Source organism: Cervus canadensis, chromosome 31 (genome assembly GCF_019320065.1).
Source record: "Cervus canadensis isolate Bull #8, Minnesota chromosome 31, ASM1932006v1, whole genome shotgun sequence".
Lineage (NCBI taxonomy): Eukaryota > Metazoa > Chordata > Mammalia > Artiodactyla > Cervidae > Cervus > Cervus canadensis.
Genome location: NC_057416.1, coordinates 24,841,216 through 25,129,573, shown reverse-complemented (window position 1 = coordinate 25,129,573; position 288,358 = coordinate 24,841,216). Strand labels below are relative to the sequence as shown.

At 39.5% G+C, this 288,358-nt stretch overlaps 6 protein-coding genes and 2 pseudogenes across 8 annotated transcripts in view; 5 read left to right on the top strand and 3 right to left on the bottom strand.

The window, feature by feature from the left end:
* Positions 1-11,091, top strand: part of PURG (purine rich element binding protein G) — a 37,621-nt gene extending 26,530 nt beyond the window's left edge. For both annotated transcript variants that reach the window (XM_043454667.1, XM_043454666.1), the window contains exon 3: positions 10,191-11,091. In XM_043454667.1, coding sequence (XP_043310602.1) covers positions 10,191-10,295 — 105 coding nt within the window. In that variant the 3' untranslated portion in view covers positions 10,296-11,091. The remainder of the gene's footprint in view (positions 1-10,190) is intronic.
* A 58,383-nt stretch (positions 11,092-69,474) lies between these two features.
* Positions 69,475-143,821, top strand: TEX15 (testis expressed 15, meiosis and synapsis associated). The gene is made up of 10 exons (XM_043454595.1): positions 69,475-69,587; positions 94,075-94,225; positions 104,520-104,685; positions 117,754-117,991; positions 121,005-121,151; positions 122,147-122,309; positions 125,740-133,124; positions 134,176-134,234; positions 136,690-137,900; positions 141,644-143,821. Exons 2-10 carry the CDS (start codon positions 94,087-94,089, stop codon positions 141,679-141,681), a joined length of 9,546 nt encoding a protein of 3,181 aa, XP_043310530.1. The 5' UTR covers positions 69,475-69,587; positions 94,075-94,086; the 3' UTR covers positions 141,682-143,821.
* LOC122432415 lies at positions 81,165-82,819 on the bottom strand (annotated as a pseudogene).
* A 10,733-nt stretch (positions 143,822-154,554) lies between the features above and the next one.
* Positions 154,555-179,296, top strand: PPP2CB (protein phosphatase 2 catalytic subunit beta). 2 transcript variants are annotated; one of them, XM_043454415.1, is made up of 7 exons: positions 154,555-154,686; positions 167,970-168,179; positions 169,735-169,908; positions 171,867-171,956; positions 172,075-172,236; positions 173,937-174,055; positions 178,594-179,296. In XM_043454415.1, the coding sequence occupies exons 1-7, from the start codon at positions 154,585-154,587 to the stop codon at positions 178,664-178,666; spliced, it is 930 nt and encodes a 309-aa protein (XP_043310350.1). In that variant the 5' UTR covers positions 154,555-154,584; the 3' UTR covers positions 178,667-179,296. The 2 variants fall into 2 exon arrangements, with proteins under 2 accessions (XP_043310350.1, XP_043310351.1); XM_043454416.1 differs by lacking the exon at positions 169,735-169,908.
* A 16,066-nt stretch (positions 179,297-195,362) lies between these two features.
* On the bottom strand, positions 195,363-212,650 carry UBXN8 (UBX domain protein 8). The gene is made up of 8 exons (XM_043454143.1): positions 211,966-212,650; positions 207,735-207,857; positions 206,869-206,939; positions 205,099-205,221; positions 204,193-204,330; positions 203,025-203,066; positions 198,054-198,128; positions 195,363-195,949 (listed from the first exon to the last, which is right to left on the bottom strand). Exons 1-8 carry the CDS (start codon positions 212,051-212,053, stop codon positions 195,782-195,784), a joined length of 828 nt encoding a protein of 275 aa, XP_043310078.1. The 5' UTR covers positions 212,054-212,650; the 3' UTR covers positions 195,363-195,781.
* Positions 212,651-215,648: 2,998 nt separating this feature from the next.
* SRPRB (SRP receptor subunit beta) lies at positions 215,649-216,820 on the top strand. Its single transcript, XM_043454144.1, has one exon. The coding sequence runs from the start codon at positions 215,673-215,675 to the stop codon at positions 216,486-216,488; it is 816 nt and encodes a 271-aa protein (XP_043310079.1). The 5' UTR covers positions 215,649-215,672; the 3' UTR covers positions 216,489-216,820.
* A 7,687-nt stretch (positions 216,821-224,507) lies between these two features.
* LOC122432318 lies at positions 224,508-224,907 on the bottom strand (annotated as a pseudogene).
* Positions 224,908-228,837: 3,930 nt separating this feature from the next.
* On the top strand, positions 228,838-272,879 carry GSR (glutathione-disulfide reductase). The gene is made up of 13 exons (XM_043454141.1): positions 228,838-229,220; positions 242,309-242,335; positions 244,520-244,608; positions 246,144-246,213; positions 249,102-249,249; positions 252,500-252,554; positions 260,043-260,142; positions 261,861-261,947; positions 263,455-263,613; positions 266,353-266,464; positions 268,530-268,661; positions 269,489-269,622; positions 271,929-272,879. Exons 1-13 carry the CDS (start codon positions 228,924-228,926, stop codon positions 272,076-272,078), a joined length of 1,560 nt encoding a protein of 519 aa, XP_043310076.1. The 5' UTR covers positions 228,838-228,923; the 3' UTR covers positions 272,079-272,879.
* Positions 272,880-288,358: the final 15,479 nt, after the last annotated feature.

The window sequence follows — 288,358 nt, the reverse complement described above, 5'->3', positions numbered from 1 at the left end:
GGAAATGGCTTACTTTTTCCATTTCTTCCCTCTACTCTGGTGGAAATGATGAATAGCATTTAAATTAGATATTTTAGATGCCTTTGTATAACACATCAGTTTAGGACAGCATAAGCCTTTGGTGGGTTAGAAATGGAATTAAAACAAGAAATAATTTGGAGAAATAAGTATCTGGTTTTCTTCATGGTCTTAATTTTGCCCATGAATATTTGGCATCACTTGCACATAAATTCTCTTCAGGATATGTCAGGATATTACTCTTTTCTTCTCAGAACCGGTAGAACTTCTTCACTTTATTTTTAGAATTGTCCAGTAGTGTAACAAGATTATTTCTATAGGAAATTGGGAATTCCTCGAATATTTTACCTCTGATTGTCACCTCTTTAAAGTCAATGAGCTTGGCCACTTAGATTTGAAATGATGAGCTAATCATTAAAAATTAGGCCCCAGCCAATGGCATTTAAGTGGTTTAAAATGCGGCATACTGTATACGCTTGATTATGCACAAGGTAATGGAGAAGGAAATGGCAGCCCACTCCAATATTCTTGCCTGGGAAACCCCATGGACAAAGGAGCCTGGTGGGCTACCGTCCATGGGGTCGCAGAGTCTGACGCAACTTAGCAACTTCACTGCCACCAGCAGCATGAGATGAAATTTTGTTTCCTTCCCACCTAAATGTTTTAAGTTCATCGACCTCCTTTAGATACTAGTGGTCACTACTGCTACACCCGCATTCAGTGTAGAACCAAAACAGGCTTGAAGGCCATACTGCCATGATGGCTTTTAAGCATTTGAGCCAAAATTTTATTGATTTTTTTTTCTGTGTGTAAAAATTAGTATTTACGTGAATAAGTCTGACTTGGAAAACCTTTCACACTCTAGGGGTTTTTTTGTTTGCTTGGCCATACCAGGATCTTAGTTCCCCGACCAGGAATCAAACCCCTGCCCTCTGCATGGGAAGCGTGGAATCTTAACCACTAGACTGCCAGGGAAGTCCCAATTCTATGATGTATTTGAAACATAAGATGTTTTATACCTTTTCTTAGATATAAAGACACATTTACTATGGACCATAAAAGAATGTGTCTTAATTTTTCTCCAGTTACAAAGAGCCTGTCTGGGTTTAATGCACTAATAAAAAATCCATGTCATCTGCAGAGTACCTCATAGACCCCATTCTGGGATATTTTGCTGTCTATGGGGCATGGTGAGGGTAGAAATTTTGACATGAAAAAAGAGAAATAACACCAACCTTCACGATGGTTCTTCAGCAGGTATATTTTGCTTAGTTGTAATGCTGTTGAATGTTTTATATTCAAGTTTAATTTATATATAGTTCTTCTTATACCAGTCAGTCAGTTTGGGCAAGTATCAAGACATAGAATATTTTTCTCACGCCAACTCCCACGTATCCCTTCCCAGTCACCACGCACACTGTCCCCCCATCCTGACTTCCAAAAGCCGTCACCAGTCTGATTTCTCACCCCATAAGTCACTTTCATCTATTCTGGAATTTCATATAAGTTAACAAGTATTTTTTGTGTTTGATTTCCTTCACTCAGCCTAGTAGTTTCAGGACCATCCCTGTTGTTGAATTTATATTTCCTTTTTATTGCTAATGATGCTTTTTTTAAACAGGCGAAAAATAAGCAGATCTTTTCTGTCTTAATTAAATCATGGCAGCAACCCTCTAGTAAGGATGGAGGGGACAAAATATCTGCTAATATTAATATTAAATGATAGTGCTCTTAACATTCAGACAACTCTCCTACCTTAGTTATATTTGTACTCTTTTGAGAGACCCTAAATTATCCTATTATTCTTTTAAAAACAGAGGTGATGGGCTTGTGCAGTTCAACTATTCAATAGCCAGTGAACGGTTACTGCTTTTTTTTTTAACTTTATAGCTCTGTTTTGAGCTCAGAAAGTAATGTGAAAATAATTCCAGACTAGGAGATACTTCTTATGATATCTCTATTATCCAAACATGCAGGAAGCAATGCTTTCATTGTTTATCAGTATGGTGATGCCTCAGTTGCTTGTACACACTTTTAAAATTATATAATGTAATATATAATATATATTATATAATAATATATAATATATAATGTAAACCTTATGAACTCAGTTTTATTCCTGGAAACTCACATTGGTCCATAATTTATGAAAGGAGAATGGATACAATGAAAGCAACATCCAGATTACATTTTTGTTTTTCTGAAAGTTCTAATTGAATTTACCAAAATTTTGCCATTTTGTTTTTTAATTTTTTGAATTATAATTTACATACCGTACAATTCACTTGCTTTACTTGCACAATTCAGTTATCTTTGGTATATGTAGAGAGTTGTATAACTATCACCTCTGGCATAGAGATTTTTTTGTTTTGTGGTCACTTAGCATGTGGGATCTTAGTTCTCCCACCAAGGATTGAACCTGTGTCCCCTGCATTGGAAGTGTGGAGTCTTAACTGCTGGACCGCCAGGGAAAACTTTAGGAAATTCCTAAATTTTACCATTTTAAGCAGAGAGCCATTAAGATTCTGGGGAGCAGCAATATATTTAAGTGAAGATAATACTGTGATTCTGGTGTGGCATCGTCAATTGTGTACCAATAGATCTGCTGTTGTCTTTTTTAAGAGAATCCTATTCTTGCCAAAGAGGAGTCTGAATTCAGATGTAACTAAACAAAGGAGAGACTTGAACTGGCCTTTGGCTTAGTCCTTACCTATCCATCCCATGTCCACCCCTAAGATTCTAAAATGAGGAGCAGCAGAACCACAAAGAGGTTGCAGAACACTAAGTCATACTGAAAAGCACCCCCAACGGGCACTTTCTTAACTTTATGGGAAGGTAGGAGGTCATTTTCAACAATAGTTTATACAACTATTCAGCAAGGGGAAGAGAAACCATATGGTACTACAGTGTTGCATCAGTTCTATGGAAAAAGACACTCAAAGGAAATATTTTGCCAGATCACTGAGAGAGTATTAATAACATTTCATCTATTCCCAGTCTCTGAATCCCTCTCATCTACTTATTTTCTCATTTCCTTTGCCTTTCTGCCTGCCACTAAATACACATACTTTCCTTCTTGTGTCTGATAGCTATTTTTCTCCTTATGGTTCCTAAATTATTTTACCACATTCATATTTCATTCTGATTATTCCAGAAATACTGAAATGAAACTCCCCTTTAACATGACCTACTTTAATGTAGAATTTGGCCCAAGTCTTATTTCTCATAAAAAGGCAGTTACATTTAAATTACCAAGAGAATCTCATTACTGTAATTTAACCCATAAGGAGGATTTGAAGTGCTATCATACTCAGCTTCAAGGATATATGTTCTACACTATGAAGATGGTTAACCACTTTCAAGCAGTATGCATGAATTCTCTAAGCAGTTCATCATTTTTTTTTGTTGTAGTAATTAATTTTAATTAACTGTCGATATGTTTGTTGCCATGTGGAGAAGTGAGGATATAGCCCTGGTTCCCATTTTGGTATGCATAAAGACATGATTTTAATGTTCAAAGTGTAAAGTGGTCTTAGGTTGTGAAATAAAGAATGTATGCCTGATTTCCCAGTGAGTACATGCAGTTTAAAGAGTTTTGGAAGTCCTAGCTTAGCAGAAACTAAAGTTCATAATAAATCATCTTTCCTCCACCCATGTATTTATGGTTCTGGCTAATAAAAATTAGATTTTTCTTCCTAATTTTGGATAAATAATGTTTTTGCTTCTCTGTCAAACTTTATTAATCTAGCTATTGTATAGTGCTGTTTTTATTAACATGTATAGCAGCTTAGAGATTCATACTCAGTATGATTATCATTTGTGATTTAAAACCAAAAGTCTTCATTTTTACAAGAAATTTCACCTTTCTCTCTTTGAAATTGAACATGAGGTCATGAGTTGCACTTAGTGGGTAAGACCTATTCAGAGACATTCATGTAAAGTTGTGGAAGTAGGAGCAAGCTCTTAGCTGCTAATTTTGCTGATAATGTAAAGTATTATAATATCCACAAAATAGGTTGACATAATTTAAATAGATTTACTTAGGATTTAAAAGGCTTGACATGGCACATTGCGAAAGAAGGCTGTCACCTACTAATTGGCACTTGCCATCTACCTCTACAAGGATTAAATCATGAGCCACTGCAACTATTGACCTTCAGCATCCTCTAAAAGGAGTTCAGGGTGGAGATCAGGAATGAGGCATTCTGTGCTCTGGGAGAAACTGCCAGAACAGGTCTTCAGATAGTAAGATAGTTTCAGGAGAATGGTTTATGAGCCCAATTCTTATATCTCCTCATACATAGAAAAGCACTAAAGTCCTTCGTGGTGATGTCGGCTCCTTGGGACTAGCAGTGACCGTCATGAGACTAGCAGAAACCTTTGGAGAAAATATGTGCTTGATGCATATATTCCCCCTTCTGCAAAATCACATATATACTGACTTCCACCCTACCTCTTTGGGGCAGTTTCTCAGAGCTATCTGAGGTGCTGTCTCCTTGGCTGCAGTCCTCATTTTGCCCCAAATAAAACTATACTCACAGCTCTCACATTGTGCTTTTTTTTTTTTTTTTCAGTCAACAAGGCCTAGTGATGGTTTAAAGATAAACCTTAATACTCAGTCGTTCAAGAGATCCAGGATATTAAATGTTACAAAGTTATTCTTTTTTCTTAAAAATAAAATTTATTTTGATTACCATACACATTTCCATCATATCAGAGGAGGAAGCACAGCACAACATGGAGCTGGAAAAGACTGACATCATCTAGGTGAACCTCAGCATTCACCTAGCTCACTAAAACTCTGTCTTCTCAAGGATATTAACTTTCCTGCACTTATTTCCAAAACACTGAAGAACCAGTAGTCCCCGGTTCCTTTTGCACTGTCTGAGTAGCTGTCTGTCCACTCCCTTCTGTTATCCTCCATATTCAAGATAATGATTGCACCTAGAAGGGTTACTTCCTTAATTGCTTTGTGCCCGAATTAACTTAGGAAAAGAATAGTCTACTGTCATGAAAGTACAACTTCTCATTTAAATATTTGGCAAAAGGCAAGGTGATTCATTCAAAGTTTTAGCAGCGGTTGTAATAACAGTTGTGTCACTGATATTCTGGTGAGCATGTACAACATGGGTTTTGCCATCGTGAGTGAGTAATACCACCCTATCACTTAAGATGTAATACTACCGACCCTCTGGTAGCAGAGAAGCAAGAGTGGGCCAAGCGCACCATTTCAGTTAAGCGTGGGGTCGAGGTTCTTTCTTCTGTTTTTTTTTTCAATCTCATTTCTCCTTCATTAAGTCAATAAATATTTATTTTGCATACAGCATGACCTAAACAGTCTGCTAGGTCTGTAGAGCAGAGAAGCTCTTGCCTTTGACCCCAGGGATTGTATGGTACAGATACATAGAATTGGACAACTGCTTTTGGCTTGGAGAAGATACCTAAGGTCTGAGTATTTCCACCACTGCTCAAGCAGTTTATGAACTTTCCTTTCCTCATAGGAATGCAATGAGACGTGACTGTTCTAATCATTTGTAAGGCATTTGGAAATCAACAGTGCTGTACAACAGCTGAATGATATTGAAATACTAAGTAGAAAATAACAGTAGAAATAGAAAACAAGATTAAATTATATGGTAGGGATGGTTCAGTACTTATGTCATTATAATAGCACTGCTCCCCAGGGAAAAGCTAAATTAGGTAAATACAAATGATTTTGCAAAGTCAAGAAAAAAAAAATCGGTGTGTGTCAGCAAGAAAGATCGTAGAATCTTATATTGGGTATTACATGAGGTAATATATAGTTGGATTATCATACATAGTGTGGAATATCCACACATCTACAGTTTCTATTAGAAATATTATGCATTTCCATTATTTGAAGTATTTCTCTAGTAATTTTTAAATGCTACCACTATCCAAGACTATTACTTACCAACAAGAGATTATATCCTCATACTCAAAACCTACAAGAAGTTTCTTTAAATTATATAGGAGGCATATTTATTGTTTCTCTGACTTACCTATTGTATGTTGGGTTGAAGAGAGTTGTTATCAGTGATTTATCATGATTGATCCTTTTTGATTTTACTTGATTTTAAAGTTTGTTACTTTTCTCAGAGGATTTCTCAGAGGATACAAATCTCAGTTTGTATCCCATCCTATATCCTCAGAAGATAAAGAACTTATTGAATTGGGCACTTCTTCCATATGCTTTTATGTGGTCATTTTTACATCCAAGGGAGATTCTCAAACTGTAGAAAAAGGAAGGGGTCCTTTTTTGCTAGTCATTTAATATTCCATGACTATGAACTAATCTTCATTTTAACATAAGTTATTGTATGTTTTTCCCAGCATTTTCACCCTAATTAAATGAGACGCTCCACCACAGTGTTTAACTTGCAGCATAACAAAAGACAAGGGGCTGTCACTGACAATCACAATCCCATGTTCTCTCCTTTGAACAATACAGTATTTTTTGGTCACAATTTATAAAGAGACACCTCCTTAGTTTAATGTCATCACGTTCAAACTACAAAACTATTAAAACTCTAATATTATGTGGGGGGCATTTATTTTAAAATATATATTAATATAACTATTACATGGTAAAGAAATCATTTATTTTATTGTCTTCCCCCAGTTCACCAAATTTAATCATATGGAGAGGTTCCACCACGTTTGTTCCTTATGTTTGTGCTTTGGTCTCTAATGACCTTTTGTCCTTATTATATGACCTCTACATTTCTATTTAGAATAAAGAGATAGAAGCATGAAAATTAATAACCCATGCATCAAACCTTTTTTGCTGTGCTTAATAGGAACGAACACTTAAGGCTAAAAACCTTATGTTTAGTACTGTCTCCAAAGCTCGGTTATTGCATATATTGTCCCTTCAACATTTGAAGAAAGTAAGTATAATATGTAGTCAAATTTTTTTTAAAAAGTGTTAAAAGAAAGGCACTTCATGTCTGTGCATTGCATGACAGCGTGTGACTAAAATTTGCCTACATAAACTCTCATGATGTTTTCAGATTTTATGGAAATGCTTTGGCTATACTTGGGTTTGAATCTTCATAATGATAAAAGTTCTTAATAGTTATTTTTTTAAAATACACTATACTGTTTTTAGAAAGTTATAATTCATCTTCCTGCTTATATTTGTGCTAAGTTTGTCTGTACTATACTATTAAAAATAAAGCTAAATTTATATATACTTAGATTTTGAAAAGTAGCATCATGTACATTTTTAAAATGTTTTGGTAACTTGTGGCACTTTGGTAAAGGAATGTGCAATTATAAAAGTTTATGTCATTGTAATTTTTTTTTTTTAATTCCCAGGAATGACTCTTACTAGGCTTTAAATTCGAAACCAAACCCAATTTTAAAACTAGCACTTTGGTCCTACTGGTAGTTCCTGTTTTTCTAATTGTATGGAACATTAACTTAAACCATTCTTTGCAATGCATTTTACCTTTCCTCTTACATCTAATCTCAAAAATCTTTAAAGAACATTTTAAATTAATACAGTGGTAATTAGGAAAGCATTTTAGATATCATGGTCCTTTAATCTGGTGCCTGACTTTAGCAATTTTCTGATAAAAATAACTAAACACCTAAAAAGAATCTTTAACCATTTTAATTCGTTATAGCAAAATCAAGTAGTTGATGTCCATATAGACATAATGTATCTTAAAATCTGGAGCTGCCAAGATAACTAAGGACACAGCTGTGTTTAAAATACCCCCATATCCTCCAAAGAAAAATCACAAGAAGAAATAGAATTCTGTATGATTATGGCTATTGTATATACTTCAATTAGGTTACCAGTATTTTATTCTGATACATCTGTGGGTATTAGAAGCAAAATGAAAACAAATATAAATGCTTTAACATTAGATATTGACATCAATATAGATTATGCATAAGCTATTGCAATAAAAAATGTTAATTGTGCCTGTATTTGAAGATATTATCTTAGATTTCCTGTGGCCTTTTTCATTTAAGGCTGCACAATCATTTTAAATGTACAGACAACAGAATATATGAATGAATGAAGTCATGGCCCTGTTTGCCATGAAATGAAGTATTCTGTTGAATTTGGGGGGGCATTTGCTGTTATATATTATGACATAAACGGATCAGTCACAAGAAACATGTGAATCTTATGTTCAAATCACAGCATTTAGAAATTATACATCTTTCTTTTTCCTCACAAAATGAATTCAGAATTTGCAATTCAAATGTTATCATTTTAAGCTGCTAATTATTAAAAATTACCTAATATGGATCAAAAGATTAAATGAAATAAAAATTATGAAAGAATGCTAATTAATGGCATAACCCCATATGCTATCAAACTTCTGATAATGTTAAGTTTCTTATAAAGCCTTAAAATATTTTAATGAAAAAGTAATTACCTGGAAATAAAGGCACTTTATTACCTTGAACTAGCTATATGTCTGTATAGAACTTGTCTAAAATCCCATAAAATATTCTTTATCCTTTTATAAATTTATCCTACTTATGTGTTTTTCTAAAGCTTCTTATAATAAAATATAATAATTCAAACTATTTTAATGAAACAAAATTGTATTACATAATACAACCAATGAACACTACAGGAAAAAACTCAAGTGTAACAAAAAGTGTTTGTGATAATGGCAAAACTGTTCGTCTGAGTTAGTCTACAATCATCTGAGGTTAAAATGTTGTAAAATTTGAAGGCTTTTTCATTGAGCAATTTTTAGACAGCTTTTATTTTTTTAATCTTATTTTTAATTGGTACTAACTTGTTTTGAAACGTTGATCAAAGATAAGGGCAATCAAAACTATTAAGCCAGCCTGTCATTACTCAATTTTTAGTTGAGGTGTTTTTTTTTTTTTAATGTAACCCTAACACATTAAGAAATCAGTGTTGCTTCTATGCTGAAATCAACCATGCCTGGCGAATTACCAGATTTAAATTGGTAATGTGGATGTGCTGCCATGTATACTTGCTTCCTCTTCAGAAAATTAATACTTGATTTAAACAATAGATTTGATTCAACAGAAAAAAAAAAAAACAGGATTTTTTTTCAAAAGCTAAGTTTTTTTCTCAAGGTACACCTTACATCTCTCTGATATTTATAAGGATAGGCTAACTTATATCCAAATATATTTTTCAACACAAGAATATTTCAAAGCAAACAGACTTTGTGATTTTTTTTTGTTTTGTTTGAAGGCAGTTCACTTAAGAAAAAAAACTTTTTTCCATAATTTTACTTATTTTTAATTATTTCTCTGTAGTGGTCATTTTCCTGTCAGTAGTCTTAAACGTTTTACTACATGTAAATGCTGCTTCATAGATCAATCATCATTACATGGTACAGAAAGGAGTCAAGTTTATTAGAAGTCTACTCTTACCAAGAAGAGACTAAAGATAAATTCCATGTCAATTCTTTGTTTATTCGTTTTTTTTTTTTTTCTAAATAAGATATATTAACCCAAAGGTGTGTTAATGTCATGGCATGAACAATCTTAAATGTAGATCTATCGAGTATTTTGTGATGCTAAGTAACAGATTTTTCTCAAGTCTCTGTGATGCTAAATACTTTCCTTAGAAGGTTTTTGTTTCATGTTAGATTGTTGTTCAGAAAGATGTTGGTCCTAGTGGGATTTTTAAAAATTGGGAAAACAAATAAACGCATGTATTACAAGTATAGAAATGGTGAATTGTAAACTTACCGTATAGTACTGATTCTATTTTCAAAGATGTTTTTGCTGTTAAATATATACAACATAAAATTGCTGCCGTACTGTAATTGAGTACTTTTTCCTAAATGACCCTGTTATCACTATTCCAGAATTAGAAGTTGGGCAGATATATGATTGATTCATGTGTCTGCATAGATGCTTCAAGGTATATTCTTCTCTTGGTGAGTAAAAATATTTTTTCCTTGGCATCAACGCATTGAGATCTGAATATACCTGTATCTATTCTTATTGCACATTTCTTATACAGTATCTTCAAATATGCCAAAATTGGCCTAGACTTAAAATTGAGGGTTTGTTACATGTTTTCTAACAGAAAGGTTTTCAATGATATTCATTATGGGTTTGTACTGTGAAAATAGTGAAAGTCCCTTTAAAATTTCATCTGTGCTAAATTTAAATTAATATTTTTTCTTTAGCTCACAAATTACCCTAAATCCAGAGAGAATATCAACCCTTTTCACTGTTGTCAAATCCAGCCAAAGGAACAGCCCCATGACACTACAAAAACAGTAGAGGAATAAAGAATAAATCTCTCATGTTACACTTCAGAATAAAGGCATTCGGTGAAAGAAATGAACCGAAGTTCATCGTGAATGCGAGGCTTCTGTACTTGACATTCCTCCACGGAAGGAAAGACAAGTGTCAGCACCATTGGCATCCTTTTCAAACTGATCTGATGTGGAATGTCTTCCACCACACTGGAGTACTTCTAGACTCTATTTTTTTGTTTGTTTATTTTGTTTTGTTTTCATTCATCAAACCTTTCTGTTTAAAAAAAACAATTGTCGGCATTAGTAGAGAGATATAGATTTGAAAATACTTTCTTAAGAGATCATGTAACTATATAACTCTGAATTTAAAAATTGAGGAGGCGGGATCATTTCAACCCACCGCCTCTTCGAAGAAAACATGTTTTTAAATCTGTAACTGCTTTAGTGTTAACAGGGTACAAAGTGGTTTTTGTCCTTTATTGTACTTAAAAGGTTCTCATTGATTGGTGATTGTATTGTACTGTATGAAAATGAGTCATAAATTGCCTTGTATTGTTTCTAATAGACCATACCATGTACCACTTCAGTTTTCATGTTCCACATCTTTCAGTGATGCATGTTAACAGTTAGGTCCGAAAATTCTGTGGTGCTAATTCTTCCATATCCGATGGTGCTTCTGTGGATGCTAACTGAACACATGCTGAACAAAGCTTGAAGTTTAAAACTTTCCTCCCTTCCTCTGTTTATATAAAGTACAATAAAAATAACTTGAATTTGTCTCAAAGTATCACTGACAATCTAATAAACTGGTTTATATGTGTGATTAGTTTGGATTCTCGGTTATTTTTCAAAAAGCAGTTTCGTTCTCCTGAGCCCTCATATCAACCCAAAGTAGATCTTACTAGAAATGTGTATTATGTTATTTGTGCCCCCAAATCTATGGTATCTTCAGGAATTTAAATCCAGTTGGCCTGGCTTCTAAAATCAAGTTTAGATCAGAGCTATAAAACTTAGACTCATCAAATCTGGAAATAAGTAAGTTGAGAAGAATACAAATGTTCTGAGTGTCTATTTTAATATTTTATTAATAAAATTTTATAACATTTACATGGAAGCAAGTAGGCCTTCAAAATCTTTAGTACAATGCAAAGACATTGTAAAGACCATTCCTAAATGATATTTAAAGTTCCTCCCCATGAGTATGAAATGAGACCAAAAAAAAAAATCAAATTGGAACTTGCCAGAACAAAGCCAATATCACATGCCAGAATGGCATAATAAATAACTCCATGCAGGGGGTTCACTGGATTTTTAACTTTAATATTTGCACTAAGAATCACAGCATTAGGACAAAAGAAGTTGCTTCCCTTTCTTCATGATGGCAGAGGGCTGTCTCTGCAACTAGAGATAAATTCAATATTATGGCAAAGTGTGAATTCGTATGCTTGGCTTTGTATTTTTCCTAACTCAAGGATAATCTTAAATTAAAAAAAAAAATCTATATATATATATGTGTGTGTGTGTTAATATACTGTATTGGTGTTTTTCTTTGACTTACTTCACTCTGTGTGATAGGTTCCAGTTTCACCCACCTCATTAGAACTGATTCAAATGCATTCTTTTTAATAGCTGAGTAATATTCCATTGTGTATATGTACCACAAGGGAGGGAGGTGGGAGGGGGGTTTCAGGATGGGGAACACATGTATACCCATGGCTGATTCATGTCAACGTATGGCAGAAACCACTACAATATTGTAAAGTAATTAGCCTCCAATTAAAATAAGTAAATTAATTTTATAAATAAATAAAAAGAAAAGATCCAGCTAAATCTATAAAGCTCCTCAAGCAACAATCATTGATCTCAAATAGAAGATGATCAAACCTATTAACCTAATCCAATGGGTCCATGACTGAAATGACATTCCCATACTACTACGGCTCTTTATTACATAAAAAGTGTAAGCTAGTTATTTTGCTTCAAATAGTTATTAAATCATGTCTAACTTCTAATGTCAGAAAATGAAGTTTAGAGACCAGAGCCCATGTGAACACTGGGTTTGCATGTCCATGACTTGGTTGTTGTTGGTTAGCCGATAAGTTGTGTCCAGCTCCGTGCGACCCCATGGACTGTAGCCCTCCAGGCTCCTCTGTCCATGGGATTCTCCAGGCAAGGATACTGGAGTGGGTTGCCATGCCCTCCTTCAGAAGATCTTCCCAACCCAGGGATCGAACCCATGCCTCTTGCATTGGCAGGCGGGTTCTTTACTACTGAGACACCAGGGAAGGCCCATCTCCATGACTATCTTGAACAAATGCGATATGTACTAAATCACAGGCTCTCCCCAAAAACATTTCTACTGTATATTTTTATAACTACCTTTACAGGATTTCATCTCTTGAAAGCTGGCAACTAATAAATGTACTACAAAATAGTTCCAGGTTTTCTTTTATGATGAAAAAGAGAAAGATCTATAAAAATTTTAGAGTATTTTTATTTCTGATAATATTTTGCCTGTTAATTGAAAGAAAATTCTAATTTTATGAAAGGACAAGAGAATAAATAAGTTGATTTTAGAAAAAACAATCTACTTTTTAATCTACATGGAAAGATCTCTAATTTTTATTCCCATGGTCAACCATATTTAAAATTACAGTTGACCATAGTTTGTCCCACCTAAAAAATTATTCTCATAAATTTTTTATCAACATTTTTAGTATGACATTACTTTTAAAATCTCACTTGCCTTTTATAGCTAAAAAGTAATACAATGACTATACTTTGTAAGTTTAGTTGTTTATGAAAATAAAGTAGTCCCTCCCTCATTGAGTGAAAACATAATTGAAGTTTTTTAAAAGATACAAAATTATATTTGCCTCTATAGTTTTATCAACCTTATTTTGTTAAGTTGCATTTTTTGTTCCCTAAACAATAATATCCCTTGGAGATCTTATGCTCAAGTGTCATTTGTAAATTCTTGAATGAAAACTTAAATAAAGATCCAAATGTTTTTCACTGAAGAACATCTTTAAAGCTAAATTTTGTGTACACTAACAGCCTAACCTCACTCATCTTAGGGAACTGGTTTTTCTCATGAAGAATTTCTTTGAGTTTGAAAATGGCCAGTGATAATAATATTGACCTTCTTCTTAGTTTTTTAGTTTTGGGTGGTGGGGGGGATTCTAGTTCCCTGACAAGGGATCAAACAAACCCATGCCTACCTGCACTGGAATATGGAGTCCTAACAACTGGACTTCTAGGGTTTCTCTGACCTTTTTTTAAAAAGTCAATCTATAACCTAAATTATTTCAAACTTGTCTTCACACATTCTTTTTAAGACTACTGAAGTAAGTGCCTACTACGTTCACACTGAAACTAGTTACTTTTCTTACCCCCTACTTTATTCTTGGGGAAGACTTCTAGAAAATAAGGGAAAAGATTAACACAAAAACAAGTGAGTCGGGAGAAGGGATAGATGTATATGTATGACTGAGTCCTTTCTCTGTTCATCTGAAACTATCATAACATTGTTAATTGGCTAAACCCCAATACAAAATAGAAAGTTTAAAAAAAATTTTTTTAATTCAAGTAATTAGAAAAACAAGTCATAGTTCATAAGAGTAAATAAAATTTAAAATGCAGTAAGCACAGCGCTACACATACTCTCCCTAAACAATCTCTCATATTCTAAGTGGTAACTGAAGTTTACACTTTTTGCAAAGCAGAGTGTTTGCCATCATAAAAGACTTAGTGAAAGATTGGCTTGTGGAAATTAAAAATGACTCTGCATGAAAGAGTTGGCCCTCAGTTTTGTGTGTTTAATAAAAATTCAGTCTTGTTAGTTCATTCTGGGTAAACACACAAGAGTTTCCTTTCAAACAAGATCATTAAAATCATACCTTGAGCATCAATATCCAATGGAGAAAACAATTTCCAACAGAAAATAGTGTTGCTTCGATGGAGTAGGATTGAAAGGAAACTGCACAAGAAGCGGACTTCACATTTTGCTTTTATACTTTTTAAATTATTTTGTGATAATCAAATATTATTTTTATAATTTTAAAAATGATTATTTAAAGGAAGGAAATAAATGTTAGATAGATTAGATTACCTGTATCAACTGGTTGGCAATTCTCAGTAGGAAAATCTACTTCCTTATTCTTTTTTTTTTCTTTTTTGAGACGGGGGTCTATATGTTGCCCAGGCTGGAGAACAGTGGCTATTCACAGGTGTGATCCCACTACTGATCAGCATGGGAGTTTTGACCTGCTCTTTTTCCGACCTGGGCAGGTTCACCCTGCCTAGGCAGCCTGGAGGACCCCCACTCCCTAGAGCTCACCATATTGATGCCCAACTTAGTGCAGACACCCGCTCGGCGTTGCTCACTACAGCCGATAACTCCTAGGCTCAAGTGATCCTCCAGCCTCAGCCCCCGGAGTAGCTGAGACTCCAGGCGTGCACCACCTCACCTGGCAGAAAATCTACTTCTAAAGTTTAGTAACAATGTTTCTTGACAAGTATAAAATTGGATAGAAAGGAAATGAGTAACATTAATGAATAGCATCATCTTATGATGGACTCCATGATACAAACCTGCCAAGAAAAGGGAAATAATCACATCAGCTCATCAGAGCCATCACCCCAGAAAGGTATGACTACCAAGAGATCAGACCACTTGGGAATGAAGGTTTGAATCATACCACCAGGTAAGCCACTGATTCCTGCCAAGTGAGAGAGGGGGTGAGAGGTAATTTAGAATGGATGATGAAGGAGGAACAGGATGCGTTCCAGTTGTGGCCCTGAGAGCAAACCCAGCAGCATTCCTTTCTCAGATTGTGGTTGCTACAGAGGTTTGAAAGCAGATACTGTGGGGCGAGGGAGTACCTAGAGGCGGCTGGAGTGGATCATGCAGGTTCCTCACACAATTCCTCCCTGCCTGCCCCCTTGTTTAAAGCAGCACCATCTCCTTCTACTGATCAGTCAATTATCCTTCCTCAGATGGCAACTCCTCTTCCAACCTGCTGGTTCCTTAGCAAAAGGAATCCTGCCTGCCCCCTGCAGCAGCTGTAACTTGTAGTTACATTGTAATTCAGTGGTTCCTAGCTGTGTTTCTTGGCAAGAATTTGCCTCATTTGGAGAGGAGAGCATCCAACCCTGCCGAGTTCAGAGCTATGAGGACAGGGAGACAAACTCCCCAGTGGGTAATAATGATGAAAGAGAGCAGAGTATATCACCCCCAAAATGTACCATTTTGGCATATGAATTATTTTGAATTAAAGTTATTTAAAAAACAGCCAGCACACAAAGGACATTTCTGATCCTCCTTTGTCCCCTGAAAGTAAGAAATAAATCTCATGTGAAGTTACTCTCTGCACCAGGACGGTAGCAGGCATCTTTATCATCAGAGTAGGGAATTCAAAGTACAAAAGGCTGTATATCTTGTCACTTCTTCAATAATGTGCTACCCCAAGTACAAACCCCTTTGTTCAGTCGATTTATCACAAATGGATTGTTTCTTTGTCTAAAAGGTATAAAAGTTGCCTGCTTTGGTCACTTTTTGGAGTCTTCTATTTTTATGGACTTCGAAATATATGAAATTCAGTTCATTTTTTCTCCCCTGCTAATCTGTCCTGTGTCAATTTAATTATCAGACCAGTCAAAGAACCTAGAAGGGAAGAAGGGAAAAATTTTCTTCCCCTAAAGACCCTGATCCTGAGAAAGACTGAGGGCAGGAGGAGAAGGAGACGACAGAGGACAAGATGGTTGGATGGCATCATCAACTCGATGGACATGAGTCTGAGCACACTCCGGGAGATAGTGAAGGACAGGCAAGCCTGGCGTGCTGCAGTCCACAGGATCGCAGAGTTGGACACGACTGAAGAACAACAACAGTTTTGGTGCCCAACTTGGGACTCTCCACAGACTGGTTTTATTTGCTCTGGGCCTGCTGAGAGATCCTGGGACCGCTGAAAAACGCCGGCAGAAGGTAAGAATTCTTACCACGTCAGTCTCCTTGATCTGTGCCTAAGGATGTGTTGGAAGTGAGCACGTGAGAGTCCTTTTCGTTTTCTTAAGTTTAGATGAGCAGAAAATATTTGTGTGAACTGGTTACTTGGGTACAGCAACTCTGGTAGAGATTTGTGATGAGTGCGCCTGTTTTCTATGGATCCCTTTCCTCCCCAGAGATGGTCATTGTTTTCTTTTGTCTCTTTAATGTCGTTTGTCATAAGGAAGAAAACCATAGGGTGGAACACAAGCATAGGTCCTGTAAGTCTGTTACTCAAGGCAGCCTCACAGGCGGGTGAGTTCACAGTTGTCACCCGACCGGCATCTACTTAGACAAATTTGGCTGTGGGTCACCTGTGCAAAAACCAGAGGAGATTTTCCTTTCATCTTGTTCTTTGTCCTGAGAGCTTGGCTTTGTGGCCACTGAGGATATACTTTCTGGTCTCCATCAGCTGGAAGATGCAAGTGCTGGCTTGCCTTTGGTGGCCAAACACACTGGGATTCTGAGACACAAGTTTGCAAGCAGCGTTCTGGTTGTGCCAACTCAAAGGGGAATTTGTCAGAAGGGGTCCCAGACCCAAAGGGACTGTCAGCTTTAAAAAAAAAAAAAAGCACAATGTCAGAGTTGTGAGTTAAGTTTTATTGGGGGGTAAATGAGGACTATAGCTTTTAGAAACTGCTCCAAAGAGGTGGTGGGAGGTCAGTATACACATGATTTTGGTGAAGAGGGAGTATATACGTGCAATCAAGCACATATTTTTTTTTTTGCCCAAATTTCTGCTAGTCTCATGGAGGTCACTGCTAATCATAAGGAGCACATGCCACCACGAAGGATTTTAATGCTTCTCTAGATACGAGGAGATGCAAGAATTGGGCTTATAAAATCATCTCCTGAAAATATCTATCTGAAGACTGGTTCTGGTGGTTTTTCCCAGAGCACAGAGTGCCTTATTCCTGATCTTCACCATCAACTCCTTTCAGGGGGTGTTGAAGACCAGCCGCTGCAGTGGGTTCATGATTTAATCCTTGTAGAGGTAGATGGCAAGTGCCAATTTGTAGTTGACTGGACCTTGGTCATTTCAGCCTTCATTGTCTTGCTATTTCTGGAAAAGCCCCATTCCAGCAACTCCTGTCCAGGGTCACAGAGTAGCAGCCTTGTGGTCGGATGTCTCACATTGTCATGGGAGACCCAAGACCCTGTTTGCACTCCATCTGTCTTACTGCCTATGACAAGGGAGGTTTTTGATTTCTTGGGCTAAGCCTGGGAATGAATTTTCTGGATCTTGCAAGGACTGCATGTTTTACACTCTCCTTTGGGACAGCTCTTGTGTTCATGGTTGAGCCATAAAAAGGCTTATTGGTTTGAGTCACTGTGGAGATTACTGTAAGATCTTACTATCAATGACTGGCTGACGAATCCTTTGAATTGGCTATATCTGAAAGAAAAAAACAATTTTTGAGAGTGCTCATCCTAAACAATTATCTTACTGATACTTATGCAAAGACCAAATTAAAAAGAGTTCAGAAAAGACTATAAAGGCTAACTTGAGGGAATCCCTTCACAAGCTGAAAGAACAGAAATTAGATTTAGAACAAAAATTAAAGTTGACATCCAAAATAAATTCCAGCATCTATTAGCAAATTCTCGAAACTCCCCCATCTTCCCCCAGAAAATCCCTTAAACACCCAGCTGTCTGTTAATTTCCTTTCTCTACAAGATTTACAGATAGCCCTTCAGCTGCTCTTTACACCCAGGGTATTCAGGTGCCAGGTGTAAATGCTTAAAGCCAGAGAATGATTTTAGTAAAAGCACCTGGGAAGGTCAGTAAGGCTTGCTTTTGCTGTCTTGTACAACTCCTGCTCTCCTAGGCTCTAAATCTGATTCTGCAAGCATCGGTCCTTTTCATGCAATATCCTTTACAGATGTATCTTTGACCCCCCACCATCAAGAATTTATATACCCTGGTTGGACAGTGACAGACCTTTTAAATTATAAAGCCCTTTTCCCTCCAGTTTCGGAAGATCCTACCAAATTTAGAGGAATTAGAAAGATTAGTGGTCATTCAAAAGCCCTTTCACAGAGGAGACCGATGACCAGAGTTTCTCCCAGGCCTTCCTACAAATTATCAGGAAATGGATCAGCTAGATGTTCAGGGGCTAATAGAAGCCACAAAGGAGGCTTTCCCCCCTAAGGTGAGCTGGTCTAAGGTTGAATTGTGCGCTCAGAAAGAACATCCAAAAGTCTTTGTTGAACGCTTTGTACAGACTATTCAAAGGCATACTGCACTAAACCATGAAGCTCCAGAACATAGAAATTTTTTCATTTCTGCTTTAGTAGGAAATTTTCTCTGAAGTATAAAAAGACAAATTCAAAATAGTGTGGTTGAGTGGGCAAGTCAAACTGTTAGCATGGTCATGGAAGCAGCTACCCAATTCAGGAAGGTAGCTTGCAGGAATGCAAGAGAAAACAGAAGTTAAAATAAAAAATCCTTGAATTGCCAGTTGAATCTTTAGAGAAACAGAAGTCCAACTCTGAGAACAGCACAGAGTCCACTCAGACCCTTTCTTTTTTGCCTTCAGACATCTGCACATATTATAAAAAAAAAAAAAATAGGACATTGGAAGTACAATTGCCCTGCACATAAAGAAAAGAAGGAAATTTTTAAATAGTATTTACTGCTGACTTTTGATGACTACAAAACTCTCAGAAAAAAAAGAAAGAAAACTTACATTCTTTCTCTATGCATTGAAGACATCTATCTTACCATGTCTGTGAAACATAAACACCCCAGGAGATAATTAAAACATTGCACACAAACACCTGAGACAGCTGGCCGGGGCGGGGGAGGGGGGGTGGGGGGAAGGCTTTGAAATATGCACACTGCTATAAAATCTCCTTTGCCCAAACTCTAGTCCATAGCTACTACAAGATTTATCATGGGAAAATACAAATCTTAAAAGTCTTGTCCACAAATAGTAAAAGCTTTAGTCATCTGAGTGGGTAATCTTAACATATTCCAACTGTTATTTATAAACTAGTGAGTTTCATATTGTTGGACCTGATTCATAGCTAAAATTTGGGAATGAAAGCTATAGGGTCTCTGTGTCTGTCTATATGTTTTTGTATCTATGGGTATATGTTTTATATATGGGATGTTTTTCTACCTCTGAAGGGTATTGCCAAAATTAATTCCTGAAGAGTTCTGTTTAATTGGCTTAGAGACAATCAAGTGCTATATAAATTAAGTATATCCTCAGAAATATAAAAACTAACCCAAATGTTTTCAAGTTCACATGATCTAGAATAATTTTGTTAAATAAAAGTTAGCTTGTTTGGTTTATAAAAATGGGCATATTTTTACAGTTATCAGCATTAAATATGATACTTTTATTCTGCCTAGGTTTATTGAAAGCTAAGTAAGTTCATATTGACTCTGTTGTCAAATTTATCAGCAAAAAAATAACTTAAGGTGATGACTAGCTGCTTTGATGTCTCATTAAGTTAGTGGTGCGAACAAGTTTTGATTGGTGGAAATTGTTTTAATTGGTGGGAACAAGTTTGATCAAAAACTGTTTTGATTGGTGGGAACAAGTTTGATTAGTGGGAAAATTGGTGGGAACAAGTAAATTAAATAAATGTAAGTGGGATTAAATTTTTAAAGAACTTTTCAACAATAAGTGTTTTATGGTATGTTTACTGAAGTAGTTTCCCAAATCTCTATGATAACGTAGTTTTGCTAAGTTAAATGCTGGAAATTCATTGAATATCTGGATTGCTTCCAGGTAAGATAAAACACAGGAACATTAATTATGTTGAACATGATTTTTGCTTTCGGTTGCCTATTACAGAGAAACAAAAGTTCGTGGTGGTAGTTTAGTCACTAAGTCGTGTCTGACTCTTGCAACCCCATGGACTGTAGCCTACCAGGCTCCTGTGTCCGTGGGGTTTTCCAGGCAAGAATATTGGAGTGGATTGCCATTTCCTTGTCCAGGGAATTTTCCCGACCCAGGAATTGAACCCGGATCTCCTGCATTGCAGGCAAATTCTTCATCTACTGAGCTATGAGGGAAGCCCAAACAAAAGAGACTTGGACTCATTAGTAAACATGTCTTGTTCCACATTGAAAAATTATACTGTGTGAAAGTATATGCATCTAGGAATTATGAAATGCATTCACAAATTTGTCAGTGTAAAGAATGTTTATGTAGCACAGTTCACAGTATTTCTTAGTTTTCCCTAGAAATTAAGGTTTTAAGGGATAAGATGTATTAATAATAGTCATGGGCTGCAAAGAGACATAGCTGAGCAACTAACACACATACTAGAAATAATAAGGGAAGCAACTCTGTATGCAAAGGAAATAGGATGTGTTTGGGGGTAAGAAAGGTATGAGGTATGGAGGTACATTTTTGTAAAGATAAAAGAAATTAATTTGCCCAAAGTCAAACTGGTTATTTCTGAACGAGAAAGAGGAAAGTAAAGGACAAACTAAGTTGATCGAAAAACTTGGCAGGAGAGAAAGAAAGGGGGTTTTACTTCGTGTAACTCAAACTGTCTAAAAATGCAATAAATTTATTATAATAGAATTTAAATAGTGTACTTATGCTTATATAAAGCTAAAACTTAATTTTCTTTCATCTACTGAAAACTCAACGTTTTCTTGGACCACTGGTCAGCTCTTGATAAGATTAGAAATGTTTTCTTTACCTTTTAAGTAATCTGCTCAGAAAGCAAAGATTTTGTCTTACTGAAAAAATTGACTATGCCCCACATTGTCTTTATCAGGTCTTTGATTATCTAAAACCAAGTCTTCTTCATTAAAAGAGCTGGTTTTTTTTTTCAACTATGTAACTTTCTGTTTTTCTTTGTCACTTTGGTTAAATGGGCAACAAAGTATTGTTTCACAGTAATCAATGAACCCATCTATTTAAATGTTATAAAACCTTTTTATAAAAAAAAAATTAGCAAACGTCCCACATTCCCCCCCCCCCAATTAAATTCTAAATGAAGAACTGCCCTATATAAGGACTAACAGGACTAACTGCGCTCCTCTTCACTAGGGGGGACGCGCTCTCTCTCTCTCTCTCTCTCTCTCTCTCCAGGCGTCCATCGCGGCCTTGCTTCTGTCCTAGCTAAACAAACTGTTTCTCGATGTGCTCTCCCACTTGTGATGTGTCTCTAATAATAAACCTCGTACCTGCATTTGCGGCTTTTGCCTCCGTGAGAAGTGTATTTTTCACTGGGGGCAAAGATCCAGGGGGAAATAGCTTCTAGCCTCTAGCCCTTGCTGGCCTGGTGGCTAGGACTCCTGAGTCTCATCCGGGCTGATGAGTCACTTCAGTCGTGTCAGACCCTATGGACTATAGCCTTCTTTCCATTGGATTCTCCAGGCAAGAATACTGGAGTGAGTTGCCATGCCCGCCTCCAGGGAATCTTCCCCATCCGGGAATCGAACCTGCGTCTCTTACGTCTCCGGCATTGTCAGGCGGATTCTTTTAACACTAGCGCCACTTGGGAGGCCCTGCTCTTCGCTGTGCCTGCAGAGGATGGCCTCAAGCGGGCGCTTCACCCGTGCCTTTAGAAGCCTTTCTGCATTCTGTGAAGCGGCCTTCTTCGAGATGGTGCGATGTTCATGCTGGGGGCCAACTCCATCCACCTCCTCAGGGTGAAGTGGGTCCCCTGGTTAGTTGTCTGCTTACCACGGCCACCCGGTTCCATCACGTCAGCTCTGAGACCGCCAGTGGCGGCCTGGGTTCTCGTTGCCCCTGCATCTTTCCCCGACACTGACAGTTCCAAAGCCTCGGGCTCACCCGACGACCACGCAAGCAGGGCTGCCGTACCTGCCGTGGAGCATTTCCTGCTCTGATCTCTTCTCAAAGCTGGCGTTGATCTAAGCAGTATATGGGCCAGAGCCACATTTGCATCTGTGGAGTGTGTTGTCTTGCTGAACCCCCCAAAAAGACTACATAAGTAGGCGGGGCTTCCTTATGTAGTGGGAACCCAAGATGGACCCATATGCCTTTTACTTTGAGGAGATACCCTGGCACGCTCTTGGTCGTTGGACCCGCTAAGAACGTCACTGAAGCAGCAGGAGTCTGCACGTTTCAGAGGGTGCAGGCTGGGGTCCCCACTTCCTTCAGCCTCCTTATTCCTTCCTCTGACCCCCTGGACCAATGAGCCGCATCACGGGCACCCCAGCCTGGACCTGTGGTGGAATCCTTTCCTGCCGAGCGCAACATGGAAATTTCCACTTCACTGGGTGCTGTCCTTGCTTTGCCCAAACTTCCAAGAACCACCCTGGCAGTGAATTTGCCCCATTCCCTGGGGTCCTCACAAAGGTGTTGAATCTCTGGTCCTGAGAAACTTACATTTAAGCCCCTTACCAATCACCCTCAAAATACAGCCCCCGGGGTACACCTCTGCTCCTGCTGGTACTACCGGCTAATTCTCTCAGTTCTTCTGATGTATGGTCTCCTTCCTGGTTTCAGAATACCTATTTATATGGCTGCATTGAGTATTAGTTGCCACAGGTGGGATCTAGTTCCCTGAACAGGGATCAAACCCACACCACCTGCATTGGGAGTGAAGAAATCTTAGCCAGCGGACCACCAGGGAATCCCCTCCTTGCATCTTAATCATTCCTAACAGGTACCTGTTACAGTGAAAAGGATTTAAAAAAAAAAAAAGAGGAACGAGCTTTTCTTCTTTCCCATTCTTGAGAACAAAGAAGATAAAGAAAACTGAACATTCATAGGTTTTTTTTTTTTAATTTAACCACTGCTAACTCTGAATGTCTGTAAGTTTGCTTTTCTGCCTCTAACTCTAATGCTACACTTCACACCTATTTTCCTTTGACTCTATGCTAAATACATCCCCTCTCTGGTGTTAACCCTTCCACCACCCTTCTCCTTGTAGTTACATATCAGAAAGAAGAGCACAGAGTCACTCAAACTGCCAGACTCAATGACTGGGATATGACATCAGCCTGTGACTGTCTTTGAAGCAAGGCAAGAGAAAGAAGTCAAGATCCTAACACCTTTATTCCTCATCACCGACTACTGACTGCAAGCCCTCATCTTATAGAAGCCCCTAGACTCCTCATGGGGGAAAGGTGGACATAGTTCTTGAGAAATGAGCCTACTATGTTCCCCTTTCTGCCAGCTGAGAATTAAAGCCATCTTTCTATTTCCTCCAAACTCTGTCTTCGTATATTTTATTCCACATCGGTGGGCAGAGAAAGCCAAGATTTTGGCCAGCAACATAAGCACCCAAGTGATGCATGGAGTGAACCTCGGTCATCAGACAGGAGGGGATGAGAGCAGCTACTGAGGGGAGCCTGGGTTCCTCCCTGAGGGAGAAGTTTCTGGAGCACCTTCCCGTGTGATGGAAGTGCTTGTTCTTCCCAGGAAAGGATGGGACACCTCTCCAAACCTGAATGGTGGGGACGGAGGTAGTCCTGCAGATGCAACGCAGTCAGGGGTGTCTATCTACATGTTCTCCTCCCAGTTTTCAGGGTTCCAGGTTTTCCCCGACTCTGATCTTGGTATCGCAGATCTATCTCAGCTGAGTATTTGAATATCTAGGGATCTCTGCAATTTTATTTCATCTTTCGGGGACTTCCCTGGTGGTCCAGTGGTCTAGAATCTGCCTGTCAATGCAGGGAATGCGGGGTCAATGCCTGGACCGAGAATGAACATCCCACATGCCACAGGGCCACTAAGCTCATGCTGCAGTGAAGTTCCCGCCTGCCACAGCTGAGACCTGCCATGGCCAAATAAATAAATAAAAACGAAGCCCTGTGGACACGTGCAACAAGCTTTGAAATTTTTTTATTTGATTTTTGGCCTGTTCAACTTTGGACTCCAACATTCTGGAGGAGGTAATGGCCTCTTTGGAAGCCACCAAGGAGACCCTCTGGCTCTCACACTTAGCCATTAATTGCTTGTTAATAGCTCAGAGCCCCTCATTCTCTCTCTGCTGCCGTCAATACAGCTTAGCATTACTCAGACAGCTCAGCCGTCTTGGAGTCCATTGTTGTCTCCATAGCTTTCAAATGCTTGGATGTCACATCTGCAACAACATTTGCCTCCTCCAAGATATTCCCCCAGATTTTATCAATGAAATCCTTAACATTTGACAGTCACCACCTTACACCCGGGGCAGCCCGGATGGTGGTAAAGAACCCACCTGCCAATGCAGGAGATGTAAGAGACGTGGGTTTGGTCCCTGAGTCGGGAAGATCCCTGGAGGAGGACATGGCAACCCACTCTAGTATTCTTGCCTGGAGAATCCCATGGACAGAGAAGCCTGGCGGGCTGCAGTCCATGGGGTTGCAAAGAGTCGGACACGAATGAAGCGATTTAGCACGCACCTTACACCAGGGCCTACCTGGGCCCCAACTATCAACCAGGTTACCTTCCTTTTTGCCCTCTGCCTGATTGGTGGGCCAGCCCCAAATGTCAGCCTTGGTTCTGCTTGTATCACTCCAGGTCATCCAAGAAGCAAAACTAAGATGGGGATTTCAATGGTGGTCCAAGGAAGACTGCTCCCAATGCAGGGGACTGGGGTTCAATTCCTGGTCAGAGAACTAGATCCCACATGCCACAACTAAGAATTTGCATGCCACAATTAAAATCCTGCATGTAGCAGCTAAGACCCAGTACAGTCAAATAAATAAATATAAATAAATATTAAAAAAAAAAAAAAAAACTAAGACCAGATTAGAGTTATAAGGAGCAAATACCAGAGAGGGAAAATGGGGAGCTGCAGGAGACACAGGAGACAGGCCATCAGCTCATTGCTGCTCCGTGTGAATGAGGAGGGAACATCTTAGACCGCAGCACTGTTCCAAGGAGGTTGGCAGGACCCAGAGGGAGACCTGGAGCCAAAGGCGCCCTTCAGAGGAGTCCTGTGTCTTTCAGAAATGGGCCTGCCTTGGTATTCCTGCCGTGAGCAGTCACTGGGAACGGTCCAAGGGAATGAGGTCTTGGCTTGAACCCAGTGATGGAAGTCAGAGCAGAGCAGTTGGTGCCTTTGGCTCACTCTCCTCCCGGCATTAGGAGATGTGAGAGGCGCATTCTCATGGCCGCCCCACCACATAGAGGTGTTTGGACCACAAAGAACTCATCTCGGCCATGGATGAAATGTGCAGGCTTATTTGGCTCATTTTGAGTGAGGGGTAATTTTGATACTTATACTCAAATCTGGTGGAGAAAGATTAGCCTAAGTGGAGTCTGAACTGACCATGAGAAATAAAATTATTGTTAAAACATTCATGAGTACTCTTAAGCTCAACAGTCAGATTTCTACTGCATAAAAGCGACTACTTTATGACTTTAAAAAACATTTTAATATGCAAATATCTCATTATATAACTTGCATCTTATGTATTAAAATAAAAATATCTCTTTCAATATAAAAGCCTAAATTTGTACAAAAAGGAATGATTTTAAAGTAATCAGATTATTTTTTCAAGATTTCCTGTATCACATATTTAATAGTAAACTCTGCTAGCATATTTATTTAATCCTTGAAAAGTCTTTGATTTTATTCAATCACAAAAGTCATTTGTACATATATAGATATAATATAGTATAGGTGCTAAATATATATATAATAGATTACTTATTATTAAATGTATTAATTAGAATGTTAAGTTCCTTCATAATCTCACTCATCAGAAGCAACTGTTGCTAACAGTTTAGTGAATAGTTTTCCAAATTTATTTATTTAATGTAAGCAAACAATTTTAAAACAAAATTAATATTTTACTCTACTCAACTATGCTATACCCAAATTACTTCTTTAAACACCTTTTTTACTCCTCATAGGTTTTTTAAATAACATTTTTAAAAATTGAGATATACTTCACACAACATAAAATTCATTATCTCCAAGTACACACATCACTGGTCTTAGTATATTCATTATGTTAAACAACTATCACCACTATCTAATTTGAGAACATTTTCATCCCCTTAAAAAGAAACCCTGTACCTATTAGCAGTTAATCCCAATTTCCCTTCCCACAGGGCCTGTTAGCCACTAATCTGCTTGTCTCTATGGAATTACCTATTGTAGACATTTCATATAAATGGAATTATATTGTGTTGATGCAAACTTAATTGTGTTTGCATTGTTGAAATTTGCCATTTGATATTGGAATACATTCTTAAGTAAATGTGGTTTGTTATACATCATTTTAATGAGAATTTCTACCTTTACTTATTATTATTATTATTTTTTTTGCTAATGACTTACTTGCTATTTATTTTATATTTATTTTAGACTATGGTAGTGATGTTAGACAAAAGGCAAATTTGAACGATTTTCTTATTTGAGCTTACAATGGTTTGAAAGCAGCAGAGAGAACTCACGACATCAACAACGCTTTTGGCCCAGGAACTGCTAATGAACATGCAGGGCAGTGGTGATTCAAGAAGCTTTGCAAAGGAGACGAGAGCCTTGAAGATGAGCATAGTGGCCAGCCATCTGAAGTTGACAACAACCAATTGAGAGAAATCATCAAAGCTTATCCTCTTACAAGAGAAGTTGCTGAAGAACTCAGAGTCGACCATTCTTCAGTCATCTGGCATTTGAAGCTAATTAGAAAGGTGAAAAAGCGGAGAAGGAAATGGCAACCCACTCCAGTGTTCTTGCCTGGAGAATCCCAGGGACGGGGGAGCCTGGTGGGCTGCCGTCTATGGGGTCGCACAGAGTCGGACATGACTGAAGCGACGCAGCAGCAGCAGCAGCATACTTAAGTGGTAAAAAAGCGTTACTAGTAGAAACCAAAAAAGGTGTGGCTACAAATTGTATTCTTGGTAATGTTTCTAAATGCATTCTGTTAATGTTAAAATTTCTACCATACACATTTCTTATGTGTAAGTTTTTTAAGAAAATTGTCTTATTCAAGTATTACATGCTTGCTGCCTTTCATATAATTCCATATTACTTTTTAAAAATAAAGTTATTTCTAGGAAAAAAAAAAAAGGTGAAAAAGCTCAGTGAATGAGTTCCTCATGAGCTGACTGAAAATCCAAAAAGTCGTCATTTTTAAGTGTCATCTTCTCTTATTCTGGCCTTGCCTGGTGGTTCAGCAGTAAAGAACCACCTGTATGGACTTCCCTGGTGGTCCAGAGGCTAAGACTGTACACTCCCAATGCACGGGGCCCAGGTTCAATCCCTGGTCAGGGAACTAAATCCCTCATGCCACAACAAAGACCTGGTGAAGCCAAATAAAATTAACAAATAAATAAATATTGGGGGAAAAAAATCTACCTGCAATGCAGGAGCCTCAGGAGACGAGGGTTCAATCCTTGAGTCAGAAAGTTCCCCTGGAGGAGGACATGGCAAAATATTCTTGCCTGGAAAATCCCATGGGCAGAGAGCCTGGTGGGCTACAGTCCATAGCGTCGCAAAGAGTCAGACATAACTGAAGCGACTTGGCATGCTGCACTTCTCTTATTCTAGGCAACAACAACAAACCATTTCTAGGTTGGACTGTGACATGTGACGAAAAGTGGATTTTATATGACAGCCAGTGACAACCAGCTCAGTGGTTAGACCTAGAAGAAGCTCCAAAGCACTTCCCATAGCCAAACTTGCACCAAAAAAATGGTCGTGGTCATTTGGTGATCTGCTGCCTGTCTGCTCCACTACAGCTTTCTGAATCCCAGCGAAACAATTACATCTGAGAAGTATGTTCAGCAAATCAATGAGATGCACTCAAACCTGCAACACCTGCTCAATAGTATTTCAATGTATGGATATACTAAATTTATTAATCTGTTAATTGACATTTGAGTTGTGTCTGGCCTTTAGCTATTAAAAATAAAGCTGCTGTGCAAAGTTGTGTTCAAGCATTTCATGTACACTTGCTTCCATTTCTCTTTACCAAATATCTAAGATTGGAATGATTGGATTATATGGTGAGTGCATGTTTAACTTTTTAAGAAACTGTCAAACTGTTTTCCAAAGTTGTTGTTCCATTTTACATTCCTACCAGCAATTCCTCCACATCCTCACCCATATTTTGTATAATCAATGTTTCTAATTTGTGTCATTTGAATAGGTAGGTATATAGGGGGTATCTCAGTTGGTTTTAATCTCCATTTCCCTAATGACTAGTAATGCTTTGGATCTTTTCATATACTTGCTTACTATTTACAGAACTTGGGTAAAGTGTCAAATCTTTTTCCATTTTTGATTTGCAAATTTTTTGATTGCCTTGTTTGAATTTTCTATGACTTTTACTTATTTATTTATTTGTGGCTGTGCTGGGCCTTCTTTGCTGAGTGGGTTACTCTCTAGTTGCAGAGCTAGGGCTTCTCACTGTGGTGGCTTTTCTTGTTGTGGAGCGTGGGCCCTAGGGCACTGAGGCTTCAGTAGTTGTGGTTCCAAGGGCTCTAGAGCACAGGCTGAGTAACTGTTTCACACTGGCTTTGTTGTTCCTTGGCGTGTGGGATCTTCCTGGACCAGGGATCAAACTCATGTGTCCTGCATTGGCAGGTGGATTCTTTACCACTCAGCCACTGGGGAAGTCCACCTTGTCTGAATGTTAAGAGTTCTTTATACAAGTCCTGTATCAGCTGGGTGAGGACAAATATATTCTCATTCTGTAGCTAGTCTTTTCATTTTCGTCTCAATACCTTTCAAAGAATAGAAGTCTTTACTTTTGCTAAAGTCCAATATATCAATTCTTTCTTGTGAATCATATTTTTAATACCATATTACAGAATCCAAGTTCTCAAAAATTTTCTCCAATTTTTTATTTCACCAATTTTATAATATTATGCATTATATATAGAAGCACATGATCAATTTTGAGTTAATTTTTTTTTAAGAATGAATTGTTATTTTATGGCCATGTTGCAGCAGGTGGGATCTTAATTCCCCAACCAGGGATCAAACCTATGCCCCCTGCAGTGGAAGCGTGGAGTCCCAACCACTGGACAGCCAGGAAATCCCCAAGTTAATTACTGTGCATTAATGTAAGATATGGATTAAATTCCATGGAATTTTCCGGGCAATCATACTGGAGCGGGTTGCCATTCCCTTCTCCAGGGGATCTCCCCAACCCAGGATGGAATCCAGGTCTCTTGCATTGCTGGCAGATTCCTTACCAGCTGAGCCACCAGGGAAGGGGTTTGTTGCAATAGAATATCCAATTGTTTCAGCATCATTTGTTGCAAAAACTATTCTTTTCCACTGACTCACCCTTGCATCTTCCTTGAAAAATCAATTGTCCATATACATGTGGTTCTATTTTTGGATTCTGTTCTAGTTATCAGAATATCCTACCTTGGTTCCTTGATTTTTGGTATAAAAAAATTTTTAATGGAAAAAGGCAAATGGAAGTCTCTGAACTACTTCCTTCTCCCAGCAAAGATAGTAAATAAAAAAACAATACTGGATCCCAGGGAGGGATGGCCAAAATTGATTCCATCCCTAGAGATCTAAAGGATGCAGGGGTTAGTGATCCCGTATCATACATTAAAAAAAAAAAATAATTTTATGTGCCTGTTTATTTATTTTGGCTTGCTGGGTCTTCGTTGCTTCATGGGCCTTTCTCTAGTTGTGGTAAGCAGAGGCTACTTTCTAGTTGCACTGCAAAGGCTTCTCATCGCAGTGGCTTCTCTTGTTGCAGAGCTTGGGCTCTAGGGCATTTCGGCTTCAGTAGTTGTAGCACGTGGGTTGAGTAGTTGCGGCTTCCGGGCTCTAGAGCGCAGGCCCAGTAGTTGGGGCGCACAGATAGTTGCCCCCACCTCCCCTGGCATGTGGGATATTCGCGACCCAGGGATCAAACCGCATCTCTGCATTGGCGGGCAGGTACTTTACCATTGAGCCACCAGGGAAGTCCTATTATACTCTTAGCACTCAGGAAATTTTGAGGGTTTTAGGAGCTCTATGCCAAGAATGGGACAAAGCCCAACAGCACAGGGATACTTTATGATGTTGCAGAGATGGCTGGCTGGGCTTCATGTTTTCTCTGAATTCTCTGATGTCGCTGTCGCCCATTACTGTTGCAGTTCAGAACAATTTGGCCTGATGACTGTGCACTCAACACCTTTCTCAAATCCGCTTGAAGGTTGGGCTGCCGCATTGGAAAGCGTCCTCGCATCTCAGAACAGGACTTCTAAAACTTCCTGATTCGTAGGTCTCAAAGCAGAGCATGCAAATTTTGAAACTTCCTGACAGTTGTCCAAGGACACCAGAGAGGGAAAGGTTAAAAACATACACACCTACCAAACAGATGAGATGTTCTTTCCTCTGTGCTAGCAAAGTGTAGATACTAACAAAATCATCTCCTTTCTACATTCTGTACTCTCCCTCATGTTCAATAAACTAATGTCTAATTACTGAAAACTCCATAATTATAATCTGAATCCTTCATATAGTGAAATAGTAATTATGTATTACTGAAGGGCTTCAAGCCGAAGCATACTTTCTATTTAGCAGAAAATACCCCCTCCTACTTATTAAGAAACACCCATATCATTTGTTTATCACTTATGCACCATATGTTAGACACGATGTTATTTCTCTTTGTGTAAGTGATTTCTTTCACTGTATCTTTTGTGTGTATGTGTGCATTTATTCATTCATTGCACAATTGGTAGCAGGGAAAAAAATATCTAACAGGGCTTTATGCCTCTTGACTTGCCTGAATCCTCAATATTGAGGACAGAGCAAATTAAGGGTTAGTGTAATCGGCTTCAATTTCCTACAGATGGAGCATTGTTATTTAAATATAATTACTTTCTTTATGTTGCAGTTCCTGGTTTTAAAAGATTGTTTCCTGGTTGAGCTAAAACTAGATACACAGCATCCCCATCCGTCATTTAAACTCTCATTTGTTAATTACACTGGAAAACATCGCACCCTGTGTATGGATTTGAAATCGCTGGCCATATTCCAACTTTGTGAAAGATGACGTATAAACAGCAGCCTGTCTCTGAATAACTCCAAATGCAACTATGTGATTTTGCTGTGTTAATACTTAAGGTGATATATACTCCTATGTGCAGATGTGTTGGGGTTTAAAGGAAAATAAAAGAAGATGGCTCACAGATGTCACTATAATCTAATTATAGAACATTTTCTTACTGTACTTTTGGAGGATAATTGCTTTACAGTGTAGCTAGAAGAATCAGCTATATGCATACAAATACCGCCTTCCTCTTGGGTCTCCCTCCCACCACACTCCATCCTGCTCCTCTGTGTCATGAGAGTCTTTGTTGTTGTGTTTGTTTACTAATTTCGGAACATTCTCATCCCTTATGAAAGAGACCCCATACCCATTAGCTGTCAATCCCTCTGTGCCCACTTCCTCCCCTCTGCTCCACTTTCCCAGCAACCACTAATTTCCTTTCTGTCCCTGTCGATTTGCCAATTCTGGACATTTCTTATAAATGGAATCAGGCTCATCCATGTTGTAGCATGAATCAGTACTTCATTTATAAAGAAGGCTTTTTTTAAATACCCCCAAATCAAATAAATTCTTTGTGAGGTAATGAATAAGGTATATTGAAGATAAACATGTAATTTAGCTATGTACCAGAGTATCTTGTTTTGATTGTGTCAAGGTAGTGATTTTTCTATTTGCACATCTTTATAGACAGCTGTATAATTTAAGTTCAGAAAATAATAATTAAAGAGAAAGACTAAAATAAGCAAGACATGTTTTCTACCCTAAATTTGGTAATATATCTCTCCATTTCTCTAAATTTGTCAGTATGGTGGAAAGTTAGTACTTCTAATCCATTCACAAAGAAAAAAAAAAATCTGAAGGGCTGAAAAGACAGATGCTTGAAAATTGATGAAGACGTTATTTTCCTTTCACCAAATACCAGAGGTCTGAAAGTTCATTTTAGAGTAAGAACATTCAGTTGCCTCATAAACAAAGCAAGGTCCTGGGTTTTCCACCATGCAAAAGGTACATGAAAAAATATCATGTGAATTGCCAGCTGCCCTTAGGGCACTGGGCAGCAATGATATCTTTCAGCAACTCGCCCTAATTCTTCTGTTTTTCATCGATCTCTTCTCGGCCCTTTGCTCTAACTTTCCCTTGACTTTCAGTTGCCTTCCCTCCCTGGCCTTGGTTTGCTGTTCCATCTCCCAAAGCACCTTGCACTGCGAAAGATGACATGAGTAACCAGGAACAAATTGCCCAAGTGGCTTTTTGTCTCCATAAGCTCAGTGGCCACCTCATCATTGTGGGTTTTGCTGGGCAGAAGAGTATTTTTTAAAATATTTATTTATCTGGCTGAACTGGGTCTTAGTTGCAGCATGCAAGACCTTTAGTTGTGGCATGTGGGATCTAGTTACCCAATCAGGGATCTAACATGGGCCTCCTGCATTGGTAGCACAGAGTCTTAGTCACTGGACCACCAGGGAAGTCGCCAAACAATCTTGATTAGACTTGGCAAACAGTCTTAAAGCTTCAGCAAAATAGGGATGCTGGACAATAAGAAAGAATATAAATAATCATGCACTTAATATTTTCAAAAATCATCTAATAGTTATTTTAAAATAATTGGACTGAGTGACACTTATCTTATGTGAGTTTTTGCTTTTATTTTGCACCACACAGTGGCGAGGAGCAGCCACCTGATCCTAGCCGCTTTGAAACACTGGGGCTCTTTTGGAAAGACGGCAATAGCTGCCCAAAAGTTTGCCTTGAATGAGGACTAGCACTCTGCCAACTCCTTGATGCCTGGATATGAGGAAAGGAGCCCTCAGACCACATTCTGCCTACACACTCACATTTCTTTTTTTTTCTTAATATATATATATATTTTGTTGAAGTTTAATAGATTGCAGTATTTCAGGAGCACAGCAAGGTGATTCAGTTATACATATACACATATACTATTTTTCAGATTGTTTTCCTTTATAGGTTATGACAAGGTATTGACTATAGTTCCCTCTGCTATACAGTAAAGCTTTGTTGCACATCTATTTTTTTTTAATTAGAAATCTAACATTCTATCCATACTAAGTCAAACAAGTGGAATCAAAATGTCATACAATTTTTTAGTTAGGGAAAAATTCATGTTTTCTAAAACATATATATTTTACATACTATTTATATATAGGTATACAAAAGCTTTTCTACTACACCTGATAAAGGCTTGAGAAAGAAAAGAGATGGAGCAATTGGAAAATATAAACTAAATGAAATGGGAGTCCTGAATATGAAATAGAAAAAGTGAAACAAACTAGATAAAAGTAAAAGATCATCCACACACATGTTTGTATTGAACCTTTCACTGAACAGGCAAGAGCAAAGCCTTTCGCACAACACATTCTGTGCTCAAAAGCAATTTCTCCTTTTTGTGGTGACCTGGAAGGGTGGGATAGGGGAAGCCCAGTAAAAGCCCAGTTTTACTCCCATTAAAGTTTTACTCCCAGCAAAAAGCAATTCTACTCCCATTTAAAAAAGAAGAAATTCCTGCTTGCTTGCTTGCTTCCTCCCTTCCTGTCCTTTTCTTTCTTGCCAAATTCTCTTACCACTCTAGATGTTGAAGCCAGAACAATAGATAATAAGAATCCTCTTAGCCTACGGTTACCCCTGGAAGATTCTTGTTATTCTCTCCATATAACTGCGGGGAATGTCTCCAAAATATTTACCAGTCAATATATCTTGAAATGTCCCATTTCTACCTTCTTTATGCTTTTTAACAACTCACTGACTTGATCAGGAAAACGACCTTTCAACACTGCTAAGAAACAGAGTAATTATGAGTGGATCAAGATACACGTAATACACTTAATCACACAAATATCATCTGTGTAGGATAGCCATCCCCAGTAATATCTGATCAGAATGCTAGCTGTAACTAGGTGGTAGCTTAATCTAAGTAACACATCCATAATAACACCCAGTCAGGGCTGAATTATCTTCAAGCAAAGTATAGACATCCTAACATAAAAATTGCACTGGGACTTTCTTGGTGGTCCAGGGACTGGGACTCCACTCTGCCACTACAAGGGGCCTGGATTCAACGCCTGGTCAGGGAGCTAGATCCACATGCAGCAACTAAGACCTGGCGCAGCCAAATAAATACATAAATATTTATTTAAAAAAAAACAGAAGGATTGTGTCATAAACTTTTCTGTCCCTGATGTCTCGAGTCCCATCCGAGACTTGTTTGTAAGCTTTCTCACACTGTGTATAGCAGACAGGTTTTTCCATAGGGCCTCCAGTTGAAGAAGTTCAGGGACATTTTCCATATAGCCATTTGAAGGGCAGGATGAACAGTAACAAGGTCAAAGTCAATTACTCCTTCCTCTTGTCCCTCACATTCAGTCTAGGCCAGACTCCTGCCATAATGAAGTTAGTATCTGCTCCTTCTATATGCCCTTGTGGCCAATAGCCTAGTTTAGGCCCATTCCCACTCGTGGGGCTCTGCAAAAGCCCAGTAACTGCACTGAACCATACTTTATACATAGAGGGTGCCGAAATACTTCAGGGAATAAATCAACTGAATTACAACTCAAAATCAAAATCAAAAAAATATATATTACAAAACTGGCGTATGCATTATGTCCTTCAAAATATTTAAGAAACAGCACTGCAGATTTCAGTTGAGATATCAAACTTGTTACATAGTAATCCAAACACCAGTGTAGGTGTACCTACTAAAATACATTATTTGGAAAGCTATCTATGGGCATTGGCAAAAGAAAAGAGGTTGCTATTTGCTTCTATAAGACTCAATTTAATGGGAAACGTGTAAAAATGAATCTGTGTATATATGTGCGTGCACGCCCAGTCAATCTGACTCTACAGCCCCATGGAGGCTCCTCTGTCCATGAAATTTTCCAGGCAAGGATACTAGAGTAGATTGCCATTTCCTCCTCCAGAGGATCTTCCTGACCCAGGGATCAAACCCCTGTCTCCTGCATTGGCAAGTGACTTCTTTACCACTGAGCCACCAGGGAAGCCCAAAATGTGTCTAGTTGTTCAATAAATACTTGTTGAGCACCTATTGCATGCTCTATATGGTCAAAGTTCTAGGAAAGCTGCAATGAATGTAACAGGAAAAAGTCTCTGCTTTCATACAGCTTACATAGATCTGCCTCAAATCTTTTTTTGGGGGGGTTCATACCCAGGGGCATGCAGGATCTTAGTTTCCCAACCAGGGATCAGACCTGCAGTGGAAACAAGGAGTCTTAACCACTGGACCATCAGGGAAGTCCCTTGTCTCAAACTTTTAATGCATCTCTCTCCTATACTTTTATTGCGTTGGTTATCACCAACCCAAAATGGAAACTTCCGGAAATTTTTTATTTATTTATTTATTTTAACTGGACGCTAATTACTTTACAATATTGTAGTGGTTTTTGCCATACATTGACATGAATCAGCCATGGGTTGAAAGTTTTGGAAATTCAGAACCAGTTTCCCTAAATCATGTAAAAGTTTATGTAACATGCAAACAGAATTTGTGTCTTGGAAATCTGCTTTCAAGTCAATTTTTTTAAAAGGGGAAAGTAGCTTTCCATCCTATTCTCAATCCTAAACTATCATGAAGACAAAATCACTCATTCATTTTTTAAAACAATTATTTATTGAATGTTTATTATGTCCTGGGGGTACAGCAGTGAACTGAACAAGTTCTTAGTTCTACGGCTTATGTTCTTGAGCAGAGAGTCAGACAATAAGCAAACAAGAATTTGTCAGGTGATGAAAAGTGCTGGGAATGGAGGAAAATCAAGCAGAATGTGACGAATAAGGAGTGCAGGGGTAAGATGAAGTCCTGGCTCATAGGGAAGAGGTCTCTGACTTGCTGAGCATATACAAATACCTGAAGGAAGTGAGGAACTGAACCATCTGGATATAGAGGGAAGAGCATTACTGGCAGAAGAAACAGCAAGTGCAGAGGCCATGAGGCAAGATTGTTCCTGGAGTGTTTAAGGGACAGCGGGGAAGTCCGTGTGGCTGGGACAGTTAACAAATAATAATAAGTGAGGTTTCCCAGGTAGTCCAGTGGCTAAGGCTCTAAGCTTCCAGTGTAAGGAGCATGGATTCAACCCCTGGTCAGGGAACTGCTACGGCATGCAGCCAAAAAACCCCAAACAAACAGTTTTTTAAAAATCCAATTAAAAAAATTTTAAAAAGAGAGAGAGAGAAAATAAGAGATAAGATGAGAGAAGAGTTGATGGGGAAAGGGGACGGACCCTGTAGTGATGTGTAGACCAGTGATGTGTACTTTGATCAAATTAAGCTACTAGAGAGTTTTAAGCATGTTTAGTATCATGATATGACTTGCATTTTATTTTACTTTCTACTTGCATTTTCATAGGACCCAATAGACCTCAAGAGGGCCAGAGGGAAGCAGAGATTTCTGTTAGGAGGTTGCAGTAGCCCAAAAAAGAGATGGCAGTGGCTTAAACCAGGGAAGCAGTGGAGACAGCGAGAAACAGAAGGATAATAAATATACCCTGAAGATGGAGCTTACAGGATTTGGGTAATAAGTGAGATATGAGAGGAAAAGAGGACTAATTGTCAGAAAAGTGAAGCCCTTTGTACAAAAAAAGAGAAGACATATATCTAAAAATATAGTGCAGTTTTATATGTCATATACGTGAAATAGAGCAACATAGTCACTTTGTACTTAGCATTCTAAATACTTTTTGTACATTATCTCATTTTTTTGTGATCTATCTTTGTCAGGTAACCCAGGAATTTATGCTACTCTTTTACTCCAAGTATACATATGTTGAACCCCTCAGCAATGGGCTGGCTTGCTCAAATTTAAACAAGATGTGTGATTTCTTATTCTCATTCCAAACTTATTTATTTTCTTCTCATCCCCCATGCCCACCTGTAGCACCATCATCATCCAAAAGTATGTTACATATACTGTGAAATATTACCTAAATGGATGAACACCACTTTCAATTTTTAGGAACTTTCAGACATAAAAATTCTCTTCTGTAATTTCTTCAAGATGAGATGACTAAGTGGTGGAAAATACTGATAGTAAATTGTTTTCCAAAGATGACTGATCAGGAAAGAATGGTTATTTAAATCCAAGGCACCTGGGGCCCTATTATTACTAGGTTTTTAATATTAAGTCGTGTTTTTTTATAGGCATATCCAAAATCAATAAAGATGAGCCCTTTTATGGTTTACTTTACATGTGTATTTTGAAGTTCACTAACCTGAGTTCCTATTCCAGCTCTGTTGCATATTAGTTGTGTGATCTTGGGCATTTTCTCCCTGCACAATGAAGACATTAGGTTATTGGGGATTAGATGATGGGCAGAATAGTGCCTGGCATGTTGTAAACATTCAATAAATAGTATCTTCTATCACCACCAGCATCATTTTGATCAGGCTAGCAGAATCTGTTAGTTGGTAAATCTTGAAATCTTAAGTTGCTTCTACCCCATGCAGAAACAACCATTCTTTGCAATGAAGTCATTAAAAAAAAAAAAAAATCATTTGATCTAGGACAGTCAAAGCACCAGTTGTCAGGTTTTTTTTTTCCCTACTGCATTTCAGCAGATTATTTTTGGTATTATAGAGGAATCGACAATGGAAAAGAACTTCCCTTTTCTTTCAGCCAATGTTTTCTCTTTGTGAAAATTACTGCCAACAGGAGTAGTCAGTTAAAAAGCAAGGGGTAGTTCTTGTCCTTTGGGGCAATTCCCGCTAGTTCTGGACAAAGCCTGCTGATTAGGTAGCAGCGAAAAAAGGTCAGTGCCAGTATTTATATATGAGGCTTACTCTCTCAATCTCATCATGAAATAGTAAAAAGGTGTTGAAGCTAAACAAATTCATTCATTGAAGACAAAAAATACCGAACATATTTAAGCTTGAATTTCTGTCCATCTTTATCTTGAAAGCATGATTTCAAGTGAAATTTACTTTTTCTCTGCAGATGAAACAAATTTCCTTTGCTCTTTGATCTATGAAATTCATTCACAAAATCCAAACTACATCTTCCATTTCTCTTTTAAGTTTAAAAAATACCACTCTTTGTGTGTTGTACCTTGGAAACAATATTCTATGTTGGGGAGAGGAAATTGAGATCATTTTGAATGAAGAAGATTGTAATTCCCAGCATCAGCTTCTGCACTAAAAAACTTGGAGACTTTTCACGCTTAGGGAGGTGAAGGTGAAAGTTATTCCTTAAGGAGTGTCACTTTATGTCTTTATTCTTCATTTTCTGCATCTTTCCCCCAAAGCAAAATCTCAGCATGACACATTTCTCACTTGGAAACTGTTCATTCACAGTGTTTTAATGATAAACTTATTGCTTTTTCACTCCTATACCCTCGACACCTAGCACGTATTTGTTTCATGAAAAATAAGAATGCTGAATGATTTCTTATTTTTTTTCAAGAAAGATATGTGCAATGTAGGCATCTAATCAAAGAGAATTCTGAGAAATACATCACTCCAGGTGAGTACTTGGAAGCAGGCAATGCAATCTTGCAAGTTATTATTCTTCTGCTTGCTCAGAAGTGATGACTTTTTAAAGATGAATGTAAGAGGATCACTTAGTGTCTATGCCCAACACTAGCTAAAATCAGAGCTTACTCCTTTTTGTGGGAGTTGGCTTAAGTTTGGTATTTTGAAATACATTATAGGAAAAAGTTTTAAAATGCCAAAAGATTCTGAGACAAGTAAAAAGAAATTTCAGTGCCTATTTATTCTTTAACCAAAACAAAATGAAACAACATTCAGGTATGACCACTCTTTTAAGTTTAGCCTTCTGCTCATGGGAGTTTTCTTTTTTCATATGTTTAATTAGAAGTTGCCCTCCCCATATTCCAATTAAGAGGCAAAAAACAGTGATTCTAATAGTGGTTCTTGTCTGCACTGGTTTTCCTCCACTTCAAAGGGGGAAAATGTTCCAGTTCCTTTTCTTTCTAGTTGGCTGTGGTGTGGGCAGAATTTCATTTCAGGTCCTTTTTAAAACTTGTGATGCAGAAAAGATGGACAATGATGACATCTTATCATAGTTCTATTATCTCAGTTAAGAAGGATTCACCAGGTGGGTCCCTCTCTATTATTTAGTACTAATATTAGTATTTATATTAGTTCAAATATTATATTGTTATAATGTTAATATGGCATACTTTATATTAATGTCAGTACAAATATTGATGGCTCAGGTGGTAAAGAATATACGTGCAATGCGGGAAACCTGGATTTGATCCCTGGATTGGGAAGATCCCCTGGAGAAAGGAATGGCTCCCCACTCCAGTATTCTTGCCTGGAAAATCCCATGGACAGAGGGACCTGATGGCTATAGTCCATGGGTTGCAAAGAGCCAGATATGACTGAGCAACTAACATGCACACCTGTAGGAACTTTGCAAAGCTTGCTTGTCCTATTTGTAATGAAGTATGAATTTTTTCCCCAAGAAATGTGCACACAAATTTTGGTGAGACTTGCTTGAGAGAACTAGTTAGTCATGGTTTTGTATTTTTATTTTTTTTAACCTGGAGAGAAGGAAAAACTATTAAATGTATAATGAGTATCAGTAAACTTCAGGACTAGAATAAGGAATTTTACCAAGGGTCTTCTGGACTAGAACACTAACATATAAACAAAATCTTTACATTAAAAAACCTCTAAGTTGGGTTTTGGTAAATCAATCTACATTTTAAGTGCTACTAGGGTCATTTCTGGTTAAAGAATCTCTGGAGGAAAATCCTTCTGAAAGTGAAGAATCTCTTTGTGATATGAGTTTTTTTGCCTGAACAATCAGGCAAATCTATTGGGTATATAATGAGCTTTCATACTAGAGAATTCATCAATGAAGAAATGAGTCATGCTTTACCATGGGATGGTGTAGTTTGTTGGATGGAATACTATTCAGCCATGAAAAGGACCAAACTACAGTTAGCTTGACTGCCCCTAACTAATCAGGGATGCTGAATGATCTCTAGTCTCTTTTTGGCTATATTGCTCTGCCAGTCTCCTGCTTTTCTTTGAGGATAAATTCTCAGCTCCCTAAATTTTTGGCTAGAACATAGGGCTTCCCTAAATTCATCTTCAGCCCTGACTGCCCTGACCTTTTAGTTCAAACACCCCCAACCATCTAATTGACTCAGACTCTCATTGCCACAATTCAAACTTCTCAAAAGCAAAAATTTAATTGGCATTATCTAGTAGTGTGTATCCACAACTTGTCCTATAAGCTTTGATATGGGATGGTGTATTCCAGTGCTTGTGGGCAGAACAATATCTTGAAAACAGCACTGTGGATCAGAAAGTGATGATTGTCAATTTTGGGGGGGAGGATAATTGCTTTACAATGTTGTAATTACTGCTATACAACAAAGTGAATCAGCGATATGTATACATATATCCCGTCCCTCTTGAGACTCCCTCCGACCCCTGTAGGTGATGACTGTCCAATTTACTACAATACCATCTTGGCATCTCTTGCCCAGGATCCCACACCCAGACACTCACCTCACTGAAAGCCCTCTTTAAAATCTGTCCTTGAAAAGAACAAGACCTCAAATTAGACACCTGTTCCCTGCTATACATTCTAAGTTCTGATTTATTAAATCCAACTGAATCAATGATGTCAGAAATAATTGATCCCTTTAGAGGAAACCTTCGCTCTATTTACAAGGGAGTCTGATTCCCCAACATCTGCCACGTATTAACCAAATCTTGATTTAATTCATTAACCCTAACATCACAAAAGAATCCTAGGTAGAATAACAAGCAGGGCAGATGTTCTAATCATTGGGAATTACTCCTAATTGCCTTTGATCACTAGTTCCTACTGTTGTCTTTAGTTAAGATTTGAAAAAAATTATACTAACATTACACTCACTTTTAATAAGAATAGGAGGCTGGAATCATTATTTCTCCTGAAGCTTTCACTGAAGGATGCCTTGAAATATCAGAAATCACAATTATCCACTATTGACAAGGAAATATTGTGCACTTGTAACAGAGAATACAACTTCTGAACGCCCATGCAGCCAGCCATGAGAAGAGGGCAAATCTTGAGTTCCTTAGGGAAAGTAAGGAGATTCTGGACCTGCATGGATCCATTTTGGAATCTTAAGAGGCTTTGGGGACTTGTGTAAATGTTATGTTATTGCCTGTGATATCAAGCACAAGACTGAGGCAAAGAAAAAAATGGAAGCGCAAAGGACACTTGTGGGAGAGAAAACTGGTCAGCAAAGAGGAGAGGGGCAGTGGGGACAGAAAAGGAAACAAGTATCTGAGGGGTGGGAAGTAGAAGATCGCCTCTAACAATCTCTTAGGATTCTATTTTTTAAATTTTTTTGGCTGCACCTCATGGCATGCAGGATGTTAGTTCTCAGCCAAGGATCAAACAGGTGCCCCGTGCCGTGGAGGTGCAGAGTCTTAACCACTGGACCATCAAGGAAGTCCCTCTTAGGATTCTAAATGAAGACCACCACTGGTCTACCAAAATGAACGAGACAGTATCTTTCTCAGCTTTCTGTAAATTCTGCCTCCCCTAAACCCCCTCCCCTCACCACCAGACACACACACACACAGAAACACACAGAGCCATTTAATACATTCTACTATGTGTGTCCCATCAGCCGTTCATTTCAGTGCCTTGTTCTCTTTTTGGTCCAATTTTTTTCCTCCAAGATTTAAAATGCTTTCAAAATTATTTTTAAAGGCTCAGAAGAGTGAGGACACTGCAGATCATAGTATCAAGGACCTGGAGTGGTTTGATTTGCCAGTGGGAATCCAATGATGTTTATACATCCAGAGTCTCTGATTTTGAGTTTTAGGGTAGTTGTTCTCCACATACTGGAAATACAGGTTATCTTTCTCTAACACTAGTATCAGTGCTATGGGCTGAATGCATCCCCCAGAATCCCCATGTTGATTCTCTAATCTCCAGTGTGATGGTGTTTGGTGGTGAGGTGTTTGGAGGTGAGGTCTTCTGGAGGGAAGAAGGGCGTGACTGGTATTCATGTTCTCAGAAGAGACGTGAGAAATGATCCCTCTGCCACATGAGGTTTCAGCGAGAAGGTGACCACCTGCAATCCAGGAAGAGGGACCACACCAGAAATCAGGACCGGACCAGCTGGTCCTTGAACCTTGGACCTCTCAGCCTCCAGAACTGTGAGAAATTAATGTTTGCTATTGAAGCCACCAAGCCTACAGTATTTTGTTACATATCAGCCCAAACTAAGACAATTAGGCTAAGAGGTATTCAGGGTGCAACAAGATCTGTCCACTCAATATGAATCTGGGAGAAATGCCTCCTTCATGACTTGTAGGTGGCTTATTACTTTGCCTGCACAGAATTGTTTTTGTAAGATAATTTTACATAATGATTTTAACCCAGTATTACTGTAATTGACTTGATCTCTTAGGAAACAGGTGATAAGAAGAGTGTTGTTTTTTTTTTTTTTTTAATGAAGGCTCAGCTAAATGGAGAGGGTGATGGTTGTACAATATTTTGACTGTACTTCACACCATTGCCTGGTATATTTTAAAGTGATTAAAAGAGGTACATTTTATGTTATGTATATTTTATCACAATAAAAAATGATGGCTCAGACAGTCAATGTGGGAGATCCAGGTTCAATCCCTGAGTCGGGAAGATCCCCTGGAGAAAGGAATGGCAACCCACTCCAGTATTCTTGGCTGGAGAATCCCATGCACAGTGAAGCCTGATGGGCTATAGTCCATGGGGTCACAAAGAGTCAAACACAACTGAGTGACTAACCAACAACAACAACCATCACCAAGTCACGGACATGCAAACCCAGTGTTCGCATGGACTCTGTTCTCTAAACTTCATTGTCTGACATTAGAAGTTGGACACAATTTAATAGCTATTTGACTCAAAATGACTACATAGTTAACAGAAATATAACTTGGATCCTCCCCACCACACCAAAAAACTTTATTTCCCTTCTTCACAAGACTATCTGGACATATACACAACACGATGTAAGTTCTAAGCAGAAATAACCCTATGTCTAGAAAACATGTTACCTCTGCCTTTACATTAAACTGAGGGTCTTGTCACTCTTATGCCATTGGGTCAATCTATTCTATTCTATTGGGTCAGAAAGGGGAAGGTTGACTCCTAAGAGTTCTCACCTACCAATTGGCACTTGCCATCTACCTCCACAAAGATTAAATTATGATGTAAAGTAATTAGCCTCCAACTAATAAAAATAAATGGAAAAAAAAAAGAAAAAAAAAGATTAAATTATGAACTGCTGAATCTGCTGACCATCAACACCCCCTGAAAAGAGTTCAGGGTGGGGATCAGAAATGAGGCACTCTGTGCTCTGGGAAAAGTGGGCAGGACAGGACTTCAGACAGCTAAATATTTTCAGGAGGAGATTTTTGTGAGCCCAATTCTTGTATCCCAGAGAAGCACTAAAATCCTTCATGGTGACCTTTGCTCCCTGTGACTAGCAGTGACCTGCAAAAAGAAAAGAAAAAAATGTGCTTGATTGCATATACTCTATTTTCACCAAAATCACACATACACTTGTTAGGGGAAGCACATTGACTGAAACCGCCCACCCTGGCCAAGCACCATAGCAACCATTTGCACGAATTGTTTTACGACAGGAGGTCCTGGTAAGGAACACGGAACTAATAAGCCACCACCAACCGGGAGAGTTCAGGAAAGGTCAAAAAGTGACACCACGTGTCCAGCCACCTCCCAGAATCCTCCTCGCTGGCATCCATCTTGGCTGAACAAGGCACGCACCACCAGGAAGGACTCTGAGTCAGAATGATTGGCTAAAGACAATCTGAAACTAATTCTATCACTGTAAAACCCGAGACTGCCAGAGCAGTCCTCCTGGGTCCCTTACCCTACTGCTCTCCGCCCAGGCGTCCTTTCCTCTTGCTTTATCAGCACATGTGTCTCCTCCGACAATTCATTTCCAAGTGTTAGACAAGAACCCACTTTCCGGCCCTGGAAGGGGTCCCCCTTCCTGCAACATACTGACCTTCCCCCTCACCTGTTTGGAGCAGTTACTCAGAGCTATCCAAGATGCTGTCTTTCAGGCTATAATACTTTTTATGATACTTTATAGTCCAAATAAAACTTAACTCACAACTCCTGTGCATTATTTTTCAGCTGGCAGAGCCATGATTAAAATCCATAAACACTACCTAGGGTATGTTTGTGAGGCAGAGCAGCGGGGTTTGTCTTTTCTCACTCACAACCTACTAACCCAGGGAAAAATTCACCTAGCTTTACCTTGGAAATCAGAAAAGAGCATTAGAATTTCAGGATTACATAACAATGTCGTTCAATTTAAATGGAGATCAGAAATTGTCTGGGAGGGGCGGTCATTATGAGGTCACTGGAATAGGGAAGGAACACTCAAAATGAACTCATAATCATTGAAAATATTTCTTAAAGGAAGAATCACATTGAAAAGATTAAAAAACAGGCAAAGACATTAACAGGAGAGAAACCAGTATATTTGTGATTCAATCTAAGACAAATGGAAAAAACTGAAGCCAAATAGATATTGTGCCTAGTAAGGAAGAAGTCATTGAAATGTGGTGAAATTGGGTTCATAAAGTGAGAGGATTCTGCCATGTTCTAGAATGAAGCCAAAGTCTTATAGCTTAGATTTTGGGATGAGATTGGAGAAGCAGGCTGGGGAGTCACTCCCTCAGTCAAGCCCAATTGAATAGAATATATTAAGGCTATTTGATGTTTTTCCATCTCAAGCTGACAAATTTCTCTGCATCTCTCATAATACTGTAGCAGTTTGAAGCAGATCTGAACTAGTGAAGAGATTCTCAAGAGTGTCATGTTCAGAATTTATGTTTCTGAGAAATGCCATGTCTTAGTTATGTTGTATTCCTACACCTAGCAAAATGGCAGAGAGTAGGTCTTAAGTAAATGTTGAATACTTGAATATTGTGACACATGCTGTCAGGACATTCATCTTTTCCTCTTGGCCTGCCCTGAGGTCACCGGTAGTTTCAGGTGTGACATCCCTGGCTTACTGAAGCCTTCTGTAGTGTTCATCAGGCTGTTGATAGTGATGTTATCAGTTAGGATTGCTGAGGCACTCACCTGGGCTCCTACTACTCCTGGCAGCCCCCAGACCTTTTCCCAGAGCCAACGATGTGCCTGGACCACCCCTCATGGTTCTATCATAACTGCAGGAAGAGAGAGGGAATGAACACAGAACTGGGTCCAGGGGTGGGGTGTCTAGGGCTTCCTGGTTTCACTGTTTACTGGCTAATTTCTTTTTTTTTTTTTAAGTTTTTTTGTTTAATTTTGGCTTGCAGGATCTTAGTTCCCCAAACGGGATTGAACCCGTGCCCTCTGCAGTGGAAGCTCAGAGTCCTAATCACTGGACCACCAGGGAAGTCCCATCAGTGTCTAATTTCAAACACAAGATCAGGAATTGGGGCTTTGGAAAAGAAAAGCCAGGTCACTCCAGCGGTCAGTTATCTAAGTCACTCAGGGCTTTCTCAAGGGGACTTTCGAAGGTGGGGGCAACCTGTTTTCTCACCTAGTTTTTGCTAGCTGCTGTATCACACAGCCGGCAACTGATCTATTCAGAGCGGCTGTCTTTGCCATGGATGCCTCAGAAATCAAACCTGTAAAGTGAGGCACTTAAACTACAGCCTCATAGCATTTCTCCGAGGGCTTTCTGGCTCCAGGAGCCATTCTACCTGCACAAACTGCTGCAGGAAAAAATGATCAATTAAAGAGGTCCGAGAGTTAGGGCATCAAAACCTAACTTCCTGGCTCCTGGATGGGACACTGTTGACCCGCAGACTCACTGTGGGTCCACTCCCATAGCTGCAAGCTGCCCATTCAACACTTTATTAACTTTCCTCTCATCCCTATCTTATCTCCACAGTCCTTCAACAAGGTTTCTGGAATGCCCTGTAGATAAACTACTTGCACTCAAATCTTTAAAAGTTGTTTTGTGTGTGTGTGAGGGGAGACATTCAGAAACTAAAACTAATTGCCAATAACCTATTAAGCCAAGTGACTTTCTGTTATTATTTCTCTGACCTTGCAATTCCTTCCACAGCGTCTGTGACTCCTGGGCTCTAAAGTTATTAGTCAGGGAGAAATGTGGCTTTGAATCCCAGGAGACAAATGTTGTTATTCATCAGCATGAATAAAGACTGAATAATAATCAGATTCTGTTGTTTATAAAGCCAAAGCAAGACCTTCATTTATTAAAAATTTTGAGAAATCTGAACACTAAGCTGTGTTGAACCGATCAATCATTTATAACTAATTTCAAGAGCCTTGTGTTAATACCAGCATGAATTCCCTGTACAGACCCAACCTTTTCTCACCCAAATCACTTACCCTCTCAGCAGCTCCGTTGTTCCTCTTTGTGAAATGGAGATAATCATACTCACCAGCTCCTTCACAAGGACATTGTGAGGATTAATGAGTTAATGCTGGGAAGCACGTTTCTGCCTGAGACGAATGTTTCTATATAAATGCAAATGATTGCATTACAGCTGACTTCCATGTACAAATGCAATGACTTTAGATCCTCAATTCACTCATAACACTGAGAAGTGCTTCTAATCTGAACACAGCTTCCTCCATTTTTTTTTTTTTTTTCTTTTGATCCAATAAGAAAAGCAATCATTGTGAAGGGTAGCCAGGAATGTTAGAGTTGTTCCTGATTCTTTTCCCGAGACTTGCTCCCTGGCCTCTAATGGCTTGCTGGTTATGCATATGCTGTCTATTTAGCAACTTATCAAGTTATTCCTTTGTCACTGCTTGGGCTACCAGGTGTTCCCATCACTCCTGCAGCCCTTTGAGGCTTTTTTAAATAAGCTGTCTGCTTCTACTAAAAGAGAATCATTCTATATCTTACTTTTTCAATTCTTCCAGAATTCCTTTTTCTCCTGATTCACCCCCTCTGAAATCTGATTAGGTGGATTCTGGGCAGTCATCAGAGAAGAGAAGAGTAAAGTTCCTAATACTCCTTTGATCGAATTCTCCTCTGCATAAAACTTGGCCAACGCTCCATGATCTGTAGGATGACATCCACACTCCTGAGGCTGGCACTCTGCCAAGCCCATTCCTAATCCAACCACAAGGCTCTTTCCATCCTTCTCTGTCACTACCCACCTGCACAAAGAGAAACCTTGTCCCCCTTACAGTTCTGAAGACCCAGATTTAGTCCTTTTTTGTCCATTACTACCTGTATGACCTTGTGCAAATTCTTTTCCAGCTTAAATTTTTTAATCTACATAGCATGTGTGTGGTGTAAAATTCAAGTCACACAAATTGTAAAAACAAGTCTCCGCACCCCCCCCCCAATTCCTTGTGTTCCTCACCCTCAGAGGCAATCACTGTTAGCAGTTTATAATGAACCTTTCTGAATATAGTCTACATATACACAAAAGCAGGTACAAATATCCATGAAATAACTTGCTAGGGTTTTGATTGGGATAGCATAAAATCTATAGGTCAAGTGAGGGAGAACAGACATCTTGTCAGTATTGAGACAATCTTCTACAATCTTCTTATTCATATACATGGGATATTTTCTCCACTTAGATTTTTTTTTTTATTTCTTTCGTCAGCATTTTGCCATTTTCCTCCTGTAGCTCTTATATATATTTTGTTAGATTTATACCTAAGTGTTTAATTTTGGAGGTGCTAGTGTAAATGACTTTGCATTTTAAATTTCAAATTTTGGAATATAAGAAAGCAATTGACTTTTTGTACAGTAACCTAGTATCTTGCAATCTTACTATAATTGCTTATTAGTTCCCAAGGTTTTTTTGGTTGATTTTTTGGGATTTTCTACATAGACAAGCATGCCACCTATGAACAAAGTTTTTCCTCCTTTTCAATCTCTATATGTGTTATTTCCTTTTCTTTTTTACTGCATTTGCTGGGAGTTCCCAGTGCAATGTTTGTTATTGTTGCTATTATTTCTGTATGATACTGAATAGCAGTGTTAATAGAGGACACCTTGCCTTATTCCTGATCTCATTAGGAAGGCATCTAGTTTCTCACTGTATTAGTTTGCTAGGGCTGCCGTAACAGAGTATCACACACTGGGCGACTTAGGCAGAAATGTATTGTCTCACAGCTCCGGAGGCTAGAAGTCTGAGATCAAAATGTCAGAGGGTAGGTTTCTCCTGAGGTCTCCCTCCTTGGCTTGTGAATGCCTCTTTTCTCCCTGTGTCTTCACAAGGTCTTCCCTCTGTACCTCTCTGTGTCCTAATTTCCATTTCTTATATAGATAACCAATCAGATTAGGGTCCACCCTAATGAGCTCATTTTAATTTAATTACCTCTTTAAAGACCTCACCCACCAATACAGTCCCAGTCCCAGGTTCTAGTGGTTAGGACTTCCAACATATGAATGGGGGGCGGGGAGGGAGACACAATTCAGCCCATAACTCTCACCATTCACTATGATGTTAGCTGTTGCTTTTTTTGTAGATGTTCTTTACAAAGTTGAGGAGTTATCCTCTATTCCTGGTTTGTTAAGAGCATATATATATATATATATACTATTTAGAATAACAGAAATTACATCATTAAATGGTCTTATAAAGACACAAATCAAATGTCGTCACTCCCTTGTGCAAAACTTTTCAGTATTTCCCATTTCTGTGTCATCCCTGGCCCAGTGATCTGGTCTCTCAAAGTTTTCATCTTGTACCACTTTCTCCTTTCTGCTCTTCTCAGAGCACCCTGGCTTGCTCGTTTCCTCTGAAAGAAGGCCTCTGTGTCACAGACCCTGCTGTATACTCTCTAGGTGTACTGTTTATGATAGTTGTGGTTACATGTTTTTATTGAATGTTGTTTTTCCCCACTACTACTCCATGAGACTATTCAGTTCAGTTCAGTCGATCAGTCGTGTCCGACTCTTTGCGACCCCATGAACCACAGCACGCCAGGCCTCCCTGTTGATCACCAACTCCCGGAGTTTACTCAAACTCATGTCCATTGAGTCGGTGATGCCATCCAACCATCTCATCCTCTGTTGTCCCCTTCTCCTCCTGCCCTCAATCCTTCCCAGCATCAGGGTCTTTTCAAATGAGCCAGCTCTTCGCATCAGGTGGTCAAAGTATTGGAGTTTCAGCTTCAGCCTCAGTCCTTCCAATGAACACCCAGGACTGATCTCCTTTAGGATGGACTGGTTGGATCTCCTTGCAGTCCAAGGGACTCTCAAGAGTCTTCTCCAACACCACAGTTCAAAAGCATCACTTTTTTAGCACTCAGCTTTCTTTATAGTCCAACTCTCATATCCATACATGACCACTGGAAAAACCATAGCCTTGACTAGATGGACCTTTGTTGGCAAAGTAATGTCTCTGCTTTTTAATATGCTGTCTAGGTTGGTTATAACTCTCCTTCCAAGGAGTAAGCGTCTTTTAATTTCATGGCTGCAATCACCATCTGCAGTGATTTTGGAGCCCCCAGAAATATAAAGTCTGACACTGTTTCCAATGTTTTCCCATCTATTTGCCATGAAGTGATGGGACTGGATGCCATGATCTTAGTTTTCTGAATGTTGAGCTTTAAGCCAACTTTTTCACTCTCTTTCACTTTCATCAAGAGACTCTTTAGTTCTTCTTCACTTTCTGCCATAAGGGTGGTGTCCTCTGCATATCTGAGGTTATTGGTATTTCTCCCGGCAAACTTGATTCCAGCTTGTGCTTCTTCCAGCCCAGCATTTCTCATGATGTACTCTGCATATAATTTAAATAAGCAGGGTGACAATATACAGCCTTGATGTACTCCTTTTCCTATTTGGAACCAGTCTGTTATTCCATGTACAGTTCTGTCGTTTCCTGACCTGTATACAGGTTTCTCAAGAGGCAGGTCAGGTGGTCTGGTATTCCCATCTCTTTCCGAATTTTCCACAGTTTATTGTGATCCACACAGATAAAGGCTTTGGCATAGTCAATAAAGCAGAAATAGATGTTTTTCTGGAACTCTCTTGCTTTTTCGATGATCCAGCGGATGTTGGCAATTTGATCTCTGGTTCCTCTGCCTTTTCTAAAACCAGCTTGAACATCTGGAAGATCATGGTTCACGTATTGCTGAAGCCTGGCTTGGAGAATTTTGAGCATTACTTTACTAGCATGTGAGATGAGTGCAATTGTGCGGTAGTTTGAGCAGGAATCATGTCTATTTTGATCATCTTTATTTCCTGATAAATAAATCTGTACAGTTAGGTTAATTATCACTGACCTAACTTTTTTTTGGCCACACCACGTGGCATGTGGGATCCTAGTTCCCCAACCAGGGATCAAACCTTTCCCCCCTGCCGGGGAAGCAGAGAGTCTTAACCATGTTGCCAGGAAAGTCCCTGACCTAAATATTTTTAACCAAGTTCCCTATCTATTGAATTCTGTTATGTTACTCTGCTTTTATTATTATTAAGGTGCTCCAGAGAAACAGAATCCATAGGGTTATAAAGAGAGATATGAGGAGATTTATAACCAAGCCTGGGGTCACCTGGTTATGGAAGCTAAGTCCCACAATCTGCTGTCTGCAAGCTGGAGAGCAATTTAGTCTCTAGAGACCAGACACTAGAGGCAAGTCTCTTAGATCAGAGCCAGGGCTTTGTTCAGGAAGGAATGGGAGCCTGAGACTTGGAATGGTGACATCTGGATAGATGTACTTGAGAACCTCGAACCCTCTGGGTCTGCAGAAGTGACCTCTATGCCCCTGGTCAGAGAATAGCAGCCCACTCCTCACCTGAAGAACACCTAAGGCCTCAAGTATGGCTGATGCCCTGTGCTCAAGATGATATTTACTGGAACTTGCCTGGTGGTCCAGTGGCTAAGATTCTACACTCCCAATGGGTTCAATTCCTAGTCAGGGAACTAGATCCCACATGCTGCAACTGAGTTCACATGTCACAACTAAAGATCCCACATGCTACAATTAAGATCAAAGATCCGGTGTGCCACAAATAAGATCCAGTGTAGTCAAATTAATAAATATATTTTTTTTAAAAGATGGTATTTGCCATCCTCCTCAAATTCAGCAGTCTTTTTCCCTCCTGGCCACTAGATCAATAACAAAGGACAAATCTCACTGTGACCTGATTGAGAAAGAGCTGTTTTTGCCACAGAGAGAAAGAGAATATGCACTGAAGGAGCTTCAAGACCTGGATCATGAAGGTGCTGGACCTGAGTGGGGCACCATTCACTAGCCTGGATAAGGGACAGTTTGAAACGCTGAGGGCACCATCTTGTGACTCAGGAATTAATTTCCTGGCAGTGGAGCTTGCCCTAATGTGCTCTTGGGATGGCTTTTAGAAATTATGGGGGGAAATAATCCACATTAAAAGCAGAGATGTTGGAAGTGCTTTGGCAGAGTGCTCAGGATGGTTGTCTGAAGGCTCAGAGATGAATGAATCAATGATTTAGAATCAAGGACTCACGTTGTTCCTTGAGAAGGTCCAGATGATGCTTCTTTCTCTTATGCAATAAGGGATCTACAAGTGAGAGGACAGAGCACTCCTGAGACACTTGGTGGTGGCGTCCTCCCCTGCACAGGGCTGACCATTCCGGAGGCCGTTACGGAACTGTTCTCCTTAATGACAGTGTGGATGGCAGGATTCTGGAACAGCAGAAGCCAGGCGGTAGACCCTAACTACCAACAACAAGGTGAACTTAATTACTGTAATGTTTGGTGAGGATGGATGGGTCAGTTCATCAGTGTGTGTGTGTGTGTGTGTGTGTGTGTGTGTGTGTTAGTTGCTCAGTTGTGTCCAACTCTTTGCAACCCATGAACGGGCTCCTCTCTGTCCATGGGATTCTCCAGGCAAGAATACTAGAGTGGGTTGCCGTGCCCTTCTCCAGGGGACCTTCCCAACCCAGGGATTGAACCTGGGTCTTCTGCATTGCAGGCACAGATTCTTTACTGTCTGAGCCACTAGGGAAGCCCTCAGTTCATAAGAGGGGACCACAAACAGAGTGGGCTGCCCTCCAACCCGAGTCGGGAGTGTTCTTCAAGGAGAGTAGTGAGTGGAAGCCCTCCTGATGGGCTGAGTTTCAGGCAGTGCCCCTGGTCATCTACTTGTGTGAAGAGAGAAATGTCTGAGTAACGGTATCACAGAGGGTTGAGCAGATACTATTGGGACTTACCAAGTTGTTGGGACGGGAGTAGTGGGAACAGTCCACCCCAGTGTGGAGAAACAGTTTAATACTGACATTGTTATAATTGCCACTGCCCAGTGATAATAAAACATGACCTGTCTTTTAAGAATTTCTACATAAATTCTCTACAGACCCTTCTTGCTCACACAGGCATGGACCGCTTCCACCTCCACTTTCACCAGTGGTGATACCCTAGGTTCACCGTTGCTCACAGGCTGTGGTGAATAATTCAACAGGTTGGTCAGAGGTTTGGAAAGAGTAAGCCTGGAAGAGTAGAGGAATGAGCTAAAGTGAGAGGGTCTTTGTATGCCCCATGAATGTTCACCAGAGTAGATCCATTGCAGAAGAGACATTAAACAGGAGTTGCCCAAAATTTCAGACTTAAAAAAAATTGTAGTCACACCACACAGCATATGGAACCTTAGTTCCCCCCATCAGGGCTGGAACCCATGCTCCCTGCATTGGAAGGCAGAGTATTAATCACTGGACCACCAGGGAAGTCCCAAAATCTCTGGTGACTTCTATCACCAGGCATCTGGTACCTGAAAAAAAGATGGCCAAGATGAAGGCTCTGGAGAGCCCAACAGCACTGACTTTCTCACACTGATTTGGCTTGGTGTGACTTATGCTCCATAGTTCCCTGTGGGGTCCTGTTGAGGCTGGTATAACAATATATCCATGGTAGGCAGAACCCTACAACGGCTGCCAGTGACCCACATCCTTGCAAGATCCCTTCCCCTTGAGTGTAGACGGGCCCTGTGATTATGATGGAACATCCCTCCTTTGACTCTGTGGCATTATACAGCAAAGGTGAAGAAGTTTTGCAGTTGTAGTTAAGGTCTAGTCCATTGACTCAAGGATCTGAGGTGAGCCTACCCCAATCAGGTGAGCCTTTCAAAGACTGCTTAGGCTTTTCCTGAGAAAGGGAGCCCAATGAGGTGGTGTCTACAGTGGTCAAGGCAGGAAGTGGAGGTGGCTGGACTGGGGAGAAGATGGAGAAAATGGTCAGATTGCAGACAAATTTTGGAGGCAGAGCTGACTGGCTTGCTAATGGCTTAGGGAAGAATTCCCTCAACAGCAAACCTTATGGCTCTTCAATCAACTCTAATTTAGCTGACGCTGATGGAGGATTCATTTTCAGGTCTAACTGACAATCTTCTTTTCTGTGGGAGCTAAGTCCACCTCATATGGTTCTGCCACGTGGTCCTAGCTCAGCATAGTGTAAATGCCTGAAAATTCATCTTTTTGTTTTAATACCAGTGTCTGACATTAAGCTTTGATTGCTGAGGCATTCACTTCAATAAACACATTGCCAGCTACATGACTGAAGAGCCAAGCCACCCCACCCCTGAAGTTCCTCTGTTCTATTTTTTATTGGTATATAGATGTAGAGAAGTTCCTTTGTTTTAGAGATCTCTGGTTGACTTAGATAACAACCTACTTGCTTGTTTTGCCTTTGCCATCTTTAATTCCCACTCTTTAACATTTAAATTCCCCAGTAGTGAATCTGTGAAATCCTAGGTACCCCACCCTCTAGGTACCTCCAAAGAAAGAATTCCAGGCCCAGGTTGACTGTCTTTACTAGAGACCTTACTGTGTGCCATGTGCCTTCTCAGACCTATGGGTAATGAACTTTGTTTTTCAAAAGTTCCCTGATAGTTGTTGCTGACTGTAATAAAGTATACAAAATGTGTGTGCTCCGTTTTGTCTGACTCCTTGTGAACCCATGGACTGTAGCCCGCCAGGCTCCTCTGTCCATGGAATTTCTAGGCAAGAATACTGGAGTGGGTGGCCATTTCCTTCTCCAGGTGATCTTCCTGACCCAGGGATCGAACCCTGGTCTCCTGCATTACAGGCAGATTCTTCACCACTGCACCACCTGGGAAGCCCATACAAAACATAGACACTACCATTTTAAATGTATAAATCCATGGCATTAAGAATATTCAGTGTTGTACAACCATCACCACTATCCATTTCCAGAATTTTTTCATCTTTCTGAACAGAAACTCTATATCCATTAAATACTCATTCTCATTCCCCTCACCTCCTAAACTCCTCCTTGATAACCTCTGTGTGTCCTGCAATCATAATAAGATCCACAACGGCTGGTGCAACCACAATATTGATTTTGAAAGGAGAAATGTCTTCAGTGGCTCCCCTGGGAGTGCCCCCAGGCATCTCTAGCCCGTAGGTCACTATGGATAGGTGAGACCAACACGAAACCTCCAGCCTCTGATGGCCCCAGAGAAGTCAGCTCCCTCTTCCACTTGTCAGATGTCAGCCACTGCTTGCTCGCGTCCTACTCTTTGTGGGCTCAGCCCTACCCAGTTTTCAAACCCATGAAAAGTCAGTCAGGCAAGAAATGAGAACTTTCCCCAGTAGTGAGTAAGAGTATGGAAATAATTGCTATACCAAAGATGCAGAGATTCCTGATGTGAGCCCTGAGCAGTAGCCTGCCTCTAATCCTACCCCCAGCAGAGATGCTCACATGGTTTACAGGTATAGCCAGTCTGTCTGGTGTGCCCACTAGGGTTTTCTGCCCCCAAGCAACTTCCCCACTGGGAATGAAGCTCGACCCTGAATCCGAGCTAGGTAGACCATAACTCAGGTTCCCTTCACTAAGCGTATTCTGCTTGTTTCCCTCCAGTCAGTTAAGTCCCTCAGTTGTGTCTGACTCTGCGACCCCATGGACTGCAGCACACCAGGCCTCCCCTTCTCTTATCACCAACTCCCAGAGCTTGCTCAAACTCATGTCCATCGAGCTGGTGATGCCATCCAACCTTCTCATCCTCTGTTGTCCCCTTCTCCTCCCGCCTTCAATCTTTCCCAGTATCAGGGTCTATTCCAATGAGTCAGTTCTTCGGATCAGGTGGCCAAAGCATTGGCGCTTCAGCTTCAGCATCAGTCCTTCCAATGAATATTCAGGACTGATTTCCTTTAGGATGGACTGGTTGGGTCTCCTTGCAGTCCAAGGGACTCTCAAGAGTCTTCTCCAACACCACAGTTCAAAAGCATCAATTCTTCGGCCTTCAGCTTTCTTTATAGTCCAGCTCTCACCTCTGGAAAAACCATAGCCTTGACTAGACGGACCTTCGTTGGCAAAGTAATGTCTCTGCTTTTGAATATGCTGGCTAGGTTGGTCATAGCTTCCCTCCAGGACTCTTGCTATTCCTTGCCTTGACTCTGAGTCCTCCCTGACTCATAATTCTGGAAACCCACCTGACCCTGAGAATCACTGCCGTCCAGAAATCCTGTGCTGTGCCCACTTTCCTGAGTCAAGTCTCCCCTCTCAGAGAGTACCCGTTGACCTAGAGTAACCTGGAGTTTTTTGCATCTCCTTGGACTTGTTGATTTGACGGCACATCTTTTTCCCAGAGAGAGCTCATGTCCCGGCGGTTTCTCTACAGCACTGCCACTTTCTGACGGCGGAATGTCCCAGCATGCCGTGCAGCACAGGCCGTGAATTGTGACATGTGACTGAAAGAATATTAGAACTGGAAGGAATCTTACAGATCATCTTGTCAACTGCCCCTCTACCTTTTCTTTGAACCACACATCTGAGGGAAAAACACAAATAGCAGTGGGTGTCTGCTCTTTATAGACAAGAAAACAAACCCAGTAGCTAAGTGCCTTACCAAAGGTCTTAAAGCAAGTTATGATTAAGAACTAATTGCCTAGCATTCAGTAGATTTTATATATCATTAATAGTCGGGTCTTTTTTCTGGTAACTTGAGTTTATTACTGATGAGAATTTTGAGAGTTAGTGTGAACACAATTAAATTCAACTTTTAAAATATCTGCTCATCTCTTTCAGGGATCATGCTAGGAATTGAAAAAATAATATTTAAGACAGAATTCTTTACTCCTGAGATTTAAAAAAAAAGTTAAGTGTGTTTAACAACTCTTGCATAGAAATGGTAGCCTTGATAGACTGATGGTGAGGGTCACCATTTTCCAAAGATTCAGATGAATAAAGTTAATACAGAGCATACAAAGAAGATAGTAAAAATGTGCATGGATTCTAAGGTATTTTAGCAATTTGGTTCTAAACCAGAGTCTTAAGCTGTATTTTTCCCAACTAGTTTTTTCAAAAGAATGAAATAACATTGTACTACATTTTTCTCAGTTTCTTATCTAAAGAGCAAAAGACTGAATTTTAATAAAAGCTTAGCAAGACAAACATGATAAGAAGTGATTGAAAGAGGACAAGATTGAGAACAAAAAACAGAGATGAGACTGACAATTGAATAGAATTCCTTGAAAAAAGACAATAGGGGATCACAGTTTAATAAAAAGAGAGTCTAAAAGAAAGATGCTAGGACATTTGTTTGCTAGGACTGCCGCAAGAGAACACCACACACTGGATGGTGTAAACAACAGAGATTTACTTTTTTAGTGTTGTGGGAACTAGAAGTTCAAAATCAAGGTGTTGGTAAGATCAGTTTCTGCTAAGGCCTCTCTTCCTAACCTATAGACACCTGCTTTTCCACTGCGTCTCTGTGGCTTTTCCTCTGTGAGTTCAAAAGAGAGAGATCTCTAGTGTCTCCTTATTAGGACATCAGTTCTACCGAATTATGGCTCCACTCTTTTGACTTCATTCAACTTTTATTACCTTCTTAAGGGCCCAATCTCCAAATATAGTCACATTGAAGGTTAAGGCTTCATATGAATTGGGGGAGGGGAGCATATTTCAGCCCATAACAGGCTCTCCCTCAGCATTTTCTCAATGGTGTGCACTAAACTCACTCCTTTTCCTGAAAGTTGTCTCATGTATTCAAAGGAGAGACAACAAACAATTAGCGTTTATCAGGGTAACATCTCTGTCATCACTGTACAATGTGTACTGTGTGAGCAATGGGCTTGTCAGCCCCCAGGGAGCGTGCGATACCTGAATTTATCTCCTGTTCACATAAATGCAATACAGACAATTTGCTACTTGTCATACTCCGTGACAACCCACTCTGCACTGATCAAACCAATTATTAACAACTCCCAGCCATACCCATAATTTTGTTCAGGCCTTTACTATCGCTGAATAGCTTAGTTTTATTTTCTCTTCTGGCAATATTGTGAGTTGTCTACATATGGTTACATTGACAGCATATATAATAAAACTGATGCAATGGATTCTTGGTATCTGATACAGTAGAAAAAGGAAAATACTGCAAAGGCCATACAAACCTAAATGCTAAACTACATTTCTTCCTTGAACACCGAAGTTAATAAAAAAATACTGTTGGTTATTTTGTGAAGCTCTTTATGTAAAATTCAATGCTGTAAATATTAATATGAATAAATAATAAATATTGATCAATTATGCATTTATCTCAAGAAACAAAAAATAAAAGAAAGTAGATAAAGGAACATTCTAAGCAAAATACTAAAATAGAAACCATAAAGGAAAATGTTGACAGATTTGACTACAAAATTTATTTTTAAACTTCTGGAGCAAAATAGGTTGTAAATAAAAATAAAATACAAGTAACAAACTGGGAAAAATACATGTAACATGGTAGGGATATAATTAATACACTTGGTACATACAAATAATTTTCAAATTAATAAAAATCAACAAACACATCAATAGAACAATAAATGGGGATCAAACTGAAAACTGACAGAAATGGAAACTAACAAGAAACAGAAACTAACTAACAAGCTATGACAAAGATGAAAAAATATTAAACTCACTGACAAAAGTACAAATCAAAAGAAAATGAAAATATTTTGAATCTATGAAGATAAGAATTTAAAGTCCAGATTTTGCCAGGAGCTGACATGGGAATGGGGAAGTTGACCTGCTCATCTACTATTGATAAAAGTGTAAACCGGTGTAAATTTTATTTTAGAAGGTTGTATTGAATATTTTGTCGTTCTTGTTGTTTTCCAGTCACTAAGTTGTATCCGACTCTTTGCGAACACTGAATATGTTTTGAAATTCAAACATATTAACTTGCTCAAGGTGGTGACCTAAGAAAATGTATTTATCTCTCATATCTGCCAGAATCTCACTGAAGAATTAGAAAATACATAAAAGGAAAATTTTTTTTGCCTGATGAGGAAACTGAATAAGAAACCCATTGTCCAAAATCAAGGCCTGATACACAGCTGAACACCACCTCCCCCGATGGTTTCTAGGAGGAACTCCAAGTTCAGAGGGAGTTAGAGCTGGGATGAGTCATGGAATGAGATAATTTAATTAATTGTACTGTTTGTAGATAGAATACCTAGTGGAGGCACTTGCTTGCAAGTTAGATGTGATCAGAAAAAAATTGTAAATACGTAAAAGGGGAAGACTGCCAGGGAGAGCACTGGAATCCAAGGGAGAAGTTAAATGAAACCCAGGGAAGCTTTGCAACCCCACAGCAGACCCAACGGGAGAAAAGCGAGTGCAGCAACATGCAGGGCACGAAATACACACTCACACTCTGATGCCACATGAGGGCTTTCTTACTGCAGCAAATAAGGGGCCTACGCTTAGCTGGCTCCTCCCACCTGTGCCACCTTCACCCGCTCTGAGTGGAATCCTGTCTGTTAGCACATTCCTGACCACTCTCCTATTGCTGAGAAAAGCCATCATGGAGGTACCCTGGGGTACATGGGCCAGCTTGAATGCTGCATGGCCAAGTCTGTCATTGAAACATATGCAAGAACAAGTTACTCAAAGCAGATATTCAAAGCAAAACAAGAGCCTGAAGAGAAGCTTTAAGATAAACAAAGTGGAACAACCCACTCCAGAAGAAACAGGTATTTCATGAATAGAAGAGACCGTGTAAAAACTTCTAATTACTGTCCTCATATTTGAAGGCACAAAGAACTTGCAAAAGATTCAAACTGCCATAAAAATTTTTCTGTAAAGGATATTGAGAAAGGAGAGTTCTTGGAGATTAAAAATGTTTATCACAAAGGTTTATTTGAGAATCATAAGATTGACTCAACATTAGAAAATGAATTCATAGTGTGTATTACTAACCTAGTAGAGAAAAACCTTATGTTATCTCAATGGATAGGGATATAGCTGGATAAAATTCAAAATTCATTTCTTACTTAAAAATTTATTATTGAATGAAGAATACAAAGAGAAAAGGTAAAATACATTTTGACATGAGAAAATGTCCATGATAAATTATTAAGTGTGACTACAAAACTGAATACAAAGTGTGATCATATAGATCAACCTCAGCCATGTTGACATTTTGGGCCAGGTAATTCTTTGTTGTAGGGGGCTGTCCTGTGCATTGTAAGGATGTTTAATACCATCTCTGGCCCCAGTACATCAAAGGTCTTCAGTATTCCCAATGGTACTCCTCTCCTGACCCAGAAGTGACAACGAGCAAGTCTGCGGACAATGCCGGATGTCCCCTGGAGGTCAGAGTGACCCTGGATTGAGAACCACTAATTTAGGTGTGGGGCTTCCCAGGTGGCACAGTGGTAAAGAATCTGCCTGCCAAAGTGGGAGATGCAAGAGATGCCAGTTCAATCCCTGGAGAAAAAAACAGCAACCCACTCCTGTATTCTTACCTGGAAAATTCCATGGACAGAGGAGCTTGGTGGGCTTCAGCCCATGGGGTCGCAAACATGACTTAGTACGACACTTAGTGCTAACACTTAGTCACTAACTTAGTCAACATCTATATAAAACGCAGTATAGCTGTAGGGATGAGTATGGCCCTATCTAGACCAAAGTCTTAACAATGAACATTAAGAATACTGGAGGATGTGTGAGCCTTTCCCACAGACTGATCTGGATCCTGTGTGAATTGACACGGCTGCAGGAGCAGGGGTAGGAGCGGGGAGTGGCTGGAATTGCTGAAATTAGAGAGCTGATGGTTTACAATTTTCCAAGCTAAGAATGCTGGATCGCGCTAATGGACAGGTTGCTCTATACATTACTGTGTGCACAGCTGCCCTCTACTGGAGAGAATGACAATCTGCCCAGGTTCACTGAAACTGGAACTAATTTCTCAAGTATTCATTTTGTTGCAGTTTAGTTGCCAGGTCATGTCCAAATCTTTGCAGTCCCATGGACTTTAGCCTGCCAGGCTCCTCTGTCTGTGGGATTTTCCAGGCAAGAATACTGGAGTGGGTTGCAATTTGCTTCTCCAGGGATTTTCCTGACCCAGGGATCAAACCCAGGTCTCCTGCATTGCAGTCAGATTCTTAACCACTGAACCACCAGTTAAGTCCCAAGTACCACTTAGCATTTAACAAATACGGCTGTCTTAGGTCTAGTGTTGAGCTTCAGGGATACAGATATGGGGAAAACACAGTGCCTTCCCTCAGATAACTCACAGAAAATTGGGGGAGACTTAAGAAAATTGATGCTTGCAGTACAGGGTATAGTGCTAAAGTAGTAGGAGGCACAGATGCTAGTAGATTATAGACAAAATATTCTTTATATTTTACTTTGGCTTACTAACTGGTATGACCCATGTTTAAACCCTCATCTGACAAAATTACCCAGAAATTCCTTAATTTTTACTTTGGACATGGGGTGTTGAGAGATTAAAAAAAAAAAGTACCAGTTAAATTTGAATTTCAGATAAATATTACACAGAACATACTTATATTGAAAAACTACTTGTTTATCTGAAGTTTACATTTAACTTGGCATCATATACTTACATTTACTGTTTTCTAAATCTGCCCGCCTCCCTAACTGTGATTTGTCTAAGGACTCCAGGAACTTAATAAGTGCAATGGGTGCATGCATAGCTCAGTCGTGGTCGACTCTTTGAGAACCCATGGACGGTAGCCTGCCAGGCTCCCCTATCCATGGGATTCTCCAGGCAAGAATACTGGAGTCGGTTGCTGTTTCCTCCTCCAGGGGATCTTCCCAACCCAGGAAAGGAACCTGCATCTGTTTCCTGGATTGCAGGCAGATTCTTTACCACTGTGCCACCTAGGAAGCCCTCGGAAGTAACAGAGGGGCCACTTTTGCTTTGGGAAGGCTACCTGGAGAAAGAACTCAGAGATCAGCGTGCTAGTGAACTGTTTCTGTTTTTTTCTGCAGCCAATGGGTCTGTCATGGCCAGCACCACTTCTGTTACTCCCAACCTCTCCACCCAGGCTTATGTTTGTGATACAGCCACTGATCATCTAGTTTCTTAAAGAAGATGTAGAGATTCTTCAAGAGAAAAGAGGCTTTGTCTCTAGTTTGATGTCCCAAGCTTGTACTCCTAAGGCTACACAACCCCATAATAACACCGGGATAATCCCACATTGTCTGGAAGAGCTTCCACATTCAGGCCAAGCTGAGTATAGATGCTGGCCATTGTCACCACAGTTTCCCATCCTTCATCCTGTGCTCATCCTTGGGGGTCCTTCAGGGAGCTGCCCTTTCAGCATATCCCAGTAGCGACATCTAAGTTCATCAGAGAAGTTTTATATTGACCTTAGAATAAGTCAAGACCTTCATCTCTTTGCTCTCAAGTAGCTCATTTGTTCTGGACTAAATCTGTACTATTCTTCCCAGTATCAAGATTTTCACACCAAGAGGGTAATGGAAATTGCAGTCATTTTTAAGTCATGGAAGAGTTACCACTACGCTCTTTCCCTAAGGAAAGAGTGAATATTTGCCATATAATTACAAAATTACTCAAGTGATTCTTTCTATATGGAGAAGATGCTGGAAAGTTTTACATGATAGATTTCTTCCCAGGAAATTAATAGATAATCATTCAAGAGAAAATATTTCTTTGGATTTAAGTCAACAGTATTTGTTGAGCAGCTTTTTTTAAGTGCCTAGCACTGCCCTGAAACTACAGTAATTACCTTACAGAATATCAAAGACCTGAACTTATAAAGGTTATAACATTGTTAGGTGCTAAAAACTTTGACAAATAAACTACCTTTACTTTTGAAATTTAGTTAAAAATATTACTTATTCTTTTCAAATTTCTACTCAGTGTAGTATAATAGAAAGTGGATTTTAGAGCCAAAGCTCTTAGATTTGAACGCTTGCTCTATCACTTATTAGCTGTATGTGCTTAGAAAATTAGCTGATCTGAGCCTCAGATTCTCCAACTGTAAAATGAAATCAATGCCACTTTTTCAGGATTGTTGTCAGAAAAAGATAAGAATATGTAAAGGGCACAGTGTCTGGTAACACATACAAAGTTTGTGTCCCTCCAAAATAATTTACTGAAGCCCTTAAGGACTAGAAAATATTCAACAGAAAATCAACTTGATCCAACTGTTTGAAAGTGTCAAAAGTTAGTATTATTTTGTCTTTATGTTGGAGAGAAAGGGAGAGAAGAGAACAGACCAATGTTTCTTCTTCTTCTTTTTTTTTTGGCCGTGCTGTGGCACATGTGGGATCTTAGTTCCCCAAACAGATATCAAACCCATGTCCCCTACACTGGAAGCACAGAATCAACCACTAAACCACCAGGGAAGTCCCCCAGACTGATATGTCTTGATACAAGGATGTTTTGGGTTAAAACCCAGTTAGACAAATTAACTAACCATGAAATATATCTGGAAATTGACACTGTCTTTCTGTATAGAAAGACACTGAGTCTTTCAATAGCCCATTTCTCTTCAGTCTAGTTTCACATGGAGTACAGTGTGTAGGGAGTAAGGGATTTCTTATTAGGAAGAAAATAATATTATTTACTTATAAATATTTATTAAAGTAATAGCTATATGACTTTGGGCAAGTTACTTAACATCTGAGACCTCGGTTTCCAGAAACTCTAAAGTACTTGCCAACTATTCAACACGAAACTTTTCATGCCTGGGATGTAGATTATACTTAAAGTTCACCATTACCTTGGTAAAAATCTTGTTCTTATTGCTAACCCTACAGCCTTTGGATTAAAAAAAGATGCATTCACATTGGTGATACCTGGTGGCTAGTGACATCTAGAAAAGAAATCAGAGTTAATCTTAGAAATTATTTTTTAAAACACCTATTTAAAGTTAGAGTAGAATTTTAGATTAGAACAAGATTTCCACATTTAGGATGAAAGGTATAGAATAAAGAAAAATTTCACTCCAGGAACAAGAGAGACAGAATGAGTTGACAATGTTTGAGGAGTTCCCAGATAGAGCAGATGTCAATCAGCAACCAACTCAGGAAATAAGAAGTCTATTGACTCAATGGAAGACAAGTCAGGCTGGAAGAAAACATGAAGTCCTCACTAATATCCAGTGAAATTTAAGTAGAAAAAGATTCATCAGGATATTTGTTGCTTTGGGAACTCACCTCATAATCTGGGTTGTGGAAAAGAATTCTGTTGGTGTCTGAGCTAGGAGACTTTCTGCTCATTAAGAAACAGCAGAAAGGGGCTTCCCTGGTGGCTCGGGGGGTAAAGAATCCACCTGCCAATGCAGGAGACACCTGTTTGATCCCACATGCCAGGGAGCAACTAAGCCCGTGCACCACTATTAAGCCTGTTCTCTGGAGCTCAGGAGCCATGACTACTGAATCCCGGATGCTCTGGAGTCCCTGCTCCACAACTAGAGAAGCCACCACAAGGAGAAGCCTACACACCACGGCAAGAGAAAGCCTGCACAGCAATGAAGACTTGGCAGAGCCAAAAATAAACCAAATTGTATACAATTGTATATAAATTTCTTTTTATAAAAAGAAACAGCAGAAAGTGGATAAACTGACCCCTGAAGTTATATGGAAAAATAACCCAGATTGTTCATGTTGATATCATTATTTTCTTAGCAGGTAAACATCTTTCAAAACCAAGAGATTTAGAATTAGAGAACGAGCTTATGGTTGCCACAGAGAAGGATCATGGGACAGGATGGTTAGGGAGTTTGGGATGGACAAGTACACACTGTTACATTTAAAATAGGTAACTAACAAGGGCCTACTGTATAGCACGTGGAACTCTGCTCAATGTTATGTGGCAGCCTGGATGAGAGGGGAGTTTGGGGGAGAATGGTTACATGGATATATACAGCTGAGTCCCTTTGCTAGTCACCTGTCAGTACATTGTTAATTGGCTATATCCCAGTAGAAGATAAAAAAGCTTAAAGTAAATAAGTAAAGGCATGTGATGATTACAGAAAAAAAGAATTAAGCATAAAAATGTTTAAGAGAATTTTGGCACTTTAATACATCTACCTGATTAGTCTTGGGAATGTAGTTGAAATTGTATAATTAAATAATCAATGTAGACTATAATCATAAACTTAACTCTTAAGCTCACAATGAATTGCCTTACAAATCTTATTATTTGATTTATAAATGTAGTAAATTTTAAAAATTACTTTAAAGGACATTTGTTAAACATTTGGTCCCATTTATAAACTTAGATAATTGAACTCACTTTTGAGTTGCACTCAATGTTTTTTTCTCTATGTATTAGTTGTGTGACAAACTTTCCCCGAGTATTAAATAATTTTTATAATGCTAAAAATTTAAACTTAAGATTATAAATCAATTGCTGTTGTTGAGTTGCTAAGTCATGTCCGATTTTTTGTGACCTCATGGACTATATAGCCTGCCAGGCCCTTCTGTCCATGGGATTTACCAGGCAAGAATACTGGAGTAGGTTGGCATTTCTTTCTCCAGGCAATCTTCCTGTCCCAGGGATTGAACCTGAGTCTTCTGTATTGGCAGCCAAATTGTTTACCTCTGAGTCATCAGGTCTATAGATTGTGGTAAAAAAATAAACAGGGAGAAACAGAAATTGAATTAGTAGCCAAGTGGAAGAAATGGCAGAGTTTTCATTTGTTATGATTAGAAAGAACAAATCCTATTGTTATTAGTTAACAAAAGTATCTGTACCTGCCAAAACATTAGAGGAAAACAAAAGAAAATGTAGTCCATGTATCAAAAGATACAACACAAACAAACAAACAAAAAAACCCAGCAAAAGTGTGTGGAAAATAGCATCCTCACCATTAAAACCTTTGCCTGATTTCTGCTCCTCTGGTGCCAACCGGGGTGATATGTGACAGCAAAAGAGGTGGTAAAGGGCCAGGCAGCGAGGAAAAGTGATCTTTATCCTCGAGCTATTAGGGCCAATCCTTCCAGTTCATTTCCACAGATTCCACAGAAAGAATATCTAAGGAGTGGAGACAAAAGCCACTGGAGAGCCTCCTCTGGTCTGCTAAGGGCCAGTGTTACCAAAGGAAGAAGCCCATTGCCCTTCCAATCTGACCAGATCCTAGGATTCCCGACCTAGGAATCTGTCCATATAGACCAGAGGCACAGCTGGGACAAGGAGTCACTTTCAGCTTGTTGTGGCCCCTGAGGCAGGCAGCTAAGAGAGCAACCTCTAGCCTGAGAGATGTTCATGGCGCTAGAGCTCCACCCAGCTCCCGAACAGGATCCTGTCTGCCATGCATGAAAAGACAACCCAGGTGTAAGTTTTGGCTTCTACCAGGACTATGTGCTTGGTGACTATCAATCTAAATTTGAGGTCTAAGTAACAGTACACAGTAACAGCATGGATGGCAAATCCCTTGAAAGTCTATGATTCAACACATTAAGTTAGTAGTTTCAATTCCCCAGGCAGTTATGAAATGGTCAGAAAGACCAGGAGAAGTTGACAGAGAAAGGAAATTGGTCCACATGCTTCACCCATTTCTGGTCGCTCCCCTCCTGGGGACGCTGGGTCCCTCTTGGCATTGGCAGATTGGTATAAACCCCCTACAGCCTCCCCTTTTGGGCATGCCCTCAGGTGTTACAAGGTGCCATGGAACCCCAAAGCCGGGATTAACTCTAGTTTCGCATTTGTTTTGTGCATCTCTGGCTTTCAGTCAATCACTCACACAGGCACACCAGAGAGTTAGTAAAGTAGAATAGAAAACGTGTTTACTAGGAGAACAAAAGAACTAGAGCTCAAAGTGTCTTTCAGTTCAGTTCAGTCAGTTGAGTCCGACTCTTTGAGACCCCATGGACTGCAGCACACCAGGCTTCCCTGTCCATCACCAACTCCTGAAGCTTACTCAAACTTATGTCCATCAAGTCGTGGTGATGCCATCCAACCATCTCATCCTCTGTCGTCCCCTTCTCCTCTTGCCTTCAATCTTTCCCAGCATCAGGGTCTTTTCCAGTGACTCAATTCTTCACATCAGGTGGCCAAAGTATTGGAGTTTCAGCTTCAGCATCAGTCCCTCCAATGAATATTCAGGACTGACTTCCTTTAGGATTAACTGGTTGGATCTCCTTGCAGTCCAAGGGACTCTCAAGAGTCTTCTCCAACACCACAGTTCAAAAGCATCAATTCTTTGGTGCTCAGCTTTTTTCATGGTCCAGCTCTCACATCCATATATGACTACTGGAAAAACCATAGCTTTGACTAGACAGACCCTTGTTGGCAAAGTAATGTCTCTGCTCTTTAATATGCTGTCTAGGTTGGTCATAACTTTTCTTCCAAGGAGCAAGTGTCTTAATTTCATGGCTGCAGTCACCATCTGCAGTGATTTTGGAGCCCCGCCCCCCGCCAAATAAAGTCTCTCACTGTTTCCATTGTTTCCCCGTCTATTTGCCATGAAGTGATGGTATGGGATGCCATGATCTTAGTTTTCTGAATGTTGAGTTTTAAGCCATATTTTTCACTCTCCTCTTTCACTTTCATCAAGAGGTTCTTTAGTTCTTCTTCGCTTTCTGTCATAAGGGTGGTGTCATCTGCATATGTGAGGTTATTGATATTTCTCCTGGCAATATTGATTCCAGCTTGTGCTTCACCCAGCCCGTCATTTCTCATGATGTATTCTACATATAAGTTAAATAAGCAGGGTGACAATATACAGCCTTGACATACTCCAAGTGTCCTTACCTTGTCTTGAAGCTCCCGAACGATAAGCTAGCATCCCCAAGATGATAGCTTATGGTGAATGGTGCCCCCAGATTCATGGTCTCCAAAGGAGATTTAACTACAGGACCAAAGACAGTCTCAGTCACTCAGAACTTTGTGTGGATTTTATTTAAAGTGAAAGTGACAGAAAAAGCTTCTGACATAGACATCAGAAGGGGGCAGGAGAGGACCCACCTCACTAGTTGAAAGGCAAGTCGCTCAGTCGTGCACGACTCTTTGCGACCCCATGGACAGTAGCCTGCACCAAGCTCCTCCATCCATGCGATTTTCTAGGCAAGAATACTGGAGTGTGTTGCTGTTTCCTTCTCCAGGGAATCTTCCCGACCCAGGGATCGGACCCAGGTCTCCCACATTGTAGACAGACACTTTCCTGTCTTAGCCAGAAGCAGGGCCTTATATACTTCTCAACTAGCTGCTGAGAATAGATAAAAAATACCTCAAGGCTGTGAGAATTTTGCCCAGACCCTTTCCCAGTGACATACATCCTGGGATGACAACAGCATGAGATTAGCCAGAGGAACAGCTTAACCCAGAGCTCAAGGCTGTGGAAGTTTTCCCCAGTCCTCCAGTAATGTTCATCCAAAGCTCAAAAAAGACATGTCCTTGAACAAGAGATACTGCTGCCTACAAGGCCTACTTATCCAAGGCAAAAGAATGTGAAAAAGAAAGAAGGTTCACCTCCTCCTTAAAGCGGATTTAGGCTTGGACTTCTTATCAACCTGCCTAAGTTAGCTCTCTAAGCATCATTTGGGTTTCCTGTTCCAAAATGACTAGAGAAGGATGGTGCAGGCCTGCGAATGGAAAGTTAAGTTTCAGTGACTGGACTGGAGGAGCTGGATTCTATGACCTAGATAATCCTTAAATTTGGCTATAATAGGTCATGCTATAATTAATCCAAGGAGTCTTTAAAATCTTGTCATTCTCATCCCTCAAACTTGTTGTGAAGTGTTTACTACCGCCAAGTACAAGCTTCAGCTAAGGCAGTTGGTCTTCAGCTGTCTAACATACACTGTTTTTCAAAAACTTTTTGAATTACAGTCAACAAAACTGTACCGGAATGGCCCCTTCTGCGGATGCCTGGAAACTTTTCTTCACAGTGCCCACTCTACCCAGCTTTGTGGAAGAGAACCCAGGCCCCCAACAGAGTGGAAAGGATGCCAGTAGCAGGTATAGACCATTTAGCCATTTGACAAAATGATCTTTATTTAAGGTCTACCGTGTGCTTCCCTGCTGGCTCAGACTGTAAAGAACCTGCCCGCAATGCAAGAGACCTGGGTTTGATCCCTGGGTTGGGAAGAGCCCCTGGAAACGGGCATGGCAACCCACTCCAGTCTTCCTGCTGGACAATCCCGTGGACAGAGGAGCCTGGGGCGGGGGGCAGCGGGGGCGGCTACAATCCATAGGGGTCTCAAAGAGTTCAACAGACTAAGCGACTTTCACTTCAATTTCACATGTGCAAATAGCGTATGTGGTAGACTCGTTGGGACACTGAACTCACGCTCAGGGTCCAATCGCCCCCTCCCCCCACCCCCATCCTCAGGTTCCGCCCCCCAAGGCCGCTGGCTCCGCTGTCTGCGCAGGCTCAGATGTTGTATCTTCGGGGCACAGACTCCTCCGCGTGCGTAGGTACACGTGCCTGAGGAGCGCCCGCTTCCTTCCTGAAGCTTCTTCGGGGGCAGGTTGGTGGATGTTCTGTATGGCCTGTATCGCCTCGAAAATTTGGATTCTGAAGAACTGGCCGGGCAAAGAAGGCTGCTCAAGGTTTGTGGGGCAAATGTGGCGTTGGTGGAGAGGCGATTTAGCAGCCAGCAAGGTGCCAGATTGAATTGAAGAGAGAATGTTAAATTATCACGAAGTTCAGCATTTGGACCCAAAGGTGGGGCCTGCGAGGGGAGTGAACGCCCCGATGCCTAGAGTGAACTTTTAGCTTAACTTTTAGCTTCTCTTGAGGGACGCTGAGGCAGCAGGAGGGGGAAGCCCCATAGCTCGGACGCGGCGTCGCCCGCACCCAGGGGTCCGCGGTTCTTTGTCGCCCGAAAGCAGTGAAGAGAGTCTGGAATCCTGCGGGCCTTCGGAAGGAAGTCACTGGCGTTCGTTGCGGGCCGCAGAGGCAGAGGTGGGGGATGGGGGTGTGTGGGGGTGGGGAGGCACCCTGGGGGCGGGGCCGGGGCCGTCATGGTGGGCGTGGCTTCTCCCGGCACCCGCCGCCCCCTCAGGTTCACGCGCCGCCCGCGGCTGCGGAGCGCCAGACGCCGAAAGCCGCCGGCGTGACAGCTGCTCTCGCGGCGCCCCGAGGCGCTGAGCCGCCCGGGCCGGTGCGGCCGTCCGCGCGCCGCGTCGCCTCGGAGCAGAGCCCGCGCTCTCCGGACGATGCCCGCCGGCGCTGGCCCTCCGCTGCCGGAGCGGGTGGACTTGGGGGCGTTCGGGTAGGCGAGGGCGGCTCGGGAGCGGGGCGCGAAGGGCGCTCGGGCATCAGCGAGGGGTGAGCAGCCCCGACGGGCGGGCGGACCTAACGCGCCCGGCGATGCGGCCGCCGCGTGTCCCGGGCGATGCGGCCGTTGTAAGGGCTGGGTGGAGTGTTTGCGAGGCTGCTGTGTCGTCGGTAGTTCTTGACTCCTTGATTCAGCTCTCTGATCTTCGTGAAACGCCTAAGATCCCACGGTGGTGTGGGTGCAAAAAACGTCTCCCGACTGCCAGGTAGTTTAGTTTGAGCCATTTCCTAAACTCGCGCCCACTTAGATCTTTCAAGGCAGTTTCCTTCCTTCCCGTACTTAGGGTTGAATTTTCTCCATTTGTTTGGAATGCTCAGTATATTCCAGTTAGTTTCTCAGTATTTATTTGATGTCCTTGGCCGCCGTCATGGCTGTGTGGAAAGAAATGACTTAGTAATGCTTAATGATGTTAAAGAAAACAGGCTGAGGTTGTTGGTAATTGCAAGGCTTTAACCACAGTTCCCTCAAGTTTTCAAAATTGTGGATTCCAAGTGCAATGTGAAGCATCCCAACTGTGAGTGCATTATTCGCTTTTGGGAGCGACAGATGAATATGGGACTGTTTCAAAGTATGAAGTCAGAGTGGCATAAAATTATAACAAGTTTTTGAATTCTCCTTTCGACAGTGTGTCGTGTATGTGTAGAGGGAATGGAAGTAGTACAGGCTTTAAATGTCTTTGAGTTCACATTTAGAAAACTGTTAATTTCGTTTATGAGATATTCTTAAAAGGTTTTAGGCTTCATTCAAAAGATATTGTTGATTGGAAAGAGGGTACCGTTTTAACATTTGAGGCCCAAGGGGACTGGAGGAGTGAAGTCAGAATTTAGAAACCTTTTCGATACTCGGTCATTGCTCACTTTGTTAAAAGCTTTCAATTAAAACAGAAACAAGTCTGCTTTACTGCCCAGATACTTAAATATCCGAACCTTACTGAAACATAAAGATGTAAAACTTTGAAGAGAATGCCTCAAGTATCTTGAATACCCATGTACATTTTCTTTTTAAAAAACGTATGGAAGAATTCATATGACTGGGGGGGAAAAAAAGGAATTATCTGTAGAGTTCAGTTGTTGAACAACGAGAAAAAATAGCATAACTTTTGTTTACGTTTTCCGGAATTTCTAACTAGTGGCTAGTGATAATTTCAATGTTAGTATAATTTTTAGCCATTTTTTACTTTTATCATTTAATATGTTAATGTTTTCACCTCTTTGCAGTATATACATGTGGAATGTTGTACACCTGAAAGTGATGTCAATTATAGCTCGATGTATGTCAAGAATATGTAAAAATTACTTTATAGAACCAGTAAAATATAATTATAGTACTTTTATCGATGATAAATATTATTGCACTTCTACTCAATGACAAGTTATGTGAGAATCATTTTTTCTCTGAGTACAACTAGTGTACATGGGCACTTTTAAGTTATAAAATTATGTTTTATTATGCTGAAGGCTATCATAATGTGGGCTTCCCAGAAGTAAATAATACACCTGCCAATGCAAGAGACGCCGGTTCTATCCCTTGGTCGGGAAGATACCTGAGAGAAGAAAATGGCAACCCACTCTAGTGTTTTTTCTTGGGAAACCCCAAGAAAGGTGGATGTGGGAGCCTGGCGGGCTACAGTCCGTGGGGTTACAAGAGTCGGACAGGACTTAGTGGCTAAACAACAATAATCATACTGTACTTGGGTTGCAAAATCTTAAGTTTGGGAAAATAATCACCCAATTATTACTTGGGTGATTAATTTTAGAAAACTGGCAATTATGATTTTTTTGGTAAGCATACTACTTTGGTTTGCTTTTCTGTGTTCCTGTTTCCTTTCTCATTTATTTAGAAATATCTGTACTTTGTTGAAGGATGATTTAGAGGGTTTGAAATACCTGCACGTTTTTCTATTAGATCATGAACCATGATTGTGTTGCACAGTTGGAATTGGCTTTCCTCTAAATCTTTGTTTTATTCTATTCATATTTTGTTGCTTATACTTATTTACTTAAAAAGTGATTTTTGGGGGGTCCAACAGTTATTTCCAGAGCAGCAGTATTTTATTTGTTGATCTGATGTGTCTATAAGTGATGTTCTTGGGTGGTTGGTTTTTACTTTGTAATGCTTTGGTTTTTAAAATTGGTCAAGTAGTAGAGTGAGACTGTCAGAACTTCTATAGAGATGTCTCTGTTTCACATGGTTAGGTAAAGTTGCCCAACAAGCTAAGCGAAGTTTAGAAAATTTTAAACACATGCATAGAGAAAACTTGATTGCTTTAATGAGCAGTTTTGCCGGTAAAGATGGTCCCTGAGGTCTGGTAGCAACTCTGTATGCTTGAAATGTGTAATCCACATAATGCAAAGCCTTTGTAATGACAGCACTTCGCCACTAACGGTGGCTGCTCCTGAGGGTCTGTCTTTAATTACAACAGCTGAGACTCTGGCAAAGCTCCTGCTACGGCTTTCAGCAGTGCGGCTGTGAATACATATCAACGGTTCAGTCCTTATCAGAACCTAAGTTTCCTTTTTGGATAGCTTTGCTAGTGCTTATTAGACCCTAGATATAAATTTTTTTTTTTTTTTTAAGTTTCTTCAAGAGGTTTACTGTAATTCAGCTTGAGAATTTTGAGGACAATAATGCGTGGTGGCTCAGACAGTAAAGAATCTGCCTGCTATGCAGGAGGCCTGGGTTCTATCCTTGGGTCGGGAAGATCCCCTGGAGAAGGGAATGGCAACCCACTCCAGTGTTTTTGCCTGGAGAATCCCACGGACAGAGGAGCCTGGCCAGCTATGTGGGCAAGTCCATGTGGTCGCAAAGAGGCAGACTTGACTGAGCGACTAACACACTTTCAGTGCAATAGAGAAAATCACTGGTTTGAGGGTCTAGCTTGTCAGGATAGAAATCTCAAACCTCCTAGGAGAGCACATACTCCTCAAGTGGGGGGAAATACTTTCTTTTTGCTGATGAGGATAAAGTGGTGTTTCCTTGACGGTTTTCTAAGCATAAACTTATTAGCTCTGATATATTTACAGGTTGAACACCCAAACTTCGAAGTGTGGGGGTAATGAAAATGGGTAAGCGGCATTTTTGGTATTAAATCAGCAGGTACCATTGTAATTGTCTCATTTAAAAGTTCTAAACTTGGGATACATGGACTTCAGTGAGTACAGAAGTTCCTAATTCTTTGCCAAAAAAAAAGAGTGAATTGTGTTCATTTTTTTTGTGGAGAAGATAATATAGCTTAACAGACTTTCTAAAGAGTGTGAGACTCCCTCCTCCCAAAATAAATTTACCGGTGAACTTGAGAGAGGTTATTTTCAGAACACATTTTCGGTTTTATAAACTGAAATAGCTAGTTAGTAGCAGAGCAGGAACCTCAAGCCTAGGTTTTTGACCGCCAATCCTTTGTTTTTCCCATTAATCCACATTTATTGCACCTTGCTGTACCTCTGTTTTAATAAGGCAGTGTCCTGTACTCTGACTTACAAGTAAAGCCTTGTTTTGAGAGATCTTTAAAGCTCACATAAGCATTTTAATGCTTGATCTTAACAGAAACTATGAGCAAAAAAATGAATGATCATTCGTAAAGGAAGATATGAACAAATACTTCCTAATATAGATGAAAACATTACCACTATTTTATGCCATTAATCATTGAAAAAGTCCAAAAGGGACAAAGCTTTTGTAAAGCCAGATTCTTTGTTAGTAGAATTATCCAATGTAGTGGTGGTCAGGGACGTCTGTAAGCCCTTTTGACCTTGAAATGACAATCTTATTTAAAGTTTATACATCCCTTAGATTCTGTGGGGTGTATTTGTATGGTGTCATAGTTAGCCAGGGAATAGGAAGTAACTTCAGTGAACACATTTTAAATGTTCCACAAATCCATCTCTGTCTCTAAAAAGACCCAAATTTTGTGTTTACAGGCATCTTTCAAGCCCTATCCAATCAATTAAACGAAGTATTTTAGTTTCTTCAAATACTTTGTGCCTATCCGTCTGAGGCATTTAGCAAGCATGTTGCATATTCTTATTCTTTCTTAAGGCTAAAAAGAGCATAGGGCTTCACAGGTCAATAAATAGTGTAACTAGATGCAAAAGGATGGAGGAATGTTAGATGTTTAATATTAAACTGTAAGGATTAAAAAACTACATGTCTTTATGTGATTTAAATATACACCTGTAATAGCCAACGCTTACAGAGCACTTTACTATAAAGCAATCATTTTTCTGTGTTGCATATATTAATTCAGTTAACCAGTATAACAGGAGAGTGTTGATTAACTGAATTAGCTTGTTGAGAATTTTTAAAATAATTTTTATTTATTTATTTTTGTCTGTGCTGGGTCTGTGTTGCTGCATGGGCTTTTTCCCCTCTAGTTGGGGCTGGCGGAGGCTACTCTCTAGTTGCGGTGTGTGGGCTTCTCATTGCAGTGGCTTCTCTTGTGGAGCACTGACTCTAGGTGTGAGGGCTCAGTAGTTCAGGCTCCTGGGCTCTGGAGCACAGTAATTGTAGCACACGGGCTTAGTCGCTCCATGGCCTGTGGGATCTTCGCTGATCAGGGACGAAACCTGTCTCTCCTACACTGGCAAGCGGATTCTTTACCACTGAGGCACCAGAGCAGCCCCTGAATAGATACTAATTTTCTTGTTTTTATATATGAAGCAGCTGAGGCACAGAGAGATTGGGTTAAGTGTCCAAAGTTGCACAGTTAGTAAGAGGCAAAACAGGATTTTGAACCAGGTGATCTGGCTTTACCAAACTGCTGCTAAAAATATATTTATCTCTGATCTAGGGCATAAGTTAAATAATCTTCTCTTTAAAACAATCTGTATGAACTATTTATGCTAATTTTTTAAAATAATTATTTGCTACAAATTTGTTGAGTCTGAAGAAAAGCTAATAGCACATTATTCTGTTTTGGTCACTGCTGTATTTATGGGCTATCCAAAAGTGGGACTAAAAGTCTGGCAAAAGAATAACATCACAGAAGTCAAGAAAACTGATCCAAGTTCATTTCTCTGCCTAAGGTGCTATGACTTGTATTCTAGTTCCTTTTTTTCTGGGATCTTGATAATATTCAAGGTTTGTCTACAGGTTTCTTTGAAGCCCTTTAAGTTTCTAGTCTGTCTGTGTCTATGTCTGTCTTCCCTCTCACTGGTAACTACTTGTTTGTTCTTTATATATTAAAATCTATTCTGATGTTAGTAAGAATGCACATTTTATTTGTTGCTAATGTGAAAGAATATTGGATAATTGCTGGTTGTTACCGTCTCAAATTCAAACATGGGAAAAAGATTAATTTTTAAGTGAATGGTTTATCTCTTTCATGAGAACGATGGATAATTAAATAAACTTACTTAGAAGTTATAATTGTGTATTAGTGTTTTCTGGACATGACTCCATTACAAATATACATAGTTTCAGTTCAGTTCAGTCGCTCAGTCGTGTCCAACTCTTTGCGACCCCATGAACTGCAGCATGCCAGGCCTCCCTGTCCAACACCGACTCCCAGAGCCCACCCAAACTCATGTCCATTGAGTCAGTGATGCCATTCAACCATCTTATCCTCAGTCGTCCCCTTCTCCTGCCCTCTATCTTTCCAAGCACCAGGGTCTTTTCAAATGAGTCAGCTCCTTGCATCAGATGGCCAAAGTATTGGAGTTTCAGTTTCAACATCAGACCCTCCAAAGAACACCCAGGATTGATTTCCTTTAGGATGGACTAGTTGGATCTCCTTGCAGTCCAAGAGACTCTCAAGAGTCTTCTCCAACACCACAATTCAAAAGCATCAATTCTTCGGCACTCAACTTTCTTTATAGTCCAACTCTCACATCAATACATGACCACTAGGGAAAAAAAATTTTTTTAAACTTATGTTTCTGGCCTCAGCTATACATTTCCTACTTTTACATTCAGTGGACCATATTCGGTGAATATGATTGGTGGCTATATTTTCCATACCAAGATGTGTAGAAAATTAAACTACTGTTGAATTCTTTGGACCAATAAAGTAAGATAGCTTAATATTCTTAAACAAGAGGAACATCTTGAATGGCAAGAATGATTCAGTGCACAGTTCATTGATCTTAGAGGGCAGTCTGAAGAATCTCTTGGTTTTTAACTAGAAAACAGGCCAGTGCAGGAGGAAAAGTCGATTCAGCATTGGTTCAGTTCAAGTTAGATACTTACCAAGGGATGCCCCATATCTAGTTATTTTCCTACATAAAGAAAAATGAATTATGTGGGGGTACTTCCCAGGTGGTCCAGTGGTTAAGAATCTGTCTTCCAATGCAGGATATTCAGGTTCAATCCCTGGTCAGGGAACTAAGATCCCACATGTCACCAGGGCAATTAAGCCCACGTGCCACAACTGAGATCCGATGCAGCCAAATAAATAAACACTAAAAAAAGAATTGTGTGGGTTTTAGATCTGACCAATTTCAGAGATTATTTTGTTGTTAGAGAAAGTAACTGATAATCTTTCTACCAGGATTATAGGTTGCTTTTATTGTTATTTCTCTTCCAAGGTTTTCTTTTTAAGCCTCTTGAAAATTGTATGTGATTATCATTAGTCATCTGATTATTACTTCATATTTCCCTAACGTCTTTTAAAAAGTCTCATAGCCGTAATAGGTTACCTACTAATTTTAATCCCTGTGCTTTTCAACAATTCCCTGACTCCTCTTACAAATAATTTCCATCTGTTGAGCAGAGAATGAACTCAAGATTGGGGTTATATTGATCTATCCTTCATCTTTCACAGTCTGGTAACACAACTTACATATTTTACACTTTTCAGCAAAACATCTACTTTCCAGGTCTTCGGCTAAGCAATCATCTCTCTGCTTGTTTCTGCATGGAGAGGACAAGAAGTGACTTTAAGCAGGCAAGGTGGCAACTTTCTAGCTGTTGTCATTGACTTTTCACTGTGTTTACAATACAGTGTGTTTCAGTATCTTAGAGGAAGACATTCTTTATATTTAATACTTGGGCTCACTAATAGTAACAGTTACTCCCAAGTTGTATTTATCTATAAATAGCATAAAACAAGGTTGATATGGAGGATAAGGGTAGATAATCCAGTTAGGTAATCCAGGTTATCTTCCTTGTTATGCAGTAGGTTTCAAGTTATCATTTGCTAATTTACTCCATAGTTGAATGATTCTGTTTGGGTCAAGCCAATCAGAATTTGGCATTTGAGAAGATTGAAGGAAGGACTAAGGACTGGAGGATTGTGTTATTGAAGAGTCGATCTGTTTTCTCACCTTTGTAGCCAGAATGACTTTGACCTCTTTGTGGAACTTGATCTATTTTTCTCAAAGCTTCTAGACTCTCAAGGGAAAGGAACCAGGGGACTCCTAAGCCTTGGGGACTCCTTAACTTTAATTATTCTCCTGTTGAAAAGCAGCTAAACTGGAAGTACTCTTTTCCCATAGCCCAGGCTCTTGGGATAGTCTTTAAAGCATGTAAATTACTTCTAACTTTACTCTCATTTGGCTGTATATAATTAGGTAGATACAGGATTTTCCTTGGGCCCGAAGGGAGAGCCTGCCTCAAATTTTTAGAGAAGTCCATCCGTATAGTACAGAATATTAAAACAAGATTTGGATTTCTGCATCACAATTATGGAAATATTTGAGGACCAGTTTTTGCTTCTAGTTTAGGAAATCCCTCATATTGGAGATTTATTAATCCAACATAGACAGCTGATCACAGTTTATCATGATAAAATTGCTTAAAAGGTAATCTCTCTCTTGCCTATTATCTTTGCCCTGAGGGCAGCAAACTAAGTCTGAGCAATAATTATAATTGAAATAAGTCTTGAGGAATGTACTGGTAATCCCTAGACTTTTCCTGCGTGGAATGCCCACATTTGTTTTGTGCCTGATCGTCTAGATTGGGGGTTCTCAAAATGTGGTTCCTGGACCATCAGCATCACTTGGGTATTTATTAGAAGTAAAAAAATTGGGGGCCTCAGAATACTGAGGATGGAAACTCCAGAGATTGGACCTAGGAATCTGTGTTTTAATAAGCCCTCTAGGTGATTCTGATATATGTTAAAAGTTTGAGAACCACTGATTCTAGATCATCAGGGATAAACCAAGGATTTTTTGCTTTGCTAGTCCATTGCTTTCAATCTATATACCTTATTACTCACGTGGGTGCTACTCTCTAGGTGTACTCCAAGAATAGACAGTCTGTTATTAGGAATACACTGAAGAGTACCCAGAATAGAATTGTTGGTGGCTTTCAGAGTTTTTCTCTACTTCCTTGTCTTTCCTTCTTGGTGAGTGCCTGGAACAAAGTAACTGCTTGTTAAATACTTGTTAAATGAATAACTGCCTCCCTTCCCTCCCCCAAAAGCAAAACCACATTCTTATAAAATTTCTTTTGGATTCTTCCTTTGCAGGAGCATTAAGTCTGAAAGTGAGGTCCCTAGTTAAGAGCATTTCTTTCACCTAATAGTGATACTGGTTAAGAGATTGCTAATATTAAAAAGAAGAAAGAAAAGAATGGTTCTTACGTAGCTGATTGGATGCTTTCCTCAGCATTATCTACCAGTAGATCTCAAACTTAGCTTACATCAGAATCACCTGAAGAACTTGTCAAGTCATGGATTGCTCAGCTCAGCTCTAAGAGTTTCTGATTAATAGGTCTAGGATCCAGCCAGAAGGTTTTCATTGCCTGTAAATTTCCAGGTGATACTGACGCTGCTGGTCTCGGGACTGTAATTTGAGAACTGCTGCCTTTGGTTCTCCAAGACTAGAAATATAGGTCATTTCATGCATATGAATGTTAGTTCCTGGTGTTTGCATAGCCAGTGATCTGTAATTGGAAAGTACATGTACTTGGCTAACAAACTTGCTGAATAGTATTTTTCCCCCCAGAGGTGGTGTTAAGATCTTTTTTCTCAGCACAAGACTTTCTTTTTTTCAGACATCTTTAAAAACTATTTTAAAACTCACCTGCTTAGATAATTGAACTTAATTGACTGAAATAGATTCTTTACCCAAATCTTGCCACACTGATCATTTCTCTAGTTTTCATCTCAAGCTTGGTTGAGAGTTTAGCTAAGCTACTCCATGGTGTTTCTTGTTGGCATCCATTTGGTTTGGCCCAGCAGCCTGCAGTGACCTTAAACTGATGCCCCCTCAAGCAAGTGCATACCCTACATAGTGACCCTCAGAGTCACAGAAACATGCGGGTTTCTGACAGCACTGCTAGTCAGCTGTGTCCTCTCCCTCCCACTGCCTTGCCCTTCTGTGCCCAGGTGGCTTACCAAAACCCTGGTCATTTGGTTTGAGTTTATCAATATAGGCTTAACCCAGGAAGCCCAAAGCACCTCAGTTCAGCTCAGTTCAGTTGCTCAGTCGTGTCCGACTTTGCGACCCAATGAACTGCAGCACGCCAGGCCTCCCTGTCCATCACCGACTCCCAGAGTTTACCCAAACTTGTGTCCATTGAGTCGGTGATGCCATCCAGCCATCTCATCCTCTGTCGTCCCCTTCTCCTCCTGCCTTCAGTCTTTCCCAGCATCAGGGTCTTTTCCAATGAATGAGCTCTTCGCGCTTCACATAGACACTAAGAAAGGCGTGTGCCTCAGGTCTGGTCTCTGTCTGCTCTCTGCCTTGACCTCCTTGTGGTTCCTTGAGGCTTGTCAAGTACTTCCTCTAGGACTTGTGAAGAATGAACTTCTTTATTTCATTTCCTCTTGTGATCTGTTGTTGAACCTTGGCTTACCACCCAGCTCCCTGTGCTCCACTTAATCTGTTAATTTGACAAATTCATAACACACTTATTAATTTTCCAGTGTAATTTTATACCTAAACATGTGTTGCTTATTTATCTTCTGGAGTTGATATTTGTTTCTGTTTTCTGTTCTCTAATACAACTTCCCAAAGAATGGGAAAATTGATATTTCTTTCATTTGGATTTTTTCCCACAGCTAAACACAATTTTCTAGTATTTCTTAGCATCTCCTGAAACAGATTAAAATGAGGAGAAACTGAACCTTTTTTCCCCAACTCTTTTGTAAGACATTTTTTTCTCGCTAAATTGTTCTAAAGAAAAAATCTCAAAAGAGCTCAATGAATACAGAATTCTTAAGTTTATTGTTATTGGTTGTTTTTTGTTTGCTTGTTTGTTTGTATGTAGGATCTCAGTTCCCCAACCAGGAGTTGAACTCAGACCCTCAGTAGTGAGAGTTGAGTCCTAACCTTGGACCTTCAGGGAATCTCAAGAATTAAGTTTAATAGAGATTTTGGTTAAATGTTTTAGCCATACCCTTTCAAATCAAATGCATACATCCTCTGCAGATTTAAGTCAGAGTTTCTATGCTAGATAGCTTCTAGTAGAGAAAAAATTCTTGAAGACACTTCTATTAATAGTTTTTCTCTTAATAGACTGTCTCCCATGAATTTGTGGAAAGGTTTACCAGATCCCTCCCGTCTTGTTAAAACCTGTGGTTGATGTTGCTCTGTAATGTCACTGTCTCCATACCAGTATTTTCTTGTTCCAGGGGTTTGTTTGCCACTCTTTCACCCTTCCAGAAAGCCTGGGACAACTCTGTGCAAAAATCATTATGTTAACATCCTTCCTTGAACAACTTTCATGATCAAATTAAAAGAAAATTGGAAATGTTTACCTACTCATACATATGTACTTTTTAAACATGCCAGTCATATTAATTTACAAGTTTGCTTCAGCTTCTTACTATTGTACTGACTTAACAATTATACTTTAACTTATTGTAATTATAGTAGGTAAACATGCTACTAACCATTAACTTCCAAAAGTGTATATCCATATATGTATTACTAAATATTTCGTAACATTTTTTATATTCTTATGTGGCTGCCAGCTCACACTATAGGATGAACCGTCACTATCAAATTGCTCAGAATTTCTATTACCTAGATTATTTAGCATTTCATTTTATGCACCAGACTCTCATCCTTGTTGCCTTGATACTTCATGACTACTCAAGGGCTTCCCGGATAGCTGAAATGGTAAGAATCTGCCTGCAGTGTGGGAGACCTGGATTTGATCCCTGGGTTAGGAAGATCCCCTGGAGAAGGGAATGGCAACCCACTCCAGTATTCTTGCCTGGGGAATCCCATGGACGGAGGAGCCTGGTGGGCTACAGTCCATAGGGTCACAAAGAGTTGGATACGATTAAGCAACTTAGCACAACTCCTGTGTGTAAGACTGAGGGGCGGGTTAACAAAACATAGCAACTTTATGATGACCATTCTGCATTTAGGTATTTCAGATGTCCTGCTCGCCTCCCAAGCTCTAAGTCACCCATTGCTAAGCCTCGGGTTGAAGAAGAACTCAAGAGAGAATTAAGAATAGAACTTTCTAAATTACTACAATGAAATCAAGCTTTCTTTAAATACATGTGTTCACAAGGTGTTGACATGAAACCTTTTTTTTTTGGCCAGTATATAGTTATTTTTAATGCCCAGATTTTATAATTCAAGGGCCAGGGGCCAGAACTTTCTCGTAGACTCAAGCTTACAAATTTGCAGTAGGCTTTAGATGCCAGTAGGGATACTTCTTGTCTAATTTGGTTTCTGGGAAGACTTCATTCAAATCCTCAGTGGTTGTCTCATCAAATGGAATTAATGTTTTTCATCTTCTCCAGCTCTTTCTCATGTTCTTTGTTCCTGGTCTTTGAGAGAGACAAAAACTCAGCACAGTTTTTCACATCATCTTTTTCTTGAGCGCCCACCTGGGCGGTATATTTACTTTCTGGTTCAGGACCTTAAGGGCTTTAAGCTTCTCAAGGTCGTCTACCAAGCCAGCCTTGGCCACGTTGGCCTTGTGGTAAGCCTAGTCAGTGGCAGATGGCTTCTCAGGTCTTCCTGGAGGTGAGAGTCCCACCCCAGGACTTCAGAGAGTTCATCGTGGCCTTCTGCTTTCAGGATATGATCTCCCCCAAAACTCCCCAGTCAGTGGTTTTTAGAGCAAGTTTCTGCCTCGCCACCTTGAGACCTTCGTGACAAGCAGACCCTAGACCAGGACCCCAAGTCTTTTCACTGCTGCTTCTGTTGCCAGGAGGCCCTGGGGCTGGACTCTGACAAGGTGCGCCCTGCTTTCAGGCGCACTCCTGGCCTTCACACCCCTTCTTTCCTGCTAGGCTTGTCCTCGATTACTGCGACATTCTTCTCACTGCTGGACTTCTCCTTCCAAGGACATTAAACCTTCTGAACAACCTCTAGAAATATCTGCTGAAACATGTGACATGTAATTATGGTTTCATGGATGTTGAATTTTGAATTAATTAAGAAATGATCTGATTTTCAGCCAGATGCTTGTGCCCAGGTGGCACTAGCGGTAAAGAACCTGCCTGCAAATGTGGGAGACTCAAGAGACGCGGGTTCTATCCCTGGGTTGGGAAGATTCCCCTGGAAGAGGACATGGCAATCCACTCGTCTTCTTGCCTGGAGAAACCTGTAGACAGGGGAGCCTGGGGGGCTCCAGTCCATAGCGTTGCAAAGAGTTGGGCATGACTGAAGTGACTTAGCATGTGCACTCCTGCCCATATTAACGGACAAATAAGGGTCCATAACCTTCTTTAGGTTAAAGAAGAGAATTATTGAACAGGTGGTTTTTAATGATAGCAACTTAGAGGCATTCTCTGCCCTTCAACAAAATTTAGTTTCAAGCTTCCCAGCCCATGAAACCAATGTATTGTTTAACTTTCTCTAAAATCCCCTCTCCCCAATTCAAGAGACATTTATTGAAAATCTGTTTGTATAGAATTGGGTGTTAACCTTGTATATTATATATTTAACATTTGTATGTTAACATTATATATTCCTTTCATCTGGGATTTTTCCTTCCCATCATATAGACCATAATCCTTTGCTCTCTAATGATCAGTGCAACCTGATATATTGGAAATCTTGTAAAAATCCTCCAGTATTCATATTTTCCCTCTTAGTGTTCTATTTTTTCATTGTGACGTCAGAAGGAATGTATCCTTCTGGTATTCTGTCATCATCCTCTTCCTTTCCATGGGCCTGGATCTTTTTGCTCTTGGCCTACTTGGTGTAATGCTTCATTCTCACTTGGGAACGCATTACCAGAAGCTGACACTGTTCTGGAATTGCACACACTCTCTTAACCTTTTTAACCACAGTTTTTTTCCGTACCTCCCATTTCATCTGTGCCCTAGTCCTCTTAGCTTCACCATCATCTCTGTCCCTTTCACCATTGTATTTTTAATCTTTTGGCATACTTTTTATCATTATTGAAGCTGGATTTGTCCACAGTTACTCATTTCATTAATAATTTTTCTAACATTGTAGATTTCCTTTCCCCTGAAATGCTTGGTAGTGCTAGAGTGTCATAATTAATTCTACTATATCAACTTGAATTTTTTATATTATGTTCTCAAGGATCTAGTTTTGTTTTTTTTTTTAAATAACCATTTGTGTTGGCTCTATTTAATAAATAAACCATCTCTTTCTTAACAATTTGACCAGATACCTTTATGTGTTAAATTTTCATGTGTGCTAAGTTACTTCAGTCGTGTCTGGCTCTTTGCGACCCTACGGACTGTTGCCCACCAGGCTCTTTGTCCATGGCAAGAATACTGGAGTGGGTTGCCATTTCCTCCTCCAGCGAATCTTCCCAATCCAGGGATTGAACCAATGTCTCTTATGTCTCCTTGTATTGGCAGGCGGGATCTTTACCACTAGCACCACCTGAGAAGTCCTAAATTTTCATAGATACTTAGATTTATTTCTGGATTGTCTTCTGATTCTGCTATTTTTGTATGTCCTGAGCCAATACTTTATTTTTTGTTTATAGTAACATTATAATAAGTTTTATTGGGCTTCCCTTGAAGCTCAGTCGGTAAAGAATCTGCCTGCGGTGCAGGAGACCCGGGTTCGATCCCTGGGTTGGGAAGATCCCCTGGAGAAGGAAATGGCAACCCACTCCAGTATCCTTGCTTGGAAAATCTCATGGACAAAGGAGCCTGGTGGGCTACACAGTCCATGGGGTCGCAAAGAGTCGGGCACGACTGAGCAACTAACACACACACACATAATAAGTTTTAATAACAGTTAAGGATATTGGCTATTCTCAGGTACTTATTCTTCTGCATGAGTTTTCCAATCACTTTTTTCTAACTGGAAAAAAATTTTTTTACAGGGATTCATAAAAGAATTGTAAATTTGTGTCTTCAGTCTTAGCAGAAGTATTTTTAAGATTTTTTTTTGGATTTTACAAAGAAACAATCTTTGTCTTTTCTTTGTTTTCTCTATTATACGTTTGTTGGCTTTCTCTTATTTAAATGAGCCTTAATGGAGAATGAGTTAAAAGTTAGGAACTCTGTAGGGGAGCACACTACTCAGGAGACTGGGGGAGGGGGATTAACACAGCACAGTGGCGGCAGTTCTCGAAAAAGTAGATGTCACTCTGTTCACAAGTCAGTGAGTGAGACTTCTCACCAAACCAGTTATTCCTCTATCCTGATAGCCTAGAAATTAAAACATGCATGTGTAACTTAAGTCTGAAGTTAATCAGTATGTTTATCCTTCTATGTAATGTAGGACGATAGAACACTCTTAACTCTATCCCTCCGAACTTAATATGTTGGAAAATAAAATATAAAAATAGAACGTGAAAAGGAAATTTGCAGTAACTCAAGGTATAATTAGTGTTTAACTTTTGTTACATTATCTGCCAGTTTTTTTTTTTTTTCCCTTGCTGATTTTACACTGTGACCCGTGGTATTTCCATCTAATAGAAACAAGCGAGTCCTGCTTAAAGTGTCCCAGACTGTCTCCTCATGCATTCTTTTTAGAGAAGAATTGTGTGACAACCAGACCTGAGTTTAAAGTCACCCATTTACATTGACAAGCTATTACTGTGTAGTTCTCATAGTGGGCAGGTAGGAATATGGCAAGAAGAGTTCCTTTCCAGGTAAATTATAGGGAGAAAAGATTTTTTAAAACTTGTTCATGCTTCTTTGTCTAATCCCTGTTTCTTCAAGATTTTCTTACTTAAATAAATGCACTTACTGGTGAACACTTTTCTTTTACATCCTAGCTTATAGTTGCTATTCTTTTAGCCTTAATTTTCTTTCATGTACAAAATATTACTACTTTCTATTTAGCATTAAGTGAACTAGACAATTCCAAAAGACAAACATTGCTTATAAAAAATGTCAAGTGTATTACAAAAACGAAATCATACATATAGCCAAATAGCAAAAGGACCTGGAACATTTATATAATAATAACAATCACCACCACAACAAAAACAAACTTTCCCCCATAATCTCAGGATGTTACCTGGATCTGGGAGAACTCCTTGACATATGATACCAAAATTAATGTTTTTCCATCAAAGTGAATACTCTGCCTCTTTCTGAAAAATGTTATACTGTTCTTCCTAGATAGTCTGATTCTTGTCAAAGTTGTCACCATATTTAATGGCATAACCTTATATCTTATTGTTTAATTGAAGTATAATTGATTTATAGTATTATGTACAGCAATAGGACATGGGTCTAATAGCATAGTGATTGAGTATTTTTTGAGCTTATATTCCATAATATGTTATTACAAGTTAATGGGTATAATTTCCTGTGCTATACATTATATCCTTTTTGCTTATCTATTTTTATATGTCAGTTCAGTTCTGTTGCTCAGTTGTGTCCAACTCTTTGCGACCGCATGGACTGCAGCATGCCAGGCCTCCCTGTCCACCACCAACTCCTAGAGTTTAGAGAAACTCATGTCCATTGAGTCGGTGATGCCATCCAACTATCTCATCCTCTGTCGTCCCCTTCTCCTCCCTACTTCAATCTTTCCCAGCATGAGTGTCTTTTCCAATGAGTCAGTTCTTCCCATCAGGTGGCCAAAGTATTGGAGTTTCAGCTTCAGTATTAGTCCTTCCAATGAATATTCAGGACTGATCTCCTTTAGGATGGACTGGTTGGATCTCCTTGCAGTCCAAGGGACTCTCAAGAGTCTTCTCCAACACTACAGTTCACAAAAGCATCAATTTTTCGGCCCTCAGCTTTCTTTATGGTCCAACTCTCTCATCCATACATGACTACTGGAAAAAACATAGCTTTGACTAGATGGACCTTTGTCATCTAAGTAGTATCTCTGCTTTTTAATATGCTGTCTAGGTTGGTCATAGCTTTTCTTCCAAGGAGCAAATGTCTTTAATTTTCAAGGCTGCCATCACCATCTGCAGTGATTTTGGAGCTGAAGAAAATAGTCTGTCACTGTTTCCACTATTTCCCCATCTATTTTCTATGAAGTGATGGGACTGGATGCCATGATCTTCGTTTTCTGAATATTGAGTTTTAAGCCAACTTTTTCACTCTCCTCTTTCACTTTCATCAAGAGGCTCTTTAGTTCTTCTTCACTTTCTGCCGTAACAGTGGTGTCATCTGCATATCTGGGGTTATTGATATTTCTCCTGGCAATCTTGATTCCAGCTTGTGCTTCATCCAGCCCAGCGTTTCTTATGATGTACTCTGTGTATAAGTTAAAGAAGCAGGGTGACAATATACAGCCTTGATGTACTCCTTTCCCTATTTAAAACCAGTCTGTTCCTCCGTGTCCAGTTGTAACTGTTGCTTCCTGACGTGCATACAGATTTCTCAAGAGGCAGGTCAGGTGGTCTGGTATTCCCATCTCTAAGAATTTCCCGCAGTTTGTTGTGGTCCACACAATCAAAGGCTTTGGCATAGTCAGTAAAGCAGAAGTAGATATTTTTTCTGGAACTCTCTTGCTTTTTCAGTGATCCAATGGATGTTGGCAATTTGATCTCTGGTTCCTCTACCTTTTCTAAATCCAGCTTGAACATCTGGAAGTTCACAGTTCATGTACTGTTGAAGTCTGGCTTGGAGAATTTTGAGCATTACATTACTAGTGTGTGAGATGAGATCAATTGTGCGGTAGTTTGAGCATTCTTTGGCATTGCCTTTCTTTGGGATTGGAATGAAAACTGACCTTTTCCAGTCCTGTGGCCACTGCTGAGTTTTCCTGCTGGCATATTGAGTACAGCACTTTCACAGCATCATCTTTTAGGATTTGAAATAGCTTAACTGGAATTCCATCACCTCCACTAGCTTTATTCGTAGTGGTGCTTCTTCGTAAGGCCCACTTGACTTCGCACTCCAGGATGTCTGGCTCTAGGTTGGTGATCACACCACTGTGATTATCTGGGTCGTGAAGATCTTTTTTGTATAGTTCTTCTGTGTATTCTTGCCATCTCTTCTTAATATCTTCTGCTTCTGTTAGGTCCATGCCATTTCTGTCCTTTATTATGCCCATCTTTGCATGAAAATTTCCCTTGGTATCTCTAATTTTCTTGAAGAGATCTCTAGACTTTCCCATACTATTGTTTTCCTCTATTTCTTTGCATTGATCGCTGAGGAAGGCTTTCTTATCTCTCCTTGCTATTCTTTGGAACTCTGCATTCAGATGGGTATATCTTTCCTTTTCTCCTTTGCCTTTCACTTCTCTTCTTTTCTCAGCTATTTGTAAGGCCCCCTCAGACAATCATTTTGCCCTTTTGCATTTCTTTTTCTTGGGGATGGTATTGATCCCTTCCTCCTATACAGTATCACGAACCTCCGTCCATAGTTCTTCAGGCACTCTGTCAATCAGATCTAATCCCTTTAATCTATTTGTCACTTCCACTGTATAATGGTAAGGGATTTGATTTAGGTCCTATCTGAATGGTCTAGTGGTTTTCCCTACTTTCTTCAATTTAAGTCTGAATTTGGCCATAAGAAGTTCCTGGTCTGAGCCAGTCACCTCCCGGTCTTGTTTTTGTTTCTCCATCTTTGGCTGTAAAGAATAATATAATCAATCTGATTTCAGTATTGACCATCTGGTGATGTCCATGTGTAGTCTTCTCTTGTGTTGCTGGAGGAGGGTGTTTGCTATGACCAGTGCGTTCTCTTGGCAAAGCTCTGTCATCCTTTTCCCTTCTTCATTCTGTACTCCAAGGCCAAATTTGCCTATTACTCTGGGTATTTCTTGACTCCCTACTTTTGCATTCCAGTCCCCTATGGTGAAACGGACATCTTTTTTGTGTGTTAGTTTTAGAAGGTCTTGTAGGTCTTCACAGAACCATTCAACTTCAGCTTTTTCAGCATTACTCATAGGGGCATAGACTTGGATTACTGTGATATCGAATGGTTTGCCTTGGAAATGAAGAGATCATTCTGTCGTTTTTGAGATTGCATCCAAGTACTGCATTTCAGACTCTTTTGTTGCATTTCGTACTCGTTTGTTGACTATGATGGCTACTCCATTTCTTCTAAGGGGTTCTTGCCCACAATAGTAGATACAATGGTTATCTGAGTTAAATTCGCTCATTCCAGTCCATTTTAGTTCGCTGATTGCTAAAATGTCATTGTTCACTCTTGCTATCTCCTGTTTAACCACTTCCAATTTGCCTTAATTCCTGGACCTAACATTCCAGGTTCCTATGCAATATTGCTCTTTACAACATTGAACTTAATTGCGTCACCAGTCACATCCACAGCTGGGTGTTGTTTTTGCTTTGGCTCTGTCTCTTTATTCTTTCTGGAGTTATTTCTCCACTGAACTCCGGTAGCATATTGGGCACCTACCCACCCGGGGAGTTCATTTTTCAGTGTCCTTTCTTTTTGCATTTTCGTCCTGTTCATGGGGTGTCAAGGCAAGAATCCTGAAGTGGTTTGCCATTCCCTTTTGTATGTAGGAGTTTGTTAATCCCATACGCCTAACTTTTCCCTTCTCCTTTCCTCTCCCCTTTGGTAACCAGAAGTTGGTTTTCTATATCTGTGAGCCTTGTTTCTGTTTTGCATATACATTCATCTGTATTTTTGTCCAATATAAGCCACAAACACTTCTTAACTTTTGCTTGTAATCAGATTAATGCATGTGACTATGTACAGAGTCCCAGGGCTGAAGGTGGACGCTGAAAGGCAGTCGTCCCTGTCCCAGTCTCTTCTGTCGCTAGTTTTCCTTCCTTGGGGCAGGCAGCTTCAATGCTCAGTTACTCTCCTGGCTGTTCTCCACACTTAGACATAACATGGGTTTAGTAGTATCTCTTGACTTAATCAATTATGGAAATTATCCATTGATAATTGGAATCATGCTTTAATCTGTGTAACTTGATTTGACATGTTGTTTCATGTGCCTGGGTTCGTTCGTTTTCACTCATGTGTTGTTATTTCCTGGTGTATACACTGCAGCGTACTTACCTGCTGGGTGGTGAGAAGACGTTTTAGTTGTTCAGTGACAGGGCTGCTTTGATTCCTCTGCTTGCCTGCAGGTAGACGTATGCAAGAGCTTCTCTAGGGCAGTGCTTCTCAGAGAGTTTGGTTAGAAGCTGCTAACGTAATTAATACCATAGATTCCCTACTGATTTGAAATATCAGTATCTTCAAAGTCATAGGATTTTTTGGACTTTCTCCCCACCACAGTGTCCTTTGTTTATTTTTGAGTTAGTGGCACAGTTTCAAGTTGCCTATTACTCATCATCCCCTTTATTAATAGAACCTGATTTAATTGAGTAGTCGTGTACCAAGCTAATTATAATTGCTGTAACGACTAACTAAATTTTAATATTCAGTAGTGCCATTTTTCCTGCTCCAATCATTTCTCAGAATTTCCTTGATCATTCTGTTTTTTCTTCCATATAGTCTTTAGTATTATTTTTGTCACCTTCAAGATTGAATCCACTTAAAGACTGAATCAACTTTAAAGGCTTAATATGAGAAGACTTTTGCGTATTCAGTATAATAAGTAGTACTCCTCAAAAATAAAGTGTGAGGATATTCTCTTTTTAAGCAAAAATTTTATAACCCTCAGTCTTTTTTTTTTTTTTTAACAAGTCTTTGTATCAGCCCAGGCCATTTTAAAATTTATTCTTAGATATATTTTTTTTTTGTATCTATAGGGAGGGAATGAAGGGAGTCCTCACTAAGAGTGAAGGAAATCTTCCAAGTTTTTAGAGGATATACATTTACAAAGATAAGATTTAAAAGATAATAAAGGTGGAAACTGATAAATCTCCCTCCTCCGCATTCCTAAATCTTCTAGTGTTCCATTCTTCACAGCCAGCCATTTCTCTTGAATAACTTACACACATTTAACAAGGACTCGTATAGCTCTGTTTTTATTATGGAAAAATGCAAACATATGTAAAAATATTAAAACTAACAAGTGCCTAACAAGGATTCTGGATAGTTAATATGCAGGCATCAGTTTCACTGAACGTCAATTTGCCTAGCTGTTGAGTGCATTCAGTCTGATGCCAGACTGCCTGACTTTGAATTCCAGATTCAACACTTTCTAGCTTTGTATCCTGGGGAACATAATTTAACTTCGATGGACTTCTTTTTCTAATTATAAAAAAGGATATCTCATAGGGATATAATGAGGATTAAATGGATCAATCTGTATCTAAAGCACTAATAAGAGCTTATGTTATTATCGTCAACACCATTTAAAACATTTGCAGTGAATAAAATGTAAATTTGAAAAATCCATAGTATATCATGTAGTGATTTAAAAATCATAAAGTACCTTGGAATAAATTCTTTAAAACATGATTGCTGTGGCTAGGACTTCCAAAAGTGTGTTGAATAAAAATGGCAAGAGTGGGCATTCTTGTCTTGTTCCTGATCTTAGAGGGAGTGCGTTCAGCTTTTCACTGTTGAGTATGATGTTAGTGGTCTTGATGTGGTTCCATGTTTTAAGTCTTTAGTGTAGAAGGTCTTTTCTGGTAGGTCCCAGGCTTTTTTCATTAGTGGTTATTCTGCAGATAGTTGTTATTTTGGTGTGCTTGTGAGAGGAGCTGAGCCCAGGGTCTTTTTACTCCACCATCTTCAGCACTTCTTTCTTAAAGTTGATCAAAAGTGAAAAAGCACCAATATATAGGAAAATTTATAATTTTTACTGCATTAAAATTAGATCTTTTTGTTTAAAGAAGTGTAATGACAAGTTTTAAAAACATGGGAGAAATTATTTGCAACAAGTATACTTGGTCAAGAGTTAGTCTCTCTTTTCTTACAAATGCATTGAATAGAATAAAGAGCTTTACAGAAAAGTGAGAAAAAACTTAAAAAGGCATTTCACAAAGGTTTTCACCAAATGACCAATAAATATACCCAGGAGATGACTGATCTCATCAAAAACCAGAGTAGTGCAAGCTAACCACAATGAGATATGTGCATCATATTGGCAAGAATTAAAGTTTGCCAATATGAAGTGTCAGTGAGGGTATTGAGCAACTGGAACTCATATACTTCTGGTGATAATATAAAAACCCAGTATACTAACATACTGAGAAGTTCAGTTCAGTTCAGTCGCTCAGTTGTGTCCAACTCTTTGAGACCCCATGGGCTGCAGCACGCCAGGCATCCCTGTCCATCACCAACTCCCAGAGCTTGCGCAGACTCATGTCCATCAAGTCGGTGATACCATGCAACCATCTCATCCCTAGACTACACAAAAATTAAAGTTTTTCTATGGGAGGAAAATGCTGTCAACAAAACTAACAGACAAAAATGCTGCAACACTGATGACAGGCAGAAGTTAATTTCTGTGTATATAGAGTCCTTACAAATCATTCGCTGACCATTTTAGCTGAAAAACAAGAGAAAAAGGTTGGAACAAGTGATTCAGAGAATAAACAGGATGACTCAATCTTGCTAATAATGAAAGAAATGCAAATTAAAACCACTGAGTATTATTTTTATTATTTACAAAGATTAGTTTGGCAAAATACTAAAAGAAAATTTAAGAGAATAGTTTAAAATGTATCTTATACAAGTAAAACTTAAAAGAAAATAAAGGCCAGGTAAAGACAGGTGAGTTACTAAGAGACTAAAAAACCATCCCTGAGCAGTAGCTGTAAAATCAGGATTGTGAAGTCACAGAAGTCAGGGCATTATTTCAAGTCAGGCTTTTATTTCAAGAAGAGCCTGGTCACCAGTTTCAAAGGTAGAGGGGCCAGGTAAGCTGTGAATCAGAAACGTACGATGTGAATGAGAGACGGACGTGGAAACCACTGGTGACTGAAGACTGCTGTTTAGGTAGAGTAATGGAGGCAGAAATAGAAGTCAATCGCAGAGGAAGTAGGACGTGATCTCAGTTCAGTTCAGTCGCTCAGTCGTGTCTGACTCTTTGCGACCCCATGGTGATCTAGAGAGGGGCAAATCTGACCCTGGCAGGTTTTGTCTGTTTTGCTTTTTACTTGATCAGGTGTGAACCTGGTTAAATGTGGGGGTAGATACAGAGAAGCCAAGTGGGTGGGAATGAAATTCAGGATACAGTGGAAAGAGAATTGAAACAACAGGAGTGTAAGAGAAAAAACCCTAAAATGGAAGTTATAAAGTCTAGTTTTTATCATCCTGATTCTTTGATGCTTAGTAGTTTCATTTACAACAGGGGTTGGCAAACTTTTTCTGTAAAGGGCTAGATGGTAAGTATTTTAGTCTTTGTGTGCCAAGGGTCTCATATTCACTCAACCCTGCTGTTCGAGTCGAAGAAGGCAATGGCACCCCACTCCAGTACTCTTGTCTGGAAAATCCCATGGACAGAAGAGCCTGGGAGGCTGCAGTCCATGGGGTCGCTAAGAGTTGGAAACAACTGAACGTCTTCACTTTCACTTTTCACTTTCATGCATTGGAGAAGGAAATGGCAACCCACTCCAGTGTTCTTGCCTGGAGAATCCCAGGGACGGGGGAGCCTGGTGGGCTGCCGTCTATGGGGTCGCACAGAGTCAGACACGACTGAAGTGACTTAGCAGCAGCAGCAGCAGCAGTTCTAGTAGGAAAGCAGCCATAGACAATAAGTGTGGCTATATTCCAGTGAAACTTCCTACAGATCCTGAAATTTGAATTTCATATAATTTTTCAAGTGACATGAAATACTATCCTTGATTTTTTTTTTAAACTGTTTAGCTGTGAGCTCTACAAAAACTAGTGGGCTGGATTGGATGCATAGGCTATAGTTTGCCAGCCCCTGATCTATAAAATGAAAAGCTGGACTAAAACATATTTCATCTTGACATCATATTGTCCTAGCTGGGGGATTCTTGACTTAATCTCATTAAATGTGTATGTAGCTTATCATGTATAGATCTGATTGAACCTTTTATCAGAATTCTTTCTTTCAACTATTTAGAACTCTGCTGAATAATTTAGAATTTTATGTATTTGTGACTCAAGTTCCAAGAACATTATTCATCATTTATTTACTCATCAGGTACTCTTTACTGAGATTACTGGGAAAGGGATGATCTTTGCTATATCATGTGACTGGATGTGACTGGATGAGAGAAAGGCTGGTTTTCTTCTCTTCCTAGAGGTCTCGGGCCGTTCCCTGTTTTGAACCATGTCTGTGAGGTTGAGAGATCACCTTTCACAAAGAATGAAGGAGTGGGGATTGGGAGAGTAACTGCTTTTGAACCTTCTATAGAATCTTTTCCTTTGTGACCCTTCTGTAGAATTTTGGCAGCTCTTAATTTGGAATGTGATGTCATGTTTGTGAACAAAGCAGTTGATGGTTTCAGAAGGCCCAGCGCCATATTATGAAATGGCATGAAAAATATATCTTTGCATATACTTCTCTGTGTGTGGACACCATAGGTTCCCTTTGATATCCTGTTTGAGTTCTCCTTGGAAGGTTAATTACTATATGTGTGTATGTTTGGGGAAAAGGTTGAAGGGAGGAAAAGGAATAGTGGTATGATGATGTATAATGTCTTAATCCATTGGTAGTGATACTGTGGAACAATAGTGGTTGACTGTTTTAGGCCATCAGTTGTAGGGATACCAATGCAGTAGTTGATTTACAACTTCCATAAAGGTGTTTCCAAAAACCAAAGATTCCAATTTAGAGAATATATTAAATTCGCAGAAGCCCATAGGAAAAATGTTTTAAAAAATAGGTACTTTGCAAGAATTTTACCAAATGTTAATAAAAATTTGTTGTTTAGAAGTTATTAAGCTTTTTGGAAACACAGAAGGTTTAAACTGCAAGGAAAATGTCTGTTAGAAACTATAAAATAGAGACTTCCCTGCTGGTCCCTTAGGTTCCCTAAGACTGCTCTTCCAGTGCAGGGGGCCTGGGTTCGATCCCTGGACAGAGAGCTAGATCCTGCATGCCACAACTAAGACCCAGTGCAGCCAAATTAAAATAAATAAATAAATGAGTAAAAATTTAAAAAAAAAAAACAAAAACTACAAAATATTTTAAATAGTACATAAAATCAAAAGTTAACTCATTTTCTATTTTGAGTAACCTGCAAAATGAGATTGAAATCTGTTGTGTGACTAAAAATATATCTATTCAATTCCATATAAGAACTTTTAAACAGTTTTACTGCCATTGCCTTTTATTATTTATTGACCTTTTGTTTAATAACTTTGGGTTGATTTTAGGCCACCAACAAAATGGAAATGAAAGAGATTGCTAAATACAAGACTCTATGGAAAATGAACTCAACCAGTGAACCTTTATTTGTTACTGGCATAAATGGCAATCCTTTGAAAAAATTCACCATTCCCAAGATCAGGAGGACAGCTGGGAAAGGTAATAATTCTATGGAAGATGGGATTATTTCATAGCTATTACTGCATTTCTCTGATCTTAGTTTATGCTCATCTTCTATTTTGACTCTGCATATAAAATTAGCTTAAGTTAGGCCTTTAATTCCTTAAACACATGTACTTTTTTTCCCACACAAAGTAAGATAGACACATATCTCCTACCACTCCCACTAAGTACACAGTTAAAAACACTGGACATCACACATAAAACAAACAAGACTTTGAAGGGTGGAGAGAAGATGAGCCTGTGTGGGACCCTGGGAGTTAAGGATTGTCATAGCATTAAATTCTTAACATTTTCTTTTTGTTTCCTTCATGTCTCAAACTGGATGACCACAACTGAGAAATGCCGACTTTTACAGACACAAAAGCCGTAAGAAAAGTCTGTTCTGTTTTGCCAAGGACTGGGAGTAGGGTAACTTAGAATGTCAGAAACCTATCTGACAGTGAACACTCTATTGCAGCAAAATGCCTGGAGGAAGAAACAGCCCAGCATCTGTTCCTTTTTCAGCCTAGACTTCCTCCTCCACCTCCACCCACGCCGGTGCCTTTCCCTTCATGGAACTTCATACGGTCCCCTCTCTGCTGTCCCCTGCCCCTGCAGTGTCTGTGGATTCTGCTCCTGCCCTGTGGTGAGGAGTTGCCATGGGGATGAGACACTCGGTGGGAGCAGAGTCAGTGAAGACCAAGAGGGGAGCCTAGATTCCTGTCACACACACCAGTAACAGGGTGTCTGTCCCCCTGCCACAGGGTCAGTGGAGGCTGAGTCAGGAGCATCGGCTTCTACCTCTTTCTCCTGGTAACAAGACAGCCGCCCACCCTGCCCCAGTGCACCCCGCCTCCACCCCCGTCACCACCAGGCTGTCAGCGGAGACCCCGTGGAGCGCCCGTACTTCCTGGTGGTGCAGAGTTAGTCTCCCCATCCTGTGCCTTCTCCTACAGGCTCAGTTAACCCTGTGACTTAGTAGAGGCTTGTTACCACACAGGATTGAATATGATCTAGTCTCTTAACAGTATCCCAAATGACCAAAGTATTTAAAAAATCATCTTACCACCCATCAGGAAAATCCCAACTTGAATGAGAAAAGAAGAATCAACAAATGCCAACAACATGATAAAACAGATGTTGAAATTATCTCACAAGGCTTTTAAACCAGTCATCATTACCACCAATTAAAAAATTAAGTCATTCTATTGACATTTCAGCAACCAATTATAAACACTTTTGAAACAAATGGAAAATTGCAAGAAAGAAATGGAAAATGTGATAAAGAATTAAGAAGTTTTGGAACTGAAAAATGCAGTAATTGAAATAAAAACTAATTGGATGGGTTCCAGAGAAGAGTTGAGAAGATTTTGGAAAGAAGTAGTGAATTTGACGATACAGTAACAAATTACCCAGCCTAAACAACAGAGAAGACATCAAATAACAGAGCCTCAGGAACCTGTGAAACAATAATAAAAAACCTAATTTCTTTGTTCTCAGAGCTCCAGAAGTAGAAGAGAGCATAGAGCTGAAAGAGTATTTGAATAAATACTGTCTGAAAGTTCCCCAAACTTGGCAAAAGGCATAAACCTATATAATCCCAGATAGTGCAGTGGTAAAGAATTTGCCTGTCAACGGAGGAGATGCAAGAAACGCGGGTTTGATGCCTGGATTGGGACGACCCCCTGGATAAGGAAATGGCAACCCACCCCAGTATCCTTGCCTGGAAAATCCTACGGACAGAGGAACCTGGCAGGTTATAGTCCATGGGGTCGCAAAAAGTCGGACGTGTCTTAGCAACTAAACAACAACATACAATCAAAAGGTTGAATGAACCCTAAGCAGGATAAAGCCAGAGAAGTCCATGACAAGGCACATCATAATCAAACTTCTGAAAATTAAGAGCAGAGAAAAGCTTGACAGCAACTAAATGATTTTATTGGGGAAAAATTGAATGGCAGATCTCTCATTAGAAACCATGGAGCCCAGAGGAAGTGGCACAACATTTTTTAAGTGCAGAAAGAAAAGAACTGTACCCAGAAAAATAACCTCAGGAATAAAACTGAAATAGACATTTTCAGATAAAGTAAAACTAAAAATGTTTCACTAGTAAATCTTAGTGTAGAATGGCTAAACAAAGTTTCCAAACAGAAAATGACGAAAGAAGCTGGAAACATTAGGAATGAAGGAGGAACAGAGAGTAGAAATACAGGGAAATATAATCGACAGTCCTCCTCTTGAGTTTTCTAATTTTGTTTGACAGTTGGAACAAGGACAGAGGAGCCTGGCGGTCGCAGTTCATGGGGTTCACAAAGAGTCAGACATGAGCACACATACACACAGTTATCTCAGAGTTAAAAGTTGTTTATAAAGACACTATGGATAAATCAAAATGGAATTTTAAAAATGTTCAAGTAACCCACAGGAGGGCAGAAAAAGTGAAGTAGAGAATTGAACAACTGAGGGGAAAATAAACAGTAAAATGGCAGTCTTAAGCCCTATTGTATCAGTTATATTAAATATAATTTGTCTCATACCAGTTAAGACGTTTACACAATGGATTGAAAAAAACCATGACCCAACTATATACTGTTGACAAATGCACTTTAAATATAGGGCTATAAGTTGGTTTAAAGTAAGTGTAGAGAGAAAGGTAAACCATGTAAACATCAGAATAAAGTAGAGTGGCTATTTATATCAGTAGACTTCAGAGGAATGAAAATTCTGTAACAGAAGGGGATATTGCATAAATCCACTAGTAAGACACAGCAGTCCTAAATATGTATCCCTAAAAGACAAAGCTTCAGAAACCATGAAGCAACGCTGATAGAACTGAAAGGAAAAATGGGTAAATCTGGAATGGCAGTTGGTGATTTCAGTACACCTCTCTCAACAACCAGTTGAACTACTGAGACAAAAAAATCAGCGAAGATACAGAAGAACTTAACTTTGTCAACTAACAAGATCTGATTGACATTTGCTCATTATTATGACATTATACTCTACACAACAACAGTAGAACAGACATTCTTTTCAAGAATTAATTTGATGCTCATCAAGATAGCCAATGTGTTGGGCCTTGAAACACATTTCAACATATTTAAAAGAACTGAAGTTAAATAATCTAGAAATTAATGATAGAATGCGTTAGATAAGTCTTTGAACACATGGAAAGTAAACAACACATTTCTAAATATTCATGAGATTACAAAAATACATTGGATTGAATAAAAAAGGACATGTAACTTATCAAAATTTGAGGGGAACAAAATCATGGCTCTCAAATTTATAACACTAAATACTTCCATTAGAAAATAGGAGTCAAACCAGTGGTCTAAGTTTTCTTCTTAAGGAACTAGAAAAAGAATAACAGGATAAGCCCATAACAAGCAGAAAGAAAAAAGTGAAATTAAGGAGCTGGTTGCAAAGAAAAAAAAAGAAGTTGATGTACCTTTCGGAAGTTACCTATAGTGAGACTGACAAAAAAGACGAAAACTACAACTCTCAGAAATGGCATAGTGTGTCACTGCTGAGCCACAGAATTGAAAGCATAGCAAGAGCATATTGTGAACAGATCTAAGTACATAAACTTTACAACTTAGATGAAATGGGCCAGTTTGTTAAAAAGTACAAATTACCAAAACTCACACAGTACTAAATAGATCACTTAATAGCCTTATAACTACAGGCATTCCTCATTTTATTGCTCTTCACAGATAACTGTGTTTTTTACAAAGTGAAGGTTTGTGGCAACACTGTATCTGGCAAGTCTCTTGGTGCCTATTTTCCAACAGCAATCACTCACTTTGTGTCTCTGTATCAAATTTTTGTAATTTTCACAGTATTTCAAACTTTGCTGTTACATTTGTTAATGATCTGATTAGTGATCTTTGATGTTACTGTTGCAAAAAGATTGTGACTCCCTGAAGGCTCAAATGATTGTTAGCATTTTTGTAGCAATAAAGTATTTAAAATCAAGATTATAGATATTGTTTTTTAAACATAATGCTGTTGCACACTTAATAGACTTTATTGTGGTGGTCTGGAGCTGAACACACAATGTCTCCGAGATATGTCTGTATTATAGAAATTGAATTCATAGTTGAAAAAAATCTGTTGGAAAAGAAATCCCCAGGCCAAGATGGTTTCACTGGAGAATTCTACTCAACATTAAAGAAAGGAGCTAATACAAATCCTTTACAATTTCTTATATAAAATAGAAGAGGAATAACTATTAGTATAGTGTTTCCTGGTACCAAAGCTAAACAAATGTAATACCAAAAAAAGAAAACTATAGACCAATACCCATCATGAACCTTAACACACAAATTCTATACAAAATTTAAAAAAATAGTATTCAGCGATGTATAAAATGAATTTATATGTTATAACCAAGGGAGTTTTATTCAAGGGATGCAAGACTGGTTTGGTGTCTGAAAGTCAATCTGTATTCACAGGACAAGGAATAACAATCAAATGATCATATAAATTTATGCAGAAAAAACTTGACAGAAATCAACATTCATGATAAAGACTCAGCACATTAGGAATACAGAACTCTGCTTGATTAAAAAAAATTATGTAAAAAATACATATAGCTAACCTCCAGAACGAAAACCACAATCCCAGAAAACCAACCAAAATGATCATATGGACCACAGCCTTGTGTGATTCAATGAAATTATGAGCCATGCTGTGCACCACCCAAGATGGATGGGTTATGGTGGAGAGTTCTGACAAAACGTGGTCCACTAGAGATGGGAATGGCAAGCCACTTCAGTATTCTTGCCCTGAGAATCCCATGAAAAGTATGAAAAGAAGATGTGCCCCCCAGGTCAGGAGGTATCCAACATGTTACTGGTAAAGAGCGGAGAAATAGGCTCCAGAAAGAATGAAGAGGCTGAGCCAAAGCCAATGATGCCTAGTTGTGGATGGGCTTCCCTGGTAGCTCAGTCAGTAAAGAATCTGCCTGCAGTACAGGAGTCCCGGGTTCAATGCCTGGAGAAGGAAAATCCCCGGAGAAGGAAATGGCAAACCACTGCAGTATCCTTGCCTGGAAAACACCATGGACAGAGGAGCCTGGCGGGCTCGGTCCACAGGGTTTCAAGGAGTCAGGCGCGACTGAGCGACTGAGGCAGTGGTGGTGAGAGTCAAGTTCGATGCTGTAAAGAACAGGATTGCATAGGAACATGGAGTGTCAGGTTCACGAATCAAGGTAAATTGGGTGTGGTCAGACAGGAGAGGTCAAGAGTGAATATCAGCCTTTTAGGAATCAGTGAACTAAAATGGATGGGAATGAGCAAATTTAATTCAGATGACCATTATATCTACTATTGTGGGCAAGAATCCCTGAGAAGAAATGGAGTAGCCCTCATAGTAACAGAAGAGTCCAAAATGCAGTCCTTGAGTGCAGTCTCAAAAATGACACAAGGATCGATCTCTGTTCGTTTCAAAGGCAAACCATTCAACATCACAGTAACCCACATTCAACACCACAGTGCCCCAACCATTAATGCTGAAGAAGCTCAAGTCGAACAGTTCTATGAAGACCTATAAGACCTTCTAGGACTAACACACACACACAAAAAGATGTTCTTTTCATCAATATGGGATTAAAATGTTACAGTAGAAAGCCATACCTGGAGTAACAGACAAATTTGACCTTGGAGTACAAAATGAAGCAGAGCACAGGCTAATTGAGTTTTGCCAAGAAAATACACAGGTCATAGCAAACACCCCTTTCCAACAACACAACAGATGACTCTACATATGGACATCACCAGATAATCAATACTGAAGTCAGATTGATTATATTCATTGCAGCTGAAGGTGGAGAGGCTCTATACAGTTAGCAAAAAAAGAGAACACACACCTGAAGCTGATTGTAACTTCAGATCATGAGCTCCTTATTGGAAAATTCAGACTTAAAGAAAGTAGAGAAAACCACTAGGCCATTCAGGTATGACCTCAATCAGATCCCTTATAATTATACAGTGGAAATGACAAATAGATTCAAGGGATTAGGTCTGATAGAGTACCTGAAGAACTATGGATGGAGGTTCATAGCATTGTACAGGAGGTGGTGACCAAAGCCATCCCCAAGAAAAAGAAATGCAAAAAGGCAAAATGGTTGTTTGAGGAGGCTTTACAGATAGCTGAGAAAAGAAGAGAAGCAAAAGGCAAAGGAGAAAAGGGAAGATACACCCATCTGAATGCAGAGTTCCAAAGAACAGCAAGGAGAGATAAGAAAGCCTTCTTAGGTGAACAATGCAAAGAAATAGAGGAAAACAGTAGAATGGGAAAGACTAGAGATCTCTTCAATAAAATTAGATACCAAGGGAACATTTCATACAAAGATGGGCACAATAAAGGACAGAAATGGTATGGACCTAACAGAAGCAGAAGACATTAAGAAGAGGTGGCAAGAATACATAGAAGAACTGTGCAAAACAGGTTTTAGTGACCCAGATAACCACTCACCTAGAGCCAGACATCCTGGCGTGTGGAATCAAGTAGGCCTTAGGACAAACTTGGTGGAGGTGATGAAATCACAGCTGAGCTATTTCAAATCTTAAAAGATGATGCTGTCAATGTGCTGTACTTGGTACACCAGCAAATTTGGAAAACTCAGCAGTGGCCACAGGACTGGAAAAGGTCAGTTTTCATTCCAGTCCCAAAGAAGGACAATGCCAAAGAATGTTCAAACTGCCACACAGTTGAGCTCACTTCACATGTTAGCAAGGTAATGCTCAAAACCCTTCAAGATAGGCTTCAATAGTATGTGACCAAGTACTTCCAGATATACAAACTGGATTTAGAAGCGGCAGAGGAACCAGAGATCAAATTGCCAGCATCCATTGGATCATTGAAAAAGCAAGAGAATTCCAGAAAAACATCTGCTTCATCGACTACACTAAAGCCTTTGACTGCGTGGATCACAACAAACTGCAAAATTCTTAAAAGTTGAGAATACTAGACCACCTTGCCCGCCTCCTGAGAAGCCTGTATGCAGGTCAAGAAGCAACAGTTAGAACCGGACATGGAACAACAGACTAGTTCAGAATTGGGAAAGGAGGAGGTCAATGCTGTTTATTTTCACCCTGTTTAACTTATATGTGGAATATATAATACGAAATATTGGGCTAGATGAATCATAAAGTAGAATCAACCAGAAAACAGGAAAAAGACATGAATAGTCATTTCACTAAAGAGAATGTATAGATTGGCAAATAAGCATGAAAATGATATTCAGTATCTTAGCCATTAACAAAATGCTAATGAAAACCCCAGTAGGGGGTCCCTTTATGCTTGTTGAAACAGCTGAAATAAGAATAGCAATGCCGAAAACTAGGAAGAATATGGAGAAGCCAGATCAGTCATGCAGCCAATGGAAGTGTAAGATAATTCAGCCACTTTTTGAAGAAGTTTGATGGTTTCTTGAAAAACTAAACATGCAACTACCATATGACCCTGCAGTTGTACTTTGGGACGTTTATCCCAGAGAAATGGATGCTTACGTCCACACTAAAACCTATATGGAAATATTTATAGCAGCTTTATTTGTAGTAGCCAAAAATTGTTAATCACCCTGATTTCCATTGAGTAAATGGTTAAAGTATGATGCATCCATACCGTGGGTTACTTAGCAAGTTAAAAAAAAAAAGATTTATTGTATCAGCAGCTTGATTGAATCTCAAAAGCAATATCTAGACTCAAAAGCTAGTCTCCATAGGTTGTAAATATTAACTATAAATATAATACAACTTTATATTGTAAATATAAAGTTCCATTTACAAAACATTCTTGAAATTATGAAAGTATAGAGATGGAGAACAAATTGGTAGTTCTAGGGTTTAGAGGCAGAGAAGAGGAATGGGGTTATCAGTATGACTATACATAAAGGAGTAGAATAAGAATGATCTTTGTGGTTATGGAACAGTTGTGTATCTTGATTATAGTGGTTGTTACATGAATCTACACATGTGATAAAATTGCATAGAACTGCCCCCACACACACACATAACTGCACATAAAACTAGTAAAATAGTAATGAGGTCTGTGTATTATACCCATGTCATTTTTCTGGTTTTCATATTTTTTTATAGTTATGTGAAGTGTTTACACTGGGGAGTTTGAGCTAAGGGTATACATACAGAGCCTCCTTAAAAATGTCATATGATCTTTATTCACTTCAACATAAGTTAAACACAAGCACACATGCACAAAATCATATATCTTATGAAATGACCAAATTTTGTAACAAATTTTTACAAATATTAAAGTGAAAATTAAATGGAAAGGAGGTGAAGAATAAGTTGTTTTTGAAAAACAGAGGTTTGTAGTATTTTGCATTAGTTTTGCCTCTGTCTTATTCTGTTGATTGTTAAATACAGAGGACCATTGTTTATGTTAGATTCATGTGTATGGAAATTGCCTTAACATATATATCACTGATCCTCATCATTCACAGGTTCCATACTTGCCATATTTTCAAATTCTCCTACTTGCTGAAACGTGTTTGTAACCCCAGCACCAGCACTCAGCAGCAGCACTTTCAGTCATTTGCAGGCACATGCAGAATGGTGAAAAGTTTGAGTCATTTGATGCACTTGTATCCAGATGAGACAGTGCGGTGCATCTTATTCCAGCTGTCATATAATTAAGTGTCCATTTCATCACCCGTTTAGTGCTGTGTTATTTCCACTTTTATTGGTGATGTCACCATTTCAAATGGCCTCCACCATGTAATGCTGAAATGCTGTCTAGTGTTCCTAAGCTCAAGAGGTCTATGATGTGCCTTACAGAGAAAATGCACATTACATAAGCTACCCTATAACATAAAGTTACAGGACTATTGGCTAAAAATATGGCACATTCAGAAAAAGGAAAGCAAAATTCACCAACTTGTACATCAAGCCTCTCCAGAAAGGGTTGAAGGAACATTTGAGTACCTTTCCTGTGGAGAGAATGGAATCTACTTTTGTAGATTCATGAGATGATCACCAGTAAAAAGCTTGCGGGCAGCATTGTTGGAAGGTGAAAAGCCAAAGAGACATTTGATCATGGTACCAAGGGTCAGGAGAGTTAAGCCCTTCTTTGCTGGAGCTTGCTGGCTCCCACGTTTCAGGTGATAATGGATGCAGGCAGGTTCTGCAGAACAGGAGACTGGGAAGAATTTCAGAGACACCTGCTAAGTGTTATACGGGAAAAGGTTATGTGGCAAGTTTCCAACCCGGATGAGACTGGCTCATTTTACAGAGATGTTGGCAGGCAAGCTTACTGCACATGGCATTCCAATTGTCAAAAATGTCACCAGAGGCCCACAGGAACCTAACCATGTATTTCTACTAAGATTAATATTAATAGTTCAGTATTTACTGATTCATGGTTGGCAGCAACTTTAATATACTGTAACTTCCACAGATAACAAGAATCAACTGTATTCTCCAATTTCCCTTGGGTCCTCTTCCTTAAGGGTTTTGATTCTTTAATGCATCTACTTAATATAACAATGCTTAAAACATTGCTCACTGTCCTCTGAAAGACTGTACTTCTTACTCATGCCACCATATCAGTCAAGAGTTTACAAAGATGTTCTGGTATTATTGCAAGTCAAAATAACCAAATAGTTCATTAGTATATAGGTTGCGTTATTTGGGGGAAATACAACAAATGTTCATAACCTAACATGAGCTACAAGGTTTGTGTAACAATGCATGTTGTAGAGCCTGTACATCTTAAGTTGAAGATGAGTCACCTATATACTATCTAGTATATCTGTGTCAGCTTTTAAGAACTCCCAGTAGATAAGTGGAATAAGACAAGTTTCCTATTTTCATTTATACCAGGTATAGGAAGTCTGTATTACTGTTATAAAGTCTTAAATATATATAAATGCCTCCAGATGTTAATGAAACTTCCAAGTATTTGGTTATTTTGTGTCTTATACATATCTATAGTTGTCATTGTGCAGATGTGCAATGATATTTTATTTTTTTAACACCAAAAACATTTTGTATTGTGGTATAGCCTATTAACAATGTTGTAGTTTCAGGTGAACAATGAAGGGACTCAGCCATACATACACATGTATCCATTCACCCCCCAACCCCTCTTCGATCCAGGCTAGCACATAACATTGAGCAGAGTTTGATGTACTATCCAATAGGTCTTTGTTGGTTATCCATTTTAAATATAGCAGTGTGTACATGACCTTCCCAAAGACCCTAACTATCCTACAATGACATCATTTTAAACACAAATAACCACTTACCCTTTTCTTTATTTTTAGTTTACTTGTCACCTTGTTACACCAATACTAGAGAGTATAGTTTCATACATGATACTCTCAACGAGTGCCGGCTTGATGTAAGCCGTGACCTACAGTCTTCATGGCAGTTTGGGGATACAAAACTGATTCACAATGAGGGTCTGGAAAAAAATTTTACTTCTAAGAGGTAAGTTACTGTGACCTAAAGAAATTTGAGATTTTGTTTGCTTTTCCTGTGAGGTGTTTATATGAATTTTTTATTTCTGCCATTTGAGATTTTATAAGTGTTACCAAGAAAATAAGTACAGAAGTGTTTTATTCATTATCTTCTTGTCATCTCATAGCCTTTTGTAACAGTAAAGAGGTACATATGAGATTTGATTAGTAAGTTTTACACATTATTGTAGCCAGGTTTCAAACACACCCTTCTAATTTTTTAATCTTTGTAAGTTTTTCGGCAGCATAACATCAGCACGTTAGTTAAAGAGCTATTTTGTAGATGGCCTTGTGCCTCTTGCATAATATAAAACAGCATTAAAGTATTTAGAATGTACCTTTTTTTCTTGATTCAGTCCTTCAGAGACTGAGTTCATGTTTTAATCTGTCACAGTTGTATCTGGCTGTTTCCAACTATTCCACTAGAACCACAATTTCTGACACTCAACTTTTAAAAAGTACCCATTCTGCAACTTCTCTGGCAGTCCAGTGGTTAAGACTCCATGCTCCCAGTGCAGGGGGCACTGATTCAATCCCTGGTCAGGGAACTAGGCCCCACATGCCGCAGAACATGACCAAAAGAAAAAAAAGTACCCCTTCTGTCTTGAGGAAAGACACATTCCATTAGGTAATTTTGATAAGAAAAAATAACAGCACATGGGGAGTTCTCATTGTAAACATTTTGTATTTATAGGTACAGATCTTATTCTGAACACGGTTCAGCATTTTCATTTTCTGAACTTGCTTCCTTCACCATTTTGCATGTTAAGTGTGAACATAACTGTAACTTGATGGACTCACATTGAGAACTCGTTTTGGAATGTGTTTGGTCTCTTTTTTTTTGTTTTAGAGTCAGTTCCTCTTGACTCAAACATGCTACCCCACTTGGTGTCAGTTTGGGAGAATGGGTAGGAATGGCAGGATTAGTTGGTGGCATAGTCTTTCCTAAAAACCACAGTTTTGAGCAAAAGTAGAATGGACTGACTATATGCTGCCCCCCTCCAGATTGAAATAATGGTTTGATCAAAAATTAATTCCTGCATTGTTCCTTGATTTGAGTTAGATTAGGCATTTTAATTTGTGTCCTTTTTCACAATGCCCCCTAATACTTCATTTCAACCATTTATTTCTCCCTGTTAACATTACCAGAGAGTTAAAACAACTCCCCAACAATACAAGACCTAACAGAACATTCTAAATGACTAATAGGTGTAGGATTTATGTATTTGCTCAATTAGACAAACTCATTTATATCCCATAGTATTTGATACTCATTTTATATTGGTTTGTCTGGTTTCCTTACTATATTATGAGTTTTTATCTTACTTGTTTTTCTGTCCATAGTGTGGAACTGAGTCTGGCAACACAGTGGGCAATTAATTGTTAAATTAAGCTACATTTAAATTTCATGATTTTGAATGAGTGATGCTAGAAGATACCCTTAAGTAGCCTTAAGGCATAGGTTTAAAAAAAAAAAAAAAAGGAAATACCAGAATGGTTAGTAGAAGAGAAAAATAGGATAGACAGATAAAAAGAGAAAGTGTTAATAACATTGACTGCCTCTAGCTTTTCTTTTTGTTGTTCCCCTTAGAGGAGTGTATAATCTCTGGTCTCATCAAAAGCAAGTAGTTCCCAAAATGCACCAGTCTTCATTTCTCATCCACATTGCATCTACTACTTCTTAAGTGTGAAATAAGCAGAAACACATTAATCATCTAAATATGTGTGTATTCAGTCACTCGTTGAGCATTTCAGTGCCTACTGTGTCAGAAAATGTATTTTATTCAGTTCAGTTCAGTCGCTCAGTTGTGTCCGACTCTTTGCCCACCCTGTGGACTGCAGCACGCCAGGCTTCCCTGTCCATCACCAACTCCCAGAGCTTACTCAAACTCATGTCCATTGAGTTGGTGATGCCATCCAACCATCTCATCCTCTGTTGTCCCTTTCTCCTCCCGCCTTTAATCTTTCCCAGCATCAGGGTCTTTTCAAATGAGTCAGTTCTTTATCACCCTCAGAGAAAAATGAATGTTTTCTCCTCAATCTTAGAGAGTTTATATTCCAGTGGAGAAGACATACAGCTAAATGTCAAATCTTATGTTATAATAAAGATGTAGGTGCATAGATGTGGGATTGAGCATTCTTCCTAAGAGTCTTGAGAGGTGTTTTGAAGAGTTAAGAACTTTAGCTGGTCTCAGTGGATAATAGAGAACTGAATTCAGTTCTTCTTAAACGTATTGCCCTATTTGTATCAGTTTGACCTTTTTTTTGTTTTAAGATAACTCGCCTTTAAACATTTGAAATTTATGTGAAAGGGTATCATTTTAAAGATCGTCAATACCTATCTTGACACTGAGGTTAAATTTATACTCAGCATCTCAGTTTACATTCCACCCCAAATGAGTAGACTGAACCATCCATGCTTAATTTCATTTACTATATCAATGATTGGTTCCAAGATGAAGTAAAACTAAATCAGTTTGGGCCAGTGACACCCTGGAAAAAGGGGTTAATCCTCTGTGTCCATTTTGGGAGGATCAGTTCCTGGAGGTTTACTGTATTCCTTCGGTGGAGTCTTATTTCCCTGACTCTTACAGTCCTGTAGCCTTGCTTAGGTGTCTGCCTGCTGAAGAAAAGACTTTATGGACTGACTTTACTAAGAAAAGACCTTCCTCTGCAGGTGGGGACATGCTGAAGATTGCTGTGACACTAGGTTAATGGTGTAGGGTTCCCAGTGAAGGGGAGTGTGTGGCTCCATGTCTCGGGGATTGTGGTGTAACTCATTGGATCAAGCCATTGGGATCCACAACATTGACGATTGTGTGATCTTTGGAAAGCACTGCCAGGTGTCTGCAGAGGCTCCAAGGACTGTTGGGGTTCTCAGTGGCACCTCATCGTCGTAAACGAGGGAGAGGACCAGAGCAAGCAGCAGTGGTGGTCCAGGCGGCTTGGTATGCACACACCCGGCCATGCAGGCCAGGTGCAGGTACCTGTGTGGTGATGCAGCTGGTCCGGGATCCAAGAGAGGAGACGGTGGGGAGGGACTCGGGAGACAGGCATCAGCAAGTGAGGACACTTGTGGACAGAACCTGGTGAAATTTTCAGGGGTCCAGGCAAATCTGTGCTGGCTTTTGGTTTCTTTGGTGGTGAAAGTTGTCAGGGTCATTTGTAGAGCAGGTCAGTGGGAAAGGCAGTCTCTTGCTGTGTGGCTGCTGAGTAGTCCCTGCCTTTCTTCTCGTTCCTAACATATGCCCTGGCTTTGCCAGTTTCTTCAGGTCAGTTCAGTTGCCCAGTTGTGTCCGACTCTTTGCAGCCCATGGACCGCAGCATGCCAGGCCTCCCTGTCCATCAGCAACTCCCAGAGCTTTGCTCAAACTCACATCCATTGAGTTGGTGATGCCATCCAACCATCTCATCCTCTGTCATCCCCTGCTCCTCCCACCTTCAATCTTTCCCAGCATCAGGGTCTTTTCCAATGAGTCAGCTCTTTGCATAGGTGACCAAAGTATTGGAGCTTGATCTTCAGCATCAGTCCTACCAATAAATATTCAGGACTGGTTTCCTTTAGGATTGACTGGTTTGATCTCCTTGCTGTCCAAGGGACTCTCAAGAGTCTTCTCCAACACCACAGTCCAAAAGCATCAATTCTTCAGCACTCAGCTTTCTTTATGGTCCAACTCTCTCATCCATACATGACTACTGGAAAAACTATAACTGACTAGATGGACCTTTGTCGGCAAAGTAATGTCTGTTTTAAAATGCTGTCTAGGTTGGTCACAACTTTTCTTCCAAAGAGCAAGTGTCTTTTAATTTCATGGCTGCAGTCACCATCTGCAGTGATTTTGGAGCCTAAGAAAATAAAGTCTGTCACTATTTCCGCTGTTTCCCCATCTATTTGCCATGAAGTGATGGGACTGGATGCCATGATCTTCGTTAGCTGAATATTGAGTCTTAAGGCAGATTTTTCACTCTCCTCTTCACTTTCATTAAGAGGCTCTTTAGTTCTTCTTTGTTTTCTGCCATAAGGGTTGTGTCATCTGCATAGCTGAGGTTATTGATATTTCTCCCAGAAATCTTGATTCCAGCTTGTGCTTCATCCAGTCCGGCATTTCTCATGATGTACTCTGCATGTTAGTTAAATAAGCAAGGTGACAGTATACAGCCTTGATGTACTCCTTTCCCATTTGGAACCAGTCCATTGTTGCATGTCCAGTTTTAACTGTTGCTTTTTGACTTGCATGCAGATTTCTCAGGAGGCAGGTAGGGTGGTCTGGTATTCCCATCCCTTTAAGAATTTCCCACAGTTTGTTGTGATCCACACAGTCAAAGGCTTTAGCATAATCAGTAAAGCAGAAGTAGATGATTTTCTGGAACTCCCTTACTTTTTCGATGATCCAACGGATGTTGGCAATTTGATCTCTGGTTCCTCTGCCTTTTCTAAATCCAGCTTGAACATCTGGAAGTTCTTGGTTCATGTACTGTTGATGCCTTACTGGGAGAATTTTGAGCATTACTTTGCTAGCATGTGAGATGAGTACAATTATGCAGTAGTTTGAACATTCTTTGGCATTGCCTTTCTTTGAGACTGGAATGAAACTGACCTTTTCCAGTCTTGTGGCCACTGCTGAGTTTTCCAAATTTGCTGGCATATTGAGTACAGCGCTTTCACAGCATCATCTTTTAGGATTTGAAATAGCTCAACTGGAATTCCATCACCTCCACTAGCTTTGTTCGTAGTGATGCTTCCTAAGGCCCATTTGACTTCCACTCCAGGATGTCTAGCTCTAGTTGAGTGATCACACCATCGTGGTTATCTGGGTCATGAAGATGTATTTTGTATAGTTCTTCTGTGTATTCTTGCCACTTCTTAGTATCTTCTGCTTCTGTTATGTGCATACCATTTCTGTCCTTTATTCTGCCCATGTTTGCATGAAATGTTCCCTTGGTATCTCTAATTTTCTTGAAGATATCTCTAGTCTTTCCCATTCTGTTGTTTTCCTCTATTTCTTTGCATTGATCACTGAGGAAGGCTTTCTTGTTTCTCCTTGCTATTCTTTGGAATTCTGCATTCAAATGGGTATATCTTTCCTTTTCTCCTTTGCCTTTCGCTTCTCTTCTATTCACAGCTATTTGTAAGTCCTCCTCAGACAACCATTTTGCGTTTTTTTCATTTGTTTTTCTTGGGCATCGTCTTGATCACTGCCTCTTTTTCTTTTTTTTTTGATCACTGCCTCTTATACAATGCCATGAATCTCTGTCCATAGTTCTTCAGACACTTTATCAGATCTAATTCTTTGAATCTATTTGTCACTTCTACTGAATAATCATAAGGGGTTTGATTGAGGTCATACCCGAATGGTCTAGTGGTTTTCCTTACTTTCTTCAATTTAAGTCTGAATTTTGCAATAAGGAGTTCCTGATCTGAGCTACAGTCAACTCTTGGTCTTTCTTTTGCTGCCTGTATAAAACTTCTCCATCTTTGGCTGTAAAGAATATAATCAGTCTGATTTTAGTATTGGCCATCTAGTGATGTCCATGTGTGGAGTCTTCTCTTGTGGTGTTGGGGCCACAGGCTAGGGTCTCCTATTCCATCTTTGTGACATCACTGCTCAAATATAAATTTTCCTTCCTATTCATTAGATCCCATTTGTTTAGTTTTGCTTTTATTTCCAATATTCTGGGAGGTGGGTCATAGAGGATCTTGCTGTGATTTATGTCAGAGAGTGTTTTGCCTATGTTCTCCTCTAGGAGTTTTATAGTTTCTGGTCTGACATTTAGATCTTTAATCCATTTTGAGTTTATTTTTGTGTATGGTGTTAGAAAGTGTTCTAGTTTCATTCTTTTACAAGTGGTTGACCAGTTTTTCCCAGCACCACTTGTTAAAGAGGTTGTCTTTTTTCCATTGTATATCCTTGCCTCCTTTGTCAAAGATAAGGTGTCCATAGGTTCGTGGATTTATCTCTGGGCTTTCTATTCTGTTCCATTGGTCTATATTTCTGTCTTTGTGCCAGTACCACACTGTCTTGATGACTGTGGCTTTGTAGTAGAGTCTGAAGTCAGGCAGGTTGATTCCTCCAGTTCCATTCTTCTTTCTCAAGATTACTTTGGCTATTCGAGGTTTTTTGTATTTCCATGCAAATTGTGAAATTCTTTGGTCTAGTTCTGTGAAAAATACCGTTGGTAGCTTGATAGGGATTGCATTGAATCTATAGATTGCTTTGGGTAGAATAGCCATTTTGACAATATTGATTCTTCCAATCCATGAACACGGTATGTTTCTCCATCTGTTTGTGTCCTCTTTGATTTCTTTCATCAGTGTTTTATAGTTTTCTATGTATAGGTCTTTTGTTTCTTTAGGTAGATATACTCCTAAGTATTTTATTCTTTTTGTTGCAATGGTGAATGGTATTGTTTCCTTAATTTCTCTTTCTGTTTTTTCATTGTTAGTATATAGGAATGCAAGGGATTTCTGTGTGTTAATTTTATATCCTGCAACTTTACTATATTCATTGATTAGCTCTAGTAATTTTCTGGTAGAGTCTTTAGGGTTTTCTATGTAGAGGATCATGTCATCTGCAAACAGTGAGAGTTTCACTTCTTCTTTTCCTATCTGGATTCCTTTTACTTCTTTTTCTGCTCTGATTGCTGTGGCCAAAACTTCCAACACTATGTTGAACAGTAGTGGTGAGAGTGGGCACCCTTGTCTTGTTCCTGATTTCAGGGGAAATGCTTTCAATTTTTCACCATTGAGGGTGATGCTTGCTGTGGGTTTGTCATATATAGCTTTTATTATGTTGAGGTATGTTCCTTCTATTCCTGCTTTTTGGAGAGTTTTAATCATAAATGAGTGTTGAATTTTGTCAAAGGCTTTCTCTGCATCTATTGAGATAATCATATGGTTTTTATCTTTCAATTTGTTAATGTGGTGTATTACATTGATTGATTTGCGGATATTGAAGAATCCTTGCATTCCTGGGATAAAGCCCACTTGGTCGTGGTGTATGATTTTTTTAATATGTTGTTGGATTCTGTTTGCTAGAATTTTGTTAAGGATTTTTGCATCTATGTTCATCAGTGATATTGGCCTGTAGTTTCCTATTCAAACTTTGTTGAGTCCTAGTTTTACCTTAGCCATCTATGCTTCATTTCACGTGTTGTGCTTTCTGCCAGCTGAACAGTGATCACTTATCACCCACAATCTGTTGGACTTGAAAACAATTAGGTTCCCTTTCAAACTCTCCAAAGCAAATAACTTTATTTCCTTTAACTATTATCTAAAAAAACATACCTTTGAATTGAATACTTTCATGCTCTCTAAGTCCCCCCAGTAGCTAAATACAGAGTTGCTGAGTAGTGTTCTTTTGTTTCCAGTTTAACTGGGAGAGATGTTACTTTCAGTGTTTCATTTATTAAACAAAAAATTTATTCATCACCTTTTAGATACAGTTTATCTTGGAACCTACTCTGTATGATGTAAGTAACTATGACATAAGCATTCTGAGTCACTTACACTTTGTATTCTGTTGCAGTTGGTTTTAATGGATAGACATCGTGGTAGCACAGAACTCATTATAAGCTGATCGTCTTACAAAAGATATCAAGACTAATTATGTTTCTACCACTCATTCACTGTGCTTTGTTAACTTATATAACTTCTATTCAATATGAGTTTTTTTAAGTCTTCTACACTTATAGTCTCAGACCACATTTTCATTTTTTAAGTCATATTTAGTCCTACATATATCCCTTGATACCCACAGGGGATTGGTTCCAGGACTCGCCCCAGATACCAAAGTCTGCAGATACTCAGGTCCCATAGTTGTTCCTCCATATCCACGAGTGCTGCATCTGCAGATTTCAACCAGTCATGGATTGTAAATTAAGTTTGCAGTCTTTGGTTGGTTGAATGCATGATTGCAGAATCAACCGATACAGACAGCCAATTGTATATTTATTGAAGATCTGTGTATAAGTGGACCTGTGCAGTTCAAACCCATGTTGTTCAAGGGTCAAGTGTGTTTGCTTAATGATTAATAAAATTGTGATTAAAAAAATAATGACCAGTCTGCAACCAAGAGTTTATCCACAAATACAGCATTTCAGTGCTGGATTGATTCTGAACTTTCCATTCCAGAGCTTAAAGTATGGATAAGATTCAGGGTCTCACAAATTATGACCCTTATTCCTCAGTATTGCTGCACAAGAACATGAGAGGACATTTCTGAAAAATTATTCATAACACTTTTTTATATTTAATAAATACTAGTATCCTGTTAGTATGTAATTTGTACTAATATCTCTTGGTAATAGAGCACTCTTTAGAGCACAGATCTTAATACTGTTATCTGATTACAAGGACTATGAACACAAAAGGCCCTATCGTCTCGGAAATGGTAGTGTTGAGACTCAGAGCTTCTGTCATATAACAATCTGACATAGATCCTAGTGCCTGAATAACTTTGAAAAGGCAACCTTTTAAAAATCTTTTTAGACCTAGAAATAGTTTGGAAGTGTAATTTTTAATTGGTCATTTTTATTTTGTAAGTCATACTTAGTCCTACGTTTACTTTCAAGTGTAATTCTGAACATACGTTGGAAACTATGAAGTTTTTAACACTACTGCTACCAGGATAACCTCCAGGGAATATTTTCTACTTTAATAGTTTTAAAGGTGTTTGGAAGCCCTGGATCATATCTTATTTAAGTTGAATTTTTTCATTCTACTCAGCCCTTTAACAGGATATAATATGTAGCCAATAATATGACTAGGCAATACAAAGAATTATTTGGCCCAAAATGTCAACAGTGACACTGATCTAGGGTTAGCAGTATAGCATGCCTTGAGGTGTCACAAGTTCAGTCCCAGACCGCAATAAAGACATTCACACAAATTCTTTGGCTTCTGAGTGCATATAAAGTTATGTTTAACCAATATGTAGTCTATTAAGAGTACAATAGTATTAATGTACATACCTTAATTTTAAAATGCATTATTGCTAAAAAAAAAAAAAAAGTGCTATCCATTGAGCCTTCAGTGAGTCATAGTAGTAATATCAAAGACTACTGATGACAAATCACCATATATACAAATACAATTAAAAATATATGTGCAAATATAATAATATGAAACCATATATACACAAATGTAATGGTAATGAAGAAGTTTGAAATATTGTGAGAATTACCCAAATGTGACACAGGGAACAAAGTGAACAAATGCTGTTGGTGAAAGAGGGCCAATAGACTTGATAAGGTTGCCACAGACCTTCAATTCATAAAAAAAATGTGGTATCTGTGAAGCACAATGCAGTGAAGTACAATAAGACAAGGTATTTCTGTACACATCTTTATCACAACACACCTTCACATAATGTGATTCATGTGTGGTATAAGAACCTTACAACACTTTACTGTGATTTCCTTTTTCCCTCTCATCCTTTGTCCTATTGTCGGAGTTCTTCCAGAAATTGCTCAGAAATTAATGTTTTTCTAAAACCTAAGATTTCTCAGGAGACAGGTAAGGTGGTCTGGTATTCCCATCTCTTTAAGATGTTCCTGAAGTTTATTGTGATCCACACAGTCAAAGACTTTGGCGTAGTCAATAAAGCAGAAGTAGATGTTTTTCTGGAACTCTCTTGCTTTTTTGATGATCCAACAGATGTTGGCAATCTGATTTCTGGTTCCTCTGCCTTTTCTAAATAGAGCTTGAACATCTGGAAATTCTTGGTTCATGTACTGTTGATGCCTTACTGGGAGAATTTTGAGCATTACTTTGCTAGCATGTGAGATGAGTACAATTATGCAGTAGTTTGAACATTCTTTAGAATTGCCTTTCTTTGAGACTGGAATGAAAACTGACCTTTTCCAGTCCTGTGGCCACTGCTGAGTTTTCCAAATTTGTTGGCATATTGAGTACAGCACTTTCACAGCATCATCTTTTAGGATTTGAAATAGCTCAACTGGAATTCCATCACCTCCACTAGCTTTGTTCGTAGTGATGCATCCTAAGACCCACTTGACTTCACATTCCAGGATGTCTGGCTCTAGTTGAGTGATCACACCATCGTGGTTATCTGGGTCATGAAGATGTATTTTGTATAGTTCTTCTGTGTATTCTTGGCACCTCTTCTTAATATTTTCAGCTTCTGTTAGGTCTATACTGTTTCTGTTCTTTACTGTGCCCATGTTTGCATGAAATGTTCCCTTGGTATCTCTAATTTTCTTGAAGATATCTCTAGTCTTTCCCATTCTGTTGTTTTCCTCTATTTCTTTGCATTGATCGCTGAGGAAGGCTTTCTTATCTCTCCTTGCTCTTCTTTGGAACTCTGCATTCAAATGGGAATATCTTTCCTTTTCTCCTTTGCTTTTCGCTTCTCTTCTTTTCACAGCTATTTGTAAGGCCTCCTCAGACAGCCTTTTTGCCTTTTTGGTCTTGATCACTGCCTCTTATACAATGTCATGAATCTCTGTCCATAGTTCTTCAGGCACTTTATCAGATCTAATTCTTTGAATCTATTTGTCACTTCTACTGAATAATCATAAGGGATTTGATTTAGGTCCTACCTGAATGGTCTAGTGGTTTTCCTTACTTTCTTCAATTTAAGTCTGAATTTTGCTTTAAGGAGCTCATGATCTGAGCCCAGTCAGCTCTTGGTCTTGCTTTTGCTGCCTGTATAAAGCTTCTCCATCTTTGGCTGTAAAGAATATAATCAGTCTGATTTTGGTGTTGACCATCTGGTGATGTCCATGTGTGGAGTCTTCTCTTGTGTTGTTGGAGGAGGGTGTTTGCTATAACCAGTGTGTTCTGTTGGCAAAGCTCTGTTAGCCTTTGCCCTTCTTCATTTTGTACTCCAAGGCCAAATTTGCCTGTTACTCCAGGTATCTCTTGACTTCCTACTTTTGGGTTCCAGTCCCCTATGATGAAAAGGACATCTTTTTTTGGGTGTTAGTTCTAGAAGATCTTGTAGGTCTTCATAGAATCATTCAACCTCAGCTTCTTCCGCATTACTGGTTGGGGTCTAGACTTGGATTATTATGATATTGAATGGTTTGCCTTGGAAATGAACAGAGATCATTCTGTTGTTTTTGAGATTGCACCCAAGTACTACATTTCAGACTCTTGTTGACTGAGGGCTACTCCATTCCTTCTAAGGGATTCTTGCCCACAGTATTAGATATAATGGCCATCTGAATTAAGTTCGCCCATTCCAGTCCATTTTAGTTCACTGTTTCCTAAAATGTTGATGTACACTCTTGCCATCTCCTGTTTGACCACTTCCAATTTACCTTGATTCATGGACCTAACATTCCAGGTGGATCACAACAAACTGGAAAGTGCTTAGAGAGATGGGAATACCAGTCTACCTTACCTGTGTCCTGAGAAATCTGTATTCAGGTCAAGAAGCAATAGTTAGAACTGGACATGCAACAACAGACTGGTTCCAAATTGGGAAAGTAGTATGTCAAGGCTGTATATTGTCCTCCTGCTTATTTAACTTATATACAGAGTACATCATGCGAAATGCTGGACTGGATGAAGCACAAGCTGGAATTAAGATTGCCGGGAGAAATATCAATAACCTCAGATACACAGATGACACCACCTATATGGCAGAAAGCGAAGAAGAACTAAAGAACCTCTTGATGAAAGTGCAAAGGGGGGTGAAAAAGCTGGCTTAAAACCCAACATTCAGAAAACTAAGATCATGGCATCCAGTCCCATCACTTCTTTGCAAATAGATGGGGAAACAATGGAAACAGTGATAGATTTTATTTTGGGGGGTCCAAAATCACTGCAGATGGTGACTGCTGTCATGAAATTAAAAGATGCTTGCTCCTTGGTGAAAAGCTATGACCAACCTAGACAGCATATTAAAAAGCAGAGATATTACTTTGCCAACAAAGGTCCGTCTAGTCAAAGCTATGGTTTTTCCAGTAGTCATGTATGGATGTGAGAGTTGGATTATAAAGAAAGCTGAAGGCCGAAGAATTCGTGCCTTTGACCTTTGGTGTTGGAGAAGACTCTTGAGAGTCCCTTGAACTGCAAGGAGAGCAAATCAGTCAATCCTAAAGGAAATCAGTTCTGGATGTTCATTGGAAGGACTGATTCTGAAGCTGAAGCTCCAGTGCTTTGGCTACCAGATGCAAAAAACTTTTTGGGAAAGACCCTGAGGCTGGGAAAGATTGAAGGTGGGAGGAGAAGGGAATGACAGAGGATGAGATGGTTGGATGACATCACCGACTCATTGGACATGAGTTTGAGCAAGCTCCGGGAGTTGGTGATGACCAGGGAAGCCTGGAGTGCTGCAGTCCATGGAATTGCAAAGAGTCATACACAACTGATTGACTGAACTGAACTTAGATCCTAAGAAAAACCAGTAGAGAAATTAAGAAAACAGAAAGAAGTATTTTAATTCTTCTGACTGTTAAGAATATACCTTAACAATCAAACATAGAGATCTTAGTGGTTTATAGAGCCTGACATCAGGGTGAAAACAGGAGCAGGAAATAACAGTGGAGCTGAAAGTTAAGGCTGACATCTCTGGGAAGAGAAGTGGTCATGACCTCATCCATTAGTCTTGCTTGTAATTGTTGCTGTGTGTTTTGTTGCCATGGCTGTCTACTGTTAAAGGTGAATTATTCTTGCAGATAAATATTAATATTTGTGAGTGACGTCCCAGGAAGTGGTAAGTATTAGTAGTATGTGGTGTTCACAGGTTTTCCTTTGATCGGTATACACACTGCTTTCTAGATTCGGTAGCTTCTCCGTTGCTGGTGATGCTCTGCAGTCAGCTCTGTCGCAGTGACTGAGCCACGCTTGTGTCGCGTGGCCTCACGGTTGCTGCTGTTACTGGTGCTGAGCAAGCCATGTAGGACTCCTCACCTAATGCCCCGGGGTTTCGGTGGTTCTTGTGGGATGTAGGTGAGATTTCAGGACTATAGACTATAATTTTTGTTTTCTGTCTTTAGCAAGCCTGAAGTATTTGTCTTCTTTGAAAATTCTGTTGGTGTTCTCATTTAACTATTCACTGTTTTGCTTTAGGTCAGAGATGCGTGAGAGTGGAAGGCATGGCAGAGAACTTGAAGAACATTTCTGCTTTTTAGCACTTCCTCAGAAGGATGTGGCTGAGATATATCACAATGGACTAAGTACCAAAGCATCTTCGTTGAGAATACTAGGAAACCCTCTTCTTGGAATTTATATATTTAGACACGTTGATGTTGCCTTGAATTATGCTCATAGTAGAAGCATTACTGTAGAAAGTATTATCATGTTTAAGGTTGGTAGCACAAAGGAAATATTATATTCAGTTTGCTTTAATTGACCTAAACATTATTTTACTTTCAATATGAATTACTGTTTTAAACTCACATTGTATAAAATAAATAATAGTTATCATCATCATCACCATTTGAAATTTTCCCCTATTTTTAACTCTGGTGGGTATGCAGCATAAAATCTTCAAGTAAGCAAATGCAGGCTTTATCATCTTGGTTTCCTAATGTGTATTTTTTCTGTTCTAATTGACTTTATTCTCTTTCTGTCTCTCTCTTGTTCAGACTATAATTAATATCAGAGTGTTTTCAGTATCTTTTTCCAGAACATTGGTATTAATAATTCTGGTTTAGCTAAAGTTACTAAACTCCTACTATTTATTTTAATTAACAGTGTTAGACAATATTAATTACTTTGTGTTGATAATTTTACTATCTTATATAAGATGTTAGCATTAGGAAAACGAGGTTAGAAGTATATAGACCTCTGAATAGTTTTGTAACTTTTTTGAAAGTCCGAAGTTATTCAAAATTGAGGAAAAAATCAGTCTTACAGTCAATTTGTATCAACAGACACAGATGGGCTAAGATATATTTTTTGGTTAACTGCAGCTTTGCCAAGACTACTAAAATCACAGTAGGTAGACAGGACCCTCAGTTATGTAACTTAGGATGTGTATGAAAGTGAAAGTGAAGTCACTCAGTCGTGTCCGACTCTTTGGGACCCCATGGACTGTAGCCTACTAGGCTCCTCCGTCTATGGGACTTTCCAGGCAAGAATACTGGAGTGGGTTGCCATTTCCTTCTCCATAGGATGTGTATACATCCACATAAAACCAATGGTTCATTTGGTATTATTTAGTTATTTTTAGATCTTGGGTATTATCAAAGTCATAAAGTGTAATTTATATTAAAATACTGATTTTAGGAAATTTGGAACATACTCAAAAGCTCTGAAAAGCCCATTGATAATGATAGTTAATTTTTTTGTGTATCTATACTTCGTCTTCTGCTTCCATACATGGATATGCATTGTACAATGGTCATTAAAATACATTACTACTTTTATACTATATAACTTTTTTTATTGATTATAAAATCATTTTCCATACCATTCAGTATTTTTTGTAATATCATTTTGAATGACTATATAGTATTCCACTCTACAGCACTACCATAAATTTGTTAACAAATTTTTCAATGTTTGGATATAAATTACTTTTGTTTTGTATTTTTAAGTAGTACTTGGATTATTCATGTAGGTACATTTTACACACACCTGTGATTATTTGCTAAGAATTAATTGATTAATTCCTGTGTGTCAAGTTAGGAGTCACAGGTATACGTATACTTTCCCAGCTTTTGATATGTAATGCCCAGTTGTCCTGAGAAATGTTAGACTAACTACCATTCCTATGCAAAGCATGTGGAATGTTTATTATCTCTTGTCTTTGCTATCTCTGTGTATTATATTTTTAAAACAATATTTGCCAGTCTAATATGTGATAATTTCTCATTGTTGGTTCAACTTTTCTTTTTCATAGTTATTGCCGAGCTTAACATTCCTCATGTATTCACTGATGATGAGTGAATTGCCTATTAACAACTTTTTCTAGATTTTTGTTTTTTCTATTTTTCTAATTGATTCATCAGCATTATCAATTCATTAAAGTGAATCTTGAGAGCTAGGATTTTCATTGTATAATGTTTTATCACTTAGTGCTTTCTTTTTTAAAATAAAGGAGTTTATTTTTAAGTTTTTTTAAATAAACTTATTTTGGAATAAATTTAAATTTACAGAAAAGTTATATAGTATAGAAAGTTCCTGTATACAGTTTTCCCTGATGTTACCATTTCATATAACTATGGCACCTCTGTTAAAATGAAGAGCCTAATAGTATATATGTCAATTATATCTCAATTTTTTAAAAAAATAATAAAATGAAAGAAACCAGCATTGGTACAGTACTATTTGCTACAAATTATTGGTTTCTGCCAGTTTTTCTACTAATGTTTTTTCCTCTACCAGTGTCCAAGTACAGAGTACCACATTACATTTAATATTGTTTTTAACTTTGAATGAATTATTAGCATATGAAAAAATAAAAGTAATAGAATTGGGGATGTAAAATTTGTACTTGTTTTCATATTAACTGCACTTTTTCCTACCTTTTATCACTTAATGGTTCATAGTTTTTAAAAATTTTATACTCATTTTTTTAAAATGTGCTTTTTAATTGGAGGCAAATTGCCTTACAAGTTGTTTTCTGCGATACAACCTGATCATTTTTTTGTGATGTACAGAAGTTTTGGAGTATTTTACAAAGAAGCATGATTTCAGTTCGTGGTTTTTTGGCAATATGGTTAGAAAAGAATTCTCTTTGAGAGTAGATAAATATTTGTATTTCTTTCTACAGTGTTTACATTACTTAAATATTTAATTTATTTGGTATTTATTTTGGTTTATAGATTGAGACGAATTTAATGTTTTTCAGGTCCATGCCATTTAGTGAATAATCTGGTTTTGCTTCATCTGTTTCAAATGATGCTTTTAATATTATGCTGTATTTTTATAGCTGCTTGGACTTATCTGGACTTTTTACTTTGTAGAATTTTTTCCATCTCTGCCTTTTTTGTGGTAGTAGTCTTTTAAAAAGTACTTAATATCTGGAAGTATGTGTCACTTTTCCTGTTTCATCATTATTTCTGACTCAAATATTTTTTTCGAAAATTTTGTAGGTTATTCTTGTTTCATCTTCCAAGGAAGTTTTTAAATTAAAACTCATTTCCGTAAATGGATTTTCTGAAATTTTTGTTGAAATTACTGTAGTGTTAAGAGTTTGATTTAGGGAGGAATTGACATAATTCTAATAAGTCATCCCATTCATCTGGGACATGAATTATCTCCCCATTCTAATTTCTTTCCTTAAAATAGAAGCTAGTTTTATTTTCCTGATATGAGAGTTTAAAATGTTCTGGTATATCTTTATTGACTTTCTTTTTACCTTTTCTCCCCAGGTTCTTTTTGGAAAAGTGAAGAAAATTCAGCCTTCACTAGATAAAAGCAAAGTTTCTTTGGATCCTTCTCCTAACTTTGACTGCCATATGTCAAGAAATACACCTTCTCTGAAGGATACCATTGAACTACAAGCCTACAGTTCAGCAGTATGTTAACTTTTTGATTCACTTGACTACTTGAAAGTCACTTGCCTCACATTGTATGATACAAGTCTTAAAACAACTGTCCAAAATATTAAGTGGAAATCTCTTACTTCATTCATATTTGTTTAGGTCATATAATATGACCTGAATACCAAACAAGCCAGTAAGATGACAAGGTAACACAGAGTGTCTTCACAGACACTGTTTTTTTATGAATTAAAGGTTTCTGGCAACTTTGCCACGTCTGTTGGCACCCTTTTTCCATATAATATGACCTAAGTAAGTAAATAGTAAAAGCTGCTTTAATATTTGTGATTTGAAAACATTAATAAAGAAGCTTCTAGATTTGCACTTAATTTTGTTCCAAGTAGCTCCTTTTATTTAAATGTTTCATAGATTAATGCTTAACTTGCAAAACAAAGATACTTTGAAATAATCCTACTGATCCTTTGTACATTGTAAAAGGAGAAAAGGCTTATGTTTTAGTCATTAGATAGTCGACTAATTATTAAACAGTAATTTTCTGTCATATCTAAAAGAGACACTTATCTAACCTTTTAACCTTTTATAGAAGATTAAATTATAAATACCATTATGTATAATTATATATATATATGATTAAATGAGGATATTTTACTCCCACATGTAAGGTATATTAAGCTATTGTTATTTTTCTAGTTGACTTTTCCTCCCAGATAAAATATAATATAGTGATTCCTAGCATATGCAAAACATTGAAGTTTTAATGGAGAAATGCTTTTATATTTAAATAGAGATTGTGTCTGTTTCTGCTGATACTCGAAGCCTATTAAGGAAAAAAGATGTTGTGGAGAAAAAAATTCATCTTCAAGAAAACTAGAGTTGAAGAAGACAGGGAGAGGGAGATGTATCAAAGATGGTTAATAAATAGCAACATGGAGTTAAATAGATTTTTTAAAATAGAAGCTTTTTCAAGTCTGTAAAAATTAATCATAATAAAAATGTTCTTTATTTTTTAGGTATACTTGTATGAATATAATATTCTTTCAAAGCCAGTAGATAAACCTAGGCAGTGTCTTCCATATGCAATAGTAACAGTAAAATTTATTGGTCAAAAAGTAGATAATGGACACTTTATGACATCTTTGAGACCCCTCGCAACAGGATTTCCTAAGAGAACTGGTAAGATACATATATTTTTATACTTCAGTAGCATCTGTGGTGGTCTTCTGCTGAATATTATTTTCTAATACATCATGATTCTCTAAGCAAAATAGGTGTGCTTTCCCCGTGTTTGATTTTATATATCTAGAATTAACGCTGTAATTGCTTTTGTTACTTCTTTTTCTCAGCGTTATGTTTGTGTGATCCTTCCATGTTGATAAATATAACCACAGTTTCTTCATTTTCACTCATATATATATATATATATATACACACACACACACACACACACACATAATATTCAAGTTTATGACTCTACATTGTACTTCTGAGTATATTTGGACATTTTGTGGTTTTCTTCATATTCCAAACATTGCTGTTTTAAACATTCATATAAGTGTCTCAGTGCTTATGTGCAAACTTTTATACAGAGTATATATCTACATCAGGAATGTGCCACTTAATTTAGAAACAATGTCATAGTTTTCAAAAGTGGTTGCATCAGGTTACCTTAATTACTCTCTATCATTGCCAGCACGATATACTTTTAAAAAATATATTTCTGCCAGACTCACAGATTTGAAAACAGACATATGGTTACCAAAGGGAAGGGTAAGTGGGAGGGATAAGTCAGAAGTTTGGGGTTAACATGTATAAAATACTGTATATAAAACATATAGCAAGGACCTACTGTATAGCCTAGGAAACTCTACTCAATAACCTATACAGGAAAAGAATCTGAAGAAGAATGGATATATTTATATGTATAACTGAATCGCTTTTCATTATACCTAAAACCAACACAGTATTGTAAATCAGCTATACTCCAGTATAAAATAAAAATTAAATTTAAAAAGTTTCTGCCAGCATAGTGAGAGGGATGTGTTATCATTATCAGCTCAAAAAGAGACTATTTACCCATTAAAAGCTTTTATTTGTCTTTTTCCGCAAGCCCCACACTACCCCTAAACAGTCACCAGTCTGCTTTCTGTCTCTGGTAAGCCTGTTCTGGCCATTTCATACGAGTGAAGCCATAAACAGGAGCCTTTCGTGACTGGTGACTTTGGCTTAACAGTGTTCTCAGGGCTCAGGCATGTTGAGGCATGTGTTAGCACCCCGCTCCTTTCTGGGGAATAATGTTCTGTTACACACGTTGCATTGTGTTTGTTCATTCATCAGTGGATGGCCAGTGGGTTGTTTCCACCTTTTAGCAATTACGAACATTTATGCTAAGAACTTTCTTGTACAAGGTTAGGTGTAGATGTGTTTTCCTTGCTCTTAGGTATATAGCTGAGAGTCATGTGATCATAGGGGAAGTCTGTGTCAACCATTCAAGGAACTGCCAGACCATCTTCCAAAGTGGCTGCACCATTGACATTTACATTAACAGTGTGTGTGGGTTAGAATTTCTCCACTTTCTTGTTAACACTTGTTATTATCTGACTTTGATTATAGCCATTTTGTGGATATAAGGTGAGGTTTTCAGAGTATAAGTTTTATACTTCTTTTGTTAAATGTATTCCTATGTATTGCACTCTTTTTGATCCTCTTGTAAATGGAGTTATTTTCGCAATAGTGATTTCCTTGGGATTTTCTATACACAAGATAGGATCCATATGCAAATAGAGATAGTTTTACTTCTTCCTTTCCAATCTAGATGTCTTTTATTTCTTTTTTCTTTTTGTCTAATTGCCTTGGCTAGAACCTCCAGTGGAATGATAAATAGTAGTGGTAAGAGTGGCCATCTTTGTCTTGTTCCTGAACTTAGGGGGAAAGTGTTTACTTTTTGCCAGTAAGTATCATGTTAGTTATGGGGTTTTTTTTAATGTCCTTTACCATATAGAGGAAGTTCCTTTCTATTCCTGGTTAGTTGAGTGCTTTTATCTTTTTTTTTTTTTTTTTGAGTGTTTTTATCTTGAAAAGGGAAATTAATTATCCTTCAGAATCTTTCCATCTAAAAGGTTTTTTAATATGAGTCTTCTTGTGCATTTAGTGGGGTTGGACAACTTTTTATATTTGTTGACAATTTTTATTTAACCCATGATTTTCTTAGTCATATACTTTGCCCAACTATCTGTTGCATTGTCTTTTTTTATTAATCTTTTGAAGATACTATGTATTTTTATGTATTCCAATATATGTAATAATATACTGCTAGTCTCATCCCTATTTTTGAGCATATTTCCACCATAGCTTACTGTAATTGAAAGTATAATCACAATGGTTATATAATTTGGGAATCTTCAACAGAGCTGTTTTTTTTGACATTTTGTAAAAACTAAATGGTACATTCTCAGTGATATGATTATGATTTCATATATTATTCATGAGCAATTTCTCATTATTAGTCTATTTTAATAATAGTATTTTCATGGTACTGCTTAGCTATGTACCCAATAGCTCAGTTGGTAAAGAATCCACCTGCAATGCTGGAGACCCTGGTTCGATTTCTGGGTCAGGAAGATCCTCTGGAGAAGGGATAGGATACCCACCCCAGTATCCTTGGACTTCCCTTGTGACTTAGCTGATAAAGAATCCGCCTGCAGTGCAGGAGACCTGGGTTTGATCCCTGGGTTGGGAATATCCCCTGGAGAAGGGAAAGGCTACCCACTCCAGTATTCTGGCCTGGAGAATTCCATGGACTGTATAGTCCATGGGGTCACAAAGAGTGGGACATGTCTGAGTGACTTTCACTTTCACTTTCACTTAGCTATGAATGCTTTGTTAACATTTCACTTGCTCATTATGCATTTTTGTAAGTTCCTTTGTTGTTCTGTGAAGTTCTTTATGAAGTTTTAGGAATAATCTCTATAAATTTGAAAGAAAATCTGCTTCTATTTTCCAGGGTTTTATTTACATATATTATTTGCCAGAATATTTATTTCATAGTGGAGCATGGGTAGTGGTTTACTTTGGCTTCTGGGAAAGATTTTGTGCAAACTTTCTGCTCTTCCACCCACCCCCATTTCTTCACCTAATTCCCCTTTCCTTTCTGTTTTTGTTCTCCTGTGGTAGAGGGAAATGAAGCAAGGTAACAGTAGATACAGGGAGATAATTTGACCTAATAATATGTAGACTCTATTATAGAATATCTGCATGTAGGAAACTAAGAGAAGAATACCTAGTCTGTGATAAAAGTATGTTTTTATTCCTGTTTAATTTTTCTATTTCTTGGTGTTTGTCAGAATTCGAATTTTTATGGCAAAGACATGTTATTAAGGGACCTATAAGACAGAATTTCATGCTCCATCACTTATACTTCATTGGTCAGTTACTCATCCTCTTCTCTTCTTGCTTCTTCTGCTGAGAACGTACTTTAATCATCGTTAGATTATTTGATAGACTTTCCGTCAGTGCCACTCATGACATGGTTTGCTTGCATCAATAGAGTCGCCTGTAGAAACACTTTTTCTTCCTCCTTTTCCTTACTTTCTTATTATTTCCACAGAAAGAACATGTTCTCTGAATAACTGTACAGTGGCCAAAAGAATTGGAAAAGGAAAAGATGCTACTGTCATCTTTGAGCATTTCAGGAAACCTATTGATCCATTTGTTCAGGAAAAGTGTTCATGCAATGCGTCAAATTCAGAAATAAATCCTTCCAACTCAGATATTTCTAATTCCTATGGAAATATGCAAAATGGAAACATTTCTGTACTTGAAACATACAGTGGACATATGGAGTACAATTCAGCAGAGTGCAGAGACACTTCTCAATTACCTGCATGTGATTCAGGCCTTTCATTTATTCCCAGTGATACCAGAGAAAGTGTTAATAATGGTGACCTCCTAAATTTGACATATCTTAAAGCTATTTTAAGTAGTCTTGCTACTGCTTTCCCCCTTCATAACAATACTGACTCAAGCACGGTTATTACTTCAAAACTCATCAAAGACCCAAGACTGATGAAGAGAGAAGAAAGCATGGGAAAACATAATACTGTTACAGGTTTAAGTGAGATTTTGCCATTTGAGAAGAGTTTAGATTTTGTTAATTCAGAAATAAACTTGTCATCTATGCCAACTAATCCTGCCTCCACATCTGAAGGCATGCCTGGTGATCAGACTGTTGTTACTAACTATTTGGATGCCTCTTGCTTCAGAATTTCTTTGGATGATCCACAAACCCAGGCTCACAACCTGGGCTCTAAGACCTATGATTGTACAGCTCCCAATAAAATTACCATGGCAGGACAATGTGAGAACCAGGATGATTTTTCCTTCCCAATGTTTTTGTCAAGTGTAGCTCCAGAAGTTGAAATCCAAAAACACAAGGAAGAAAAAGCTCAGAGATCCCGGCAGAGAGACACCATCCCATTTTTAACGGACGAAAGCAGTGAGTCACACGACTCTTACGAATCAATGAATACTTGTACAGACAAGTACAGTGGTCCCCTCTCTCCAGAATCACAGTTTTCTAATTTTAAAACTGTATATGAGACTGGTCACCAAATGTCTACACTTTTTCCACTCCAAAGTGAAGAAAGCGTACATGAGTACATTCAAAATATTGGAAAGATGAGAAACTTCACCGACCCAGAAGACAATGCCAAATATGAAGAAAAGCAAAGTTTGTGGAAAGGAAGTGATCATTCTTTTACTAATAAAATAAAAATCGGTCCAATAGATAATTACATTTCTTTGAACCAAGACAACAAAGAGGGTGAGAGTCTTGATTATTTGCAGAAAAATTGTGATCAAATATTAATTACTCAAGGGTTAGAAAAACCAAAACCTTTGCCATTTACCACAGAGGATAAGTATGAGCTAAGTCACCTAGCACTGGAAATACAAAACAATCTTACTCCAAGAGTGGAGAAACTTCCCCTGAAGCCTCCTAAGAACTCTTTAGAGTATAAAGATAATATTCATACAAATTTTGCCATTTCTCAAAAACTACTGGAGCTAAAATTGGAAAAACCAGATCAAAACTGTATTAACATTATGGCTGATGCTTTCAAGGAAGCAGGAGACATTCCCCAGACCACACAACTACCAGCTGTTACTTCATGTCATGGTATTAAAACAGCTCATAATGCAAATTGCAACATAATTAGAGAACATATATGTGTTCAAAGGAGAAATGAATATGATCCAGTGTCCCTAAAAGACATGCAAAGAGACTGCAAAGAAACTCCTCTAATTAACAATAAAGGTCAACATCATACTCAGTTCTGTATTGCACAGTTGAACAATGGTGTGCACCTGAATACTGATTTCAGAGAACAAAGAGAGAATGATAAAGAAAACCAGAAGGAGGCTGAAATGGAGAACATTGCTTCATCTATAGGAAACAACATAGGGAATATATATGGAGATGAGAAGCAGAGTTTTCAGACACACAAAACAAAAATTTTTACCAACATAGGTGAAAGGCGGGTGAATAAAGATGACAATAGCATTGAAATTCTGAGTTCTGAAGAATTTTCTCCTGCTTTTAACTTAACTAGTGGGATAAAACATGTATGCACTGAGTCTACATCACTAGAAAATGAAGATCCCATTACCATCATGAAAGAAAAAGATATTCAAAATACTGAAAGGACTGGAGAGCAGTTGATTTCCACAGCGTTTCTCCAAGTTGCAAGTTCTTCAGTACATGTAGCCTCACGTGCTGCAGTTGAGATAGCTGATGCCACAATGCCTGTGGTAAGCACAAATCCTGAAGATCACCAAAGATCCCAGTTTAAAGAAACTTGTTCTCCTGAGAGTCCAGATTTTGGTTTGTTAAGCAGACTTAAGGTTTCTGCTTGTGAAATAGATACAGATAAAAATCGATGCCACAACTCATTTCATCAATCAGTAAGTGACAACTCAGTTCTTCAAAGTTTCAAATTGGATAATGAGACTGAAGTAGGATCAGAAGAGAGTGATGATGCTTTTCCTGTGAGTATTCCACAGGATACTCATAGCCCAGAAAATATACTTTATGAAGAATTCGAGAACTCCTATGAGGCTCTGAAGTCTCGCATCGATTGGGAAGGTCTGTTGGGAAGCAGTAATGGGGAGATGGAAGTTTTGAAAAGCACCACAAGAGGTGAGAATTGGGACCAGCATCCCTCTGAGGAACACAGTTGTGTTTTTTCCTCTACACAAAAATACAAAGCAGAGCTCATCAAACCAATTTTACTTCCTGATCTGCAAGTTACGATTACTAATACATTTATGAAAGGATTCAGTTCTACTGTTGAGTCCCTTGCATCGAAAGATGATTTCTGCAAGTATGTAACTGAAGCCACAAAATCAGAAATAAATGAGGAGGAGGAAGAAGTTCTAGAATTTGAAATTCATTCTCAGTGTTCTGGTGAAAATTCAGATCATCCCTCTGAAGGTGGATTTGGTAATATAAGGCAAGACTCTGGACTAACAAGTAAATCTGAAACTTCACTTTCTTTTGACATGAGTCATAATATGCATGTGAGTCACATGTCTGAAAAACAGAACAGATCTTTGCTAACTGAACCTTCTGATGTCACAACAGTAAATAACAAAAACAGTTGTTCCCTTACAAAGTCAAAAACCAGTGGTAATGATACTAGAAGTAAAAGGGAGACAGAAGCAAGAATTAGCAAAAGAAAGCCCCGTACACCTTTCAGAGACCAAAACATACCAGATAAAAATTTAAGACATCACAAAATTTGTGAGAAGAGGAGGAAGCTAACAAGTCAAGACTCATTGGAATGTTTTTTTTCGTTATCCCAAGAACGAATTAAAACCTTTTCACAGTCAGAAAAACACATTAGGAGTGTCCTGGATATTCTAAATAGTGAAGCGTCTTTATGTAAAAGCAAACGTCTTTCCAGAAAACTTGACAGAGCCGTTCTTCATTTAAAAAAAGCTCACAGAAGAGTTCACACGTCTTTGCAGCTGATAACTAAAGTGGGAGAAAAAAAAAGGGGCCCTTTACCAAGAGCATATTCAGTCATATGCAATAGTTTCTGGGAAAGTTGTGACCTTCAAGGTTATAGTTCTGTGTCTGAAAGAAAGTATTATTCCACTAAACATTTTCTGTCAAAAAGAAACTACAATAAACCTGGAGAGAGTAGAGCTTTGGGATTTGAAGTTGATAAATCATTAACTCATGTATCAAAGCACAAGTTTTATAGAACAAGTAGAGAGAGACTCACAGAGTGCCTTTCTGAAAATGTGTCCAGTGTCTCCAGAAGTCACACCACAGTTCACATGAGAGAATATTGTGATCAACTGTGTCCGGAATCACAGTCAGCCCTGTGCTCCGTGTCTGAAAGTACAAGTCAGTCAGCTTATACTAACAGCAGTTTGAGAAGTCCCGAATCATCAGAAGAACTTCAGCCCTTTTCTAGAAAAACCGGATGTCTCTTTTCTCCAGACCGCCCAGATGAGAAACTAACTAAAAAAGAAAATCAAACTGATACAGAGTTTTCATCTAACATTAGTAAATATGAAAAACTTGAGAACCATTCAGCACTTGATAATATTAAGTATACAACAAAAGTAAACAGTTCTGAGGCTCAAGAAATAATGAGTGAAAGAAATTTGATATCTTTAAGTTGCATAAAGGAAAACAACATAAGTTTTGGTGTGGACCAAAATTATGATGCAACTTGTATAGCCCACACAAAAGTGAAAACTGACATAATTATTTCTGTCTTAGAATCAAAGGTGTGGCATTTTTTTAACATTGATATCTACAAACCAAACAACCTTGTTTTATCTGGTTATAAAAGAAACCTGGAGGTAAATTTTCCTGTAGAAAAATGGACAACTCCTAAGGAGATCTCCAAACCAGGCATTATTAGAGGAAACTTCCTTATGGATCCATTAAGTCGAACTCTGATAACAAGCAAAAAGTCTAACAGAATTCCTCAACTGTTATCAATTGCTCCAGCAACAGACAGTGAGGGAGAATCTTCTAAGTCTTCCATGGCTGAGCAGAGCATCACTGCTGTAGAGTTCTCAGCAGTGTCTGCCGTTGCCCCACACTGTCTGCAAGGGTGTGGTGGAAACGAACTTCAAAAGACAGACTCTTGCTCTTCAAGTAAATGCGTTCATATCGATGGGAATGAAACAGATGCTGAGAATTCTGAGGTGACTGTCACATCAGAAACTGAAGAAAGTAAAGACAACACGATGAAAGTATTTTCTGATGATAGTTTTCTGCTCGTAAAAGACAACATAAAGGGCTCTTCTTCCCAAGAAGGTATTGCAGAGAAAGACATTCAGGACAGAGAAATGTGGAAAGATAAACAAGCAGAAAAAGGAAAGGATTCAGTTCACATGAACATGACTGAAGGATCAAGTGTTAAGACTGAGTACAAAGGTCAAAAAAATAAGATATTAGGAGGCTCCTCCTGCTTAAGTGAGAAAACAATGAAAAATAACTTGATTGATTCTCATGTAAAGATTAAAAAGGCTACTGAGGCAATCTCTTTGAGAAACATTGCTTCTAATCAGCTTAACAAAAGAAAGAAGGAGGAGGGAAAAGGTAGTCATGACTCTCAGTGTGACTCCTCATTACATTCAGAAATAGCCTGTAACTCCAAACCAGGCATTACAGGAAGGAATCATATGCCTCATTTGCGTGCCCAGTCTGAACCCTCCAAAGTCTCTCCTCCTCCTCCGAAGAAGTCTACGTCATATATGAATGAATTCAAAGAAAAACATTGTTCAAGTAATAATTTGGCTCCTATAGTTAAGCTCACTCAAATTTTGAGGAGAGCAGATGAAACGTCATCTATACAGATTCTGCAGGAAGAAACTGAAGTTTGTCTAAATATTCTTCCGTTGTTTGTTGAAGCTTTTGAAAGAAAACAAAAATGTTCATTTAAACAAATCTTGATTTCAAGAGACCTATTGGTAGAAGAAAACCTGTGGAGTAACTGCAGACACAGATTAAAACCGTGTGCTATTGATTCCTTGGTAGAACTCCAAATGATGATGGAAACTATTCAATTCATTGAAAACAAAAAAAGACTCCTAAGAGGTGAACAAACATTCCGGAGCTTGCTCTGGTATGATGATACACTGTACAGTGAGCTGCTTGGCCGACCACGTGGATTTCAGCAACAATCCAATTTCTATCCAGCTTTTCAAGGCAGATTAAAATATAATGCCTTCTACGAGCTGCAAAGCTATCATGATCAATTAATTGAACTGTTTGAAGAAAGCAAAAGGGAAAATAATTCATACTACGCATACTTAAAATATAAGCGACAGATTGATGAGTGTGAAGCAGTAATGAAGCAGTGTTCAGATTGCTTTGACTTTTCTCTTTCTGTGCCATTTACCTGTGGAGTTAACTTTGGAGATAGTTTAGGAGACCTAGAAACCTTGAGGAAAAGTACATTAAGCCTGATCAGTATGTATGGGGACTGTCCCCAAAATGATTCCTGTCCAGGAAAACAAGACCATCTGTGGATTATCATGGAAATTATCTCCTCAAAAGTTAATTTTATCAAGAGTAATGAGGCAGTAAATATTAAAATAGCTCTTTATGGTCTGGAACATATCTTTTTTGATGCTTCAAAAAGTCTTGTTTGGAAAGAAAAGAGACAGTCTTTCTGCAAAAAATACTCCGAAAAGAGCAAAGAAATGCTACTTAGAATGAATCAATGTGCTGTTTCTAAGTTGCAGAAGATATATGATACATTGTCCAAAGATTTAAGCAGTGAACAAATTTCCACTATTGGACTTGAGGAGGATTCGGTGATTGCTTCCAGAAAGTCAAATGCTGTAGTAAACAAAGCAATGATTAGCATAGAAAACTCCAGGCTTAACGGTACTTTGCTTTCACATCCAGATATCTGTTGTGTTAGTGAAATATTGGATCAAGCTGAATTTGCAGATGTGAAAAAATTACAGGAACTCACTTTGAGATGTACCGATGACTTAGAAATTTTAAAAAAATGTTTTCAGTTGCTGCAAGAAGACAGCATAGATAGTATTTTTATCACCGAAGAAAATAGTTTGAACATGATGAAAACCTACAGCCATAAGGCAGTAATTTTAAAACCTGCAGCCGTTGAAACCTATATTGAAATTGTCATGCTCTCAGAAACAATTCACTTTCTTAAAAACTCAGTGGCAAAGAAACTAGACAAGCAGCGGTTTCGAAGTATGCTTTGGTTTGATTCGTCACTTCTTCCTGAACTGGTTCACTGCCAAGAAAAAATGACTTCTTTCTCATTTCTAAAAGGTAATCCAACAGATTGTCTTTGGAAGGTGATAAAGACTGCTATTTCTGAGCTTAAGAAAGATCTGGATATTATCTACAAATATAATGAAGCTGTTAACTGCTCCTATGCTCTTCGTTTGCTGTCAAGAGAACTTGAAGAACTTTCAGAAATAAAAAAACTTCTTGAGGAATCAAAGTATTCCGTTTCCACATACATCAACTTTGTGCCATGTATAGCATCCATAAATTATGGAAGCACTGTGACAGAATTAGAATACAACTACAGTCAGTTTTCCACACTGCTTGGAAGTATAACAGCCACCCCTCGGAAGGATTTAGGGAAAATGGTCCATATTATGAAAATCATGAAAACGATTGAACATATGAAGATAATATGTGTTAAAAATGCTCAGTTAACCATTTCCTTTATCCTATGCCAAATGCTGCACAACAGAAAGAAGACTTTGCAGCCAAAGAGAAAGAAAAATGCGAATATTCATGTAAAACGTAGGAAGAGTATCAAAAAGTCGAGTACCTGTGGGAAGGTGCCTTTAGTTTCAGAGTACATAATTAAAAATGTTTCAAATTCCTCTAAAAAGCGACCTATCACTGTAGACACATGTGGAGACTCTGAGGAACAAGAGAAAAGTACTGCTGTTCCCAGTTGTAAAAAACAAAAGGTAATGAATGTTTTAAAGTGAGTTTTGTAAGTCTAAGAGAGCGAACTTGTTGAAGCAAACAAGTATGTAGTCTACAGAATTGTAAAAGTGGAGAATGCTTTAAATGTTGCCTTGCAAAATGAATTTACTAATTAAACTGTTAGATTAAACCATTCATATTATCTGTAAAATGATATGAATGGCCGTGTATAAGAGAGATACCTTAAATAAATGTCTACCTTTAAACTTACAAATTAATTATTTGTAATTAATAACCTTCCACTTCTTGGAAGGTTGTGAATTTTAATAATTGCTTAAGAGAGTCTATATTATGAGTGAGCAAGTATTGAGCGAGTGACCAAGTATTTATTGAATAGTACAATTAAGTACAAGGCTGTACTTAATGTTGTAAACATTAAAAATTGACAGTGAAGTCTGTGTTCTTGACCATTATCATCCACACAGAGAAACAGTAGCAATATTTTAAAATATTTAATTATGAAGGAGTTAACAGTTGTCATACATAAGTACATTTTGTTTAACAAATGTTTTACAGCATTTATTAAATAGTTGGCAACGTTCTAATGATTGTACAAACATTAACTGTTTTTATTCTTCACAAAGTGCTTTTTTCATGTTTTTTCAATGATTTAAAGGGGAGAGATTCTAAATATAGTTATAAGTAGTAAGCCACCAGGGTCTTAGGAAAAAAGTACTATTTTACAGAATAAGAAAGAAAAATCCACACATGACAGACATTACGTCCCGTGGGACTGGGTGACTGGCTTACTGAAAAGGATATAAAACACAGAGCAGGCCTCTCACTTGTTGTAACATGTGGGGAAAGAGAATGTTGCTAATTGCTTTTTTACAAAATTTTCCAAACATTTTTCAAATATGGGAAGTTCAACAGATTCACTAGTTTTTGAAGGAGAGGATCATTAATGAAGATAATTTCAGATGGTGCATTTTAGATGATGACAGAACAAGCAATTGCAGATGTCAGGTAAATAATAAATATATTGTACTTTAAACCATCAACAATGTAGGTTTTTGTATTTTTTAAACATAGGTTAGCATGAAACAAGTCACAGAAATCAAAAGCGAAAAGTCAACATTCAAGCATGCAAGGTAGGAATTGTCATCAGCCCTGTTTGATGAAAAACTGAATACAATTGAGCATGTATTATGGAGCAAGACTTAAACATTTACTTATTACCTCTTTGGGGTTCTACATGTAACCTCAGGGACAAGAGTGTGCGAGGGAGAGGGAGGGTGTTTCAGTGCCTTAGTTTGAATTTCATTATGTATCAAAAGGGATGTCCCGTGAGAGATATTTTTACAGTGATTTAAAGGGTAAGGAGTGTCTCAGTACAGTTAAGAGTAACAAGTCAGCTAGGGCTTAGAAGAGAGTGATGTTTTACAGAATAAGAAAGTAAAATGACAGACATTATTTAATAAATTAATGGGCCTTTGTGACTGGTTTAGTAAAAAGAACGTCATAATGGGGCAAGTGATCAAGTTGAGTTTTTGAACTTGTGAATTTCACAAGACCTGTCAAATTTCAAGACTGGTTTAAAAGATACATATTGCCAAGTTATATTACTGAGAACTTAAGTCAAACATACACATATTATAAGTATACTACTGTTCCATGAAAGGATTGTATTAACACCACAGTACAAAAAGAACATGACTTCAAACAGCTAGATCTTTAAATTCTTTTTTAATTAGTTATTTTTAGTAAAAACCAACTGCATTATTTATATTTTTCTCATTTTGACATGAAGTAGCACCACTGGACTTGTTGACCATTTCTTGTTTCATTCAACTCTATAAGATTTTCAATTTATGACAAGCTGCATTTTTACCATTTTTTTCCATCCTATGAAGGAAAATGAGTAATAGGAATGAAAAAAGATAAGCATGTCATCTGTCTTGTTTGGTTTTGCTTCTCTAAATACAATCTTTTATTTACTCCATTTCTAGAATCCTCTGCCTGGCACAGATGACTCTGTGAATAATCATGGAGTGGCATAAAGATGAATAGGCTCTCAGAGGCTCTTCCCTGGTGGTCCAGTGGCTAAAGACCCTGTGCTTCTAATGCAGGGGGCCTGGGTTTGATTCCTGGTCAGGGAACTAGATCCCGCATGCCACATCTAAGACCTAGTGCAGCCAAGTAATTAATTTTAAAAAGATGAATAGGCTATAAGAAGGATAACAGAAAGCAGTTCTGTAACCATCTCAGTTTTGTTACTAAGTATAGGCAGGTACTTGCTATTCAAAGAATCAAATTCTGCCTCACTTGGCAGGGGAATGAATTCTAATATAAAGTTAATACAGGGTGTCGTTGTTATAGAAGAACATTCTCTACGAGTGTGCCTCAGATGCATGGGTGGTTCAGTGGTAGAAATCTTGCCTGCCACGTGGGAGGCCCGGGTTCGTTTCCCAGCCCGTGCAGCCACAGCATCCCCTTTACTTCTCTTGTGGTTCAGCTGGTAAAGAATCCACCAGCATTGCGGGAGACCTGGGTTCGATCCCTGGGTTGGGAAGATCCCCTGGAGAAGGGAAAGGCTACCCACTCCAGTATTCTGGCCTGGAGAATCCCATGGACTGTATAACCATGGGGTCACAAAGAGTCGGACACGACTGACTGACTTTCACTACACTACTAAGGACAGGTCATACAGGCAACTGTCAATCTGTAAGGTTGAGACATTACTGAAACATCATTGGAAATGTGATAAAATCAAAATTGCACTTTGTGGAAACTTTAAAATATTATATTGGATGACAATGCAGGTTGTCATTCGAGTGCCTTTTAAGGAGGCTGGACTAAGTAAAATAAGGGGCTTTTAGTTTCATGAGTGGGATATACAAATTCCAGGCCAAAGATGAATTTGTCTTGACTGTGCAAGAATGGTCACCTTTATCTTTCAATGTGTTCTTTTCCGCTTGTAATTCAAAGAATTGGTTGAGACACCAAAAATTATAATTACCCTGGGGACCTATTTGAACTCTCTTGTTCTGGATGCTCCATAATGAATGCTTCCTTCAGACTTCATTGAGTCTGTCTCATTTAGATAGGCGTGCCAATGATGTTCAGTTGGCAAGAAATTTTGGAGGTCTGCTTCTCCTATTCTAGACCTTAAACAGATAAAATACCTCAGTCATTTGTGAAAACAGATGATAATCTTTGAGCAGGGAGTCACAGCTGGTGCTTTCACCAGCTCTGCATCAGTAAGTAGGCTGGAGGTATATGAATTAGAAACTACTGCAAAAAAATTAAAATCAGGAAATTTCCAAAGCATAAAATAATTTATTACAATATTGGCAGCACCTTATATTTTCAGATGTATTGGAAAAATATTTGAAATGTGGAATGTATCACTTTCAACACAAAAAGTAGCTAAATTCAAATCAAGGGGGTAAAACCTGGGGAAATGTTTCTTGTATAGTGCCAATACAAAGAGAAAAATGTAAATCTTAATTCTTCTCCCAAGTAAAATTGTCAAATATGTCTTTATATTGAAATTTTGTGAATGTATATTTAAAGTTGTTTATATATCTGTATTACACTTAACAGGACTATGAGATCTCATTCTGAAAGTGAAAATGAAATAGGACCAGATTCATCTGACAGTCTGAAAAGAAGCCACGTCTCTCCAAAACAAGTTGAAACTCAAAGATCACTACCTTTAATGAACCTGAAAGATTCAGAAGACGAAACAGATTTAACTAATATTTCATTTGCTACTTCAGAAGATTTCACCAGACAACAAGGGAACATAAGTAGCACAAAGAAAAGAAACATAAATTTTAGTGCTGCTGAAACAAAAAGTGAGAAGAAAAATAGTTCTTTGGCAATTTTTGACCAAAAAAGTGTAGATGGCACATTTTCAAAAGACCAGGAGATGCCTCCACGGAAATTTCTTAAAAATCCCTCAGATACTACAGAGAAATCCTGTCCCTCAGACATAAAACCAGGAACTGATGCTTCTCTTTTGCTGAATGCATCAGAACCTATTTTCCGTTTTGTGAGTGATAGCCATGCCAATTTAGAAATGAATGACACTGACTTTGAACTTCAAGATAATGAAATATTAAATTCATCCATTAATTCTACATGCACCGGTTCTCCAGAACCCATGCATATCCAGAACAAAATTCCTGTTGTGCAAATAAATAAAGCACTGCCTGCAAAAACTGAGTCAAAAGAAAAATACATGAAGGACACATTGAATTTCAACACTATACCTGTCGAAGCCTCTGAGAACATCACCCTTAATGTGAATCAAACAGTAGAATACTCTTTGTCTGAACAGCAGAATTCAAAAGTCTTAACTCAGAATGCTGCCACATACTTGAATGAAATTCCACAGTCTACGTGTACCCCAGAGTATGACTTTGTTTCCGGGTACTCACTGGAAACTTCATATCCTTACTATTCTTGGTGTGTTTATCGTTACAGCAGCAGCAATGACCGTTCCATTACCCAGACATACCAAGGAATAACATCCTATGAAGTACAGCCACCTCCTTCTGGGATGTTGACTGCAGCTACAAGTAATAGTCAGAATACCCATTCTCATCTTTTGTGCTCTCAATATTTTGAATACTTTGCTGGGGAACCACAAGCAAATGACTTTGTGCCAGTGAGTGACTATTTTCCACCTCGAATGCCTGTTTACAATTTTCAGCAGCCAGTTTTTTCACAGTATACTCCCCATCAACCATTCACTGCATATCCTTGCTCTCCTGATTCTGGTGCGCTTCTAGAAGTTCCTTGGACTTATGGTGAGTTTCACAAGCCTTAATGCTTGCTTTCTAGAGTTTTCACTTTTATCTTTGTACATTTTTGTAAGTGGAATTTACAGCAAGTGGTGAGATAACATTTTTCTGTGAAGGCTTGTAGAATTGTTTAAATATCAGGCAGTTGAATTATGTTGTCAGTAGAAACCTAGTTATCAAAGACTGAGAGGAAAAAGTAAGTAATATCACTAATCTGTCCTTCAATAAAATCCAAATTCAAGGAATAATAGTTAAGTAAATTATAGTTAATGAAATATGATGCAACCATTGAAGGGTTTATAAAAGTTTCTGGTAACAGTTTTCAAAACTGTATCATATAAATTTATTTATGTAAATAAATGGTTAGAAATACTGAAATAAAATACACTAATAGTTTAACTTATCTCACTGTGAGTGAAAAAGTTTAGGGTTTGTGGAGAGTGTTCTTTAATTCCTAGATTTCCTATTGTGAACATACATTTTTTGATAAATGGAGGAAAAAATAGAGTAAAAAGAAGGTAGAAAAGGGAACTTCAATCAGATAATATAGTATTCTAATATAATATCATGGCCTAAGTGAATGGAAGTTAATTGAAGTGTGTTGGTAGAGCAACTTGGTAGATTGCCACTGGAACTTGAAAAAATTTTTTCTGAAACAATTCTGCTTGTAGAATATAGTTTTAATTAAAATGAAAGGCATATTTATCACAGTTAAAGCAAAATTTGAAAACAATTATTAATAATTCTGCAAAAACTACAATTATCCATTAACATGCAGGTATTCTACCATCAGAGGTAAAATTACTGTATGTAAAGTTAATCATCTCTTAATGTCTTAAACGGGGAAATAAAAGATTTTCTTTTAAATTGAAAAGTTGTTTCTCAAGGAAAATCATAGTTTTGTAAGTTGTTGTGTGTGTCTTCAGATACAGAAGGTGAAAAATACCACTTGCAAATTAAGCCAAAAACTAGTTTTGAAGCTTTGATTTGACTTTTTGCCTCTACTTGGCATTAACTGCAATAGAAAAGAAAGAAGAAAATATATTAAAACCATCAAGGGTTTGTGTTCATTAAAATAGAGAGTTCAGTAAACATGTTGAAAGACTTCTCTGGTGGTCTAATGGTTAAGACTCTGCCTTCCAATGCAGGGGACGTGGGTTTGATCCCTGGTCAGGAAAGTAAGGTCCAACATGCCATGGTGTGTGGCTAAAAATTTAAATAAATAAATTGCTCAATTGTGTTTTTTAAAAAAATTCTTTCTTAATCCTGGGATCTCTTACAAACTAAAGGAGAAAATTTTATTGAATTGATTATCATTCATTTGTCTGAACAGGGCAAGTTAGGGTAGTTCTGTTTCCAATTAGGAAACCTCATCACAGCAGCACCTGTATATTGGAGTTGCCACCAGTGCCCTGTAACCTATAGGACAAAACTCAAGTAGGTTAGCTTGGAATGCAGGGCCCTTCACAGCCCTGCACACACAGCCTCGTTTCCCATCACTTCCACCTCTGTATTCAAACCACATTGAACTTCTTACTGTTCTCTCATGTGACAGTTCCTCTTGTATTTCCATGGTCCTTTTTGTGTGCATTTCTCACACACAAAAAGTGTTATGTGGTGGTGTGATTATTTATGTATCCTTTCCTTCCCATTCTACTCCACCAAGTAAGTTTAAACAGGATTGGAAAGTTTTCAGCTAAATCACAGCCTGGAAAAAAGACTGTAAAGGAGGAGAGAAAGCAGTGGTGGTGGTGGCGGGGGGGCAGTATATGACTGTGCTTTTTCCTTTCTGCTCAGTTTGATACATTGCTGTTGCTGCTTTAATGATAAACACAGTGTAGTAGACGTGGCAAACCTATGAATTAAAGAAGACATTTGAAATTTCAGAATAGGAAATCTTTAATGTAATTGCTCCATAAAGGTTTTCATAGTTTGAACTTTCTTGTGTTCTTAATAATTATTTGTGATGCTAAAAAAGCTATCTCTGGAATCAAATCCAGCTTTGATTCTCAAAATTTTTAATTGTTATCACTTTGACTTGTTGTTCGTTGGCTAAAGTCATGTCCAACTCTCTGTGACCCCGTGGACTGTAGCCTTCCAGATTCCTCTATCCTCCACTATCTCTGGAGTTTGATCAAATTCCTGTCCGTTGCATAGGTGATGCTGTCTAAGCATCTCATCCTCTGTCATCCCCTTCTTCTCCTGCCCTCAATCTTTCCCAGCACTGGGGTCTTTTCCAGTGAGTTGGCTCTTCCCATTAGGTGGCCAAAGTATTGGGCATCAGCAACAGTCCTTCCGATGAATGTTCAGGGTTGATTTCCTTTTGGTTATATTTGGTTATATTCTTATTATATTTGGTTACATGTTTCCTTTGGTTATATTATAGCTCAGTTGTAAAGAATCCGCCTGCAATGCAGGAGACCCCAGTTTGATTCCTGGGTCAGGAAGATCCGCTGGAGAAAGGATAGGCTACCCACTCCAGTAGTCTTGGGCTTCCCTAGTGGCTCAGTTGGTAAAGAATCTGCCTGCAATGCAGGAGACCTGGGTTTGATCCCTGGGTTGAGAAGATCTCCTGGAGAAGGGAAAGGCTACCCACTCCAGTATTCTAGCCTAGAGAACTCCATGGACTATATATATAGTCCATGGGGTCTCAGAGTCAGACACGACTGAGCAACTTTCACTTCACTTGTATTATTGTAGTGAAAATAAAAGGAAAAGAAACAATTGCCTACTTATTATAAATGTGTAACTGTGTATGCACTCAGTCGTGTCCAACTCTCCATGACCCCATGGACTGTAGCCCACCAGGCTCCTCTGTCGATGGGATTTCCCAGGCAAGAATGCTGGAGTGGGTTGCCATGCTCTACTCCAAGGGATCTTCCTGACCCAGAGATCGAACCTGCGTCTCTTGCTTTTCCTTCATTGGCAGGCAGATTCTTTACCTCTGTGCCACCAGGGAAGCACTTATTATCATATCAAAGAGTAACTCTAAAACAATGAGAAGACAGTAAGCACATCTTTCGGAGAAGGCAATGGCACCCACTCCAGTACTCTTGCCTGGAAACTCCCATGGATGGAGGAGCCTGGTAGGCTGCAGTCCATGGGGTCACAAAGAGTCGGACACGACTGAGCGACTTCACTTTCACTTTTCACTTTCACGCATTGGAGAAGGAAATGGCAACCCACTCCAGTGTTCTTGCCTGGAGAGTCCCAGGGACAGAGGAGCCTGGTGGGGTGCTGTCTATGGGGTCGCACAGAGTTGGACACGACTGAAGTGACTTAGCAGCAGCAAGCACATCTTTTAGTTTTTGTGAGTGAAAATAATCCATAGAGATCGCATCACATTGAAGACAAACCACATCCTTCTGAGGATGTGAGAAGCCCTGTGACCCACTTCCCTGATGTTGCTCTTGCTGCTTGTCCATAGCACCGTAATGGAACCAAAGAGAGAGCTGAGAGAGCCCTGTGTGTGAGACGAGTTACGTCCTTTATTCCACTTAATTCTCACAGGATACATGAGAGAGATACAGGGATGTCACTGCCCTTTTACAGATGAGGAAGCTACTCTTTGGAGAGGATTAAATATTGTAATTTTGTCAGGATCCCATGGCTAGTGAAGGGCAGATGTGCAGTCCGAATTCTGGTTTCTTTGCCTCTAACTTAACTGGATTCTTTCCACTCTCCTATTAAACATACCATCTGTCTCCATCATTAACTCATCTCAAATCCTCATGCTTTTTTTCTTCCAGATCCTTGCCATCAAGAACCCTTTCAGCCAGGACATTGAGAATTGTCATTTGTCTACTGAAATAAAGGGGGTTTAACAAGTTTTATCCAAGTATTTTTTTACTTATATATTTTTTATTTTTAACATTTAAAAATATATGTCAATTAGTAAGAAATTATAAATGTTACAACTTTGATAAAACATTTAAATGCAACAGAATATCATATAGTGCAATAGGAAATCAACTTGTGACATCTAAAATGCCAAAATAATTTCCATGCATTTATTTTTGTGAACTCCGTACTAGGCTATTTTCAGTATGCACCTAGCCTTCAGAACCAATAACAATATTGTGAAATTTATTTTTTGAAATGTTGCTATTGGAGTTGTTACAATTATATAAAGATTCTCTTTGGGATTATTCTAATGGAATAAGGAAAGTAAATGTAACATTTAATATGATTAAGGGTAAACAATAGTAGTAATTCTTGAAAACAAGATTTTTGTCTCCGATATTTTTTGATACAAATTTATGGTAGTGTTGTGCCATCCGACTTAAGGATTTTTTTTTTTTTTACTTAGATCGGTCATTAGACTAATAATTTTATAATTTTTGAAACTTTATATAATTTACCAGTCTGTGTCTAATATGACAAATACCTTTAATTTCAATATTTTCTAATTTTAACTGGCAAAATGTATTTTAACAGAGAACTAGTTTTGCACATTTTCAATGTTTGTCCTTGAGTAGAGACTTTAAAAATTTCTATGTTTGAAGCAGTTTTAGATCATGATATTGAAATTTAAAGCACATTAACACCTTTTTCCAGAGGAGCCCTTTCTACCAGATTCTTTTTTATTTGTATTTTACAATTGAAATGGCTCTTCTAGTGATTTTATAGCAAATAATGGGAATAATGTCTTTAGCTTGTGGCATTAGTTGAGTTATATTTCAGTAGTTAAATAATGCAACACAAATACAAGTTTTTTAATGGTGTGATCAAAGATTTTTTTTTTTCCTTTTCAACATTCCACCAAAGTAAAAAGTATCTGAGTAATAATCATCGTTAAACAACAGGGCTTAGTGTGTTCAGCAAGTGCTCTGCCCACCAACAACCATTCCCTGTTTCTGTAAGATCCAAATCGGAAAGATCCCTCACAACTGGATATACTTTCCCGAGTCTGAAAGTCAAAGTGTTAGTCGCCCAGTTGCATCCTACCAGGCTACTCTCTGGAATTCACCAGGCAAGAATACTTGCAGTGGGTAGCAATTCAATTCTCCAGGGGCTCTTCCCCACCCAGGGATCAAACCCAGGTCTCCCACAATGTAGGCAGATTCTTTATGATCTGAGCCAACAGGGAAGCCCCTTCCCAAGTCTAGTGGGCCCTAAAATGTGGTAAAGAGATTTGCATTGGCTAAATCTAAATAACTAGCAAAGCTAAAGTATTTTTGCAACTTTTTTTTTCCCTCAACCTTTTTATGTTAGCTGACTTTTTATGTTGTCTAGCATAGGTATCCAAAGAGAGTTTGATTCAGTCAAATTTATTGTAGAGTAGCTAATTTTTCAATTTAGAAAAATAAAACACTAAGATCTTCCAGGGTAAGTCTTATTAGTCACATTAACCAAATAAGATGGAATTCAGAGCATTTTAGGGTTCTTCTTTAACAAATAGATTTTAAAAGGGGAAAGTCAAGCAAAGAACTGCAACTGAAACAAGAATTAGAAAAATACTCTAGAATTAAAGCAGTACAAAAATAACATAAATGTTTTGCCCAGATAATTATTTGGGAAAGTTATTTGTTTAATGTTTGGTTAGAGAAAGATGTTGCAGATTTATTATTAAAATTTTTTCTGTTAGGTTAATCAAAAATTCAGTATTCTGATTAAAGATGCTTTCTTTAAACAACTCGCAGATTTTGTTGAATACTGGCTTTGTGATATTTTTATTTCGTGAGTTTTAATTTCTTGCAAAAAGGATAATTAAAAAAACCTTATAAATATTGAGTTACATTTTAAAACCTGCACTTTGAAACAGAACATGAAAAAATGGAGCATTTTTTCCCCTCAAGTTTGTGTTTTGGCTCTAAAAATAAAAATAAAACAAATTAAAATTTGAGCGAGCATTATTAACAAAAAACTGCTTGTCTATAAATATTATTGTCTTGGAACTTGAAGAATTATATGAATAAACTGAATTCCTTCTAGTCCTTCTAGTTTCATGGGTTTTTTTTTTTAACCTTTTGTGTTTCTTGACTAATATGGAAATATATGGATGATCTTTGGTTTGTACATATGCTCGTTGCAAGAAAAAGAGCCCACAGATTGCTGACCGAAGTAGATTAAGTAAGCTGTTGGGCATTCTTCTACTCCAGCTGCTTCTGCCTTCACCTCCTCCTTCCCTTTCCCGACTCTGACAAACTTCCTGCCCAAAGTTCACAGGACCAGCCCAGGTCCCTGCCCTCATGCCATTCTCACGCCAGTCAAGACAGCCAAGTACCAATAAATAGGTAAGTAATTTATTTCACATTGGGAGAATTGACACGTACAAAATAAAGTATTGCATTTGCAGTAGAGCATGACTGGATGATGCATGAGCTGAGATGTTCAGGGGGGCCTCTTTGATGAGGTAATCAAATTAACTTCATATTCATATATTTTAATTCTGTCACGGTACCTTCTGTTAATACACCTAGTGTAAAAGTGCTTCTAAAACTCGAATTCTGAATCCAGCCAAATGTAAGGCTGTACTTTCATTTCTCTGATGAGAGAATTCCTCAAAAAAGTTTTTTGGTAAACTTAAATATATAAACTTTTAGACATGTGTATGTTTAAATGTCAATTGTGTGTGATATTAAAATGCATTAACTCATAAGCAGATGTATTCAGAGTCGTCTTATGCATATTTGGGACTTCCTTGGTGGCTCAGACACTAAAGCGCCTGCCTACAATGTGGGAGACCCGGATTCAATCTCTGGGTCGGGAAGATCTCCTGGAGGAGGAGATGGCAACCCACTCCAGTATTCTTGCCTGGAAAATCCCATGGACAGAGGAGCCTGGTGGGCTACAATCCATGGGGTCACAAAGAGTCGGAAACGACTGAGCAACTTCACTTTTACTTTTACTTTTTCTGCACATTTGACATCATCAGATCCGTTTGGAGCCCTATGACAGAGCTTTCCAAAGCGTATCATCCTCACTTCTAAATTCTTTGACATACATGCTTATTAAACCTGGGTACATATCTGAAATTGCTTTTGGTTGAAGTCATTTCAAGTTAATTTCCTTCCCAAAGACCTTCCTTAAAGTAATGGTTGAAGTCTTCAAAATAAAGTAAGCCTCCATATTCTTCTCAATGGGAGTAATTTTAGGAGAAAAATTGACTTGCATTCAAGTATATGTGGTATTTTAAAGCTATTAAGTTTTTTTACAGGCACAGTTTAATTTCAGTTCTTAGCATATTGATATTGCTTGAGTAGCGTGATTAACTCCCAGTTATCAATGCAGTTTGAAATAAAGCATTGTAGAGGAAGAAAATTAAATTATTTTTACAAGACAAGCATTCCTTAAATTAGATCTGATGGACACAGTTCTAAGAGGAGTGACTGCAGATTCTTAGCAGAGCTAATGAAGAGACACTGGGAAGTAAAGTGTTGATTAGTAATGCAATGTGGGAAGAAGATTTAAAAGAACTCATCAGATAGAGATTAAGATAGGAAAATTTTGTGATGATATAAATTTTACTCATTCCTTGAAGTATAAGATCTGTTGTCTGCTCTACTGTTAGCATTATATTTCTGAATCTTTTAACCATTAAAGAATCTCTCTGGTATTTATAAGAAGTCTCTTTTCAAATACCCTGTGGAACCCTTAAAACACACTGCATTCCTACTTGTCACAGGAAACTGCATTTATCATAGAATTTATAAGTCTATATTTAAGTCTATTTTCCTTGGTTAGGTAAGAATAATTTAGATCTATGACAGATTCATTTCTTTTTCTTAAATGTGAGAATCTATGTTTTGACCTGGTATAGTCAGTTGAGCATGTTTGGTTATTTGAAGGTTGTGTTCAGTCAGCAGTTATTGAACATCTGATTTGTGCTTAAAGTATGCTATTCTGCTTGTGTGCATGCATCAACTAATCTTTATATCAGCCCCATAAAGGCAAATGTTATTCCCTTATTTTATAAATGCATTCATGCAGAAGGCCCTTCAAGATGTTTTGCCCCTCAAGTCATCTTTGTGAACATCAGTTAATAGTCTTCAGTATTGTTGGTTTGAAAAGAATATAAGACCTATCTCAATGTTACTTGCTTTCTAATTCCAGTCATCAGCTTGTTAACCTGATACATATAATCCCTTGAAAATTTTGAATACCCAGTGTGCAAAGAACAATACAGTAACTTGAGATTTTTCACACTTGATTAAGAAACAATTGCTCTATGTGCATACAAATCTAGTCCCTTGGCAAAGATCATTTTAGTTACATTGAGAAGTGAATTATTTTTCATATTGAGAGTTATGCTAAATCAAGTAACTAATAACTCCTAATCCACTGATTCCCAACCAAGGTGTTTACAACTGCATCTGAATATTAATGAAAACAATTTCCTCAAAACTGGCTGTGTTCCCACTTTGTCTCTTCAAATGTTATCCTGAAGATTATCCTCCAGTAAGCTTTGGTGAAAGGCAGACTCTCTACTTTCCATCCCTCCCTCCTTGTTTTCAAATCTAACCCAAGATCGTTCACGTCTGTGACAGTTTCTTAAAGATACACCCACCCTCTTATCCTTTCTTACAGGTCAGTCATAAAAATGTTTCAGATATGTCATCTATTGAAAATGAACACAGAACCTGCTGAGTCAGCTAGGTTACTTTTGTGGTCTTCCACCAATTTTTGGTGGAATTTTTCAGGGCAAAATATTAAGACAGACTAAAGACTAATTTTATTGCCTGGCTTTCTGGGTTCTTGACCCAGGAACCTACAATAATGAAAAAATTTTTTCTTACAACCTCTACTGGTATCCATCAAACGACAAAGTAAAAGCAGTCTGTTAATGATACTTCATCATGAGTGTTTCTTTTGGATCAAACCCTCCCAGCACATCAGTGTGTTCACCAACTTGGAAGCTTCACAGAGATTGAGTGACCGGATATTTTGTTGGAATTTAATTACATGAACATGTGTAATTATATCCTTGGTCACACAGATGAGTTCAGTCCCCAGGCCTATGCCCTTCCCTAAGGTCAGGCTGGCCCACAGTTGGCTGGCCTGACATGGGGTTGATCTTCCTGGTGTCCAGCCCCCATCCTGAGTCACCTCATCAGTGTAACAGATACTCCCCTCACTCCAAATATGAAGGATTTTGGCCACTCTGTGCCAGGTGGCGGTGTAGTTGCTAAGTCTGGTCTGACTTTTGTGACCCCACAGACTGTAGCCTGCCAGGTTCCTCTGTCCATAGAATTTTCCAGGTAAGAATACTGAAGTGGGTTCCAGTAACCAGAGACAAAGGTCAGATATATTCTTTTTTTTTTTTTTAAGATATATTCTTTATTATAGCATTGCTGCTTGTAAAAAACATAAATGGAGAGATGAACCTTATACTTGAATATTGGACAGAGATTGACCAGTTGCCTTGCAGAAAAGAAAACTTACGATAATACTAATAAAGTTACATTAAGGAAAAATTTCAGAGCAATAATTTATAAAGTTAATATTACTATGAATACATAATATGTAAATATACAGAATACACAATATCAAAGTGTAGTTCAAAATTGGAAAAAAAAATTGCAAAATTTTAGAAATCCAGAAATGGACAAATAGGATTATTATGGGAGATTTTTCACCTTATTGACCTGTGACAGTAGACTGAGTAAAGCCATAGAAAAAATGACAATATATACAAATAGGCTCAGAGGCACTTTTGTCATTCTAGCATTTCAGCATTATGATCAATGGGCTTATGTGCAAAAACATGGAGCAGTTTCAGGTGATTTAATCTCAATGTCTGTTGATTCATAGATTATTGCTGGATACTCCTCTCAAATGTTCTCCATGTTTTGTTTTATGTATCTCCCCAGAAACAGCTGTCAGAATCTCAAGCGATACATTAAGTGAAATATTTCACTTCTGCCTGTACTTAATGTATTTCCTGTTTTTAATTCTTAGCCACAGTATCTTGCTGTATGGTGCTCACAGTTGCAAACAGAATCACATGTTACTGTCTTCCCCTTTGGTTATCATTTTTTGGTTATTTGTATCCATGTTGCTGTTTGATCACTCTTGAGGTCTTTCTGGTTTCCAGTTTCCAGTAACTCTTAGCCTTCAGATCTTAATTTTCAAAGTGAACCTCAAGCCTAATTTTTATTTATTTTTTTAAGTCTAATTTTTAAACAACAATTTTATTATTTTTAAGTTAATAGTAACCATTTAGTTTTGACATTTACTTCCTACCTTGCCAGTCCATTTTAGCTTTTATAAATGTAGCAGGATGTTTCCTAATTACTCACTGGATTTTGGCATCTTCATTTCCTTGAGAGGTCAGGTGAGAACACCTGTGTGTTGTACTCTATTCTTTACCTACCCACAGCCATTATTCTTAGTCACAAATGGGTTCTTTTCTGGATCTTACTGAGATTTTTTTTTTTCAAAATTTAAAATTTAAGTTATTTCATAGTTATAAAATGATTTTGTACTCATTGTAAAAATTTCACCAATACAGTAGAGAATTCCAATACAGTAGAGAATAAAAATCTGACAAAACCTCTGCATCTCTCCCAAGAAATAGCACCTATTCCTGTTTAGAGAAATATCCTTCTAGTCATTTTCTCTGTGGCATATTTGTATGTCATATATAGCACGGAATGAGACCATGCTATTTGGGCAGTCTCTTTTTCACCATTTAATATAATGTAGAGACCTTTTAATAGCAATACATACAAGTCAATTTATATTTTGATACCCATCTGGAATTCCAACAAATGTATTCCTTGGCTGTTAACTAAACCCTGATTTCAGATACTGGAAGGAGAGCACTTGAAATTAAGGGGTGATATATCCTTGCTCCAGACCTGGGGAATTATTAGTGAATGAATAATACAGTCATAGTAATCTAGTTTTAGAAAAAAATGAAAAAAGCAGAAACGTGAATTAAAAATACACTGAGATACCATCTCTCACCTGTCATATTGGTTCTGATTCAAAGCTGGACTATGTTCTCTGTTGGAGAAGCTGTGGGGGAACAGGCCCTCTTCATACTGCCTGTGGGAATGTATAAACAGGTACAACATCTAAAGACAGTCTTCAATATCTAATGAAACTACATATGCCTTTAATCTCTGACCCAGTAAGCCTACTTCCAGGGATTTGCCCTGATGATAACTCTCCACTAATGTAAAAATATAAATGTATTACTTGTAATTGGAAAATCTTGGAAATCATCGAAATGCCCAAACAAGACATTGATTGGGGAAACTGTTACACACACTAATGGAAGACCATGAATTTGTAAACAGAAAATGAACAATCCATAGGAACCATTAAGGAGTGTTTTCTGTGAAATATTTAATATTTTTGACACAAAAGAATACATAAAATGTATTACCTGTTGCATAAGAGGAGATACATGCATATTTTTGCATAAAAGAACACAGTAAAAATGGAAAACAGTGAAGTTGATTATTACAAAGACTAAAGGAGAAGAGAGTGAAAGGGGTACAAGAAAAAGTTTTCTGAATTCACCTTTTAGTATAAACTTTACTTTGAGAAGTTCCTGTAATGCTCTACGGACCAAAAAGAAAATTAAGTCAACAAGAATGGGAGTAAAACTATATGCAAGCAGAAACAAATTAGCCATTAAATGACTCCTATAACCACACTGAAATGAAGAGTGGGGAGAGACCAAACTAATGTAAGTGGAACCACAGCCCTTGGGCCATAAACCCTCATTCTAAGGGATTTGATTGAATCAAAGATGTCATTGGTTGTAGGGTGGGACTCAATTTCAGAGGTGTTAAGCTGTGAGAAAATGGAATCTTATATGGAAAAATAAAATTAGAATTCAATCAATAAGAAAAAAAAAAGAATTCAACCAATAATCCAGATAATTCAAGGGTATCCAAACAGGACTTCCCTGGTGGTCTAGTGGTTGACTCTGTGGACCCTAGTCGGGGAACTAAGATCCCACCTGTCAAGTGGCCAAAGGCAGTAAAATTTTTTTAAAAGTATCAGAATAGGAATGCAGGGGATTTCAGAATGCAAGGGATTTCAGAAATCTCTTGCATTCCTATACACTAACAATGAGAAGCCACAAAGAAATTAAGGAAACAATTCCATTCACCATTGCAACCAAAAGAATAAAATACTTAGGAATAAATATACCTAAAGAAACAAAAGACCTATGTATAGAAAACTATAAAACACTGATGAAAGAAAGATGACACAAATAGATGGAGAAATATACTGTGTTCATGGATCAGAAGAATCAATATAGTGAAAATGAGTATACTACCCAAAGCAATCTATAGATTCAATGCAATCCCTATCAAGCTACCAATGGTATTTTTCAGAGAACTAGAACAAATAATTTCACAATTTGTATAGAAATACAAAAACAACCTCAAATAGCCAAAGTAATCTTGAGAAAGAAGAATGGAACTTGAGGAATCAACCTGCCTGACTTCAGACTATGCCACAAAGCTACAGTCATTAAGACAGTATGTTACTGGCACAAAGACAGAACGATAGACCAATGGAACAAAATAGAAAGCCCAAAGATAAATCCACGCACCTATGGAAACCTTGTCTTTGACAAAGGAGGCAAGAATATACAATGGAGAAAAGACAATCTCTCTAACAAGTGGTGCTGGGAAAACTGGTCAACCACTTGTGAAAAAATGAAACTAGAACACTTTCTAACACCATATACAAAAATAAACTCAAAATGGATTAAAGATCTAAATGTAAGACCAGAAACTCTAAAACTCCTAGAGGAGAACATAGGCAAAACACTCTGATATAAATCACTGCAGGATCTTCTATGACCCACCTCCCAGAGTAATGGAAATAAAAGCAAAAATAAACAAATGGGACCTAATTAAAAGTAAAAGCTTTTGCACAATGAAGGAAACTATAAGCAAGGTGAAAAGATAGACTTCAGAATGGTAGAAAATAATAGCAAATGAAGTAACTGACAAAGAGTTAATCTCAAAAATATACAAGCAGCTCATGCAGCTCAATTCCAGAAAAATAAGCGACACAATCAAAAAATAGGGCAAATAACTGAACAGACATTTCTCCAAAGAAGACATACAGATGGCTAATAAACACATGAAAAGATGTTAAACATCACTCATTATCAGAGAAATGCAAATCAAAACCACAATAAGGTACCATCTCACGCCAGTCAGAATGGCTGCTCTCCAAAAGTCTACAAACAATAAATGCTGGAGAGGGTATGGAGAAAAGGGAACCCTCTTACACTGTTGGTGGGAATGCAAACTAGTCCAGCCACTATGGAGAACAGTGTGGAGATTCCTTAAAAAACTGAAAATAGAATTGCATACAACCCAGCAATCCGACTCCTGGGCATACACACCGAGGAAACAAGAATTGGAAGATACACGTGTACCCCAATGCTCATCGCAGCACTGTTTACAATAGCCAGCACATGGAAGCAACCTAGATGCCTATCTGTAGATGAATGGATAAGAAAGCTGAGGTACATATACACAATGGAATATTACTCAGCTATTGAAAAGAATGCATTTGAATTAGTTCTAATGAGGTGGATGAAAGTGGAGCCTATTTTACAGAGTGAAGTAAGTCAGAAAGAAAAACACCAATACAGTATATTAATGCATATATATGAAATTTAGAAAGATGGAATGATGACCCTATATGCAAGACAGCAAAAGAGATCCAGATGTAAAAAACAGACTTTTGGACTCTGTGGGAGAAGGCAAGGGTGGGATGATTTGAGAGAATAGCATTGAAACATGTGTATTATCATATGTGAAACAGATCACCAGTCCAGACTCGATGCATGAGACAGAGTGCTCAGGGCTGGTGCACTGGGATGACCCTGAGGGATGGGGTGGGGAGGGAGCTGGGAGGGGGGTTCAGGATGGGGGACACATGTACACCCATGGCTGATTCATGTCAATGTATGGCAAAAACCACTACAATATTGTAAAGTAATTAGCCTCCAATTAAAATAAATTATTTTTTTAAGTATCAAAATAAATGCCAAGAAGCGCTTGTCAGGGTAAGGGCTCTTCTGATATTTATGATAAGTAATATAGAAAAGTATGTGTGTGTTAGGGGAAATAGTAGATTATTGTTTAATCGGTACAGAGATTCTGTTTGGGATGATGAAAAAGCCTTGAAATGATTGTCGTGAGGGTTGCTCAACACTGTGAGTATTCCTAATGCTATTGAATTATCTGCTTAAAAAGGGTTAAAATGGTAAATATATTTTACCACAATTCAAGTTGCCCCCAAAAAATTATTGTAAGGAAATTTTAGTAGAAAATTTAGAGTAAACCCTGTATGTCATTTATACATGTATATAAAATACATAATAAGATACCCATGTAATCTTGAGGCAGAGGAGACATTTTAAATTTCCTTAAAAGTTATTGATGGGACTGGTGGCAGAGCATAACACCATGGCTCTGGCTACCCGGTTTCATTTCCCAGCTCCAAATGTTTGGGCTCAGGCCCCTCACTTATTTTCTCTACCTCAGTACCCTCATTTAATTAATTGAAACTATAATGATAGCACCTACTTCATAAGGTTGTAGTGACACAACTAAATGAGGTGACAATCTAAGAAGTTAGAATACCGCCTAGCATAATAAATACTCTTATTATGAATGGCAAGACTCTTACAAACATAAAATCCAAGTAACACACTGCATGAAATATTGAAACAAGTATGTCAAACAGCCTAGAAGTCCACAATAAGGATTTGAAAAAGCCAGTGAACACTCAATTCACATACATAGTATAGATGCCCAAAAAATATGGAAAAAAATCATAATTTTTCATCTATCTATTTAGTCAATGCTAAAAATCAGTAGTATCTGAATGTATCAGTCAGGCTTGTGTTTAGATGTCAGTAACAAAATCCCCAAACGTGGCTTCAACAAATTGTGAGTTTTCTTTTTTACTCATTTCTGAAGCATCATCCTCACAAACTCAGCTCTCTACTCCCATCTTTAAGAGCATTCTCTCACATTAATTTCAAACCCATTTACTTGTATGTCAAGGACCTCCCTCCCTAAACACAACCTGTCCTTTCCATTTCTCCTCAAGGTATATTTTTTGTTCTCAACCCATCTTCTCTAGGAACTCCAAAAATACCATTTTTAATCTCATTTTCATTCTGAGCTTGCCAGGTTTAGCTGAAATTCAACCTCCTTTCAACCTTTATAGACGAACCTCCTCGGAGACCACAAATCTCCTGAGTCATGCAGGTATCCCGTTTGTTCAGTACTGTTTTGCCCTCTTTTCACGTTCTGTCCTTCAACTGCTTTGCTGCAATTTACAAGGCACTTGAGAACAGGAGCTTTCCAGCCATATTTCCCACCATATGACTGACCTCTGATGCTAGGAGTATTTATAGCTTACCAAACAGACCTTAGTCTTTCACACATTTGTCCTCTGCCACCGTCCTAAAAACAAATCTGTATGATTACTTTCCTCTTCTCCAGGCAAGCCCCGGGGACAGCAGCTTTCGGTAGCTGTTGCCTAGTAGGGATAATAAGGCAAGGAACATGCGTTCCATTCTGTACTATTGGGTAAGCTCTTGTAGAATTTAATCTTCACAACTTGAAAAGGCAGGCCTTACAGCACCCTTGTAACAAATCAGGACTCAAAGCCTCGGGGCAATCTGGGCATTGTCCAAGGACACAGCGAGGAGATTGGCAATGCCAAGAAGGGGCCCTTGCCTTCTGATAAAGGATGCTGCCTGCCACCACTTGTCTAATAAAGGAAGTATGCTTGGTGACCACCTGCTCTCCAGGGTATCTCACAGGAGGCAGTTGCTCGATGAACATTTGCTGAGTGAACAAATCATTAGAACTCAGTAAACACTGCATAAATGTGGTGCAGAATGCTGGAGCTGGAAGGGACACTGATAGCCACAGAGTAATTGACTCGTTCTTCTGATGCCAAAAGGGAGGATTCGAAATGTCGGTGCCCTACAGCTGATTAATGACAGAGCTAAGACACGGAAGAATTTAGGTATGTATCTGTTTAATAGATAATGAACGCCTGCTATGGGAGAGTGCTAGACTCTGGGGAGACTATGTGGTCAAGGAGAAGCACAAGCTTCCCAATTCCCTCTCCAGAGCGCTAAAAAAAAAAAAGAAGAAGAAGAAGAAAAAATTCTCAGAGGAAAGGACGTAAAGGAAGAGCGAGGAGAGACTGGTCTGGACCGGAGTGGAAAAGTCCGATACAAAACGTTAAAGCGAGACAGCGGCGCACCCCTCGGCCTGTTTCTCCGCCGCGCCACACGGGGGCGCTGCACGCCCTCGCGTCTCGGGCCCGGCGGCGCCGCCCGCTCGCCTTTTTTCCCGGCGGAAATGCCCGGGCGATGACGGAAAGCCGGAGGGAGGGGAGAGAAAGAGCGAGAGAGAAGGAGCCAGGGCCGGCGGGCGGCAGGCGGCAGGCGGCGGGTGCTCATCCTCCGGCGGCAGCTGCGCGGAAGCCCCGCACGTCCCCGCGTCCTTCACCGACTCCCGGGGCGCGCGGGCCGGCGGGCGGGGGTCTCCCGGAGGCCGCGCGCTCGGAGCCGCTCGAGGGGCTTGGGCGGGGCGCGGGGTCCGCGGTGCCCGGCTCCTCCCTCCCCCGCCGGGAGCTGGCGGCGGTGGCGGCGGGGGGCTAGGGGAGCGGCGCCCGGGGCGGGGGCGCGCGGGGGGCGGGAGGAGGCGGCGGCGAAGGGGCGGGGGCCGCCATGGACGACAAGGCGTTCACCAAGGACCTGGACCAGTGGGTCGAGCAGCTGAACGAGTGTAAACAGCTCAACGAGAACCAAGTCCGGACGCTGTGTGAAAAGGTGAGCGAGAACAGGGGCGAGGTGCGGCCGGGGAGCCTCGGTTGGGGGGGGGGGGCGGTGCGGTGACCCCTCCCGGGCCGCCCGCCTGCCCTCATCCCGGCACCGGGTCCAGGCACCGGCATCAGCCCCTGGGCGGGGCCGGGCCTTTCCAGGACCCCGGCACACAGCCCTTGGTTAGGCCCGGATCCCCCCGCCCCCGCCCCGGATCCAGACTTAAGGCGTCCGGGATGGGTGGGCGGGGGCTCCGCGGCACCTGGAATTCATCACTCGAGTGTGATTGTGGGGTGACCGTCGCTCTAGTGAGGATTGCTGACAACCCCAGCATTAACCCGGGCGAACTGGCAGTCCCGAAGCTTCAGCCGCCAGGCAGATTAATCTCCTGCAGCCTCGTAATGGAAAATGCACTGAGATGAGCCTGGGTGTTGTGAATTATCAACGCGCAGGCAGATTAATCTCCTGCAGCCTCGTAATGGAAAATGCACTGAGATGAGCCTGGGTGTTGTGAATTATCAACGCGCGTGGTAATAAACAGAGGCTTTTTCTCAGGTGACTCGGCCCTTCAAACATCTCTAATACTTGGTAATGCGTCAGGCATTTGTTTGTAGAGAGGTGGGTGGAATGGCAGACTGTGATTTTTTAAAATAGAAGTTGACTCTAGTTGAGACAGATGGTGGCTGGTCTTCACGTTGAGAGGCTCTTTGGAAGCAAAAATGTTTGATTTTTCAGAAACAAGACGGCAAGTCTTAAGTTTGGCAACAGTGCTTACCTGCAATGATAAGTGGGGTCTGTGTTTCTCCTGCAGAGTAGCACTTTTCAGAAGGTTATTTCTGTTTCTGTTACATGGAAGGTTTTTTTCATTTCCAAAAAGTAATAAAATATGCGGATGGTTTACTGTTTTCAGTCGCTCTTGATTGTGTGATCGTAGACAATCTTCTCAATTCTGTATCCATTTTTTCTTAACCATTGGAATTATTTTGGACTTCACGGTTTTTCTCATTCATCTTTTATAGGCTAGACTTTTTATGTAAAAAGGTCTCATAAGGAGTAACAAAATTATTTATTCTTTAATGCTTTTGAATTGTTATGTATTTTTAAGCCATAATCCCTAAGACTTTCTTGATTTTGTTTGGAAGGCAGGATGCCTCAGAAAGGCATTGGAGGTCTTTATGTATTAACTTTTTTTTTTGAAGTACAGTGTTGCATTTAAGTGTTCAACAAACTTATTCAGCTATAAACATATTTTTTTTCAGGTTGTTTTTCATTATAGGTTATTATAACTATTTATTGATACAGGAGGATGTATTTCTGTAAATAGAACTGCCAAACAAGTGGTATTTTTGTGTTTCTGAGACAAATTGCTTATGGACCACTTCAAGTTCTGTCTACATTCAATTTTCTTGTGTGATAACCTGTAATTTCATGTCTTGAAATTTATGTTTTAAATCACTCTGTCTCTCAGGCTCTAGTGTCAGGTGAAATACCGAGTTCTGAAATTAGCTGAGTCAGTTAACCTCACTGTGAACAGTAGACATAGACTTTAAGTGGTGGGCAAAGTTGGTAGTTGAATCAGTTTTTCCCTCTGACTGTCTAATAATTTTAAGATGTCTTTCTGGAGAAGAATGTTGCACTCCTCCTCAATCACACTTAATCACCTGAGCAAGCTTTCTGAATTTGTCCAGGGAGATTATTTTGACTTCAGCTACTAAATAAACTGGACTGAAAAAAAAAAAAAAGAAAGATAAGTAAATAAATAAATAAATTGGACTGCCAATCCCTAGGATCTTTGAGGTATATTTAAGCTTATATCTTACCCACTTTTTTCTTTGAATATTTGTACTTTTCCACCAAGCATGAATTTTTAAGTGGCAGTCCTCTGTCATTTATCTTCATCCTCCACTTTTGACGGGGATGTGGAGGGCTGGAGAAGAGTGGCCGCCCCCCACCCTTCTCAGCAGTGCTTAATGTGGAGCCCCTTTCTAGTAGCTGTGGCAGACCTTTGTGGTGTTGATTTTCTGTCATCTAACCTTAAGAGTTCCATCTTACTTCCCTACCTCTGCCCTCCTTTTTCCTGCTGAGTGCAGCATTTGTTTATAATGAACTCTCTCGGGGCCAGCCTGAGTTCAGACCCTGGCTCCACAGCCTGATGGCTGCCCAGCCCTGCCCCTCCTACCCCTTATCGCTGAGGCTGGGGTGATCGCTGACCTCCTGCGGCAGTTGTATTAAGACTCCACTGGGGTGAAGTCCTAACAAGAAATTTGCAGTAGATAGTAAATGAAGAAAAGCTAAAAAAAAAAAAAAAAAATAGATGGCTATCCTATCTTCTTTTAAGTGTCATCCTATTTTCTTTTGGAAGAAGCTGCAAAATAAATAGATTTGTCGATATGACTTCTCTGTGGAGAATGTACTTCAAGAGAGGTTTTCCATCTAGTGGCTCTAGAATTCTGAAAAATACAGTTTCGTTATTTCCTGTGGTCCCTGTTACCTGAAGTACGAACTGCTGGGATTAGTAGTGATTTTAGTAGTAGTTCCTTACTTGGTCCACTTAATATGTGTTCTCCCCTTCTAGGTCAAGAATGGCAGGCATAAAGTAAGAGTACAAGAGAAAATAAAAAGTTAAGCCTAACGTTTTAAAACTGTAAAAATCATCTTTTTGTTTAATTCTTTGTGACTAGATTTTAGGTTTTTTAATAATATCATTTTTTGAGAGTCTATTAGAAATATTCTTCTATAGAAAGTTACATCATAGGGTGGTGATTCCTCCCTCAAAATTAAATTTCTGTTCTAACTCAGATTGCCTGAATCACAAAGAAATCAGCTGCAATTAAAGACCAGAGTGGTAGTGGGAAATAGCCCTGTTTTGAGGTAGTGGCCAAATAAAATCCATCCAAATGCCAATTGGAGAATAACTACTGATTAAAAAAAATATATGGGTATGAATGATATGGTATGTTTGGCCTTAGTTTCTGTCTAGAGAAAAACTGCATAAAACAGTTAAGGCATGTCTTCCAAGAAGATGACTAACTCTTCACATGAACTTAAATGAGCAGTCCAGGGGCTTCCCTGGTGGGCCAGTGGTTAAGGATCTGCCTTGCCGCGCAGGGGACGCAGAGTCAGTCCCTAATCTGGGTCCCACACGCCACGGAGCGACCAAGCCCGTCGCCACAACTTCTGAACCCAAGTGCTGCAACCACTGAGGCCTGCATGCGCTCGGGCCCGTGCTCCACAGCAAGGGGAAGCCCGTGTGAAGCAGCGAAGATGCAGCACAGCCAAAAATTAAATTAAATTTTAAAAATTTTTAGTTAAAAAAATCAGCAGTCGAACTTTGGGGCCAGTTGCACATTTTGCCCCTCTTGGTGTATAGAGCGGTTGCTTCTGCCGTTTGTGCAGTGTGCACTGGGATTTATAAAGATAGCGTGCCTGGAGAGCCAGCCTGGCACAGTGGAGGACATTCTGTGACTAGAACTATATTTAACGTTTGGTAGAGTCTCAGGAGGAGACATTTTTAGTCTCTTTGACCTGATAAACTTTATTTTATTCTGTAGAACCTTGGTGATGATACTCTAAGCAGGGAGGGAAATTTTAGCCCATGTGTGTGCGAACAGAGCTTTATGCTGGTGATTATACAGTGGCTACTTAGAAACCGTTTGAGGTTTGTGTAGATAAATATGTAAATTCTATATTGGTCTAATGGATATGTTCCTGGGTCCTGGCCTCAGCCTTGAAAGAAGCAGAATTCTCTGTAGGGTATTACATCACTGATGTGAAAGAGCATGCGTAAATTCCTGAATGCCTAAAATGAAAATTAGGTCCTGGTAAAAATGATTTTTCTGAGTCGAGAAAAGCTCTCGAATAGTTTTCTTTAATAGTTTGTACTTACAAATTGGTGTTAACAGCCAAAAAGCGTAACTATTACTTTGATTTTAATCAATCTTCCCTTGAGCAAGTATTGGTGCCAGCTCTGGTGGCCCATTGATAGAGTTGAAAATGCGGTGATGTAGAGGACTTGCCTGCTGGTCCGTTGGTGGGGAACCTGCCTTCCAGGTCAGGGGCGCCGTTTCGGTCCCTGGTCAGGGAGCGGGGATCGCACACACTGCCGCTGTTGAGCTCCCGTGCCACAGCCAGGACCTGACCCGGCCAGATACGAAGAAGTCATTCTTTAATTAAGTGATCGAGATCGAAAGTAGCTTGTTTCTTTCTTTCTATAACAAAAAATAGCATGACTACGGTGAAATATGAGGTTAAAACCCAGTATTACCAACTGAACAAATCATTTTCCATGCTTATCTAAGCCATCCTTCGTGTCAGACAGGTAAAGAAACTAAACCAGACTAGACCAGCATGAACTACTGCTTATGACTAGAAAGCAGCCTTTTTAAAATCAGTTCATCATTTCTCAGTTGTCCACAGGGTGTGTAAAATCATGTTCACAGATAAAATGAAGATACATTATAACTACTTTCACATGGAGTAGTTTTATATGCAACATATATCTTTTATTCTACTGGAAGATCTTGCAGAGATGTTTCCTTCACTTTTTTTTTTTTTAGGACAAATGCTATGAAGGACTTGGTGGATGAAGACTTCTTTGATTGAAGGAAATCAAAATGCCATAAATTGAAGCTAAAATTAATACCAAAACAGCCACTGCATTTTAGACTATATAAACCGTGTATTTCCTGAACTTAGTTTTTCTAAGAAAAATGGCATTAAAATCACTGTCATCCTTTCCTGGCAGTCCAGTGGTTAGGACACCATACTTTGACTGCAGGGGATACCAGCTGAGTCCCTGCTCAGGGAGCTAGGATCCTGCAAGCTGTGTGCTGCTGCCAAAAAGTTAAATTGAAAAAAAAGACCCATGTCTTCTTTCCAAGAAGGCTAGTTCAGAGCCACAGCAGTGTTTCACGTTTAGGTTTGGGCTTTGCTTGTGTGTTTAAATTGAGATACAATTCACATACTATAAACGTTTGCCCTATAAAGTGTACAACTCAGAGGTTTTAGTATATTCATAGTTTTGCAGTCATCCCTACCATATAATTCCAGAACATTTTCATCACCCCAGAAAATAAACCTTGTGCCCACTAGCAGTCACTCCTCATTCTTCGTTCTCCATCCCCTGGCGGCCACTGACAAACTTCTGTCTCTGTGAATTTGCCTGTTCTAGACATTTTATATCAGTGTCATCATGTGATACGTAATGTTTTGTGTCTGGCTGAAGATTCCACGTTGTAGCATGTGTCAGTACTTCCTTCTCTTTTGTGGCTGAGTGAAATTCCCTTACATGAATATAGCACTGTGGTTGTTTTTATAATTAGGTTATTGCCATCTAGAATTTGTTTCGAAGTTCAAAAAGATATTTTTTCAGATTGAAAAGTGCTTAATCGCTCAGTGGTGTCCGACTCTTTGCGACTCCACGGACTGTAGCCCGCCAGGCTTTTCTGTCCATGGTGGTTCTCCAGGCAAGAATACTGAAGTGGGTTGCATGCTGTCCTCCAGGGGATCTTCCCAACCCAGGCATCAACCCCAGGTCTCCTGCATTGCAGGCGGATTCTTTAACATCTGAGTCATCAGGGAAGCCCATTGAAACAGTAATACATTTTTTTTTTTTTTTTTAATTTAAGCATCTCAAAAATGTAGGGAAGGAAACCAGTGCACTCCACTGGTAAACCCACCTTCCCCTCTCATTACTGCCCTACCTCAGAGACAAACCTGAGGTGGTTTTCCAGGCTTTTGTTCTCTCTGTGCAAAAAGCATGTGTTTTGTGGGCTAGGGAGGATGTTTGTGGTGTACTGTTTTTATTAAAATGGGGTCACAGTTGTCCTAAAACCTTTTTAACCACAGTGTCTTGTTCTGTGTACATATGCATGCCTCATTCTTTCTTAATTTTAACAGAGTATATGATTTTTTTCTTACTTGTGTTTCCAAGCTTCATTTTACTTGGCGTATAGACCTTTGACTGTCTTTGAACTGAAAGAAAAAGTTTGTTCCCTTTTAAAAAAAAAAGTCAGTTCTCATTTATGGAAGAAACCTTGTAGCTGCAGGAGGACAGGCCACCGTACTTATAGTTACGTTGCCCTGTGGTATTGAGAGGGCTTCCCTTGTGGCCCAGCTGGTAAAGAATCCGCCTGCAATGCAGAAAACCTGGGTTCAGTCCCTGAGTTGGGAAGATCCCCGGGAGAAGGGAAAGGCTACCCACTTCAGTATTTTGGCCTGGAGAATTACATGGACTGTATAGTTCCTGGGGGTCACGAGTCAGGCATGACTGAGTGACTTTCACTTTCATAGGATTTAGAAGTTCATTTAATCTCATCTTTTTCAGAGATCACTATGTTCTATGGCTTTCTTTAGATGAATTTGCCTAGGAGTAAGAGGTAATCACTTTTTAATAGCAGATGATTTATGTGTAAATAGAGGGGAAAGGAATTTGTATGCTGGCTATCCCAAAAGCAAATGCAGTAGCTTTGTGGTACTATGGCTCCTGGTACCAGCACAGAAATAGAGATGTCAATAGAGTGTCTCCTGTTGAGGGGTTGGGGAGACTTGACATTTACATTTTCTGTATTCTTAAAACATGGTAGAGTGAAAATAAAGAATTATATGTGAATGTCATTTCCAAACTTTTATTTTCTAAGTTCTGTTCATAGATTTGACTTGATAGCAACAAGAAAGATGTTTTACATGGGTGAAAACAAGTTTGAATGGATAGGAATACAGCAGTGCTTACAGTAATAACAGCTGTCTGCCTGGATGCATCTGGGCCAAGGGGCACTTTCCATCACCACAATCCTTCACTTCACAGTTTTAATTAGGTCTTATCAGAGTCTTGAGGATGGTCTTGATCACTGTCTCCCGTACAGTGTCATGAACCTCTGTCCATAGTTCTTCAGGCACTGCGTCTATCAGACCTAATCCCTTGAGTCTGTTTGTCACTTCCACTGTATAATCGTAAGGGATTTGATTTAGGTCATACCTGATGAAGTGATCAAGACCATCCCCAAGAAAAAGAAATGCAAAAACGCAAAATGGTTGTCTGAGGAGGCCTTACAAGTAGCTGTGAATAGAAGAGAAGCGAAAAGCAAAGGAGAAGAGGAAAGATATTCCCATCTGAATGCAGAGTTCCAAGGAGTAGCAAACAGAGATAAGAAAGCCTTCCTCAGTGATCAATGCAAAGAAATAGAGGAAAACAATGGAATGGGAAAGACTAGAGATCTCTTCAAGAAAATCAGAAATACCTAGGGAACTTTTCATGCAAAGATGGGCACAATAAAGGACAGAAATGGTTTGGACCTAGCAGAAGATATTAAGGAGAGGTGACAAGAATACACAGAAGAACTGTACAAAAAAGATCTTCACAACCCAGATAATCACGATGGTGTGATCACTCACCCAGAGCCAGACATTCTGGAGTGGAAGTCAAATGGGCCTTAGGAAGCATCACTACGAACAAAGCTAGTGGAGGCGATGGAATTCCAGCTGAGCTATTTCAAATCCTAAAAGATGATGCTGTGAAAATGCTGCACTCAATATGCCAACAAATTTGGAAAACTCAACAGTGGCCACAGGACTGGAAAAGGTCAGTTTTCATTCCAATCCCAAAGAAGGGCAATGCCAAAGAATGTTCAAACTACCACACAATTGCAGTCATCTCACACACTAGCAGAGAAATGCTCAAAATTCTCCAAGCCAGGCCTCAACAGTACATGAACCGTGAACTTCCAGATGTTCAAGCTGAATTTAGAAAAGGCAGAGGAACCAGAGATGAAATTGCCAACATCCGTTGGATCATCAAAAAAGCAAGAGAGTTCCAGAAAAACACCTATTTATGCTTTATTGATTGTGCTAAAGCCTTTGACTGTGGATCACAATAAACTGTGGAAACTTCTTCAAGAGATGGGAATACCAGACCACCTTACCTGCCTCCTGAGAAATCTGTATGCAGGTCAAGAAGCAACAGAACTGGACATGGACCAACAGACTGGTTCCAAATCAGGAAAGGAGTACGTCAAGGCTGTATATTGTCACCCTGCTTATTTAACTTATATGTGGAGTACATCATGAGAAATGCTGGACTGGATGAAGCACAAGCTGGAATCAAGATTGCAGGGAGAAATATCAATAACCTCAGATACGCAAATGATACCACCCTTATGGCAGAATGCAAAGAAGAACTAAAGAGCCTCTTGATGAAAGTGAAAGAGGAGAGTGAAAAAGTTGACTTAAAATTCAACATTCAGAAAACCAAGATCATGGCATCTGGTCCCATCACTTCATGGCAAATAGATGGGGAAACAGTGGAAACAGTGTCAGATTTTATTTTTGGGGGTTCCAAAATCATTGCAGATGGTGACTGCAGCCATGAAATTAAAAGACACTTGCTCCTTGGAAGAAAAGTTATGACTAACCTAGACAGCATATTAAAAAGCAGAGACATTACCGTGCCAACGAAGGTCCAACTAGTCAAAGCTGTGGCTTTTCCAGTAGTTATCTATGGATGTGAGAGTTGGACTATAAAGAAAGTTGAGCTCTGAAGAATTGATACTTTTGAACTGTGGTGTTGGAGATGACTCTTGAGAGTCCCTTGGACTGCAAGGAGATCCAACCAGTCCATCCTAAAGGAAAATCAGTCCTGGGTGTTCATTGGAAGGACTGATGCTGAAGCTGAAACTCCAATACTTTGGCCACCTGATGCGAAGAGCTGACTCATTGGAAAAGACCCTGATGCTGGGAAAGATTAAAGAAGGGAGGAGAAGAGGGCAACAGAGGATGAGATGGTTGGATGGCATCACCGACGCAACGGATATGAGTTTAAGTAAGCTCCAGGAGTTGGTGATGAACAGGAAAGCCTGGTGTGGTGCAGTCCATGGAGTCACACATGACTGAGCAGCTGAACTGAACCGAACTATCAGTCTTCAGGTGTGTTCAGTCATGTCCAACTCTTTGCACCCTCATGGGCTGTAGCTTGCTAGGCTCCTCTGTCTGTGGGATTTCCCAAGCAAGGATGCTGAAGCAGGTTGTCATTTCCTCCTCCAGCGGATCTTCCCCACTCAGGGATAGAAGCTGAGTCTCCTGTGTCTCCTGCACTGGCAGGCAGATTCTTTACCACTGATCCACCAGGAAAGCCCGTATCAGAGTTGTAGAGATAATTCAACTTTGGGTACTAAGTCACATTAAAGAAATACTCATGAGAATTCCATGCAGAGTTACATAGTGTACAGAAAAGAGTTGGCATAGCAGCCCCAAGACCACGGTCTGTTTAAAGGCTGGGTGTCAAGGTTGCCTTTGGTGTCTGGAAACTTGGATTCGGAGAGGCCTCTCACCATCCCTGTTGAGAATGGCTCACTGTGCCTAAACTGTTCATGCAAACTGTGATTTATGCTGGACACGTGCTTTTCTCTGGACGTCGGGTACTTTGGTACATCACAGACAGAGGGCCCAGCTCCCGTCCGGGCGCCGAGGCGGAAGGGCTTCCCTTTTCTGGCAGGTCGCACACAGGCGTCGCGGGCGTTGTGTGCAGCTCCGCTGGGAGAGGACTCGCCAGGCCTGCCCTTGATTTGCCCAGGGCCGTGCCGCTGCGCCTTTTCCTCTTGCTGATTGTGCTGTGTCTGCTTCTGCTGTCGTAAGTCATAGCTGTGAGTACACCTGTGTGCTGAGTTCTGTGGGTCGTCTTTTGTGAGTCACCAGCAAACCTGGGGTGCTTTTGGGGACCCCTGACACACAGAGGTTTGTACATTGAGAATTCCAGCTATCAGGCGAACTGTATACTTAACTTCTGCCAGGCCAGCACATCCTTTGCTTGAAGGGACGCCAGAGTGATCACAAAATAAGAGCACTTTACAATAAAGGGTGTGAGTTATCAATCATTTAGAAACATCGGGGATCTGTACCATAAAGATAAAAATTTGTGTGGCCTGATGAAGTGCTTCACTGCTGTGTAGGTAGAAGCTCAGGAAGTACTGCTCTTACTGTAAAGCGCACGCTGAGTCATACCTGTTACCGTCTTCACGGTTTACAGAGCCTGAGCTGGGCGCGCGCTGTGAGTCATACCTGTTCCCCGTCTTCACGGTTTACAGAGCCTGAGCTGGGCGCGCGCTGTGAGTCATACCTGTTCCCGTCTTCACGGTTTACAGAGCCTGAGCTGGGCGCGCGCTGTGAGTCATACCTGTTCCCGTCTTCACGGTTTACAAGAGCCTGAGCTGGGCGCGCGCTGAGTCATACCTGTTCCCCGTCTTCACGGTTTATAGAGCCTGAGCTGGGCGCGCGCTGAGTCATACTGTTCCGTCTTCACGGTTTAAGAGCATGAGCTGGGCCGCGGCGCTGAGTCATACCTGTTCGTCTTCACGGTTTACAGAGCCTGTAGCTGGGCGCCGCGCCATGAGTCATACCTGTTCCCCGTCTTCAAACGGTTTACAAGAAGCCTGAGCTGGGCGCGGCTGTGAGTCATACCTGTACCCGTCTTCCAACGTTTTTACAGAGCCTGAGCTGGGCGCGGCGCTGGAGTCATAACCCTGTTCCGTCTTCACGTTACAGGAGCCTAGCTGGGCGCGCGCTGAGTCATACCTGTTCCCGTCTTCACGGTTTACAGAGCCTGAGCTGGGCGCGCGCTGTGAGTCATACCTGTTCCCGTCTTCACGGTTTACAGAGCCTGAGCTGGGCGCGCGCTGAGTCATACCTGTTCCCGTCTTCACGGTTTACAGAGCCTGAGCTGGGCGCGCGCTGAGTCATACCTGTTCCCCGTCTTCACGGTTTACAGAGCCTGAGCTGGGCGCGCGCTGTGAGTCATACCTGTTCCCCGTCTTCACGGTTTACAGAGCCTGAGCTGGGCGCGCGCTGAGTCATACCTGTTACCGTCTTCACGGTTTATAGAGCCTGAGCTGGGCGCGCGCTGTGAGTCATACCTGTTCCCCGTCTTCACGGTTTACAGAGCCTGAGCTGGGCGCGCGTGGTGAGTCATACCTGTTCCCCGTCTTCAGTTTACAGGAGCTGAGCTTGGGGCGCGCGCTGAGTCATAACCTGTAACCGTCTTCACGGTTTTATAGACCTGAGCTGGGCGCGCGCTGAGTCATACCTGTTCCCCGTCTTCACGGTTTACAGAGCCTGAGCTGGGCGCGCGCTGTGAGTCATACCTGTTCCCCGTCTTCACGGTTTACAGAGCCTGAGCTGGGCGCGCGCTGAGTCATACCTGTTACCGTCTTCACGGTTTACAGAGCCTGAGCTGGGCGCGCGCTGAGTCATACCTGTTCCCCGTCTTCACGGTTTACAGAGCCTGAGCTGGGCGCGCGCTGTGAGTCATACCTGTTCCCCGTCTTCACGGTTTATAGAGCCTGAGCTGGGCACGCGCTGTGAGTCATACCTGTTACCCCGTCTTCACGGTTTATAGAGCCTGAGCTGGGCACGCGCTGTGAGTCATACCTGTTATCCCGTCTTCACGGTTTATAGAGCCTGAGCTGGGCACGCACACAGTGTGAATCATACCTGTTACCCCGTCTTCACGGTTTATAGAACCTGAGCTGGGTTAAGATAACCACATGTCCTTAAAGGAACAGTTGAATTGGATAATATTTACATTTTGGTGCTTTTTATTTCCATATTTAAAGTAAGAAGGTACTGAAGATAGTGTTTGTATGTGAAGGAGATTTCCTCTTTAGATTTGGAACCATCAGCTGAATGTTGAGGTTTTTTCCCAATAATAATAACAAATAGAAGACATCAGGTCCAGGGACTTCCTTGATGGTCCAGTGGTTGAGAATCCACTTTCCAGTGCAGGGGATGTGGGTTCGATCCCTGGTTGAGGAACTAAGATCCCACATGCCCCAGGGTAACTCAGCCTGTGCACCACAAAGAGCCGGCCCAGCCCCCCCAAAAACAGACTTCAGGTCCAACTGAACTCTGATGATTTATGTTCCTCAGTGTGATTTTTTTTTCCTGAACAAAATTAGGAAGCTATTTTTATGGACTAAACTTGATAAAAATGCTGTTTCATTCGTGAACTTGGACATTTCTGAGCCATCTGTCAAACCTCATAGGAGATACTTGATGATCCCTAAAGTTCCCTTCAGTGTTCATTGGAGTTACACCCTGTAGCAGCTCTGCCCTCCTCCTTGCCCCGGCCCAGTGCCTGACTGGGCAGCAGAGAGCGCGTGTCTCAGGGGGACATAAACTCTTACCATATCTGCTCATTACTTCAGAGGATTTTTTCATTTACTTTCTGATTCTGGGCTCTTATTAGGAAAATTGTTAGATAAGTGAGGTGTCGTGAACTTGAACTTAGTCAATATATTTAATTTGTCACTGTTTATATATAAATTCTCTACTTCAGGGCCTCCAAACAGTAACTTGAGTTATTAAATATAGAATAGTTGAAATAAAGAAGTTGAAAATTGTCCTATGAGTTGGTGTAAGGTGTTTGTGAAAGAATTTGAATAATTGTGGCTTTTTCTTTAACATTGATGTTTGTAACCTATAAATAATATTGTTCATTTTAAAAAAAAAACAGCTTTGAGATGAAATTTTTATACCACACAGGTCGCTGATTTTGAGTGCTCAGTTCAGTGGCTTTTAATACATTCACAGATACGTGCATCCATCACTGCACTATTAGAATATTTTCATTACTCCTAAAAGAAATCTCGTACCCCTTAGTTATTACCCCTCAGCCTTAGGCAGCCCTGATGTTCTGTCTCTGTAGATTTGTCTGTTCTGAACATTTCACATCAATGGAGTCATCCAATATGACCATTTGTGACTGTCTTTCACTTAGTATGTTTTCAAAGTTAATGGCGTGTATCAGTCTTTCATTCCTTTTTTTTTATTATTGAATAATACTCCGTTGAACAATAATACCATTATTTATTCATTAGTTAATGGCCTTTGAGGTCATTTCCACTTTCTGTCCATTGTGAGTAATGCTGCCATGAACATGTGTCAGCTGAAGGTTTCATTTCTCGAGTGTCTGTCTAGGGATGGAATTGCTCGATCACATGGCGGTTCTGTGTGTAACATTGGGAGGAACTGCCGGACTGTTTTCCACAGCAGGTGTACCGTTTTAGATTCCCACCAACACTGTGTGAACATTCCCAGTTTCCCCACATCCTCAAAAACACTTCTAATTCTTTTTAATTGAGCCATCCTATGAAGTGTAAGGTGGTATCTTGTTGTGGTTTTAGTTTTACGATTTTATAATACACATTTCAGTTGGTTTTTTTCCTCCACATTTTCTTAAATAGACAAGAAATGATGCCTTCAGATTCGTGAGAGAATCTTAACTGTTGATTTCATTTCTTTAACAGGCTAAGGAAATTTTAACAAAAGAATCAAATGTGCAAGAGGTCCGTTGTCCTGTTACTGTCTGTGGAGATGTGCATGGTCAATTCCATGATCTTATGGAACTCTTCAGAATTGGTGGGAAGTCACCAGATACAAACTATCTGTTCATGGGTGACTATGTAGACAGAGGTTATTATTCTGTGGAGACGGTGACTCTTCTTGTGGCATTAAAGGTATGACTAATGAAATTCATTTTTTTTTCCCAAGCTTTAAATCAGCAAAAGACAAGAGTGGGCATTGTATATCATTATGTTCTAGTTTATGATCCATTCATTTTATAGCCCCTTAAAATAATAGTTGATTTTACATCTTTTGGGAGCAAGATATGAAAATGATGCATTAAACATCTCTTCTGGTAAATTATTGCTATAGGTAGTAATCCATGGCTGAAGTCTTGGAATCATTTTTAGTCAACTTATCCCGCATATATAGTTAATTGATAATGTATTTTTAAAATTCTTGACTTGAGAAATCTGTTATTCCTGTGTCTTTTCTATTTTTACTGTCATTTAATGCATATCTTCATCACGTCACTTTATTAGAGTACAGTAATGTGGTAACTTACATTTCTGTCTCCAAGACCTGACCCCTCCAAATCTACCTTGTGTATGCTGCCAGATTAAATCTCTCATTTAACTTTCATCTTACTTCAGTGTTCCCAACTCTTCAGTGATTTCATGTTACCTGTAGAATCAAGCTTACGCTCCTTGACCAATCCTCTACTGTCTAGCCTGAATTTGCTACTCAGATTGGTAGCATAAACTTTTTGCCTCAAATCAGAGTTTAAATGTGCTATCTCCAAATATTTCCTTATCTGATTTCTTCAAAAGATTACTGTCTCTTATTTCTTACCCCTCTGCCAAAACTCAGCTCAAGTCCTACTGCTTCCATTTTAGCTTTACTCTTTCTACTCTAGATTATTGTAAAACTTATTCTCACATCCCTTATTTATGTCACGTAGTGGTTTATTGCCTTGTTTTATTTATTTCTCATACTTCCTGAAGTGAAATTAGTCCCCAACCAGCAGAATTCATGTATTATATTTCTGTGGAACTGGCGTCTAGCTTCGAACTCTGTGCTCAGTGTTGGACACACAGTGGTTGCTTAGTAAATACATGTGAAGTATGCACTTGCAGCTTTTTGGTTTACAGAATCTGATGCTTTTTCATACTTCTTATCAGACACATTCCTAACTAAAAATTATGCCATAAAATACATCTCTATGTTCTGTCATGGAAAGGAAGCTATAAATACATTTGAAACGTTGCCCAGATTTTTCAGGGCCTGTATTTGTGTTTTGTTGGCAAATACATTCTTCCTGTGGGAAATAAAAAGGAGGACGAGTCTGTAGAGTTTATCTCGAGTCCAGATCTCTGGTCTGTGTCCACTGAACATTAAAAAGTAATAGTGTTCTGAAAAGACTGGGAAGACTAATGATAATTTGAGTATGAAAAAAGTGTTAGAGACAAAGAATCAGGTACAGTTATCAGTTAATAAGGAATTCCAGCAAGGGGAGCATGAGTACATAGTAATGAAGAAAGATGACCATAAAAAAATATTTTGAAGTAATCAAGAGGGGAGCTGGTGATAAATGAGACAATTTTTTATTCTGAAAAAGAATTCCATTTAATGTGTTGGCCATTAAATGAAGTGGATCAGAGCTTAATGTGCTTAACTAACACTAGTAACTGCCAGGTATACTGTGGGTTCCTTTTCCTTTCCCTCCAGGTGCGTTATCCAGAACGCATCACAATACTGAGAGGAAACCACGAAAGCCGACAAATTACCCAAGTATATGGCTTTTATGACGAATGTCTGCGAAAGTATGGAAATGCCAATGTTTGGAAATATTTTACAGATCTCTTTGATTATCTGCCACTTACAGCTTTAGTAGATGGACAGGTATGTATGTGGGGGTGGATAAAAGATTTTTTATTAGTAATTTAGGGTCTAGATTTATAGGACATTCTTTCTGCATCTCCCTGGCCTTTTCTGTGTCTTTCCCTTAAGGTTTCAGAACAGGGCGTTGGGTCATTTTTATGTGCGACAGCAAATCCTTTTTTTCATCCTTTTCACCTTCCTGCTTCCCTTTCCATTTATTGATCCATCTATTTATACACCATGCGTTAAGTGACAGTCTGATTCTAAGTAATAGGACAAATCTCCCTCCTTGGAAACTTTCACAGTCTTCTACTAACACTCATAAGATAAAAATTATTTCCAGATGACCAAGTGGAAGTATGGTGCAAACTGAAACTTTTAGATGTAGTAAGGGATGCAATGCAGGAAAATGCATTTATTTATAAATCACATTTTATCTGTAGAAAAGAAATGTAAAATAAACATTTAATGCAAAGAATGAAACAGTAAATAAATTTAAAGGGTTAATTAAAAAGAAAAGCAGAAATGGATACCAACAAATACAGAGTTGATGAATATAGCCAAAAACAAGTTTTGAAAAGTCTATTTAGGAAACATAATAGTAAAAACTGATCTAGAAAAAGAGGAGGAGGTCACATGAAACACTGGGATTGAAAAACAAAGCATTACTCTTAAGTATGGAGGTACTTGCATATCACAGTTATAGCTTTACTTCAATAAACTTGAAAAGATAGGTGAAATTTATTGTAGCAGAATATTAATTATTAAACTGCTTCGAAGAATTTAGACCAATGTAAATAACTACCAGGCAAAGAAAAAACTGAAGAGTAACCAGATCTAGATAGTTTTATAGGCAAATTCTACCAAACCTTTAAGAAATACAACATTTCCATGTTTTACAGCTTAGGAAAAGATGGAGAGCTTAAAACTCACTTTGTATAGCTAGTATAGCCCCAATATAATGTCAGACATGGCAAGCACAGAGAAAATCAGACCAAAACCATTTGAATGATGTGCTGTATCTTTGAATCTCAATTAAGAAGTGAAATAACATTAATTGTATTAAAAAAAAAAAACATTTACTATACTTATCAGCAAAACATCAGAAACCTCTTCAAAATTAGGAGGAACGTGTCCTCTAAAACGTTATTATTATTATCTCTGACTAAGAATCCCTGGAGCCTGGACCTGGGAGTACTATCTCCCCTCCTTCCCACCAAATGTTTTATTTTTCAATTTTGTTTTTGGAAGTCCTAGCCGATGCACTGAGCAGTAAAAAGAATTAAAAGGTATAAACATTGAGAAGTGAAAGTGAAAGTCACTCAGTCGTGTTGGACTCTTTGTGACCCCATGAACTATAACAGTCCATGGAATTCTCCAGGCCAGAATACTAGAGTGAGTAGCCTTTCCCTTCTCCAGGGGATCTTCCCAACCCAGGGATTGAACCCAGGTCTCCCATATTACAGGCAGATTCTTTACCAGCTAAGCCACAAGGGAAGTGCAAACATTTGAGAAGAAAATAGCAAAAATATATTTGAAGGCAACATGATTATGTACTCAGAAAACTCTTAGAAAACTGACAGGCTATTATATTAGAATCATTAACGAGCATCAGTAGGATCTTTGCTGTAAGAGAAATTTAAAATTTTTATCTGTCAGCAGTAACCAACAGAGAAGGTAATGGTGGGTGGTCACAAGCACAGAAATTGCATTATAGAGAAAGCAGAAACATACTACATAAAACACCTAGGATTATAAAGAAAAAAGAAGAAATATATTTAAATATTAACTGCTCTCTCCAATAATGTTTTTTGGGTTTTTTTCTATTGTATTTTATAAAATTTTCCACTATGAACATTATGAAAGATTGTTTTGAAAAGAAAAGCTACTAAGGTTGACATTAGTAAGCATTATTTACTCTCCATTGACTTTTAGCATTTAATAAAACAAGTTCATTTTCTTTTTAAATTCCTAAACAGATATTCTGCCTCCACGGTGGCCTCTCTCCATCCATAGATACACTGGATCATATAAGAGCCCTGGATCGTTTACAAGAAGTTCCACATGAGGTAAACTTAAACTTAGTTTTAATGAAAAAGAAAGAAATATAACCACATTGTGGTAACCTTAGGTTAGTCACATATGAGTGTTAATAATGTCTGTTATGTACCCCATTTTCTTTGCCAGGGCCCAATGTGTGATCTGTTATGGTCAGACCCAGATGATCGTGGTGGGTGGGGTATTTCACCACGTGGTGCTGGCTACACGTTTGGACAAGATATTTCTGAAACGTTTAACCATGCTAATGGTCTCACACTGGTTTCTCGCGCTCACCAACTTGTAATGGAGGTATGTCCCTCCCCTATAGGATGATCTCTGCTTCTAATAAGTGTTTCTCTAGAAGGCTTCATGACTTAGAATGTCAGAAACATCCCTCCTCATTACCTAAAGGAAAGGAGAAAAAAACTTGGTTGGTTTTAGCAAGTAAGGAAAATATTGTTGACCAGAGCAAAATTGTAACTCACTTTAAGACTTAGAGAAAAATTGCAAAAATAGTAACAAAAAAATTCCTTTGTGTCCTACACTCAGATTCCTTGAGTATACTTTAATGTTTGCGTCATCATTCTGTCTCTCCCTTCCTGTTCCCCTTTCCCCTGACTTTTTTTGAACTGTTTGACTGTCAGTTGCAGGTGAGATGCTCCTTTACATCCAGATTTCCATGTGTATTTTGTAAGAATAAGGACTTTCTCCTAAATAACCACAGTATAGTTATCACAGTCTGGAAATTTTCATTGAGAAAGTACTATTATCTAAATACTTTATTTTTTTATTATCTCACCAATGTCCTTTTATAGTTAAATTTTTTATAGCAAAATTTAACTGTATTTGTGCGTGTATAGTCTAATCCAGGCTCATGCTGTATTCAGTCCCCTTTGATGTGGACATAATTCCTCAGATTTTCTTTGTTTTGGATAATCTTGACATTTTAAAAGACTACAAGCATTTTATGTTGTAGAAATAGCCTTCGTTTGTGGTTTGGCTGATGTTCCTTATGATTCAGGACAAGCATTTTTGGCGGGCGTATCACAGTATGATACGATGCTTATGTCCTTCTCGGCCCATCATCGCAGGTCATGAGATCCACCCCACTGCTTGTGGCATTAACTTGGATCACTTAGTTAAGGTGGTGCTTGCCAGATTTCTCTACCATGATGTTACTATTTTTTTAAACACTAAAGGAATATAAATAGAATATAATCCTTCCAAACCAGTAGGGAGGGGCTTCAGGATGTTAGAGGAAACTTCACTAATCCAATAGAGGCAGGTAGGGTAACAGCATGGTAAATAAAGAACATGAATTCATGTGGTAAAGATAAACCTAATTGTATCAGTCACCATAAGGAATGTGAATGGATGAAGATTTGTACTTCCCTAAAATACTGAGACCTTCAGATTGGATACATCATAAGAATTCATCTGTTATTTGGGGTTTATCTAAAACATAATGATACCACAGACCAGAAGTAGATGGATGGAAAATGGTGTATCAGTATGTCAATTAGATAATTATCCAAAGTATAGCTAATCACATGAACAAGGCTTTAGATACTTATAAATAAAAAGAAGTCTTCACTGATGAAAATTGATCTGGTTCTACAGGAGGGAATAATTCTAAATTTTAATTTACCTAGTAATAGAGTCAAAATTCATGAAGCAAAAGTTAATATAATTTATGAGGAGGAATTGAGACCTTTTCCATCACTGTGGGAGAAATCGGAATACACACCCTAGCCCTGATCTGAAACATAGACTAAGCAGAAAAAGGTACTGAGCCCTAAGTAACAGTACTCTGTGTCCACAGGTGAGCCTCAGTGCAGATGTCTAGTATAAGAGATGAAAAATAAATAAAAGATGGACATCACATCAGGTGACACACAGAATACTTGCAACCTTCGAGTTTTCATTTTCTGAACTTAGCTCTGTCAGCATTACAATTTTATGGTGAAATACTGATTTTGATGGTTTGTTTTTTTTTTTTAATGTTGCAGGGATACAATTGGTGTCACGATCGGAACGTGGTTACAATTTTCAGTGCACCCAATTACTGTTATCGTTGTGGGAACCAGGCTGCTATCATGGAATTAGATGACACTTTGAAATATTCCTTGTAAGTACCTTTAAATCTTAATTGTATGGAATCACTTTTAGAAGGAGAACTATAATGTAGATTATGAACATTAGAGGTAGAAAATTTCTGGTTTTGGATTAGTGGGCTAAGAAACATAGCAAACCCTTTCCCCAACAGAAACCACCATTGGACTGGAGAATGTTACTTTATACTATTATTTCACATTTTTGAGGTTTGTCCTAAATCTATACAGCAAATGTAGAAACACTAATCCTAGAAGGTCTGCTGACTCTCAGCGTAACACCAGTGTCAGTGGAATTTGAGTCAGAGTGTGCTCTCTCCCCTGTTTCCAGATCCCTGGTACAGAAGCTACTCCATAGGTGTGGTCAGGAAGACGGGGCTTCTCCCCCCACACAGGCAGATGCCAGCACATCTCAGCCTCCCCAGTCCAGTTCTGTTAATACTTCCTGTGGCTGCAGGCAGTCGGGCTGACACTCCCTTTCCCTACCTGGTCCTAGGGTGGAGGCTTTATTCCAGTTGTGCACGTTAGGAGTAGGGAATGCTGTATCCCTGGTTCTTGCCAGCACCTGCTCTAGAACAGGGGATCCCACTAAGAAGTGGGCCTTCATACCTGCCTGCATCTCTTAACAGTGACATAAAAGTTTTGTTCAGAAAGATGCAGAAAAAAGTTCCTCACCTCTGCCTGAGGGGACTGACCTTACTTAGAACAGGGTCAAGAATTGCAAGCCTAAGTATTGTGTTGAAGACAGTGGCTAATGTGGTGGAGACCAATGAAGAAGGCTCTCATAGCTTCCACAATATTAGGAGCAATAAGCAAAAGAGGAAAGCAAGGAGAACTTTAACAGATAAAACCAGGAAAAGAGAAGAGCTTTCCTGAGATCATCACAGTCAACTCTGGGAGAAAAGAAGGCTGTACACAGTTACCAGGCTGTATGGACACAGGAGTAGTCAGACACATCATGGTCAAAATGCTGAAAGTCTAAAAGAAGAAATCCTAGCGACAATAAGAGAAAAATGACTTACAAAAGAGAACCTCAATAGAGTAATCAGCTGACATCGCCTCAGAAAGGCAATGAAACATTCTTAAAGTGCTAAAAAGAAAAAAATCCAGGTCATAATCCAGCACAACTTCAAGAATGCAAAAAGAAGGGCATACTCAGATAAACAAAAATGGAGAGAATTCAGTGCTAGCAGCCCTGCCATACAGGATATACTTTTAGCACTTCAGGCTGAAAGCAAGTGACACCAGACAGTAAGTCTGCTACACACAGAAAATAGTAATTGCACCTTCTTAATGAATTTAAAAATCAGTTGCATGACACAGTATGGATGTATTTGTAGTATAGTTGAACTTGTAAGAAATGGAATATACAGAAATGTAGATTTGACAGTAACAGCACAGAAGAGGTGGGTGGGAACAAAGCTGTACTAAAGTAAGGGCCACCAGATGGTAAATTTGAATTAAAGGAAGTATACGAAGAAAAAATGAGAAAGATATTTAACAGAATCTATAAATATACACTCACTCTCCTCTCTCAGCTTAATGTTGTAAGAGTATGTAAAATAGTAATTATATAGTATTATATATAATTAGAGGGTTTGTAACATATATACTCTGTGTAACATCAGTAGCAAAAAAAGTAAGTGGAAATGGAAAGGAGCTATATGCTATCTAGGAGTGAACACCTCTTAATTCACTAGAATTTACAAATCTGAAGTAGAATTTTGCAAGTTGTATAGTCTAGGTTCTAGAGAAAACTGCTAATAAAACAAGAAAAATAATTGTACAGTTACTAAGGAATTTGAATAGTATGGTAGAAAATATTTTACTACAAAGAACACAGAGCAGGAACCAAGAAACAAAGGCCTAGTTTAAAAAAAGAAAATAACAGGTATAAATCCAGCCGATACCAGTAGCACTGAATGAGTCATCAACACAATGCTATCAAAGGGCAGAAATTATCAAGTTGGTGTTTTTGTTTTTAAATATCTAGCTTTATAATGTCTATAGGAAATATAATTTAGATTCAAAAACATGAATAGGTTAAAAGAAGCATGGTGAGAAAAGATATGCTATGCAAATAGGAACCACAGAAATGCTGAACTGGATATACTAATAATACCAGACCAAATAGGTTTCAAAACAAAAAGTGCTACTAGACATGAAGAAGTATATTTCCCAGTGATCAAGAGTCTGACTATTAGGGAAAGATATCACAAGAATATGCGCTTCATAGTGGAGCCCTGAAATACATGGAGCAAAAACAAAAAGAACTGAGAAACTGACAATTCAACAACAGCAGTTGAAGACTTCATTATGCCACTCAGCAACAACAGAACTACACAGCAGACCAGCAAGGAAACAGAACACTTGAGAAGCATTGTACCTCACACCTACAGAACTCTCCACCTGGCAACAGCAGAACAGTCTTCTCCAACGCGCCTGGAACGTTGTCCAGTACTGACCATGTGCTTGGCTGTGAGCCAAGCCTCAGTAGATTTAAGAAGAATGGGATCATACAAAGTACGTTCTCCAAACATGGTTGGGTGAAATTAGAAAGCAATAACAACAACAACAGGACTTCCCTGGTGGTCCAGTGGTTAAGAATCTGCCTGCCAATGCAGGGGACTCCGGTTCAATCCCTGGTCCGGGAAGATCCCACATACCATGGAGCAACAAAACTGGTGCGCTATCAATACTGAGCCAGCATTCCAGAGCCTGTGAGCCATGACTAGAGAAAGCCCGTGCACAGCAATGAAGGCCAAGCGTAGCAAAAAAAAAAAAAAATTAATTGATTAATCGAATAAAAAAATATTTAAAAAAAACAACAACAACAACAAACTAGGAAAATGTATAAATAGGTAGAAATTAAGACACTCCTAAATAACCTTTCAGGTAGTGAAAAAATGAGATGAGTGAAAATGAAAACTCAGTGTACCAAAACTTATGGGATATCACAGTGAAAGCAGTGTTTTCAGAGAAATTTATAGTTGTAAATGCCTATATTAGAAATCAGGTAGAATTAGAAGTTGACAGTCTGTAACCCAGAAGAGGGCTGTCACCAGAACTCACTTATGCTGGTACCCTCATCTCCGAATCCAGCCTCCATTACCTATCTTTACTTACATCTTATGGACCTAGAAAAAGAAGAGCAAGCTAAAGTCAGTGCAAGCATATGGAAGGAAATAAAGTTAGCAGTGGAAATAAAATGAATTAGAAAAATAGTGAAAACCAATGAAACCAAATGCTGTTTCTTATTGATAGAACTGAAAAGTCTTAAGTAGATTGGCCAAGAAAAAAAAAAAGAGTGAAGACTCAACATTAGCAAAATCCACACAAGCCTTACTGAAATAAAAAGAATTGTAAGGGAATACAAGGAGTAACTATATGGGGGCAAATTGGGTAACTAGGATAAAATGGATGAATTCCTAGAAAGACAAAAAGAAAAACTACCAACACTGACTCAGTTAGAAATGGAAAACTTCAATAAACCTGAAGCAAGTGAAGAAATTGAATTAATAATTTTAGGACTTCCTACTAAGAAAAGCCCAAGCCCAGTTGGCTTCACTTGTGAATTGACCAGATGATTAAAAAAAGGAATTAGCACCACACCTGCACAAACACCTACAAAAAAACAGAAGAGGAAGGATTACTTCCCCACCCATTCTTTAAAGATATTTATTTCCCTAATACCAAAATCAAAGACATTTTAAGAAAACTACAGACCATAGTCTTCATGCATATATAGATGCACAAATGTGCAACAAAATAGTAACCAAGTCCAGCAGTATATAAAAAGGATTATACACTGACCAAGTGGGATTTATCCTAGGAATGTGAAGTTGGTTCAAAATAGGAAAATCAGTTCTTATAATAAACCATATTAATAAAGGACAGAAACCACATGATCATCTCAGTAAGGCCAGAAAAAGCCATTTGTCAAAATCCAGCACCCTTTCACAATAAAAATACTGAATGACACAGATTTGAACTGCGTGAGTCCACTTACATGTGGTTTCCTGTTTTAGTACTCTTAACAGTCATATTACAGGATCCTTGGAACCACAGGCAGGAACCACATATACAGAGGGCTTGACTATAAGTTATACTCGGATTTTCAACTGCAGAGGGTCGGGACCCCAACCCCCACCTCGTTCAAGGGTCAGCTATACTCACCTAGTCAAAGAAGGGAACTTTCCCATCCTGATAAAGGTCATCTACAAGAACCCCACAGCTAATTTCATCATTCTTAATAGTGAAAGACTGAATGCTTTTCCCTTAAAATCTAAAACAAGCATGTCTGCTCTCATTGCTTCCTTTCAGCTGATGATAATATTACAGACCTTTTATGTCAGACATGAGCCAGACAGCTTGTTAGCTTAAATCTTCACTGTAGCTCACAGAACATCTGCAGTGACCTTCCCAGGGTCATAACACAGAAGAGGTGGGAGACGAGTACTGCTCTTTCTGCCTCAGTGTCTTGTTGTTGATTGTTTGCCTGCAAAGTCAAAACCTGTAACCATTTGCTTTCTCTTTTTTTTTTTGCCATTTATAGCCTTCAGTTTGACCCAGCACCCCGTCGTGGAGAGCCTCATGTGACCCGGCGCACCCCAGATTACTTCCTGTAAATCCCTCTTGGGAAAACCTGCCTTTGTATGTGGAGTATATCTGGCTTTTTAAAATATATATATATATATTTAAAAACAAAAAAAACAAAAAAAGCAACAGTAATCTATGTGTTTCTGTAACAAATTGGGATCTGTCTTGGCATTAAACCACATCATGGACCAAAATGTGCCGTACTAATGATGAGCATTCAGCACAATTTGAGACTGAAATAGTTCAACACTAAGTTCTAGATCGGTCGGTCTTAACAGTTTGCCTGCTGTATTGTAGTAACCATTTTCCTTGGGACTGTTCAAGCAAAAAAGGTAACTAACTCCATCTCTTGCACTTACTGGGAAATTTTAGTTAAGAGTGTTTAACTGGCATGGATTAATAGGGTTGGATTTTTATTTTTAAGAAAAATTCATAAGCTAACTTCCACTTAATTCATTACCATTTATTTTATTGAAATGTATAATTAACTGAAAAAAGGATTCTTGGGAGTACGTTGTCATAACATTTAAAGAGATTTCCCTTCTTTAAAACAAAATTACTGTTTTATGTTGATCTGCATATTTCTGTATATTTGTCATGATAGTGCTTGCATTCTACTTGGTGTACTGAGCAAATAAACTTTCTGTTTTAAACAAAAACATGTTGAGTTACTGTGGTACACTTTAAATGAAATTTTACTCGCTTGAAATTTCATAGAAGATCTCTGACCTGTAATAAATAGTTGTGTTGAGGTACTTTAAATATGGTGTCCTTTGTATAGGACTTATTTTCAGAAAAAAAAAAATTGATAATATCTGATAACTTTTAGGCCATAAAAGATTATTATTTGTAAACATCATCTCCTTAGGTAATTTGTATTATGCACACTTTTTAAAGTCTTTATTGAATTTGTTACAATATTGTTTCTGTTTTATGTTTTGGTTTTTTGGCCGCAAGCTATGTAGGATTTTAGCTCCCGGGTGAACCTGCAGCCCCTGCATTGGAAGGCAAAGTCTTAACCACTGGACCACCAGGGAAGTCCCCCTGTAACTCACATTTTAAACTGGATTATATGCTAAACCTGTAGGATGACATATGGGTGGGTAGATTCTTAAAAACCAAAATATGGTTTTTATCTTTACCTTTTAATCTAGAAATTAGAATAATCTCCAGATAAATTTTAGTACAACTGATAGGACTATTTAAGTGTATAGTATAAACCCCAAGTAGTAGAAAGGAAAATACAGAGTCATTATGTGGTGTGAGGGAAGAAGAAAGGGGGGAAAAAAAAACCTGAATTTTTTCATCTTTATATAATAAAATGACATGGTAAAAAATAGGTATAACATCTCAAAATTATAGTCAATGTAAATGAACTACATTTTCTAGTTGAAAGACAAAGGGTCAAGTTTGATTTTTTTAGAAAATCCAGCTATATAACTGATTACAAGACACATATCAATAGCAAATGATTTGGATAGGTTGAAATTAAAGATAGATTAGACCAAGAAAAGATGCTAAACAAGGGAAATCTGGAGTAGCTATATAAATATTAAAACAGACTTGGAGACAATTTTCAGAGTATAAGATCAATACAAATGGAGTTAACACAAAATTTGAACTTTTATGCACATACCAAAATAGCTTCAAATATGTTAAAAACAAAAAGCCTTAGAAATGCAGAGAAAGACTGACAAGTTTGCATTACAGTGGCAGATTTCAGCTCACTTCTCTTATACAATAAAACACAAATTGTGGAAGATTCAAAAACATTTGAATAAAATTGATATAATAAACATATATACATCTCTGTATCCCAAATAGAGAATATACAGTCTTTGTCACATTTACATGGGACATTTATAAAAATTTGCAATTACTAGGCTATAAGGCAAGTAAGTCTCAGAAACTTTCAAAGAACTGATATGTAACACCAAATTCTCTGACTACAGTGCAGTTAATTTAGAGGTTAATAGTGAAACTTTAAAAATACCTCAAGGGTCAAAGATGAAGTAAAGGAAATTTAAAATTCCATAAAATAGAATTTAGAAAAACTGGTTATGAAAATACATACAAAATCATGTAAATAAAATACCTATTTTTTTTTTTTTGGCCACACCTTGCAGCATGTGGGGTCCCATAGTGCCCCGACCAGGGACTGAACCCCACACCCCTACATTGGAAGCACAGAGTCTTAAACACTGGATCGCCAAGAAAATCCACGTGAAATATTTACAACAGCCAAAACCATTTTGAGAAACAAGAACAAAGAGTACATTTTCTTCCCTTTGTCATAATTTAACTTAAAATGCAGTTTTCAAGACAGGGTAGTTTAGGAGGAGTAAGGATGAACATGTAGATCAATGAACAGAATTGAGAGTCCAGAAATAAATCCTTACAGTCATCAAAAGTAGTGAGGCAATTCATTAAGGGAAGAACTGATCAACAAATGGTGTTGGCAAAGTGATATCCACATGCAAAAGGGTGAACTGAGTTGCTTACCTCCCACCATACACAAAAATTCAGTAACAATGGATCAAACAAACTTGAAGAAGAAAACAGAACTCCTTTGAGAATGGGTTAGGTCAAGATTTTGTCAATAATACCAGAAGAATGGTACATAAAATTTTAAGTTGATAAACTGGACCTCATTAGAATTCAAAAATTTCGTGCTTCAAAGGACAGAATTAAAAGAGACTAGAAGATTGCATCACATATTTAATAAGGGACTTGTATCCAGATTTAAATAAAAACTCTCACCACTCAGTAAGACAACCCAGTTAGAACATGGGCGAAGGATGTGAATAGACATTTCACTAAAGAAGATACACAAATAGCTAACAAATAGCTAATAAGTACGTGAAAAGATCAACATTATTAGTCATTAGGGAAATGCAAACTAAAAATGCAAATTGAGATATCACTTCACACTCAAAAAGTATAATGACTTTCTTATTTATTCACAAATAACAAATACTGGTGAGAATGTGGAGAAATTGGAGCCCTCATACATTGCTATCAATTAATTTTAAAAGGTGCAGCCACTTTGGAAAACTTGACAACTTCATGAACATAAATTAACTATGCCCCAGAAATTACATTCGTTCCTATCTTCCCAAAAGAAAATACATGTTCCCACCAAAACATGCATGCAAATGTTCATTAATTATAGCCCCAAACTGGAAACATTCTAAGTATCCGTTACCTGCTCAGGGGATAGACAAAAATGTTATAGGGTGGTAAACCACCACTAATAAAAAAGAAGTAAACTGAAACATACAACATGGATGAACTTCAAAATAGGCTAATGAAAAAGCCAGACATGAGACACTACACATATTTCTAGGAGATGCCTAAAAAAGGCAAATTTATGAAGACAGATCAGTGGTTGCCTAGTGAGTGGGAATGGGAATTAACGGTAAATGGCCACAAAGGTACCTGTTAGAATGAAGAAAATGTTCTAAAACTGGTGTATGGTCAATAATTGCTCCTTTTGGTAAATTTACCAAAAATCTTTACCCTTGAAATGGGAAAATTCCATATGTAAAATATACCTCAATGAAGCTGTTCATAGAAATAAAACTTGTGCAATGCAACCAAACCAGGCTTTACAGGAAAATTTATAACTAAATGCTTGTAATAGAAGAACAGCTAAAAATTAATTGAGCTGTGTTTACTATCTCATAAAAGAAGATTAAGAGCAAATATTTAAAAACATTTTAATTAAGAGCAAATATCAAAAGACTCAAAATATCAACAGAATGAAAGTCAATACTTCAAAAGATAAATAAAATGAAGGAAGGCATTCAGGGAGCAGAGAAAAAAAGCATGAATTTGCAAAAAGAAATGATTGAAACATTTAGACGGTAGTATGAATAATACTTGACAATAACTTGGTTGGATGGCATCACTGACTCAATGACATGAATTTGAGGAAGCCTGAAGATAGTGATGGACAGAGAAGCCGCAGTTCAGTCAGTTCAGTTGCTCAGTCGTGTCCGACTCTTTGTGACCCCATGAATCGCAGCACGCCAGGCCTCCCTGTCCATCACCAACTCCCGAGGCTTACTCAAACTCATGTCCATCGAGTTGGTGATGCCATCCAGCCATCTCATCCTCTGTTGTCCCCTTCTCCTCCTGCCCCTAATCCCTCCCAGCATCAGGGTCTTTTCCAATGAGTCAACTCTTCGCATGAGGTGGCCAAAGTATTGGAGTTTCAGCTTCATCATCACTCCTTCCAATGAACACCCAGGACTGATCTCCTTTGGGATGGACTGGTTGGATCTCCTTGCAGTCCAAGGGACTCTCAAAAGTCTTCTCCAACACCACAGTTCAAAAACATCAATTCCTCGGCGCTCAGCTTTCTTCACAGTCCAACTCTCACATTCATACATGACCACTGGAAAAACCATAGCCTTGACTAGACAGACATTTGTTGGCAGAGTAATGTCTCTGCTTTTTAATATGCTATTTAGGTTGGTCATAACTTTGCTTCAAAGGAGTAAGCATCTTTTAATTTCATGGCTGCAATCACCATCTGAGTGATTTTGGAGCACAAAAAAATAAAGTCTGACACTGTTTCCACTGTTTCCCCATCTATTTCCCATGAAGTGATGGGACCAGATGCCATGATCTTAGTTTTCTGATTGTTGAGCTTTAAGCCAACTTTTTCACTCTCCTCTTTCACTTTCATCAAGGGGCTTTTTAGTTCCTCTTCATTTTCTGCCATAAGGGTCTGAGGAGGCCTTACAAATAGCTGTGAATAGAAGAGAAGCGAAAAGCAAAGGAGAAAAGGAAAGATATTCCCATCTGAATGCAGAGTTCCAAAGAATAGCAAGGAGAGATAAGAAAGCCTTCCTCAGCCATCAATGCAAAGAAATAGAGGAAAACAAAAGAATGGGAAAGACTAGAGATCTCTTCAAGAAAATTAGAAATACCCAGGGAACATTTCATGCAAAGATGGGCTCGATAAAGGACAGAAATGGTATGGACCTAACAGAAGCAGAAGATATTAAGAAGAGGTGGAAAGAATACACAGAACTGTACAAAAAAGATCTTCACAACCCAGATAATCACGATGGTGTGATCACTCACCTAGAGCCAGACATCCTGGAATGTGAAGTCAGGTGGGCCTTAGAAAGCATCACTACAAACAAAGTTAGTGGAGGTGATGGAATTCCAGCTGAGCTATTTCAAGTCCTGAAAGATGATGCTGTGAAAGTGCTGCACTCGATATGCCAGCAAATTTGGAAAACTCAGCAGTGGCCACAGGACTGGAAAAGGTCAGTTTTCATTCCAATCCCAAAGAAAGGCAATCCCAAAGAATGCTCAAACTACCACACAATTGCACTCATCTCACACGCTAGTAAAGTAATGCTCAAAATTCTCCAAGCCAGGCTTCAGCAATACGTGAACTGTGAACTTCCAGATGTTCAAGCTGGTTTTAGAAAAGGCAGAGGAACCAGAGATCAAATTGCCAACATCCGCTGGGTCATTGAAAAAGCAAGAGAGTTCCAGAAAAACATCTATTTCTGCTTTATTGACTATGCCAAATCCTTTGACTGTGTGGATCACAATAAACTGTGGAAAATTTTGAAAGAGATGGGAATACCAGACCACCTGACCCACCTCTTGAGAAACCTGTATGCAGGTCAGGAAGCAACAGTTAGAACATGGACATGGACCAACAGACTGGTTCCAAATAGGAAAAGGAGTATGTCAAGGCTGTATATTGTCACCCTGCTTATTTAACTTATATGCAGAGTACATAATGAGAAACGCTAGGCTGGAAGAAGCACAAGCTGGAATCAAGATTGCCAGGAGAAATATCAATAACCTCAGAGAAGCCTAGCATGCTGCAAATCATGGGGTCACAAAGAGTCGGACATGACTGAGCGACTGAACAACAATGATAAATTTGAAAACAGAAGTAATGAGCAAATGACTAGGATATTTTGACCTTATTAAACTGACCCAAGAATAGAGTCTACACAGACATAAAGAACAGACCTGTGGCTGCCAAGGGGGATGGGGGTGGGTGGGGGAAAGGTGGACTGGAAGCTTGAGACTAGCAGATGCAAACTATTATATACAGAATGGATAAACCGGTCCTATTGCATATTCAATATCCTGTAATAAGCCATAATGGAAAAGAAAAAATGCAACCTACCGTTACTGTTAAAGAAATTGAATCACCCATTTAAATCTTACAAAGAATACACGAGGTACCAAAGTTCTTAGTAGCATTATTCACAATAGCCAAAAAGTGGAAATAACCCAAATGTCCATCAGCTGACAAAAAAAATAAAATATGGTGTATACATACAATGGAATACTATTCAACCATAAAAATGACAGATTCTGATACATACTACAACACAGATGACCCTAAAAGACATGCTAAGTGCAACAAAGTGAAGTCTCTCAGTCGTGTCCGACTCTTTGTGACCCCATGGACTGTAGCCTACCAGGAACCTCAGTCCATGGGATTTTCCAGGCAAGAATACTGGAGTGGGTTGCCATTTCCTTCTCCAGGGGATCTTCCCAACCCAGGGATCGAACCCGGGTCTCCCGCATTGTAGGCAGGACCCAGGCACAAAAAAGCAAATATTGTTTTCATTCCACTTATATGAGGTACCTGGAATTGTCAAATTCATAGATACAGAAAGTAAAATAGAGATTCCCAGGGACTGGGGAAGAAGGGAATGGGGAGTTACTTTTTAATGCCTGGTGTGTTTGGAATGATGAAAATATCCTGGAAGTAGATGGTGGCACATCATGGTGAATGTACTCAATGCCACTGAATTGTACACTTTAAAATGGCTAAAATGGTAAATTCTGTTATGTATATTTTACAACAATAAAAAAACATTTTTTTTAGAATCAGCTTTTACAGTCATACATGCAGAAGAAAAACACCTGCTAGGATTTTGACCAGGACTGCATTATCTATCACTGGGGGAGAATAGATGCTTTCACATAGAGTATTCCAGTCCATGGAGATGGCACATATCCCTTTCAAGTCTGAGTTTCTCTCTGCATCATACTATACTATTTGGTGTATAAATCTTGCCATCTAACATTGTTTTTTTGTGTATCTTTTTGTCCCTCAACAACCTCAACACTTGGAATCCTACACATGTGGGAACCAGGAGAAACTTTAAAAATCATCTAGCTATCTCCTTCCTCCCACCTTTTCCAGACTGGTTGATTGTGGTCCAATTTTCATGTATTTGCCAACAGTTTCAATCTACTGTCTCCAGCCACAATTTGTCCTCTGAACTCCAGACTGCTTCTGCAGCCCCTCAGCCAGGATACCCCAAGGACCCTGAGTGTGAGCACGTCCAGGACTCGGTTCAGCACCTCCCCGACCTCGTCCTCCTCCAGGCTCCCCTGACCCGGTGAAGCACATCACCCTGCTGCCAGGAACACAGTTTGGAGAGGCCCCTTGCCACTTCCTACAGCCTCCCACCACCACCTCAAACATCAAGGCTGGTAGTTTCCACCGCCTTATTCACAAATTCAAATCTTTCCAAGTCCCCTTTGCCTCCTTAGTTTAACTGTCTCATAACTCTCAATGGACCCCTTGCAAAAGTCTCCTTATTAAACCCCCAAGTCTGTTCTTTCCTTGTTCCAATTTGCAGCCAGAATGACCTTTAAAAAAATGCTACTCTCTGATTTATAGTATCTCCTTTCCTGACAGCCTTCCAGCAGTTCTCCAACTTTGAAGAAAAAAAAAAATTACTGTTATTATAGTTAACACAGAAAATTTATTATGTCCCAGGACCTGTTCTATGGACTTTATACACAGTAACTCAGTTAACCCTCATAACTCTAAATATTCCCATTATACAGATAAGAAAACTGAGGCTCAGAGAACCACCTCCAAGTTTTTTGCATCAGCTCTTGCCCCATCCTGTTCTGTTTCTTTTAGGCAGCATACAGTTGGGCGCTAATTTTTTTAATCCAATTTAACACTCTGTCTTTAACTGGGAATATTGAGAGTATTTGCATTTAATTGTGATTATCAGTACAGTTAGGTTTACATCTGTCATCTTGCTATTTGTTTTCTATTTGTCTCATACATTATTTTTTTCTTAATTCTTCTGGATTAATGGAATATTTTTTATTCCATTTATCATTTTAGTGGCTTATTAGCTTATAATTTTGTTACTCTAACTGGCAGTTTTAGGATTTGTGGTATGCTTTTAACTTAAAACAATGTCTTCAAATAGTATTACACCATGCCACATACAGAATTAGAACCTTATAATATTTCTGTTTATCCCCACCCAAACTTTGTATTATTGTCATACATGTTGCTTTCGCACATATTAAAAATCATATATGATATTACTTTTGTTTAGACAAAATTATTATTTAAAGAGATAGAAATAATAATGTTTAAGACTTTTATATATGTATTTGCTTGTTTAAATGTAGACTATTTCCGGGACTCCTCATATCTTTGTTTAGGTTCATATTTCCCTTTGGTATAATTATTCTTCTACCCCAAAGACTTACTTGTAGTGCAAGTCTTCTGGTGAGCAATTCCTTCAGCTTCTGTATGTCTTAAAAAAGAGCCCATGATTCTTTTATTTTGTGTGTGTGTGTGGCCCTGCCTTGCGGCTTGTGGGATCTTAGTTCCCTAACCAGGGATCGAACCTGGGCCCTCGGCAGTGAAAGCACCGAGCCCTAACTGCTGGACCACCAGTGAATTCCCTCATGATTCATTTTTTTGAAAGATATTTTCACCAGGTATAGACTTCTATTACTCATAGTCCCAGGGCCCATAGGCCTCAAATTCCATTAATGGTGGGTAGGCTGTTGTCCCTTTGTGCTCAGGGTAGGGGCTGGGTGTTAGGTTTTCTGGGGTCCCTGTGCCCCCCTTAGCTTGCCACTGACCCCGCATACATGCATCAGAGAGTCTTTCTCTAGGCTCTGACGCCTTCCCCGGTTGGCCACAGCTGTTGCTTGTGACTCTGGTGCTGACCAGGTGAGATGTGTTTTGTCCCAATTCAGCCTCAAATCTCAGGCAGGCCCTTTGCACTCTGCCTTCAGGGGTGAGGTTTTCCTGGCATTCCTGTTCCTTCCACCTGTGGCCTCCAAATGCTGCCTTGTAACTGCGGTGGTCTGGGGTGGTTGTTTTCCACACACACACCCCCCAGGAGAGCAATCATCCGGGTATCTGTTCCTTCCTCACCACCAGGAGCAGAGACTTATGGCTTCTAACCGCCCCCTCAGGCAACAAGTCTTTGCCTGCGTTCTAGGAGAGGCGGATGGATTTTGCTTCTGCTGCTTCTCCAGAAAGTACCATCCCCAGCATGTCATGACTTGGGCTCTGCAGAGGAGAGGGAGTCCGGGAAGCCAGTGGGACTTTGAGTTTGTTCCTCCACAGCCACCAGTCACCTCCTCAGTCCTCCACAGTCACCAATCACCGTCACAGCCACCAATCATCTCCTCAGTCTTCCACAGGCACCAATCACCTCCTCAGTCCTCCACAGCCACCAAACACCGCCTCAATCCTCCACAGGAACCAATCACCTCCTCAGTCCTCCACAGCCACCAATCACCTCCTCAGTCCTCCACAGGACCCAATCACCGCCTCAGTCCTCCACAGCCACCAATCACCTCCTCAGTCCTCCACAGGACCCAATCACCTCCTCAGTCCTCCACAGGAACCAATCACCTCCTCAGTCCTCCACAGGAACCAATCACCTCCTCAGTCCTCCACAGGACCCAATCACCGCCTCAGTCCTCCACAGCCACCAAACACCGCCTCAATCCTCCACAGGAACCAATCACCTCCTCAGTCCTCCACAGCCACCAATCACCTCCTCAGTCCTCCACAGGAACCAATCACCTCCTCAGTCCTCCACAGCCACCAATCACCTCCTCAGTCCTCCACAGGAACCAATCACCTCCTCAGTCCTCCACAGCCACCAATCACCTCCTCAGTCCTCCACAGCCACCAATCACCTCCTCAGTCCTCCACAGCCACCAATCACCTCCTCAGTCCTCCACAGGAACCAATCACCTCCTCAGTCCTCCACAGCCACCAATCACCTCCTCAGTCCTCCACAGCCACCAATCACCTCCTCAGTCCTCCACAGCCACCAATCACCTCCTCAGTCTTCCACAGGAACCAATCACCTCCTCAGTCTCCACAGACACCAATCACCTACACAGCCACCAATCACCTCCGCGTTTGTGGAGGTCAGCACCGCGCTCTCTCCTCTTCAGGGACGCCTGGTAAAGGTGGAGGGCGACGAGCTCTGAGGTAAGTGAGACCTGCCTTTGTGTCTGAGGACCAGCTTCGAGGCACATGATCTGTGCATCACAGACAGCCCACACTTTGAAGGTCCTTGCAGCTGCTCTCAGGCTCTGCCATCACCATCTTGAATTCTTTATTTTTGAGCAAAAGTTCTCGTACTTTCCCTTTGCACTAAGACCCACAGGTGAAGTAGCCAGTCCTGTTCCAAAGTGATGTGGTAGCCCATGCTTGGCCTTTACAGATGCTAGAATCTTCACTGAGTTTTTCTTATCGACTTCTAGAGCTGCTGCCTTTTGTCCTATCCATGTGGAATGGACAACAGTCTGTCCTGTCTCTCCTCCCAGTGGATTATCTTTAGAGTTCAGTTTCTGTGGTTGCCTTGCAGCCTCTGAGGGCTCAAAAACATTGCCATTGTGTCTTTCATCAAGCTGTTTGTTAGGGTAGGAGAAACAATTTTTGTAGGTTTCTAAGGGAATTTTTTTCACATCCTAAGTGGAAGTCCAGAACTGCTGTATGGTTCAAAACTTGCCCTTTTCAGGATCTCAAAATTTCAGCCAACAGAACAATTATCTGAGGCTAGTCTTCCCTCTCCCACCCTGGCTCCCCACCCCTCGCCCCTACCCTAAAAGGGAATATCACATTTCTTTTAAAATTTCCTACAGAAAAAAGATGGTTTTATGTTTTTTATTTTCTCTTCTGCCCTCAACAAAATATGTGTTAGCGTCACTGTCAGTAGTAGAACAACCTGAAGTGACAATTACAGTATTTTGATAATAGGCAGCTATGGTATCATTAAACCCAGTTACTCAACGGATCTCCCCCATTAGCTCATAACAGAGAGGAAGAAAGTTACAAAGTGAAGTATGAACAGAGAGGAGGAGTAATAAAATTAGGGGAATTCTCTAAATAACGATATGTGGCTTGTGTGCTAGAGATAAATAGGTTATATAGTACACATATTGACTGCACACTCTTTTTAAATACTCGTGCCAGCTACAAATTGGCATGTGCCATCTACCTCCATGAGGATTAACTCATGAGCTGCTGCAGCTGCTGATTTTCAACACCCCCTGAAAAGAGCTGAGGGTGAAAACAGGTATGACCCACTCTGTGTTCTGGGCAAAACTGGCAGAGCAGGTCTTCAAATAGATATCTTCAGAGGATTTTATGAGCCCAATTCTTGCATCTCCTCATAATTAGAAAAATGCTGACATCATTAATGGTGACACCTGCTCCCCATGACTAGCAGCAAGCTTCTGACAAAATGTGAGCTTGACTGCACTGAGCCCTTCCCTGAAATCATATATGACACTGACCTTCCCCCTGCCTCTTGGTAGCAATTTCTCAGCACAATTTGAAATGCTGTCTCCTGGGCTTTAGTCCTCATTTTGCTCCCAAATAAAAACATAACCCACAACTCTATTGTTGTGCTTTTTTTTCAGTTGATACTCAGACTCTTCGTTAGTATACTAAAGATGAATGTCTTCTAAATTTTTCAGTATTGCTCCTTCACTGAAGGATATTATTAAAAACAATAATACATAGGCTAAGTTGAAATAGGATTCAAGTTAGTTTTCCCTCAGGCTATTCTTTTCTAAAAACTCTATAAAGCATTTTAAGTCACACTTCTCTTATAAATCACTTGACAAGTTACAAGTTTGTTTCTTTTTTTGTCTTAAGCTGATGATATCTTTAAACATTCTATCATGGAAAATTAAACAAAAGTAGAAATAAGAGTATAAGGTGCTTCAATGTATCTTTTACTTAAATTTAATATTTATTCATCTATATCCCTATCTACTGTCCCATTCTATTTGAAGCAGATTTTGACCATAATTCCTATCATATTATAGTATGTATCTTTAAAGGCTTTCTTTTTTCCCTCACCTAACCACGATACCATCATCACATCTAGAAAGAAATAAGTCCTTAATCATATGTTTCTAATTTTTCTAACTCATTGCAAGAAGACTACAGTATAAGAGAATGGTATTATTAACCAAAAATCTGAAGATTTAAGGCATCTGCGGTTTCCCTAAATTAAGAAGAATTAGCTTTTATCACCAAGGAAACAATTAACCATCTATTTTTAGCAGTTTAGCTGTACATGCAACTCACAGTGTTTTTTCTTTGTGTTAAAGACAAATGTATTGCCAGGCAAGGAAATGGCCTTAATGTTTTTATGTTAGAAATCAGGGATTAGAGGGTTGGAGGAATATTTATCCCACAAATTTTAGGACCTATTTGTTAATGTCTGGAATTTTAGCTTTTTAAAAAAAAACACACATTAGGACTGGTTCAAATGAATTCTTTTTAATGGCTGAGTAATATTCCATGGTGTATATGTACCACAGCTTCCTTATCCATTCATCTGCTGATGGGCATCTAGGTTGCTTCCATGTCCTGGCTATTATAAACAGTGCTGTGATGAACATTGGGGTGCACGTGTCTCTTTCAGATCTGGTTTCCTCAGTGTGTATGCCCAGAAGTGGGATTGCTGGGTCATATGGCAGTTCTATTTCCAGTTTTTTAAGGAATCTCCACACTGTTTTCCATAGTGGCTGTACTAGTTTGCATTCCCACCAACAGTGTAAGAGGGTTCCCTTTTCTCCACACCCTCTCCAGCATTTATTGCTTGTAGACTTTTGGATAGCAGCCATCCTGACTGGCGTGTAATGGTACCTCATTGTGGTTTTGATTTGCATTTCTCTGATAATGAGTGATGTTGAGCATCTTTTCATGTGTTTGTTAGCCATCTGTATGTCTTCTTTGGAGAAATGTCTGTTTAGTTCTTTGGCCCATTTTTTGATTGGGTCATTTATTTTTCTGGAATTGAGCTGCAGGAGTTGCTTGTATATTTTTGAGATTAATCCTTTGTCCGTTTCTTCATTTGCTATTATTTTCTCCCAATCTGAGGGCTGTCTTTTCACCTTACTTATAGTTTCCTTTGTAGTGGATGAAGCTGGAGCCCATTATACAGAGTGAAGTAAGCCAGAAAGATAAAGAACATTACAGCATACTAACACATATATATGGAATTTAGAAAGGTGATAACGATAACCCTATATGCAAAACGGAAAAAGAGACACAGAAATACAGAACAGACTTTTGAACTCTGTGGGAGAATGTGAGGGTGGGATATTTCAAAAGAACAGCATGTATACTATCTATGGTGAAACAGATCACCAGCCCAGGTGGGATGCATGAGACAAGTGCTCGGGCCTGGTGCACTGGGAAGACCCAGAGGAATCGGGTGGAGAGGGAGGTGGGAGGGGGGATCGGGATTGGGAATACATGTAAATCCATGGCTGATTCATATCAATGTATGACAAAACCCACTGGAAAAAAAAAAATTAAAAAAAAAAAGAACTGCAAGATAAAAAAAAAACACACAGCTCTTTTTTAAATGGTAATAATTCTTTTCTGCAGCCAGTATCTTTGGAAATGGATGTGGATGGACAATTGAAATTGTGATTAGAACAGGTAAATATGGAAATGTTTGGATTTTTTTTCTTTTGCAGTTCTCTTTGCATTTGAATCTATTTCAAAGAATAATGGAAGCTTCCCGAGTCTTTGAAAGGGATCCCGATGAAGAGATATCAACAGCTAGAGGAACCAAAGAATCTGGAAAAGTTAAAAGTCATTCCTAAGGACAAAGGTCTTTATATTGCTGGGGACAATGCCCTGAATATTGCTTGTACTAGTTATTTATTGCCACATAGCAAATTTCCGCAAAACAGTATAGCTTAAAACTGTGTATTCTCTCTCCCACCATTTCCATGGGTCTGGAATCCTGGAGCACCTTAGCTGAGTGGTTCTGGCTGAGGATCTCTGATTAGGCTGCAGTCAAGGTGTCAGCCAGGCCTGCAGTCTCTGGATAAAACTGAAGCTGGAGGATTCTCCCTAAGCTCACTTACAGAACTGTTGGCAAGAAGCTCCCATTGCCTGACCCATGGTCATCTCCACCAGGCTGCAAACAGTATGATTCCATCAGAGTTAACTGATGAGACAAAGCCAGTGAGAGAAGCAGCTGTCCTTTGTCATCTAAGGTAAGAAGGGACACAGCATTACTTCTTGTTCATCCTATTGGGCCTGTGATCCACCCTGGTACATTGTGGGTGGAAACAGTACAGAAGTGTGAATACCAGGACAGAGAGACCACTGGGGCCACCTGGGAGGCTGGCTCCCACAGCCTGCCCCCTCCCAGGGAATATAAAAGTCTCCACCCATTCCAGCATCAGCTACAGAATCTTATCTAAATCAGGTCCAGGTGCAGATGGAGCTATGAGGATGTATACAGCCCTTAAGCCCCGTTCTGTAGGCCTGTGAATTAGCAATGTTATTCCCCCTCCCCGTGCCCAGTACACATACTTATCAGATAGGATGATTCCTGCTCAGAAAGACAGAAATGAATGGCACACAGAAGTTACTGGTCTGTGAGCAGTTCTGAAATCCAGCTGGGCACGTGTTAGAAATTCCCTGACTAGAACTCAATCTTCCTGCCAGGAAATGACTTTCAAATGGCTCTTGACTTGGGCCCTCAGAGACTTTGGCCTCATCTGAGTCATCCTTTTACATGAAAGGTTTACGGGGGAGCCATTTTCTCAGCTTGCTTCCCATCAGTAGAATCTTCGGGGCCCAAAGGCCTCCCTGTATTTTCACTTCTCTGTCTCTTTCGGTCCAAGTTGACCAGGTTCCTGCTGATATATTTTTAAAACTTTGAATCTTCTTTGAGTCTTATTCTGAGGCATCATTTTTTATCTTTTTTCAGATCTTAATAAATGATTTAATAAATGACTCCTGCGGTGCAGGAGACCTGGGTTCGATTCATGGGTCCGGAAGATCCCCTGGAGAAGGGAATAGCAACCCATTCAGTATTCTTGCCTGGGAAATCACATGGACAGAAGAGCCTGGTGGGCTACAGTCAATAGGATCACAGAGTCAGACACGACTGAGCAACTAACACTTTCACACTTCCTGAGAGTGTCCTTGATTTAACTTTTCTCTGAAACCATTTCGTTTGGCATTATTTGGAATCTTCCAAACCAGTGAACCCTGGCTCCTTTTTAAGTCCTTTCTTGAACTTCTCTTTCTTCTCACAGTTTACTATAAGCAGCAAGAATAAACGGGCTGATGTTTTCAGTACTCTGGTTAGAAATAGATTTAGCCAGATGCCTTAATTTGTTAGCTGCGTTTTCCAATTCCCATGTAACTGCACAAGCTCCTTCCCCGTGCTGTTGGCTTCAGTTCCTTGCCACACAGGCCTCTCCATGAGGCCACCCACAGTATGACCTCTTTCTCCATTTGAGTGACCAGAGACAACCCATGACAGAAGCCACAGTCTTTCATAACCTAATCTCAGAGTGACACACACCACTTCTGTTGAATTTTATTGACCACACAGACCACCCCTGGTACAATGTAGGAAACCATACTAAGGTGTGATGGCCAGGGGGCAGGGATCATTGGGGACCACCATGGAGCCTGCTCCCACATTTCCTAAGCAGCATTACTTGGTAGGTTTTACAATAATCATTTTTCCCAAAAGGTCTAAAAATATGAGGTCTTGTTTTTTTAATCTATGGCATGTAAGTACAGAAAAGTCTGGCAGGACCTACAGAATCGCAACGTCAGTCATACTTATTTCTGGGTATTGAGATTATGCATGATTTTACTTTTGTTTTTGTAACTTTGTTTCCAAATGCTTTTATAATTAATTTACAATCCGAAAACATTGTTCTTTTTTTTTTCCCAATGTGGAATATTCCAGGGAAAAAGAAGTTAAAGGTTGGGACAGTTTACTATTTTCAAACATTTTGTATTAAGCACTACTAGACACTAGGTACTTCTGAAGGGAAAGGATGTAATCCTTGTTTTTAAGGAATTATGTATTTGGGAAAACATAGCTATAATACAGTGTAATAAATTCTACAGAAGAGGAATGAAAGGAACTTAAAAAAAGGGCAATACACAGAGGAACTAAGTTAAACTGACCCCTTAAAATAGCATGCAGGGACTTCCCTCGTGGTCCAGTGGTTAAGACTTCCAATGCAGGGACTTTGGTTTGACCTCGGATTGGGGAACTAAGATCCCACATGCCTTAGGGCAGGCATGGCCAATCAAACAGAAAAAAAAACTATTAAAAAAAGCGATAGCATGGGAAAGGGAGTGGCTGGAATATACAGCCTTTATACCATCCTTGGAGTTTGAACGTGTTATTATAGTGTGAATACACCATCATAGAAGTATAAGCAGGGAAATGAAGTACCCAGATATATTTTAAAAACTCACCTTCACTTTGTTTTCATTGTTTTATCTTTAAAACACTGATCTACCTGGAGTGTTGTAAATGTTACAATTCAATGCAAGGCAAAATAAAATAAATCTCAAACATTAGTTAAGTAAACTTGAGTACAATGTTTACTATCAAAAAGAACTCTGAAGTCTTAAAAGAGCTTTGAAACATTTTCAGAGTTTAATTTCTAGAAATACAGTGGACTAAACATTTCTACTTAGAAGACCTTAAAGAGTTTGAATGGTGAAATGTTCACTGTAAGGCACATTGAAAGGAGAAACTGATAAATGGCGTCAGCTGGGGAAAATACAAACTAATGAGCACCTTACTGTATACATTTCTATCTCATCCTCATTTGGTATGTTGTAATATGGCACACTCCCAAAATTATTATATGTAGAGAGCAATCCTTCTTTAATACTTTATGTCCATACATTTCCATGGAGATCAACATTGAAATGTTTACGGCCTTGAGCTCAATCAACGTATGGCATGATTTTAATGTGAATCCTCTATTGTCCTGTAAGGTCATGGTGTAACTGATTTCATGTAAAACAGCTAGTTGGCAGTTCTTAACTAGTTGCTCTGCTCTTTCTCTTCCACGTTGAGTACAGTATCCACAGTTATTCCAATGTCCTGCAGTGACCAGCCTCCCTCCACTTCCAGAGGCCTTCTGGGAAAGGAAGTAGAAAGGCTGTATAGAGATGTGCAATACCCAATCTTCATCATCCAGTCAAACAAGACCTAGAAGAGAAAAAGCTTCATTCTAAATACTGCACACGGTTGTGTCCCTCATGATAGTTTACGATCTCTCATTGTTAAATCATGCCCCTAGGAGTCATGAAAACAGAACTTTCATATCTTTCAAAGGAACTTTCCAGTGTTTAAAGCAAAACAGCATGCCATGAATTGTAAGATGTGAATGACCTTTGATACCTTTTGTTTCAAAGAAGGCCTAGGGACTACTGACACCTACAGGCAGCAGAAGCATTTAACAATTAGGAAAGCTCCAATCATAGGGAATGGGGAGAGTATTCACTGAAAAGGTTAAGAACAAAAGATTAGCATTTAGGGAAAAAGTCATTTGGATTACAATCGAAGCCAGTAGTCCACATCAAAATCACCCAGAACAGTCAAAACAGACATGTCCATGTGCCAGAGACTCTGCCTTGTGATAACAGGCCATTCCTATGAATGTACTGCATTTCCTGTCATAAAGATTCCCACTGTAATTGTCCAAATTTCCACTTATTATTGCTAAAAAATGCCTGCTAAAGGATGGTGTGTTGCTTTAGGAAGAAAGCTGAATGACAGAATGTTCTCAGGGGATGCTGGTATCAATTATACTTATATCAACTTACATGCTTATTATCAATAATTATACTTTATATCAAAATGATACTTATATCAATTATAAGTAAATCCTGACCTACCACCATCCATGTACCTGTTGATATTCCATGTAACAAATGTGCATTATCTCATACAATGCCATAATTTTCCAATATATGAATGTGCCTTAGTTTAACCAATGCCTACATAAGCACTTATATTAATACCTTTGATCATTTGTCATTATTTCCAAAGAATAAATTCTCATAAATGAAATTACTGGGCCAAAAGATATATTTTAAAATATATACTGATAAATTATCCCACAAGAACAGTAGTCGAAATTACATTCAGATGAACAATGTGAATGTAATTTAGTAAGAATCCCTGAAAAAAAAAAAAAAAAGAATCCCTGTTCTCTGCACACATTGCCCAAAACTGGGTATTCTTCTTTTTAATATTTGACAATTTGATAGGTAGAAAATGGTATCCATTTTAATATGTACTTTTCTAAGTAAAACCAAACTTTTTCTTCTTGTTCATCACTTGGTTTTTAATTTTTAAAATTATTTTAGCTAGCATAATCATCATTACTTTATAAATATTTATTAAATTTTTGTTGTTTAGTTGCTAAGTCATGTCCAAGTCTTGCAACCCCATAGACCCCCACCAGGCTCCTCTGTCCATGGGATTTCCCAGGCAAGTTTTTTTTTTCTCTAGCTAACATAATCATTACTTTATAAATATTTATTAAATTGTTGCTGCCAAATTTTTAAATTGATGAGCTTTATACAACTTAAAATTTTTATGCAGTCTAACCTACTAGTATTTCCTATTATAGTTTATAGCAGTCTAGATATAGAAGGTTAAATGCAACAATAAGGATAGAAAATTATTTAGATAATTACTTAGATTTTTAACGCGTGCATAATGATAAATTCAAATACTTAAAATCAGAAATACATCAACATATTAGTAATTGGCTTTGGTGTCATATGGCAAATCAAAATTGTTTTTCTATATTCTATATTTTCTATTATTCTACACTCTCCTTTTCTATATTTTCCAAATCATTGCTAGTGAACACAATATTGTTTTTAAAAGGAAAAACAAGTCTATTAGAACAAAAAGAAAAAGCTTTAGTGAATGATCTGAAAACACATACAAGCAGTGGGGCTTCTTAGATTAATAATCCATTGGGGATAATAAGAACAGAGTTAATAATAGCTGCTTCCTGAAGATTTGAAAGCATCTTACCCACTGAGCTGTGAGAATATAATTAAAACAAAACACAAATTAAAAAAGGAAGAACTGAAAAAATCTGAATGCAGAAATCACAATTCAAGGAGGCTCAGCGTGCCTATTTCTCCAAATTTCTGTCACGTAGAGTATACATAAATCCCATTTATCCTCACCTGATGGCAGTGCGGACAACAGACAGCACATCCTCCCTGCATGGGAATAAACTATTGCCAAATTCAACACAAATATTTCTCCAAATATGATTTTTCCTCACCTGTGAACTGCAGGACTTAAAAAACCTTCTCCTCAGGACACGCCCACTTGGACAGCGGAGAGCTACAGTCACGACCTGAAGAAAAAAGTGTTCAGATGAGAATTCCAACCACGGCTCTTTGTAATTCCAAAATCACTACTCCTGTGAAACACCTGTACCTAGTTCTAAGCACTTATGTGGGGTTTTGTAGAAATTTAGCTCTCAGAGTTGTACGCCAGCATTAAGGTCCGGAGAAAATTCACCTTAAACACAAATGATTCTTCTGAACCTGAAAAACATCTTCCCACTGCTTGAGGAGACCAGTGACAGAGTCTTCCAGAGAGGGTGCCAGAGACACGAGGCTTCTGTCTGCCCAGACAATATCAAGACTGCAGCTGGGCTTTGAGAGAGGCCTTACCAAGCCAAGATGATCCAGAGCCACCTCAGAGTCTTCAGGCAAGACAAACACTGGACTGGAAGAAAACAAAACGTTACCCAGGCCACCCCATCACTGGGGCTGGGTACCGTATCTACCTCATGAGAACAAGAGACGAGCCTGGAGTCAGTCCTGGCTGCTGCGGGGCTAGGAGACCCCCTTCTCCTGGGAGCAGCTTTGTTCTACATATTGAGTTCCCCCACAAGTTTTCCTCTGATTAAAATGTTAAATAGCTAAAAAGAGCTTGCAACATGCTAGTATTTTAAAGAACATTCTAAAAAAGAAGAGAGTGGGAAAGACCTAGAGATGATCATACTAAATAAGCAAAGTCAGAAAGAGAAAGACAAATACCATATGGTATCGTTTATGTGGGGAATCTAAAAACAGATGCAGATGAACGTATTTACAAAACTGAAACAGACTCACAGACACAGAAAACAACCTTACGGTTACCAAAGTGGAGGGCTAAATTAGGGGTTTGGGATCAGTAGATACAAGCTACTATATATAAAATAGATGAACAAGAAGGTCCTACTTGTATAGCACAAGGAACTACATTCAATATCCTGTAATAAACCATAATGAAAAAGAACATGTATATATGTATAACTGAATGACTGTGCTGTCCACCAGAAACTAACACAACATTGTAAATCAACTATACTTCAATTTTTAAAAAAGAAAAGATGACAAAATCAGTCATTGATGCTGACATTCATTATTCACCCTCAGGAAACCCTTTCTGATGGTCCTATGGAAAGTGTGTTAACTCTTTCTTATGGGTAAGAAAGGCACACTTCCTAGACTAGAATGCTATCTTTTTCTTGTTTTTAACTTTAATGAACGTTATCCTAACTGTCCTGGGAGTTTTGTTTGCAGCACAGTTACAGAAATGGTGGAAATGGTTGTTTTATAGCAGCACCCACCCACTTTAGGAAAGCCACGTTAGCAAATATTTCCATGCTAGTAGGTAGGGTGTTTGATTGACATCCAGATTGGTGCGATGTTGAGCTCTGTTACTACTTCTACTAAAGGAAAGTTTTATAATAAAACACAAACTAACAATCACAAATTAAAAGCCAATTTTGTTTATTTGTAGAATAATAAAACCTAACTTTTACAGTGAGGTTTTGTTCAAACTTTAATGATCTGAGAGGAGAATTAAAGTCAAATGCTTTTAAAGAAACTATGGTTAAAATATAGTGACAATGTTTACCATTGTGATTAGATAAATACTTAATAGAAATGAACAGTCGTTGTTTGAAACCTAGTTACTGTTCTATTATTACAATTACTGTGAAAGGTAGGTGTGTAATTTCTCCTAATATTACTGACAGTCTAGTGGACTGACCTATGAACAGGTCAAAGGCCTGGAACACAATCCAAATTATGAAGTAAATCTCTGTCCCAAACACAGACTGTTAAATGAAATCTAAATGAAAAGGGGCAACACTAATTAAAATTTGGCTCCCCTTAAAATGAAATAAAATAGCATACAATAATGAAAATAGCTGCTATGGTATTATGGTAATTACATGATGATTTACAAACCTCTTTTCAAATTATCTTAAATTCTATGGTTATTGTCTTTTCAGTTTAAAAGTAGAACTTTTAAATGTGGTGACTATTCTATTGTGAATTCTAGACTACCATGAGTTAGTTCCTCCTCTCATTTAAAATATCTTACCAAATTATAACTCTTTAAATAGTTGTAATATGAAATACATAATAGGCACTTAAATCAGGGTATAAGGTTTAAGAATGGCATCGTTTCAGATCCACCTCCCCTTTCAGAAATCCATGTCGGCCATTAGCTCACTCATCTATTAGTCTGCTGCTAAGTCCAAGGAGGCTTCCACTATAACAGGAATTTTCTCATATGGCTATTGTAAAGCCTACAGAGCCATAGATACTACATATACAGAATACACACACACACAGTGAAAACTTCATCCTGTTCTGATAACCTTTAAAATGAATGTTAGTCCCTTCCCTGAGCAACAAAGATTTATTAAGATGTCCCTCTATTCTGTGGGTGACACCACACACTTAATGGGCCTAACTTTAATAAGAAAACAGAGAATGTCCTGAAAATTAAAATCTCCACTATTCCTAAAGGTGAAATTATTCTTTTATATATGGACTCATGAAACAGCTGTGTGGCTTAGGGATTAAAATATATTAGTTATGATGGGCAAGCTTTATGTATGATGATAGATCATGATTATGGTATCAGGGCAAAGCTTCGAAGTTAACAAAATACGAAATGGTACTGTGCAGAAAGCCAGAAAAAGGTATGACTAGGTGACTGACAAAGACAAACATCCTAAAATCTGGGGTAACTGCATAGTCCTCATTGCCAATTCCAGGTGTGCCTTTTTAACTTTGAAATACTTTTTTAGGGTGATGGGGTGAAGGATGGGTAGGAAAGGCACACTCTCCAAACTAGAATGCTTCCTTTTTCTTGTTTTTAACTTTTATCATGATGATGACAGTCCACGCCTAAGGTCTACTTTCATTATTATTAAACAGTCCAACTACAACGGAGGGGAAAGGTCAGGCAGAGACACCCGAGGGACCAGGCTAACTTCTCAGAAACAGCTCATTAGATCAAAGAGTAGGATGACCAGGTCAAGGAGAATAAACTGGGACACCCAGAGTCATCCAGGGAGGTAAAAATAAGGGCTGATGAATGACTAGCAGGGAATTACGAATTTATCCTTTGAATTCTAAGAAATCTATGCTCAGTAGCAACTGCACAGGTGGAAAACGCCTTGCCCAGTGATGATTCTGACAGAATCAAAATCTTCCAAAATTTATTTTCTTTTCTTGATTAGCGTAGAATAGAATACACTGGACAAGTATCAAGTGGTAATAACTATACATTAGTGGCATTCTTCACAAAACTTTATTATATAATTTAAAGTTGCTTATACCTGATTGATACTATGTATATACATGTGATTCTCAGGTAACATGTAATTCTCAGGTAACAATTTTTTACGTTAATTTTGTTGACTTTATTAACCAAAAACAGCAAAGAGGACCAAAAATCAGAGCAAGGCCAGAGGAGAAGCAAATAGAAGCAAGGAGAAGCAAGTAGGGATAGTATCGCTTCTAGAGTAAACAAGGGTTGATTAAACCCAGAGGTCTCATGCAGCCAGGAGGGACCTCAAAATCCTGCCTGTGCCTTCAGCCTCAAGTTGAGGAGATGGGATGAGACATGACTGAGGTTTATCCCAGCTCTAAAACTCCATTACTGTGACAGACACTTTAATGAGTGTAGCACAGAAGGTCATCTGTCAAGTATGGGAAAAGAGCAGAAAGGAAACAAAATGGAATGACTATGAATAACTCTTATAAAGCGGAGAGCAATACCAACTGCCTCCACGTGGAGGTATCTTGACCTTTCCAGAGTTACAGACCTAAGATTCTGAAGAACACCCTCCTACCTGTGGTCGCAAAAAGGTACAATTTCAAAGGATTCACTGACCACCTGACGTCTATCGTCACTGGTGACAGACTGGTGTTCTGTAGGAGTAAGGTCATGTGCTTTAAAGCTGGAGAAAAGTCTTAAAAGGCGTTCCCTGTCAACCTGAGCTGTACTTCGTTACTCCCTTATTGTAAGTGGTTGTCACGGATACCAACCCAGAGTTTGAGAGGTGAAGGTGTAGGAGGGTCAGGACATCATATCATACGGGTGTGGATGTGATGGGTGTAACAGGGAGGAATCAGACCTATGGTTTTTCCTTACATTATGTTTCTCCTGGGACTGTGATTCTCCTGGGATTGACTGCACACTTCATTGTCTCTGTAAGACTTTCAGAATTTTCCTCAGTATTTTAGTATCCAAAATACTAACTTACGTGCTGCAAATGTGTTGGCAAAAATGAGACCCTCCAGCGCATTCACGGCTGCCCCAGAAATAGTTTTCAGGGAGTGTAACAGTCACTGAGAGTCAAGAAATGGAAAACCATCCAGCTTTCCTTTGCCTACGCCATTTCACAGCTTTAAAGATGTGCTTCTGTACATTAGCGACTGAGTGAAAATGAGCTGGGTAACCGCAGGAAGGCGGCACAGATTACGGCAAAGCGGTTGGGCAGAGGACACATGCAGAGTCGGGGTCCAGTCCAACCCTGACCCCAAACAGCAAACCATCTTCCAATTCAAACACCTGCAAAGTAGCTGCATCCTTCATTTTCTCTTTTTTAATGGAAAAACTACAATTTGAAGTCATCTGCCTATTTTGATTCTATTTTAATAGGCAGCTCATTTGATGACTTAACATTCTGAAAAAGACCACACATCCAATCTCTGCCCAATGAAGTGGGAGGGCTTTAAAACACAAGCTCAGCAGACAGCAGGCTTCCAAAATAGGGCTTGACTGAAGCATTTGATACCACCCCATATTTGAAACAAGACCTAATCATGGTGCAAACACATAAACACTGTACTATTTTTTCTTTCTAAACCCAAATGTAGGTAAGACATACTTAATTGATGTTAAAGAAAATTAAAAATACATTGGTTTTCAAAGAAAAAAAAGATAAGCTTACTTCTTCAGCTGTTTCTGGAGGTTCTTCAGGTAAATCAAGAACCTAAAGAAAAGTAAGTATTTAGTAACAGGAATATAAACAGAAGAAGAAAAAAATAACCTTGAAGAGAAGAGTTCCTTCCAACATAGAGTTTGGACATATCTATGCTTAATGAAGTCTTTTCTTTTAATATACATTTATAAAATGTTTACAATGAGAGGCTCAATAAACATTTTTGGATAAGCAACTCTGTGCTAACAATACATCATAAAAATAGAATTTGGGAAAAAAAACAGATCTCAGATGACAGCTGCTAATCTATACCCATTTAAAGAACGTTATGTTTATGCTGCTCTAAGATATTACATAAAAATGTACTACTAAAGAAACAGAGGATGCAATACACTGGAAACTACTTATAGGGAACACAGCTTAGCAGCTTTCCCTACGACTCAATAGAAAAACTTATTTCAGCCTTAACCAGCTCCAAATCTGTCTTCTTAGGGATTAAATATTTGAAAGAAAAGAAGGAATAATAAACCTGGACATCGCTCCAGAGTGAATGGTTGCTAACTCATTCCCTAAAAGGGGCACTGAGGACAATGATATATTCATGTTAATAACGTTAGCCACTCAACTAAGCTCCAATACTTTGGCCACCTGATGTAAAGAGCTGATTCACTGGAAAAGACCCTGATGCTGGGAAAGACTGAAGGGGGCAGCAGAAGAAAAGATGGTTGGAAGGCATCACTGACTCAATGAACATGAGTCTGAGCAAACTCTGGGAGATAGTGGAGGACAGAGGAACCTGGCATGCTGCAGTCCACAGGGTCAGAAAGAGTTAAGACATAACTGAGCGACTAAACAACAAAATATATGACTTCATTGTATCTTAGCTCCCCAAAGGAATGTCTCCGTTAGTAAATATTGCATTTTTTTATTTCTACATAGTTAAATTACTTCCTTAAAAAGAACTATTTACTAAATGTACTATCATTTATCTTCCTAGATTCCTTGTAAGTTTGGCTCAGAATGCTAGTATTTAACAAGAAAAGTGATTCTTAATGAAGCTGAAGTGATTCTTAATGAAGACACCATCTGGATTCCCTCAGTATACCACGTCCACCCAAAGAACAATATCCATACTGTACACGGATACAGCTCAGTGACCAGATATTAAGTAATGAACCTCCTTCTTCGTGGGCTGCTCAGCGGGTGGTGAAACTCTGGTTACAGGCATAGGCAAGTTCCGTCTCTTTGCTGCTTCTCTGTTTGATGTTTCAAAAGATGTCTGACTCTCACTATCAAGTTCCAAATCTTCATCACCCTGGTCAAAAGCAAACTCAATTCAGAAGTGAAGTCACTACATAGAGCAGTTGCATTTTATGTTGCCATCTTTCACATTACCTTTCTTACCAACCCTTGACGGTTTCATGACATATTTACCATTATGAAATGGATACAAACATTCTGCTTCACTGTCAGAATCCTGTTTACCCCTACTGGATCATCTTCTTTAGGAGATGATGAAAGGTACAGTGTAAACAGAAAGCAAAAAAAAGTCTTTGGGACAGAAAGGATCTTACACAAAAAAATCTACAGCCAGTTCCTCTAAAAATGAATTTCTTTATGAAAATCCTTTTTTCTCTGAAAGAGAACTTAACGTTGTAAACTTTCACTTGCAAATGACGAAATTTATACTCAATGCCAAAGGAAGAAAGTCAAAGGTCAATTTGGCTTCACAAAAACAGAGTTAAACAGAATGAATATAATGTGAGCTTATAATACCCAAGAGATTTGGATGCCCTCATATAAAAGATGTGATTTAGTCAACAGTTTTCTCAGACTGCCTTAAGTTAGAACTTTTCGAGGATCTAAGTTATATGCTCTTTAGGCACCAAAAACCACTTAAACATTTGACATACAAATATGACCAATAAAAACTATATATATATAACTGATATATAAACATTATTAATAAAGACTCATAAAATAGACTGGAATAATAATTTGCAATTTAAAAAAATTAGTATATGTTAAAGGAAACATAAACAATAGCAGAATTAAAAAATATGAAATGAGAATATTTTCTAACCCCAAGTTTATGACCATTGCTTAACTTCCAGGTTTCACCCGTCATCTGATAAAAGCGTTCTTCCAGCTTTTTCAGTTTCATTTCCTGGCTAGGTTTTAGAACATTCTCTATGTATCTGCCGACCTGTTCCAAAAAAAAAAAAAATCAGGTGACTATACATTAACATCCCTAAGATTTTATTTACATTATCTATAAAGTTGTAAATAAGAACCAGGTAAGAAGTGATGTTTTAACACTAATTCAGTTTTGCCAAAAAACCTACATCCTCCACTGTTGCATCACTCTCTAAAAATTTGCATTTGTACATAATGCAAAGAAAAACAAATGTTCTATCCTTCTGCTTGTATGGCAGTCTGCCGATACATCCTTTAATGGGTTTTCAGTGCAACAAAAACTTACTAAGGTTGGAGATATAAGTATGCCCAAGTGCTACCTGACATTTCAAGATCATAAAAATAACTGTTAGATGATCATCCATGGTAAATGCAACTTCTAGTTAACAAAACCAATCTTGGATAGGATGAAGCAAAAGCAGTGCTCAGAGGTAAAGTTATGGCTATAAATATCTAATTAAAGAAGAAGAAAAGATATCAAATCATTAACTTTACATCTTAAAAATCTTGAAAAAGAACAAGTTAAACACAAAGCTGGCACATGAAAGCAAATAACAAAGAAGACATAAAAACGGGGAATAGAATAGAAAAGCAACAGAACCAGTGACACCAAAAAGTGGTTCTTTGAAAAAAAATTAACCTTTAACTTGACTAAGAAAAAGAGAAGACTACCAAAATCGGAAATGACTGTAGAGAAACTGAGACCCTCAGAAATTGCTGGTGGACATACAAAATGGTGTGGAAAAGAGTTTGGCAGTTCCTCAAGAAGTTAATATATAGAATTACCATATGACCCAGCAATTCCATTTCTATGTATATAGCCTCAGAGTTGAAAATAAGTTCTCAAACATTTGCACACAAATATTCACAGCAACATTATCCACAACAGTCCAAAGGTGGAAACAACCTGTCCATCAGTGAACAGATAAACAGATTTTGATCCATCCATACAGTGGAATGTGACTCAGTCATAGAAGGAATGAAGTGCTGATTTATGCTATATGGATGAACCCTGGAAAACATTAGGCAAGGGAAAGAAGTCAGACACAAAAGGTCACAAGTTATATGATTTCACTTGTATGAAACATTCAGACAGATCCATACAAACAGAAAGCAGACGGTTGCCAGAGGATGGAAGGAGTGAGGAATGGGGAAATAACTGTTTAATGGGTGTGGGGTTTTCTTCTGGGGTGATGAAAATGTTTTGGAACTAGTGATAGTTCCACTACTAGAGGTAGTGGTTGTACAACATTGTGAATATTCTAAATGCCACTGAATTATGGGTTTCCCTGGTAGCTCAGCTGATAAAGAATCCGCCTGCAATGCAGGAGACCTGGATTTGATCCCTGGGTTGGGAAGATCCCCTGGAGAAGGGAAAGGCTACCCACTCCAGTATTCTGGCCTGGAGAATTCCATGGACTGTACAGTCCATGGGGTCGCAAAAAGTTGGACACAACTAAGCGACTTTCACTTTCACTTCTCAATGTTTATACCTTTTAATTCTTTTAGATGGGCTATAAGGGTGATGGGCAGTAAGGCCAGGAGTGAAGACAGCTCTCTGAAGTGAAGTGAAAGTTGCTCAGTTGTGACCTAAATTTGAAATTCCCCCGGATATTTTCATATTTTCTCTATATACTTTCCAAAAAATAGGCTTTACCTTTTCACCCTGTGCCTCTTGTTGTATTTTCCTCACAAGTTTTTGCCTTTTCTCATTCTTCTCTTCTTCTTCTAAGATAACAAAACATAGAAGTGCTTTTTAATTCCCATGTATCAGTAAGTTGAATGTTATTTTTCTCTGAAAATCATCTGTAGATCTTCACATTTGGGGAGAGAAAAGTCTTCAAAAAACAGACTTATTTTTCAAATAATAAAGATAAGATAGACACAGACAGTTGAAACACAGAAATCTGCAAGAAATTTCTTTCTGTAAGAAATGTCAATCTGTAGGAAAAGGTCTGTTCTGAAACAAAAACTTTCTGACATGTATTAATATTGCATGTTACAGTTTTGGTAGGGAGACTTCAAGAATAGTGATGGTGGGGTTTTTTTTCTGCAGGTGCCGGGTAGGGTTTAGCAGCTCTACAGAAGCCCATTCCCACACATGAGGTGTAGAATACTTTGCTGCAGCCATTTGGTCACCCTTGGACATGATGGTAAAAGCAATATACCTAGATTCTCAACGTGGGGTGTGAGTGGCAACCCTTGCAGTGACTTAACCAATATTAGATTATAAGCCACTGAATGTCAAGAGAAGGGATCTCTGCTGTTGTATAGACCTTTTAAAGTTTGGGTTGGAAATTATATAGTTTCAGATGTATATACAAGAAAAAAGAACAATTTCTCATAAAAATTTTGGGGTATAGTCCATTCAAAATTGTTAACTAAAGTTGCAAGTATTACTCTACCATAAATTACGCAGCACAAATTAATGGTACAATGATGCTTATTGTGCAAAAGTTCTCGAATAAAGGAAAGAAATTTCAGTAGAAAAATATAAAAGGGTAGCATAAACAATAAACTTACCTTTCAGATAAACTTGGGAAGGTTTAAACGAGTTAACCCATGAGGTAGTCACAGAAATAATTAATGTAAGAAGAGCAAGCAGTAGGAATATCCGGCCACACAGCAAAATCAGATCTTTGATTCCTTATAAAGGTTAAAAAAAATTATAATTACAATTCAAAACATTTTTTTGACACTAATAATGAGTACTAATACATTAGATTATCTGTACTAGAAAAGTACAGTTAAAGTTAAGGTATGTAACTGTCTTAAGAATTTTCATATAGTCTCCTTTGGTCAACAGAATTCATCATGACTGTCATTACCAGAACAAGTTTTCAGAAAACGATTCTAGGACATCTTCTCTCTCAGGAATATAAGTATAATCTGAGTAACTGGCTACACTTATAAATATATGACTATCAATAATGCATAAATTCTGGTTTCCTTTCTGCCCAGAGAAGGAAAGAAAATAATCCATATAATTGGGAATTAAACTGTGATAATATCATCTTATCAGATTCTAGTTCTATTTAAAAAAATCCACTTCCACTGAAACACCAAATTCTTCTCACAGGTAAATTATGCAACTCTGTACTTCTCTATTGCTCAATATTTACTTCATCATTTGTAAATAAATTTACTAGATACACATTTGCCTAGAAAAAATTAAAATTTCAGTACTTGATTTTTACTATTTTAAGAACCAAATGAAAATTAATCAGCAAAAATGTAACAAGTACCTTCTTTGTGTAATACACTTTGCCAAATGGTAGGGAGTGTACGTATAAAGTTGGATTAAAAATGGTTTCCACCCTCCACGAATTTCTAGTTTTGTTGTGTAATTCTCAAAAGTTACCAGGCAAAAGTACAGAGGAACCATCTTACCAGTGTGATGGGGACTAGCAGTTAGTCAAATAACTAAGAATTAATGAAGGAATCGTATATACAGACTTAAATATTTTATTTTTAACTGAAAACAGATATACATGCAAACATACATATATATACACACACACATACATATTATATATCATCCTTAAAAAAATAAGCAATTTAAATTTGTTTAAAGTTTTTTTGTTTTCTTTTGCATTACAGCCCCTCCAACCTTTGCCAGCATTAACTACTGATTCAGGTATTGTTCAATATGACATGTAATTAACTCTAGAGTACTATGATCATTTCAAAAGTAATTTGATAACTAGAGTATTCCTATTTAGAGAAACAAATGCTTTATGGAATTTATGTTCCATAACACTGCTTTTTGTTCTAACAAGCAAGCAATTTCAAATGGGAATACAAAAGAACTAGATTTATGTGTACACCTCTCAAGTAAGAAATTTTTAAATTAAGTTGAGGTGTTTTGTTTATACTATGCTCAAGAGCCCATATGCAGGACACTTCAAAGGATAACAAATGTGATGAACCAGTATTAAAACATTTAGCTTAAGTATAAGTAAAAATGTATCAGCAATGAATGCTTGTACAGAGTAGAAAAAAAACGGATCATTTCTCAGTATATGTCCAAAAATATAGCAAAGGTGAATGAACATGTCTGAATTCTCTTTGGTAATTCAATTAGCAGCTCCAGCTAAAAGTAGCAGTATCTCTAAGTCCTGGTCCAAACCTAACCAGACCTGCAGCTGTTGCACTGAGATGTATGATTTTTAAAATAGACTAAAATACTGTTTCTGTATATCTGCAGAACCAGTAACAAGAAACCAAAGTAGACAACCCCCAGTTCACAATTGTGAGAGGATCCTAGAAGAAAGGAGTTAAGTGAAAACATATAAGTGGAAAGGCTACAGGAGCCCAGTTGCATTTTCTAGAATTTTTTACTTTTATTAAATTAGATATTGTGATAAGTGATGGGAATACAAAAAAAGAAGAAGGGTTGGGGGGGGGGCCTCTGTCCTCAAGAAGTATATTATCCTGTGGTCAGAGCTTATTGTGTGAACATCTTCTGCAACCCTGAGTAACCACCTTCTCATTGACTAGTGACTCAAATGATAGTGCAAAGTAGATTATAGATGAGCAGAGTAACGGTGAATTCTGTAAGGTAAGGAAGCAGGTAGATTCTGGAATAAGTGTGAATTTAACATTTCTGTCTATCATTTAGATAAAGATCTTGTTAGATTCCAATATGGCTGGAAACTTCTAGAGAATGTCTGTAGATTTTTTAAAAGCCATTTTATTTTAATTTCTTATTTCATGCAACGTTCTGGGCACCTGACTTCTTGGGGGTAGGGGTAAAGAGAGGAAATATACAAAGTTAAATTTCATCATGGTCTCTTAATTCCCTTCTTCCCTCTCTCTTTCTTTCTCATCCATTCATTGATTTATGCATGCATGCAGCGACTAGAGATTGAACACCTGCCTTCTGCAGCGAGAGTGCAAGTCCTAACCAATTCCAGGGAATTCTCATAGTGGACCATTTTAGAAGTGAGTTTAATAAGGGAGACAGACATGTAAACAGATCAGTTATATGTCCAAAAATGAATGAATTCTCCACCAGTCCACGTTTCCTTTCATTTTCCCCTTTATCACTGGTACCACCAACTGCTTGAAGTTGTTCTCTGCCACATGTAGGAGTTATCCTTGAATCTCTCCTTTCCCTCACCCAAATCATTAACCCATCAACAATCCTGCTGATTCTACTTGGCTAAAATCCCAAATCTGTGCACATTTCACCTCCTCTGTTATCCTAGTCCAGGCCAACTGTCATCATGATTTCCCTACTTCAGAAGCCTAACATGCCTCACTGCTTCTGCTGTAGCATCCCCACAAAACATTCTCCACACAGAACCCAGTGACCTCTGAAAAGCCTTAAGTAAGTCCCTTAACCTCACTATATCTCAGTTTCTGCCACTTAATGACAGAAAGCAAAGAGGAACTAAAGAGCTTCTTGATGAGTGTGAAAGAAGACTGAAAAAGCTGGCTTAAAATTCAACATTCGAACAACTAAGATCATGGCATCCAGTCCCATCACTTCATGGCAAATACATGGGGGAAAAGTGGAAACAGTGACAAATTTTATTTTCTTGGGCTCCAAAATCACTGCAGATGGTGACTGCAGCCATGAAATTAAGACACTTGCTCCTTGGAAGAAAAGCTATGACAAACCTAGACAGTGTATTAAGTAGCAAAGACACCGCTTAGCTGACAAAAGTCTGTATGGTCACAGCTATGGTTTTTCCAGTAGTTATGTACAGATGTGAGAGATGGACCACAAAGAAGGCTGAGGACAAGAAGACTTGATGCTTTCCAAATGTGGTGCTGAAAAAGACTGTGGAGAGTCCCTTGGAATGCAGGGGAAGCAAACCAGTCAATCCTAAAGGCAATCAACCCTGAATGTTCATTGGAAGGACTGATGCTGAAGCTCCAATACTTTGGCCACCTGATGCGAAGAAATGACTCACTGGAAGAGACCCTGATGCTGGGAAAGATTGAAGGTAGGAGGAGACGGGGGTAAGAGAGGATGAGATAGTTGGATGGCATCACCGACTCAATGGACATGAATTTGAGCAAACTCCAGGAGATAGTGAAGAACAAAAAAGCCTAGTGTGCTGAAGTCCATGGGGTTGCTGTCAAAGAGTCGGACACCACTTAGCGACTGCACAACAAAAATAGGGATTATAATAGTACCCATCTTTTTGCCTTTCATACTGATTGTAAAAAGGATTAGATGAGATAATAAATGAACAGCATTTAGAATTTGGTGCTAAATGAATGTTACTGGTACTATCTTGAGCCAATCTCCCTCTGTGTCTCCTTGATCCAGCCTCAATGGTCTTCATCCTTTTCCTCCAACGAGTCACAATTCCTTTGTCTGGAATGTTTTCCGGCTTTTCAGAGAGTTGATTCTTTATCATTTAAAGCTCGGCTTAAATTCCTCAGCCGGTTGTTTTTTTTTTTCTTTTTCAGCATTCAACACAATTTGAAAGTCGTGTATATATTTGTTCCTGTGCTTTCTGGCTCTGTTCCCTTACACGCAACACCTCACCAGATCTAGGCGACTTTTTCAGCCACCGGGAGTCAACTTCCTCAATGCAGCATTGCTTTCACCCTACCAGACCCCTACCCAGACCCCGACCCAGAACTGAATCCGGAAGAGGGAGGCCGGCGCGGTGCAACCTGGGAGTCGTAGTCAAAGCCACCCAGAGGCATCGCGGCTGGAAAACGGAAATTCAACGCAGTGTTCATGGGGCCGTTACCCGAGTTTGAGGGTCAAACGGGAAAAGCCAACACTTACCCAGGTCTGGTATCCCACGCCGGAGTTCCAGACACAAGAGGGGGAGAGCAGAGAGTAGAAAAATACCAACTACCCCACGAGAAGCCATAGTGACGGGAGCCCCGCTTCCGGGCGGAAGGCCCGCCCCTTCCGGCTGCACCTCCCTGGGAAAATGGAGTGGAGAGCTTGTTAAGGGAGGAATTTGGGGAGACAGGTAGACCCTGAAGCAGGGTCGTTGATCAGATTGAGGTGAGCCCAGGTTTTTGAACTCATAATCTGTAGCGTTAGAACAAATGCAGGACACCTCACGTCACGTGGGCGGTGAGACGGCCTCGCTGGCACCCGCCCAGCCAAGTCCTGTCAAAAGTGCGCTCTGTCAAGTCAAACGTGGGCTCTGGCGAGGCTGGCCGCACCTGGATTCCGGAGACTGTGAGAAAGAGTTGTCAAGAGTAAAATGAGGCGTCATAGAAAGGGTACGGGCAGTTGACGCTGTGAGGAGGCAGCCTGGCCCTTTGGCCTTGTGTCCGTAGAGGGTGCTGGTGGACTTGGAGGTCGGAGCAACTGAGCGCCACTCTGCCGAAGCACCTCCTTCATTGCCTCAACGGTCTCCGGCTCATTTCGTGGTTTCTGGTTCCTGTGGAAAGATGATTCAAAAGTGGGACCTGGCACCTAATCCTGGAGACCCGCCACTCCTTCTCCGCTCCTGGTCAGTTTTGCCAGCAGGGTTATTGTTAAAGACTTAACTCGGCCTCACAGTTCTGTGACCTCATTGACATCCCATGACTCACCTCCGTGGCGCCTCTGCCAACCTACAGCGCAATTAAGCTAGGGAGATCCTTGCAGTTTACAATCTTTCATGCTTTGAAAGTTCATTTTCTGACCTAGCCATCAATTTTCCCACCCTGGCATTTAGTTCAGCTAACATTTATTGAGCCCCACAGCCTGATGCCCGGAGGATTTATGAGAAATACGTGTAAGTTAGTGAATTTGCCCTCAGGAAACTCAGAAATTCAGTTTAGTAGCTCTGTAAACAGATAAATAGAGTCAGTGCTTGAGTGTTGCACGGGGCTGTAGAACCCCATCCCCAGCGAGGGCTTGAAGGCTTTCCTGAAGGAAATCATGCCTAAATTGTGTCGTAAAGGTTAGGAATTGAGAAAGGCGGCAAGAGGAAGAGTGGGATTTCAAGCTCAGGAAATTGAATGCAGAAAATCCAGGAATTAAAATATTGCAGTTTCAAGTTTGAGTGGAGGTGCCTAGAGGTAGGTTGCAGTTAGGAGCACACAGGGCTTGGCTTTGTAGGCTAAGAACTTTATCCTGGAAGTGAAGGTGCAAAGTAGGAGGGCACAATCTCAAAATCAGTCTAGATGAAGTATTATAAATTTTCATATGGCATACCAATGAAGTAATTGACTATATTGACTCAGAGCTTCTCATTTTTTGTCTACATGAAGAAAGGAAAGAAAGGAAGTTCAACACTGCTTAACTGTCTTCATTTTGGTGTGATTTCCTTGTTTAGGCATTTGGCTTCCTCTCTCTGTATTCCTAGTATAATCTGTTGATGACAGCAATGAGTCTCTGTCAGAACAGTAAAATGGAGCTTCACACATACTCTAAAATTTGCATGAGGTTGTAATACATTTCCCAAACTTTGTTGATTGTGAAGTCTCTTCACCGCAGTTATCTACTTCCATCCACCCCTTCCTCCCACCAGACCACCAAACTAACCTATTCAACTAAAACCAAGTTTCTCACTTACTGCATTAAGGGAGAACACTGATGTATCATAATTTTTGTAGTGTCTTAGAGGGGAATTCAAGGATGATTTTTATAAGGCTTTTCAAATCTAGTTTGGAATGGTTTAAGGTAGTCTTTTTGATGTGGAGATCTAACTGGGATTAGACATAGTACATGGTATAAGAGTTTAGTTCTGGTGGACATGGCAAGATGCAGGACTTGAAGGCAGATGTGGCCTTTTCGATAAGAACAGGAATTTGCCCAGTTGGGTGACCAATTCAGCTTCTTAGTGCATGAGAGGGAAGCTTTTTACCCAGATGAGTAACCTGTTGTTCACATAATTAGATTTTCAGGAAGTTTATAAAGCTAACAATGAAGACAATTAAGTTATGTGCTTATTTACAGCTATCTTTGTTGGCAAGAATTTCCTGGAACAAATAGGAAAGTCATGTTGATTGATGTAAGGTCACAGTTCTCAGTGATCATAATTAAGCTATTATTTATAGGTGTTTCGGTTCTTGCAATAAAATCTTATATGAACACTTTGAGTATTATATAAGAGGAAGAAATGACGTGTTAGTTGCTCAGTCATGTCCAACTCTTTGTGACTCCGTGGACTGTAGCCCACCAGGCTCCTCTGTCTGTGGGATTTTCCAGGCATGGGTACTGGAGTGGGTTGCCATTCCCTTCGCTGGGGGAACCTTCCTGACCCAGGATTGAATCAGGGTTTCCTGCATTGCAGTCTGATTCTTTACCATCTGAGCTACCTGGTATAAGAGGAAGGGACTTTTAAATCTTGATAGTTTATATTAAGTCATTCTCTATTAGCATTCTTAAAATACAAATTTCACATTTTTTTATATTTAAGAAGTGATGCTACCAGTTTTCTTTATGTGTAAAAAAGTAGGATTGTCGAGACTTCTGTGGTGGTCCAGTGGCTAGGATTCTGTACTCCCAATGCAGGGGGCCTGGGTTTGGTCCTGGTTGGGGAACTAAATCCCACATACCACAGCTAGGGGTTTACATCCTGCAGTTAAGGATCTTCTGTGCTATATAGCTGGGACCTGGTGCAGCCAAATAAATTTTAAAAAAGTTTTAAGTAGGATTGCCATCACATTTTAAAATCTAATCTTATTTTATTGGGGGGATAATGTTTATTAACATGTACCCTGAATTGTATGTATTAAGAGTATCCACACTCCAGAAGATGGTGAAGGACAGGGAAGCCTGGAGTGCTACAGTCTGTGGGGTCGCAAAGAGTCAGACACGACTGAGTGACTGAATAACAACAATAAAACTGCTTATGTTACCTAATATTTGGAATTTTTGTATTTAAAAAAACTAGTTAAGTTTTTCAATAGCTTATGAAACTTTTCAGACAAAAAAGTTGAATAAATTTACAATGACTATCCATATACCCACATTTTATTATGTTGTTTGTTGTTTAACTGCCAAGTCATGTATGACTCTATGACCCCATGGACTGTAGCCCACCATGGGGTTTTCCAGGCCGGAATACTGGAGTGGGTTGCCATTTCCTTCTTCAGGGGATCTTCCCAATCCAGGGATCAAACCTGTGTCCTTGCGTCTCCTGGTTTGGCAGGTGGGTTCTTTACCTCTGAGCCACCCGGGAAGTCCACATTTTATTATACATATTATCATATATCTGTCAATCTATCCATTTATCAATAGGTCTTATTGGACACATTTCATAGTTGGGAGACTTTAGAACATTTTCCCCAAGATACTTCAGTGTGTGTATCATTAACTATATCATATGTGTCTGCATACTTCATATAACATATATACTTCAGCATGCATTTCATTAACTATATTGAAAAGCTAACATCTTAACCCTACCCTTCCTTGGGTTCTGGCATAATCATTGTTAAAAGATAAACTGAAACATGTTAAAAATTTTGAGCAAAAGTTGATTCAGACCTTTTATCCTGATAGAAAGGAGCTCTGGGGTGCCGGGTAGCATGATCTAAGCCATGGCTTCCACGGACTCCCGGCGGATGGGGAATGGGGGTGGTGTTGGGGGCGCCTTCCAGCCATACCTGGACTCTTTGCGGCAGGAGTTGCAGCAGAGGGACCCGACGCTGCTGTCAGTCGTGGTGGCGCTCCTTGCGGTGCTGCTGACGCTAGTGTTTTGGAAGTTCATCCGGAGCAGAAGGAGCAGTCAGAGAGCTGTTCTTCTTGTGGGCCTTTGTGATTCCGGGAAAACATTGCTTTTTGTCAGATTGTTAACAGGCCTTTACAGAGACACTCAGACTTCCATCACTGACAGCTCTGCTGCCTACAAAGTCAATAACAACAGGGGCACTGACCTGACCTTGATTGACCTCCCTGGACACGAGAGCTTGAGACTTCAGTTCTTAGAGCGATTTAAGGCTTCAGCCAGGACCATTGTGTTTGTTGTGGATAGTGCAGCCTTCCAGCGAGAGGTAAAAGACGTGGCTGAGTTTCTGTATCAAGTCCTCCTCGACAGTATAGGTCTGAAGAACACACCATCATTCTTAATCGCTTGTAATAAGCAAGACATTACAATGGCAAAATCAGCAAAGTTAATTCAGCAGCAGCTTGAAAAAGAAATCAATACTTTACGGGTTACCCGTTCTGCTGCCCCGAGCACACTGGACAGTTCCAGCACTGCCCCTACTCAGCTGGGGAAGAAAGGCAAAGAATTTGAATTCTCACAGTTGCCGCTCAAAGTAGAGTTCCTGGAGTGCAGTGCCAAGGGTGGAAGAGGGGATGCTGGCTCTGCTGACATCCAGGACTTGGAGAAGTGGCTGGCTAAAATCGCCTGAGGACTAGATCCAAACACAAGATGTGAATGTGTGTATGTGTGAATGACAGTTTTGGAAAAGGATGTGGTAGTCTGGAGGGATTATTTCAAATATAGTTAGGAACTTTTGCTTATTCTGGAAACAAATTATTGTTGAAACCAGTGTGGAATTTTTATTTTTTAAGCTCAGTTCTCCCATATTGCTTTCAAGCTAGTTATTTTATTTTATTTGTGTCTTCCCTTTTTAAAGTGTATGTAAGATCCCTTTAGTATATGCTTGATGTAAGGTCGAGGTCTAACAAGTGGACCTCATATAGAGAGGATACTATCATGAGAATATGATGTCATCTAAAATGTTTTCTTCTCCTTTGCTTCTGTGCTTTGACCCCCTTATCCTGGAAACAAACCTGTCTTGTGTGGATCTGGGTGATTTCCAGTTACCCTTCATGGGCAGTACATGAATCTTCAGATTTGTTGGTACAATTACAACATGGTCTCTGGACATGTAAAGGCAGGTTGAAAACAGCAAGGCTGTGCTGACAGTGGTCTGTTCTTCATCAGCTCAGTGACTTGTCCACACTCCAGCCTTGTAACACTTAGGTTTCAGAAATGTTATGAATTCTTGGAGTCATTCCCAGACGATGGGACTGTAAGTGCTAAATCCCCAAATGCTACTAAAATGTACACTAGAAATAACCATCCTAGTGTTTTCCCTTAACTGGGGAGCACATGGAGATTTAGAAGATGTTATGTTTTTCTGATGCATGAGTGCTTCTGGGCTATATCTTCGTGTGCTATTTGATGAGCTCCTATTTTTGTACTCATAGCATGAATGCTGTGGAACAAATACAAAATGGAAAAGTTAAAAAAAAAAAAAAAAGAAAGGAGCTCTGGGGAGCTGAGAAAATGAAGGACTTTACTAGCCCAAAGGGAACAGGAACACGGAAGTTATTTTAGGCAAAACAGCAGGTTGGCTATCGCAAGGCTATTTTAGAGGATGGCACGGGTCCAAGAAGTAGATTCCCTAACTAGCGCTGATCAGGTGATTCCATTTCTGGGAGAGCTGAAGCTGTAAGTAAATTCTGCGTTTGATGGTGTGGGGATTCTCATAATCAATCCATTTTAGGCCTCTTGTCTTGTTTCTTAACCTCATGTACTAGTGCAAGATTCAAGATTTTTCCCAGAAAGTAACCATTGTTTTGATTTTTTTTTCTACTATAGATTAGCTCTGTCTCTTTTAAAACATCTAAAATCCCATGGACAGAGATGCCTGGCAGGCATGGGGTCACAAAGAGTTGGACACAACTGAGCAACTGAGCACACACACAGGACTTCTATAAATGGAATGATACAGAATGTGCTGTTTGGATTAGGCTTTGTACACACATCATAATTTTTTAAACTTTTTATTTTGAGATAATTATAGGTTCACATGGAGTTATAAGAAATAATACAGAGGGAGCACATGCATTCTTTACTCAGTTTCCCCCACTGGCAAATTCGTTCAAAATTATAGTACAGAATTTATATAAACAGGAAATTTATATTGACACAATCTATCAAGCTTATTCAGATCTTGCCAGTTTTACGTACACTCATTTGTGGGTGGGTATCTTGCTGTATGCAGTGTTATTACCTGTGTTGTTTCCTGTCACCGCCACTAGTCGAGATACATAACACATAATAGCTCCATCACTATCTCTTGCCCTACCGTTTTATACCCACAGGCACTTCATTTTCTATCCTTCATCACCACCATACTCCAGGCAACCAGTAATCTGTTCTCCATCTTTTTAAGTTTGGCGTTTCCAGAATATTATGTAAAGTGAAATTGTGCAGCATTCATTGAAGTGAAGTGAAAGTCGCTCAGTTGTGTCCTACTCTTTGTGACCCCATGGACTATACAGTCCATGGAATTCTCCAGGCCAGAATATTGGAGTTCATTAACTACAATGAAATGCACATCTTTTTTTTTTAACTCGCTTATCTTAGTTGTACCATTCCTTGAGTACCCATATAAGCATGTTTAAAAACAAACTAGTGACTGGGACTCTTGTGCTCCCAATGCAGGGGGCCCGGGTTTGGTTCCTGGTCAGAAAACTGGATCCCACATGCTGCAACTAAAGACATGCTACAACTAAAGCCTGGCACAGCCAAATAAATATATATTTTTTTAAAACTTAAAAAAAAAGACAAATTGAGCCATATTACAAATTTTAATATTGGCTTTTGAGATAGGCTTTTTTTTACTCACTATACTCTCCTTGAGATTTATACAAATTAAGTGTATCATTATTTATTCTCTCACAATGGAAACAGAGACTTTATTTTGGGGGGCTCCAAAAACACTGCAGATGGTGACTGCAGCCATGAAATTAAAAGATGCTTGCTCCTTGGAAGAAAAGCTATGACCAACCTAGACAGCATATTAAAAAGTAGAGACATTACTTTGCCAACCAAGGTCCTCCTAGTCAAAGCTATGGTTTTTCCAGTAGTCATGTATGGATGTGAGAGTTGGACTATAAAGAAAGCTGAGCACAGAAGAATTGATGCTTTTGAACTGTGGTGTTGGAGAAGACTCTTGAGAGTCCCTTGGACTGCAAGGATATCCAACCCATCCATCCTAAAAGAAATCAGTCCTGAATATTCATCGGAAGGACTGATGCTGAAGCTCTAATACTTTAGCCACCTGATGCGAAGAACTGACTTATTTGAAAAGACCCAGATGCTGGGAAAGATTGAAGGTAGGAGGAGGATTGGGAGACAGAGGATGAGATGGTTGGATGGCATCACTGATGCGATGGACATGAGTTTGAGTAGGCTCCAGGAGTTGGTGATGGACAGGGAAGCTTGGCTTGCTGCAGTCCATGGGGTCGCAAAGATTTAGACATGACTGAGTGACTGAAGTGAAGTGATAGTAAACACATTTTTAGTTTTGTAAGAAAATGCCATATTTATTTTTCAGAGTGACTCCAGACATCTACTTGGGATCCTAAGCTCCACATGTGATGGGAGAAACTCCACAAGGACAGGCAAAGACAGATCAAGGAGCTGTAAGGTGATTGAACCATACAGCTCACGTAGGTAAGGAAACATTTAGACTCCAACTGACCAGCATGGAAGTCTCCCCTCTAGGAGAGGAATAAACAAACATTTTATGTAAATGACCAGGTAGTGGTCATTTCTATAAATGAGTAGATAGCAAATATTTTAAGCTTTGCAGGTCATGTAGTCTCTATCTCAAATACTTAGCTCTACTATTGTGGCACAAAGGCAGCCATTCATAATAAATAATCAAATGGTTATGGTTGTATTCCAATAAAACTTTATTTACAAAAACAGTCCATGGGCTAGATTTGGCCTATAGACCATAGTTTTCTGACCTTTCTGTGAGGCATTTATGAGACCACAAGAGAGTTTTACTTAAAGGCTTCTTTAGAACTGCCCTAAAAAAAACTTTAGATAAGAAGTCACAAAAGGATCAAGTTGATCCATAAGTAACAACTTTCTGCAAAAACAAAGAGCAACACCTTTTAAAGAAAAAGAACAAAATTCAGATATTCAATATCATGTCAACCATTAAATTTTAAAAAATACTTTTTTGGGAGCTGTGGCACTTTTTTGGCTCTTGCAGTATGTGGGATCTAGTTCCATGACCAGGGATCAAACCTGGGCCTCCTGAATTGGGAGTCTGGAGTCTTAACACTGGACCACCAGAGAAGTCCCTCAGCCATTAAATTAAAAAATTACTAGGCATGACAAGAAGCAGGAGAAGGTGACACATAAGCAGAAGAAGACCAGGGGAAACAGACTCAGAAATTAGATAGATGATTGAATTAGCAGACATGACTTTAAAATAGGCCAACAAGGGAAAACGGCTACATCATAGTGGTGAAATGATGGATGATTTTTTAAAATTTCTATATATATATATATATATATATATATATATGGAAAAGTTTCAAATGTTAGCATATTATGTAACTCGTTTAAGTAAAATAATATTGTTTTGCATACTTTAATACATTCTTTTCTCATTTAATGTTATGTTAAATTGTTCAAAGTTAATTTGTATAGCCCTAATTTATTTTCACTTATGCATAGTATTCCAATATAAGAACATGAATGTCTGTTTTTCTGATGATGGACATTTAATTCCAAGAAAAGAGAAGTGATAAAGACCCAGTTCAGGATACTGATTACCTCTGAGGAGAGGAAGGAAGATGGAAAAGGGATCGATATTTGGAGCTATACAGTGTGGTAAAACTTCATTTCTTAAGCCAAAGTGTGTGGATGTTCACTGTATTATTCTTGTTTCCCTTTTAAAACAATTGAAAAAAGAAAAAAAATTTAGATATAGTTGAGGTACAATATTATATGTTACAGGTGTAAAACATAGTGATTCACAATTTTTGAAGATTATACTCCAGTTATAGTTATTAATAAATATTGGCAATATTCCCTGTGTTGTACAATATATCCTTGTAGTTTATTTATTGAATACCTAACAGTGTACATGTATTTGTACCTCTTAATCCCTTACTCATATCTTGGCTCTTCTCACTTCTCTCTCCCCACTAGTAACTGGTAATTTGTTCTCTATATCTGTGAGTCCTTTTTGTTATATACACTAGTTTTATTTTTAGATTCCATATATAAATGATGTCACACAGTATTTGTCTTTTTTAAAAATGTATTTTAAATTGAAGGATTGCTTTACAATATTGTGTTTGTTTCTGCCATACATCAACATGAATCAACCATATGTCCTTCTTGAACCTCCCTCCCACATCCCACCCCTTATTTCACTTAGCATAATACCTTTCCAGTCCATCCATGTTGGTACAAATGGCAAAATTTCATCATTTTTTATGACTGAGTATTTCAGTCATATTTCAGACACAGTATTTCACTGTGTGTATGTGTTTATATATATAGTATATAGAACTAATTATATATATATGAATATAGTTCTAATAGTTTTTTTGGTGGCATCTAGGATTTTCTAAATATAGTATAATCTGCAAACAGTGACAGATTTACTTCTTCCTTTCCAATTTGAATTGCTCTTATTTCTTTTTCCTGTCTGATTTTTAAATTACTGATTCAGTTTCCTTACTGGTAATTAGTCTGCTCATATTTTGTAAGTTTTACTGGTTCAGTTTTGGGATATTGCACATTTCTAGGAATTTGTCCATTCCTTCTAGGTTGCCCATTTTATTGGTGTATAATTGGTCATAGTAATCTCTTATGATCCTTTATATTTCTATGGTGTCAACTATAATATCTCCTTTTTCATTTCTGATTTTATCAATTTGGGCCTGCTCTTTTTTTTTTTTTTTTCCTTGATGGACCTGGGTAGAAGTTTATGTGTTTTTTAATTTTTTTTTCAATCTTTTCAAAGAGCCAGCTCTTAGTTTCATTGATCTTTCCAAATGTTTTTTTAGGTTTCTATTTAATTTATTTCTGCTCTGATCTTTCTTATTTCTTTCCTTCTATTAACTTTGGGTTTTGTTTGTTCTTATTTTTCTAGTTCCTGTAGGTATAAGGTAGGTTACTTATTTGAGATTTTTCTTGTTTCCTGAAGTAGGCTTGTATTGCTATACAATTCCCTCTTAGAGCTTCTTTTGCTGCACCCCATAGATTTGGCTCAGGGGTAAAGGATCCGCTTTCAATGCAGGAGATGTAGCAGGGGCTGCAGGTTCGATCCCTGGGTCGGGAAAGTCCCCTGGAGAAGGCATCCCATTCCAGTATTCTTGCCTGGAAAATTCCACAGGCACAGGAGGCTGGTGGACTCTAGTCCATGCAATTGCAAGGAGTCGGACATCACTTAGTGATTAAACAGCAACAGCAATAGATTCTGAATCATTGTGTTTGCATTTTCACATGTCTCTAGGTATTTTAAAAATTTCTTCTTTGATTTATTCATTGACCCATGGGTTGTTTAGCGGCATATTGTTTAGCCTTCCATGCATTTGTGCTATTTTGCAGTTTTTTATTAGTTTATAAAAGTTACATAAAAGCGCAGTTGTGTCTGACTCTTTGCGACCCCATGGAATAGTCCATGGAATTCTCCAGGCCAGAATACTGGAGTGGGTAGCCGTTCCCTTCTCCAGGGGATCTTTACAACCCAGGGATGGAACCCAGGTCTCCCACATTGCAGGCGGATTCTTTACCAGCTGAGCTACCAAGGAAGACCATTAACGTATAGTTGATTTCTACTCTCATAGCATTGTGGTAGGAGAAGATGCTTGATATGATTTCAGTCTTCTTAAATTTATTTAGACTTGTTTTGTGGCTAGCATGTGATGTATCCTAGAGAATGTCCCATGTGTATTTGAAAAAAGAATGTATTCCACTGCTTTTGGAAGGAGTATTATATGCATCCATCTGATCTAATGTGTTGTGTAAGGCCAGTGTTCCCCTACTGCTTTTCTGTCTGGATATCCTTCCAGATATATCTGATATAATATCAAAAATATACAAAGAATTCCAACAACTCAACATCAAAAAAAACACAAACATCCTGATTTGAAAATGGGAGAGGATCTGAATGGACATTCTCCAAAGAAGAGATACAGATGGCCAACAGATACACGAAAAGATGCTCAACATCACTAATCATCAGGGTGATGTAAATCAAAACCACAATGAGATATCACCTCACACCTGTGAGTGGCTATTATCAAAAAGACAACAAATAACAGGTGTCGGTGATGATGTGGAGAAAAGAAAACACTTGTGTACTGTTGATGGAAATATAAATTGGACAGTGACTATGGAAAACAGTGTGGAATTTCCTCTATAAATTAAAAATAGGATGACCCTGTGATCCAGCAATTCCACTTCTGGATATTTTCCCAAAGAAAACAAAAACATTAATTTGAAAAGGTATATGCACCCACAAGTTCATTTTGGTCTTATTCAAATAACCAAAATAATGAAGCAACGTAAGTGCCCATGGATAGATGAATGGATAAAGAATGAAATGGAATACTACCCAGTCATAAAAAAGAATGGAATATTGTCATTTGTGATAACATGGATGAAACTAGAAGGTACGGTGCTATATGAAATAAGTCAGACAGAGAAAAACAAATAGTGTATAATTTTACTTATATGTGGAATCTAAAAAGCAAAACAAATGGCACTCAAAACAAAACAGAAACCGTCATATACACAGAGAAGAAACAGGTGGCTGCTGGGGTGGGAGGTGATGGGTAGATGAATGAGCAGGTGAGGGAGATTAAGAGGCATAAACTTACAAAACAAGTAAGTCATGGAGATGAAATATACATTGTAAAAAAAGAAGTGATTACAGAAATAATAAAACATGTTTAGATTCAGAATAGGTATATGTGTTATTTCTAAAGCTTTTTAATAATCTCCCCCACCCATATTCTTTGAAAATAATCAGTAAAACAATTAGAGATCAAAAGGGTGAAAAAGGTAATCAGTGCATATATGATTTCCGTCTAGATCTATCTTCTGAGGGAGTGGCCATTTTCCAACAAAGGAGCCTTGCTCTTTCCCTTGGGAAAATTCCTTCCTCTTATTGTAAAACTTGCTTTTTGTTAATCTCACATTCAATTATAGTTATTGTTCTCTGTCTCTTCAGTGTTTATTCATTTTCTCAATACAAAACAATGAAATTGTGTAACTGAGTAATCCTTATATTATCTTTTCTCATTATTTCTATCCTTCTTATAAATAACTAATTATTTTCACATATGCATCATAAGAAATTTATATTTCATTGAGCAACTGGGATGTGCAAGCTTCTTTGTGTTTCTTTCTTCTATTTCCTGTACAGACTTCTCAGATTGTTTACTGAAGTACCATTTCTACCTTCCTTTTAACAATATCTCTTGACCTATTAGCTTAAAAGAAGACAGAGTTGTAATATAAATGTCATTTATGAGTCATGAATACATTTCCTATAAATTACACTTTAGAAAAAAATGCATAGGGAGAGGCTACAATTTAAAAAAATTTTTTTTCATTTTGACAGTTTTTAATGAAAGCTGTAGACAAGATGACTTTATTCCTGCATCTTCTCAATTGTTTCTTCTTATGTTTGCCCTTTTCCTTTCCTACTTGGCAAGATTTCGCTTTATGTTCACGGATCTTTTTGCAGTCTTTGTCCAGTTTTAGTTTGGTGATAACCACCTTGCTGGGGTGAATGCCCACATGGACAGTTGTGCCATTAGCCTTCTTCCTATAAACCTGAACTACTCTCCTAATTTGCTGCCCTTTGTAGGACCCTCATACAACCTGAACGTCATCATCCTTTCGGATGGGCATGGATTGAACATTGTACTTCTGTCTTAGCTCTTTAGAAAGAGGAGAAGACATAATTTTCCTGTGAATGTGGGAAGGTGCATTGAAATGTCTTTTTCAGTTCTTGCTTCGGTCAGAAGTCACAAGGGATTGAACTTCATTTTGGCCAATAGTGTTTCAGCAATGGCCACGGAAGGGAAGAGCAATTTTTAAAATTTATTTATTTATTGGTTGCACTGGGTCTTTGTTGCTGTGTGAGGGCTTTCTCTAGTTGTGGTGAGCAGAGGCTACTCTCTAGTTGCAATGTTTGTGCTTCTCAGTGTGGTGGCTTCTCTTGTAGACCACGGGCTCTAGGCACATAGGCTTCAGTAGTTGTGGTGCATGGGCTTAGTTGCCCTGAGGCATGTGGGATCTTCCCAGACCAGGGAGTGAACCAGTGTCTTCTGCATTGGCAGGCAGATTCTTAACCACTGACTACCAGGGAAGTATGAGGCCATAAGCTCTTTTAACAAAATAAAAAGTGATATTCAACATTTTCTCCTACAAAACAAAAAAAAAACCCACATAAAAAAGTTGGATCTTGTATTTCCACTGAGACCCGTATCTTTGATGATTTCTTTCCATTAATGGTTAAGAAAATATGGTTTAGAGTCAGGCCTCCAGGATCTGAATCCGAGCTCTGCCTTTCACCAACTGTATCATCTTATTCAAGTTAAGGCATTTACTCTCTTTGCACCTTGGTCTCTATTTACAAAATGGAGATGATAATATTATTTATTTCTTGGGTTCAAGAGAGGATAACAGAAAGCTCTTACCATCATGCCTAATAAAGGTATTTTTAAAATAATATATCTACTGATTGATTGATTTGGTTGTGCCAGGTCTTATTTGTGGCACGTGGGATCTTCAATCTCCATTGCAGCTTGTGGGATCTTTAGTTGTGGCATGAGGGATCTACTTCCCTGACCAGGGATCGAACCCAGGCCCTCTGCATTGGGAGTGTGGAATCTTAGGCATTGGATCACCAGAGAAGTCCCTAAGAAAGCTCTTCAGGACAGTGCTTGGTTCAATCCAAATTAATCACTGGCGAAATGGCAACCCACTCCAATATTCTTGCCTAGAGAATCCCACGGACAGAGGAGCCTGGTGTGCTACAGTCCATGGGGTCACAAAGATTCAGACACAACTGAGTGACTGACTTTCACTTGCACTTTATTATTTTGACAGATATTTCACAGTGTCTTTGTGGAATCACCTAAAATTATCTAGTGGTCAAAAGAAAAAATTAATGATGAAATTATTAAAACATGAAATAGATGCTTTCCTCTGCTATTCCTTACAAATTACGGTAGATTATAATGATGTCATAAGACTGCCACACTTGAATAACCTAGTTGATTTTCATTCTCAGAATCCTGAAACTACCTCTTATTAGCTCCATTTACTAAATTTTTTAACTGACATTTCTTTGCTTGAAGGAGAGAAAGTTTAGGTACAGTCTGAAGTCTTCAAGTGCTGGGGATATGGCTACTTATCCCTTCCCACCTAAGTCAGAAGTTCAAAAAGGAAAAATATTTACATGAACATATTTTTTAAAATATTTTTATTTATTTATCTATTTGCCTGCACTGGGTCATTAGCTTCGTGTAGTATCTTCAATCTTAGTTGCAGCATGTGGGATCTAGTTCCTGAACTAGGGATCGAACCCAGGTCCCCTGAATTGAGAGTATGGAGTGTCAGCCATTGGACCACCAGGGAAGTCCTGAACATAAAATATTTTAGGTTCAAATAATACATTATGAATCTTTGTTCAACATATTGCATAGAATTATGTACTTAGGGGATGGAAAGTTTTCTCCATTAAAACCAGCAGAGATGTAGACCTTGACCTCCTTTCATCATCTTTTTATATTTGCTTTATAGCATCATTGTCCTCCCATATTTCCTGGTTCATCTTTGAATCTTGTGCCCTCTCCCCAACCTGTCAATTTCACTTTCTTAGTTTGTCCAATCTGTTCCTTCCTGTCTGTTCTTATACTAACACATATTAGCTTTGCCTCCTAAACTGCCAGTTTCACCATTTCCAATCCATTTCATCTATTTCCAGGGAAAAACACCTCTGAGAAATCTCCAGAGTCTACTGCCTGTGAAATAATGTCTAAACACCTTAGCCTGGTTACTAGCAAGCCTTTCCAGGACTCCTCTACCCATCTCCCATCGTCCCCTTCAAGCTGCCTATGTGAACTGCCCCAACCAGCACTGCTCTGCTTACTACTTCCTCTTACTGCTAGCTCACTTCCTCCACTCTTAAGTTATTTTCTTTGTTTGACATGCCTGTCTTCTTTCTGTCAGCCTTCCTACTTCACACATGAAGAAAATGACTCTTAGAGGGATTAAGTGACTATGATAGCGCCTCTGGTGGGGGGTGGGGTTAAGGCAGATATGAACCAAGTTTCTCTGACTCAGACTCTTTACTCCCAAGTACTTGCGCACATTTCCTAAGAACAAAGCTATTCTCTTATTTAGCCACAGTACAATTCTCAAACTCAGGAAACTTAACATCGATGTAGTATTATTGTATATTATACAGGCCATATTCAAATTTCACCAATCATCCTTTATAGGAAAATTTCCCTGTCCAGAATCCCATCTAGGATCAAACTTTGCCCTTCATTCTCTTAGTTCTTTCATTCTCTTAGTTCTTCAGTCTTTAACCTGGACTAGTTCCTTAGCCTGCTTTGTTTTTAAGACACTGATAGCTTTTAAAGAGTACAGGCCAGTTACTTGTACAATTTCCCACCCTGTGGCTTTTTTCTGAATAGATTCAGGTGGCTTTCATGAATAGATTCAGGTTATGGATTTTTAGCAGTAATACTACATAAGTGAAGTTTATTCTTCTTACTGCATTGCATCGCCAGGCACACAATGAGAGCTGTCCCACTATATTTGCCTTTGACCACTGGAATAAGGTGGTGTGTGAACTACTGTAAAGCCACCAGTTTCCCCTGTGTGATCAGTAAGCAATCTTTGGGGACATATTCTGACTGTGTAAATAACTTTTTCCTCCTCAAACTTTCACCCAGTGGTTTAATGTTTAATGACACAGCAATCACTATGATAGTTGTAAAAACTCAACAGTTTCATCTACATTTACTACATGGCAGTCTAGTGAAAGGAGGAACTTTCCCATTTTTTCCTCTATTCCTTTTTAATCAGGAAAAGAAAACAAAAATGATCCAAACAAAAACTTAAAGAATTGGATACTAGTCTAACTAGAGTGCGGTTGATTCTCCTTCTCCTTGCACATGCGGGGCCTAAGCTTCTCTGAGACCGTAACTTTAGTCCTCTGCCTACAACGCTCTGGGCCTCGTGAGTGACGGGCGCTGGCCACACAAAGTGGTGTGGAGTTGAGAGCCTCCAGATACTCTACATTGACACCTCAGTCTCTACAGCCTGGGAGGAAATGCTTTTGTGTGTCCAACTCTACGCTATCTTTATGCTGCAACTTCTGAACACAAAAACATTTGTTCCAAAGCCTCCCAAACCATGCTTAACGTATCATCTGGTGGTGGTGATGGGGGCTGGGTGGAGGGTTTAAAATGTAGATTGCTTGGGTCCTGCCCCAAAGCTTCCGATTTAGTAGATCTGGGTTAGGATCCAGGGATCAGGTGGTCTGCGGATTAAACCTTGAGAAACATCACTCTCAAAATGATTGTGGGCAAGTCTCCTTTCCTGGAGAAGTCCGGCGCCACTGGCAACTCCGAAGGGGCTCGCTCAGAAAAGGCTGGGGGAACAAAAAGGGGCATTCATCCTTCCTCCACCCATCCGACTTCAGAAACCTACATCTAGCTGATGCCACTCGGATGCGGGGACCCAGGTTCTGGGGAGAACACGTAGGCGGCGAGATCTGGAAAGACATCCCCCTATGGAGCAGGGCGAGCTGGCTAGCGGGCACGAGGGGACGTAGAGGGGTCGACACCGCCCCTCGGCTCCGGTCAGCCCCAGTGCAGCCGAGCCCGAGGGCTCCACCCCCACCCCGCCCCGCTCCCTGCGGAGCACCGCGCTGCGGCTGAGTGCTTAGTCACCGTGAGGCTGCGCCTGCCCCGGGGCCCGCACGCCCCCGTCCTTCCCCGGGCCCGCCCCCGGCCGCACCCCCAAGGCGCGCACTTCCGCGCGCATGGCCCTGCTGGCCCGGACTCTAATCGCTAGCGCGGGACACGGCTGGCTGCGGGCGGCGCGCGCCTTCCCTAGCTCCGCGCCACCTCCGGCCGGGCCAGCCCGCGCCTTCTCCCGCGCCATGGCGTGCAAGCAGGAGCCGCAGCCGCCGTGCCCGCCGCCCATCGCCGGCGCCGAGATCTCGTACGACTACTTGGTGATCGGCGGCGGCTCGGGCGGGCTAGCCAGCGCGCGCCGGGCGGCCGAGCTGGGCGCCCGGGCGGCCGTGGTGGAGAGACACAAGCTGGGCGGCACATGCGTGAGTATTCTTGGTTCCTGGCGCTTCTCCTCGTGCCTGGGTCCCTGCCGCGCAGCGTCCCGAAGCCCAACTTTGTGTCCGCCGCTCCCTGCAGGAACAGCCTCGTTCTTCCCTAGTGCGATCCACCTCCACCCCGGCCCCAGGATGGACCCCCCGCCCCCTACGGCGCAGCGCTTTCCGCTTCGCCGCGCGGGTCGGAGTCAGGATCCCAGCGGGTGTAGAGGAAGGAAGTACGAAAGGACTTATCCGCAACCCCCGAAGCTAAGCCTGCAACCTTTCTGGCGCAGGTGTCATCCTAACGGTGGCCCGAGGTGATTAACTTTCCTACATCCTCACTCCTCTGAGTGGAGGGGTATTGTTGTATTCCATGCTGGAGCTCGACACCAGACTCTTGAAACATAAAACTGCGTGGAGAATAATTGCAGCTCGCCCGCGTCTCTCTGGGGAGGGGGGAGGAAAGATGGAGCGTGTGTAGTTCACTGGGGATCCTGGGGCTCTCCGTTCAGTTTCAAGGGTAGAATGATTTACAGCAGCTGTTCTCTCTCTTGGCTGCACATTCAAGTCACCTGAGGAGTTGAAAAAAATTCTGCTTAACCTGGGGGCAACCTCGGCTTTGGTGATTCTGAATTGCAGCCAAGGTTGAGAATCACCGACTGCAGTTTATGTGGAATGTAGGATTTACTATTAAATGATTTTACAGATCTTTCGTTGCGGGGAGGGGGGGCGGGCGGGATTTTAAAACTACCTCTTCGCCAAAGAGGGTTGTAAATCCAGTGATTCAGAAACTATTCATTTAAAAAACAAGTTTAGTTTCCAAGTTATTGAGGAGGGCTTTTCTATCGCAGGACTTGGGTAAGGTACTTACTTGCTGTTGGTATTAAAATATTGTAATCGAGGGACTTTACTGGAGGTCCAGTGGTAACACTCCGCGATTCCGTTGCAGGCGTCATGAACTAGATCCGTGGGTCGTGAAATTAAGATCTCGCGTGCCCCGCATGCGGCCAAAAAAAAAAAAAAAAAAAAAAGTTGTATCTAAGAGTCCCTTGGCTTGGGAATGGTTTCTTGAAGTTCCTTTGGAGAGAGATGCTTAAATGACACTACACTGGGAACTCCTTAAAGGCAGAAACGGGTTTGTGTGTTTTCAGCCTCTTATCACTTTAACAAAGCCCCTGCTCAGTAACCGTATGTGAATGAAACTCAGTTAACAGCTGTGAAAGGTTAAAGGAGACAGGATACTGTCTCCAGTGTTCAGTGCTCATTTTTGAGGTTCAAAACCGAAGTGAGAACGACGAAAGGAAAAATCCCGATTTAATTATCAACTTGCACCTTGACAACTTAGTCCAGACAGAGCCTCGGAGAAGTCTGACTGCAGAAAACAGATGGAGGGGTGCCGTAAGAGGCCCCCCGGACAGCTTGTGACATCACTTGATAGCTGCCCATCTTAGTCCCTCTCTGCTTTTCTGTTTTCCTTCTTCCTCGTGAATGTCCTAATTAGCCTGTGGCATCCTTTATCATTGCCTTGATTAATTGGTATTAATCAAGAAGGGGATGCCACCATTTTTAGATTCCTGTTAGAAATGTAAATAGATGAATTAAGAGATCAGCTACTTCCAGTTAAAAAAAAAAAAAACATCAACTACTTCGGAGAGCTAGCAAAGGACAGCTTGGGAGTTAGCTTCCTTATAAAGAACCTGGCCTTACTTATTTGGGACTTGCCCGGTGTCTCAGACGGTAAAGCGTCTGCCTGCAATGCGGGAGACCCGGGTTCAATTTCTGGATTGGGAAGATCTGGACAAAAAAATGGCAACTCCCTCCAGTATTCTTTCCTGGAAAATCCCATGGAAGGAGGAACTTGGTAAGCTATATAGTACATGGGGTCACAAAGAGTCAAGACACAACTGAGTGACTTCACTTTCACTTTACTTATCTCATTCTGCTACCACAACTTAGTTTTCAGTAAACACTGATCTCTTGGGGAAAATCCCCTATTTCATATTTTTATGATGTGCCATTTGGGCTTGTATCAAACTGGATTTGGTTTTGAAATGCCAGGAAGGGTGTAGTATGCCTTGACTATCAGAGAAGATAATAACTAATTGATAAAACATGAGTTTAGATTTGTCCCAGGATTCTCCTTATCTGGGTTATCTGCAGGTGCCATAGCAAACTCCTTATGTGCAGTGCTTTCCAAACAGGTGTAGGGAAAATTGAAGCACATTTCATTTGTTCCTGTCTTCCACTTCACTTAAGTGTGAAGTATTTGGACTCGAGATGGTTGAGAGAAAAGGGTAGATATCAAGATTTGTAGACAAAGGTATCTTCCCTCTAGAAGTTTACAATACAATAGGGGAGCAAAATCTATTGTAGAGAGTCAACCCCAGAGTATGGTGGCACCAGAGTAAGGTTCCCTTAGGGTAGTTGAGAACTGATCACTTCTGCTTGGGCACATTGAATAGTTTGGGGATAGAGATAATAATATCTTTGTGAACTTGAACTGGATGTATATCATTTTTTGATAGGGTAGGTCAGGGACAGAGGCACAGAGGCAGGGTGTGTTGTGTAATCAAATTTGATTGGAGCAGAGGTGTCTCCAATGAGAGAGAGAAGCTGAGGGGCAGATGGTAGTAAAAATATAGAATTTCTGGAAGCCCAGTGAACTATGGAAGGATTTTGAGCAGGAAAAGGACACTGTAAAAGTGGTTTTATGGTCGAGGTGTTTATACTGTTGAGAGATGTCCCTTGGGAAATTGACATAGAAGTTTCTTTACTTTTGACTCTCCAACCAGTATTTTTCTTAAATATATAAATCTAGGGACTTCCCCGGTGGCACAGTGGATGAGAAGCCTTCTGCCAATGCAGGGGACATGGTTCGATTCCTGGTCCAGGAATCCCACATGCCGTGGAGCAAGCAACTTAGCCTGTGCACCAAAGCTTCTGAGCCACGTGCTGCAAGTACTGAAGCCCTGGCGCCTAGAGCCTGTGCTCTGTAACAAGAGAAGCCGCTACAGTGAGAAGTCTGCATGGGCAGCAACAAAGACCCAGAACAGCCAAAAGTAATAAATAAGTAAATAATTCTTAAGAGCATAAACTTTAAAAAATATACAGATCTCAAGCTTGATGGATTTTTAAATTTTTTGCTGTGGATGAATTCACACAGAAGTTTTAATTGTTTCTTTATTATTTGCTTATTTATTAGTATACCAGGTTTATAGGTACATTTTTAGATGCTGTGGTCCTAGCAACAAAGTGGATAAAAATCCCCATCTCATGGAGCTTACATTGTGATCATTATGTGTAATTTCTAAATTTTCCATGCGGATTTTAACAAAAAAATACACATTTTTGTTTTTAGCCTTCCTTCGTGAAAGCTTAGACTCAAGGATTGATGGAGTTGGAAATGATTTTGGAGCTCTACTAATTCAGTCTTACTATAGTTTTTTTTTTAAGTAGGAAGCACTAACATAAGCTTGCTGACTTAATTTTTTTTAATGACCATTTGAAAAAATTGTATTACTATCATTTTTATCAGGAATGTTTTTTTATTAAAAGTAGGAAGCTTATAATTTCAAGTAAAGGACAGTTCTTTATTTATTTGGCCATGCTCTGCGGCTTATGAGATCTTAGTTTCCCTCCCAGGGATGAATCTCATGCCCCCTGCAGTGGAAATATGGAGCCGTAACCATTAGACTGCCAGGGAAGCCCTTGACAGTCCTTTAAATTAAATACTTTTAGCGTTATGAAAATGGGGCATGGGCCTTATTGCTTTCATTTCATTAAAGATCAGACTCACATAGAACCTTACAGGAATTTAGAAGCATTGTTCTAGTCTAGGACCCTCATTTTTACCAAGGAACAAATTGAGTGTCAGCTGAAATGTGGTTGAAAACAAACCAAGCATAAAATAATCTATGGAATTAGCAGCCCAGCCATCAGAAGCCGTGGCTTTGGTGTCATTGTGTGGAGTAATTTATGACTTGATGAACATTTTTAATCATTTTTCTCAGCTACACAGAAGGAACCTTCTTCTGCCTCTTAGGAACCAGTCATCATTTTGTGGCTAAAACTCCACTCTCCCAATGTGGGGATCCTGGGTTCGATCCCAGGTCAGGGAACTAGATCCCACATTCCAAAACTAAAGAGCCTGCATGCCACAACGAAGATCCTGCAACTAAGAACTGGTGCAGCCAAATTCAAAACAAAACAAAACAAAACAAAAGTTTGTTTTGGAATCTAGCAGGTGGGTGTCCACTTCAGAGCTTCTGATTTAGCAGGTCTGGAGTGAAGCTCCAGCAGGTATATTTTTATGAAGAGCCTGATTCTGATTCTGGTGTACTTGAGCCAGACACAGTGCTGCAGGCTTCGTAGGAAGTCTTTGTGCAAAGACTTCAACTCCGTGGAAGCGAGAGAATGAATCTGGTGAACCCTGCACAGTTGTCGGGGTCAGATGATAATGAGTTTGGTCCACGAGTCATTTCCTGCTTTCATAATTTCATGCTTCCGGAGTAAATGCCTTCGATGGGTGTATATGTGGTGTGACTGCTTGCCACATACACAGTTTTCCTTTTCCTGGATGCTTTTTGTTCCTTCTGTGATACAATGGGGTCGGCCCCTTCCAAGGAGAAGGCATTTTCAGGATGTACACCTGTGTTGGTGTACTGAGAGTTCACTCTTTGATGGAGTTTATCACTTACAGCTGTAAAGAAGCTGAGGTTTGCGATGACTGTGTCCCATACTGTGTTCTGTAGGGAAGGAAAAACGTTTCCTTCTCCCTTTTATGTTCAGTAGCTGGGGCCTGCAAATTAAACTTGACAATGGGCAGATTAATGGGAGAAAAGGTTTATTTCACATGCACACATGAGTGTCACAGAAAAGAATTGGGCAAGAAGGAACTCGTAGACCTGGAAGCTTAATACAGATTAACAGAGGGTGACAAATTGTGGAAAAGTAACCAAGGATAAGGGGATTTGGACATCTGGAGGCAATAAATTGTGGGAAGGTAATTATGTGAGGGGAAACTAATAGAAGATAAGGGTTACTTTAATAAGGTTTTGTGTGTGTGTGTGTGTGTGTGTGTGCGTGTGCGTGTGCAGATTCTTCTCATTGCTGCCGTTCCATCTCCTGTGATAAGGGTTTTTCTCCTGCTAGTATAGGATAGGGTGGGAAACACCTTCACTAATGTTAGCTGTGCTTTTCAGCAGAAAGCTGAAATGTTAGCTTTGCTTTTCAGCAGAAAGGTGGGGAGATCAGAGTTCCTCCTGTGTGTGCTGTTTCTAAATTGTCTTCACTTCAAAATAATGCCAGAGGAGTGGCATAGGCAATGGGGTGGCCCACTATTTTGGGGTGGCACGTTCTGTTGCCCTCAAGGTCAATGTGGAAATAAGCAGTGAAGGCCAGTACTGCTACTAAACGTCTAGTGGACGAACTAGGTAAAAAGGCTTGTGTAGCTCTAATAACATGATTCCACTCTTAAATTAGTCTTTATTTTTCTGGATCAGGTTAGACATTAAAAATGGGAAGCTGAAAGAAATCATCTGTTTTTCCCTAGGATTCAATTCGAAGTAAATAATCTTGTATTACCTACTGCAAGTCATTCATTTCTGAGGGCTGGAGAATACATGAGATAATTTTTGAGTTCATTTTTGTGGAGTCTGCAATAAGGTAAATAGAGATGTAACTCATTTTGTAGCACTTTGCAGATTCTGTGTTTGTCTTTCCTTTTTACAAACTGCAGGCTTGGGCCTGCCCTGTGTTGCCCACATCTCATTTTTGCAGCAGCATTTGCTCACTTCATGTCTCTGTGTCATTTTAACTCCCGTGGTATTTCAAACTTTTTCTTCATTATTGTATCTGTTATGGTGGTCTGCCATCAGTGATCTTTGATTTTAACTACACGACTTGGTGAAGACTCAGATGACGGTTAGCATTTTTTGGCAATAAAGTGTTTCTTAGTTTTGTGCCTTTTTTCTCAGTGCTGTTACACACTTAATTGACTACAGTGTAGTGTAAACATAACTGTTGTAAGAACTAGGAAACGAAAAAAATTCATGTGACTCTTGGGGTAACTCACTTTATTTCGGTGGTCTGGAGCCAAACCCAAAATATCTCCGAGGGCTGCCTGTATCATGCTTGTCTCATGATCAAGTGCAGACCAAGGGAAAATGCAGAGATTGCCCAAAGCCAAGGTGAACTAGAGCCTTCTGGGAGCTTGGTCGCTGTGGTTCAGGGCCCTTCTCTGTTCTCTGCCCACGCAGATGTGGGAAGAGTAAGCTTGAGGGGAAAGTTCTTTCTGACTTACTATTCCCTTGCCCCAGGGCCTGCAGGAGCATGTATTCCAGTGTTCTTGCTGTATATACTGATGCAATGATAAAGACTAACCCAGTTTTTGTGTATCAGCGTGGGGTTCTTAACCAGTGAGAGTTAGGGGGTAAGTGTTGATCCCTGGACAAAAAGTCTTTTTTTTTAATATATATATTACTTTCAGATAATTTGATATTTGTATATATTGTGAAATGATCACCACCATAAATGTAGTTAACATCTGTCACAATACATAGTTACAAGTTTTTCCTGTGAACTTTTTTTTTCTCAGTGTTTAAAATTTATTTTAATTAATTTATTTGACTGAGCTAGGTCCTAGTTGTGGTATGCAAACTTTTAGTTGTGGCTTGTGGGATCTTAGTTTCCCAACCAGGGATAGAACCTGGGCCCCTTGCATTGGGAGTGTGGATCCTTAGCCACTGGACTGCCAGGGAAGTCCCCTCTTGTAAACTTTTAAGATCTGCCCTCTTAGCAGCTTTCAAATAGTGTTATTAACTGTAGTCACCATGCTGTATGTAGTTGCATCCCCGTGACTTACTTATTTTATAATGGAAAATTTGTACCTAGCAAAAGTCTTCTTGATCATTAATGTCACAGTGAGCTGTGCTGTACACACCAGTTGGAGAGGCCAGCAGGAGGAGTGGAGGCTTTAAAAGAGGCCTGAGAAACAGCCATCTGGTGAATTGTTGTCTGTATTCGTCTAGGCTGTATACAGGGCTTCCCTGGTGGCTCAGATGGTGAAGAATCTGCGTGTGGTCGGGAAGACCCCCTGGAGAAGGAAATGGCAACCCACTCCAGTATTCTTGCCTGGAGAATCCCATGGACAGAGGAGCCTGGTGGTCTGCAGTTCATGAGGTCTCAGAGAGTCGGACATGACTAAGCAACTAACACTTCTTCCCTTCAGGCTGCAAACAGTTACGTAGTATAACAGGTAAATCATACACTAAGTTGGAGGTAGTAGCGTGTACTTTGACATTATAGTATCTATAGCCCCAGTAGGCTCAACATGCATACTTTTTAATGGTAAGAATACTTAACATGAAATCTACCCTCTTAAAAAATTTTAAGTGTACAGTACTGCATCACCGACTCGATGGACATGAGTTTCAGCAAGCTCCGGGAGTTGGTGATGGACAGGGAGGAGGCCTGGCGTGCTGCAGTCCATGGCGTTGCAAAGAGTCAGACACAACTGAGCGGCTGAACAGTATTGCTGACTGTAGGTACAGTGTTGTACGACAGATCTTTAAAACTTCCTGCTTATCGAGATTTGGAGCCCGTTAATTGGTAAATCCACATTGCCCTCTCCCACCCTCAGCCCTGGCAGCCACCGTTCCACTGTTTGATTCTATGAATCTGAGTGTCTTAGATCCCTCGTGTAAGTGGAATCATGCAGTAGCTATCTTTCTGTGACTGTCTTATTTCACTACGATGTTCCAAGGTTGGCTTCCCTGGTGGCTCAGATTGTAAAGAACCTGCCTGCAATGTAGGAGACCCAGGTTTGATCCCTGGGTCAGGAAGAGCCCCTAGAGACGGAAATGGCAACCCACTCCAGTATTCATGCCTGGAGAATCCCGTGGACAGAGGAGCCTGCCAGGCTATATAGTCCACAGGGTTGCAAAGAGTCAGACACGACTGAGCAACTGACACTTTCCCAAGGTTGAACATGCATTTTTAAATGAACATTTACTAAGAGGAGAGCTCAGCTTAGGGAACCTTGCCGTTAGTTCCTTCAGTATTGACAAAGATCCCTCAAAACCAGAAAATAATCCTGATTGTTTCATGAGTTGAGTATTTCATAAAATGAGGCACACCTATGTTCATAAGTGCCAAAGAAAGGAGTGATCAGAAAGGGTGGGGTTCGTTGAAGCAGGTAAATCCTATTATTGAAGTCTTTTGATTTACCTTGTTGATTGTTTAATCTTTTGCAACAGTCTTAGTAATGTTGCTTTGCCATCCACCTCAGAACCCACTAAATTTGCAGGGCCAGTAAAAGAAAGGCTGCCTCTTAATCCTTCAGAGTTCCTTCTTGCTTGTAAAAGGTATCTTGCACAAGTAGCAACAGAGAATTTTTCTGGCCGAGTGGAATTAAAGAATTTTGTGGAAATATGAGTGACCTTCCGCATTTCTAAGCAGATTTCACACAGTCACAGTTAATAACCATTTATTCACTGAGTGTTGCAACATGATATATTAAATAGGTTATGGGATCCTAGATCCTTTCTCTTTTGGGGGTGAGCAAGAGATGTGGGGCCAGATGTCACTCAGTGGGTGTCAGGTGGTAGAGGAACGTGACACCCTAGAGGAGCTTGTCTCACATAGCTGAATCTGGTTTCCCCTGATTGCCCCAGAGTAGCAGTTCATTTATGTTTGATCCCTGGGACTGGGAGATTGCACGTTAATCTAAGGTTCTGCTAAAATAAGAATTGAGCGCAATTTTAGTTTTAACATTTGAATACCTCTTACATAAGTTCATTTTCTTGCTTTAGATTCTGTTTTACATAGAATACCTTCACTCTTCTTTCAAGCTAGGTGCCTTCCCAGACTAACTTTCATCTGAAATTTGAAGGTAAAAGACATGGATATTGAATGTTTAATATGTGCCAGGGTGTGATAATTGGATTTATAATAAGAAATACGTATTTGATCTTTGTTCCCATTTCTGGCACAGAGCTCCTAAAACCTTTGGAATTTATTATAGGATGAGTGATAAAGGTGCCTTGACATTCAGCCTCACCTGGGTTTATGTTAATGAGGTGTCTGATGGAAAGAATATAAGCATAGGTGCTGGTTGGCAAAGGAACCAGCCTAACTCCCTGACCTTGGGAAGGCAAGGACAAGGGTTTGGAGGTCGGATAACACCAGTGGCCAATGATTTAGTCAACCCTGACTGTGTAACGGAAGCCTTCAGAGAAACCCAAAAGGCCAGGGTTCAGAGAGCTTCTGGGTTGGTGAACACTTGGAGAATCGAGGAGAGTGGCGTGTGTGCCCAGAGAGGGCATGAGGGGTCGACACCCCTTCCTACATAGCTTACCCTGCGCATCTCTTCCATTGGTCTGCTCCTGAGTTATGTTATAGCTTTTTATAGTAAACTGGTAATCTCTTGAGTAAAATGTTTCATCACACATTTCTCTAGGTCCTGTGAGCCACTCTAGCAAATTAATCAAACCCAAGAAAGGACGGTGGAAGGTGGGGTCATTGGAATCTTGGATCTATAGCAGGTCCGTCAGAAGCACAGCTGACAATCTGGACTTGTGTTGGGTGACTGACATGGGGGTTAGGACAGTCTTGTAGGACTGAGCCCTTCACCTCTGAGATCTGATCCTGTTTCTGATGGATGCTGTCAGAATGAAGCTAAACTGTGGAGAAATAAAACACACATCAGGAGTGGTCAGAATTGTGAAGAGATGTGGGTAAGTGGCGTCCAGGGGCTTATTAGCAATGGGTGTTAAAATGGTGACAGTCGCCAAAGACAGAGATCTGTATCTCTTCTGGTCATCAACACTGAGCCCCTAGAACAGTGTCTTGTACAATATGACTGAAAGATTGTGCTGAAAGAAGGTGTTGATAAACTGACAGTGTTTTGCTTAGTCAATGACAATTTGTCATTTGCTAAGTGCTCCTGCCTCAGTCCTGAATTAGGTTTTAGGCTGAGAAGAAGGAAAATGGATGGAAGACACCATAGGCAACTCGTGATGAGGAACAGAAAGGGAGAAACCAGAGGAAGGAAGCTTACTGTTACTTAAGCACCGGTGACATTCTAGACCCATGAGATTGCAAATTAGCCAAGTTAATGTGATGTTTTTACTTGTCTGGGCAGAATTGTAGGTTAGAAGGCCAGACCTTGGTTAAATGGTGAAGCTTGTGAATTTTGCCACAGGTATCATCGGACTCTCAGGCTTCCCAGGTGGCTCAGTGGTAAGGAATCTGCCGGCCAATGCAAGAGACACGGGTTCGATCCCTGGGTTGGGATGATCCCCTGGAGGAGGAAATGGCAACCCACTCCAGTATTCTTGCCTGGAGAATCCCATGGGCAGAGGAGCCTGGTAGGCTATAGTCTGTGGGGTCGCAGAGTCGGGCACAACTGAGCGACTAAGACACACACTTTTCCATGTGGCTTTTCTACACCAGAAGAGCCGGCGACTGCAGAAATAATTCAGAGAGGTCAGTGGCATCATCAGAACTATCATGAATTAGAAAATAGGTGCTTTACATACATCATCTCTGATCATCTCAAAACCTCTACAATGTAAGTATTATCAGTCCTGTTCTGTGGAATAGGAAACAGCTCAGAAGGGTTTAGAAACTTACCCCGCCAACAGCCAGCAAGTAGAGGATTCAGGCTCCTGTCTGTCTGACTCTACGTCTGTGCTCAACCTCAGCTACAGAGTGGGAAGGAGGGCTGACCAGGGCTACATAGAGCTCTCCACCCCGGCTTCCTCAGCTTTGTAGGTAATGAATCGTTTTCTCTTCTTCCACGTCAAAGAGGCATCTGATAGTTGTGTTGCACTGAAGTGTTTGAGGTTTCGGAAACCAGTGGAAACCCCTGGAGGCCTGTCACTAGGAGCTGCCAAAATAGGAGGAGGAGTACTTCAAGGTCATAGGTTTCCATTCAGCCCTAGCCCCAGGTCCCAAAGTGTGCTAGACAGATTCTCTGCCTCCTAAAGCTCGTAATTTTCTACCAGCTTCCTCCTCTGACTTCGGGCCCAAGAGTGTGCGATTTTAGGGAATGTGGGTGATTCTGCTGCTGCCTCTGGAGTTGGCTTCTTGGACAGTCGAAGTACCTCCTTCTGGTCAGGACCATGGCTCCATGAGAGCAGAGTCTGTGTCCATTTAGTGTTCTGTTTTGCATCATATCTGGCATTAGTGAGTGAGCCCTTAATCAGTCCTTATGAATGGTTAAACTTCTAAAAAAAGGAACTACTCGAAAGTCATACACTTGGCCCCAGGCCTGTGTTGTTTAGGCATCCAGAGAGCCCGCCTAGTTCTCTATGGTCGTGACAGCAGAGCTTATGAGCACCTGATATAAATTATTCCAACCTAACAAATGTTTCCTGTAAAAGAAAAATAATTGTGTAGCAGAAAACACTGAAAACAGGTAAGAGCGATCAAAGAGTCAACCATCTAAATTCCACTACCCAGATAAAGTCATTTTGGTTTATTTCTTTGTCTAAATTACACAAGTAAGGAATGACATTATAGAAAATATATGGAGTAAAATATGAACATTTTCTCCGTCCCCAGAGATGACTACTGTTAATATCATGGAGTATGTGCTCAAACTGTTTAATTGGATGTGCACATTTGCAAATATATATCAATGTAAATTGGAATATACAGAACAAATTGTTCTGCAGCTTTCTTTTTGTCACTTAAGATTCTAAGAAATCCTTCTGTAACAGTAAATAGAAGGCCTTTAAAGGACTGCAGAGTATTCCACAGGCTCCATGTACGGTGATTTCCCTCTAATATTGCTTCCCTGCTGATGGATAGTTACCCTGTTTCCTGTTAACCCCTGTGACAGTGAATGCACGTCCTTCTCTATGTATCTTTGGATGCTGGAACGTAATACGTGACCGTTTAAGTGTAATAGAGTCCTAAATTCAGCATTGCTAAGCTCCAATGGTGTGTGCCAAACAGTGTGTGCAGTTTTAATGGCTTACTCTTTTTTTAAAAAAAAAAGCAAGTTTGTAATTGAATAAGATTGATGTGTAATGTCATGTAAATTTAAGGTGTATAGCCTGTCACTGTGATGTATTTATCAATTGTAATATGATTGCCTAATGTAGGGATGTTTATCATGTTACATAATTACAGTACAATATTGCCACCTAAGTACTAATTAGTCTTACTCTTAGCCACAGTTTTTTTCAAGCTATAAATTTTAGGGTGTGATCAAAAGGAAATAAACAAATGTACACAAAAATGTGTGTAAACACATACATCATAATTTACAAGGACTGTTGGGAGGAATTTCTCTCTAAGGAGTTTGAATAATTATATTTTTTTATGATGAATAGTAAACTTTTAAACAACTGACTGGTTTTTACTAAAATCTTACAGCTATTTGTGTTCTCCTTTGTATTGGCTGCTAGAAGGCCGAGTCAAGTTTGTGGTCTGTTTCTAACATAGAGACATATAGGTCTATATATATACATGTATATAAGCATATATATAGTGTATTATCTCCATGTATATAAGCATAGAGAGAAATAGTTAATGGATGAACTTTACTGCTTGATTTATCATCATACTTTGATCTTGAAAAAAATGTAATTTTCTGCTGTATATTTTCTCAGAGGAGACATTCTGGGTGTTTTACCCGGCATAAGCCACAGTAAATTTCTCAGAAATCCTCCAGGACAGCTGCTCAGATGGTTCACTTGCCTTTATTCAGCTGGTGGGTCCTCTGACCACTGCACTGCGCTTTCTCTTCTGCTTGGTCCCTCTTGGCTTGTGCAAGCTCTGACCTTGGCCGTCTCACCTCCTTTGGCCATCTATATCATCCCTGAAGTGCCTTCCTCCCCCCTGCCCTGCCTTACAAATGGAATTGTTACCCCCTGTAACCCACTGCTTTTCTTGAGAAAATGCTGATAAGTAAAATTCTCTGCCTTCTCACACAAGGAAAGTATTGTTCATATCTTTTTCAACTCTATAATAAGAAAAAGGGAGTAAACCTCCTGGGTGGATGCTTGGGTTTCATCTTTTGCAGGTTTCTTTGATGGTTTTGAATTGAATATTCCTAAAATATGTCCCTCTTATTTTTTTTCTAGGTGAATGTTGGATGTGTACCCAAAAAGGTAGAACTTTTATTTCTTCTTCCTTTCATTCCCCTTGGACATATTTGGTGAATCGTGATCAGAGTAAGGTTATTTTCAGATGTACCAGTTAAAATCCTTGCTGCAAAAAAAGAGCTGAGAAACCTACTAACGTGGCTTAAACCACAGGGTAGTTTTTATTTGTGTTTTTAAATATCATTTGGGCTTCCCTGGTGGCTTGGTTGTGAAGAACCCATCTGCAATGAAGGAGATTAGGGTTTGATCCTTGAGTCAGGAAGATCCCCTGGAGAAGAGCATGGCAACCCACTCCAGTATTCATGCCTGGAGAATCCACATGTACAGAGGAGCCTGGTGGCCTACAGTCGAGGGGGTCGCAAAGAGTTGGACACAACTGAGCGACTGAGCATGCACAAATAACACTTATTAAGAAGCCTGGAGGGGGAGAAAAGATGCCTGGGGATAGAATATCTGAAAGACCCCTGGCTTCTCTCCATCTTTCTGCTCTGGTATCCTCGGTGTATGATCAGTAGTATCATGCCCCGCCCCCTCAAGGCCACAGGATGGCTGGTGGAGCTCCAGGCGGGATGTCCTCACCCAGCACTTTCCCCGCAGATGGCTTTAGATTCTCCTGTCCAGAGCAGGCTACCCCTGCAGAGGAGACAGGGCAAGTGAATGGCATTTTCAGCCTGGAAAAAGGGAGGGAGGGGCTGCTGGAGAGATAACCACAGAAATATTAGCTCCTGGATACTAACTACATCATACATACACAGGAAATTCATCCTGGCCATTCACCTTGTGGTTAAGTTCTCATAGGGACAAAGTTCCTTTGGGGACACAGTGGGGAGATAACCAGGAATAGAACACAGTGTCTGGTCTCCAACTTCTGATGGTCTAGAAGGAACAAAGGCCAACGAAGTATCTATAGTCATGACGTCAAAGAAAAGCATTATCTGTCTGCACAGGATAAACTTTTCTCAATAGGGAGGTCCAGCCAGGAAGTAAAGATGATTATATCCAACTCTATATCCAACTCTAAGCCCAAGTGCTGAAATGACCAAGACCTCATAGATGAGGGTGGCACATAGATGGATGTGCCTCACACACGTGGCTTCAGTTAATACCTGGACCCTCAGTGACTTAGCACAGGATGGGGTGTTTGCTTCAATCCATCTGGTCTTTCACCTGCTCCAGTGCAGCTCTGATTTTTTTTCCAGGGAGACTAGAAGTTTTTCTCCTGGAAAGATGTGTCAAGATTGTTGGGGTTTTTTTGTTTGTTTTTTTTGTTTTATCTTAATGTTGATAGTTTTTGTTTTTCAGCAGAAATCTATTGCCCTGTATATTATCCATGTTAAAACCATGCATCATGTGACTTGGGGTATCTCCTGGCCATTCTAAAATTGACATTTCTCAAGTTGCTTGAATGATGTTTCTGAGGATAGTATTTGGATGCCATGGTGGTAAGCAGTTGATGGAACTGCACCTCAGTTAAAAGAGTCCAGCAGAGTCATCAGTTTATTCTTTTTGAGGCCACAGGGAGAAAAGCATAAAGAAGAAATCAAAGGCTTGTTAAAAGTGGAGTCTCAGGCACGTCTGACCAATAAAATGGCAGTTTGCCATCTAGACTTCTGGATGACAGTTTTAATTCAGTTACATGACAATAAGTTGGTATAAAAAGCTTTTGCAGATTATAGGCTACATCCCAGTCAAATCTTGTGAGTTCCAGGTGTCTGATTACATATATCCTTAGAAAGACATGTTTGTAGTTACCAAATACATAATAGGAGTCCGTTCTTTTAAAGTTTCCAGTGCTCAGTTTTATCTCACAGTTTCTTTCTAAATCACTTTAAAGTTATAGATGCAAAAGCTTAAAGAAATGTGAAACTTAAAATGAATGTAAGCAGTAATAAATAGAACTGTGAGGCATATACTATTCTGCTTTTATAGAGCTTATAAACTAGGGTATGAATTCAAGAGCAGAAGAATTTCCCCCAAGATTTCAGAAGCCTCACTCGAAAATCTATTTGGTCATATTTCTGAACTTCTCTTTAAAAATGTCTAGTTTTATTTGTTTATTTATTTTTCTTATGTTTTTATTTGTAATTTAAAGATCAGTATTTTTATCTATTATTACATAGTTACCTTTCTATAGGAAAAAATTTCTCTTTTCTCTCAAGACTCATGCACCACTTTTTTTTTTTTATATAGGTAATGTGGAACACTGCTGTCCACTCTGAATTCATGCATGACCACGTTGATTATGGTTTTCAAAGTTGTGAGAGTAAATTCAATTGGCGGTAAGTATAAATACTGAGATGGTTCTGTTTATAAGTGCAAATTTTTTCTTTCATAATGAAGTGAACCATAAACTTTTGGGGGCGTATTATTATTATTATTATGGTAAATGGTATATAACAAACATTTGGAGGTGATGGATATGTTTATGGCATTGACTGAAGTGATAATTTCACAGGTGCATACTTGTCTCTAAACTCATCGAGTTGTATACATTAAATACGTACAGCTTTTTGTGTCTCAATAATACCTCAATAGAGTGGTTTTAAAATACATACACAACATACAAGGTCCATGTTAGCTATTTTAAAGTTGTTGATTCAGTGGCATTAGGTATGTTCATAGTGTTGCGCAGCCATCACCAACATCCATTTCCAGAACTTTTCCAGCCTCCCAAGCAGAAACAGTGTACCTGTTAAACAGTCTTCCCTCCCACACACAAACCCCTGGTATCTCTACTCTTATCTTCTGTCTCTATGAATTTGCCTATTCTAGGTACCTTACACAATATCTGTCCTTTTATGCCTGGCTTATTTTACTTAACCTAACATTTTTAGAGTTCATCCATGCTGTGGCATGTGTCAGAATTTCATTCCTTGTAAGGCTGAGTGATAGTCCCTAATGTTTATATAGCATGTTGTATTTATCCATCCTTCAATGGACTCCTGGGTTTTTCCATCTTTTGTCTGTTGTGAATAATGATGTTATGAACATTGGTCTGCAAGTCCTGTTTTCAATTCTTTTGGGTCTACACCTAGAAGTAGAATTGCCAAGTCTTGTGGCGGTTTCTATTTTAAATTTTTTTGGAAGCTTTTATACCTTTTATTTTTTATTGAGGTATTGTTGGCATACAATATTGTTTAAGTTTCAGGTGTAGATCATAGTGATTCACACCTTTTAAAGGGCATACTACATTTGTAGTTATTATAAATCGTTGGCTGTATTCCCTGTGCTGTCCAATATATCTTTGTAGCTTATTTTATACATAAAAATTTGAACCTCTTAATTTCCTATGTTTAACTTTAAAAGGAATTGCCATAAACATTTTTTTGATCTCTTTTTGGCTGCGTCTTGCAGCATGCAGGATCTTAGTTCTCCAAGGGATTGACGCATGCCCTCTGCAGTGGAAATGGGGAGTCCTAACCTCTGGACTGCCAGGGAATCCCTTTGTATAAATGTCTCTGAAGCCATACATTTAAAAAGTTAGCTTATTTATTCATTTATTGAGCAAATAATGAGCGGCCATGACATACTAGGCTTTGTGCCAAAGCAGCGCTCCTTGCTTTTTGTGCAGGAAGATATTTACGAACGGTTTGTGTGAACTGAACGTTTTCCCTGGAGTAGATTAAGGTTTCTCTGCATGCATATGGAAAGCAGACAGACACAGGGGAAGGGGCGCCTGCCTTTAGAGACACCCACCCCCAGGGCTCTCATGGATAGTCCGATTCTCTGCTCTGGGGTGTTCGGGGTCAGAGGCCCTAGTTACCACTGAGCGAGGAGACTCTGGATCCTCAGGACTGACTCTAGTTCATTGCAGGGTTATAAAGGAAAAGCGGGATGCCTACGTGAGCCGCCTCAACACCATCTATCAAAATAATCTAACCAAGGTGAGTGTGTCGGGCTTTGAACTTTGAGAAGGAGCTGTTCTCTGCTGGAGAACTGAATCTGGCCAGACTGAAACACAGCCTTTACATGTATCTCTTTTCTTTCTTTGTGGTTAATGGTTTTGATGTTGATCTGTCAGAGCATAAGTTGGACTCAGTAGATCAGTCTTGTTTCTATTTCTGTGGAGAGATGGTGGGGTGTGCCAGGTCTCACTGAGTACCTGCCTGCGCCTGTCTGACCCTCCTCTCAGTTCCAGAAACCAAGGACCTAAGAGCCTGATTTACGTAACAGTGGGCCAGTTTGTGGATTAAATTCAGGACTGGAACGCTGCCACTGCTCACCTGCTCAGAACACCCTCATCCTTGGTGGCTGGATCTACTCAGGACATGCTATGGTTCAGAAGGACGTTTTTGTGAACGTAGTTCGGTCAACAAAATTAGGCAGGCATAAACTGGGCTCTTGATGTGCTCATTGCTACTACAGTGCTAATGGTTTTAGGCCCTCTCGGCCAATGAAGAAAGGAAATACAGGTGTTTATAACTTATCTATGTATTTGTTAATAAACGTATCTATGAGGAGTCTAAAAGGAAAAGGAAGAAAGAATTAGGCAGAGGTGTGTTTGCTTTCAGCACGCTGTGTTGTTCTTTGCTCTCCTGAGGCCTTTCCCACCCTGAGTTTTACCGCCCGAGCCACCAGGGAGGCCCCTGCTTTGCGCTTTCATGTCACACCCCTTCCACTGCACTGTGCCGGAGACATCGACGAACTGTGCACCATGAGCCATCCAGCTCTCCTCCTTCTTTTTTGTTTGTTTATTCTAAGTTAATTTATTTTGGGCCACACGACCTGCGGGATCCTAGTTCCCCGACGAGGGATTGAACCCACACCCTCGGGCAGTGAAAGCTCTGAGTCCTAACCACTGAACCACCAGGGAATTCCCAACTCTCTTGACAGCATGACTCTCACCATCCTTCGCTGGTCTTCGTGGTCTCACTCTGCAGCTTCTGAGACATCAGCGTCGCTTAGGTTATGTTAGATCAGGATACTTGGGGTTATATTTGGGCCACTGTAATCTCCTTAGCAGCATGTTTAGAAACCACATTTTAGGGTGAGTTACGTCTCCAGATGGCTAAACCTCATATATATTTATATTAATTCTTATCATTCATTAGGTTTATTTTTGAGAAGGTGATATTTTCTGACCTTAAGCCCAGTTCAAAGGGAACATATTTGGGCAGATCCCTGTGCACTGAGTTCACGGCATTTTAAGGCTGCTAGACATGAATGTGAGATGCCATTTGCTATACTAAGAAACCCAAGTTAAAAAAAAAATTTTTTTTTAATGGAACGTGTTTAAAATACTTTTGCAAAAGAGAATGGAAAATTACTCAGGAAGTAACATTTTTTAATACTCACAAATCTTGGTGTGTAGCAGAATTTCCATGACCTCATATGGGAAAGGGACCATGGGTCATCCAGAAATTCAGAAAAGGAAACTTTCTGTTAAATATCCTAGGAAATGGAAATTAAAATTTCATCAGTTTCTCTCCTAAATGATTACCTATATTTATTGCCACTCTACTCACTCACTTTTTTGTCTAACACTGCATAGGAAATCATTACCTCATGAAGGAAGGTGTTTTGGGAGCCTCGTGGCTTTTGGCATCAATCTTGTTTCACCTCGACTAAGCAGGGCATCTGCAGAACAGGCCTGGAGGGCTGACTAGAAAGGAGGAAATAGCTCAATTTAGAACCAGGTGTGCTCCAAACTTAAAACGTCCTGTTCTGTGATCGTGCTTATAGGATTCCATTGTCCCTGTGGGTTGCCCACACTTTTTGCCCGTGCATGTATCACGACTGGCAGAAACTTGCTGGCAGTTCAGACTCAGTCCCGGGCGTGGAGGCTGCCAGTGAGAGCAAACCAAATCTGAGGTCTCAACACCTTCTGTGTAAAACTTCAGTCATGTAATTGTGATGTTCTTCGCCTTTTCATTTGAGAAAAGAGAAGGATGGCATTTCCCCCCACTTGGCCAGAGTGTTTCCTTTTGCCTCAGCTCCCTGCACCTTTATTCTTTTTATTTTTCTCAGGCTTCTTTCCTCCAGACACATCATTCTTCAGTGTTTTCATTCCAAGTGAGGAAGGCTTTCTCCTTTACCTCTTGGGAACAAACATGTAATTGTCTTCCTCATGGGATGACTTGCATATATATTTTTTTAGTTTCTGGGTTTTCACCCAAGATTCCATCTTTATTTCTTCTTACTGTATACTTCAGCATCAATGGCAACCCCCAACCTAACTAGCAATCAACAGTTAGAAGTTTTGCAGAAACTCGGACGTCAGAGAGTTGCCTTGGCGTCAGCAAACCATAAATCAAAATCCTCAGTAGAGACTGGAAAAAATCTGAAGTTGCTGCAAGTTTTGTTTTGCTTTTTTTGGGAAGGGTTTCTTTCTTTTTTGGCTGCGCCGTGCAGCTTGGGGAATCTCAGTTCCCCGACCAGGGATCAAAACCTGGCTCTGGCTGTGAAAACACCGAGTCCTTACCAATAAATCACTGGGGAATTCCCTTGTTTTATTTTTTAAATCTTTATTTAATCTCTCTCTCTTTTTTAAAAAAAATGTATTTAAGTATAGTTGATTTACAGTGTTCTGTTAATTTCTGCTATAATACAGAGTGACTCAGTTGTACGTATATTTTTTTATATTGTTTTCCATTGCAGTTTATCACAGGATATTGAATATAGCTCCCTGTGCTATACAGTAGGACCTTGTTGTTTATCCATCCAAAATATAATAGTTCGCATCTGCTAACCCCAAACTCCCAATACTTCCCTCCCCATTCCCTTGTTGTTCAGTCTTACAGACAGGCTAACGTTTCCGTGCTTCCTTCTCCAGTCCCACATAGACATCATCCACGGCCATGCAGCATTCACATGCGATCCCCAGCCCACAGTGGAGGTCAACGGGAAAAAATACACCGCTCCTCACATCCTGATCGCCACAGGCGGCGTGCCCTCGGTTCCTCAGGAGAGCCAGATCCCCGGTGAGTCTTCCAAAGGCATCTGCTAACAAATAACAGTCAGACAGCACTTACCGTTGTTTCCCACCACACCCGCCACACCAGGGCATCTGCCCTTTTCCAGTTCTTTGTTTTGGACACACGAGAGGAGGTCTCTGCAGAACCTGATGGTAACTGGCTTAAGTGGTGCCTAAGTGACAGGGCAGGGCTTCCCTGGTGGCTCAGACGGTAAAGAATCTACCTGCAATAAGGGAGACTTGGGTTCGATCCCTGTGTTGGGAAGATCCACTGGAGAAGGGGATGGCTTGCCCACTCCAGTTTTCTTGCCTGGAGAGTTCTGTGGACAGAGGCTCAGTCCAAGGGGTCGCAGAGAGTTGGACGTGACTGAGCGACTAACACTTCGACTTTTCAGTGACAGGGCAAAGAAAGATCTATTTCATCCAGCTCCAGGCTACAGGTAACACAGGAGGAAGAATCAGCAAGTGCCCCATCCTCCCCATCTCGGCACAGTGGAGGCTGTTTCCAGCCTCAGTTTGTTGTGAGATATTTACTGTTTTGTTTAAAGGAGAGAAATCTTGTGCAGATGTAACTTTATCAGCTAATTAAGCCTTCTTATATATGTATTTTTCTCTCGTGTAAAGATTTAGAAATTAAAGCAATAAGGAATCTCTGATAGTCATCTGCCTTTACTTTGTATACACAGAGATGAATCATAAGGTACTGCCTTGTTCTGTCATAGGAAATGCTGTCTGTGTCTTTTTCCCCAACTAGTTATAAGCTCTTTGTATTTAATAGATGATGATCGTGGTTTATACAACTTTTGTATTCTCTATGGATTGGCTTTTTTTTTTTTTTGGCCATGCCATGTAGCACATGGGATCTTAGTTCCCTGACTGGGGATTGAACTCAAATCCCCTGCATTGGGTACACAGTCTTAACCACTGGACCACCAGGGAAGTCTCTCCATGGATTGGCTTCTAAAGACCCACGACCAACCTGAACTGATAAGGAAAATTTTGAGTTTCTATGCATGTAGGTATTTCTTTCTCTCTGGAGAGGGAATCCGTAAAATTTCATGAGCTTTCTTAAAAGGGATTTATGGCTCAAAAGCTAAAGAACAACTAGTGTTAAAAAAAAAGTTGAAGATACTGTTGTCAAATAACTTAAAATTTAGTCGGTGAGATGGGATATAAACATCCTGATAGGGAACAGCTTTCAAAATGGATTGTTTAGAGAAAGAAAGCAATGTGCAGAACAATGTGTATAGTATGCTACGATCTCTGTCTTTTTAAAAAGGCAGGGAGACTTTGCAGATGCACTGGGGTCTGTGGAAGGGCACACAGCAGTGCCCACTTACCACTGGGAGAGGACCAGAGCCCTGGGTGGGAAGGCAACCTGCTTTTCACACAATGGTCTGTGGTGCTTTTTGAGTTTTTTAAAACATACATTTATTAAAAACATGTAATAAAAATAAATGAAAAAAAAAGATAAATGCAGAGAAATGTAAATATTCCAAGGTGATTGCCAGACAGTGAGTGTTGGGTTACTCAAAGGTGGGATGGATTACTATGGGCTAGCTAGCATGGACCAAAAAAACTTGCTGGGAGAAGGGCTTACAGGTTGGAGTATTATGTGCTGAAGAAGAAAACGGCCAGAAGAACCAGTGGGTGATAAATCGGTCTTTAAAGGACATTCAGTCAATTCAGCCGGTTTTCTAGCAGTGAAATCTGGAGGCAAATACGTTGAACTGGAACTTCCCTGGTGATCCAGTGGTTAAGACTCTGCCCTCCCGAGACAGGGGGCTTGGATTCGATCCCTGGTCAGAGAACTCAGATCCCACATGCCACATGGTTTAGCAAAAAAGCCCCCCAAAATACATTGAACTGAAACTGGAAGAAGCTTAGGGCCAAATTGTGAAGACTTATAAAGTCAAATTAAGGTGTCTCTGTCATTCATGAAAACCAATTATTAATAGCTTATAAATAGGGTAGTGGCAAGATCTAAGTGTTAATTTTAGAAACCTAATCTGACAATGACTTACCGAGGAGGAAGGCCAGCTAGAAAGTTGTTACAGTAGAATGTACAGGAAGTAGTAATAGGTTCTGAACTAGTGTTAGTGTCTGCAATGTGGTGGAAGAACTCAGTTCAGCTCTGCAGACAGTTACTGAGCCACTGCTCTATGCCAGGAACTAGGAGAAGAGGGCAGACAGGAAACACAGAAGGAAAAGCCAGCTACTGTATTTCATTGATTCCAAGACACATTTTTAGAAAATGTTCAACCCTTCTGAAATCAAGATGTGCCCTTAACCACTGTGCATTAAATTTGCAAAATGCAATATTTTTAGTAACTGATGAGATGGTTGTTGAAAGAAGGAATCACAGATTGAGAACTCCAGACTTTTGGATTATTTGTTTTCTTAAATTACTTATTTTTGTCTGTGCTGGGTCTTCCTTGCTATGTGCACCTTTTTCTAGTTGGGGAGAGCGGGGGCAACTCTCTACTTGCGGTGCAAGGGCTTCTCATTGCGGTGGCTTTCCTTGTTGCAGGGCACGGGCTCTAGGGCACGTGAGCTCAGTAGTTTTGGCTCCTGGGCTCTAGAGCACAGGCTCAATCAATAGTTGTGGTGCACGGGGCCCGGGCTTAGTTGCTCTGGGACATGCGGGAATCTTCCCAGATCAGGGATTGAACCCATTGTCTCCTGCACTGGCAGGCAGACTCTTTACCACAGAGCCACCAGGGAACCTCAAGACTTTGAATTATTGATGGAAGGTGGTCTTTTTAACTGAAGTGGTAAATGAGAAAGGGATATAGTTTGGGAGATATTATAAAACTAAGGTTCCATTTGGAAGATAGCAAGTTTGAAGCAGAGTAGAATCTGGTAGCCAGACAGTCAGAAATATGGAACTTGAGCCTGGGGAGAAGGTCAAAACTGAAACTATGCATTTGGAAGTCTCCCTGCAATGAAGGGAGAGTTGGTTAAAACCTCAGAAGGAAAAAAGGCAGAGAGACGAGAACCAAGACAGTGAACCATTTGAGGGTGGACCTGAGATCTTAATTCTTCAAAGAAAAGTAATAGTTATTTATTTATCATGGCAGAGGAAATTAAAATGTTGACTTTGGGAAGATTTGATTGGCAGCTTCCCAAGTGGAGACTCTAATAAAACTCATCAAAACAGTGATGAACTGAGAAGGTGTTTGGTTTGTGCATAGAATATGATTGTTTTACAAGAGAAAGCTCCGTTGGTGTGACCTATATTGCCTTTCCCTACATAGGTGCCAGCCTAGGAATAACCAGTGATGGGTTTTTTCAGCTGGAAGAGTTGCCTCGGTAAGCCGCTTTTCTCCCTGACCTCCATGTTCATTCTTCCTCAGTCTCCTAACATTTCTTCTACTTGCTCTTCCCAGATATTGTGTGTAGACATTTCCTGGATTCTCTTCTCCCACCTCTTTTCTTTTTATGACCTTAGGTCTCTTATCCATGAGCGCCCCTCAATAAACGGCTCAAATCTTTTCATGCTTTCAGTCCAAGACCATGGTAAGATGTTTAGGACCAGACTCAAATGCAGGGCGGGGTTTGAGAATAAGCACTGAAATCCTAAAACTGTCTTCTCTCTCCAGCGTGACAAAGCATCTGTTGGTAATGTGTCTAAAGTGACTCATTCAGGTTTTCAGAGCGGCTAGTGCAGAGGCCTCTGGATAAATGAAGCCTCTGTCTGTCCCACAAAAATAGGTTTCCTGAAAGTGTCATTTGTATGTGTTTGTCCAAATAACCTTTGTAAATCTCTGTCACCAGTTTAGATACACACAGAGAAAAAAGATAACAAGGAAGATGGTCTCTCTCTTTCTTTTTTTTGGCTGTACCATGCAGCACATGGGATCCTAGTTCCCCAACCAGGGATGAAACCTACACCCCCTGCAGTGGAAGGACAGAATTCCAACTACCGGACCACCAGGGAAGTCCCTATTGAAGAAGCTGCCACTTGCGGGCTTCCTAGATAAGAGGGGTGCTCCCCTCCCTCATGCTAAGTGTTAGGGCACCTGGGAACAGGAGGAGGGGCCCTGTTAGCCCAGAGACTGGCCTTTATCTCCTGTGAGTAGCACTCACTCACTCCCAGAGTCATTGTTATTGCTCAACTCCGATGCTCCCTCGGCGGGCGCTGCCAGTCCACCATGAGGTCTTAATCCCGAGCTTTTACATAAAGGCCTTCCTGGCGGGTGACTCATAATCCCTGCTGGCTCCTTTACCTTGATTCACCTGGAGCCACAGACTGTTCACCAGGGACAAAAGGGTGTCTTGGCATTTTCTTGGCTACCGTGAAAATGTCCCATTACAATATTCAGACCAGCTCATCTTCTGACTTTGAGAAGAGCAAGCAGGCTGTTTAGGTTTGCTGGGATGTGGCAGCGTGTTAAGAGAGCAGCCTTTCTTTCTTCATGATCTGTTTAGTTTTAGGGATGAAGGATATGAGACGTGAGAATACATGCAGAAATGTGGTCATGACTCATCGTGTTTATTTATTTTTTTTTTTTTTAATTTTTTTATTAGTTGGAGGCTAATTACTTCACAACATTTCAGTGGGTTTTGTCATACATTGATATGAATCAGCCATAGATTTACACTTATTCCCCATCCCGATCCCCCCTCCCACCTCCCTCTCCACCCGATTCCTCTGGGTCTTCCCAGTGCACCAGGCCGGAGCACTTGTCTCATGCATCCCACCTGGGCTGGTGATCTGTTTCACCATAGATAGTATACATGCTGTTCTTTTGAAACATCCCACCCTCACCTTCTCCCACAGAGTTCAAAAGTCTGTTCTGTATTTCTGTGTCTCTTTTTCTGTTTTGCATATAGGGTTATCGTTACCATCTTTCTAAATTCCATATATATGTGTTAGTATGCTGTAATGTTCTTTATCTTTCTGGCTTACTTCACTCTGTATAAGGGGCTCCAGTTTCATCCATCTCATTAGGACTGGTTCAAATGAATTCTTTTTAATGGCTGAGTAATATTCCATGGTGTATATGTACCACAGCTTCCTTATCCATTCATCTGCTGATGGGCATCTAGGTTGCTTCCATGTCCTGGCTATTATAAACAGTGCTGCGATGAACATTGGGGCACGTGTCTCTTTCAGATCTGGTTTCCTCAGTGTGTATGCCCAGAAGTGGGATTGCTGGGTCATATGGCAGTTCTATTTCCAGTTTTTTAAGAAATCTCCACACTGTTTTCCATAGCGGCTGTACTAGTTTGCATTCCCACCAACAGTGTAAGAGGGTTCCCTTTTCTCCACACCCTCTCCAGCATTTATTGCTTGTAGACTTTTGGATAGCAGCCATCCTGACTGGCGTGTAATGGTACCTCATTGTGGTTTTGATTTGCATTTCTCTAATAATGAGTGATGTTGAGCATCTTTTCATGTGTTTGTTAGCCATCTGTATGTCTTCTTTGGAGAAATGTCTGTTTAGTTCTTTGGCCCACTTTTTGATTGGGTCATTTATTTTCTGGAATTGAGCTGCAGGAGTTGCTTGTATATTTTTGAGATTAATCCTTTGTCTGTTTCTTCATTTGCTATTATTTTCTCCCAATCTGAGGGCTGTCTTTTCACCTTACTTATAGTTTCCTTTGTAGTGCAAAAGCTTTTAAGTTTCATTAGGTCCCATTTGTTTAGTTTTGCTTTTATTTCCAATATTCTGGGAGGTGGGTCATAGAGGATCCTGCTGTGATTTATGTCAGAGAGTGTTTTGCCTATGTTCTCCTCTAGGAGTTTTATAGTTTCTGGTCTTACATTTAGATCTTTAATCCATTTTGAGTTTATTTTTGTGTATGGTGTTAGAAAGTGTTCTAGTTTCATTCTTTTACAAGTGGTTGACCAGTTTTCCCAGCACCACTTGTTAAAGAGGTTGTCTTTTTTCCATTGTATATCCTTGCCTCCTTTGTCAAGATAAGGTGTCCATAGGTTCGTGGATTTATCTCTGGGCTTTCTATTCTGTTCCATTGGTCTATATTTCTGTCTTTGTGCCAGTACCACACTGTCTTGATGACTGTGGCTTTGTAGTAGAGTCTGAAGTCAGGCAGGTTGATTCCTCCAGTTCCATTCTTCTTTCTCAAGATTACTTTGGCTATTCGAGGTTTTTTGTATTTCCATACAAATTGTGAAATTCTTTGGTCTAGTTCTGTGAAAAATACCGTTGGTAGCTTGATAGGGATTGCATTGAATCTATAGATTGCTTTGGGTAGAATAGCCATTTTGACAATATTGATTCTTCCAATCCATGAACACGGTATGTTTCTCCATCTGTTTGTGTCCTCTTTGATTTCTTTCATCAGTGTTGACTCATCGTGTTTAAATGATATAATTCAGTCTAGACTCAGAGAATCTTCATTCTAGATATCTGTCCGTTACATATTTTTAAACCATTTATGAAACTTGCGTAGGTAGCAATGCAAGTTTCAGAAATGAATATATGCAGGTTATAAATAAGACTCTGGAAACACAGGAAAATGACAATGGGTATATGATTTTTGTCTTTTTTAAAGACTCCTTTATCATTGTTATGTTGGAAGTAAGTGAATAATCAAAGAAGGAACAAATTTTGTAGGTGAGGTTAACACGTGCTCTGGGCTGTATGATCCAGCTTTGCCCTCATTGGGCTTATGGTTGGGGGTAGGCTGGAGCATAGACCCTGTGGAATACTGTGGGGCAGGGAGTTCTGAGGGCTGTAATGAGGGAAAGAGAAGAGCTCTGGGGACCCAACAGAATATAAGACTGTTTCCACGTGGTGGAGGCCTCTCATGGGTGGCAGCCAAAGTGTCTGTGTCCCCAGGGTGAGCCGTGGCTGCCCTGCTCCTCTCCTGGAGACTCTCCAAGACCTGCAGACGTTTAGAGTAAGGAGAATGTGGAGGTGGTCCTTGGTTCACAATTTTTACCTAACTTACTGAGTTTTTCATCTACTGAAGACTGGTGTTTTAACTCAAGACTCCACAAACCTGGATGTCCACTCCCCAGCTTGAGCTTCAGCTTGTTAAGACCATGCCACTGTGTCTTCATTCCTCTGGCAGTCTTTGTATGACAGTGTGGAGCCTGGGAATGAAGCCAGCATGAAGTGCAAAGCTGAGCGTCTTTAAGGGACCGCAGCATCTGAGCACCTAGATGCAGCCATACCTGAAGCCAGAACTTCTTGGTTACATGAATCAATAAATTCCTTTTTTTGTTCTAAACCAAAGCAAATGAAAAGATTGTCTCCAGTGGTTACTTTAGTGGTAAGAAGTATACAAGACGGGCCTGTGGGAGCTGAGAGGGGAACACTGAGCTCCTTGAAGATTTTTGGTCTCCTCTCTGAAGAATCCAAGTCATTTCTCACCTGTTTCTCGTATATCGTTTCTGCTGAGAATGCATCTTTGATTCAGGAGCATTTCCTGTGCCCTCTCCCATGCAGGAACTGAGTGTTGTTCTCTGTGCTTTAGTGGACCCCTGGGCACGTTTCCCCTCAAGAATTCCTCAAGTGTGGGGATTGTTACCCATGGCGTCCAGTGCAACGCTTAACAAAACTAGGACTTAAATAAATGTTTGGGCAAGAAAGAAGATGGAGAGAAAAAAGGAGGGAATTAGGAGCAAAGACCCAAAGGAATGAGTCAACATATAAAAGAAAAAGGGACGTTAGAAAGGGAAGAAGAGCTATTTCCTAGTTTCTGAATTAGACATTTCTCTCTTTGTACGCTGAATTGTATAAGAGAGTTCTCACCTCTGATCATACCATTGCAGGGAGAACTCCCTGCCCCACAGTGTTCCACAGGACCGGTGCTCCAGCCTCCCCCCAGCCGTGCAGGTTCATGACACATCCTCCCTCCAGACTGAAGCCCTCTAAGGGCTGGGAGTCACAGCACGATGCCTTCCCTGTGGTGGTGGTGGTGGTGGTTTAGTTGCTAATTCTTGTCTGACTCTTGTGACCCCATGGACAGAGGAGCCTGGCAGGCTACAGTCCATGGGATTCTCCAGGCGAGAATACTGCAGTAGGTTGCCATTTCCTTCTTCAGAGGATCTTCCCAACCCAGGGATCTAACCCAGGTCTCCTGCATTGTAGGCAGATTCTTTACCAACTGAGCTACAAAGGAAGCCCACCTTACCTGTAGAAGATACTAAAGAAAGGTTTCCTTTCTTCTCCCCTGACTGCTTACTTCTTAGCCAAGCATTGTACTAGTAGTACGACCGTGTTTGAAGCTTGAGAGAACTCAAACCCCAAAAGGGGCCGAGGGGGCCCTTTTTCTGTAGGCTGCAGTGGGGAAGTAAGTGCTGGGGGCTGGGGTTAGCTTCCCTGTTACGGACTCAGACCTTCGTCCAAACTAGTGTTTAAGTTGCTTTCTTAGATCAGAATTTATTCAGGACATCTAGTTTCATTGCAGATCTATCCTAGAGGTTAAATGGCTTGCTTAAATTGGCCTTTCATCATCTTGGAAAGACTGATAGAATTTAACAGCAATGAAGGAGAAATACTGAGCTAGAGGGGAATAATAGTGGTGAGAACTATGCCACTTTTAGTTTTAGGTGTGAAGATCATTGCATAAGGAATCATCTCTAGCTTCAGAGGCTTTTTATTTCCTCTCTGAAGAAACAAAGCTAAGGAATTTTTTAAACACCTAAAAATATATTTTCCTTCTACAGAAGGATATTTTCTGCTTAAGATGACTATGTTATCCTGAATTGGACAGAAAAAGGAGATAAATGGAAAGACAGATGAAATCTGAATAAAGTCTAGAGTTTGGTCAACAGTAATGTACCAGAGTCAGTTTTGACAGTTGTACCATCATTTGTTGTTGTTCACTCACTCATGTCCGACTCTTTGCAACCCCATGGACTGCAGCACACCAGGCTTCCCTGTCCTTCACTATCTTCCTAAGTTTGCTCAAACTCCTGTCAGTTGAGTCAAACATCTCATCCTCTATTGCCCCCTTCTCCTCTTGCTCTCAGTCTTTGCCAGCATCTGGGTCTCTTCCATTGAGTTGGCTCTTTGCATCAGGTGGCCAAAGTATTGGAGCTTCAGCATCAGTCCTTCCAATGAATATTCAGGGTTGATTTCCTTTAGGATTGACTGGTTTGATCTCCTTGCAGTCCAAGGGACTCTCAGGAGTCTTCTCCAACACCACAGTTCAAAAGCATCAATTCTTATTGGACCACTCTTTTAAGGTCCAACTTTCACATCTGTACATGACTAGTGGAAAAAACCATAGCTTTGACTAGATGGATCTTTGTCAGCGAAGCGATGTCTCTACTTTTAATATGCTCTCTAGGTTTGTCATAGTTTTTCTTTCAAGGTGCAAGTGTCTTTTAATTTCATGGCTGCAGTCACCATCCACAGTGATTTTGGAGCCCAAGAAAAGAAAATCTGTCACTGTTTCCATTGTTTCCCCATCTATTTGCCATGACATGATGGGACCGGATGCCATGATCTTAGTTTTTTTCAATGTTGAATTTTAAGCCAGCTTTTTCACTCTCCTCTTTCATCTTCATCAAGAGGCTCTTTAGTTCCTCTTTGCTTTCTGCCATAAGGGTGGTGTCATCTGCATATCAGGTTATTGATATTTCCCCCAGCAGTCTTGATTCCAGCTTGTGCTTCATCCAGCCTGGTATTTACATGATGTACTCTGCATATGTTAAATAGGCAGGGTGACAATATACAGCTCTGACATACTCCTTTCCTAATTTTGAACCAGCCTGTTGGTGTATGTCCAGTTCTAACTGTTGCTTCTTGACCTGCATACAGGCTTCTGAAGAGGCAGGAAAGGTGGTCTGGTATTCCCATCTCTTTCAGAATTTTTCACAGTTTGTTGATTCACACAGTTAAAGGCTTTAGTGTAGTCAGTGAAGCAGAAGTAGATGTTTTTCTGGAATTCCCTTGCTTTTTCTGTGATCTAGCATATGTTGGCAATTTCATCTGTGATTCCTCTGCCTTTTCTAAATCCAGCTTTTACAACTGAGAACTGGAAATTCTCAGTTCACCTACTGTTGAAGCCTAGCTTGAAAGATTTTGAGAATTACCTTGCTAAGCATGTGAGATAAGTGCGGTTATGCAGTAGTTAGAACAGTCTTTGGCATTGCCCTTCTTTGGGATTGGAATGAAAAGTGACCTTTTCCAGTCCTGTGGAAACCACGGTTTATAAGATGTTAACTTTATTTTTTTTTTAATTAAAGTATAGTTGAATTACAATGTTGTGTTAATTTCCACTGTACAGCAAAGTGACCCATTACACAATATGTACATTGTTTTTGGAATTGGTTTTCTTTATGACTTATCCCAGGACATTGAATATAGTTCCATGTGCTATATAGTAGGACCGTGTCCATCCACTCTACATTTACTAACCCCAAACTCCCAGTCCATTCCTTCTTCAACCTCCCCCTCCACAGCCACAAGGCTGTCCTCTGTGAGTCTATTTCTGCTTTGTCGATAAGTTTAGTTGTGTCTTATTTTAGATTTCACATGTAAGTGATGTCACATGGTTTTGTTTTTCTCTTTCTGACTTATTTCACTTAGTATGATAACCTCTAGTTGCATCCATGTTGCTACAAATGGCATCATTTCGTTCTTTTTGTGGCTGAGTAGTATTCCATTGTATATGTGTACCACGTTTTCTTTATCCATTGGTCTGTCGATGAACGTTTAGTTTGTTTCCATGTCTTGCCTATTCTGAATAGTACTGCTGTGAATATAAGATGTTAACGTTAGGAAAACCTGGGCAGGGATATACTTAGCTTTTCTGTAAATCTACATTCATGCTAAAATGAGCTTATTTACCGATCTTAACCCTCTGCTCTTGTAGCCGCAGTGTCATTGTTGGTGCTGGTTACATCGCTGTGGAGATAGCTGGCATCCTGTCTGCCCTGGGCTCTAAGACATCAATAATGATACGGCATGATAAGGTAAAATCTGTTCTTGATGTTAATCTTTTAAAAATTTTACAGGGAGGACTTCCCTGGCAGTTCAATGGTTAAGAACTTGCCTGCCAATGCAGGGGGCTGGGTTTTTTGATCCCTGGTCTGGGAAGATTCCACATGCCTTGGGTCAACTAAGCCTGTGCTTCACAACTAGAGAGTAGCCCCTGCTCGCCACAACTAGAGAAAGCCCATGTGCAACAATGAAACCCAGCGCAGTCAAAAAAATAAAAAATACAGGGAGCATTTCCTCTTACGCTGTCAGTAAATACAGGGTGCAAAGTGTGTATTCTCTTCCTCGTGGAGCTGCATAGAAAGCAGGATTAGGACCAATGTTCTTCACAGCCACCAGCTGCTAGTTGAGAACAGTGGGCACCCTGGCTGGTGTTTCTGTCATGAAGCAGTGGGTAGTATCTGATGCCCTAATAAGGCATACAGTCTTAAACATAAATATTGTTAAATTGAGCAGACTGCCAGGTTAATTTCTTATTCAGAAAATCAATTTCATGTGGTCAGATAGTATTGGATTATTAACATTCAGTCAAAATTTAGTACATTCTTTGCATTAAAAGGAAACATCAAAGATACTTGCTTACCTATGTTCGTCACAGCATTATTCACGATAGCTAAGAGGTAGAAGCAACCCAAGTGTCTGATCACACATGAATAGATAAACAAAGGTATGGTATATCCACACAAAATGGAATATTATTCAGCTTGTAAAAGGAAGGACATTCTGACACATGCTACAACATGACGAAGCTTGAGGACATTATGGTAAATGAAACACGCCAATCACAAAAAGGTAAATATATGATTCCACTTATATGTGGTATCTAGAGTACCTATGCTCAGAGAAACAGAAAATGGAATGGCGTTGCCAGGAACTGGGGGAAAGGAAATGGGGAGTTGTCTAGTGGGTACAGAGTCTCAGTTGTTTTTTTTAAGTGAAGTATAGTTGATTTACAGTATCATGTTAGTTTCAAGTGTTCAGCAATGATTCAGTTATACATACGTATATGTATTCTTCAAATTTTCTTTCCTTATAGGTTATTACACAATATTGCATGTAGTTCCCTGTGTTATACAGTCACTCTTTGTGGGTTATCTGTTTTGCATAAAGTAGTGTGCATATGTTAATCCCAGCCTACTAATTTATCCCTCCCCCACCCCAGAGTCTCAGTTTTGCAAGGGGGAAGATTCTGGTTGCACAGCAATGCAAATATGCATAACACTGTCAAACTGTGTCCTTAGAAATGGTTAAATGGGTAAATTTAACATTATGTGTTTTTCACCACTGGGACTTCCCTGGTGGTCCAGGGGCTAAGACTATGCACTCCCAGTGCCGGGGGCCCGGGTTCAATCCCTGGTCAGGGGGCTGGATCCCACATGCTGCAGCTCAGTTCACCTGGTACAACGAAAGATGCAGAAGAGCCAAATAAATATTTAAGAGGAATGTGTACGTATAACTGACTCACTCTACTGTACACCTAAACTAGTACAATGTTGTAAATTAACTATATTTTAGTTTTTAAAAATGGTTTAAAAAAACTCACAGTAAAAAAAAAAAAAAACTCACAGTGTGGCCATGAATGAAGAAGAAAGAGGGGGATTGATACTGAAATTTCCTCCCAGGTTTGTAGCGTTATCCTTAATCAAGTTTTATTCTTTCCTGCCACCCATCCCTCGGCTGCCTCTGTACACAGGTGCTTAGAACTTTTGATTCGATAATCAGTTCCAACTGTACTGAAGAGCTGGAGAATGCTGGCATTGAGGTGCTGAAGTACTCCCAGGTACGGCTGAGCCCTGGGCGAGCTTGCCACCCTGGTCGTCTATCTGTCCTGCACCCCACTAGTTTCATCAACACAAATTACATCTACCCCAGTCGGTTTATTCCTTTCTAGAGTGCTTCCAAGTCTTTTCTTTATCCTAAGAAACTGTATTTCACATCGATGTTTTAATGAAGTCTAAGGTATAAAAGATTAGGAATCTGGTAGTTGAATTTACTTTAGTTGGAACTAAAACTATAATTTTTGTGCTCCAAGTCATCATTGGGGATCTCCGTGATGGTCCAGTGGCTAAGACTACACTCCCAGTAGAGAGGGCCTGCTTTCGATCCCTGGTCAGGGAGTTAGGTCCCACATGCCGCAATAAAGATCGAAGATCCTGCATGCCGCAAGTTAAGACCCAGAACAACTAGATAAATATATGATAGATAAAATAATAAATGTTTTTAAAAAACCAAAGTCTTCATTGAACATCCTTATTTTTCAGGTTTATACTTTTTTTCAGGAAATATTATTATGGAATCTCTTTTGAAAGCATATCATTGAGTTTTGTAGATGAAAACAATGACAAAGTGACTGTGTATATATATATGTGTGTGTGTATATATATATATCTTATTCTCAGGGAATCACCTACTTGTCATATTTTTTTCCCTGAGTATGAGCCTTGTAAAAATGATTTCCCCCCCTGCAAAGCTTTGTCCTTTCAGCATAGGCCATATCATAAGTAAAATAATAAATCTGAAGTTGCTTTGTAAATGCTGAAGTCTGGACTGGTGGTGAAAGTCAACATCAGAATCCCCTTCGGACTCTCACTAAACTTTATATGTCCTTCACCCTCCTTACCTAATCTTACCCTCCTCCCCAATCGGTAAGAGTGTCCTGGGAGAAGCAAGGATTGTGCAGTTTAGAAAATTCTTAATGAAGCTGCTACAGCCCATTTCCTCCCCCAACTCCAGCTACAAATCACTGTGCTTAGATTTGTGATTTAAAATTTTATCACAGCTTTGAAGTACACTTTAAAGTACTTTGTTTTTAAGCTGAAGTGTTAGGGTGTTGGCATGAGTTGACATTTCTGGCCACTGGCTGTCTGATTTGGGGTCACTGAGGATACTGTCTTGGCTCCAGAGAGTTCTAGTGTGGGTGGCCTTTGGGCAGAAGTAGAAGTGACTCAGTGGTAAAGAGTCTGCCTGCCAAGCAGAAGATGCGGGTTTGATCCCTGGGTCAGGAAGATCCCCTAGAGAAGGAAATGGCAACCCACTCCAGTATTCTTACCTGGAAAATTCCACAGACAGAGGAGCCTGGCAAGCTACAGTCCTTGGGGTCTCAAAGAGTCAGACATGACTGAGCACACACACTGAATCCTGACTCATTTGCAGGATTCAGTGGAGAGTTTTTAAATGTTAAGAATTCTAGTTTCAAAAAAAAAAAAAAGAAGAATTCTAGTTTCTTGTTTATTTGCTTTCCTTCCCATTCCCCACACCCCCAGTTAATAACTTGTATTTGCCGATAGGTCAGGGAAGTTAAAAAAACTTCTTCGGGCCTGGAACTCTGCATGGTTACTTCGATTCCTGGTAGGGAACCCACCTTCACCACTATTACAGATGTTGACTGCCTGCTCTGGGCCATTGGGCGGGACCCAAACTCCAGGGGCCTGAATTTAAACAAACTGGTAAGTGACCTAGTCTGCCTATGACCTTCTTCCCCTCACCCCAGTTTTATTGAAAAATAGTTGATGTATATCCCTGTGTAAGTTTAGTGAATACAGCATGATGATTTGATTTACGTGTATTGTGAAATGATTACCACAGAAGGGTCAGCTCACATCCATCTTCTCATACAGATACAATAAAAAGAAAGTAGGAAAGAAAAAAGGAAAAATTTTTTCTGTGTACGTTGAGAACTCAGAATTTACGTACACTCTTCACAGCAGTGTTGTCTATAGTCATCGTACACTGCATCCCTAATACTTACGTTGTAACCAGAAGTTTGAGCTTTTTGACCTCCCTTCTTGCCTAAAACATTCTTGAATCAGTTGGTAGTCCTGTGGTTTCCCCTAATCCAGTCCCAGACCCCCCAAAACTTGAGTGGGTTCTGTTCGATTCTTTTCATTTCATGTGTCTAATTTGTCATCAAGTCCCATTGCTTCTGCCTTGAAAGTTTTAAAAAGTTTTTTGTTTTTTCCATTTCTAGTGTCCTCACTCTAGATCAGGTCATTGTCTTGCTATTTCCTGACTAGCCTCCTCCTCACAGATTTCCTTTGTCCTCTGATACCTGTCTCCTTAAAGCCGGATAATTATCCCTTCCCGCCTGCGGCTCTCATCGTGATAGATGGGTGTGTGACTTGTCCGGGGCATTGTGGCACCCAGGGATGGGTGCGCCTGCGAAGCTGACCCACCAGTGCCTTCATTCTTACGTGTCCTTTTAAGTTTTAAAAGACAGTCTGGTACAGTAGCCTGGGGTGTGGGTCCCAGTGTTTGACCCAATTTTGAACCTTATACCAGTTTCTTGGCCTTAGGCAAGTCTCTTAGCTACTGTTTAAGTTTCAACTGCTTCATAGAAATATGGAAATAAAAATAGTACTTGTCACATTGGGTTAGAGAGAAAGTAAATGAGGAAGTGCATGCAAAGTAACTTGCCTAGAAGCTGGCCTATAATATGAACTCAACAAATGTTAATCAGCTGCTGCTGATGGTGAGGATAATGATAATTGTTGTGATATGCTATACTCTTCTAGTAAAAATAGAATATTTTATATATTTGGTGGAGGTTTATATGGGGTGGCAAAGAGTCAGACACGACTGAGTGACTTTCACTATGTATTTGATGGAGCCTCTTGAGTAGTGTGTGACAGTTTGGTTTATATTATAATATTAGTATCTGTTTTAAGTTCCATCTCTTTTTCATTTCACTAAAAGGCATTTTTTATAATTAAAAAGAATAAAATATCCAGGGACATGTTTTACTTGATTTTAATCTTATTATTCAGTGAAACTTAGTAAAATTTGTAATCTGTTTATATTAATGAAGCTATTCATTCAGTTTTTCACCTTTCAGGAGATGTTGTGCCATTGTTCAGACCTAAACATTGCAAGTCCAATTTTCAACTGTATTTGCTGAATTTTTAAAAAATGAGGCAAAAATTTTCCCTCAGTTCAGTGTTGATATATTTTTAGACTGCAAATTGAATGATTACTTTGCATAAGTCTTGGCAACGTGGTACTAGCCTCCTTTGATCTTTAAAAAAAACTTTATTGGCGTAGAGTTGATTTACAATTTTGTGTTAGTTTCTGCTGTACAGAAAAGTAAATCAGTTTTACGTATACATATATCCACTCTTTATGTTAGAGTCTTTTCTCATATAGGTCATTGCAGTGTATTGAGGAGAGTTCTCTGTGCTATACTAACCTACTTTATTCTTGCCAACAACTGTTTTAGGGGTAAGGATGAGGAGCCCAGGGGCACAGAGATAAGAAATTGTCCACCAGGCTTGTAAACTCTGCAGGGAATAGAGATGTCTGTATTATTTACCACTGTATCCACAGTGACTACATTAATGCCTCATTTAGAAGTGCAAGTGTTTGTTGATAAATGGGAGGTCTCATAACTATCAATAGTCAAGTGGCAGAGCTGGAACTTCAGCCCAGATCTCCATGTTCCAAAGGCTGTACGCTTCACCACTACACTACCTTCTCCCTAAGCCTGCTGCCTCTCTACTTCTCATCTGGGGATATATACACCTGGGATCTGCAAAACTACAAGATGAGCATCACACATCTTTTTGGAGCAAAAATTCAACTTGACGTATAGGCAAAAAAATTTGGTTAAAGGCAGCATTGATATGTTTTAGAGTAGAATACAAAAGCAAAAATTCAACTTGACGTATAGGCAAAAAAATTTGGTTAAAGGCAGCATTGATATGTTTTAGAGTAGAATACAAATTTTGCTTGGGTTTTTAAAGATAAAACTGTAAACTTCAACGAAATCTGCTTTTGATTACTGCTTCAGGCTATGCCCGTCTGATGTATGAGTTAGCATGCTTCAGGAGCAGTGCTTCCAAGGGAAAAATTGAAAATCACTGTCTTAGATGGACTCCACAGGGATGCCAGTTTCCATGTCTGACAGCTGAGTGATTCCTTCTCAGGCTTGCCTGGCCCACTGAATCGTACAACGCAAAGGCAAATCCTGTTAAAACTCCTCAAAAGTGGATAAAATACTTACCTTTTAAGTCCAATGAAAGATACCCAACTTGCCAACTTGCAAGGATGCTTTTCATCCTGTGGTTGAGTCTTGTGGTTTCTTAGAGATTCAGGCTGAAGAGGTCCCTGGAGTGAGGCGGATCCAGAGATGTCAGCTGTTTTTTTTTTTAGATGGGCCAAATACTTAACCTGACGTCCCTTTACAATTTTAGGGGATTCAAACTGATGACAAAGGTCACATCATAGTAGATGAATTCCAGAATACTACCGTAAAAGGTGTCTATGCAGTTGGGGATGTGTGTGGAAAAGCTCTTCTTACTCCAGGTAATGTTTCTTCTTTTGGGGGGGTAAGGGAGGCTCTGTGTGTTATAGAAAACTGTTGCGCTTTCTAAAGTCAAATCAGCTCAAGCAAAGTTAAAAAGATGGGTGCCTTTATGATAAAAATGTTTTGAAATGGATGTTGGTTGGGTACCTGACATTTTCTGAATAAGTTCCATTTTTACTTGGAGAATGCTTTTAGTAGTATTCAATTTTCTTTATTAAAAGATTTTAAAAATGCTTAGCGAAGACTGAAACTTTTGTACCGATAATACAGTCACCCTCTGAACAGTGCTGGAAATTAGAATCTGAGTTGTGTTCGTGGAAGGAAGTGGCCTTGGGAAGTAGTGATTTGGAGTGGCTTTCTTATATTTTTATAAGAAAATATATATTTTAATCTTATATATTTCTTACATACTATTTAGTCTTTTAAAACATTTTTATTGGGGTGTAAGTGATTTACAGTTTTGTATTAGTTTCAGGTATACAGCAAAGTGAACCAGTTATACATATATACGTTCTTTTTCAGATTCTTTTTCCATATAGGTCATTACAGAGTACTGAGAACAGTTCCCCGTGCTTTACAGTATATTCAGTTCAGTTCAGTTGCTCAGTCGTGTCCAACTCTTTGCAGCCCCACGAACTGCAGCACGCCAGGCTTCCCTGTCCATCACCAACCCCTAGAGCTTGCTCAAACTCATGTTCATCAAGTCGGTGATGCCATCCAACCATCTCATCCTCTGTCGTCCCCTTTTCTGCCTTCTGTTTTATATATAGCAGTGTGTATATGTTAATCCCAATCTCCCAATATCCTGCCCTGACTATTTAGTCTTGATAAAACTAAGATTGATCCCCATCCCCTGAATCCCACGCTTCAGCCTGTTGCCTGAGTTAACTGGTGTTGCTTTAGGCTCTCTACCCGCTTCTGTTAGCAGCATCCCTGCATCAGCTTCATTCTGTCCCCTCTGGGGCCTCACCAGCCTTTCCACAATGGCCCAGTTCTTACTCGCAATGGAAACTTCTTGGTCACACACCCAAAGCCTTTCACCGCCTTTAGGAAGCTCTCTCAACAAAAGCAAAACAAGCAAAGTTTCAAAGACTTCATAACATAATTGAACAGCCAAATGTTTTGTCGAAGTGAAGAAAATTTCTTCGATATCCTACTGATGCCTTACTTTGGAAAAAAACTTTTTGTCAATTTGAAGTCAATAAAATTAAAAACCAGTGCTTATATTGAACTCAGGCATGGGTTCTAAAAGACTGTTAGGAATAAAAACAGGCTAAGGAAGGTAAACTTTTTAAAAACTTAATAAGAAATAAAAATAATTTTTAAAAGACACTTAAAATATTCCTGTGAAGTAGCTGATTGTAAAGTAGAACTGAAGATGCTTGAAATAGATGCTTGAGATGGTTTGCTCCGTAAATATTGTATCAAAAAGCTAACATCCTCATTAAGAGGTAACTGCCACTGGAAGAGAATAGGGTACATGTATATGTATATGTGTGGCTCAGTCCCTTTGCTGTCCATCTGAAACTGTCACAACATTGATAATCAGCTATCATGTGGGCTTAGTTGCCCAGTCGTGTCCAACTCTTTGCAACCCCTGCCAGACTCCTCTGGCCATGGAATTCTCCAGGCAAGAATACTGAAGGCATTCCCTTCTCCAGGGGATCTTTCCAACCCAGGGATCGAACTCAGGTCTCCTGCATTGCAGGTGAATTCTTTACCATCTGAGCCATCAGGGAAGCCCTTAATAAGCTATATTCCCATATGACATAAAAAGCTTAATTAAAAAAATAGGTAACTGCCTGATGTTTGCGAACTTGCAAATGTGTTTCTTGGATGTGGGGGGATTGTAATGGAATGTGTAGAATTCGTATAAGCAAGTTGTTTTGGATTGTTAACTTAGGCATCGATAGGTCTTTATTACATTGAACTGGATATTGTAATGAGCGTTGATGAAAAACTTAAACTTGTGTGTTAAGCCAGATGAATAAATGATTAGTAGAACAATTCTGCTATGTTAAAATGAACAATAAGCTAAACACTGATTTTAAAATATCTTTGTAGTTGCGATTGCTGCTGGCCGAAAACTTGCCCATAGACTTTTTGAGTGCAAAGAAGATTCCAAATTAGACTATGACAATATCCCCACAGTGGTCTTCAGCCACCCCCCTATTGGGACAGTGGGACTCACAGAAGGTAGGTGGCTAAAAACAAAGGTCATTTATGGTTTCTTCCCCTCCTCTGCTAACTTTAGCTAGGTGTCTATCAGCTGACTAAATCTATCTCAGCTCCCCAAATTATATTTCTTTTTATTGGGTTGGTTAAAAAATTCATTCACATTTTTCCATAAGATGTTACAGAAACACCTGAATGAACTTTTGGGCCAGCACAGTAGTTAGCTTCTTATCATATCTCCAGTTTCTTCTCCAGTTGTTACTACTTTGAAAGTATAATTCCTTTTCCCCACTCCATTTTATCTGTCTTGACTTTTTAAAGCTTTTTAGTTTGAACTAATTTCAAATTTAAAGAAGAGTTGCAGAAACACCAGAGGACTCCTGTCTGCCGATCATGTTTTTGCTTTATCATTTTCTCGCTGTTTGCACACACATACTTCAGTATCTATTTCCTAAGAACAAGGCCGTTGCCTTACAGAGCAGTTTCAAATGAGAATATTTAAATACATGCAATATTATCTAAACTTTAGACCTTACTCAAATTTCACCAATTACCTCAAATAATTTTATATTTATCATTTTCCCCCAAGTCTTGGATTTATTCTAGAATAGTACAGTATATTTAGTTTTCAGACCTCTTTGGTTTCCTTTAGTCAAGAGACAGAATTCCTTAGCCTGTCTTTTGTCTTTCATGATATTGACATTTATGTTGTAGAATGTCCTTCCTTGTCATTTAGAGTAATTTTCCTTCATGACTTGATTCAGGTTATGTATTTCTGGCCATCTCTCTGACTGCTCAGTGGAATTGTTTCAGTTTCTGATAGGTGCTTTTCCCCCCCTGCCTTACAGATGAAGCCATTTATAAATATGGAAAAGAAAATGTGAAGACTTATTCTACCACCTTTACACCAATGTATCATGCAGTTACCAGAAGGAAAACAAAATGTGTGATGAAAATGGTTTGTGCCAACAAAGAGGAAAAGGTATGGGCCAAGTCCAGTAAGCTAAAGAGTGTCTTCAAGATTGGCAGGGGTGGGGGGTGTTTTCGTCAGGTAGGAAGGGAAGAGACCCAATCATTAAGCTTTTTCTGGTTCAGCCAGCACAGTCGCACTTTTATCTGTCTCTCTATATTGGAGTTATTCATAATATTTCACATAGAAAGAAGGTTCCACTGCTTTGAAAATGTAAGGTGGAGAGGAATTCCCTAGCAGTCCAATAGTTAAGACTTGGCTCTTTCACTGTTGGAGTCTGGTTGCAGAACTAAGATCCCGCAAGCTACATGGTTTGACCCAAAAAAGAAAAACATAAGGGGAAAAGGATGTCATTGACCAATAGGCCAGAACAGATAGGCAACTCAGAAGTATTGGTAAATGCAAGAATTTAATGTAAGAAGTTTAGATTTAACGTAACCAATCAGTGAGGAAGAAGTTTATTTAGTAAAATGTTCTGAGATGATCAATTATCTTTTATGGTTTAACGTTTTGAGGAACTGCCAAACTGTTTTCCAAAGTGACTGCACCGTATTATGTTCCCTTTAGCAACATACAAGGGTTGCAGGTCCTCTTTACCTTCACCAACACTTGTTATTGTGTTTTTTTTTTTAATTGTAACCATCCTAATTGATGTGAAGTGGTATTTCATTGTGATTTTGGTTTGAAGTTGAACAGTTTGGTGTTTTGTGTTTTGTTTTTTTTTTAATAACTTTAAAAATGGGTTTTGTTTTGATATTAGGTCAGCTTATTGGGCTTTTCTATAAATTGAGTTAAATATTAAGGTAGAACTTAGCAATATGCCTTGGGAACATGGCTCTGTGAGAAGTGATACCTGAAGATTCAGATGTAGTTTCCAACTTTTCTTATTAAAAAGGACATAGTTTGTATCTGAATCAGTGTCCCTTAAACTGAAAGCCACAAGACAGGCCCTGGCTTATAAAAATCAATGTCACTGACAGTTAACAGAGGCAGAGAATCAGTATGAAGAGAAGTAAGTAGTTTGGCAGCAAAATAAAAGTTGCTGTTTCTTTCCCTGAATGTTCTCAGTAGCGTGAGATGTCTAGTTATTGAAACAGTGAGGTCCTTACTTACCTCTTCATACCCGTTATTTCTTTATACCATTTATCATTCATTCTTTTGGTAACATTACCTGATAGTGAGCTAAAGGCTAAGAACTGGGATATGAACAGAAATAGCTTAAGACTCATGCCATCACCAGAAGCTGTTTGTGAATTCAGTTTAGATCACAGTATCTAAAAATTTAGCCATGTTGAATATATACAGTATATGATTTGGGATTTCTTTGTCTTACATTGAGATATAGTTTTTCTCAACTGTTAAAAATATGTATATGTAACATAAAATTTGCATCTTAACCATCTTTAAGTGTACTGTTCAGTTATACTAAGTATATTCCTGATTTGTTTTGAAGCACAATATTTTTGTGGTGAAACTTTATATTCTCTAACTTTGTCTTTCAGCAAACTACTTACCCTAAAAATATTTGCTGGAGATGAACATTAACTAATTTTTAAATATATTTAGATGAACATTAACTAGTTTTTAAATATATTTATAAACCTCATTGGAAAGTGTGATTTGAAACAAATGCCTCTCGATGGTCATCTGTGCAGTCAGCCAGCACGTGTGGGTTGAGTGCCTCTAAGAGCTATCTCTGTGCTAGGCCAGATGGATAGAGTGGAAAGCAAAAGTGGACAGGGTCCCCTCCATCTAGAGATCAGTGTCTGCAGGGAAAGACGGACTGTAATTGTCCAGTCCCCAAGTAATACAACTTTGCAGTTGTGATAGAACCGTGATGGAGTAATACTGGGGCTGAGTGCTCACATGATGGATGGTTTAACTTGGTCAGAAAGGCAGGTGTAGCCGTCTGAAGAATGAAAGGACTTCAACACTCGAGAGGGGAGGAAAGAGTGTCCAGACAGAGGGAACAGCCTGTGTTCCATCAGCAGAGAGCGTGGTGAATACTCAGGCTGGGAGGAAAGCTGGTGAGGCTGGAAAGCGGAGAGCCTTTGGGAGAGCTGAGTGAGGTGGGCAGTGGAGGGAGGTTGGGGCAGAATTATGCAGGGCCATGTAGGCTGCTTTATGCTATATCAGGATTAGAGATGTAAGTTTCTTTAGAGGCTTGTAAATACTAGGTATCTCTCATGACTAATAAAAAAAATCATTAGTGTACAAATATGTGTGTGCGTGTGCACACGCACGTAGAAGGAGATTTATCACAAGGAATTGGCTCATGGAATTGTGGAGGTACAAAATTTTTTTCTTTTCTTTTGCAGGTGGTTGGAATCCACATGCAGGGAATTGGATGTGATGAAATGCTGCAGGGTTTTGCAGTCGCAGTGAAAATGGGAGCAACAAAATCTGACTTTGACAACACGGTTGCTATTCATCCTACCTCTTCAGAAGAACTGGTCACACTTCGTTGAGAACCCAGAGACTTATATGGCTGGCAGCTGGACCAGTAGACCTTCAGAAAGGAACCAAATCATCACGTTTACTTACTGTTCCCATTTTACGTATTTCTTTATCGTAATCAGAATCTTCCAGGTGTGGAAATTTTCAGTCAGCTTATTTATGTAATTAGAAACTTGTTTTGGTATTCAGGATTGATTTTTCACTTGGGCACATCTCTCAGTAATTACTGTTTGTTTTATTAATAGCTCTGGGCTGGCTGGTTTTTGTGTTTTGTTTTAGCTTCATCCCAAGTATAAAACTATATGAAGTACAGTTAAACAAATGTACCTGAATGAATATTGCTTGCTAATTTTTATAGAGGAAGATGACAGCTGCTCTTCACGTTTAAAGAATGCGAGTACAGAGTCATTTCGTTTTCTATGAAGCCAGTACTGTGCTCTGCATATTGCAAAGCTGTTTCAAGGATGTGAGTTTTCTCTAAAAACATATAACTTAAGAGGCATGCCTCCTGTATTTTATTCTTCCTTTTGTTCTAAATGATTTAAAATGATTCCTGTTAACTTTTAAGAGATGAAGTTCATCAAATTTGGGAAAGGTTTGAGGAGGCTGCTTGCGTGAGGGGCATTTGAGAAGTGATCCTGGCTTTCAGAAGGAGAGGGACTCAAATACTTCAAAAGTCCTTTCCTCTGCTAAGAGCTCATAGTTCAATGAATGGTTGCAATTTTTGTATGTGTTCTTGTCACTTTATTTTTTTGAAAACTATTTCCAAAAATCTGAAAATAAAATCACAGTCTTTTCTTCTTATAAAATTTGTTATGAGTTAATGGGTAACAGTTCATTTTCTAAGAATATTTCAGATTGAAGGGTCAGATGGCCAAAGTGAGCCACGTTAAGTAGGGTTAAGGCCTTATGGGGGAGAAAAGAGATTTTGCTTTTATAAGACCAGAGACATAATAGAAACATTTAGTGAATATAATGGTTGAGAAATCATAAGTTTTTAGCATTTTATTTCCATTAGCCTTTACCAGCTAGGTTAGGTAAGCTGGTTACATTTTTCCATGGCTTTCCATAGTGATTTAGTGCTACTGACTTCTGTCATTAAGCTTTTACTGAATGTCTTTCTGGTTAGCCATGGCCAGGTTGCCGCTGCACTGACAGATTAGGTAGGTCCAGTCTCAACAAAAGAAAACTGTCACTAATAACCAGGTTATATATCTGTCATGTCGAGAAAACAGGGTCTAAAAACCTGGACCTGAACTGACATAATCACTGCCTATCTCCTCCACCAGCCAAAAGGTCGTGGCCTGCAGTCCTGGGCTCTGCTGACCTGGTGGGTTTCCTTTTATCTCGGGAGCCCGCTACACTGCCTTTTTTCTGGTTGCAGAGTAAACCAGCCTGGAAGTAACCTTTTCCAAGTGTTAGCCTTCTTTCTCGTTAGTGCTCAGCTCAGTCTAGCCTGCAAGCTGATCACCCAGGTTGCCAGTGAAGGCTCAGAGACACGAGGCGGCGTGGTGTAGGTGCTCAGTAGGGAGGAAAGCTGTAGTACTTGGTTTCTTCAAGTGACCAAATAGTCTAGCATAAGAGGGAGAATTCTACACAAATAACTGGGATTCAAAGCAGCGTGTTAAGCATGGAGTGACCGTATAATTTATTGACTAGAATGGGACACTTTGGGGAGTGGGAGGGGCACTCCTAATTAATTGGGACAGTAGACACAAATTTGTACTCTTGTGGGGAAAAGGGACAGTGCCATCCTAGTGAGGCTTTGGAGAGGTGGAAGGATACAAGTTCAGAGGAAGCAGAAACCAGCAGTTTGCTGGGAAGACAAAGAAAGAGGTGTGTAGGATTTGGAATTTGGGATTGTGGAGGAGGTCAAAGGATGTGGGAGGTACAGTGGGGCAGAGATGACCATGTATATGTGGGAAATGATAAAGTTCAACTTGACTGGAGCTGAAGAGCGTGTGTTAGCTGAATGTTTTAGCTGAATGTTCTTTCCCACTTGTTAAACCTGATGATCTGGTAATATATTGATACATAACAAACTGCCTGAAAACAGTTGCTTAACCTAGCAATCATTTTATTATACTTCACAATTTTGTGGGTCAGAAATTGGAGCAGGACTGAGCTTGCAAGGATGATTCTACTGTTGATATTGATAAAAATCTATTGGTGGTGTTCATATGGCAGATGGGCTGGTTTAGTGAGTCTAAAACAATCGTCCGTGTGTCAGACACTTGGACAGGGATGACTGACTGAAAGGCTGGGCTCAGCTGGGGCTGTCAACCAAACTGCCCACGTGTGGCCTCTCTAGCATGGCCGTCTCCAAGTTGATAGACTTGGATGGAAGCTCAGGGCTCCCAGAGATTGTTCCAGGATTCCCAGACAGGCACTGTAAGCCCTATGACCTAAGCTTGGAAGTTCTAGAATGTCGCTAATGCTATGTTTTATCAGTTAAGTAAGTCACAGAGGATTTAAGAGGGAGTGAGTTGGACTTCAACCATCATTGGGAAGAGTGGTAAATTTGTGGTCATCTGTAATCACACACACTAATGGCAATCTACTGATTTTACAATGCTTGACTAATGCTTCACCTTTGTGAAGACTTTTCTTTCATAGTCTAATGCATATGTATTCCCATAATTCCTTGTCACATCAGGCGGTCTACACTCTGTGTTCACCTCGTATAGGTCACTTTCTACTTAGTATCAATCATTTTCTGTATTCAGTTTCAGTTTTGTAATATTCCTGGTATATTATACAGCAAATTTGGCTGCACAAGGACAAAGGTAAGTGATTGTGTGATTTTTGAGACTAAGATCTATATTTAAAAAGAGCCCTGTAACCCTAACCATAACATTTTAATCCTCAACTTTTTTGTGAAAAATGGGTAGGCAGGATTTTCAAGCCTTCAACCTTTTCATGAATTTTTGTGTGAATCTGACCTCCAGGGAAAAAGGTAGATACAGAAAATGATTTCCATTATGCTCTACTCTGAGAAATACCCTCTTTTTTTGCCATTGCCATTGATACAACATCAATAAAGATCAAAGTCAACATTTTAAAGGTAAGAATGATTGTATACAGTCATTTCTAGATTTTATATAGTGTACTTTAAGTGCTATTTAATGTCTTAGGAGAAGTTTCCAAAAATGCTAGATGATAGGTAGCACTGGCGTTAAATCTAGATTTTACATAAAAATTTTATGCAAACAATTCCCCTTAAGTTGTATAAGCAAACATTTGTCCATTTTGCATGTTCAACCTCTAGACTCCATATGTTTAAGGAATCCCAACCTTACAAGCCTTGGAGACAAAGCCCCTCCCCATATAGAACCTAGAAATGCCAGGTGCATGACTTCCCAGGCTCCCTTGCAGCTAAGGAGGAGGCACATGACAGACTTGGCCAATCAGATGCACCCGTTCCTGACCATTCAAGAAACCAGTGATGCAAAGAAACAGGGATAGGAGGATCCATCCTAGTTGCGGGTGATGGCAGTTGTGGCAGTAAAATCAAGGGGCAGCCTGGCTGCAGTCCTAGTGCCTCTTGTTGATTTCTAGCTATCGTGATGAGAACACCAAGACACTAATGCTGACCTCACTGGCCCATTTCAGAGTCATGGTTTTGGCCACTGTGACTCTGGCTGCCTAACTTCTGAATATGAATTACCAGTCCTTCCAAGATTCTGTGAGTGAGCTACCCTACATAGGATACCATTCCTTTTACTTAAATTAGTCCATGGTTATCTAAAAGTGACACTGACACTTATTTTCCTAAAACCATCTTGAATTTCAAGAAAGCTTGTCTATTAGGACACTTGCTGCACTGCCATTAAATATTTTTCCATATGCTTTGCTCCTTTCAAAGTCAGGGAGCACACCCTACACATTTTTGTGCTCTGTGTTCCTCTTGTTCACTGCAGTGTCCGGTACTGTTGAGTGACTGGGAGCAGTGGAAGATGACAGTAGAAAATTAGGTTGTGCTGTTTGAAGAGAACCTTGATAAATGGATGAGAAGATGAGCAACAAGGAATCATTGAAGATCGTCAGAGGAGAAAATGTCACCAAAGTGGGGTTAGAAGATGAAGGTGGAAATAGCGAAAAAGTAGAGAGTAGGATGGAGATCAGCAATGAGGCTGGCACTATCTTTGTGTAAGTCCATAAAGGACCTGGACTAGGGTGGTGGCAGTGGGAGTGGAAAGGAACACAAGCAAGAAAAATTGTGTTAAAATGAACTTGCAGAATTTGTGAGCTGATTGAATTTAGGGCTTGAGGGGAAGGGAAGAGTCAAAACGAGGCCTGATGTTTCCAGCAGGAGGGACTGGGAGAAAGATGATGCCATTCACAGAAAGACCATTCATAAAATACCAAGAACAGGCGAGGAACTGGTTGACAGGGAGCAGATGCTTCAAGATTTAGGCATGTTGAGTTTGTGGTCCCAGTAGGGTCCTGGAGACAAAAAAGCTGGAGTTTAGAAGAAAAGTCAGGTCTTGGGAGAGATTTGTGAATTACACACCTGGAGATAATACTTAAAGCCACAAGTCTATCCATGACCCTTAGGGAGTGTGAAGAGAGAAGAGGCCAGAGCATCAATAATGCCCACATTTAAAGGATGGATAAAGGGTAAAATCTTGGAGGAAAAAGACAGGATAGAAATAAAAAGGGGGAAGGTACTCGAGGAAAAAGGGAGAAAAGTCTTAGGCCACTGAACCTGAAGGCAGAGGAATGTTCACAGAGTGTCCGTGTTCTTCAGCCAAGGAGCACAGGGACCCCATCTTTGAACAAGTTTTGCCTGCGTGCTAAGTTGCTTCAGTTGTGTTCTATTCTTTGCGACACCATGGACTGTAGCCCTCCAGGCTCCTCTGTCCTTGAGATTTTCCAGGCAAGAATACTGGAGTGGGTTGCCATTTCCTCCTTCAGGGGACCTTCCTGACCCAGGGACTGAACCCAGGTCTCCCGCATGGCAGGTAGATTCTTTACTACCTTTTTTCTTTACAGGAAAACCCCATGCTTGAGTGTGGGGAGGAATAAATACTAGAGTGAATAAGACATGCTTTCATCATTGGGGACATGCAAATCAAAAACCACAGTGAGATATCACCTCACACCTGTCAGAATAGGTATTGTCAAAAAGAACACAAATAACAAATGCTGATGAAGATGTGCAGAAAAGGGAATCCTATTATACTCTTGATGGAAATGTAAATTGGTACACCTAATGTGGAAATAAATATATGGAGGCTTCTATAAAAACTGAAAATAGAACTACCATATCATCTAGCAATTCCACTCCCGGATATATATCTGAAGAGAACAAAAACATGAACTCAAAGATACATGCATCCCAGTGTTCGCAGCACTTGGAAATTATTTACAATTTCCAAGATATATGGAAGCAAGCGTCCATCAAGGGATGAATAAAGAAGATTTGGTATATATGTGTGTATATATACATGTGCTGTGCTGTGCTTAGTCGCTCTGTTGTGTCTGACTCTTTGCAATCCCATGGACTGTAGCCCGCCAGTCTCCTCTGTCCATGGGATTCTCCAGGCAAGAAAGCTGCAGTAGGTTGCCATGCCCTTCTCCCTCTTATACATACATATAATGGAATACTACCCATCCATAAAGAAGAATGAAATAGCAACAACATGGATGGACTTGGAGGTTATTATGCTAAGTGAAATAATTCAGAGAAAGATAAATACTGTATGATACCATTTGTATGTGGAATCTAAAAAATATGACAAACTAGTGAATATAACAAGAAACAGACTCACAGATATAGAGAAGAAACTAGGGTTATGAATGAGGAGAGGGAAGGGAAAGGGGCAATATAGGAGTACGGAATTAAGATATACAAGCAGTTATGTGGAAAATAAGCTATGATACATTGTACAACCCAGGGAATATAGCCAACATTTCAGAATAAGTATAAATGGAGTATAGCCTTTAAAATTGTATATCCCTATACTGTACACCTCTAACATATAATTTTGTACATCAACTATTCTTGAATTGGAAAAACAAGAATGAAGTTCCGACACACTCTGGTGTTGATGAGCCTTTAACACGTTATTCTGAGTGAAATAAGCCAGACAAAGGACAGATATTGTATGCGTCTACTTATATAAGGTGCCCAGAATAGGCAAATTCATAGAGACAGAAAGTAGAATAGAGATTGTCAGCCTGGGAGGAGGAAGGTGTGGGGAATTAACGTTTAATGGGTGCTGCTTGGGATGATGAAAAAAAGTTCTGAAAATGGGGAGTGGTGATGGTTTCATAACATTGTGAATGTACTTAATCCCATTGCATTATGGACCTAAAATGGGTTAAAATGGTAGATTTAACTTTATATTTTACCTCATTAAATTTTTTTTTAAATAATGCAGGGAAGGAAATAATACCTGGAACTGCTGCAGCCATCTTGTGGCCATGAGGGCAAAGTTATGCCACAGTTAGCAGATGTGAAGATGGTTCATAATGACACTGTGGTAGTGTTGAATTAATGAGACCCCAAAATATCTGTCTCTGCATTTGTTATGTGGGATTAGAAACTACATATTATTTCAGCTATATTTAGAATAGATCTTTCGTTACTTGCAGTCAAAACATTCTAAACCATAGAATACATTTCCATAGTTCTGAGTTTGCTTATAAGCAAGAAATGAACTTTTTCTTGTAAAAATTTAATGTGTAAAACTGCATTTACAAAATTGCATTAAAAAGCTAAATAGCAGGATTGTTTTCTATAGCAAGTTTCATATAGCACATGCAAAGTATTAGCAGTTATCAGACATTTAGGTAATACTGAATTAAAGTTTGTTCCTTTTTCCTTAGTGTTTTAAAAATATTTAAGTCTCAAAATTCTACTTATATAAAACCTCTAGAGTATATTGTACCACTATTGAATAAAATAACTATATTATATATAAAACATCTATGAAATATATAAAATTCATAAAAAGACTGTTGAAATTTTTATTCAGATGAACCCAATATCAATACCCTGGTTATAGAATTTGTAATAGTTCATAAATACTTTGAAAGCTCAATCTGTTTTAAAGATTATTGCTATGCCTAGATATCTCTTAAATTGAAGACTGCTTTCTTTGTTTTTTCCCTCTCTTAAGAATTTCCTCCCTTTTTCCCTCCTGTTTGAGTTGTCTTTTTACTCATTGTCTTCATGGAGGAATATGTCAGCAGAGAACAGAAAGAACTTTGATTTTCAAAAGCTTAACTCTTGAGGATACCCTTTATCCCCTTTCTTGGCATACTATTTTTTTTCTGAATAATATCTTCTTCCTTTCCTTTGAAAACTCAGATGCCAACTCATCAGCATTGATGTTGTTGGTTTTTGTATCCAATTTGACTAACGAAAGTGACATCTCATGGTGGTTATGCTTTGCATTACTAGGACTCCTTGTGAGAGTGGGTCTATTTTCATGTCTTTGTTGTGAATGGGTTCCTGGTCTTCAAATGTCAAACAGGATCAGAATGGAAAGTAAGAACAAGGTGAATATAGAAACAAGAAATTTGGGCCAATACTACACTAGACAAAGGAACTTTCAAGAAATTATACTTAACATGGAGATGGAGGGTAGACAGACTCCTCCAAGTCAAACACTTGCAGTGAAATAAAGCTGCAAAGCCTGACGAGCAGAATGGAATCTGAGTGTCTAGAGCAACTTTGTGGCATATGCTGGAGGCTTAATTACTGACTGGGGAAGTGGGAGAAGACTGAGGTTGGTCTCCCATGAGGTTGTATTGTAGGTGGTTTATAGGGTCTGGAGCCAGGGTGCCTGGCTCTGAGCCTGCGTAATACTGTTTATTTGCTGGGTGACCTTGGACAAGTTACTTAATCTCTTGCTGCCTTCCTTTTTTCACATGTAAAATAGGGATAGTTAGAGTATTTACTTCACTGGGTTCTTGTGAGGATTAAATGGGTTGATGCAGGTAAAGAAGTTAGCATAATAACTAGTGCATAATAAACTCGGTTGCCCATAGCTATTCTTTGTCAGGCCAGTGAAAGCTTCATACAGGAGCCTGATTTCAACATGTCTTCGAAGGGTGAGTGAGTGAGTGAACTTGCTCAGTCGTGTCCGACTCTTTGCGATCCTGTGGACTGTAGCCTACAAGGCTCCTCCGTCCATGGAATTTTCCAGGCAAGAATACTGGAGTGGGTTGTCATTTCTTTCTCCAGGGGATCTGCCCAACCCAGGGATCAAACCTAGGTCAAGTGGGGTTATAAAAGGGGAAGTCTGAGTTAAGGCAATAATTCAGGTTCATTGTTTTAAAACATTTGCTGGGTTTCTTCTATGTGCAGGGCACTGTGCCAAGTCCCAGAGAAGACAGAAGCTTCTGGTCAGGAAAGATGAGGAGACTTTGCAATCAAACCAAAAGCTTGCAATCAAACCAAAAGTTGAAGGGTGGGAGGAGGCACAAAGGTGTTTCGAAGCCAGCAGGTTCTGTGCCCCTTGGCCTTTGGTCTCTGGCTCTCTTAGGCCACTTGCTGCCAAGGATGCCAACAGAGGTGGGGCTGAAGCCCTACTGTGATAGGAAAAGGGAAGAGAACAAGTTTAAATTATCCTTCTGCAGGGGATCTTCCCAAAACAGGGATTGAACCCTGGTCTTCCACAATGCAGGCAGATTCTTTGTCAGATGAACCACCAGAGAAGCCCTAAATTATTGCCATCTGTCCCTAAGTTGTATCTGACTCTTTGCAACCCCATGGGCTGTAGCCCACCAGGCTCCTTTGTCCATGGGATTTCCCAGGCAAGAATACCGGGGCAGGCTGCCATTTCCTTCTGGGGGTAGGGGGCACTTAAGTTATACCCAATCTTTAAAGTGTTTTTGTTGTTTTGTTTTTAAATTTGATTAATTTATTTGATCATGCCGAACGGCTTGCTGGATCCATCTCACACCCCCTTCTTTGGAAGGGTGGAGTCTTAACCATTGGCCTGCTAGGGAAGTCTCAAGTGAAAGTTTTTTTTGATGACTTACAATGAAGTTGCTGCCAGGCAAAGGGTTATTGGGACAGCTGACTTTCATATACGGACCCTAGTTGAGAAAAGGATGTTGTTGAAAGTAGTGAAAGTTAGTCACTCAGTCATGTGTGTCCAACTCTTTGTGACCCCATGGACTGTAGCCCACCAGGCTCCTCTGTCCATGGATTTCTCCAGGCAAGAGTACTAGAGTGGGTTGCCATTTCCTTCTCCAGGGGATCGTCCTGACCAAGGGATCAAACCCAGGTCTCCCGCATTGCAGGCAGACTCTACCAACTGAGCCAGCAGGGAAGCCACTGTTGAAAGTATAGAAATTAATTATAGCTGTTGTACGGGGAGACCAGTTGACCCCTTGGGAAGTGTCTCTGAGGACATCAGTAGGTAGGTACTTAGTTCTATGGGTGCAAGAGCTAAGGTTTCAGCGCACTCCTCTAGCAAGCTAGGGATGAACCCAGTGGCTTTCAACCATAAAGTGATAGCTCTATTCCATGTCATCCTCACTCCAGGATCCGGTAGACACAATGCCCCAACCTGGCATATGGCAGGTGAAAAAAAGCAAGACAGTGAATCACAAACTAGCTCTTAAAGCTTCTTCTTCATTATTACATGTGTCACATCCCATTAGCCTAAGCAAGTCACATGCCACTCCTATGTTTAACAGGGCGGTATAATCTTCCTTCAAGAAGAGGTGAGTAATTATGAACAATTATACAACCTACCATAGAAGCCATTGGATTTGGCAATTGAGAAATCATTGTTGACCTTTGAATAGACTTTAACTGGATACTTGGATTCTAATAATAATAGCTATAATTTGCTGATTGCTTGCTCTAATCCACATACTCTGGTGAATGCCTTACCTTTATGGTCTCATTTAATCCTTGTTTGATAACCACGATGAAGTGATCACTCACCTAGAGCCAAGTGGGCCTTAGGAAGCATCACTACAAACAAAGCTAGTGGAGGTGATGGAATTCCAGTTGAACTATTTCAAATCCTAAAAGATGATGCTGTGAAAGTGCTGCACTCAATATGCCAGCAAATTTGGAAAACTCAACAATTGCCACAGGACTGGAAAAGGTCAGTTTTCATTCCAATCCCAAAGAAAGGCAATGCCAAAGAATGTTCAAACTACCACCCAATTGCACTCATCTCACACACTAGCAAAGTAATGGTAAAAATTCTCCAAGCCAGGCTTCAACAGTATGTGAACCGTGAACTTCCAGATGTTCAAGCTGGATTTAGAAAAGGCAGAGGAACCAGAGATTAAATTGCCAACATCCATGGGGTCATCAAAAAAGCAAGAGATTTCCAGAAAAACATCTGCTTTATTGACTACTCCAAAGCCTTGACTGTGTGGATCACACCAAACTCTGGAAAATTCTGAAAGAGATGGGAATATCAGACCACTTTACCTGCCTCCTGAGAAATCTGTATGCAGGTCAAGAGGCAACAGTTAGAACTGGACATAGAACAACAGACTGGTTCCAAATAGGGAAAGGAGTATGTCAAAGCTGTATATTGTCACCCTGTTTATTTAACTTATATGCAGAGTACATCCTGCAAAATGCCGGGCTGGATGCAGCACAAGCTGGAGTCAAGATTGCTGGTAGGAATAGCAATAACCTCAGATACGCAGATGACACCACTCTTATGGTAGAAAGCGAAGAAGAACTAAAGAGCCTCCTGATGAAAGTGAAAGAGGAGAGTGAAAAGCTGGCTTAAAACTCAACATTCAGAAAACTAAGATCATGGCATCTGGTTCCATCACTTCATGGCAAATAGATGGGGAAATAATGACTTTATTTTGGGGGGCTCCAAAATCACTGCAGATGGTGACTGCAGCCATGAAAACATGCTTCCTCCTTGGAAGAAAAGCTATGACCAATGTAGACAGCATATTCAAAAGTAGCGACATTACTTTGCCAACAAAGGTCCATCTAGTCAAAAGCTATGGTTTTTCCAGTAGTCATGTATGGATGTGAGAGTTGGACTACAAACTAAGCTGAATGCCGAAGAATTGATGCTTTTGAACTGTGGTGTTGGAGAAGACTCTTGAGAGTCCCTTGGACTGCAAGGAGATCAAACCAGTCGATCCTAAAGGAAATCAGTCCTGATTATTCATTGGAAGGACTGATGCTGAAGCTGAAACTTCAATACTTTGGCCACCTGATGCAAAGAACTGACTCATTGGAAAAGACCCTGATGCTGGGAAAGATTGAAGGCAGGAAGAGAAGGGGACAACAGAGGATGAGATGGTTGGATGGCACCACTGACTCGATGGACATGAGTTTGATCAAACTCCGGAATTGGTGATGGACAGGGAAGCCTGGCATGCTGCAGTCCATGGGGTCACAAAGAGTTGGACACAACTGAGCCACTGAACTGACTGAACTAAATCCTTGTTATGGGCTGCATGTTTGTGCCCCCCTCAATTCATACATCGAAACCCTCAGTGGGATGGTATTAGGGGGTAGTGTCTTTGGGAGGTAACAGGGTGGGTGGAGCCTTCGTGGTATGATTGGTGCTTATAAGAAGAGACGGAAGAGAGCTTGGTTCCTTTCTTTCAGTTACTCTGTTCTCTGCCACGTGAGGACACAGCAAGAAGGCAGCCATCTGCAATCCAGGAAGCAGGCTCTCACCAAACACTGGTCCTGTTGACACCTTGATCTTGGGTTTTCTGGCCTCCAGAAGCGTGAGATATAAATGTTTGTTGTTTAAGCCACCCAGTCTATGGTAATTTGTTATAGCAGCCCAAGCTGCCTGAGAAAATCCTTTTCATCACAGGTGAGGAAGCACAGGTTTGCAAAGATGAAATATTGACTCAAGGCCATTTGACTATTAGTAAGTGGTGGATCAGGCTTCCTAGGTGGAGCTCGTGGTAAAGAATCTGCCCGCAGTGCAGGAGACCAAGGTTTGATCCCTGGCTTGGGAAGATCCCCTGGAGGAGGAAATGGCAACCCACTCCAGTATTCTTGCCTGGAGAGTCCCATGGACAGAGGAGCCTGGTGGGCAACAGTCAGTGGGGTCACATAGTCAGACACGACTGAGCGCACACAGCAGCCGTGGCAGCAGATAAAGAAAAGCTCTCTGGGGACGTCCCTGGTGGTCCAGTGAGTAAGACTCCACACTCCCAACGCAAGGGGTACAGGTTTGATCCCTGGTCAGGGGACTATTATCCCACATGCCACACTGCATGGCCAAAAGCAAACAAAAAAAAAAAAAGGAAAAGAGAAGAGAAGAAAAACTATCTGCCCTCCCTCTATTTGCCTAGAAGTGGGATATAAATTTGTGAAGGTTGCCCCCTCCTCTCTCTTCTAGGAAGGTTGAAAGTTAATCATTGGAGACAACTTTGGACCCTTCTCATCCCAGGGATGGCAGCCAAGGAAGGTAGGAGAAAGACTTTACTAGCAAGCCCTTCTCTTGCATTAGTTTCTCCAAATGTTTGCCTTTACACAGTCTACCATCCTAGAAATTCAACATCCTTTTTGCTCAAAAATCTCATCAGTTCTCTAAAAATGTATTGTTCTTTTGTTAAGATGCTAAGGGACTTCCCTGTTGTCCAGTGGTGAAGACTCTGCACTTTCACTGCAGAGGGTGAGGGTTCTACCCCTGCGGGGGAAACTAGGGCCCAGAAAGCAGAACAGTGCGGCCAAAAACAAAAGGTGCTAGGTAAGTTCCACTTCTAACCACGTCTTTGGGTTACTCATCTCTTGGAACTCCCGTGTGTGTGTGTGTGTGTGTGTGTGATGCACATGCTAATAAACTAAACTTCTATTTTTTCTCTGGTTCATCTGCCTTTTGTTAGACTAATAACAGGACCCCAGTGTGAGAACTTACGATGGGGTAAAAAGACTTTTTTCCTCCCTTACTGGGTAAATGCTTGAGACAGAAGCAGGGTCCTAGAAAGATATTTTCAGGAATGGGCAGGCTGCATCAGAAGGCAGGGTAAATTCTCCAAGTGAGCAGAGACTGTCAGTGCTAGAGAAATCTACTTACTTTAGCTCTTGTGTGGATGTGGGCTAGTTTGTTATGTTGGTTAATTTGTTCTGTCAGCTACTTTGAGAAGGTAGTTATCTAATTAGTTGAGATGGATCAACTGGTGAGGAGAGTTGAAAGGCAGTAATTATTTGATAGAACGAAGTAAAAATTTTTTTGCTTTACCCAGTTTTCCTCTACCAAGCAATTATTTACTGTGAAAAGTCAAAATGTAAAATTAAGCCACTACATAAAAAGAAAAAAATGAAGTTCTGATACAGGCTACGATATAGGGGAGTCTTGAAAACATTATATCAAGTGGAAAAGCCAGACACAAAAAGACAAACACTGCGTTGCTCCACTTACATAAAGTGTCTAGAATTAGGGTAAATTCATAGAGATAGAGAGCAGTTTAGAGGACTTCCCTGGTTGTCCAGGGGCTGACACTCTGTGCTCCCAATGCAGGGGCCCAGGTTTGATCCCTGGTCAGGAAACTAGATTCCACATACCACAACCAAGACCCAGTGCAGCCAAATCAATAAAAATACATTTTATAAAAAGGAAGTAGATTAGAAGTGACCAGGCACTGAGGAGAAGAGGAAATGATAAGTTATCTCTTAATGGGTACAGGGTTTCTGTCTGAGGTGATGAAAACTTTTAGAAATTATGATGATATTTTCACAGTATTTTGAATGTGATTAATACCACAAAATTGTATGTTTTAAAATGGTTGAAATGTCAAAATTATATATATGTATATATGAGACCCGGGTTTGATTCCCTGGTCTGGAAGATCCGAAGGAGAAGGAAATGGCAACCCACTCCAGTATTCTTGCCCAGAAAATCCCATGGGCAGAGGAGCCTGGTGGGCTACACAGTCCATGGGGTCACAAAGAGTTGGACATGATTTAGCAACTAAACCACAACCATAATATATATATCACAATTAAATAAAATAGTAAAAAATAATTGAAACACTATGTTGGAATTAACCATGTGGTTATATTGAGTTGTTCCTTGGGGTAAGAGGGTTTGGATAGGCCAGGAGGGAAGAATTTTTTTTTTTAATATACAAAGTATATTTCCCTGTAGAAGTCACCACACTTTCTACCAAAGTGTATGCAATGTATTTTAAGCATTCATGAGATAAGACATAAATTGCTATTGCATTAGTAGCTTGGATCCTTCTTCATATAATTTGACATTCACCACACCCTTCTGACCTGGAAATATTGAGGCTATAATAATTAACCTATTGAAGCATCAGTTGTGGAGACGGTGTATATTACACAAATAGCCGTCCCTCACATCACCTCAGAGTGAAATGTTTTTCCTATTCCTTCCCTGAGCCCTGGCTAGAGGTTGCTTCAGAAGCCATCCGCATGGCATCTATGTTGTGTAACAAGGATGAGAAGGCAGAATGAAAGTCTGTTTGTTTAACCTCACATCTTGAATTCTCTGAAATCAGGCTAATTTGGGCTGATGTTTGGAAACGTGGTTATCATTCAGTCATCACATAGTCAACATTACCAGCAGACAAAAACAGAATCCTTCTTTAGTTCATTGGTAAGTGTGTTGTTTATGTGTAAGTATGTTTGACACAAAAATGGCCTATTTACAGGTCATATAGGGACTTAATCTTTGGTATCACTTGAAGAGCACCTTCAAAGTGCAGGATATAACCCAAAAGTGTTTTGTATGAATGCGGTCATTGCTTTCAGTGTTGTGACTTCATCACAGGAAATAGCCAGTATAAAGAGGAATGATGCCGCTGGTTAATGTTGTTGATCATTTATTTATTTTAATGGTTTGCTGGGGTGTTTAGGAGAGGGTTCTAGTTGGACAATGATACTAACAGCTATAATATTGGGGTAAAGGTGGGGGCAGTTGAGATTTGAGGGTTTGTATTATAAGCAACATATTCTAATATTGGCATTAGAAGGGTTAACATGTCCTATAGGTGTTCCAGGGCTTCTGGGCTGACTCAGTTGGTAAAGAATCCACCTGCAATGCAGGAGACTGCTTTCAATGCAGGAGACCTGGGTTCAATCCCTGGGTCAGCAAGATCTCATGGAGAAGGAAATGGCAATACATTCCAGTATTCTTGCCTGGGAAATCCCACGGACAGAAGAGCCTGGTGGGCTACAGTCCATGGGGTCACAAGAGTTGTACACGACTTAGCAACTAGACCATCACCACCACCACCACATAGGTGTTCCAACTGCCTGAAATGAGACAGAATGTTGAAATAAAGGAATGCTTGTGAGCATTTTGTCCAATTACTTAAACAAGGAGACCATAGACTTGGGTGGCTTCAAAGCCTTGGTAAGTCTACATGTGAAATGATAACCTAAGGCAGAGTCACTGGAATCCAAAAAAATGAAACTTAAGAACTAATCACCAACAGCCAACTAGGATTTTCCAATAAGGCAGCCACTTAAGAGCTGTAACCAATCAATACTTTCTTTGATTTGCTTCCTTGCCTTCTCTGTAAAAAAACTTTCCCCTTGTTTCTGTCAGTGGAGTGCTAACCATTTTTGGTTTGGGACTAATATGAATTGGCATTTGCTCAAACTCTTCAGAATTTTAATGTACCTTAGTTCCTTAGTTTATCTTCTAACTTCCTTGCATGCTGTCCATCTGGCAAATCTAGTTCTGTCAAAGGATGATTCTCTAATTGTTAAAATCCTGTCTCAAGTGATTAGTAAGGAGCATGTATGTATCCAAGTTTTATTCAGTTCAGTTCAGTTCAGTCACTCAGTCGTGTCCAACTCTTTGCGACCCCATGAATCGAGCACGCCAGGCCTCCCTGTCCATCACCAACTCCCGGAGTTTACTCAAACTCGTGTCCATCGAGTCTGTGATGCCATCCAACCATCTCATCCTCTGTCGTCCTCTTCTCCTCCTGCCCCCAATCCCTCCCAGCATCAGGGTCTTTTCCAATGAGTCAACTCTTCGCCTGAGATGGCCGAAGTATTAGAGTTTCAGTTTCAGCACCAGTCCTTCCAATGAACACCCAAGATTTGATCTCCTTTAGGATGGACTGGTTGGATCTCCTTGCAGTCCAAGGGTCAAGAGTCTTCTCCAACACCACAGTTCAGAAGCATTAATTCTTTGGCGCTCAGCTTTCTTCATAGTCCAACTCTCACATCTATACATGACCACTGGAAAAACCATAGTCTTGACTAGACGGACCTTTGTTGGCAAAGTAATGTTGGTAAAGTAATGCTTTTTAATATGCTGTCTAGGTTGGTCATAACTTTCCTTCCATGGAGTAAGCATCTTTTAATTTCATGGCTGCAATCACCATCTGC

What these genes read in the sequence shown, in the direction of transcription:
- PPP2CB (XM_043454415.1), top strand. Translation starts at nt 154,585, where the DNA reads ATGGACGACAAGGCGTTCACCAAGGACCTGGACCAGTGGGTCGAGCAG. An exon ending in CTCACCAACTTGTAATGGAG is followed by an intron (nt 172,237 to 173,936) that starts GTATGTCCCTCC and finishes TTAATGTTGCAG; the next exon opens with GGATACAATTGGTGTCACGA. An exon ending in GACACTTTGAAATATTCCTT is followed by an intron (nt 174,056 to 178,593) that starts GTAAGTACCTTT and finishes TGCCATTTATAG; the next exon opens with CCTTCAGTTTGACCCAGCAC.
- TEX15 (XM_043454595.1), top strand. Translation starts at nt 94,087, where the DNA reads ATGGAAATGAAAGAGATTGCTAAATACAAGACTCTATGGAAAATGAAC. An exon ending in AAAAATTTTACTTCTAAGAG is followed by an intron (nt 104,686 to 117,753) that starts GTAAGTTACTGT and finishes GTTTTGCTTTAG; the next exon opens with GTCAGAGATGCGTGAGAGTG. An exon ending in AAAGTATTATCATGTTTAAG is followed by an intron (nt 117,992 to 121,004) that starts GTTGGTAGCACA and finishes TTTTCTCCCCAG; the next exon opens with GTTCTTTTTGGAAAAGTGAA.
- UBXN8 (XM_043454143.1), bottom strand. Translation starts at nt 212,053, where the DNA reads ATGGCTTCTCGTGGGGTAGTTGGTATTTTTCTACTCTCTGCTCTCCCC. An exon ending in TTCCCAAGTTTATCTGAAAG is followed by an intron (nt 206,940 to 207,734) that starts GTAAGTTTATTG and finishes TTGTTATCTTAG; the next exon opens with AAGAAGAAGAGAAGAATGAG. An exon ending in TTAAGTCCTGCAGTTCACAG is followed by an intron (nt 195,950 to 198,053) that starts GTGAGGAAAAAT and finishes TTTCTCTTCTAG; the next exon opens with GTCTTGTTTGACTGGATGAT.
- GSR (XM_043454141.1), top strand. Translation starts at nt 228,924, where the DNA reads ATGGCCCTGCTGGCCCGGACTCTAATCGCTAGCGCGGGACACGGCTGG. An exon ending in GAGAGTAAATTCAATTGGCG is followed by an intron (nt 244,609 to 246,143) that starts GTAAGTATAAAT and finishes AGTTCATTGCAG; the next exon opens with GGTTATAAAGGAAAAGCGGG. An exon ending in GACAGTGGGACTCACAGAAG is followed by an intron (nt 268,662 to 269,488) that starts GTAGGTGGCTAA and finishes CCTGCCTTACAG; the next exon opens with ATGAAGCCATTTATAAATAT.
- SRPRB (XM_043454144.1), top strand. Translation starts at nt 215,673, where the DNA reads ATGGCTTCCACGGACTCCCGGCGGATGGGGAATGGGGGTGGTGTTGGG.